Here is a 288,358-nt window from a genome sequence, read left to right as displayed (position 1 = left end):
ATCCCATCAGAATTTTATATGTTTCTATGAGATCCACTCTCATTCTTTTAAATTCCAGTGAATATAAGCCTAGTCCATCCAGTCTTTTTTCATATGTCAGTCCTGCCATCCCGGGAATCAGTCTGGTGAACTCCCTCAATAGCAAGAATGTCCTTCCTCAGAATAGGAGACCAAAACTGTACACAATATTCAAGGTGTGGCCTCACCAAGGCCCTGTACAACTGCAGTAAGACCTCCCTGCTCCTATACTCAAATCCTCTAGCTATGAAGGCCAACATGCCATTTGCCTTCTTCACCGCCTGCTGTACCTGCATGTCAACTTTCAATGACTGATGTACCATGACACCCAGGTCTTGTTGCACCTCCCCTTTTTCTAATCTGTCACCATTCAGATAATATTCTGCCTTCGTGTTTTTCCCACCAAAGTGGATAACCTCACATTTATTTACATTATACTGCATCTGCCATGTGGAGACCTCTGTTTTGGAGATGTGCACAGAGGATTGCGATATATGTGACTTATATCACTTTTGGCAGTCTGGAAGGTTCCAGCAGCATAAAACTAACTGCTACTGTGGCCTTGACTGCCGCAGGCGATGCAGTCCTGGCTGTGCTGTGATTGCTGAGTCTTCCTTCCACGAGGCTACAGATCTCTGTGATGACCTCCTGTTAGGAGATTAGGAGAGATCGTTAAATGAAGTGTTACCCACCAAAATGGCATGCAGCCTTTTTAATGAGCCCTAGCAGGCAACTTAATTGTCAATCAGCACCTTAACGATCCTCCGGACGACCATTCCTAGCGCACGCGTCAACTTCTTTACCAAGATGGCGTCTTATGTAAACACGTCTAAACCAGCATTGCAGCTTAAGACCCTATCTTGGCCACTTTGTATGCTCTTTGGCGCCTAAAGTATCTGGGGAAAATCGTCCCCAGTATCTTTTCGAAAAACATAATCTGGTGAATGGGTTTAATTTTTAACTCTTGTGCTTGTCAATCATGCATAGCCTGCTTAGAAAGTCAAATTAGCCTTGGTTCTGTGTTGTTGTCATGTTAAGTACAGGTGTAGGTGGTAAAGATCTGGATCCCACAGAACAGCAGGTAGCACAGTATTGTACAATATGTCGGAGCAGCTCACCACACTTCGAGGCACTTCCCTTTTTAGTTTGATTTGGAGGAGTAAGAAAGAAAAAGGCTGAGTTTGTAAAGTAAGACCATCCAGAACAAGCTGAGCCAAAGTAACTCGGGCCGAGTAACCCAATAAATCCAATCTAGAGGCTGGATTTTTGGCTTGCTGCTGCCTCTGTTTTCGCCCCGGAGAGGCGGCAATGGCGGAGTGATCTCTTCCAGGCGGACGGCCAGCTTCCAGCGCCTGCCAGGGTTTTCAGGGTCGGTTTCGGCGAAGCACAGAGCATTAGCGCCCGGAAGAGGCGAGCCGGTGTGCAACGCACCTGATTGCAACACCGGCTTGATTTTTGGCTCCTGCCCGATCCATGGCACTCCATAAAGCGCCGTGCTGGGACTGCCTGTGAGAGCGGGCAGTCTGAGATGTAGCAGCTTCAGTGAGGTAAGTAATGTCGACCTCAGGCAAGTGTGATTGGGTTTAATTTTATTTTGTGATTCATGTTGAGCTGGCATGAGTTATTTATTGGGGATGTTTTTGGTGGGTTTTAATCAGGGGTTTTTTTCCCCCCAGGCCTCTCAGAGCGCTCCGAGGCCGGCTGTTTAGCTTGGGATTTTCATTTGCTCAGCCTCCCTTATGCCCAGCTGCCCAGTTTGGCTGACTGAGGTACAAACTGTTCCCGGATGCAAACTTTACCGATTTTGTTACAGCTACATAATTATGATGACTTCATGAGGGTGAAAGGAGAACAGCTGAAAGATGGGATTGGAGCAAGAGACTGTCCTGGTCGCTGGAATTTTAATGATACAAATGCATAAATCATTCATGTGAATTATGATATTGGACTGCAATGTACGTACGAGGTGCTAAAACCCGGAACTTGCGATCTGTCAAGAATTCTCTTGACACAGATTGCCACATTCCCGGGAAAAGGGCCTCTGCAGGCAGAGAGTTGGGCTATTTGCCCAACTTTTACCCAGCGAATGCCCGTGAAATTCTTACGCCTGGTAAAAGCAAGTATAAGGCCTGCTTTAACTAGCATAAGACTTTTAGAGACAGAAAAATCAATTTTTTCAATAATTTATACATTTAAAAACCTGTGAAATAAGGCAAGTTTATTTTTAGACCCTTTAAAATATATAAATATATTTTTGTTTCAAATGCTATTTTGATTCATTTTAGATATGTGATTTAAAAAAAAATTATTTTAAGTATATGTGTATTTTTGGGGTATTCCCATTCATACTTATGGTGATTTCATACATATGAAATCTTCATAAATATGAATGGGGATTCCCATTTCTTCATTGGTTGGTCCGGCCCATGTGATCCCCAGGGCTGCTTGCGAACCGCGCAGAGGCCCAGGACCGCGAGTATCCCAACCTCCAGGACCATCAGGTAAGTGCATAGATTTTTTGCAGGTCAGAGGTTATTTTAGATCTGGTAATGTGTAATGAGATGGGATTAATTAATGATCTCATCGTAAAGGATCCTCTTGGGAAGAGTGATCATAGCTTGGTAGAATTTCAAATTCCGTTTGAGGGTAAGAAACTTGGGTCTCAAACTAGTGTTCTGAATTTAAATAAAGGTAATTACAAAGGTATGAAGGAAGAGTTGGCTAAAGTGGACTGGGGAAATAGATTTAAGGGTAAAATGGTAGATAATCAATGGTAGACATTTAAGGAGATATTTCATAACTCTCAGTAAAGATATATTCCAGTGAGAAAGAAAGACTCTGAGAATGATGAACCATCCATGGCTAACTAAGGAAGTAAAGGATGTTATCAAATTGAAAACAGAGTCATACAATGTTGCGAAGATTAGTGGTAGGCCAGAGGATTGGGAAATCTTTAGAAACCAGCAAAGGACAACTAAAAAATTAATACAGAGAAGATCGATTATGAGCGTTAACTCGCAAGAAATATAAAAACAGATAGTAAGAGCTTCTACAGATATATAAAAAGGAAGAGAGTAGCTAAAATAAACATTGGTCCCTTAGAGGATGAGACTGGGGAATTAATAATGGGCAACAGGGAAATGGCAGAGACTTTGAACAAATATTTTGCATCGGTCTTCACGGTAGAAGAAACTAAAAGCATCCCAATAATAGATAATCAAGGAGCTATAGGGAGGGGGGAACTTAAAACAATTACAATCAATATAGAAAAAGTACTAGGCAAACTATTGGGATTAAACATAGACAAGTCCCCTGGATCTGATGGCCTGCATCCTAGGGTCTTAACGGAAGTGGCTGCAGAGATAGTGGATGCATTAGTTGTAATCTACCAAAATTCCCTGGATTCGGAGAGGTCCCAGTGGACTGGAAAACCGCAAATGTAACGCCCCTATTTAAGAAAGGAGGGAGACAGAAAGCAAGCAACTATAGACCAGTTTGCTTAACATCTGTCATTGGGAAAATGCTGGAGTCCATTATTAAGTAAGCAGTAGCAGGACATTTTGAAAAGCATAATACAGTCAAGCAGAGTCAGCATGGTTCATGAAAGGGAAATCATGTTTGACAAATTTGCTGGAGTTCTTTGAAAATGTAACGAGCAGGGTGGATAAGGGGGAACCAGTGGATGTGGTGTCTTTAGATTTCCAGAATGCATTCTATAAGGTGTTAAATAAAAAGTTACTGCACAAGACAATAACTCATGGGGTTGGGAGTAATATATTAGCATGGATGGAGGATTGGCTAACTGATAGAAAACAGAGAATCTGGATAAATGGGTCATTTTCAGATTGGCAAACTGTAACTAGTGGGATGCCAGAGGGATCAGTGGTGGGGTCTCACTATTTACAATCTATATTAATGACTTGGATGAAGGGACCGAGTGTAATGTGGCCAAATTTGCTGATGATACAAAGATAGGTGGGAAAGCAAGTTGTGAGAAGGACATAAAGAATCTGAAAAGGGATATAGATAGGCTCTGTGAGTGGGAAAAAGTTTGGAGATAAAGTATAATGTGGGAAAATGTGAGGTTATCCACTTTGGTAGGAAAAATAAAAAAGCAAATTATTATTTAAATGGAGAGAGATTACAAAATGCTGCAGTACAGAGGGATCTGGGGGTCCTTGACAATGAAACTCAAAAAGTTAGCATGCAGGTACAGCAAGTAATTAGGAAGGCAAATGGAATGTTGGCTTTTATTGCAAGGGGATAGATTATAAAAGTAGGGAAGTTCTGCTACAACTGTACTGCGTACAGTTTTGGTCTCCTTGTTTACGGAGGGTTATACTTGCTTTGGAGGCAGTTCAGAGAAGGTTCACTAGGTTAATTCTTGAGATGAAGGGGTTGACTTATGAAGTAAGGTTAAGCCTATACTCATTGGAGTTTAGAAGAATGAGAGGTGATCTTATTGAAAAGTAGCAGATTATGAGGGGTAGATGTAGAGAGGATGTTTCCTCTCGTGGGAGATTCTAGAACTAGGGTGCATAGTTTCAGAATAATGGGTCACCCATTTAAAACAGAGATGAGGAGGAATTTCTTCTCTCAGAGCGTCGTGAATCTTTGAAATTCTCTACTCACAGAGAACTGTGGAGGTTGGGTCATTGAATATATTTAAGGCTGAGATAGACAGATTTTTGAGCGATAAGCGAGTCGAGGGTTATGGGAAGCGGGCAGGGAAATGGATTTGAGGCCAAGATCAGGTCAGCCATGATCTTCTTGAATGGCGGAGCAGGCTCGAGGGGCCAAATCGTCTACTCCTGCTCCTATTTCTTATGTTCTTATGTAAGTAAATCATGGTGAGAAATATGATAAGTGCACAGGAAAGATATGTAAAGATATATTTTCTGAATTAACAGCAGTTAAAAAGCAGCAATTAATGTTTGCTAATTCTTGCCATGTAAGTGATGCTGCCGTTGTGCTATGCAACTGCTCATGAAATATCTGTGTCATTGGAACCATTTAGTGAGGGAACATTTTTAAAGAGCTGCTCGCTAAAACCTATAGAAATAGCGACGGTGAAACTTCAAACGTGCGCCAGAAGCCGGGGCTCGAGATTCAACCGAAACTGAGCCTCAGGCCTCACTTTAATAACAGAGGTGATCTGCCGGCTCCTGTCGCTCCTCCAGAGGCAGCTTGCCTGACAATGGGGATCAAATGATGGCCTCCTGCATCTCCGGTGAGTTCTGCAAGGTGGGACGGAGGCAAATGCAAGAGGGCCTAAGATTGCCCACTCTGGTTGGATGTATCCCTGGAGGAATCGTCACATGACCTCCTGCCGCGCACTGCCCTGCCCCCCACCCCGCCCCGCCATTGGTCGCCCGACACGTCCATCCTCGCTGTGCCTCACCTTCCCAGGCCAATCGGAAACTGAATAGACCTTTCATTACCCGATTGGCTGATTCTTGACTGTCAACCAACAGACTTTTTTTTCGGTATAACTAATAAACAAAAGGGATCAAAGAATTTTTATTTTTAAACACAATTTTTAATGCCCCTATGATTTTTCACACAGGTTGCTCGCAACTGCATCCTAGAGATTCATCTTTAATTCCTGGAGACGCCAGAGTAATCCTGGGGTGCTCATTCACACCTTCACCTCAACCTATGATGACCTTGTCCCGATTAAAACCATTACTCTCTCTCACCTTGGCAGCTCCCCCCTGGTTTGGCCACCATTTCCACTTCCTTAAGTATAAGAGGCACAGATTTGAATGTCTATGGCGGGCAACTGGTTTAGCCATTCATTACCAAATCTGGCTGGACCACATAAAGCACTATTGGGTCCTGCTCTCATCTGATAAAAAATTCCAGGATCATCCTGAAATGCAAAGATAACCCCCGGCTTCTCTTCACTACAAACCTTCTTCTCAAACCCCTCTCCCCTGCCTCCAACCTCACCTCCAGCAGCAAGTGCAAGGAGCTCATGGACTTCATTGTCACTAAGATTGAGACCGTCCCTTCAGCTGCCATTGCCACTTCCCTCCCTTCCCCGAGCCCACCAAGCCAAACATCCCCTAAGGTTCCCCCCCGTCCTAGACCTGAACTCGAATCTTTCTCTAGTTCCTCTCCTATTTCCAGTCAAGTCCTCTCCGAGCTCATCTTGTCCATGAGACCCACGTCCTATTCCCTTGACACTATTCCCACCAAACTGCTGAACACCCAACCTCCCTTCCTGGCCTCCATGTTAGCTGATATTGTTAATGGTTCTCCTCAGGTACTGACCCCATTCCAAATCTGCTGTCATTATCCCCACCCTCATCCTAAAAACACCCACCCTTGACCCCTCCATCCTTGCAAATTACTGCTCCATCTCCAACCTCTCTTTCTTCTCCAAAGTCCTTGAATGCGCTGTCTTCTCCCAAATCCATGGCCAACTTTTCCATAACTCAATGTTTGAACCCCTCCAATCAGGTTTCTGCCCCATCACAACACTGACACCGTCCTTATCAAAGTCACAAATGACATCCTGTGTGATTGTGCCCATGGTAACCTATCCTTCCTCATTCTTCTTGACCTGTCTGCAACCTTTGACATGGTTAACCACTCCATCTTCCTCCAACGCCTCCCCTCCGTTGTCCAGCTGGGTGGGACTGCACTTGCTTGGTTCCATTCCTCTCTATCCAATTGTAGCCAGAGAATCTCCTGCAATGGCTTCTCTTCCCACTCCTGCACCATTGCCCCAAGGATTTATCCTTGCGCTCCCTCCTTGTTTCTCATCTGCCTGCTGCCCCTTGACGGCATCATCCAATAACACATCAGGTTCCACATGTACACTGACGACACTCGGCTTTACCTCACTACCACCACTCTCGACCCCTCCACTGCCTCTGATTTGTCATGCGGCTTGTCTGACATCCAATCCTGGATGAGCATAAATTTCCTCCAATTAAAAGTTGCAAAGACCCCATAACAAATCCATTCCCTAGTAACCGATTCCATCCCTGCTCCTGGCCACTGTCTGTGGCTGAACCAGACTTTTCGCAACCTTGCCTTCCTATTTGACTCTGAACTGATCTTCCAACCCCATATCCTCTCCACCACCAAGACCGCTTACTTCTACCTCTGTAAAATTGCCCAACTCCGTCCTATCCTCAGTTCATCTGCTGCTGAAACCCTCATCCATGGCTAGACTCAACTATTCCAATGTTCTCTTGGCTGGCTTCCCACAGTCTACCATCTGTTAACTTGTGCTCATCCAAAACCCTACTGCCCATGTCCTAACTTGCAACAAGTCCTATTCAGCCATCACCTCTGTGGTCGCTGGCCCACATTTGATCCCGGTCCGGTAATGCGTTGATTTTAAAATTGTCATCCTTGTTTTCAAATCACTCCATGGCCTCGCCCCGCCTGATCTCTGTAACCTGCTCCAGCCCTACAATTCTCAGATCTCTGCGCTCCTCCAATTCTAGCCTTTGCGCATTTCCGATTTGAATCACTCCACCGTGGCTGCTGTGCCTTTAGCTGCCAAGGCCCTAAGCACTGGTGCTCACTCCCTGAACCGTTCCGCCTCTCCACCTCTCCATCCTCTTTTACGATGTTCCTTAAAACCTACCTCTCACCAATCCTAATATCTCTTTATGTGGCTCGGTGTTAAGCGTTGTCTTATAACGCTCCTGTGAAGCCCCTTGGGACGTTTACCTACTTTAAAGACACTATATAAATGCAAGTTATTGTTTTTGCCATAGGATGGCTGTGAAGCAGCAGCCCACAGCAGTACTATGGAGCTGGGGGGAATAATCCTGCTGCTCACAGCTCCACAGAAAGGTAAGTAAATACAAAACTGTCCCTACCATTTCTTCAGTGGCCTAAACAGCATTTGTATCAAACACTCCAGTACGTGTACTATTGTAATATCCAGTCCCTTCTGTCAAATGCCTCTTTAAACATGCAGTCAGCCCACCCATGATATAATCCAATTTCTTTTCTGTGAGCACAACTAAGTAATCCTTTCTGATTCACACCAGTAATGTGGGGTCTCCTGTGCAGAGCTGCTCCTTGTACACAATGCTCTAAATTTATTTTAGGATGTGATATATGTGTCTGTGACTTACTAATGATATTAGAAAGGTGTGAATTTCAGTCGGTAATGTTCTTGTGCACTCATCCCAAATTCCTCCCACTGCTATTTCAATGATATTATTTTGAAAGCTGGTTAATGGCCTCACTCCTCATGTGAGGATTATGTGTGCAAGAGTTTGGGGCCTATTGTTTCCTTAACATGGAAAGCTTAGAGAAAAATGCAAACTGTGTGATAGGTCCTAAAAATATACTTAGCTGTGACATTCAGTGTGCAAATTCCAGACAGCTCATAGAAAATAACAAGTTAAGGGCTTGTTTAATCATGGGAGAGGCTTGTTAAAGTCAAAGACTGATCAAAACCATGAATTTTGCAGCTCACAATGTTAAGTAACTTTCCGCTGTGAATGTGTAGTGAGATCTGGTGTGAATGTATAGTGAGATCTGGTGTGTATGTGTGGTGAGATCTGGTGTGTATGTGTGGTGAGATCTGGTGTGTATGTGTGGTGAGATCTGGTGTGTATGTGTGGTGAGATCTGGTGTGTATGTGTGGTGAGATCTGGTGTGTATGTGTGGTGAGATCTGGTGTGTATGTGCGGTGAGATCTGGTGTGTATGTGTGGTGAGATCTGGTGTGTATGTGTGGTGAGATCTGGTGTGTATGTGTGGTGAGATCTGGTGTGTATGTGTGGTGAGATCTGATGTGCATGTGTGGTGAGATCTGGTGTGTATGTGTAGTGAGATCTGGTGTGTATGTGCGGTGAGATCTGCTGTGAATGATGTAGGAAAACACAGAAGGCAATTTGCTTGATTTTTCAATGGTTTTGACACCTGACATGTTGAACCACCTTCTCAATGGTGGCCAGAGTATTGGCAGTGTGGGACACAGAATCCTGCAGAATGGGATAATTCACACGTGTTGGTAGAAATTAATTATTTTCATTCAACTTGATAACTGAAGGTAAAAGACTGGGCTTGTCATTGTCTACATTTCTATATTAGTCTTCCTCAGTCATTCTCAGTGGACATAGAAACAGAAAATAGGTGCAGGATTAGGCCATTCGGCCCTTCGAGCCTGCACCACCATTCCGTATGATCATGGCTGATCCTCTATCTCAACACCATATTCCCGCTTTCTCCCCATTGAACTTGATGCCTTTTGTGTCTAGAAATCTATCTATCTCCTTCTTAAATATATTCAGTGACTTGGCCTCCACAGCCTTCTGTGGTAGAGAATTCCACAGGTTCACCACCCTCTGAGTGAAGAAATGTCTCCTCATCATCTGTCTTAAATTTCCTACCCCGTATCATTAGACTGTGACCCTTGTTCTAGACTTCCCGCATCCAGTCTGTCCAGCCCTGTCAGAATTTTATACGTTTCAATGAGATCCCCTCTCATTCTTCTAAACTCTAGTGAATACAGGCCTAGTCGACCATATCTCTCCTCATATGACAGTCCTGCCATCCCAGAAATCAGTCTAGTGAATCTTTGCTGCACTCCCTCTATGGCAAGTATATCCTTTCTTGGATAAGGAGACCAAAATTGCACACAATACTCCAGGTGCAGTCTCACCAAGGCCCTGTATAACTGTAGTAAGACATCCTTGCTCCTGTACTCAAATCCTCTTGCAATGAAGGCCAACATACCATTTGCCTTCTTATCTGCTTGCTGCACCTGCATGTTTGCTTTCAATGACTGGTGTACAAGGACACCCAGGTCCCTTTGTACATCGACATTTCTCAATCTATCACCATTTAAATAATACTTTGTCTTTATGTTTTTCCTACCAAAGTGAATAACTTCACATTTATCCTTGTTATACTGCATCTGCCATGTGTTTGTCCACTCACTCAACCTATCTAAATCGCCTTGCAGCATCTTTGCATCCTCCTCACAACTCTCAATTCTACCTAGTTTTGAGGAGAGATTCATCACCCTCTGAGTGGAAATATTACATTTGGTTTCCTCATCCAAATCATTTATATATATATGGTGAATAGCTGGGGCCCAAGCACTGATCCCTGCAGTACCCCACTAGTCACTGTCCGCCATCCCGAAAAAGACACGTTTATTCCTACTCTCTGTTTCCTGTCAGTTAATCAATTTTCAATCCATGCCAATACATTACCCCTAATCCTTTAATTTTGCACACTAACCTCTTATGTGGGATTTCATCAAAGGCCTTCTGAAAATCCAAATACACTACATCCACTGGTTCTCCCTTATCTATTCGATCAGTTACATCCTCAAAAAACTCCAGTAGGTTTGTCAAACACGATTTTCCTTTCATAAATCCATGTTGACTTTGTCTAAACCTGTTGATATTTTCTAAGTGTCCTGTTAGTGAACATGAGACACGAGTGAACAGGGCACCAGCTATGCGTTCATTGGACTCTCCGGCGTATTCACTGTATTTGCTTGTCCAATCACTGTAAACTATTGAAACATCCAGAACGCTGGAACAACAGAGTGGAAAGTGCGTGCAGTGGTTATTAACAGGCCAGTACAAATTGATGGTTATAGTTAATCTGTTAATCTGTATGGAAAGAAAATAAGTTAGTCATGGCAAATGGAAAATGTGTCATTCAACAATATATTTTCCACTCACACATTGGATTTTTAAAGCACCTTTCATGTTTTCAGGAGGACCAAAGAGCTTTTGAAGTGTAGACACTGTTGTAATGTTAGGAAAACCTGGCAGCCAGCTTGCGCACAGCAAGCTCCCATAAACAGCAATGTGATAATGACCAGTAATCTATTTTCTAGTGATATTAGTTGAAGGATAAATGTTACGCAGGTCTCCGAGGAGAACTCCTCTGCTCTTCATCCAATAGTGCCCACAGGATCTTTTACATCCATCTGAGAGGGGAGATGGGACCTCGGTTTAACACCTCCTACAGTGCACTCCCTCAATATTGCACTTAATGTGTCGGCCTGGATTACGTTTTCAACTCCTGAGCCCATGACCTTCTCTCAGAGGCGAGAGTGGTAGCAGTGAGCAGAGGCTAGTACCCTCAATGAATGAACACTCTGGAGTCGTCTGTGCAATGGGATTTTACTTCTTTACATTTGGAAACTTTACTATGGTGTGGGGAAGGGTAAAGGGATTCTAACTGCACTTAGTGCTATTTTGATCTATTTCCCAGCTGTATTGACTGCTGTTCAAACCTAAACACAAGCAGCTGTTCATTTGACAAATACTGGAAGTAGTGGAAAATACACCAAATGCTACAGAAGTAGATTTATTGCCAGGAGTAAACATAGTGTCTGCTGAGAGCGAGACCCTGGCCCCGGTCATTAGACGGATCTGTGGGTAAACCAAGCAGTGGCAACAGGTCGATTCCGCGATAAATCCGTATGCTTTAAGACGGGAGGACAACTTTCACAAAACAGGAGTTTGGGACTGTGCAACTTGCCATGTTCCTCCCTGCACAACACAATCTCCAGCACTCCCCAGCTGTGACCTGTTCCACACCAAGTACCATTCCCCCATCACCCCTCACTCCGTCACCCTGTGCTCACTGACTTCCACTGAGCTCACATCGCAAAAGCATAACATCGGCCACCAGGAGTGCTGCCAGTTCCATCTCTTTTAATCACATGACATCCTGGAGGAGCTGAGGCCCAAAATGCCGTTAGAAAACTAGAAAAATCTTTGACTGGAACAGCCCGCTCCCGCTCCCGCCCCCCCAGGGACACGGGAGTGTGTCACCATTAGGGCATTCGGAAGTCCCGCTGTCCCCGGCACAACAAGGAAGAAAGGTCTTGCATTTATATAGCGCCTTTCACCACCTCAGAACGCCTCAAACATTTTACAGCCAACCATATGCTTTTGGAGTGTAGTCACTGTTGTAATGTAGGAAACCTGGCAGCCAATTTGTGCACAGCAAGATCCCACAAATAGCAATGTGATAATTGTTGTGTATGTAAATAAACAGACTAACTGAAACAGGAGTAGTATAACTTAACTGTGTCCTTTATAGCAACTCCCAAAATGGTGTCCCAAAACCAGCATGTTTACAGCAGCTGTGAATAGCTCCCGCAAGGTCCTAATGCCTGTCTAGTGAGAGTTCGTGTACAACATACTTCTCCCCTTCTGAAAAACACAGTCTATGAACAGTCAAAGTCCTTGATATAGCCAGGCCGTGTTCTGATACGCTGAGACCGGCGTGAAGATGTGAGCTTATGACTACGGTTTGGGCACTTAACTCTGACCCAATCTCCATTCTTCAGTTGGGGCTTTTGATAGCGTTGTTTTGTGTCAGTGTACGACTTTGCATTTCATTGGCGTTCCGAAATCTGGGATGCGAGTGTGGTTATCTTCGTGCTCGGTTTGGCTGGGGGTTTAAGAATGTCCAGTAGCCAGTGAAGGTTCCACCCAATCATGAGCTCAGTGGGTGTCTTCCCCGTTAGCGAGTGTTTTGTCGAACGGTATGTGCAGAGAATGATGTGAACCACTTCGTCGAATGTTTGGCCTGCTGTGAGGTTGGCTTTCAAACCTTCTTTGATGATGCAGTTAAATCGCTCAACACCTCCGTTGTTTTGAGGATTGTACTGAGCAGTAAGGCGATGCTCGATAGCATGACGAGTCAGGAAATCCGCGAACTGGTCGGACACAATCTGTGGTCCATTGTCACTTTGTGAACATACACTGCAGAATAGTGAAGTTCATTGATGAGGTCACTGAACTTGTAGCGACTTCTGGCCATTTGGAATGCAGGTCATGTACTACAACAAGGAAACGCTGGTGCTGTGGAGCTGCGTCAACTGGACTGAAGATATCCAACTGAAGTTGTTGCCATGGTCTTTATGGCCATGGAATGGGCTTCATTGGCACTGGTTGGATGTTTGTAGCCTTTTCGCTTTGACTGCATGCTTCGCAGTGTGAGACAAGCTCCTCAATGCGAGTGCCTATCCCAGGCCACCATATTGAATCGCAACATCTCTGCTTCATGCAGACAATTCCAGGGTGTCCATTGTGTGCCAATGAAAGAACGCGCTGTTGAAGCGACTTGGGAATTACTGCTCTATCATGCTGTGATTCGGTTTTGAGTTTGTCGCAGGAGACAAGGTTCCTGATGGACTGAGTGATGATCGACGTGACATATGCGTCATCATCTGTGAACAAGTCAGCACCAGAGTCCGAAACAGGTGTCGAACAGCTGAGCATGTCAGCTACGTGATTGTGACTGCCAGCGATATACTATACATCAAAGTTATACTGATGAAGGAAATCTGATCATCAGCTGATTCATAGTGGTCTGTGCCCAGATCCAGTTGTAGTGTAGTTAGCACTTGGTGATCTGTACGGAGGATAAATTTCCTACCATAGAGGTAGATGTGCCAGCATTCACATGCGTAGATGCAAGCTAGTGCTTCTCGTTCCCCTGTAGAGCATTTACGTTCTGCAGATGAGAGCGTGTGAGAGGCGAAGGCTACTGGGGGTTCCAGGCCATCAATCCATTGCGAGAGCACAGCACCTATGGCAGTGCCTGATGCATCCATGGTGACGTACATAGTTGTATTCGGATCAAAGTGTGCGAGGATAGGAGGGGATGTGATTTGCTCCTTAAGCATCGTGAATGCCTGAGCCTGGGAATCTGTCCATTCCCAAGGGATGTCCTTGCGCAGCAACTTGCGAAGTAGTTCGGCAATGTGCGCGTAGTGTGGGACAAACTTCAGATAGAAGGTGCAAGTGCCGAGGAATGATGAAAGTTCTTTGACGTTGGCAGCCTCCCGCATTCGCTGGATCACGTCAATGTTGTCAAGCATCGGCTTGACACTTTGTGCTGTTAGTCTGTAGCCGAGAAAGTTTATTTCTCCAGCAGTGAATGTACACTTATTGGCATTAAGTATAATGTTATGTGTAGCAAATCTAGCCATAACTGTGTGACGTCGCTGGTCATTTTCTTCCATTGTCCGTCCATGGATGACGATATCATCAAGCAGACTGAGGGCTCCCTCTATGCCTGCTAGCATGAAGACAATCTTCTGAATGCACTTGGTGCAGAAGATAGTCCGTAGGGCATCCATCGATACTGATACAGACCATCATGCGTCATGAATGCCATGAGCGGTTTGTTGTCCTCTGCTCGGGGTATTTGCAAGTATTTGTGGTGCATGTCAAATTTTGTAAAAACTAGTGAGCCATGGAATTCTGAAGACAGTTCGTCGATGGTAGGAAGAGGGTACTTGTCGGGGATGATGGCCTTGTTGAACTCTTTCAGGTTGATGCATAGGCGGATCTCCCCATTTTTATTCCAAGAATTACTAAGTTTGAGATCCAGGGTGAGGAGTCGATGCTCTCAATGATTCCCTGAGATTCGATTCGCGTTAAATCTGCGGATACTTGGTCGCGGACCGCGAATGGGAGACGGCGAAGTCGCTGCGTAACTGGTTTGACGGATGGGTCAACGCGGGGACGATGGCAGAATTTTGTTGTCACTCCAAACCCTGTGAGATTGAGGGATACTGCTTATCAAAGTCCACCATGTACACAGGTGTGCCGGTTGGGCCGTAAACTTTGAACACAAGCTTGTCAAAAAGACTTAGTCCATGAGACTTCGTCCCTTCGCGACATGAAAGGAAAAGTTCTCCAATGTTATGTCGGGACAGATATGACCCCAAGTACCTCAATTTTGGAGTCGGAGTACGCATGTAGAGTGGAAGTTGCGGGCTGCAGTTGACAGTGTGTGAAGTGGGTTTTGTACACAGCCTCGCTCAATATGGAGACTTTGGCTCCAAGGTCAATGAGGAGGCAGATGGGCGTGCCGTCAATGTTTACATCACAGTCCTTGAATTTGCCCGAACTGATATGCGAAATGTCACTAATGGTGTAAACAATACTGGGTTCATCATTATCGGGGTTGTCCACATGTTGAATATGCTGCGATGAGCGACAGACACTAGCAAAGTGGTTCATTTTACCACATACAGAGCATTTCTTCCCACATGCAGGGCAGTTAGGACTCTTTGCTGAATGTGATTTGTCCCCACAGTTAAAGCAGTGGAAGTTAGGCCCACTGTTGTGTACAGACCTCCAAACAGTAGTAGTGATGTTGGGGAGGGCATCAAACAGGAAATTAGGGGTGCGTGCAATAAAGGTGCAGCAGTTATAATGGGTGACTTTAATATGCATATAGATTGGGCTAACCAAACTGGAAGCAATACGGTGGAGGAGGATTTTCTGGAGTGCATAAGGGATGGTTTTTTAGACCAATATGTTGAGGAACCAACTAGGGGGGAGGCCATCTTAGACTGGGTGTTATGTAATGAGAGAGGATTAATTAGCAATCTCGTTGTGCGAGGCCCCTTGGGGAAGAGTGACCATAATATGGTGGAATTCTGCATTGGGATGGAGAATGAAACAGTTAATTCAGAGACCATGGTCCAGAACTTAAAGAAGGCTAACTTTGAAGGTATGAGGCGTGAATTGGCTGGGATGGATTGGCGAATGATACTTAAGGGGTTGACTGTGGATGGGCAATGGCAGACATTTAGAGACCGCATGGATGAACTACAACAATTGTACATTCCTGTCTGGCATAAAAATAAAAAAGGAAAGGTGGCTCAACCGTGGCTATCAAGGGAAATCAGGGATAGTATTAAAGCCAAGGAAGTGGCATACAAATTGGCCAGAAATAGCAGCGAACCTGGGGACTGGGAGAAATTTAGAACTCAGCAGAGGAGGACAAAGGGTTTGATTAGGGCAGGGAAAATGGAGTATGAGAAGAAGCTTGCAGGGAACATTAAGACGGATTGCAAAAGTTTCTATTGATATGTAAAGAGAAAAAGGTTAGTAAAGACAAACATAGGTCCTCTGCAGTCAGAATCAGGGGAAGTCATAACGGGGAACAAAGAAATGGCGGACCAATTGAACAAGTACTTTGGTTCGGTATTCACGAAGGAGGACACGAACAACCTTCCGGTTATAAAAGGGGTCGGGGAGTCTAGTAAGGAGGAGGAACTGAGGGAAATCCTTATTAGCCGGGAAATTGTGTTGGGGAAATTGATGGGATTGAAGGCCGATAAATCCCCAGGGCCTGATGGACTGCATCCCAGAGTACTTAAGGAGGTGGCCTTGGAAATAGTGGATGCGTTGACAGTCATTTTCCAACATTCCATTGACTCTGGATCAGTTCCTATGGAGTGGAGAGTAGCCAATGTAACCCCACTTTTTAAAAAAGGAGGGAGAGAGAAAACGGGGAATTATAGACCGGTCAGCCTGACATCGGTAGTGGGTAAAATGATGGAATCAATTATTAAGGATGTCATAGCAGTGCATTTGGAAAGAGGTGACATGATAGGTCCAAGTCAGCATGGATTTGTGAAAGGGAAATCATGCTTGACAAATCTTCTGGAATTTTTTGAGGATGTTTCCAGTAGCGTGGATAAGGGAGAACCAGTTGATGTGGTATATTTGGACTTTCAGAAGACGTTCGACAAGGTCCCACACAAGAGTTTGATGTGCAAAGTTAGAGCACATGGGATTGGGGGTAGTGTACTGACATGGATTGAGAACTGGTTGTCAGACAGGAAGCAAAGAGTAGGAGTAAATGGGTACTTTTCAGAATGGCAGGCAGTGACTAGTGGGGTACCGCAAGGTTCTGTGCTGGGGCCCCAGCTGTTTACACTGTACATTAATGATTTAGATGAGGGGATTAAATGTAGTATCTCCAAATTTGCGGATGACACTAAGTTGGGTGGCAGTGTGAGCTGCGAGGAGGATGCTGTGAGGCTGCAGAGCGATTTGGATAGGTTAGGTGAGTGGGCAAATGCATGGCAGATGAAGTATAATGTGGATAAATGTGAGGTTATCCACTTTGGTGGTAAAAACAGAGAGGCAGACTATTATCTGAATGGTGACAGATTAGGAAAAGGGGAGGTGCAAAGAGACCTGGGTGTCATGGTACATCAGTCATTGAAGGTTGGCATGCAGGTGCAGCAGGCGGTTAAGAAAGCAAATGGCATGTTGGCCTTCATAGCAAGGGGATTTGAGTACAGGGGCAGGGAGGTGTTGCTACAGTTGTACAGGGCATTGGTGAGGCCACACCTGGAGTATTGTGTACAGTTTTGGTCTCCTAACCTGAGGAAGGACATTCTTGCTATTGAGGGAGTGCAGCGAAGGTTCACCAGACTGATTCCCGGGATGGCGGGACTGACCTATCAAGAAAGACTGGATCAACTGGGCTTGTATTCACTGGAGTTCAGAAGAATGAGAGGGGACCTCATAGAAACATATAAAATTCTGACGGGGTTAGACAGGTTAGATGCAGGAAGAATGTTCCCAATGTTGGGGAAGTCCAGAACCAGAGGTCACAGTCTAAGGATAAAGGGTAAGCCATTTAGGACCGAGATGCGGAGGAACTTCTTCACCCAGAGAGTGGTGAACCTGTGGAATTCTCTACCACAGAAAGTTGTTGAGGCCAATTCACTAAATATATTCAAAAAGGAGTTAGATGAGGTCCTTACTACTAGGGGGATCAAGGGGTATGGCGAGAAAGCAGGAATGGGGTACTGAAGTTGAATGTTCAGCCATGAACTCATTGAATGGCGGTGCAGGCTAGAAGGGCCGAATGGCCTACTCCTGCACCTATTTTCTATGTTTCTATGTTTCTATGATCCGTAGTGGGTGACTTATTACTAGCCCGGGTCTCTGCTGTGATTTCCGCTTTGGACGAACGCCTTGCACATGGGCTACAGCTGCAGTCTGCTGCACAGGGGGAGCAGGGGATCTGATTGCTTTTGCATCGGAAAGAGCTGATTCGATTTGGATGGCCAAATTAGTTGCTTTGTCCAATGTCAATTTGTCATCCTCCAGTAGCAAGCATTCCCGAATGCGGGGGATCGTTGTTTTCTCAATAATTTGATCCCTGATCATTTCCTCTGTAAGTGCTCCAAAGTTACATGTAGTGGCCAGTTCGGTTAATGAAATGATACACTGTTTGATTGGTTCACCGTTCCCTTGCCCCCTTTGATGAAAATTGTATCTCTCCATCATGATAATTTTCTTTGGCCCAAAATAGTTCTCTAGGACGCTTACCGCTTTGTTGTAGGACTCCGTGTCTTTGATTTGGCCAAAGATGCATTGGCCTTCGGTGCAGAGGCAGTGGATAAGTATTGCACGGCGGCAAGCTGGTGTTACGTTGTCGCCGTCTAACCCACTTACCGTGATATACGAAGAAAAGCTTTGTATCCATTTCGGTCACAGAACTGGAGGGTCCCCGGGTGTGGAGAGGAAAGTCGGGGGGGCGGTAGGGAGGTTAATTTGATTCATCCTCGTCGCCAAATTATGTTGTGTACGTGAATAAACAGACTAACTGAAACAGGAATAGTGTAACTTAACTGTGTCCTTTTTAGCAACTCCCAAAATGGTATCCTAAAACCAGCATGAACACAGCAGTGTGTGAATAGCTCCCGCAGGGTCCTAATGCCTGTCTAGTGAGAGTTCGTGTAACAAACAAATGGAGTATGAACGCCACATTAATGACCAGATAATCTGCTTTAATGTTAGTTGAGGGATAAATATTGGCCCGAACACGGGAGAGAACTCACTTGCTCTTCTTCGAAATAGTAAAGTGGGATCTCTTACGTTGACTGGAGATGGCAGACAGGACCTTGGTTTAACATCTCATCCGAAAGATGGCACCTCCGACAGTGCAGCACTCCCTCAGCACTGCACTGGAGTGTCAGCCTAGATTTTGTGCTCAAGTCCCTGGAATGGGATTTGAACCCACAACCTTCTGACCCAGAGGCAAGAGTGCTTCCCATTGAGCCATGGCTGACACCGTGGCTCAGTAGTTGCGGTGACTAGAAGATCCCAGGTCCACGCTGGGTTAACTGGTCCCACACAGGGCAACATTCAAGGTGCTGCTATTAGCCTCCAAACCAGCCCCCCCAAAAATGAGCCTGGGTTCCCGCTTCTGGCATCTCTTCAGTCACCCTCTGTGAAAAATTACAGCCTCAATGTTGGGTGAGAACCAGACCAGGCTCGGGGTAGTGCCCTGGTGGTGGAATAGCCCACCGACACTACCGTCCCAGCTCACAAATGAAAAATAACGACTCCAGGCACCAATAGCCTTTTGTTACCCTGGGGAGGTGCCAGGGGTTTCCAATATATGTCAAATTGTAATCCAGCCGGTGTCACTGACATCGAGAGCAGAGGGGAGAACTAAGTAAAGCTACTAATAGTGACTTTAAGTCCAAATATCAGAGTGATACCAATTTATTCATCCACTCAGCCTGGGCACACACCTCCTCCCCGACACACACCAGTTCCTGTGGTGCGATTACTGTTTGAGATGATAAAGTAATATTCTCGGCCAACATACCCCCTAAGATACCCGGGCACGCGGCTGAACATTGATCGGGAGGCCCCACAAAGCTGCTCATAAGCTGTTGCCCCTGGAAGATACCGCACATGTGGCTGTGCAGCAAATCTAAAGGAACCACACAAAAAGTAATTAGAGGGAACGTTGCCCTTGGGTCATTTTCAGCAGTGTGCATCTGTCTGACAGAACCCAGTAGAGAAGGAAAGTTACCACACTGATTGAGTGTAGCTCGGTCTTTTAAGACAGCACTTATTTGCTTTCTTCTGATCGCTTTTCCAGGAAAACAACTGATCAATTTCTGCTTCCAGTATGGAAAAAGATTATCACCAGACAGACCAGCTGTTTTCCTTTAACTTGAATTCCGGCTGTACAACAAAATAGTTGTACTCACAACAGTGGTTAATACTGAAAACGGTTGAAGATTTTAGATTAAAAGGTCTGCACCACCACAGCACGGGGGTGTTGCGGCAGGGGTGAGGGGGGAGGGGGGATGTGGTGGGGGGGCATTGGAATGCGATGTGGGACATGGTGTGGGGTGGGGGGAGCTGCGATGTGGGAGATGCGGAGTGAAGGGGGGAGCTGCAGTGGGGGGAGGTGTGGTGGCAGGGTGGGGGTTGCAGTGGGCAGTGGGGGGAGGTGCGGTGAGAGGATGGGGGTGGTCCGGTGAGGGGAGGAATGGTGGGGAGCGGGGGGAGGTGCGGTGGGGGGATGGGGGATGCGATGGGGGTAGGAATGGTGGGGAGGTGCGGTGGGTGGTTGGGAGGGGTGCGGTTGGCAGAGGGGAGTTGTGTTGGTGGGTGGTGGGGGGGATGGGGGAGGTGCGGTGGTGAGGGGTGGTGTGGGGTGTTGGGGGGTGTGAGGGGTGCAGTGGGTTGACGGCGGAGTGCGGTGAGGGGAGTTTGTGGTGGGCGGAGGGGAGTTGCGGTGGGGAGAGTTCGGTTTCAGTGTAGGGCGTTTTTGTGACCAAGGCTGGAATCTCCTCCTCTGCTGATGGGACCCCAGCACTTTGCTGCTCCCCAGTATCAGCCCAGCTGAAAATAAGTGAAGCTCACCTGTAAAGTGAAAAGATCAGCCATGGCCTGGAAGCTGAACCTCTCCGGAACCTAACAGCCCTGTAATACAAGGACACTGCATCACAATGAGTTGGTGGAAGGAATTTGCATCTCTTTTATGATAGGCCTGAGAGAACAGCAGCTGATTGCCTGCATTGTTGAACTCCATTTGTGCTCTCATTCAGTTGGGATCACTTCCCTGTTTGGCTTCCTTTGTTTTCATGCTCACTGGGATTGGATTAAGCACTGCTCTAGTCAGCTCACAATAACAGCAGAAAACTTTCTACAGCAATGAATTTTTTCAAGGTCTCTTTCTAGGTCCTGTTTGTACAGACATTAGTGAAATTGCCTTCCACTTTAGTATCAGCCAATGTCTGATGTTCAGGAAACCCAGGCACAGTGTTATACTTGCTTGGCTACTGGATCTTGGGACTTAAAGGGACACATAAGTGAGGGGGAAGAGTATCTGGAGTTTGCTCCAGACCTCGGTCACACCTCGTGGAGAGGTGCAGGATCAGAATGGAGTTGGTGTGACCCGCAGTGTGCAGAGTAAGGGAAACCCAGGTAAGAAAGGGAATGAGGATCCACAGAAACTGATCCTATCCAACAGGTACCATGTACTTGCGACCTGTGAGGATAAGGGTAAAGACTGCCGGAAGGACAGCCAGAACACTGACCATGGCACATTGGAGGAGGAGGCTGTCCTAAGGAGGTGTGGGGAGGGGCGGGGGGGAGGAGGATAAGGAGAAGTGTAATGTGGTAGTTGTAGGGAACTCAATAGTTAGGTGGACGGATAGCATCTTTTGTAAGCAAGATCGAGAGTCCCACATGGTATGTTGCCCACCTGGTGCCAGTTGAGGGACATCTCGAACCAACTTGAAAGGATACTGGAGAGGGAGGGGGTGGATCCAGTCATTGTGGTCCATGTTGGGACCAACAACATAGGGAAGAGGTCCTGTGTGAAGAGTACCAGGAGCTAGGAGTTAAATCAAAGGGTTATAATCTCTGGAATATTACCTGAGCCACGTGCAAATTGATGTAGGGATGTGGATTAGGGAAGCGAACACGTGACTGAAGGACTGTTGCGGGATAGAGGGGTTCCATTTCATTCGACACTAGCTGTAACGTGTCTGAGTACTGTGAGCTAAACTTTGTGTGACCTTGGTCTTCTTTATTATAACTCCAGAGTGCTTAAACAACATGGCAGCCAACCTTTTATACTGGCCCTGCATGTGTGTGCAGTTGACCATTAAGACTCCAACAGTCGTGCCCTCTGGTGGCAAGTATTACATAGTTACATACATAAAATCACTCCCCCCCCCCCCCCCCCAAAGTCTTCGGTACAAGTTATTTACAAGTTGAGGCGATCCGGAGCTCTTTGCTCCCTGGTTGATCGTCTAAGTTCAAACCCTGGCGTGTGTGAATTGGCCAGACCATTGCTGCACTGCACCGTGGCTGGTCTGACTGGACTGTCAGGAACGGTGGGTTCATCCTCGTGATTGACAGCGAGGTCGATTGCTGGTTGGGTGTGTGCTGGTGGATCGTCGATGGTGATGTCCTCTTCAAGTCGTTCCTGGTTGTCAGTAAATCGCAATTTGGTCTGATCTAAATGCTTCCTGCACGTTTGGCCATTTAACAGTTTGATTATAAATACCCTATTCCCTTCCTTGGCCAAAACAGTGCTAGCAACCCACTTGGGACCGTGACCGTAATTCAGGACAAACACAGGGTCATTAACATCAATGTCACGTGAAACAGCCGTGCGATCGTGGTACATGTTCTGCCGGTGTTGCCGGGTTTCCACATGATCATTAAGATCCGGGTAGACTAGCGAGAGCCTGGTTTTGAGGACTATCTTCATTAACAATTCTGCCAGGGGAACCCCGGTGAGCGAGTGGGGTCGCATCCGGTAACTGAGCAGAATGCGAGACAAGCGGGTCTGCAGGGAGCCGTCCGTCACGCGTTTCATGCTCTGCTTGATTGTTTGGACTGCCCGCTCCGCTTGACCGTTAGATGTGGACTTAAAGGGAGCAGACCTGACATGCTTGAGGCCATTGCAGGTCATAAATGCGTTGAATTCCGATTAGTGAAACACGGTCCATTGTCACTGACAAGGACGTCAGGCAAGCCATGGGTGGCGAACATGGCCTGGAGGCTTTCAATGGTGCTGGATGACATGATTACGCATTAACATAGAAACATAGAAATTAGGTGCAGGAGCAGGCCATTCGGCCCTTCGAGCCTGCACCGCCATTCAATAAGATCATGGCTGATCATTCAACCTCAGTTCCCCTTTCCTGCTTTCTCTCCATACCCCTTGATCCCTTTGGCCGTAAGGGCCATATCAAACTCCCTTTTGAATATATCTAACGAACTGGCCTCAACAACTTTCTGCGGTAGAGAATTCCACAGGTTAATCACTCTCTGAGTGAAGAATTTTCTCCTCATCGCGGTCCTAAATGGCTTACCCTTTATTCCTAGACTGTGACCTCTGGTTCTGTAACTCCCCAGCAACGGGAACATTCTTCCTGCCTCTAACCTGTCCAATCCCGTCAGAATTTTATATATTTCTATGAGATCCCCTCTCATTCTTCTAAACTCCAGTGGATACAAGCCCAGTTGATTCAGTCTCTCCTCATATGTCAGTCCTGCCATCCCAGGAATCAATCTGGTGAACCTTCGCTGTCCTCCCTCAAAAGCAAGAGCGTCCTTCCTCAGATTAGAGGACCAAAACTTTACACAATATTCCAGGTGTGGCCTCACCAAGGCTCTGCATGTCAAACTTCAATGACTGATGTACCATGACACCCAGGTCTCGTTGCACCTCCCCTTTTCTTAATCTGATCCATTCAGATAATATTCTGTCTTCCTGTTTTTGCCACCAAAGTGGATAACCTCACATTTATCCACATTATATTGCATCTGCCATGCCTTTGCCCACTCACCTAACCTGTCCAAGTCACCCTGCAGTCTCTTAGCATCCTCCTCACAGCTCACACCGGCACCCAGCTTAGTGTTATCTGCAAATTTGGAGATATTACATTCAATTCCTTCATTTAAATCATTGATGTATATTGTAAATAGCTGGGGTCCCAGCACTGAACCCTGCATCACCCCACTTGGTCACTGCCTGCCAGTCTGAAAAGGACCCATTTATTCTGACTCTCTGCTTCCTGTCTGCCAATCAGTTCTCTATCCACATCAATACATTACCCCCAATACCATGCGCTTTGACTTTGCACACTAATCTCTTGTGTGGGACCTTGTCAAAAGCCTTTTGAAAGTCCAAATATGCCACATCCACTGGTTTTCCCTTGTCCACTCTACTAGTTACATTCTCAAAAAATTCTAGAAGATTTGTCAAGCATGATTTCCCTTTCATAAATCCATACTGACTTGGACCGATCTTGTCACCGCTTTCCAAATGCGATGCTATTTCATCTTTAATAATTGATTCCAACATTTTCCCCACCACCGATGTCAGGCTAATTCCCCGTTTTCTCTCTCCCCCCTTTTTTAAAAAGTGGTGTTACATTAGCTACCCTCCAGTCCATAGGAACTGATCAAGAGTTGATAGACTGTTGGAAAATGATCACCAATGCATCCACTATTTCTAGGCCCACTTCCTTAAGTACTCTGGGATGCAGACTATCAGGTTCCGGGGATTTATCAGCCTTCAATCCCATCAATTTCCCTAACACAATTTCCCGCCTAATAAGAATATCCTTCAGTTCCTTATTTTCGCTAGACCCTCATAACCCTAGTATTTCCGGAAGACAGACACAACATATTTGTTTAATTTCTCTGCTATTTATTTATTCCCCATTATAATTTCTCCTGTCTCAGCCTGTAGGGGACCCACATTTACTTTTGCTAATCTTTTCCTTTTTACATACCTATAGAAGCTTTTACAGTAGTTTTGTTTTTATGTCTCTCGCTAGTTTACTCTCATATTCTATTTTCCCTTTATCAATTTCTTGGTCCTCCTTTGCTGAATTCTAAAATCCTCCCAATCCTCAGGCTTACTGCTCTTTTGGCAACATTATAAGCATCTTCCTTTGATCTAATACTATCTTTAACTTTTCTTGTTGGCCACAGTTGGACCACTTTTCCTGTGGAATTTTTGTGCCTTAAAGGAATGTATGCTTGTTGTAAATTATGTATTAATTTTTTTAATGCTAGCCATTGCTTGTCTATTGTCATACCTTTTAATGTAGTTTCCCAATCTACCTTAGCCAACTCTACCCTCATACCTACATAGTTTCCTTTGTTAGATTTAAGACCCTAGTTTTGGATTTAACAACATCACTTTCAAACTTAATGTAAAATTCTATCATATTATGGTCACTCTTCCCTAAGTACCCCTTTACTGCAAGGTTATTAATTAACCCATTATCGTTGCACAGTACTAGATCTAAATTAAATTGTTCCCTAATTGATTCCTCAACATACTGATCTAGAAAACCATCTTGTATACATTCCATGAATTAATCCTACAGTCAATATTTAGATCAAAGTCCCCATGATTACTGTATTACCTTTGTTACATGCACCTCTAATTTCCTGATTTATACGGTGCCTACATTACCACTACTGGTTGGGTGCCTAGAAACAACTCCCACCAATGTTTTCTGCTCCTTGCTGTTTCTTAACTCCACCCAAACTAATTCTACTTCTTGATTTTTTGAACTAAGATCCTTTCTCGCTACTGTCTTTATCCCATCCTTTATTATCAGGGCTACCCCTCCTCCTTTTCCATTTTGCCTATTTCTTCTGAAAGTAAAGTATCCTGAAATATTTAGTTCCCAACTGTGGTCACTTTGCAACCACGTTTCCGTAATGGCTATTAGATCAAACCTATTCATTTCTATTAGCGCTATTAATTCATCCATCTTGTCGCAAATGCTTCACACATTCAGATAGTGCCTTTAGTTCTGGCCTTTGTCTATTTTTTCTGATGCCACCTTAGTCAGTAATGCCGTATTACCTTTGTTACTCTCTCTGTCCCTTCCTGACCCACTCTGCTTATTTTTACCCAAAACTCTGCTCTGCTCTCGAGCCTTGACATTTCTCTTGTTACTTTTAAATTTATTCTTTCCTGAATCTTCCCCACTCCCCCTGCCCCTGCGCTTCATTAGATAGAGAGAAACTATTTCTGCTGGTTGGGAATTCTCGGACCAGGAGGCATAGTCTAAAAATTAGAGCCAGTTCTTTCAGGAATGAAGTTAAGAAACACTTCTACACGCAAAGTTTGGTAGAAGTTTGGAACTCTCTTCTGCAAATGGAAGTTGATGCTAGGTCAATTGTTCATTTTAAACCTGAAATTGATAGATTTTTGTTAACCAAAGGTACTAAGGTATATGAAGCAAAGGTGGGTATATGGAGTTAGGTAACAGATCAGGCATGATCTCATTGAATGGCAGACTAGGCTCGAGGGGCTGAATGGCCTCCTCCTGTTCCCATGTTCCTATATTTCTATAAAGGGTTACTCTTTGGCAGTGATTATTGGAAATTTGGATATAGGTTGGGCCTGATTTTGTGGCCATTAAAATTGCATCCAAATTCCTGATGGGCGTTTCCAGTGGATAGGGATCCCCTCCAGCACCAAAAGGTTGGATGATGACCTCATTAGATACAGAAATGCGAGTGTATTTCAACCATTTATCGTTCCCGTCATCTCATAAATTTATTGAGCCTTTAACAGGGGCCCAGTTCCTCAGCACCATCATCCTACTGTATTTGATTGAAGTAGTCAGTATTATGCGCGAGCCTTGACAGTGGGTGCTAACCGGCTAAGAATCTTCGGAGGATTGACCCCGTTCTCACTGTCCATCCACACAGGCAGTTTCAAGCTGGAACCTTGGGGTAGCTTGGCCCCTGGAAGTTCTCTCCCCCAAGTCACGTATAGATTTAAACTCCCAACTGCCTAGTCTTTGCCCCCCTGTTCACCATAATAGGCTGTAAAGTGCCTAAACGAAAGATGAAGTGCTGTTCCTCGAGCTTGCGTTGAGATTCATTGGAACAGTGTCGGAGGCCGAGGACGGAGAGGTCAGAGTGGCAGTGGTGCGGAGAATTAAAGTGACAGGCGACCGGAAGCTCGGGGTCACCCTTGCAGACTGAATGGAGGTTTACAGCCTTCCGGACTCAACATCGAGTTCAACAATTTCAGACCACAACCTCTGCCCACACCTTGTTCCCTTTCCTCAATTTTTTTTTACATAAACTCCCCTTTTTAATTTTATTTTGTTTCTCTCTGTTTCCCATGGCAGCTGGTACACATTCTGCCATTCACACCCTATCTAGACTCACCTTTTGTTTCCTAACTTGTGCTATTACCATCTCAAGTCGGCCTGTTGTCCCCTTAGTCTCTCAAATCTCTTCTGCTTTCCACCCTATCACAGACTTTCCCTTTTGTTCTTTCCACGCACCTCTCTTCCCTTCCCCCTTTCAGGGCCCCAGCACTTCTTTGAGAATCTGTTATATTTCGAGCTATTGCCAGTTCTGACAAAGGGTCATTGACTTGAAAAGTTAACTGTTTTTCTCTCTCCACAGATGCTGCCTGACCCGCTGAGATTTCCAACATTTTCTGTTTTTATTTCAGATTAAATATTGATTGGCCTTCAACAAACAAGGACCCAGAGCCATAACATGCAGAACAAAGTTCCCTGTTTAGGAATACTGCTTTTAAAGACACCAATCCTTTGAACCAATGGTTGTAGTCCAGTATCCTTGCACTTGTTATTTTACGGCCTTCAAAATGGTGCAGTTATTTTCTGTGTGATATAATTGTCAAAAGTACACAAAGCAGTACTTCTTTTTCAGTAATAGTAGTCATTTTATCAGGGGAGAGTTGGGCCAGATTTGGACTAAACTGCAAAAGCAGCTTACATATTAATAGTGCCTTTAATGTAAATAAACATAACAAGGAGAGGAAGTAATGTCCTTCAAGCAGGACCTGTGTTAAGGGACTTATGGTTAAAGTCGTCCGTTTTCAGGAGGGGTTTTTTTTATGTGAAAAGAGATGTTGCAAGACAAAGAGGTTTGGGAATAGAATTCCTGGAGTGCCAAGCCATAATGACTAAAGGATTTGTAGAGAGATTGTGGTACAAGGCTGTGGTGTCCCTGCACCTTGCTACTGAATCTCACGAGGCATGTACTGCAGACACGGTCCCTGCGTGACCTTTCTTTATTCCCAGAACCAAGAAGTGATGACCCTGCGTGGGACCTCCCTTTAAATACCTGAGTGCCCAGGTGAGGAGTGTCTCCCACAAGTTCATCCCCTGTGGTCAAGGTGTGCACTTCCAGGACATATATACAGTGTACAGTGTGGTTGCATGAAGGTTACAGTTACATGAAGGTTACAGTTGTATGAAGGTTGCATACATGACAAAGGTGACCAATATTATCCAATGATAATTATTGTTGGTGTTAAAAATCTACATACAGTAGTCAAGTGAAAATCCTTCCTTCCTGTTTCATTTTTTTCTAAAGGACACCTATCACAATTAGTTCTAAACCTTTTACCTTTGAACGCATTGAGCACATTAATTTAATGCTACATTTATATTGCCCCCACCATTCTCAGACCGGGTATGGGTTCCAGCCGCACACATGCACAGAGGTCTGTGTCAGTGATCATGATCTAAATGTTCAGACGGTGGAGACAATGGTCTGTAAACATTTAAACTCACTACGGAGGTTTCCTGGGCACTTTTTAAACGTGGCTTGACATTTCTGTGTCAGATCCAAGTTGAGGTGAATACTATCCCTGCCAGGGAGTCTCACTCTGCTTCTCTTCAGAGTGAGGTTGGTCCCTGATGTTGTGTTCCTAACACAGATGAGACTGCACACAGGGAGGTTAAAGTAACAGTGACCTCAGTCTTTATTAAGACACTCCAGAGTGAGGAACAGGCCTTAGGGGCCGGCTTATATACAGTGCTCCCAAGCGATGCTGGGATCCCTTGGGACTTCAGGGGATGCGCTCACTGGTGGCGGAACATGGGAGTGCATGTTTTACAGATACACAACATCACTGCCCCCCCCCAAAGTCAAAGTGAAAACTATTTACAAGGTGAGGCGGTCGGGAGCCTTTCTTTCCCTGGTGGACCGCCTCGGTACAAATGTCTGTTCTGGTGTGTTGGCTGTGCCCTCACTGGGCTGGCGTGTTGTTTGCCCTGCAGGGCTGCTGGGTGAGCCTGGCTTTGCTGGGCTGTTGGTCGTGATGGGTTCGATTTCCTGGTCCGGTGTGGTATCGTTGAACCTTTGGGTGTGTGTTGTGGGCTTGAAAAAGTTGGTGCCTGCTGTGGGTTGTTCAGGGCAGTCTGTGAACCGCAGCCTCGTTTGGTCCAGGTGCTTTCTGCAAATTTGTCCATTGTCTAGTTTGACTACAAACACCCTATTCCCTTCTTTAGCTATCACCGTGCCCGCGATCCACTTGGGACCATGTCCGTAATTTAGCACATACACAGGGTCATTCAGATCATTTTCCCGTGATACAGTTTACATTTTGTTGCTGCCGCCTGCTCTCTACCTGATCATGCAGGTTGGGGTGAACCAGCGAGAGTCTGGTTTTAAGTTTACTTTTCATGAGTAGCTCAGCCGGGGGCACCCCTGTGAGCGAGTGGGGTCTCGTGCGGTAGCTAAGCAGTACTCGGGACAGGCGGGTTTGGAGTGTGTAAAGTCCTGACCCTGCAGTACAGACTTACACGAGGCACATGCTGAAGTCAAGGTCACTCTGGACCTGCACCTTTATTTCACAGCTTTCGAGTGCCACACTTGCCTGAGACCTGCCTTTATATACCTGTGTGGAACAGGTATGCAGTGTCTCCTGCAAGTGCACCCCTGGTGATAAAGTATGCTTGTGGTTACAGGTCATATCTAGTTACAGTCATGTATAGCATGGTAAGATACAGTTATATAAACAGTAGTGTGAGATACATGACATCACCCTCCCCCAAGGTCTTATTGTCTTTATAGATTCAGTCTCTCAGGTGGCCTACGCTCTTGCGTGGAGCGTCTTAGTTGTGGTTCAGTTGTTTGTCTTGGTGCCTGTTTTTCTTTTGGTGTGATTGCTGGTATCTCGCCTGGGCTGTCTGTTTCGTTCAGTATGATTGCTGGTATCTCGCCTGGGCTGTCTGTTGAGACTGCCCTTTCCTCAGGTTGTTCCCTCTGTCTGTCCACCAGGTGTGGTGTGAGTTCCACATTGTAGTCTGCCTCTGGTTCTGCAGTGTTGTTGGTGAATCTACTTTTTACTTGGTCTACATGCCTCTGGCAGGTTTGGCCATTGTCCATTTGTACAACCAGTAGCCTGTTTCCTTCCTTGTCTGTTACTGTCCCTGCAAGCCATTTGGGACCTCTGCCATAGTTTAGCACAAACACTTTGCCCCCTATCTCATTCCACATCCCCCTCGAATTTTGGTTATGGTACTCGATTAGCTTCTGGCGCTTTGCCTCAACAATTTCATGCATGTCTGGGAGGATTAACGAGAGCCTAGTCTTTAAGGTCCGTTTCATCAATAGTTGCGCGGGGGGAACCCCAGTCAACGAATGCGGACGAGATCTGTATGCCAGCAGCAGTCGCGACAGGCGGCCCTGCAGTGTGGGACCTTGGATTTTAAGCATGCCTTGTTTAATGATTCTCACTGCTCGCTCCGCCTGGCCATTGGAGGCCGGCTTGAACGGTGCCATCTTAACGTGGTTTATGTCGTGGTCAACGATAAAATCTTGAAATTCTGCGCTGGTGAAGCACGGACCATTATCACTGACCAATATGTCAGGAATGCCGTGCGTTGCAAACAAGGTTCTAAGGCTCTCCACAGTGGTGGAGGTGGTGCTCGAGTTTAAAATGGTGCACTCGATCCACTTTGAAAATGCATCGACGCCTACGAGGAACATTTTGCCCATGAATGGGCCCGCATATTCTACATGCACCCGCGACCACGGTTTGGTGGGCCAGGGCCAGAGGCTTAGGGGGGCCTCCCTGGGGGCATTACTGAGTTGGGCACAAATGGTGCACCGCCGGACGCAGAGCTCCAAGTCCGCGTCAATGGAGGGCCACCAGACGTGGGATCTGGCTATGGCCTTCATAAAGATGATCCCTGGGGGTGCTCGCAGTGGAGCTCCCGAAACAAACGCTTCTCTGCCTCGCAAGGACATAACTACTCGGCTGCCCCACATCAGGCAGTCTGCCTGTAGTGATAGTTCATGCATGCACCTATGGAAAGGTTTGATGATCTCAGGACAGACATCATGAGCCTCTACCCAGTCACCAGTAAAAACACATCTTTTGACTAAGGATAACGTGGGGTCGCTGGTCTTCCAGGCTCTGATTTGGCGAGCTGTCATGGGCGCACCTGTGGACTCAAAGGCATTGATTGCCATGACCATCTCACAGTCCTGTTCGTCGGACCCTTCTGTGGTCGCCAGGGGTAGCCTGCTAAGCGCTTTGGCACAGTTGGCTGTGCCTAGTCAGTGCCTTATTGTGTAGTCGTAAGATGCCAGCATGAGTGCCCACCGCTGAATGCGCGCCGAGGTGTTGCCGTTTATTGTCTTGCACTCGGATATCAGGGACGTGAGGGGTTTGTGGTCGGTTTCGAACGCGAACTTGGCCCCGAAAAGGTATTGGTGCATCTTTTTAACACCGTACACGCACGCGAACGCCTCCTTCTCAACCATACCATACACGCGCTCCGCCCGCGAAAGTGACTTGGAGGCATAAGCAATGGGTTGTAATTTACCCGCATCATTGACATGCTGTAAAACACAACCGATCCCATACGCTGATGCATCACATGTAAAAACTAGCTTTTTACCTGGGTCAAAAAAGGCGAAAACACTGTTGGAACATAGAAGGTTGCGTGCCTTATTGAAGGCGCGTTCTTGGGCGACCCCCAAAACCAATCGTACCCCTTTCTGAGTAGCACGTGGAGAGGCTTCAGCAGCGTGCTCAAGTTCTGCATAAAGTTCCCAAAGTAAATGAGTAGCAAGAGAAAGGCGCGCAGTTCCGAGACACTCCGGGGCCTGGGTGCCAGACGAATTGCTTCGGTTTTGGATTCTGTTGGGCGGATTCCATCAGCGGCAATCCTTCTGCCCAAAAATTCAACCTCGGGCACGAGAAACAGACACTTGGACTTCTTAACTCTTTGGCCTACCTGATCCAATCGACTTAGTACTTCCTCCAAATTGCAGAGATGGGAGTCGGTGTCCCTGCCCGTGATGAGTATGTCATCTTGAAACACAACCGTCCCCGGGATGGACTTGAGCAGACTCTCCATGTTGCGCTGGAATATAGCAGCTGCTGACCTGATGCCGAATGGGCATCGATTGTACATAAAAAGGCCTCGATGTGTGTTGATGGTGGTGAGTAGCTTAGACTCTTCGGTCAGTTCTTGCGTCATATACGCAGATGCGAGATCTAGTTTCGAGAAAAGTTTTCCTCCAGCCAATGTGGCAAATAGGTCCTCCGCTCTGGGCAGCAGGTATTGGTACTGTAGGGAGACTCTGTTTATGGTCGATTTGTAATCCCCACAGATTCGTACGGATCCATCAGGCTTCATGACGGGGACGATGGGACTTGCCCAGTCGCTAAATTCCATGGGTGAGATAATGCCTTCCCGCAGAAGCCTGTCCAGTTCATGTTCAATCTTTTCCCTCATCACAAAAGGCACAGCTCTAGCCTTGTGATGGACCAGTTTGGCATCCTGTGTGATGTAGACTTTGACTTTAGCCCCTTTGAAGGTGCCCACACCTGGCTGAAAGAGATGTTCAAAACGACTTAGAACTGTTGAGCATGAGGTCCGTTCCTCTGACGACATGGCGTGAACATCATCCCATTTCCAATTTAGTTTTGCCAGCCAGCTTCTCCCCAACAGTGCTGGGAGATCGCCGGGGACAATCCACAGGGGAAGTCGATTCACCGTCCCTTTGTGTGTGACTGAGAGCATGGCGCTGCCAAGAACTGGGACGATTTCTTTGGTATAGGTCCTTAGTTTGGTGTCGATCCTTGTGAGTTTTGGTCTGTTGCTTTTGTGCGGCCACAGCTGTTCAAATTGTTGGACGCTCACGAGAGATTGACTAGCTCCGGTGTCCAGTTCCATGTTGACGGGTATCCCATTGAGTAGACCCTCATCATTATTGGAGGCGTCTTGTTGTAAGAACAGTGGACATTGATCGTGTTGACCCGCTGTACCTCGGTGTCCCGGGCACTGTCCCTGCCGTCTTCTGCTCCACTTTCCGACCCTTCCGATTCGTATACCAGCCGAGCTGCTGTTTTTCTGCACATGCGAACCAGATGCCCTGTATAGTAGCAGTTTCTGAAAACAGCATGCTGAAATCAACACCCCCTTGTTGAGTGCCTTCCCCCACATCTCCAGCACAGACCGCTTCCATTGTTTCTGAAGGATGAGCTGCGTCTGACTGATCTCTCTTGAGCTTCTCTCAGTCTGTAGTTGATTGCTCGCATTGTGGGTTGATGAGGTGTGAACGGCCGTTCATGTGGCCCTTGATGACTTCTGGCACCACTGTCTGCTGTTGAAGGCCTGCTCTCCTGCCTTTGTGTGTGTGGGGGTAGCGGCTTGTTTCACGCTGTGAACCCCTTGTTCCAATGTTTCGTTAGTTGTTGTACCCGCAGTATAGATCAACCTCGTTTCTTCTTCTCCAGCCAAGAATGTCTGCGACCAGTGCTGCTGCCTCTAGGGTCAAGTTCTTGGTCTCTATAAGCTTTTGGAATATGCCTGTGTGGCCTATTCCTTCAATAAAAAAGTCTCTCAGTACTTCTCTCCTTCGTTCATTGGAGAACTCACATAGACTAGCCAGACTTCGAAGTTCCGCCATAAAGTCGGGTATGCTCTGGCCCACACAGCATCTGTTGTTGTAGAACCTGTGTCTAGCCATGTGTATGCTGCTTGCTGGCTTCAGGTGGTCTCTCTCCAGTGTGCTCAACTCTTCAAACGACTTGCTTGCTGGTTTCTCGGGTGCCAGCAGGTCCTTCATTAATGCATATGTTTTCGAGCCACAGCTAGTCAAGAGATGGGCTCTTCTCTTGTCTGCCTTATCGTCACCCAACCAGTCTTTGGTTACAAAGCTTTGCTGGAGCCTTTCTATAAAGTCAGCATTGTATTTCTAATTGTAGCCAGCATTGTATTTCTCATCTGAGCCGTTGGTAGCCATTCTGTGGATTCTGTGATTCCGTAACTCGTCGCCACAGTAAAGTCCTGACCCTGCAGTACAGACTTACACGAGGCACATGCTGAAGTCAAGGTCACTCTGGACCTGCATCTTTATTTCACAGCTCTCCAGTGCCACACTTGCCTGCGACCTGCCTTTATATACCTGTGTGGAACAGGTATGCAGTGTCTCCTGCAAGTGCACCCCTGGTGGTAAAGTATGCTTGTAGTTACAGGTCATATCTAGTTACAGTCATGTATAGCATGGTAAGATACAGTTATATACAGTAGTGTGAGATACATGACAGAGTGAGCCTTCTGTGACTCGTTTGAGGCTTTGTTTGATTGTTTGTACTGCCCGCTCTGCCTGCCCATTAGAGGCTGGTTTAAATGGGGCCGAGGTGACATGTTTGATCCCTTTGCGGGTCATGAATTCTTTAAATTCGGCACTGGTGAAACATGGCCCATTGTCACTGACCAGTATGTCAGGCAGGCCGTGGGTGGCAAACATGGCCCTCAGGCTTTCAATGATGGCGGTGGAGGTGCTTCACGACATTATTTCACATTCAATCCATTTTGAAAAAGCATCCACCACCACCAGGATCATTTTACCGAGAAACGGGCCCGCATAGTCGACATGGATCCTCGACCATGGTCTGGGGGGGCCAGGACCACAAACTTAGTGGTACCTCTCTGGGCACATTGCTCAACTGAGCACACACGCTGCATTGCCGTATACAGGACTCTAAGTCAGAGTCGATACCAGGCCACCACACGTGGGATCTGGCTATCGCTTTCATCATTACTATACCCGGGTGTCTGCTGTGGAGATCTGAGATGAACGTTTCCCTGCCTTTTTTGGGTAGCACTACACGGTTACCCCACAACAGGCAGTCTGCCTGAATGAACAGCTCACCCTTTGGCCGCTGGAACGGCTTGATTAGCTCTTGCATTTCAACTGGGATGCTGGCCCAGCTCCATGCAGTACACAGTTTTTTACTAGGGACAGCAGAGAATCTTGACTGGTCCAAGTCCTAATCTTGCGGGCTGTGACAGGTGATTTATCATTTTCAAATGCTTCCATGACCATCAACAAGTCTGCGGCCTGCGCCACCATCAACAAGTTTGTAGTCTGCGCCATTTCCACCCCCGTGGTGGGCAATGGTAGCCGACTGAGAACATCCACACAGTTCTCGGTGCCTGGCCTGTAGCGGATGGTATAGTTATACGCTGATAGCGCGAGTGACCACCTTTGTATGTGGGCTGAGGCATTAGTATTTATCACCTTGTTTTCAGCGATCAGGGATATGAGGGGCTTGTGATCGATTTCCAGCTCAAATTTGAGACCAAACAGGTACTGATGCATTTTCTTTACACCGGACACACATGCTAATGCCTTTTTCTCAATCATGCTGTAGGCCCTCTCGGCCTTAGACAAGCTCCTGGAGGCATAGGCGACAAGTTGCAACTTCCCCGCAACGTTAGCTTGTTGTCATACACACCGGTTCCGTATGACGACGCGTCACATGCTAGCACAAGTCTCTTACACGGGTTATACAATACAAGCAGCTTGTTGGAGCATAAAATGTTTCTGGCTTCCTCAAAAGCAATTACTTGGTTTTTTTCCCCTTCCCAGTTCTCACCTTTACACAATAACACATGTAGGGGCTCTAAGGGGGTGCTTAACCCCGGTAGGAAGTTACCAAAACAGTTGAGGAGTCCCAGGAACGACCGCAGCTCCATGACGTTCTGTGGCCTGGGCGCATTCCTGATAGCCTCTGGCTTGGTGTCTGTGGGCCGAATGCCATCCGCCGCGATCTTTCTCCCCAAAAATTCCACTTCTGTTGCCATGAAGATGTATTTCGACCTCTTCAGCCGCAGCCCTATGCGATCCAATTGCTAGAGGACCTCCTCCAGGTTTTGTAGGTGCTCGACGGTGTCCCGATCCGTGACCAATATGTCGTCCTGAAAAACCACCGTGCGTGGTACCGATTTGAATAGGTTCTCCATGTTTCTCTGGAAGATCGCTGCAGCCGACCGAATTCCAAACGGGCATCTGTTGTAGATGAACAGTCCCTTTTGCGTGTTGATGCAGGTGAGGCCCTTCGAAGACTCCTCCAACTCCTGTGTCATGTAGGCGGAAGTCAGGTCAAGCTTGGTGAATGTCTTGCCTCCTGCCAGCATTGCAAATAGGTCGTCTGCCTTAGGTAGCGGGTATTGGTCCTGTAGCGAGAAACAATTAATAGTTACTTTATAATCGCCGTAAATCCTGACCGTGCCATCACTTTGGAGTACTGGAACAATCGGGCTGGCCCACTCGCTGAATTCCACTGGGGAGATGATGCCCTTGCATTGCAGCCTGCCCAGCTCGATTTCCACTCTCTCCCTCATCATGGATTGGCTCGCATCAGTGTCCAGTTCCAAGGCTGTGGGTAAGCCATTCAATTTTACATTTAGCATTATAGGTGGACATTTCGTTGAAAATGTGTGCACCCCGTGTACTTCAGCATCTGCCTCCTCTCTCTCAGGCTCGAAATTGCTTTGATCCACCATGGCCCGATCTTCCTCTGCCACGTGGTGGTTAGCAGATTTTGTAGAGCTTGCGACTCGTCTGCAAACTCATTGGAGGTGCCCCATTGTTCCACAGCTCTTGCAAACATATCCTTTGAAGCGGCATGAATAAGCTGAATGGAAGCCTCCACAACGGCAACAAAGTGTGAATTGCCTTGCATTCATCCTTTGTTGCGGACTCTGAATCATCTGGGTCACCTGAGGCCTGCTGGCAGTTGCAGACTCATGGTTTCTGTCCTGTACATTTCTGCTCGCAAACACAGTTCCAGTTAATTTATGAACATTGCCAGCACTTGTGTGCTGAGAGATTTGTTTGGTGTTATCACTGGTGGACATAAACGCCTGTGCTATCGCAATGGTTTTACAGAGGGTCGGTGTCTCTACAGTCAAAAGTTTTCGTAGGATGGTCTCATGGCCAATGCCCAGTACAAAAAAGTCTCTGAGCATCTGCTCCAGGTAGCCATCAAACTCACATTGTCCTGCAAGTCGCCTTAGCTTGGCGACGTAGCTCGCCACTTCCTGACCTTCAGACCGCTGGCACGTGTCGAACTGATACCTTGCCATCAGCACGCTCTCCCTCGGGTTAAGGTGCTCCCGAACCAATATACACAGCTCCTCATACTGTGGGTTTCACCGGAGCCAGAAAATTCTTCATGAGCCTGTAGGTCGGTGCCCCGCAGACCGTGAGGAGGACCGCTCTCTTTTTTGCAGCGCTTCCTTCTCCGTCCAGCTCGTTGGCTACAAAGTACTGGTCTAGCTGTTCGACATAGGCTTCCCAGTCCTCACCCTCTGAGAACTTCTCCAGGATGCCCACAGTTTGCTGCATCTTTGCATTGGATTCGTATACTCATTGCCATTTATTGTGTTCCTAACACAGATGAGACTGCACACAGGGAGGTTAAAGTAACAGTGACCTCAGTCTTTATTAAGACACTCCAGAGTGAGGAACAGGCCTTAGGGGCCAGCTTATATACAGTGGGACTTCAGGGGATGCGCTCCCTGGTGGCGGAACATGGGAGTGCATGCTTTACAGATACACAACACCTGACTCCAAATTTATACTAAAGCTACTCATAGCAACCCGAAAGCTTTAGTTTAAACACACTTAGCACCCTCTCCTCTGGTCAGTTCCACTCGCACATCATTCTAAATTGGCTCTCCGACCCTCAACACAGTATATCAAACATTCATGTCCTCCTCTTTAAATTCATCCAGGTTTTTGCCTCACCCTTATGTCTGCAATCTCCTTGAGCCCTATATTCCCCCACCCAAAAAAACTCTGTTCCCCTGACTCCATCCTTTTGTGCAGCTCCCCCTCTCTTCCTCCTATCGTTGATAGTAGATCCTTCAACTGCTTCAGGCCCAGATTCCGCAATTCCCTCCTTAAAACTCTGCCTCTGGCCTCTCGCTCTACTTCTTCAATCCTCCTTAAAACCTATCTCTTCATCCAATCTTTCAGTCAGCTCTCCTAATCATCTTCCTTCCTGGCTTGGCATCCACTTTTTGTGTATTCATCTGTGAGGCGCCTTGTGACATTTATTTTACATTAAGTCGTGCATTATAAGAGCAAGTTGTTTATTGTGGTAAATTTGAATTCATATTTAGTTTGGTTCGGCCTCAGGAACGTGCTAGAATATTCTTTGCAACAAAGAGGAACTGATGTGAAATGTTCACTTGCAGCTTGTGAAGAGTGATCACGACCTTGTTAGTTTTGTCCAATTATTTCAGCAACTTATGAAACCAAAACAACCATGTCCAGTGCGCCCTGTCCTCGAAGAGTGGCGATCTAGTGAGACTCTATCAGCAGGAGAAAAGACCCAAAACAAATAATGTTTCTGAATCTCAGCACATCTTTTAACCAGGCTTTTCCTCAACTGATGGTAACCATGGGCTCAAGTTTCGGCCTGAGTTGCTCCTATTTTTTTGGAGCAACGAGTTTAGAATGGAGCATCCTGGAAATTGCAATTCTCAGCATTTAGTTTGCTCCAGTTCTAGTGAATTAGAATAGTTCCATTTTAGAACAGATTTCTTTTTTCAAAAGTGGGTAGGTCCAGCCGCTTATGCCTGTTTTGCAAGTTTAGGCAGCGAAAACTTACTCCAGACAGATTTTTGTACGCTCAGAAAAACCTTGCCTACACTTAGAAATCAGGCGGAGGGAACAAGAGGTGGGCGGGAGGAGGGTTTACAAACATTAAACACGTCACTTTTACAAATAAAGAGCCATCATCAATAATAAATGATAAATAAATCAATAAATAAACCAATAAATCAATCAAAAAAAATTAAAAAATTAAAAATAAAAAAAATAATTTAAAAAATCACTCAATAAATAAAAAAATATTTCTACTCACCTACGCACTGGGGAGAAAAGAGAGGGGGGGGCAGAAGAAGAACGGGGGGGGGCAGAAGACTTCGGGCGGGGCTCGCTTGCAGAAGACGCTGACCAACTCTTCGGGCGGGCGGGCGGGCCCCACCTACGAGGTAAGATGCATCAGGCCACTCGGCCCGGGATAGGGGCGATGTCCCTTTGGCCTGGAATAGGGTTGTCACCCGGGAGACGGGACGCGCTGGGAGGGCCGGGAGCTACTGCGCACGCGCGCAACCTCCACTGCGCGCAGCTGCCGGCACTGTTTTTGGCGCAGGGCTGTAGCTCCGCCCCCAGCAGCTCCTGCTGCACCGCGCCAAGCTAGAAACGGGCCTACAGATATCGTAGAATCACGAGGTACGTATTCGGCGCAATTTTTATTCTGCAAATTAGGCGGGCCTCTCCGATGTGCGCCGTTCTAGCGGGGGTCCGAAACTTGAGCCCCAAGACTTGGGGTTTTCACAGAATTTTGATCCAAATGATGGAATGTGACGCTCAAGACACCCAGTTAATTTCCTGGAAAATTCCAGATTCCCAAGTCATAAAAAGAAATCTTATTTACTGAGTCACCATAAACCAATGGTTTTAATTGTAAGCAGATTTAATCCTCAACGCTTATAAAATCCAGAGATCCCACATGCTAAAAGCAGCACCTGACTTATTTGTTAAAATCGATGAACAGAAATCCGCAGGTAACCTGTCCTCAGTTCTCAGATACGCGCTGGAGTTGGAAAATCTGACTCTGGGCCTGGAATTTCCTCAAAATGCCCAATCGGCAAGTTGGGGCGAAATTTCCGCCTGTTCCTTACTCCGAAATTGCAGGTAGTACTTGCACCAAAATTTCCTGCCATGAATCATATTAGCATACAACCGGAATGCAAAAAACAACAGAAACCAGCAGAAATGGGACCCGAGGAAAATGCATAACTTTCAATGTTATTTTATTACAAAGCTTTGGAGGAATACTTAAAGATTATTAGAAGCTATTTTATCCATCATCGCCTAGAAATCCGATCAAGTGCGAAAACAATGCAGTGCCACCGTGGGACCAGGTTAACCTACCATTGCTTCAGGCAGTGTGCACAGCAGGAGGCCTAATATAGACTGTCCGTAGTGTCCCTGGAGCAAGGCATCATTTTCTTAAAGCTATGCTGTCATTTTAGAAAGCAGTCTCAAGCCCTTAAAGGGAAACTGCCTTCTAATAAATGAAACTAAAATCCTTTAAAAATAGGCAGTCTCAAGCCCTGAGAGCCCAACTGCCTTCTGAAAAAACATAAAAAATAATTCCAAAATGACAATCTTCAGCTCTTAAAGCTGAACTGGTTCCTGCACTTAAAAAGATGGGAAAAGTGCTCAGCACTAATATAAATGGCTCATCAAGCCAGGGAAAGGGCAACCAGGGTCTCACACGCAGCACTCCAGCTTTGTGCAGGGGGTCAACACTGGAGGAGAGATCCTCTACCACAGGGGCCAGGAGGCCCTTCAGAAAGAAGGATGTGGGACCAAATCACCGAGGCCGTCACTGCCAGCAGTGTCGTCCCCACCACCTGGGGGCCAGTGCCCAAAGAAGCTTCATGACCCCAGACCAGGGGTCAAGGTCAGTGAATGCATCTTCAAAAGCTGTCTCGTACCAACTGCACCACTAGCCTCACACATCACTCAATACATGACCCCCCCCCCAATCACTCAATACATGACCCCCCCCATCACTCACCTACCAACAATCTCTACCAAACACTAGGCACACCTCACATTCCTAGCTTCACCTCACCCCCTTAGAGGTTCTTGGCCAGCGGCAGGGCTAAAAGAATACAAGATGCCAGTATCCTCATACGTTATCCTTCTCACATCGCACTTCCCCGTCATCCCACAATCTCTTCTGATGTACAAACTGCACATGGTGTAAGCATGTGCTTCCCCCCACCCCCAGCCCCTCGCCACAACCCTACCCTTGTGCCTTCCACATTTCAGACACCCATGAAATCCAGCCTGCCCAGCCAATGATTAACCAAGAAGGAGAGGAGAGTGAAGAAGAAGAAGTAACACCGTCACTCGGTTTCACTCTCCCAGCCACCAGTTCCTCGAAGTCGTCTTGCAAGGCCATCTGCAGTGTACCCCACTGAAAGTCAGCAACCTTCCACCAGCCATGCTGCAGCCACTGGGGTAGCTCTGCGTGACATCAGTAGGATAGGCAAAGGCACACACAAGGCAATCACTAAGGGAATGCACAAGGGTGATTAGTTGATTTCTTGATGTCATGTTGGATGCATATATGGATAACAGTGGATCGGAAAGTTTGCTCTGTGGCCAAGTGGACAGTGTAATGGTCAGTTACAGAGGGAAGGTAAGGTGTGGGACAAACATTGAATGGGAAATTGGGGTTGTGGTACCTGATACCGCAGGCAGATGATTCCATCACGGATATCCCAGCCAGCAAGGGGGTCTCTGGGTTGCATTATTCATTCTGCTTCCTCCTCTTCTGCATCTTCCTCTTCCCACTGCGAGCAATTTCTCCCCTTGGCTGCCTCTGCCCCCCCAAAGCTGTGAGCAAGTGGTCTTCTCAGAGGCAAAATACTGCAGATGCTGGAAAGCTGATATAAAAGCAGAAAATGCTCAGCAGGTCAGGCAGCATCTCGACCTGAAACATTAAGGGCTGGATTTTAGGCTAATTTGCGCCTCCGTTAGTGCTGTTTTTGGGCGGTATGCCGGGCATTCAGGATTTAGCGCCCGGCTGGAAGATTCAGCTATTGGTTTGCACCGGCACAAAAAGTTATGGCCCACCTTCCGTTTCAGCGTGATGATGATGTCAATTGTCGTGCAAGGCTGTGCTAGCCCCCCGGATGGAACTTTTGGCCTTAACACCTCATTTATCGCCCGCCCCAGGAAACGCCTGAAAAAAACAGGCAGTCCCAGGGTGCAGCAGGCACTATTAGCAGAGGGGACGCAGCGTGGAGATGCTGCCGCAGCAAGAGCTTTGAATGGGGAAGGTGGGGTTGCAGTTTTCACTCGCGACTCTGTACCACCATGACGGACGGCTCACCTACATTCAATTCTGCAATGAGACACAAGACACCAATGGCAAAGGTGCAAGAAACATTTTTATGAACATCAATAACAAACAATTACCCCTCCCGCCCAACAACCTAAAATGATACAAAGATAAAACCAAAGCTAAATAAACACAAAACTGCTTCCTGCAGCAAGTCAATGCAAACGAACCCATTTCTTAAGATACAACTATTTACAATGTCAGCATTTCCACGAGAGGTGAAACTGGGCTAGACCTTAATGACACTTAGCCATACATTCCCCCCCCCGCCCACCCATTTCCCGTCAGCCCCCTCGCATGCCTGCTGCTCCTCCTCAATGAGGCCTCAGTGCCTGCAGCAAGGCTGCTAGAGGGCTGCTGTGTTGGGGGGCAGACCAAGCAGACGGCATTTGAGGATGCCATGGACCAGCTCTTGGTCTGGAAATCCCGCCTACGGACTGCTGTGCTTCATCATCAGCGGAAGCAGTCAATGATGGCTGGGATGTTGATTGTGTATGGTGCATAGTTGGCAAGTGAGTGGTGAGAGCCGGAATGCTGTCATCCTGAGGAAGGACAGCACCTGCCATTTCCCTGGAACCACTGACTCTCCGACAGGGCTGGGGCTCAGCATTTGAAGCACGATGTGTCTCCACAACTTGTTGGTCTGCTTGGGCACTGTCCCTTCCCCGTTGGACAGTGGGGACGTGGAGAGGATGGCAGCAGTCATCGACTGCATCACATCACCAAGCTGAAGCGTAGTTTGTGCCTGCGATTCGTGTGATGCTCAAGGGAACATGCCACACAATCTGGAACGCCACTGTTGCTATTCGGGGCCACCAGCCTCTGTGTGTGGGCAATGATGGCCTCGCTGGACTCCTGAGTCACATTGACAATCCGTGACGCTGACTCCGCAACAGTTGCAGTGAGCTTGTCGATGCTCTCTGGGATCCGTTCCAATGCATCCATAAGCTCATGATGCATTCCTGTGTTTTCCCTGGACATTTCCACCAGGTCCAGTTCCATGTCTGCCTGTTGTTGAGCAGATCGACTTTGCCGACTCGCCCTCCGGAGAGCTGGCCTGCGAGATTGCCCTCTCGCACTGTGTTGCTGTAGGTGACAGGGGCCAGGAGCCTCCGAAGGCTCAAACCCCTCAAAAATCTCATTGCTGTCAGATGACAAATGTGGTGACGAGGCAACTGGTGGGTTCTGCAGCTCAGTTATGTTGGTTGTCTCTGCAGCCTCGTCATCACCACAATGGCCAGATGTCAATGCGTCACAGGAAGGCTGGCACGATTGTGGCTGATCTTCTGCAAGCACAAAAACACATACATGTGGTTAGCAACAGGGGAGGGGGCAGGGTGACAGGAGGAAGGTGGTACTGCACATGTTCACTTGAAGGCCCGCCGCCACTTCATTAAACGTCTCGATGCAGTTTCTTCAGGCCCCTATCCATTTACATACCCTCACTACTCAATGGAGACTCAGCATCGCCCCCGGCAACAGCCTGAGATGCTACTTAAATTAGGGCCGACACCCATTCCTCGACATCATTAAGTTGCCGTATTTGAGGCGGCCCCTCCCCAGCTGCTCCCTCCTGTTGTGGGAGTGCTTTGACTGTAAAGAGAACAATAGGAAGGGTTCAGAAAGGGTTACTCTCCTGTTGTGGCACATATGCCGACCATAGTACAATAGGTGAGACTATGTGAATGTTCCAGTGGCTTCCGATCAATCTGTTTCGATGTTGCATGAGCTTCGTGAGTGATTACTAGGAGGTTAGAGGGATGCAACATAGGGGCTGTAGGTGATCTTTCTGAGAGCCATAGCAGTAGTGGAAGTGTATTGCGAGGAAGGATGTAAATTAGTGAGTTTATGTGCATTGATCATTAGCAAGCAATGTGTGTCTTCATCTTTCTTATGCATTGTGAAACCCACCCCACAAACAACAAGACTTTTGAGAGGGATCATATACATGAAAAACTTTATATAATGTGTGAGATTTGTGTTAGGAGGAAAGGAGGCATACATAAATGTGAATGGTACTCACCCTGATGCATCTGGTAAGATCGTTGAACTTTTCCCGACATTGTGTCCCAGTTCTAGGCACAGTGTCTGTAACAGAGACCTGTGCTATGTTCCTTCACAGACTCTTAAATACAGGTGGGAGTGTTCTGGCTCCCCCAGCAAGATGGAGTGAAGACCACCTCCTCTCCACTGAATGGACAAAGGCCTCACTCACCTCATTACTGAAGCGCCTGGCACACTGCCTTCCCTCCTGCTCCTCCATCTCTGCAGAAGTGGCTGAAATGGAGCAGTTTATATGCGTATGCACACAGGAAGCTGCCGCCCCTGCATTAGCGTTTGCGACCGTGAAAAAAATAAAGCACTGCGCATGCGCAAAATGGGCACCTCCTTTAACGTCACAAGTTTTGGCTCGGGTTCATAAAGTCCGTTGTGCAATTCCTGACTTAACGCCAACGCTCCTCCAACTTACTTTTTTGCTGAAACTTGCAGTCGAAGTGCAAATTATTTTCAGGCACTAACTTTAACTCCCCACCACAATTAATGCCCTGAAATCAAAAAAGCCCAAAGTCCAGCCTCCAGCCTGTTACTCTCGCCACAGATGCTGTCTGAGCTGCTGAGTATTTCCAGCAATTTCTGTCTTCTCAGAGACCTTCCTTTACCACCCAAAGCCTGGTAAACATCCAGCAGCACTCCTGCACGCTTCAACAACTTTTGAAATATATTTCACCAAGCCACTACTTCAATACAATATAAAAAATCCAATCCAAAAGTTGAAATCTAAACTTACCTGAAAGATGTGGGTGTCCCTTTATTTAATAAGCACTGACAGCATCTCTGCAGGGCTGCTTCGGGTACGTTCTTCCGTGCATAACTAGGAGAGGGCGTTATGGCATGTGGCGACATGCAAAATAACAGTTGTGATGTCAAATCAGGCGTTGTATGCCAATTGATGGCACGATCTGCTCATTTGAATTTTTTCAACAAAACCATCCTTAACGGTCGGAATTTCTATGCCATGTGTTTAAATCGGGCTTTTTAAAATGTTGAAAGATTCGATATGGTAGATAGGGTTAATTGATATTTTAAGGATTGAGATCGATTGATTTTTGTTCGGTAAGGATATCAAGGTTTATGGAGCAAAGGCGGGTAAATGGAGTTTAGGAACAGATCAGCCGTGATCTAATTGATGACGGAACAGGTTCGAAGGGTTGAATGACCTATTCCTATTCCTCTGCCCCTATATTTGTTGCAGTAGGATAATATAACATTTGAGAGTAATGCTGGATGGTAAAATAGGAAACAATTCTGGAGAGCTGTGGTGCATTTAGAAACACAGAAAATAGGTGCAGGAGTAGGCCATTTGGCCCTTCGAGCCTGCACCTCCATTCAATAAGATCATGGCTGATCATTCCTTCAGTACCCCTTTCCTGCATTCTCTCCATACTCCTTGGTCCCCTTAACCGTAAGGGCCATATCTAACTCCCTCTTGAATATATTCAGTGAACTGGCATCAACAACTCTCTGAGGTAGGGAATTCCACAGGTTAACAACTCTCTGAGTGAAGAAGTTTCTCCTCATCTCAGTCCTAAATGGCCTACCCCTTATCCTAAGACAATGTCTCCTGGTTCCGGACTTCCCCAACATCGGGAACATTCTTCCCGCATCTAACCTGTCCAGTCCCGTCAGAATCTTATACGTTTCTATGCAATCCCCTCTCATCCTTCTAAACTCCAGTGAATAAAGGCCCAGTTGATCCAGTCTCTCCTCATATGACAGCCCAGCCATCCCTGGAATCAGTCTGGTGAACCTTCACTGCACTCCCTCAATAGCAAGAACGTCCTTCCTCAGACTAGGAAACCAAAACTGAACACAATATTCCAGCTGAGGCCTCACTAAGGCCCTGTACAGCTGCATTAAGACCTCCCTGCTTGTATATTCAAATCCCCTAGCTATGAAGGCCAACTAACCATTTGCCTTCTTTACCACCTACTGTACCTGCATGCCCACTTTCAGTGACTGATGAACCATGACACCCAGGTCTCATTGCACCTCCCCTTTTCCTAGTCTGTCGCCATTCAGATAACATTCTGCCTTCGTGTTTTTGCCCAAAACTGGATAACCTCACATTTATCCACATTTTACTGCATCGGCCATGTATTTGCCCACTCACCTAACCTGTCCAAGTCACCCTGCAGCCTCTTAGCGTCCTCCTCACAGCTCACACCACCACCCAGTTTAGCATCATCTGCAAACTTGGAGATATTACACTCTATTCCTTCATCTAAATCGTTAATGTACATTGTAAAGAGCTGGGATCCCAGCACTGAGCCCTGCGGCACCCCACTAGTCACTGCCTGCCATTCTGAAAAGGACCCGTTTATCCCGACTCTCTGCTTCCTGTCTGCCAACCAGTTCCCTATCCACGTCAGTATATTACCCCCAATACCATGTGCTTTGATTTTGCACACCAATCTCTTGTGCGGGGCCTTGCCAAAAACCTTTTGAAAGTCCAAATACACCACATCCACTGGTTCTCCCTTGTCCACTCTGCTAGTTACATCCTCAAAAAATTCCTGAAGATTCGTCAAGCATGATTTCCCTTTCATAAATCCATGCTGACTTGGTCCGATCTTGTCACTGCTTTCCAAATGCGCTGCTACTTCATCCTTAATGATTGATTCCAACATTTTCCCCATTACTGATGTCAGGCTAACCGGTCTCTCCCTCCTTTTTTAAAAAGTGGTGTCACAATAACTACCCTCCAGTCCATAGGAGCTGATCCAGAGCCGATAGACTGTTGGAAAATGATCACCAATGCATCCACTATTTCTGGGGACACTTCCTTGAGTACTCTGGGATGCAGACTATCAGGCCCCGGGGATTTATTGGCCTTCAATCCCATCAATTTCCCTAACACAATTTCCCGCCTAATCAGGATATTCTTCAGTTCCTCCTTCTCACTAGACCCACTGTCCCCTAGTACCTTCGGAAGGTTATTTGTATCTTCCTTCGTGAAGACAGAACCGAAGTATTGGTTCAATTTGTCTGCCATTTCTTTGTTCCCCATTATAAATTCACCTGAATCCAACTGCAAGGGACCTACGTTTGTCTTTACTAATCTTTTTCTCTTCACATATTTATAGAAGCTTTTGCAGTCAGTTTTTATATTCCCTGCAAGCTTCCTCTCATACTCTATTTCCCCCTCCTAATTAAACTCTTAGTCTTCCCCTGTTGAATTCTAAATTTCACCCAGTCCTCAGGTTTGTTGCTTTTTCTAGCCAATTTATATGCCTCTTCCTTGGCTTTAACACTATCCTTAATTTCCTTTGTTATCCATGGTTGAGCCACCTTCCCAGTTTTATTTTTACTCCAGACAGGGATGCCAGGAGAGCTTATATAAACTGGAATAAAAGTTATCTACACATCGCAGAATACTCTGTGCAGTGTTTGTCAGTGTTTGCAGCAACTCAAATGTTGTAGAACACTGACAGCACAACTGTCAAATTAAAGTTGGCCATGGTCCCTTTAAGGAAACTGGCTGATGACACGTCATTAAATGACTTCACCAGACTAGCTTTCTCTAATCGGCCAGGAAACTCGCGGGGCGAGTTAACTCGCCCAATCGCGATAAATTCATTCTACACAGCGAGCTGGAGCCAGCAGTGGGGCCAGGACCAGTCAGCAACATCGCTTGTCACGGACGCGCCGAGGTTCGTAAAATCCAGCCCATAGTCACTGCTGGAGGAAACGCGGCTGCCAATTTGCGCACAGCAAAGTCCCACAAACAGCAATGAAATAAATGACCAGATAATCTATTTTAGGTGTTGGTTGAGTGATAAATGAATGACCAGGATGCACGGGAGAACTGCCCTGCTCTTCTGAAAATTGTATTGTGGGATCTTTTACATCCGCCTGACAGGGGCAGACTGGGCCTTTTTGCACCCATCTCATTTGAATTAATTCCCACTTAACTCTTTCTTTTATGTCACACAATATTTTTCACCTGAGATTCCATTTGAAAGACTGTTATTTGTGCTTGTTATGTCTGCCTAAACCTTTAATTGCTCTGGGTGAGGGGCTGATGTTTTGTCTGAAATACGATCCTTTCAGACTTGTTCCAGAAGCAGCTCTATCGCACACACTCAATGGAATGCTGGTTTCTCAATCGTTCTCTCATTCCAAATGCTATTTTTGCCTCCTTGCCACTAATGTTATTCCCTGGCCTATTTAACCGGAATCCTGCATGTTATCTGAATGGTTTAGTGTGCAGTATATGCTGTCAACAACACTTTAATCTGATTGTGCAGTGGAGTTATCGCCAGTGCTATTGCCAGCACATCTGTGTTTGCATTCCAATAACCTGTCCTTCTATGATAAATAATATTTAAAACCAAGTAAAATTAGTTCAAATTGACAGCGTTCAGCTTTTCATTCCTTCAAGGTCAAATTCACACTATAACTGCATGTTTATGCACTTACTGCGTTGCCTCAAAGTTGCTAATGTAACTGCAAGAGTGTTAAAAAACAACAATTTATTGCTCATTAAAAGCAACATTTTCAGTCAATTTAAGTTTGGTTTAGATTTGGATCAGCAGAAGTTCACATCTATCATTTAAAGGTATTATTTCCATTAGACACATGTCCACCAGATGTCCATTCTCACAGCACACATGTGGCCAAGAAAGAGAATTTGTCCATATTTGGACACTTAATCCTCTGCACACTACTATAAATTAGAGTTTTCTTATTCGGAGGGGCTGCAACCTGTACTGTCGCTGTTAATGCTAGCCAAAGTCGTATAATGTTTCTCTGTCCCCTGCTTTGACAAGGCTGCTGGATTAATTTGGGCCACAGTTTCCTGGCTCACACTAACGCTGAAATTGCGTCAATCTTACACCAACTTATTCTAAAATTTCCTGAGAATCACATCAGCATTCACCACAATGTGAAAAGGGGTGTAAAACAAGTGGAAATCAGTGTAAGCAATCGGGGCCCAAGGAAAGCACAGAACATAGACCACCTTCCCTCCTTAATCCACTCTTTATCTTACTGATGTTACAAAAATCAAAGTTTGAAGCCATCAAACCATCATTGTGCACATTAAGCAAAGAATGTTAATAAAATGTCATTGCACCATTTCTCATTTTGATGTAACGGATTCTGATACCATAAAAAACATTCAAAAATATTATATCTTTGATGCCAGGTTTCAGTAAAGATGAATACAAAATTGCTTCGAAAAATGCTATAAAAACAGTACATAAATTTGATACTAGGGTGTTGTAAAAGAAAGATGCAGTTATATAGCACTTTTCACGGCCTCAGCACGTCCCAAAGCATTTTACAGCCAATCAAGTACTATAGTATCAGCTGTGGCTCAGTGGGTAGCACACTTGCCTCTGTCAGAAGGTTGTGAGTTCAAGTCCCACTCCAGGGAATTAAACACATAAATCTAAGCTGATACTCCAGTACTGCACTGTCAGAGGTGCTGTCTTTTGGATGAGATGTTAAACCGGGACCCCATCTGCACTCTCAGGTAGACAGAAAATATCCCATGGCACTTGTTCAAAGAAGAGCAGGGGAGTTATCTGTCCTGGCCAATATTTATCCCTCAATCAACACAACAAAACAGATAATCTTATAATTATTATGTTGCTGTTTGTGGGAGCTTGCTGTGCCCAAATTGGCTGCTGTGCTTCCCACATGACAACAGTGGCTACAATCCAGAATTACTTCATTGACTGTAAAGCACTTTAAAACGTCCGCTGGTTGTGAAAATCGCTGTGTCAATGAAAGTCTTTCTTCCTTTGTCACTGTTGTAATGTAGGAGACGGGGCAGACAATTTGACGATGGGGCAGACAATTTGACAACAGCTATGCCCTACAAACAGCAATGTGATAATTGTAACGAGATAATGTATAGCACCCTCTAGCTAGGAGGTATCGATATAATGTATAGCGTCTTCTAGCTCGGAGGTATAGGGAGCTGTATTGAGAGAGAAGGTCTGTGAAGGAACGCCATCTTAAAGCTCCACATGGCTGTCTGAGATCTCCCAAATAAATAGAGTTAAGTTGAACTAAGAGTGTTCAAGAGTGTTTAAGACACTATAAAATACATGGTGTCAGAAGCGGAGACTTCCGATCTTTCATCGAAAGCAACTACGACCGAAATATTGGAACTGTAAGACTTTTTTGAGACGATCGAAATCGACATTAAACAATGCAGTGCAGAGCGTGCTTCCTACACATCGCACGTGGATCCATGAAGGGCGATAAATAGTCATAAGCTTGGAAAATAATCTAGAGGCATTAGTAAAGTAAACTTAAAGTGGCATTAGTTATCGTAGAGCCTCGATTGAAAAAGTATTTCTACAATACATGGCCACGATATTTTACTATTAGGCTTGTTCTAGTCCTCTGGGTATTTGAACTGTATACATGCATGTGACAAACTCAACGTCCTAAACTGTAGCGAGCTATCATGACCATCATGATGCCAACTCCCGCGTATGTTCCTCTCCCACCTCCACTGCAAGTGACTGGCAATTTGAAAGCCAACTGGGAAAAATTCAAACAGCTGTGGGGCAGTTATGAAATTATTGCGAATATTGTGGAAAAACTAGATAGAGTTAAGGTTGCAACGTATATCACTGCCATTGGCAGCGATGCCCTAGATATCTGTCATGTTTGTAATCTTCACATAACTGTAACCTTTATGTAACAACACTGTACATTGTATACACCTGAGTAATGCACACCTTGACCACAGCGGGTGAACTTGTGGGAGACACTCCTCACCTGGTCATCCAGGTATATAAAGGGAGGTCCCACGCAGGGTCAGACTTCTTGGTTCTGGGAATAAAGGTTCAGGTCACGTAGTGACTTTGTCTGCGGTACATGCCTCGTGTGATTCTACAGTAAGGTGTAAGGACACCACATTTGGCGACGAGAAACGTGAAGCAACGACCCACGAGGATGGCCACCGGTAGCACAGAGGAACGGTACTGTGTTGGTGAGGACTGGGACGATTTCGTTGAGAGGCTCCAGCAGAGCTTTGTCACAAAGGACTGGCTGGGAGAGGAAGCGGCTGGCAAGTGGAGGGTGCAGCTACTGACCAGTTGTGGATCCAAGACGTATGCGCTGATGAAAGATCTGCTTGCACTCGAGAAGTCGGCGGACAAGTCTTTTGAAGAGCTCAGCACTCTGATTGGTGAGCACCTCAAACCAGCGAAGAGTATACACATGGCCCGGCACCAGTTCGACACACACCGGCGTTGGGAGGGACAAAGCATATCGGACTTCGTTGCGGACCTTCACCGTTTGGCCAGCCTCTGTAAGTTCACAGACGCCTGCAGGGAGGAGATGTTAAGGGATTTTTTCATTGAGGGCATTGGTCATGCTGGGATTTTCAGGAAGCTTATTGAGACCAAGGACTTGACTTTGGAAAGGGCAATGTTGATAGCTCAGACTTTCATGGCAGGGGAAGAGGAGACCAAGATCATTTGCACGCGCAGCCCTGGACCAGGGAGTTAACATTGTAAACGAGATTCAGAACCCCACAGGCAGGCAAGGGCAATTCGACACCGCCCAGGCAGCAACAGGCTCTAGGGTGGCCCAGCAACAGAGAAAATGGCAGGTAGATCAGCAATTCACATCATCACAAGGGACAATGCGTCCCGGGATGGGACCATTGACACTCAGCAACTGAGTGCTCAGGAGTAATCAAAAAGACAATCAGAGAGGAATGCCTGTTAGCAGTTCCTTTGTTCACAACAATCTCAGCTCATGCTGGAGGTGCGGTGGCAGACATGCTGCGAAAACCTGTAGGTTTCAGCAATTTATCTGCAGAAACTGTAACTTCAGTGGACATCTGGCCAGAATGTGCAGAAAGTCCATAGCGAGGCTAGTTTACGAGGCAGAGGAACCAGACGAGGGGTCTACAAGGCAGGGTGATGCTTGGGGCAAAGCTATGGACGCTGAAGTCCAGCGGGTTTATGTGGCAGACGTCCACAGCTCGTATACCAAAACGCCACCCATGATGATGAAAGTTCTATTAAATGGCATCCTGGTACGCATGGAGCTGGACACAGGAGCCAGCTAGTCACTTATGAGTGCCCAACAATTTGAAAAACTATGGCCACTCAAAGCTAACAGGCCCAAACTGGAACGCATTGACACGCAGTTACGGACGTACACCAGAGAGATCATCCCAGTACTAGGCAGTGAAAACTTGGTGGTCACACACAATGGATCGGAGAACTGGCTGCAACTCTGGATTGTCCCGGGGAATGGTCCCACGCTCTAGGGGAGGAGCTGGTTAGCCGAAATGAACTAGAAATGGGGGAATGTGCACGCCATTTCATCGGTGGAGCGAAGTTCATGCTCACAGGTCCTACAGAAATTCGAGCCACTTTTTCAACCAGGTGTCGGGACTTTTAAGGGCACCAAAGTAGTGATACGCATCACCCCGGACGCCAGACCAGTGCACCACAAAGCCAGAGCCGTGCCGTAACAGAGGCTGCTAAGAGAGGGCATAATTTTGCCTGTTGAATTCAGTGACTGGGCAAGCCCCATCGTTCCTGTCCTTAAAGGGGATGACTCGGTCAGGATTTGTGGCGACTACAAGGCCACCATCAACCGAGTGTCACTACAGGACCAATACCCGCTTCCGAGAGCGGAGGATCTTTTTGCCACGCTGGCAGGTGGCAAGCTGTTCACCAAGTTGGACCTCACTTCGGCCTACATGACTCAGGAACTGGCTGAAGAATCCAAGCTTCTGACCACCATCACTACGCACAAGGGGCTATTTGTTTACAACATGTGTTCATTTGGCATTCGTTCAGCGGCTGCTATATTCCAGAGGAACATGGAAAGCTTGCTTAAATCCATCCCTGGAACAATCGTATTCCAAGATGACATCCTAATCACGGGTCGAGACACCGAGGAACACCTCCACAACCTGGAGGAGGTGCTACGCCGACTGGACAGGGTAGGCATGCAACTAAAGAAGTCCAAGTGTGTGTTTTTGGCCCCAGAGATTGAGTTTTTGGGCAGGAGGGTTGCCGCAGACGGGATCCGGCCTACCGAATCCAAAACGGAGGCAATCCGTCGTGCGACCAGGCCCGGCAACACATCGGAGTTGCAGTCATTTCTGGGACTATTGAACTACTTCGGGAACTTTCTGCCGAACTTAAGCACATTGTTGGAGCTGCTGCACATGCTCCTGCGTAAGGGTTGTGAATGGTTTTCGGGGGACTGTCAAGAACGGGCTTTCAATCGGGCACGGAATCTGCTTTATTCTAACAAGCTGTTGACCTTGTATAACCCCTGTAAGAAACTGGTTTTAACGTGTGATGCATCATCCTATGGGGTTGGATGCGTGATACAGCAGAGTAATGATGAGGGCCAACTCCAACCTGTGGCTTATGCCTCCAGGTCGCTCTCCCAGGCAGAACGGGGATATGGGATGGTTGAAAAGGAAGCACTCGCATGTGTCTACGGGGTGAAAAAGATGCACCAGTACCTTTTCGGTAGAAGGTTCGAGTTAGAAACGGACCACAAACCGTTAACATCCCTGTTGTCCGTCAGCAAGGCTGTCAATGCCAATGCAGCAGCTCGCATACAGCGGTGGGCCCTCACGCTGGCTGCATATGACTACACCATACAGCACCGGCCAGGCACCGGAAATTACGCAGACGCGCTCAGCAGGCTCCCACTGGCATCCACCGAGGGGGCGTCGGAGCAAAGCGCGGAGATGGTCATGGCCGTAGAAGCCTTTGACAGCGCAGGCTCCCCCATCACAGCCCGCCAGATCAAAATCTGGACCAACAGAAATCCCCTCCTATCCCTGATAAAGAAATGTGTCCTGACCGGGGATTGGGTGCCCACACACGGAGTGTGCCCCGAGGAGGTCAGGCCGTTTCACAAACGGATGGACGAGCTCTCCATCCAAGCCGACTGCCTGCTATGGGGCAGCCGGGTAGTCATGCCCCAGAAAGGAAGGGAAGCATTCATCAGGGAACTCCACAGCAAGCACCCAGGCATCGTGCTAATGAAGGCCCTTGCCCGGTCACATGTATGGTGGCCGGGAATTAACTCAGACCTGGAACACTGGGTTTGCAGGTGCACGACGTGTGCTCAGCAGGGAAATGTCCCCAGGGAGGCCCCACTCAGCCCATGGCCCTGGCCCACCAGACCATGGTCACGTATTCACGTAGACTACACGGGCCCATTCATGGGAAAAATGTTCCTGATTGTTGTCGATACATACTCGAAATGGATCGAGTGCATCATATTGAATTCGTGCATGACATCCACCACTGTGGAGAGTCTGCGTATGGTCTTTGCGACCCACGGCTTGCCGGACATCCTGGTTAGCAACAACGGCCCGTGTTTCACTAGCTATGAATTCCAGGAGTTTATGTCAGGTAATGGTATCAAACACGTCATGACAGCACCGTTCAAGCCGGCTTCCAATGGCCAGGCGGAACGTGCGGTTCAAATCATAAAACAGGGCATGCTCCGGATTCAAGGACCCTCCCTTCAGTACCGCCTATCGCGCCTCCTGCTGGCTTATAGGTCCTGGCCGCATTCGCTCATGGGAGTCCCGCCCGTGGAACTACTCATGAAGCGCACGCTTAAAGCGTGGCTGTCCCTCATTCATCCAGCTCTGTCAGATATTGTTGAGGGCAAGCGCCAATCCCAAATCGAGTGCCATGATCGCAACTCAGTGGGGAGATGCATAGAAATCGATGACCTGTATTCGTTCTCAATCATGCTTTGGGATCCAAGTGGTTTGAGGGTACTGTAATTGGCAAAGAGGGGAATAGGGTCATAGTGGTCAGACTTAACAATGGGCAGATATGCCGCAAACATCTGGACCAAATAAAGAAAAGGTTCAGCATGGACACTGAGGAACCTGAGGAAGATCATGAGATGTCACCCACACCACTGCCAGTGAACGAACAACAAGGACATTCACCAGCATGCACAGTCCCTGCAGCCAGCCCGGACAGGCCGGAATCACCTCAGGCGACAGAGATGCATGCAAAGGCCCAATCACCAGAGCCCCAACTGCGGCGCTCCACGAGAGAGTGTCGGCCGCCTGAAAGACTCAATCTTTGACCCAAAGACGTTGGGGGGAGGTGATGTCATGTTTGTAACCTTCACATAACTGTAACCTTTATGTAACAACACTGTACACTATATACACCTGAGTAATGCACACCTTGACCACAGGGGGTGAACTTGTAGTCATCCAGGTATATAAAGGGAGGTCCCACGCAGGGTCAGACTTCTTGATCCTGGGAATAAAGGTTCAGGTCACATAATGACTTTGTCTGCAGTATATGCCTCGTGTGATTCTATCGTAAAGTGTAAGGACACCACAATAGCCACAATAATCATCCCTACAAATCAGAGGAAGACAAGCAGGAAATTGAGATTATTTTGAAGCTCTGGGAAGAGCATTGTAAAGGTAAAACCAACATCATCTATGAATGGTACCAGTTTAACAACTGTGTACAAGGGGACAAGCAGTTTGACAGATATTTCATGAAAGTGAGAGAGCTAGAATCGTCATGTGATTTCGGCAGTTTGAGGGATGATTTCATCAGAGACCGCATAGTCTGCAGAATGTCTGATAACACTCTGCGTAAGAGGCTATTGCAAGAATCAAGCCTAACACTCGATAAATGTGTGATGCTCTGTAAAGCTGCAGAGGCCACAGTTGCGTAAATGAAATCCATGAAGCTCACTAAAACAGACTCTGAAGATATCAAAGCTGTCAGACAGAAACCCTGACCCACAAAGAAAGAATTCACAGACAAAGAGTTCATGAACAATTGCAGATATTGTGGCAAAAGATATGAGCTTCAAAAACTAAATGCCCAGCATATGGGAAATCCTGCACAAGTTGCGACAAATTAAATCACTTTTCTCAAAAGGCAAAATGGATCGAGGCAGAAGTCTACACATAACCCTAAATATAAGGGCAAGCCAAAAGTTCATGCATTATATGAAGAGAGTTATGATTCTGATTTTGAAGTCATGACTGTGAAGATGGTTGGTAAAGTTGATCGCACAATCAAGGACAAAGCTGACAGAAAGGGCTTGAACTTGGTCAAAGCCAAGGCCTGCCCAGGTGCCGCCCAAAGGACTGCCAATGGCCGCTGAGAAACCAGGCGGTACTTTGCCAGGAAGATTCCTCTGAAAGAGATGGCAGTACTGCCCGGTGGTAAAATAACGGCTTACGCCTTCAATCTGGGCGGCAGCGGACAGGAGCTCCCCAATCTCGGCGGCAAATGTGATCCTCGCCAAATTTCCCAGGGAGGGGGGGGAAGACCTAAAAATAAATATAAAAAAACACTGGAACACCTTCAGGGGACCCCATACAGATGAATCGCTGGGGAAAAAAATGTTAAAAAATGTTCACTAACCTTTTTTTGCAGATCTTCTTACTTACCATCAAGGTTAGACCTGCCTTCAAGCAGTGGTCCTTCCCCCTGCTGCCGCCGACTCCCACCGACTCCCGCCCGCACCAATATGGCAGCTCGGTGAGTGGGAGGTCACTTACTCGACTTGGCCATCAATGAGCGGTTCCCGGCGGTACTCCCTCTTGCCGGCTGCAGACCTGGAGGAATCTGTCACCAAGGGGAGAGTGGCGAAAAAACTCAGCGGCAGCCGGCAACAGTGGGCGGTAAGGTTACCAATTTTGGGCCCCAAGTATCCTAACAAGATTATGGCTACCTTTTCCATTAAAGTTCAAATGGTAAAAATGCAAATAGATTGTGCTACCTCTTAGATACTTACCAAAAGGCTTAAAGATAAAAGAATCTAAGACAATACTGTCACTATATGACAACCATGCAACCGTTCCAGTGGTAGGGACTTGTAATGTGCCACTGGAAAATACAAAGAACAAGCAAAAGTACATTGTGCCCTTTGTGATCATTGAGGACCAAAGTGCACCTCTGATTGGCTCATGCACTGCTCAAAGCTACAATTGATACAAGTGCAGCATCAGAATATCGCGGTGGTAAATGAACCACGTGAATCGCAAACTACGAACAAGGCAAACATCTCGCTAGCGTCAAAAACTGATGCCAACAATGTGTATCCGGATGTGTTTAAGGGACTTGGAAACATGCCAGGGACAGTTCACCCTGAACTTAATGAATCAGCGACACCAGCTGTTATGCCACTCAGACGGATGCCAATAGCGGTCAAACAAATGCTAAAAGAGGACCTCGATCGTTTGGAAAATCGACAAATCATCATGAAAGTTGTTGTACCGACGGACTGGGTATCCAGTCTAGTGACTGTACAAAAAATAAATGGAAAGATACGAGTATATATCGGCATCTGAACAATGCCCTGAAACGTGGATACTATCCACTTCTTGGGATCGATGACATCTTGCCACAGATGTCAAATGTAAAGGTCTTCACTAAAGCAGACTGAAAGGAGGGTTTCTTACAATGTAAGCTAGACTCAGAGTCCTCCTACCTCACGACTTTCCAGATTCCATGGGACGATATCGATATAATAGAATGCCATTTGGCATCAGTCCTGCCCCGAAAATCTTCCAACAGAAACTAGACCAGAACTTCGAGTGTCTAGATGGAGTCTACAAGATTGAAGATTGCAGATCACTGCACGCTGTGAGGCACTTAAAGAGGCCAATCACGATAATGATGCAAACTTACACAAATTCATGCAGAGATGCAGAGGCAAAACATCAAACTAAACTTCAATAAGTTCGAATACAAGAGCTCCCAAGTGAAATACATGGGACACATACTGTCTAGTGGTGGACTCAAAGCTGACCCAAGCAAAGTGATCGCAATCAATGAAATGCAGAAACTGCAGGATGTCGCAGGTATACAACGATTTGTCAGCATGACAAAGTACCACTCAAAATTCTTGCCAGATCTTTCAAACCTCAGTGAGCCTCTGCGATGGCTTACTCATAAAGACACAGTCTGGAAATGGACTGAAGAACAAGACAAAGCATTTGAAGCTATCAAACAACGCGTGATCGATTCTCCGGTGCTCAGGTACTTTGACCACAAACTTGCAACCGAAGGTCAAGGAGATGCTTCTCCAACAGGGACAACTAATTGCATACGCGAGCCGAGCGCTCATTCCAGCAGAAAAGCGATACTCACAAATCGAAAAGGAGCTGCTTGCTCAAGTCTTTAGAATGGAACAAAACCATCAATATTTATACGGTCGCAAGATCACGCTATGGACAGACCACAAGACTTTGGTTGCTAACGATGCAAGCCATTATCTGCAGCACCCAAGTGACTACAATGTCTGTTCATTCGGCTCAACCAATATGACGTTGAAATAAAGGACTGACTACCATACAATGCGCAACTGCAAGCGACTCCACACTACAACTGATCATACAACAAATCACAACGGGATGACCAGAAATTACACATGAATGCTCGCCTGAAACGCTTGCATACATCAAAGTTCGTGACGAGCTCACAACACAGGATGGCACAGACTTCAAATGCGATCGCTGTGTCATATCAAAATCCCTGAGATCCGACATTCGTCAGCGTCTTCATGCTGCTCACACTGGTGTCGAGAGCATTCTTCGGCGTGCCAGATAATCTGTTTACTGGCCAGGACTGAATAGTGACATAAAAGACTATGTTTCAAAATGTGAAACATGTAACATCTATCAATCGAGCCAACCAAAAAAAAACACTGATAAGTCACAACCTCCCTCAGTGACCGTGGGAAAAGATTGGTTGTAACATATTTACACTCAATGGCAAAGACTACTTCTGCACAGTGGACTACTACTCAGACTATTTTGAGATAGACAATCTGCATGGAAAGAAAGATGCCACTGTTATCATCAAACATCTCAAGAAACACTTCTCTAACCACAGTATTCCAGACAAGGTTCAATCCGACAATGGACCTCCTTTCAACTCACAACAGTTCACAAACTTTGCCACAGAATATGGATTCGATCATGCAACAAGCTCACCAGAATATCCACAAACATCTTCTAGAATTTTTTGAGGATGTAACTAGTAGAGTGGACAAGGGAGAACCAGTGGATGTGGTGTATTTGGACTTTCAAAAGGCTCTTGACAAGGTCCCGCACAAGAGATTGGTGTGCAAAATTAAAGCACATGATATTGGGGGTAATGTACTGACGTGAATGGAGAACTGGTTGGCAGACAGGAAGCAGAGAGTCAGGATAAACGGGTCCTTTTCAGAATGGCAGGCAGTGACTAGTGGGGTGCCGCAGGGTTCAGTGATGATATACGTTAATGATTTAGATGAAGGAATTGAGTGACACTAAGCTGGGTGGCGGCGTGAGCTGTGAAGAGGATGCTAAGAGGCTGCAGGGGGACTTGGACAGGTTAGGTGAGTGAGCAAATGCATGGCAGATGCACTATAATGTTGATAAATGTGAGGTTATCCACTTTGGTGGCAAAAACACGAAGGCAGAATATTATCTGAATGGCGGCAGATTAGGAAAAGGGGAGGTGCAACGAGACCTGGGTGTCATGGTACATCAGTCATTGAATGTTGGCAAATGGTATGTTGGCATTCATAGCTAGGGGATTTGAGTATAGGAGCAGGGAGATCTTATTGCAGTTGTGCAGGGCCTTGGTGAGACCTCACCTGGAATATTGTGTTAAGTTTTGGTCTCCTAATCTGAGGAAGGACGTTCTTGCTATTGAGAGAGTGCAGCGAAGGTTCACCAGATTGATTCCCAGGATGGCAGGACTGACATATGAGGAGAGACTGGATCGACTGGGCCTGTATTCACTGGAGTTTAGCAGGATGGGAGAGGATCTCATAGAAACATATAAAATTTTGACGGGACTGGACAGGTTAGATGCTGGAAGAATGTTCCCAATGTTGGGGAAGTCCAGAACCAGGGGACACAGTCTAAGGATAAGGGGTAAGCCATTTAGGACTGAGATGAGGAGGAACTTCTTCACTCAGAGAGTTGTAAACCTGTGGAATTCCCTACCGCAGAGAGTTGTTGATGCCAGTTCATTGGATATATTCAATGGAGTTAGAAATGGCCCTTATGGCTAAAGGGATCAAGGGGTATGGAGAGAAAGCAGGAAAGGGGTACTGAGGTGAATGATCAGCCATGATCTTATTGAATAGTGGTGCAGGCTTGAAGGGCCGAATGGCCTACTCCTGCACCTATTTTCTATGTTTCTATGCTTCTATGTTTCTAAAGCAACAGAAAGGTTGGGAATGTGATTAATCTCGCAAATCGGTTAATCAAAAAACAAAGAAAGACTGGTGACTTCTATATAAACCAGGATTCATACACAACGTCATCGTCAACAAAGAAAGGAACCATGCCAAACAACCACATTACTACAGCAGAGGTTCGACAGCACTTCTTACACTGCAGGAACGAGAAACAGTGAGACTGAAGCAAACGTGAGAAAGCTAAGAGTGGCAAAAAGCTCAGGTTCAGAAACAAGTCAGCATTCGTTCATATCAGGTCATTACAGAAGTTGGCTGTGAGTATCGCAGAAATAGGAAATATCTGAGAAAGAGCGCTGAAACATTCATTGAAACTCCAGAGATCTCAGTGACACTCACAGACGTTCCGCTGCCAACACAGCCAACTAACACGCGAAACAGCACTTCAATGAAAACAGGGATAGGTTGCCTGATATTTCCCCTCAGAGCACTGATAAAGGGACTAAAGCGATCAGTGCACAGAACACAACTGAAACAACCAGATTGAGACGAAGCAACAGAATCCGCACACCAAAATACCTGGAGCACCATGTACAGAAATAAGAAATCATGGACACTGGACGCTTTGGATAAAGAATTAATAAGACAAGAGTTTTGTTGTTGTTTGTTCAACGTAGTTGTTTAATGCATGTATTCTAAAGTAGTTAACTACTTGTTTATTTTGAAGCAAACTTTAATTCATTTTTGTTTCTTATGAAAGGAAAGGTGTAACGAAATAATATATAGTGCCCTCTAGCAAGGCGGTAGCGATATAATGTACAGCGCCCTCTAGCTAGGAGGTACAGGGAGCTGTATTGAGAGAGAGGGTCTGTGAAGGAACGCCATCTTAAAGCTCCACATGGCTTTCTGAGATCTCCCAAATAAATAGAGTTAAGTTGAACTAAGAGTTTTCAAGAGTGTTTAAGAGACTATAAAATGCAATAATGACCAGATGATAGCCTAGAAATTGGACATCGTTAAAAACCCTACCGGTGCCACCGTGGGCCGGTGTTAATGGTCTCTGAAAATGGTGGTGCAGGCAGAACTGGTAAATTGCCGATGGTGCCTAATTTATATTAGCCGAGTACTAAACTGCATTACACCTTTCTGGATGGCGTTCGTCCTGTAAGGAGGCCCAAATGTAGCATGGCTGTAGCATCATTACAGCAAGAACAGCCTGCTCTGAAAGTAAGGCTGTCATTTCAGAAAGCAGTTCAGTCTGTTCAAGGGGAACTGCCTTCTGAAATAAATAAAATAAAAATTATATAAAAGTAGGCCGATTTTAGCCTTTTACAGCTCAACTGCCTTCTGAAAAAAATTTTAATTAAAAAGAATTCCCAAATGGGAGACTTCAGCTCTTTTAGCTGAACTGCCTTCCATGCCTAAAAAGATGGGAAAAGTGCTTCAGCACTAACACAAGTAGCTCAGTAGGCCAGGGAAGGGGCACCCACGATCTCGCATGCAGCATTCCAGCTTTGTGCAGGGGATCAACACTGCAAGAGAGGTCCTTTACCCACAGGGGCCAGGAGGTCCTCAGAAAGAACGATGTGGGACCACATTACCGAGGCCATCACTGCCAGTATTATCACCCCCATGACCTGGCTCCAGTGCCCAAAGAAGCTTCATGACCTCAGACCAGTGGACAAAAATGTTAAAAAATCTCTTAACATGTATTGCAACAAGCCACGACTTCAATAAAATTTTAAAAATCCAGTTCAAAAGCTTAAATGCAAACTTACCTGAAAGATGTGTGTGTCCCTTTAAGAAGTGCTGACAGTGTTTCTGTCAGTCTGCTGCATGCTCGCTGTTCAGAGCGCGCCTAGGACGCAATGCTGAACTCAGCGCTAAGATCCTAGTTTGCATAGCGTGACCTTAAGTTGGTGTTGCGCGCCAACTGACGTCACACTCATCCCATTTGCATCTCCAGGACCAGCGCTGCTATCAGCAGAGCTAAGGCCCTTGCCGAAATGACAGCCGCCAAGTCCCGCGCCAGAGAAGGTCGTTGGAGTGGCGGCTGCCATTTTTCGGCAGGATAGGGTGGCAATAGGGTAGGAAATTTCTCCGCCAATTTGTTTTAGTGCCGTTGGTTGAGGGTTTACTTTTGGCCAGGAAACACAAAAGGATAGTATGCAGGTACAACAAGTGATCAGGAAGGCCAATGGAATCTTGGCCTTTATTGCAAAAGGGATGGAGTATAAAAGCAGGGAACTCTTGCTCCAGCTATGTAGGGTATTGGTGAGGCCACACCTGGAATACTGCGTGCAGTTTTGGTTTCCATATTTACGAAAGGATATACTTGCTTTGGAGGCAGTTCAGAGAAGGTTCACTCGGTTGAATCCGGGGATGAGGGGGTTGACTTATGAGTAAAGGTTGAGTAGGTTGGGCCTCTACTCATTGAAATTCAGAAGAATGTGAAGTGATCTTATCGAAAAGTATAAGATTATGAGGGGGCTTGACAAGATGGATGCAGAGAGGATGTTTCCACTGATGGGGGAGACTAGAACTAGAGGGCATAATTTTAGAATAAGGGGCCACCCATTTAAAACTGAGATGAGGAGAAATTTTTTCTTTCAGAGGGTTGTGGATCTGCGGAATTCGCTGCCTCAGAGAGCTGTGGAAGCTGGGACATTGAATAAATTTAGACAGAAATAGACAGTTTCTTAAACAATAAGGGAATAAGGGGTTATAGGGAACGGCAGGGAAGTGAACCTGAGTCCATGATCAGATCAGCCATGCTCCTGCTCCTATTTCTTATAGAAACATAGAAAATACGTGCAGGAGCAGGCCATTTGGCCCTTTGAGCCTGCACCGCCATTCAATATGATCATGGCTGATCATTCAACCTCAATACCCCACCCCAACCTGCTCTCCATACCCCCTGATCCTTTTAGCCATAAGGGCCACATCTAACTCCCTTTTGAATATGTCCAACGAACTGGACTCAACTGTCAACAGAGAATTCCACAAGTTCAAAATTCTCTGGGTGAAAAAGTTTCTCCTCACCTCGGTCCTAAATGGCTTACCCCTTATCCTTAGATTGTGACCCCTGGTTCTGGAATTCCCCAACATTGGGAACATTCTTCCTGCATCTAACCTGTCCAATCCCGTCAAAATTTTATACATTTCTATGAGATCCCCTCTCATTCTTCTAAATTCCAGGGAGTATGGGCCCAAGTTTCGGGTGGAGTTGCTCCTAGTTTTTTGGAGCAACTAGTTTAGTTTGGAGTATGTTAGAAATTGCAATTCTCGGATATTAGTTTGCTCCAGTTCTAGTGAGTTAGTTGAGGTTGGCTTTAGGTAAGGTTTTTTTTTTTCAAAAGGGGGTGTGTCCAGCCACTCAGGCCTGTTTTGCAAGTTTCGGCAGTGAAAACTTACTACAAACTAACTTAGGATGGAGTAAGTGGCCACTTTTGTAAGTTCTGAAAAACCTTACCTAGAGTTAAGTTTAGTGCAGGCACAGCCAGAGACGGCGGGTGGGAAGCATTAAACACAAAGAACACATCAACATCACAACAGGGGGGTAAGGGAAGTTAGAGGATTTTCCATAAACACCTTCACAACAACATTAAAGAAGCAAAGTACATTTAAAGCACTAAGCACTAAACAAAGCAGTACATTTAAAGACCAAGCACTAAACGAAGCACAAAAAGTAATAAGCAATTAATTAATAAAAAATAGACAGAACCCTGCACCTAAAACACCCAAGACCAAAGTAATAAGTAATCAATCAATAAAAAATAGAAGTCCTACCTTTATGTGAAAGGAAGGTGTCTCTGTCAGTGTCTCTCTCTGTAGTGTCTCTCTCTCTCTGTATCTGACAGTGAGGGGTGCGGAGAGGGTGTGGTGTGTGTCTGTGTGTGTGTATGTGTGGGAGTGGGGGTGGGGGGGGGGTATGTGGGAGTGGGGGTGGGGGGGGTGTGGGGGTGGGGGAGGTGGGTGGGAGGGTGTGTGTGTGGGGGGGGGTGGAAGGGGTTATGTGTGTGGGGGGGGGGTGGAAGGGGTGTGTGTGGGGGGGGTGGGGGGGGGTGTGTGTGGGGGGGTGGGAGGGGGTGTGTGTGTGTGGGGTGTGTGGGAGGGGGTGTGTGTGTGGGGGGGGTGTGTGTGTGGGGGGGGTGAAAGGGTGTGTGTGTGTGGGGGGGGGTGAGAGGGTGTGTGTGAGTGGGGGGGGTGTGTGTGGGGGTGGGGTGGGAGGGGGTGTGTGTGTGTGTGGGGGTGTGTGTATGTGTCTGTGGGGGTGAGGGGGAGTATGTGTGGGGGGTGGTGGGAGGGGGTGGTGGGAGGGGGTGTGTATATGGGGGGGTGGGAGGGGGTGTGTGTGTGGGGGGGGTGGAAGGGGGTGTGTGTGTGGGGGGGGTGAGAGGGTGTGTGTGTGTGGGGGGGGTGAGAGGGTGTGTGTGAGTGGGGGGGGGTGTGTGTGTGGGGTGGGGTGGGAGGGGGTGTGTGTGTGTGTGGGGGTGTGTGTATGTGTCTGTGGGGGTGAGGGGGAGTATGTGTGGGGGGTGGTGGGAGGGGGTGTGTATATGGGGGGGGTGGGAGGGTGTGTGTGTGTGGGGGGGGTGGGAGGGGGTGTGTGTGGGGGGTGGGAGGGGGTTTGTGTAGGGGTGGGTGTGCGTGTGGGGGGGGTGGGAGGGGGTGGGTGTGTGTGTGGGGGGGGGGTGTGTGCTTGAGGGGGGGTGTGTGTGAAGGGTGTGTGTGTGGGGGGTGGGGGTGTGTGTGTGTGTGAAGGGTGTGTGTGTGGGGGGGTGGGGGTGTGTGTGGGGGTGTGTGTGTGTGGGTGGGGGTGTGTGTGTGGGTGGGGGTGTGTGTGGGGTGTGTGGGGGGGGGTGTGGGGGAGTGTGTGTGTGGGGAGGGATGTGGGGGGGGGTGGGTGGGGGGTGTGGGAGAGAGGCTGGAAGGAGGCACCCCTGCTCTCTCCTCCGGCCCTTCAATCATTGAGTGCCCCCCAACCCACACTCCTCCATCCCTGTTGCCATGCTCCCCCCCTCCCGCCCCCGGTTGCCATGCTACCCCCCTCCCCACCCACACCGGTTGCAACACGCCCCCACCCCCTCCCGGTACCCACACTTCCCCCCGGTATCCACGCACCCCCCTCCCGGTATCCACGCTCTCCCTCCCTCCTCCCTCCCTCCTCCCCGGTATCCACGCTCTCCCTCCCTCCTCCCTCCCACCCTCCCGGTATCCACGCTCTCCCTCCCTCCTCCCCCCCTCCCCCGGTATCCACGCTCCCCCTCCCACCCTCCCGGTATCCACGCTCTCCCTCCCTCCTCCCTCCCTCCTCCCTCCCTCCTCCCCGGTATCCACGCTCTCCCTCCCTCCCACCCTCCCGGTATCCACGCTCTCCCTCCCTCCTCCCCCCCTCCCCCGGGTATCCACGCTCCCCCTCCCCCGGGTATCCACGCTCTCCCTCCCTCCTCCCTCCCTCCTCCCCAGTATCCACGCTCTCCCTCCCCTCCCGGTATCCACGCTCTCCCTCCCTCCCCCCCTCCCGGTATCCACGCTCTCCCTCCCTCCCCCCGGGTATCCACACTCCCCCTCCCCCAGGTATCCACACTCCCCCTCCCCCGGGTATCCACGCTCTCCCTCCCTCCTCCCTCCTCCCTCCTCCTCCCGGGATCCACGCTCTCCCTCCCTCCTCCCCCCCTCCCCCGGGTATCCACACTCCCCCTCCCCCGGGTATCCACGCTCCCCCTCCCCCGGGTATCCACGCTCTCCCTCCCTCCTCCCTCCCTCCTCCCCAGTATCCACGCTCTCCCCTCCCCGGTATCCACGCTCTCCCTCCCTCCCCCCCTCCCGGTATCCACGCTCTCCCTCCCTCTCCCTCCTCCCTCCTCCTCCTCCCGGGTATCCACGCTCTCCCGAGCCATTGCGCAGGCGTGCATGCTCCAGCGCGCCTGCGCAACGCTGCCAGCTCTGAGAAGAAGGCATGATCCCTAGCCCCGCCTCCCTGCAGGCAGTCTCCTCCCCAGGGAGACTACGCCACTCCACGCCATGATCCAGGAGGACCGGAGAATTGCTGCAGAATATTCCGGCGCACCTTCGAGCCCAGGCCGGTCACGTAAGTCTCGGAGGTGCGCCGTTTTCACCAGATGCCGAAACTTGGGCCCTATAAGCCGAGCCGATCCAGTCTTTCCTCATATGTCAGTCCTGCCATCCCAGGAATCAGTCTGGTGAACCTTCGCTGCACTCACTCAATAGCAAGCAGGTCCTTCCTCAGATTAGGAGACCAAAACTGCACACAATACTCAAGGTGTGGTCTCACCAAGGCCCTGTACAACTGTAGCAAGACCTCCCTGCTCCTATACTCAAATCCCCTTGCTATGAAGGCCAGCATGCCATTTGCTTTCTTTACTGCCTGCTGTCCCTGCATGCCTACCTTCAATGACTGATGTACCATGACACCCAGGTCTCGTTGCAGCTCCCCTTTTACTAATCTGTCACCATTCAGATAATATTCTGCCTTCCTGTTTTTGCCACCAAAGTGGATAACCTTACATTTATCCACATTATACTGCATCTGCCATGCATTTGCTCATTCACCTAACCTGTCCAAGTCCCCCTGCAGCCTCTTAGCATCCTCCTCGCAGCTCGCACTGCCACCCAGCTTAGTGTCATCCGTAAACTTGGAGATATTACATTCAATTCCTTCGTCTAAATCATTAATGTATATTGTAAATAGCTGGGGTCCCAGCACTGAACCCTGCGGCACCCCACTAGTCACTGCCTGCCATTCTGAAAAGGACCCGTTTATTTCCACTCTTTGCTTCCTGTCTGCCAACGAGTTCTCTATCCATGTCAATACATTACCCCCAATATCATGTGCTTTAATTTTGCACACTAATTTCTTGTGTGGGACCTTGTCAAAAGCCTTTTGAAAGTCCAAATACACCACATCTACTGGTTCTCCCTTATCCACTCTGCTAGTTACATCCTCAAAAAACTCTAGAAGATTCGTCAAGCATGATTTCCCTTTCATAAATCCATGCTGACTTGGACCGATCCTGTCACTGCTTTCCAAATGTGCTGCTATTACATCTTTAATAATTGACTCCAGCATTTTTCTCACCACCGATGTCAGGCTAACCGGTCTATAATTCCCTGTTTTCTCTCTCCCTCCTTTTTTTAAAAGTGGGGTTACATTAGTTACTCTCCAATCCATAGGAACTGAACCAGAGTCCATGGAATGTTGGAAAATGGCCACCAATGCATCTACTATTTCTGGGGCCACTTCCTTAGTCTACATCCCAGAGTACTTATCAGGCCCTGGGGATTTATCAGCCTTCACTCCCTTCAATTTCCCTAACACCATTTCCTGACTAATAAGGATTTCCCTCAGTTCCCCCTTCTTACTAGACCCTTGGTCCCCTAGTATTTTCGGGAGGTTATTCGTGAAGACAGAACCAAAGCATTTGTTCAATTGGTCTGTCATTTCCTTATTCCCCATTATGAATTCACCTGATTCTGACCTACATTAGTCTTCACTAATCTTTTTCTCTTCACATATCTATAGAAGCTTTTGCAGTCAGTTTTTATGTTCCCTGCAAACTTACTCTCATACTCTATTTTCCCCCTCCTAATTAAACCCTTAGTCCTCCTCTGCTGAATTCTAAATTTCTTCCAGTCCTCAGGTTTGCTGCTTTTTCTGGCCAATTTATATGCCTCTTCCTTGGATTTAACACTTTCCCTAATTCCCCTTGTTAGCCACGGTTGAGCCACCTTCCCTTTTTTATTTTTACGCCACACATGGATGTACGATTGTAGTAGTTCATCCATGTGATCTTTAAATGTCTGCCATTGCCTATCCTAGCCAATTCACGTCTCATACCGTCGAAGTTTCCTTTCTTTAAGTTCAGGATACTAGTCTCTGAATTAAGTGTGTCACTCTCCATCTTAATGAAGAATTCTACCATATTATAGTCACTCTTCCCCAAGGGGCCTCGCATGACCCAATTGCTAATTAATCCTCTCTCATTACACAAGACCCAGTCTAGGATGGCTTGCTCTCTAGTTGGTTCCTCGACATATTGGTCTAGAAAACATCCCTTATACACTCCAGGAACAACTCCTCCACTGTATTGCTACCAGTTTGGTTAGCCTAATCAATATGTAGATTAAAATCACCCATGATAACTGCTATACCCTTATTGTTCTTATGTAACTCTCTGCTCTTCTTCAAAATAATACCATGGGGTCTTTCGGCGTAAATGGCCTACTCCTACTCCTTTTTGTCACCTGAGAGGCTAGACAGGGCCCTGGTTAAACTTCTCATCCAAAATATGACACCACCGACTGTGCAGCATTCCCTCAGTTCTGTACTTCAGTATCAGCCTGGATTATGTACTCATGACTCTGGACTGGACCTGAACCCACAACCTTCTGACTCAAAGGCGAGAGTGTTACCATTGAGCCAAGGCTGACACAATATAAACATCTCATAAGGAACACCTTTATAGGTGAATGTTTAGCATGCTTGTATGGCGATCCCCTGTGTGTCCGTTTAAAACAGCATCTGTGTTGAAATAGCAGACAGACGAATGTTAAACAAATGCGCTAAATGTTAATCCACAAGCATCGGCAACAGTAACTTCACTTAAAGTTTTAAGAACATACAACTCAAGAAATAGGAGGAATAGGCCATACGGCCCGTCAAGCCTGCTTCGCTATTCACTAAGATCATGGCTGATCTTCCACCTCAACTCCACTTTCTCGCCTGATCCCCAAATTCCTTGATTCCCCTAGAGTCCAAAAATCTATCTATTCTTCTCACAACTTACTTTCCACCGAGCTTTGTATCATCAGCAAACTTGGATACATTGCACTCGGTCCCTTCATTTAATACAGCTAGCCTTATTAAAAAGATTGCGACAGATACACACTCCAATTCATTCTCCGCTACCTATGAACAGAGATATTGGCCCAAGTATAAAAGGCCAGCCATTTTGTATATTAGTCACTTTGAGCCTTAATAAAGCAGAGGCAAGGTCATACCTGTTGGAGTTAAACAGTACTCAGTCTAGCAGTTATTGCATCCACAACATTTGGCGACGAGGCAACAAGAAACTTTGCATGCAAAAATGAGCACGATTGGATTGTTGGAGCGATTCATGGAAGAAGATTGGGCAGACTTTGTGAGCCATTTGAGCCAGTTCTTCGTGGCCAACAAAATGGAGGAGGTCGGCTACACAGATCGGCGCCGGGCGGTGTTCCTCACGGATTGCAATCCAAAAAGTTATGGTCTGATAAAGAATCTACTCCTGCCTGTGAGTCCAACAGGGAAGACATGTGAGGAATTGTGTACACTGGTACAGGACCACATTAAGCCAGACGCAGGCAGCATCATCTCGAGATACAGATTTTACATGCATGTTCACTCAGAGGGCCAGAATGCGGTGGAATTCATTGCCGACCTGAAACGTCTAGCGGGACCGTGTAAGGTCGGAGCTGTGGTGGCAGACACGCTGCGGGACTTCTTTGTAATTGGCATCAACCACGAGGTGATCCTGCGTAAACTACTGGTGGTGGAGACGTTGGACTTGAACAGGGCCATCACGATCACTCAGTCATGCATGACGACGGATAGAAGTTTAAAGCAGATATCAGTGAAAAATCAAAACTCGGAAAGTGTAAACATGATTGATCTGGCGTTCGGCAGAGCGGCATATGGCAGGGCCTACCCGACTGCACATGCGAAAGCTGTGGCTGTCCAAAGTCCACCGGCGGGAATGCATCCGATTTCCGTGTTGGCGTTGTGGGGGAAATCACCGGCATCAGCAGTGCCAATTTAAGCAATATAGTTGCAAAGGCTGTCTGAGAGTGGGGCATCTCCAGCGCAAGTGTCCGCAGATGAGCAAGCGTGCTGCGACACACCACGTGGAGGATGATGGTCAGACTAGCGCAGATCCGGATACGCAATCCGAGATACCAGAGGAGGAAGTGTATGGACTGTACTCGTTCCTAACTAAGAGCAAACTGACAATGATCTACGTGAAATTTAATGGGGTGCCAATATCGATGGAGCTGGACATGGGGGGGCGAGTCAATCAGTAATGAGCCAGAGGGTATTCGACAAGCTGTGGGATACTAAGGCTGTGAGGTCCAGGCTGAGTCCAGTCAATGCCAAGTTGCGCACGTATACCAAAGAACTCATAACGGTGATTGGCAGTGCCACAATTAAAGTGTCGTATGACGGTGCAGTTCACGAGTTACGGCTATACATTGTCCCAGGCAATGGCCCAACGCTGTTCGGGAGGAACTGGCTTGAAAAAATCAAATGCGATTGGAACGACATCAAGGCATTGTCGTCGGAGAAGGATACATGTGCCCAAGTACTGAACAAGTTCCCCTCGCTGTTCGAACCAGGCATCAGCAACTTCACGGGAGCCAAGGTGCAGATCCACATGGACTCAGATGCAAGACCCGTCCATCATAAAGCTCGGGCAGTTCCGTATATGATGAGGGAGAAAGTCGAAATCGAACTGGACAGACTTCAGCGTGAAGGGATCATATCACCGGTTGAATTTAATGAATGGGCCAGCCCCATCGTTCCTGTGCTGAAAAGTGATGGCACAGTCAGAATCTGTGAAGACTACAAGGCTATGATCAACAGGGTTTTGAAACAGGATCAGTACCCGTTACCGAAGACTGATGACTTGTTTGCAACGCTAGCCAGGGGGAAGGCATTCACCAAACTGGACTTGACGTCGGCCTACATGACACAGGAGCAGGTCGAGAAGTCGAAGGAACTTATGTGCATTAACACGCATAAAGGACTGTTTATTTATCACAGGTGCCCTTTTGGAATTCGCTCGGCTGCAGCAATATTTCAGAGGAACATGGAGAGTCTACTGAAGTCCGTTCCCAGAACCATCGTTTTCCAAGATGACATCCTGATCACAGGTCATGACTCCAAGGAACATCTGAACAACCTGGAAGAGGTTCTACATCGTCTGGACAAAGTGGGACTCAGACTGAAATGCTCGAAATGCGTCTTCATGACACCAGAGGTCGAATTCCTGGGGAGGAAAATTGTTGCTGATGGCATCAGGCCCATGGACGCAAAAACCAAGGCCATCACGAATGCACCCAAGCCACAGAATGTGACGGAGCTGCATTCGTTCTTGGGTCTACTCAACTACTTCGGTAACTTCCTACCTAAATTGAGCACCTTCTTAGAACCACTGCACATGCTGCTTAGAAAAGGCGACAACTGGGTGTGGAGTGCGTCTCAAGACAGAGCTTTTGAGAAAACCACTAATCTGCTTTGCTCTAACAAGCTGCTGGTACATTATGACCCATGTAAACGTTTAGTATTGGCCTGTGATGCTTCGTCATATAGAATTGGTTGTGTACTCCAACAAACTAATGAGTCGGGTAAACTTCAACCAGTTGGGTATGCTTCAAAAAGTTTGTCTAAAGCAGAAAGAGCCTACAGCATGGTAGAGAAAGAAGCACTTGCCTATGTGTATGGGGTTAAAAAGATACATCAGTACCTGTTTGGTCTTCGGTTTGAACTGGAGACAGATCATAAGCCGCTCATTTCACTGTTCTCTGAAAACAAAGGTATCAATATCAATGCTTCATCCTGCATTCAGAGGTGAACGCTGACATTATCCGCTTATGATTATGTCATTCGCCGAGAATTGTGCCGATGCTTTGAGCCGTCTGCCGTTGCCCACACCGGAGATGGAAACGCCACAACCGGTGGACCTATTGTTAGTTATGGATGCTTTTGAGAGTGAAGGAACCCCTGTCACGGCTCAACAAGTTAAAACCTGGACCAGCCAGGACCCAATTTTATCAGTGGTGAAGAGCTGCATCCTCAAAGGTGATTGGTCTGCCATACTCAAGCAAATGTGCGAGGAGACCAAACCTTACATTCGTCGCAAAGACGAACTGTCTATTCAGTCGGATTGGATACTGTGGGGCAATCGTGTTGTTATGCCCAAGAAACGGAGAGAGAAATTTGTACGTGAGCTACATAGCACACATCCCGGCATTGTAATGATGAAAGCCATCGCCAGGTCTCATGTATGGTGGCCGGGAATTGACTCTGAGCTGGAATCATGTGTGCATCAGTGCAACACTTGCATGCAGCTCAGCAAATCATCAGCGGAATCACCACTGAGCCTGTGGTCATGGCCATCCAAACCATGGTCCAGGATCCACATAGACTTTGCAGGTCCCTTCCTGGGGAAGATGTTTTTATTTGTGGTGGATGCATATTCGAAGTGGATAGAGCTTGTAAGCATGTCATCCAGCACATTCACAGCTACCATTGAGAATCTCAGTGTCATGTTCGCGACACATGGTCTGCTTGACATCGTTGTTAGCGACAACGGATCGTGCTTCACCAGTCAGGAGTTTCAAGAGTTCATGAAACTCAATGCTATCAAACATGTAAAGTCGGCACTGTTCAAACCTGCATCCAGTGGGCAAGCAGAACGTGCTGTCCAAATTATAATGCAGAGCATGAAGCAAGTAACCCAAGGGTCACTGCAGACCCGCCTGTCATGCACACTGCTTAGTTACAGGACATGACCACATATGCTTACCGGGGTCTCGCCTGCTGAATTAATGATGAAGAGAGGTCTTAAGACCAAGCTATCTCTTGTACACCCTGACTTGAATAAACATATTGAATATAGAAGACAAAGTCAGCAAGGGTATCACAATCGCGCAGCTATGTCACGCGATATTTCTGTAAATGATCCTGTATATGTTCTGAATTATGGTCAGGATCCCAAGTGGATCACGGGTACTGTCATGGCCAAGGAGGGCAATAGAGTATTTATTGTCAAGCTCAAAAATGGGCAAACATGCAGGAAACATATGGATCAGACAAAGCTGCGGCACACAGACGAACCGCAACAGTCGGAGGAAGAGACAATCGACGACCAACCAACCTACCTCCAGTCATCAGAGGACTCAGTGGTCATCAGTGAATCGGGACTTTCAATCACTGACATGTTCAATGAAAATGGACTTTCAATCCCTGACATGGCCATTGCCACTCCCACCAGGTCAGCCACCCAGCCACCAGTCACAACAGACTCTGAACACTCACCCAAGGCTGGAGTTGAACTGAGACGATTAACCCGGGAGCGTAAAACACCGGACCGTCTCAATTTGTAAAAGACTCTGTCAATATCTCAGAGGGGGGTATTGTCATGTAAGTGCTTTTGGGATCACTAGCCACTAGATGGCGTCACTGTTGAAGGCTATTGGGCTGCACGCACTGGTGTGCAGCCCAAGTTTCAAAGGCCAGCCATCTTGTATACTAGTCACTTTGGACTATAATAAAGCAGAGCCAAGGTCATACCTCTTGGAGTTAAACAGTACTCAGTCTAACAGTTATTGCATACACAACAGGCCCTGATGTGTACGGGCAGGCGAGGAGGGAGCTGGGGAACCTGTTCGCAGATACGACACCCGGGAAAGCAAAAGATCTGCCGACTTTAATGGCTGGACCTCATTTGAATGTTTTTACTCCATTTCTCCCCAGACATCCAGCCAGGTTGAAGGCTGCATGCCTGCGCTACAAGGCTGCAAATGGAGACTACTGGGTACAGTCCTCAGCAATCGAGAAGATCAGGGCTCAGCTCGCAGGGAGAGATTGCAGGGGAGAGATCATGGGATGGGGAGATCAGGGGGAGAGATTGTGGGACGGGGAGATCGGGGTAAGAGATCGTGGAGGAGTGATCGTGGAGAGAGATCGTAGGGGAGAGATCGTTGGGAGAGATTGGGGGGGAGAGATTGGGGGGAGAGATCATGGCGGAGAGATCATGGGTAGAGATCGTGGGGTGGGGAGATCGGGGGAGAGAGGGGTGAGGGATCGTAGAGGAGAGATCATGGGGAGAGATTGTGGGGCGGGGAGATTGGGGGGAGAGAGGGGTGAGAGATCGATGGGGAGAGATCGTGAGGCGGGGAGATCAGGAGAGAGAGGGGTGAGAGTTCATGGGGGAGAGATCGTGGAGGAGAGATCATGGGGAGAGATCATGGGGAGAGATCGTGGGGCAGGGCGATCGGGGGGAGAGTTAGTGGGGAGAGATCGTGGAGGAGAGATCGGGGGAGAGATCGGGGAGGAGAGATCACAGAGGAGAGATCGCGGAGCAGGGAAATCGTGAGGTAGGGATCGTCCTTCTTGACTTGTCTACAGCCTTTGACACGGTTGACCACTCTATCCTTCTCCACCGCCTCCCCACAGTCGTCCAGCTAGGTGGGACTGCACTCGCCTGGTTCCATCATTACCTATCTAATCATAGCCAGAGAATCACCTGCAATGGCTTCTCTTCCCACACCTGCATCCTTACCTCTGGTGTCCCCCAACAATCTGTCGTTGGCCCCCTCCTATTTCTCAACTACATGTTGCCACTTGACATCATCTGAAAACACGGTGTCAGTTTCCACATGTATACTGACAACACCCAGCTTCACCTCACTACCACTTCTCTCGACCCCTCCATGGTCTCTAAAATGTCAGACTGCTTGTCCGACATCCAGTTCTGGATGAGCAGAAAATTTTCTCCAACTGAATATTAAGAAGACCAAAGCCATTGTTTTCGGCCCCCGTCACAGACTCTGTTCCCTAGCCACTAACTCCATCCCTCTCTCTAACATCTGTCTGAGGCTGAACCATACTGTTCGCAGCCTTGGTGTCATAATTGACCCTGAAATTAGCTTCGACCACATATCTGCGGCATATCTAACCTCCGTAACATCGCCCATCTCCGCCCCGCCTCAGCTCATCCGCTGCTAAAGCCCTCATCCATGCCTTTATTACCTCAAAACTTGATTATTCCTGGCTGGCCTCCCACATTCTACCCTATGCAAACTAGAGGTAATCCAAAACTCGGCTGCCCATGTCCTAACTTGCACTAAGTTCCGCTCACCCATCACCCCTGTGCTCGCTGACCTGAATTTACTCCCGGTTAAGCAACGCCTCGATTTCAAAATTTTCATCTTTGTTTTCAAATCCCTCCATGGCCTCGTCCCTCTCTATCTCTGTAATCTCCTCCAGCCCCACAACACCCCATCCGCCTCCCACCCCGAGATGTCTGCGTTCCTTTACTTCTGGCCTCTTGAGCAGCCCTGATTATAATCGCTCAACCATTGGTGGCCGTGCCTTCTGTTGCCCAGGCCCCAAGCTCAGGAATTCCAAGCCTAAACCTCTCCACCTCTCTACCTCTCTTTCCTCGTTTAAGATGCTCCTTAAAACCTTCCCCTTTGACCAAGCTTTTGGTCACCTGACCTGATTTCTCCTTATGTGGCTCGGTGTCAAATTTTTCATCTCATAATACTCCTGTGAAGCCCTTGGGACGTAACACTATGTTAAAATCGCTATATAAATACAAGTTGTTGTTGAGAGATCACAGGATGATTGATTGCAGGGCAAGGCGATCAAGGGAAGAGATCATGGAGGAAAGATCGCAGGAGAGGGTCCATGGGGAAAGATTGCAGGGGAGATATTGCGGGGGCGAGATCACAAAGCGAGGATCGCTGGGGGGGTGGTAGTGATCTGATGGGGTGGGGGGTTCACTAATTGCGTGGATGAGACAGATTGTGGCATTTTTGTTTTTTGGGCGGGGGGGGAGCACTCCTGCTGAAAAAGCACTGACCCGTCTCCCTTTAGCTGACGATTTTCTGAGCCCTGGGAATCCCGAGCCTTTGGAAACCCGGCCTGTAGCCGTTATGTTTAAAATTATGACAATATCTGAGGCATGCTGTCTCATTTAAATATTATAATTACCGAACCATCTCTGTTTTGCGGGTTACTCAGCTGACCCCGAACCCATCCTAGTTAAACCTAAAAGTAGGTGTGTTCGCGGCAGGTTGGGGTCTAGTTTCCCATCTTTAACAATTTAATCCACTCCACGCCCCACCCATGACCGTCATGCAGAGGTTAAAATTATTCCCATTGCATTTGATGACATTTTTAACCTGTTCAAACATGACATTAAACTCATTGAATTACCTGTCACAAATGGTAAGACTCATATACTGTAAGCAAGAATGTGCCAGAATCTCTAACATTACGTACTGAGTGTATATCGAAAGGCATCTTTAATACTGTATGTGGCCAAAATTGCCCCTTTTTTGTGCCCTGTTAGTGCCGCCAGGAGACGCTAGTGGGACACAATTGCCTTTTTGCCTGAGGGCGGGCGGTGCTTGTGCCTGGGGTGAAATTGTCCCCGAGATTTGGGGACGCTTCGATGTTAGCGCCGCGTGCCATGATTTGTGCCCCGGGCCGGCGCGCAACTGGCGATGACATCATCGCCATGTACGCCAAACCCTCACTGCCTCATGCCAATCCCTTTGCGTCCCGTGGGGGAAATTGCCCTGCAGGACGCGAGGCTGGCGTGGACATCCACCCAAGGTGCCCCTTAAAGGGTAGGCCATGTGCGCCCTGAGCCGCCATTTTTGTTTCTCGCCCGACTCGTTCGTCGGCCCGAAAATGGCGGCCCTTGTCTCAACCGGGGCACCATCATGCAACCCGGCACTCCTCATTTGGTGTCAAGCCACTATCCTGGTCGAGATTGTCCCTGGTGGCCCAGTGCTGGCCACCCTAGGGCCTGCAGTCCGAAGCGGCCCTCTCCTTCAACTGAAGGGGAGGAACATTGTGGCACATCAGCGCTACGAGGAGTGTCCGCGTTGCACTGACCTCTTCAGCACGACGCTGACCTCAGCACCGTGCTGACGCCTCGGGAGCGCCCCTCCAACGAGTTGGCGCTCCGCCTCGTTTGAGAGGCGCAAAAGACATTTCCGGGCGATAACTGACCCAGGCCCGGAAGGTTACCGCCCCTGGATGGAGCACGGGGACATTTCGGCCCCCATGTGTTACAGCTTTACTAAGTTCTTAGCACTTTTGGCTCTAAGCAGAAGATCATGGGTTCAGGCCCACTCCATGTCTAAGCTGATAACTCAGTGTTGTACCGAGGGAGTGCTGCAGTGTTGGAGGTGCCGTCCTTCAGATGAGACATTAAATCAAGGTCTGTCTGTTCCAGTGGTTCCGATGGAGGTTATAGATTTCATGGCATTATATGAAGAAGGAATTCTCCAATATCCTGACCAACATTCCTCCCTCAACCAACACCACCAAAAGGAGATTAGCTGGTAGTTCATATTATTCCTGTTTAGTTGTTTAATTTGGCTGTATAACAACAGTGACTTCATTTCAAAATAATTCATTGTATGTAAAGCACTCGCAATGCTTTGGAGAGACATAATATGATGTGAGAGAAATACAAATTCTTCCCTTTGGGCACATGACATTTTTTTATGCCTTCTGTGTTTTTCTTCAAGGAGATCTTGCGCGATCTGTAATGGATCGATGGAACAGCGCACTTTTTGGAGACTGTGGGGAGAATCTGTGCCAAACTCACTCAGTCTCGCAGCTCAATCACACAATGGAAGGAGAAAGGTGGAAACCAGCAGTGAGCAAACGTTTAATCGCGCGCAGCACATGGCACAAAAGCTGCATTGATCTCTGGACGTTTTCCAAACATCGAAACAAATTGCTCGCGATTCCAATATTTATGCAAGCAGTCAAATTTTAATCACTGCCATGGAGTCAGTGGGGGTTCATTATTTGATTGCCAATGCCTTCAATTCAAAGATGGTTTCTAAAAGAATATGTGATTCTATATTGTTTTTTAAATAAAAGTATACATGTCATCTGTTCATACAAGAATGTCTTAGATAAATGATAGTATGACAAAGAATTAGACTGTAAAAAGAGGGGCCACAAACATGTTCAATTGTTTCCCATATAAATATAACTATTTGCACCTCAAGGACTATTGCTTTGTTAACTTTATAAATCAAACAGCAGATGTTCACCTGTGTCTTTCATGTTGAGTTTCCCCCCTCATTCGCCCTTCATTCAACAGGAATGACGGGTTCAGAGGTCAGAGTTCAAGGAGGTCAGGTTAATGGTTCACCCACTGCATTGCATCACAAGTAACACAGCAAGCTACCAAAAATGCACCTTTTAAACAAAGTATCAGGCCAGAATTGCTGTTAAAATAATGGCAAGACTAATGGCGCTCACTGTTTGTGAGTAAGTGGTACAGCAAGGAGCAAATGCAGATAAATACGAATATCCAACAATTGCTGTCCGAGTTGCATCGCTCTGCTATGCGCTTCGCCAAAAGAGCACGTCGCCCTAAGCCTCCCCTTTTGTTAGCAACTTACTTTATTTGCCCATCAAACTCACCACAGAAAGTTAAGTCTTGTCATTACAAGTATAAGTACCCTTTTAAGAATATGGTACGTGTTCATGATTGCCAGTTAACCTCTCTGGCACCAAAAGTTAACTACGGCTGTATTACAATTGTGGAGTCGCATTCCTTCAGGTTATGAATTTTTAAGAAAGATTTTTAAAATCAAACTTTAACTTAAAATGTTTTTTTCTTACTTTTCCTCTCTGTCTCTTCATTTCCTCTCTCCTAATCCAATCTTTCTTTCCCTCTCTTTATTTCTCTTTCTGTACCTGATTGACAATGAATTCACCCACCTAAGTCGCCCTCCTCCTCAGTCCTTCCTGAGTTTATTTTCCGATCCTTCAGTCTGATTGGTTAAGGAGATGCCCTGTTGCTTGACCTGTTCACTCAGGTCCCAGATGCCCGGTTACCCTTGCCACGCCGTTATCAGCTCGCACTTTCAGCAACTTTGTGGGCAAAATATTTTTTAAGCAGAAGGGGGCAAGTCTAACTAACACCAGACACTGTTAGATGCCCTGCTCCTGCAAAATCTGGACCAATGTCTTTTTTCAGTTGAGGATCAATTCCAAAAAGGAAACACTGGGATTCCGGTCCACTGTTGAGTTCCATTTCAGTATGCAGCTGAGGCACTAGTTATTTAGTCTGACCCTGATTGTGTTATACTACGTTAAAGGTGCAATATCAATGCTTGTTGTTGTACATTCCATCGCATTCAGGCTTTGCTGCGAGTTTTGTCTAGCTTGTCTAGACCGGCAATAATTACAGCTCGCCTTTATCATTATTTATTTTTTAATCCAATAAAACTGTACAAAAGCTGACAGTGTTACTGAGGCAGATCTTCCTGAACATCGCCTGTTGCGAACCCTGAGAGGCCCAGCTTCGGGCTAGTGCAGACCTTAACTGGTTAAAAAAAGAACATTAAATTAAATCCTGTTTCTGTCACGTGGTATTCCATGATTTTTCAGCGTGGTTTTGGGGATCGGCAATTCCACCTGTTTTCTGTGGTCGTGGTCACAAGCGAGTAATATTTTGCATTCTGCACGAGGTGGCTGGTTGGCCATAACATATTTTACTTGTGATACTTGTGGTCAGTTTTCAGCTGAAATATGCTTTAAAGTGAGTGTTTTGTAACTGGAGGTGTTTTGCAATGCAGTTTTGTTCTTGTGGTTTTTACACGTGTCAGTAGTAAAATAAACATACATTGGTGCCAGTTCCAATTAAAGCCCAACTGCTGATGGTAAAGACAGACTGGCATTTATATAGCACCTTCCACAATCTCAGAGTGTCCCAAAGCGTTTTACAGCCAATGAAATACTTTTGAGGTGTAGTCACTGTTGTAATGTAGGAAATACAGCAGCCAATTTATAAACAGCAAGGTCCCACAAACAGCAATGTGATAATGACCACATAATCTGTTTTAGTGATGTTAGTTGAGGGTTAAATATTGGTCAGGACACCAGGGAAAACTCCGCTGCTCTTCTTCAAAATACTGCCATGGGACCTTTTACATCCACCTGAGAGAGCAGACCTCAGTTTGAAGCTTCATCTAAAAGAGGGCACTCCCAACAGTCCAGCACTCCCTCAGTACTGCACTGGAGTGTCGGCCTAAATTTTGTCCTCAGCTTTGTGGAGCGGAACTTGAACCCAAGGCCTTCTGCCTGTCACTGCAATTTCTAAAGCAGCCAACTAGGGGATTCATACTGAGAAACGTTGAGGGAGAAATTCGGTCGCGCCTCATTTGGGGCGGTGACCCAGGCGGAGCGGTAATTTTATCGCCTTGAAAAAGTTTGCGCCTCCCGCCGAGAAATTTGTCGGAATTGCGTGAAGAGCTGAAGGTGGTTCAAAATCAGCTGTTACACACTTGACTTAGGGGATGCTAACGAAAGTTCTGGTGCTAAATTTTGCGGAGCCATTGCACATGCGCCGAATTCCGATTCAGGTCCCGGAAAAATCCGACTCTCAAAGGTGTGGCAAGGTAAGTTAGCGCATGAGCAGCTCCAACTCCGCAGTGTCTTCAGAGCGCGAAAATGGAGGAGCAAGAGGACGTCAGCAATCTCCCCGCTTCTCGCCCACCTCCCTTGATGCCTTGCTGGAGGCAGTGGAGAGTCACTGGAATGCTCTCCAGTCTGCAGGGGGACGAAGGCCAGCGCCTAGAGTTTTGACGAGGCTGTGGAGGGAGGTGGCACAGCACGTTTCAGCCCGGAACACAGTGGCCACAACAGTGACGCAGTGTCACAATAAATTCAACGACCTTACTAGGGTCATCAGGGTGAGTACCCTTTCCATTCACCTTCCAATGCCTTCATATGAACCTCACTGTCTCACACAATGTAAAGACTCTGCAGTGCCTACCCTTTCTCTATGTCTCAGGCCATGCTCCTCCTTGCTGAAGCCAGCCTGAGACCTCTCCATCACCTCACCAGACATGCCCTGCCCATCCAAGTCTCTCTCACTTTCTAGCTCCTTACTCAGCCTGAGCCCACCTAGCAGCACCTTTCAACTCTTCATGTGCAGTCACAGGCCTGAGCCTCATACTTACTGGTAGTTGCTTGTGCCCCAGACCCACCATTCACACATCCACTATGCGATGCCACGCAGGATGAAATGCAGATATGGACACTTTGCCATATTATTCACGGGTACCCTACTGCAGACACATGTGACACACCAGCACCTACACAGCCACTAACAACTTTTTGTTTTTACCATTGCAGGTCAAACACGCGCACAATATGTGCAACCTGCATCGTAGGGGCGGAGGTGAGCCCTACCTCCAGGACCTCACTGAGGTGGAGGAGCGAGTGTCCGCCCTCATGGATGCTGCAGTCGTGGCGGTGGAGGGTGGAGAGGCAGAGCCCCTGCTCGGCAGTGACGGTATGTGAATGAGACGGCCGTTCTGTGTGAGTCCCCCTTAGCCGTGAGGCCACTTGCCTTGCAAGATGTTGCAAACAAAATAACAATGCCCCCCTACTTCTTGCCTTCCTGCCCCCTCCCCAGCTGATAACTGCACTTCTGTTGCTTTGTGCTTAAAGATGTTGAGCCAGAAGAGCGGCAGCCTGCCCGTGAGCTGACGTCTTCATACAACGGGGAAGATGAGGAGGAGGGGGTGAAGAGTAGTGTGCCAGCACAGCGCAGCACATCCTCATTGCGAGCGAGAGGCGAGACCACCTCGGTGGAAGAGGATTTCTTCCCAGGGTTGCATGAATCTGAGGCTCCTGGCCCCAGCAGCGACCAGCATGAGGGGAAGCTCGGGGACCAGTTCTATGGAGGGTAAGTCGGCCCCTGAGTCCTGCTCACAGACAGGCAGAGGAGCACCTGGACTTGGAGGCTATGTCCAGGGAGTCAATGCAGATACACCGCAAGCTAATGGGTGCATTGGCGAGGATCCCGCCGAGCGTGGATGCACTTTCTTTGAGTGTGATGGAGGCCGCCTCAAACTTTGCATTTGCGACTCAGGAGTCCATCCATCGAGTCCATCCTTTGTAGATTCCAAGGATGATGGATGCCACAAGTGACCATGGGGTCCCAGAAATGATGGCAGGGACTATGGCTAATATGGCAGTAGCCATTGAACGGTAGGCTAAAACCACGCTACACCTGCATTCTGCCACGTTGTCAGTGTGTGGTGGCATCAATGCGCTGTGTGCCCTGATGCAGAGTCAAATTGATGCCATGCAAGCACTGACTGCTGCCATCATTTCTGGGTTCCCATCAGCCCAATAGGGAGCTAATAGTGCCGAAATAGGCCAGCTATTTGCACTCCACCAGATTACTCCGGATGCTGAGGCTGTGCCCCGGGGGAGTGGCAGCCAGTCGATCGAGATGGAGCCTGATATCCTAGAATCATAGAATCATAAGAAATTTACAACACAGGAGGTCATTTCGGCCCATCGCGTCCGCACCAGCCGACCAAGAGCTATCCAGCTTAATCCCACTTTCCAGCTCTTGGTCTGTAGCCCTGTAGGTTACAGCACTTTAAGTGCACATCCAAGTATCTTTCAAATGTGGTGAGGGTTTTTGCCTCTACCACCCTTTCAGGCAATGAGTTCCAGACCCCCACCACCCTCTGGGTGAAGAAATTTACCCTCATATATCCTCTAAACATCCCCCCAATTACTTTAAATCTATATCTCCTGTTTATTGACCCCTCTGCCAAGGGAAACAGGTCCTTCCTATTCACTCTATCCAGGCCCTTCATAATTTTATACATCTCAATCAGGTCTCTCCTCAGCCTCCTCTATTCCAAAAAATACAGACCCAGCATCTCCAATCTTTTCTCAAAGCCAAAATGTTCCAGTCCAGGTAACATTCTCGTAAATCTCCTCTGCACCCTTTCCAGTGCAATCACATCTTTCCTGTAATGTGGTGACCAGAACTGCACATAGTACAGGCAACTCTCGATTATCCGTACACAGATCCAACGGAAAACCGCTGTAATGGGATTTCAAATTCTGTTGCTAACAAGTGAAAAGACAGCCCCAAATAATTTGGAAAAATCACCTTCCAAACAGTGTGCTCATTTATATTTGCTCATTCTCTCTCTCACACAATCTCTCTCTCTCTCTCTCATACTCGCACATTTTCTCTCTCCCTGGCCGAAGGGACCTCGTACCGGCCGCTTTTGTCCCTGGCCGAAGGGACCCAGTACCAGCGGCTTCTGTCCCTGGTCGAAGGGATCCGTACTGGCCGCTTCAATCCCAGGCCGAAAGGACTCTGCACCGGGGGGACTCCAGGACGACCTGCCAAAGTGTCTCTCTCACACACTCTCTCTCTCACTCACCATAAAAATCACTCTCCTCTGCCCTTACAGCGCTGTCTCTCGCGGCCGTCGCTGATGTTGGGAACAGGGGCAGTGCCGGCACCGGGTTCCAGGCACAAACTTTAATCAGAAGACCGCTAACTTCACCAGCGTACCAGCAAACCAGGCACAGAACCTGTACATGCATGCTGGTAATGTCCATCTTTTGTTACTGTTTGTAGCTGAGTTGCCTGTACTCCAGCTGCGGCCTAACCAGTGTTTATACAGTTCAAGCATAACCTCCTTGCTCTTGTATTCTATACCTTGACTAATAAAGGCAAGTATTCCTTTTGCCTTCTTAACCACCTTATCTACCTGGCCTGCTACCTTCAGGGATCTGTGGACCTGCACTCCAAGGTCCCTTTGTTCCTCTACACTTTTTCAGCATTGTACCATTTAATGTGTATTCCCTTGCCTTGTTAGACCTCCCCAAATGCATTACCTCACACTTATCCAGATTGAATTCCATTTGCCATTGTTCTGCCCACCTGACCAGTACATTGATATCTTCCTGCAGACCGCAGCTTTCTTCTTCATTATCAACCACACAGGAAATTTTAATGTCATCTGCAAACTTCTTAATCATACCCCCAAGTCATTGATATATACCACAAAAAGCAAGGTACCCAGCACTGAGCCTGTGGAACCCCACTGGATACAGCTTTCCAGTCACAAAAACACCCATCACAATTACCCTTTGCTTCCTGCCTCTGAGCCAATTTTGAATCCAACTTGCCACTTTGCCCTGGATCACATTGGTTATTACTTTCATGACCAGTCTGCCATGTGGGACTTTATCAAAAGCTTTGCTAAAATCCATATGCACTACATCATATGCACTGCCCTCATCGACCCTCCTGGTTACCTCCTCGAAAAATGCAAGCAATTTAGTCAGACACGACCTTCCCTTGATAAATCCATGCTGACTGTCCTTGATTAATCCATGTCTTTCCAAATGAAGACTTATCCTGTCCCTCAGGATTTTTTCCAATAATTTTCCCAACACCGAGGTTAAGCTGACTGGCCTGGAATTACTCGGTCTATCTCTTTCTCCCTTTTTAAACAAAGGTACAACATTAGCAGTCCTCCAGTCCTCTGCCACCACACCTTAGCCAGTGAGAATTGGAAAATGATGGTCAAAGCCTCTGCTATTTCCTCTTTAGCTTCTCTTAATATCCTGGGATACATTTCACCCGAATCTGAGGATTTATCCATTTTCAAAGCTGCTAAGCCCCTTAATACTTCCTGTCTCACTATGTTAATCTCATCTAATATTTCACACTCCTCCTCCCTCATTGCAAAGTCTGCATCACCCCTCTCTTTTGTGAAAATGGATGCAAAGTATTCAGTAAGAATCCTACCTATGTCTTCCGCCTCCACACACAGATTTCTTTTATGGTCTCTAATAAGCCCCACTCTTTCTCTAGTTATCCTCTTGCGCTTAATGTATTTATAAAACATCTTTGGGTTTTCCCTGATTTTACTTGCCAACATTCTTTCATGCTCTCTCTTTGCTTTCCTGATATCTTTTAAAATTGCACCCATGCACTTCTTATACTCCTCTAGAGTTTCTGCAGTGTTCAGTTCTCGGTATCTCCGGAATGATATCCTCCTGTTCTCAGGAGGACATAATTCAACCTCCCACCACTGCCATTCCATCTTTGCACCTGCACCCCAGCCATCCAAGACTGGTGCCGCCCATTCTCAGGCGATGCTGTCAGCAGTCGGGCCTTCCAGGCCCAGAGCTGGTCCAGGGCGTCATGCTAGGCAATCTGTCCTGTCTCCCTCAGACAAACAACAGCCCTCAAGTGGCCTTGCTGCGGGCACTGAGGACCTATTGAGGAGGAGCAGTAGGCGAAGGAGCGGGGTGCGTTAGAGGGGTGGGAAATGCCAGAGGATGATCCACTGAATAAATGTGTCCCCATGGGACCTATGTACATATGTTGGGAAGTTTCAGCATCTATTGTGTTTTTTGAAGGGGTGGGGGCTCCATGTTGTTTTATTGGAGGGTGTGGGTTTTTTGGGGTTGTTTGAGGCATGTTTGCCAAATAAAATGTTAGCTGAACCATTTCCTTCAGTCTCTGGTGTCTGACTGTTCAGTTGTGATGGAGATGTGGCATTATCGTGGCACAATGCACGGTCATTATTAGCTGCATCCCTCAGCTCATTCCATTTAAGCGAAGTGCTCCCTTCTGAGCCGCCGCCGAATAGTCCTGGCGCTGCCAACATTGGCACGCTGCCTCCTCCGTGGTTGCTACTGGTCCTCATCGTGTTGCTGGACATTCAGGGCATCGTCAGGCTCCTGTTCCTCTTCTTTCTTCCCTCCCCCCCCCGTCCTCCTCCTCCTCATGAGAAGGGCATGTGATCCCCATTGGCAAGGCCTGGCCTCTCATGATGGCCAAGTTGTGCAGCATGCAGCACACCACAATGAATAGTGAGACCTGTTGAGAGGAGTATTGAAGGCTGCCTCCAGAGCGGTCCAGGCATCGGAATCGCTGCTTCACCACCTCTGTTGTCTGCTCTATGATGTTGCAGGTGGCAGGGCTTTCAATGTAGCATTTCTCCAGCTCTGAGGTGGGGTTGCAGAGGGGGGTCATTAGCCAGGTGGCCAGGCCGTGGTGGCTGAAACAGTCAAGGCACAGTGCTCTCCCGCAGGATAAAGGCATCATGTGCGCTTCCAGGATAGCGAGCATTGACTGTGAGGATGGGTTGCATGTGTTGCGTGCGTTGCGTGTGGTATCCCTTTCCGTTTCTGAATACCTCTGCATTCTGGAATGGTGCTTGCAAGGCCACATGCCTGCAGGCAATTGCTCCTTGCACCCTCGGGAAATCCGCTATCCTGGCAAACCCACATGCATGCTCATCCTCTTTCTCTCTAGTCCTTAACATTGAGTGCCAATTCAAGTATTGCCCTTTCTCTTGTCCCCCTCATCTATGAATACAGGAGGAAAACCAGACACAGCTCCCCAGTGATCGCTATTATCTATTTATAGCTTGGCATCTCATTACGTACAGCAAGCATATGATATTGTATCTTCCTGCAAAAACATTGTTCAATGTATTCATATTGCAGGATATGATAAAATATCTTGGCAGGAATCCAGTCCTTCCTGTGACTCCGAGACTGTAGCCTCATGATTACATCATTCTGCTAACAGAACAATAATACAGGATGTGGGATTTCGAACTTACCGTCCCTGTGTATTTTTACTCCCCATTTTGTTTCTGGGATTGGAATGTTCACTCATTACCCAGTTGGTGTTGAGGCTGTAATTTACAGCAATGACATGTGCACTTTTTTCTCTGAATGTTTTAAACCAATTCATCAAATCAAGATCTCTGATGAAGGATATCTTTTCATGTTTTAAATATCACTGACCTAGCAATTCACTTAGACTGCAAAAGAAAAAGAAAGCATTTTTGACATTTGACTGAACTCCAGGTCAGGATGTCTCTCAAGGCGTGATATTTAGGCCCGAGGGAATCCAGGCTTAAATGGGTGGTGACAGCGTCTGACCATCATAGCAACTGATCACTGGGATTTCCTATAAATCCCTCGTAAATCAGGCTCTGCAATGTTCCATTTATCTTTGCCACTTTGAAGCACCGTTAACTATTTAGTCTTTGGAAAAGTTTAGTTTTTCTTCATTCAAAGTTTTATGTGCCACTTTGCTGCTATCATTCTCATCTTTGGAGTTTCGTTTAAAAAGCTCTGTTTAAAATGTGAATGAAAATGTTTTAATCATTTGCAAACCAAAAAGAACCTATGCTCCACAAGCAGTACTTGGAAGTAAAGTCTACTTCTTTAGTGAAACAAGTCCTAAACATTACCGCTAGTGTGGGATTTTGTTCACGTTTTTTTTCCAACCACTAGCGGATTTACTGTGATATTGCTCGTCACACTACTGTACATAACTGTATCTTACCATGCTATACATGACTGTAACGAGAGATGACCTGTAGCCACAAGCTTACCTTACCACCAGGGGTGCACTTGCAGGAGACACTGGATACCTGTCCCAGACAGGTATATAAGGACAGGTCTCAGGCAAGTGAGGCATTCGAGAGCTGTGTAATAAAGGTGCAGGTCCTGAGTGACCTTGACTTCAGCATGTGCCTCGTGTGAGTCTGTACTGCAGGGACAGGACTTGACAGTGGCGATGAGTTACGGGATTACAGAATCCACAGAATGGCGACCAATGGCTCAGATGAAAAATACAATGCTGGAGATAATTGGAAGGACTTTATAGAGCGGTTACAGCAAAGCTTCGTAACCAAAGACTGGTTAGGCGATGATAAGGCAGACAAGAGAAAAGCCCATCTTTTGACCAGCTGTGGCTCAAAAACATACACCTTGATGAAGGACCTGCTGGCACCCAAGAAACCAGCAAGCAAGTCGTTTGAAGAGTTGAGCACACTGGTAAGAGACCATCTGAAGCCAGCGAGCAGCCTACACATGGCCAGATACAGGTTCTACAACTACAGACGCAGTGTGGGCCAGAGCATACCTGACTTTGTGGCGGAACTTCGGAGGTTGGCTAGCTTATGTGAGTTCTCCGATGAACTAAGGAGAGAAGTACTGAGAGACTTTTTTATTGAAGGAATAGGCCACGCAGGCATATTCCGAAAGATCATGAAGACCAAGAACTTGACCCTAGAGGCAGCAGCACTGCTTGCACAGACATTCTTGGCAGGAGAAGAAGAAACGAGGTTGATCTACACTGCGGGTACGACAACTAACGAAACATTGGAACAAGGGGTTCACAGCGTGAAACAAGCCGCTACCCCCACACACAGACAAAGGCAGGAGAGTAGGCCCTCAACAGCAGGCAGTGGCGCCAGAAGCCATCAAGGGCCACATGAACGGCCATTCACACCTCATCAACCCACAATGCAAGCAATCAACTACAAACTGAGAGAAGCTCAAGAGAGATCAGCCAGACACAGCTTATCCTTTGGAAACAATAGAAGTGGTCTGTGCTGGAGATGTGGGAGAAGGCACCCATCAAGGGGGTGTCAATTTCAGCATGCTGTTTGCAGAAACTGCTACTATACAGGGCATCTAGCCCACATGTGCAGAAAAACGGCAGCTCGGCTAGTATACGAGTCGGAAGGGTCGGAGAGTGGACCAGAAGACCGTGGTGACAGTACCCGGGACACCGAGGTACAGCCAGTCAACACGATCAATGGCCACTGCTCTTACAACAAGACACCTCCAATAATGATGAGGGTCCTACTCAACGGGCTACCCGTCAACATGGAGCTGGATACGGGAGCGAGTCAATCTCTCATGAGCGCTCAACAATTTGAACAGCTGTGGCCGCATAAAAGAGACAGACCAAAACTCACAAGGGTCGACACCAAACTAAGGACCTATACCAAAGAAATCGTCCCAGTCCTTGGCAGCGCCATGCTCTCAATCACACACAAAGGGACAGTGAACCGACTTCCCCTGTGGATTGTCCCCGGAGATATCTCAGCACTGCTGGGGAGAAGCTGGCTGGCAAAACTACACTGGAAATGGGATGATGTTCACGCCATGTCATCAGAGGAATGGACCTCCTGCTCAACAGAACTATGTCGATTTGAACATCTCTTTCAGCCAGGTATGAGCACCTTCAAAGGGGCTAAAGTCAAAGTCTACATCACACAGGATGCTCGACCAGTCCATCACAAGGCTAGAGCTGTGCCCTATGTGATGAGGGAAAAGATTGAACATGAATTGGACAGGCTTCTGCGGGAAGGCATTATCTCACCTGTGGGATTTAGCGACTAGGCAAGTCCCAACGTCCCAGTCATGAAGCCTGATGGATCTGTACGAATCTGTGGGGACTACAAATCTACCATAAACAGAGTCTCCCTACAGGACCAATACCCGCTGCCCAGAGCGGAGGACTTATTTGCCACATTGGCTGGAGGAAACTTTTCTCAAAACTAGATCTCACATCTGCGTATATGACGCAAGAATTGACCGATGAGTCTAAGCTACTCACCACCATCAACACACATCGAGGCCTTTTCATGTAGAATCGATGCCCATTCGGCATCAGGTCAGCAGCTGCTATATTCCAGCGCAACATGGAGAGTCTGCTCAAGTCTATCCTGGGGACTGTTGTATTTCAAGACGACACACTTATCACGGGCAGGGACACCGACTCCCATCTCCACAATTTGGAGGAAGTACTAAAGTGGTTGGATCGGGTAGGCCTAAGAGTTAAGAAATCCAAGTGCCTGTTTCTCGCGCCCGAGGTTGAATTTTTGGGCAGAAGGATTGCCGCTGATGGAATCCGCCCAACAGAGTCCAAAACCGAAGCAATTCGCCTGGCACCCAGGCCCCGGAATGTCTCAGAACTTTCTCGGGCTGCTCAATTACTTTGGAAACTTTATGCAGCACTTAAGCACGCTGCTGGAGCCTCTCCACATGCTACTCAGAAAGGGGTGCGATTGGTTTTGGGGGACGCCCAGGAACGCGCCTTCAACAAGGCACACAACCTTCTGTGTTCCAACAGTATTTTGGCTTTCTTTGATCCAGGTAAAAAGCTAGTTCTTACATGTGATGCATCAGCGTACGGGGTCGGGTGCATTTTACAACATGTCAATAATGCGGGTAAATTACAACCCATAGCTTATGCCTCCAGGTCACTTTCGCGGGCGGAGCGCGGGTACGGAATGGTGGAGAAGGAGGCGCTTGCGTGCGTGTACGGTGTCAAAAAGATGCACCAATATCTTTTCGGGGCCAAGTTCGCATTAGAAACCGACCACAAGCCACTCACGTCCCTACTATCCGAGAGCAAGGCAATAAACGCCAACGCATCGGCGCGCATTCAACAGTGGGCACTTATACTGGCCTCTTACGATTACACCATAAGGCACAGACCAGGCACAGTCAACTGTGCCGACGCGCTTAGCAGGCTACCCCTGGCGACCACGGAAGGTTCTGACGAACAGGACTGTGAGATACTCATGGCAATCAATGCCTTTGAATCCACATGTTCGCCCATGACGGCTCGCCAAATCAGAGCCTGAACGACCAGCGACCCCACATTATCCCAAGTAAAAAGATGTGTCCTAACTGTGACTGGGCAGAGGCTCGCAATGCCTGCCCCGAGGAGATCAAACTTTTCCATAGGCGCATGCATGAGCTGTCACTACAAGCAGACTGCCTGATGTGGGGCAGCCGAGTAGTTATGCCTCTGCGAGGCAGAGAGGCATTTGTCCGGGTGCTCCACCGCGAGCACCCGGGGATCGTACTCATGAAGGCTATAGCCAGATCCCACGTCTGGTGGCCTGACATTGACGCGGACTTGGAGCTCTGCGTCCAACGGTGCACCATTTGTGCCCAACTCAGTAATTCTCCCAGGGAGCCCCCCGAGCCCCTGGCCCTGGCCCACCAAACCGTGGTCGCGGGTGCATGTAGACTACACGGGCCCATTCATGGGCAAAATGTTCCCCGTAGTTGTAGATGCATTTTCAAAGTGGATCGTATGTACCATTTTAAACTCGAGCACCATCTCCACCACTGTGGAGAGCCTTGGAACTATGTTCGCAACGCACGGCATTCCTGACAGGTTGGTCAGTGATAGTGGTCGGTGCTTCATCAGCGCAGAATGCCAAGATTTTATGAGTGACCACAGCATAAATCACGTTAAGACAGCACCGTTCAAGCCGGCCTCCAATGGCCAGGCGGAGCAAGCAGTGCAGATCATTAAACAAGGCATGCTCAAAATCCAAGGTCCCACGCTGCAGGGCCGCCTGACGCGGCTGCTGCTGGCATATAGATCTCGTCCGCATTCATTGACTGGAGATCTTCCCGCGCAACTATTGATGAAACGGACCTTAAAAACAAGGCTCTCATTAATCCTCCCTGACATGCGTGAAATCGTTGAGGCAAAGCGCCGTAAGCTAACCGAGTACCATGACCAAAATTCGAGGGGGAGGTGGAATGAGATAGGGGACAAAGTGTTTGTGCTAAACTATGGCAGGGGTCCCAAATGGCTTGCAGGGACAGTAACAGGCAAGGAAGGAAACAGGCTACTGGTGATACAAATGGACAATAGTCAAACCTGCCAGAGGCATGTAGACCAAGTCAAAAGTAGATTTACCAACAACACTGCAGAACCAGAAGTAGACTACAATGTGGAACTCACACCACACCTGGTGGACAGACAGAGGGAACAACCTGAGGAAAGGGCAATCCCAACAGACAGCCCAGGCGAGACACCAACAATCATACTGAACAAAACAGACAGCCCAGGCGAGATACCAGCAATCACACCGAAAGAGAAACAGACACCAAGGCAAACAACTGAACCACAACTAAGACGCTCCACGCGAGAGCGTAGACCACCTGTGAGACTGAACCTATAAAGACAATAAGACCTTGGGGGAGGGTGATGTCATGTATCTCACACTACTGTACATAACTGTATCTTACCATGCTTTACATGACTGTAACTAGAGATGACCTGTAACCACAAGCATACCTTACCACCAGGGGTGCACTTGCAGGAGACACTGGATACCTGTCCCAGACAGGTATATAAGAACAGGTCTCAGGCAGGTGAGCCATTCGAGAGCTGTGTAATAAAGGTGCAGGTCCTGAGTGACCTTGACTTCAGTATGTGCCTCGTGTGAATCTGTACTGCAGGGACAGGACTTTACATTGCTCATGAGTAGTCTGGGATCTGGAGCAGGAATGTGATGTTTAGCTGCTGATTTTAACCAGGCCTGTCTCTATAAGACTAATGCTCGGGTACTGCCTGTGAGGAACGTATTCTAAATTGGGACACCTTGAGATCAATTTGAGGCTAATGATTGAGGGAAATCTCTGTAGATTGGGAGCTGCTTGTAAATTCCTGACTCCTGGCCTTGGTGAGAGGCCAGGTTATCAAGGTCAGTTAAACCAGCAGGAAGGAACTATCCTTCTTTCTTTTGACACTCAGCAGGGTAATGGACATGGGCTGGACCCATATATATAGACAGACAGACAGACAGACAGATATTTTTAAAATATTTTAAAATATTTTGCTTTTAATTATTTTGTTTTTGTTAATGATTGAGTTTCTTGCAGTCCTCAGTGCTAGAAATGAAACACATTTCTACTTTGGGCACTTAGTTTTAGCATCAAGAATCCCCACTTCAGGTGTAACAGAGCAAAATTCACTCTACTCTGCCCCAACAATAGCTTCAATCCCACAAGGACATCGCCTGTTGTACTTTTCCATTTCCCACTGCTTTCTTTTTGTAAAACTGCCAATCCATGGGCAGTTTTGACACTGTTCAGATTTATTTGGTCTGAGTCCCTTACAGTCAGCAGAGAAGACTTTCTCCTCACCATTTTAGATTGGACCCAAGTCCTAGAGGTGAAAGGTCGATGTGTTAACTCAATGCACATACCAAGTCCTGCCAGTGAAAAGCAAAGCAGTTTGCTTTCTATGACAGGTGATCACTATGTTGGGTAAATCACTTAACATGTCCTTATTCAAGTGAATGACGACCATTTCCAGATGGCCACTGGCCTCTAAGTTTGCAGGCAGCATTGAGCATCAAGGGGACTGAAGAGTTACAGCTGGCAATGTCAAGAGGTCACACTTTTAAGGCGAGCACTGCTATGCGGAATGTGATGTAGCTCTCTATAAATCACAGTCTTTCAAACTTTACTGTGTGAGGGATCACTGCCCCCACCCCTCTCCCTCTGCAGATACTGACATATTCCCAGGGACCACCCCATCCTAACTTCTGACATGGTGCCAGCTATCATTGCAGGAAGTCGGTCTTGTTATTAGGACAGAAAAAACAAATAATACAGTGCTAAGCTTATGTAGAAAACTCAGAAATCTGATGACCTCAGGGATTCCCTCATGAGTTCCCTCATGGGTTCCCTCATGGGTTCCACAGACCCAGGTTTGAAAGCTTTATCAGATCAGAAAGGGCAGGGGTAGCACCTGTTCCCTGACAGTTCCTCTTTCTGTGGCAATATTACCGGCTGAAGAGATAAGCTGCTTCAAATTGAGTTATGGGCCCTCTGGTGCGTTTTAGAGAATCTGCATTTGCATCCCACAATATAAAAACAGCTATAAAGTCTGTGGAGGGCTGGACTTTGCTCTTCTAAGACACAACAGGAAGGGATTACAAAGTATTACAAAGTATTTACAGCACAGAAACAGGCCATCCAGCCCAACAGGTCTATGCTGGTGTTTATGCCCCACCTGAGCCTCCTCCCACCCTTCTTCACCCAACCCCATCAACATATTCTTCCATTGCTTTCTCCCTCATGTGCTTATCTAGCTTCCCCTTAAATCCATCTCATCTTCATCATCATAGGCGGTCCCTCGAACGAGGATGACTTGTTTCCAAGAGTTCACAGGTGTTTCAATGAAGGACCTGATGATCCAGTCCTGAACTCCAATTGAGGGGGTGGAAGATGCCTGTGCAGGAATTTTTTTTAACATGTGGTGACCGTTGCACACTAGCCACCACACAGGCTTGACTAAGCTAGACCTTTATCCAGTGGCAAGGATTAACCAGAACGACTGGAGACCTGCTCTGCTGCACGAACCTAACACGCACATACCCAGGGCAGGAACAGCACGGGTTAGATGCAAAATGTCCCATCAAACACTCCCAGGGCAGGTACACGGGCATGTTACCCAGAGCCTGGAGCATAAAATCTCGGCTGACATTCCAATGCAGTACAGAGAAAGTGCTGCATTGTTAGAGGTGCCGTCTTTCACGTGAGACATTCAACCGAGGTCCCATCTGACCTCTCAAGTGGGTGTAAAAGATCCCATTACGTTATTTCAAAGTAAGTGAGAGTTTTCCCCAGTGTCCTGGCTAACATTTGTTGCTCAACCAACATCACTAAAACAGATTATCTGGTCATTATCACATTGCTGTTGGGAGCCTGCTGTGCGCAAATTGGTTGCTGCATTTCCTACATTACAGCAGCGACTGCACTTAAAAGGTACGTCATTGCCCGTAAAGGGCTTTGGGACATCCTGAGGTGGTGAAAGGCACATTATAAACATGTCTTTATTTCACAAAGGAGAAAAGGCCCAAAATTGGAACAGTCGGTAACAGGACATCAATTAAAGAAATCAAGGAATCGACTCACTGTATGTAGGAAACTGTAAAGTCCTGTCCCTGCAGTACAGACTCACACGAGGCACATGCTGAAGTCAAGGTCACTCAGGACCTGCACCTTTATTACACAGCACTCGAATGCCGCACTTGCCTGAGACCTGCCTTTATATACCTGTGTGGAACAGGTATGCAATGTCTCCTGCAAGTGCACCCCTGGTGGTAAAGTATGCTTGTGGTTACAGGTCATATCTGAAGTTACAGTCATGTATAGCATGGTAAGATACAGTTACGTACAGTAGTGTGAGAATAATGACTCCAAGGTCTTATTGTCTTTATAGATTCAGTTTCTCAGGTGGTCTACACTCTCGCGTGGAGCATCTTAGTTGTGGTTCAGTTGTTCGCCTTGGTGTCTGTTTTTCTTCCGGTGTGATTGCTGGTATCTCGCCTGGGCTGTCTGTTTCGTTCAGTATGATTGCTGGTATCTCGCATGGGCTGTCTGTTGAGATTGCCCTTTCCTCAGGTTGTTCCCTCTGTCTGTCCACCAGGTGTGGTGTGAGTTCCACATTGTAGTCTGCCTCTGGTTCTGCAGTGTTGTTGGTGAATCTGATTTTTACTTGGTCTACATGCCTCCGGCAGGTTTGGCCATTGTCCATTTGTACCACCAGTAGCCTGTTTCCTTCCTTGCCTGTTACTGTCCCTGCAAGCCATTTGGGACACCTGCCATAGTTTAGCACAAACACTCTGTCCCCTATCTCATTCCACCTCCCCCTCGAATTTCGGTCATGGTACTCCGATTGCTTCCTGCGCTTTTCCTCAATGATTTCATGCATGTCTGGGAGGATTAATGAGAGCCTGGTCTTTAAGGTCCGTTTCATCAATAGTTGCATGGGGGGAACCCCAGTCAGCGAATGCGGACGAGATCTGTATGCCAGCCGCCCTGCAGCGTGGGACCTTGGATTTTAAGCATGCCTTGTTTAATGATTTACACTGCTCGCTCCACCTGGCCATTGGAGGCCGGCTTGAACGGTGCCGTCTTAATGTGATTTATGCCGTGGTCAACTATAAAATCTTGGAATTCTGCGCTGGTGAAGCTTGGACCATTATCACTGACCAATATGTCAGGAATTCCGTGCGTTGCAAACATGGCTCCAAGGCTCTCCACAGTGGTGGAGGTGGTGCTCGAGTTTAAAATGGTACATTCGATCCACTTTGAAAATGCATCAGCTACTACTACGAATGTTTTGCCCATGAATGGGCCCGCATAATCTACATGCACCCGTGACCATGGTTTGGTGGGCCGGGGCCAGGGGCTCAGGGTGGGCCTCCCTGGAAGCATTACTGAGTTGGGCACAAATGGTGCACCGTCGGACGCAGAGCTCCAAGGCCGCTTCAATGCCAGGACACCAGACGTGGGATCTGGCTATGGCCTTCATGAGAACGATCCCCGGGTGCTCGCGGTGGAACTCCCGGACAAACGCCTCTCTGCCTCGCAGAGGCATAACTACTCGGCCTGCCCCACATCAGGCAGTCTGCCTGTATTGATAGTTCATGTATGCGCCTATGGAAAGGTTTGATCTACTCGGGGCAGGCATCGCGAGCCTCTGCCCAGTCACCGGTTAAGACACATCTTTTGACTAAGGATAACGTGGGGTCGCTGGTCATCCAGGCTCTGATTTGGCGAGCCATCATGGGCGAACCTGTGGACTCAAAGGCATTGATTGCCATGACTATCTCACAGTCTTGTTCGTCAGACCCTTCCGTGGTCGCCAGGGGTAGACTGCTAAACGCGTCGGCACAGTTGTCTGTGCCTGGTCTGTGCCTTATTGTGTAGTCGTAAGACGCCAGCATGAGCGCCCACCGTTGAATGCCGCCGAGGTGTTGTCATTTATTGCCTTGCTCTCAGATAGCAGGGATGTGAGGGGCTTGTGGTTGGCTTATAACGCGAACTTGGCCCCGAAAAGTTATTGGTGCATCTTTTTGACACCATACACGCACGCGAGTGCCTCCTTCTCCACCATACTGTACCCACGCTCCGCCCGCGAAAGTGACCTGGAGGCATAAGCAATGGGTTGTAATTTACCCTCACCATTGACATGCTGTAAACCACACCCTACCCCGTACGCTGACGCATCACATGTAAGAATTAGCTTTTTACCTGGATCAAAAAAAGCCAAAACACTGTTGGAACATAGAAGGTTGCATGCCTTATTGAAGGCGCGTTCCTGGGCGTCCCCCCAAAACCAATCGCACCCCTTTCTGAGTAGCACGTGGAGAGGCTCCAGCAGTGTGCTCAAGTTCTGCATAAAGTTCCCAAAGTAATTGAGTAGCCCGAGAAAGGCGTGCAGTTCCGAAACATTCCGGGTCCTGGGTGCCAGACGAATTGCTTCGGTATTGGACTCTGTTGGGCGGATTCCATCAGCGGCAATCCTTCTACCCAAAAATTCAACCTCGGGCGCGAGAAACAGACATTTGGATTTCTTAACTCTTAGGCCTACCCGATCCAACCACTTTAGTACTTCCTCCAAATTGCGGAGATGGGAGTCGGTGTCCCTGCCCGTGATAAGTATGTCGTCTTGAAACACAACCTTCCCCGGGATGGACTTGAGCAGACTCTCCATGTTGCGCTGGAATATAGCAGCTGCTGATCTGATGCCGAATGGGCATCGATTGTACATGAAAAGGCCTCGATGTGTGTTGATGGTGGTGAGTAGCTTAGACTCTTTGGTCAGTTCTTGCGTCATATACGCAGATGTGAGATTTAGTTTCGAGAAAAGTTTTCTTCCAGCCAGTGTGGCAAATAAGTCCTCCGCTCTGGGCAGCGGGTATTGGTCCTGTAGGGAGACTCTGTTTATGGTAGATTTGTAATCCCCACAGATTCGTACGGGTCCATCAGGCTTCATGACTGGGGCGATGGGACTTGCCCAGTCGCTAAATCCCACGGGTGAGATAATGCCTTCCCGCAGAAGCCTGTCCAGTTCATGTTCAATCTTTTCCCTCATCACATAGGGCACAGCTCTAGCCTTGTGATGGACCAGTCCAGCATCCTGTGTGATGTAGATTTTAACTTTCGCCCCTTTGAAGGTGCCCACACCTGGCTGAAAGAGATGTTCAAATCGACTTAGAACTGTTGAGCATGAGGTCCGTTCCTCTGACGACATGGCGTGAACATCATCCCATTTCCAATTTAGTTTTGCCAGCCAGCTTCTCCCCAACACTGCTGGGAGATCTCCGGGGACAATCCACAGGGGAAGTCGGTTCACCGTCCCTTTGTGTGTGACTGAGAGCATGGCGCTGCCAAGGACTGGGACAATTTCTTTGGTATAGGTCCTTAGTTTGGTGTCGACCCTTGTGAGTTTTGGTCTGTTGCTTTTGTGCGGCCACAGCTGTTCAAATTGTTGAACACTCATGAGAGATTGACTCCCTCCCGTATCCAGTTCCATGTTGACGGGTATCCCGTTGAGTAGGACCCTCATCATTATTGGAGGCGTCTTGTTGTAAGAACAATGGCCATTGATTGTGTTGATCCGCTGTACCTCGGTGTCCCGGGCACTGTCCCCACCGTCTTCTGGTCCGCTCTCCGACCCTTCCAATTCGTATACCAGCTGAGCTGCTGTTTTTCTGCACATGCGGGCCAGATGCCCTGTTTAGTTGCAGTTTCTGCAAACGGCATGCTGAAATCGACAACCCCTTGATGAGTGCCTTCCCCCACATCTCCAGCACAGACCGCTTCCATTGTTTCCAAAGAATGAGCTACGTCTGGCTGATCTCTCTTGAGCTTCTCTCAGTTTGTAGTTGATTGCTCGCATTGTGGGTTGATGAGGTGTGAATGGCCATTCTTGAGCCCTTAACGGCTTCTGGTGCCACTGCCTGCTGTTGAGGGCCTGCTCTCCTGCCTTTGTCTGTGTGTGGGGGTAGCGGCTTGTTTCACGCTGTGAACCCCTTGTTCCGATGTTTCGTTAGTTGTCGTACCCGCAGTGTAGATCAACCTCGTTTCTTCTTCTCCTGCTAAGAATGTCTGTGCGACCAGTGCTGCTGCCTCTAGGTTCAAGTTCTTGGTCTCTATAAGCTTTCGGAATATGCCTGCGTCGCCTATTCCTTCAATAAAAAAGTCTCTCAGTACTTCTCTCCTTAGTTCATCGCAGAACTCACATAAACTAGCCAGCCTCCGAAGTTCCGCCACAAAGTCGGGTATGCACTGGCCCACACAGCGTCTGTAGTTGTAGAACCTGTGTCTGGCCATGTGTAGGCTGCTCGCTCACTTCAGGTGGTCTCTTACCAGTGTGCTCAACTCTTCAAACGACTTGCTTGCTGGTTTCTCGGGTGCCAGCAGGTCCTTCATTAAGGCGTATGTTTTCGAGCCACAGCTGGTCAAGAGATGGGCTCTTCTCTTGTCTGTCTTATCGACGCCCAACAAGTTTTTGGTTACAAAGCTTTGCTGGAGCCTTTCTATAAAGTCCTCCCAATTATCTCCAACATTGTATTTTTCATCTGAGCCGTTGGTCACCATTCTGTGGATTCTGTGATCCCGTAACTCATCGCCACTGTAAAGTCCCGTCCCTGCAGTACAGATTCACACGAAGCACATGTTGAAGTCAAGGTCACTCAGGACCTGCACCTTTATCACCACAGCTCTCAAATGCTGCACTTGCCTAAGACCTGCCTTTATATACCTGAGTGGAACAGGTATGCAGTGTCTCTATATGCACTGTCTCTATAGATATGTAAAGAGAAAAAGGTTAGTAAAGACAAACCGAGGTCCCCTGCAGTCAGAATCAGGGGAAGTCATAACGGGGAACAAAGAAATGGCAGACCAATTGAACAAGTACTTTGGTTCGCTATTCACTAAGGAGGACACAAACAACCTTCCGGATATAAAAGGGGTCAGAGGGTCTAGTAAGGAGGAGGAACTGAGGGAAATCCTTATTAGTCGGGAAATTGTGTTGGGGAAATTGATGGGATTGAAGGCCGATAAATCCCCAGGGCCTGATGGACTGCATCCCAGAGTACTTAAGGAGGTGGCCTTGGAAATAGTGGATGCATTGACAGTCATTTTCCAACATTCCATTGACTCTGGATCAGTTCCTATCGAGTGGAGGGTAGCCAATGTAACCCCACTTTTTAAAAAAGGAGGGAGAGAGAAAACAAGGAATTATAGACCGGTCAGCCTGACCTCAGTAGTGGGTAAAATGATGGAATCAATTATTAAGGATGTCATAGCAGCGCATTTGGAAAGAGGTGACATGATAGGTCCAAGTCAGCATGGATTTGTGAAAGGGAAATCATGCTTGACAAATCTTCTGGAATTTTTTGAGGATGTTTCCAGTAGAGTGGACAAGGGAGAACCAGTTGATGTGGTATATTTGGACTTTCAGAAGGCTTTCGACAAGGTCCCACACAAAAGATTAATGTGCAAAGTTAAAGCACATGGGATTGGGGGTAGTGTGCTGATATGGATTGAAAACGGTTGTCAGACAGGAAGCAAAGAGTAGGAGTAAATGGGTACTTTTCAGAATGGCAGGCAGTGACTAGTGGGGTACCGCAAGGTTCTGTGCTGGGGCCCCAGCTGTTTACACTGTACATTAATGATTTAGACGAGGGGATTAAATGTAGTATCTCCAAATTTGCGGATGACACTAAGTTGGGTGGCAGTGTGAGCTGCGAGGAGGATGCTATGAGACTGCAGAGTGACTTGGATAGGTTAGGTGAGTGGGCAAATGCATGGCAGATTAAGTATAATGTGGATAAATGTGAGGTTATCCACTTTGGTGGTAAAAACAGAGAGACAGACTATTATCTGAATGGTGACAGATTAGGAAAAGGGGAGGTGCAACGAGACCTGGGTGTCATGGTACATCAGTCATTGAAGGTTGGCATGCAGGTACAGTAGGCGGTTAAGAAAGCAAATGGCATGTTGGCCTTCATAGCGAGGGGATTTGAGTACAGGGGCAGGGAGGTGTTGCTACAGTTGCACAGGGCCTTGGTGAGGCCACACCTGGAGTATTGTGTACAGTTTTGGTCTCCTAACTTGAGGAAGGACATTCTTGCTATTGAGGGAGTGCAGCGAAGGTTCACCAGACTGATTCCCGGGATGGCGGGACTGACCTATCAAGAAAGACTGGATCAACTGGGCTTGTATTCACTGGAGTTCAGAAGAATGAGAGGGGACCTCATAGAAACGTTTAAAATTCTAACGGGTTTAGACAGGTTAGATACAGGAAGAATGTTCCCAATGTTGGGGAAGTCCAGAACCAGGGGTCACAGTCTAAGGATAAGGGGTAAGCCATTTAGGACCGAGATGAGGAGAAACTTCTTCACCCAGAGAGTGGTGAACCTGTGGAATTCTCTACCACAGAAAGTTGTTGAGGCCAATTCACTAAATATATTCAAAAAGGAGTTAGATGAAGTCCTTACTACTAGGGGGATCAAGGATATGGCGAGAAAGCAGGAATGGGGTACTGAAGTTGCATGTTCAGCCATGAACTCATTGAATGGCAGTGCAGGCTAGAAGGGCTGAATGGCCTACTCCTGCACCTATTTTCTATGTTTCTATGTCTCCTGCAAGTGCACCCTTGGTGGTATGGTATGCTTGTGGTTACAGGTCATATCTAGTTACAGTCATGTATAGCATGGTAAGATACAGTTATGTACAGTAGTGTGAGATACATGACAGAAACAAAGCTGATTTTTTTGACAGTTGTTTGACAGAATGTGCAGAAAAGATTTACGAGAATAATTCCAGGGATGAGGGACTTCAGTTATGTGAATAGACTGGAAAAGCTGGGGTTCTCATTAGAGCAGAGAAGGTTGAGAAGAGATTTGATAGAGGTGTTCAAAATCATGAGAGGTCTTGACAGTGTCGATAAAAACTGTTCCCATTGGTGGAAGGGTCTAGAACCAAAAAGCACAGATTCAAGATAATTGACAAAGGAACCAAAGGCGACATGAACGTTTAAATGTTGGCGTCCACAGAGATTTGGGTGTCCTCGTGCAAGAAACACAGAAAGCTAGCATGCAGGTATAGCAAGCAATAAGGAAGGCAAATGGCATGTTGGTCTTTATTGCAAGGGGATTGGAGTATAAGAGTAAGGAAGTCTTGCTACAATTGTACAGGGCCTTGGTGAGACCACACCTGGAGTACTGTGCACAGTTTTGGTCTCCATATCTCAGGAAGGAAATACTTGCCTTGGAGGTGGTGCAACAAAGGTTCACCAGATTGATTCCTGGGAGGAGAGGGCAGTCTTATGATGAGCGTTTGCGTAAAATGGGCCTCTACTCTCTGGAGTTTAGAAGAATGAGAGGTGATCTCATTGAAACATACAAGATTCTGAAGAGGATTGACAGGGTAAATGTTGAGAGATTGTTTCCCCTGGCTGGCGTGTCTAGAACTAGGGGGCACAGTCTCAGAATAAGGGGTAGGCCATTTAAGACCAAGATGAGGAGGAATTTCTTCTCTCAGAGGGTTATGAATCTTTGGAATTCACTGCGTCAGAGGGCTAGGGATGCTGAGTCTTTGAGTATATTCAAGGCTGAGATAGATAGATTTTTGGACTTTAGGGGAATCAAGGGATCTAGAGATCGGGCAGGAAAGTAGAGTTGAAGGTCGATTATTAGCCATGATCTTATTGAATGGCGGAGCAGGCTCGAGGGACCGTATGACCCACTCTTGCTCTTATTTCTTACGTGCTTATGTTCTTAACTACTCCTTGCGGTAGAAGGTTTACTAGATTGATTCCTGGGATGAGAGGACTGTCCTATGAGGAGAGATTGAGTAGAATGGGCCTATACTCTCGGCAGTTTAGAAGAATGAGAGGTGACCTCATTGAAATGTATTTTGTCTTTCAGATGAGACGTTAAACTAAGGCCCTGTCTGCTCTCTCAGGTGGAAGTAAAAGATCCCATGGTACTATTTCAAAGAAGAGCAGGGGAGTTATCCCCGGTGTCCTGGCCAATAGTTATCACTCAATCAACATCACTAAAGCAGATTATTTGGTCATTATCACATTGCTATTTGTGGGAGCCTGCTGTGTGCAATTTGGCTACCACATTTCCTATATTACAACAGTGACTACACTTCAAAAAGTACTTCATTGGTTGTAAAGCGCTTTGGTGACGAGACTGTTTCCGCTGGCTGGAGAGTCCAGAATTAGGGGGCATAGACTGAGGATAAGGAGTCGATCTTTTAGGACTGAGATGAAGTTTAACATCTGCAGTGGGGAAAATGCTTGAAGCTATCATTAAGGAAGAAATAGCGGGACATCTAGATAGGAATAGTGCAATCAAGCAGACGCAACATGGATTCATGAAGGGGAAATCATGTTTAACTAATTTACTGGAATTCTTTGAGGATATAACGAGCATGGTGGATAGAGGTGTACCGATGGATGTGGTGTATTTAGATTTCCAAAGGCATTCGATAAGGTGCCACACAAAAGGTTACTGCAGAAGATAAAGGTACGCGGAGTCAGAGGAAATGTATTAGCATGGATAGAGAATTGGCTGGCTAACAGAAAGCAGAGAGTCGGGATAAATGGGTCCTTTTCGGGTTGGAAATCAGTGGTTAGTGGTGTGCCATAGGGATCAGTGCTGGGACCACAACTGTTTACAATATACATAGATGACCTGGAAGAGGCGACAGAGTGTAGTGTAACAAAATTTGCAGATGACACAAAGATTAGTGGGAAAGCGGGTTGTGTAGAGGACATAGAGAGGCTGCAAAGAGATTTAGATAGGTTAAACGAATGGGCTAAGGTTTGGCAGATGGAATACAATGTCGGAAAATGTGAGGTCATCCACCTTGGGGAAAAAAAAAACAGTAAAAGGGAATATTATTTGAATGGGGAGAAATTACAACATGCTGCGATGCAGAGGGACCTGGAGGTCCTTGTGCATGAATCCCAAAAAGTTAGTTTGCAGGTAATCAGGAAGGCGAATGGAATGTTGGCCTTCATTGCGAGAGGGATGGAGTACAAAAGCTGGGAGGTCCTGCTGCAACTGTACAGGGTATTGGTGAGGCCGCACCTGGAGTACTGCGTGCAGTTTTGGTCACCTTACTTAAGGAAGGATATACTAGCTTTGGAGTGGGTACAGAGACGATTCACTAGGCTTATTCCGGAGATGAAGGGGTTACCTTATGATGATAGATTGAGTAGACTGGGTCTTTACTCGTTGGAGTTCAGAAGGATGAGGGGTGATATTATAGAAATATTTAAAATAATGAAAGGGATAGACGGGATAGAGGCAGAGAGGTTGTTTCCACTGGTCGGGGAGACTAGAACTAGGGGGCACAGCCTCAAAATACGGGGGAGCCAATTTAAAACCGAGTTGAGAAGGAATTTCTTCTCCCAGAGGGTTGTGAATCTGTGGAATTCTCTGCCCAAGGAAGCAGCTGAGGCTAGCTCATTGAATGTATTCAAATCACAGATAGATAGATTTTTAACCAATAAGGGAATTAAGGGTTACGGGGAGCGGGTGGGTAAGTGGAGCTGAGTCCACGGCCAGATCAGCCATGATCTTGTTGAATGGCGGAGCAGGCTCGAGGGGCTAGATGGCCTACTCCTGTTCCTAATTCTTATGTTCTTATGTTCTTATGAGGAGGAAATATTGCCAACCTAAGATGTCAAATGTACAAAAAGTCGCAAAATGGTCGGGTGTTCATCTGCCCTCTCAGATGGATGTAAAAGATCCTAGGGCATTATTTCAAAGAGCAGGGGAGTTATCCCCGGTGTCCTGGCCAATATTTATCCCTCAACCAACATAACAAACACAGATTATCTGGTAATTCTCACATTGCTGTTTATGAGACCTTACTGTGTGCAAATTGGCTGTCCTGTTTCCTACATTACAGCAATGACTACACTTCAAAAGTTGGTTGTAAAATGCTTTGGGGGTGTACTGAGGTCATGAAAGGCACTGTATAAATGCAAGTCTTTCTTTCTTTCCATCCTTCTTTCTTAGAGCTTCACTGGGCTCTGGCTTTACTCACTATGCCATCGGAAGTGCTTGGTCTATTTTCAGAGCACTGACCATTTTATAATTGTTTCCATTGTTATTTATGTCCTGCTCCTGTACGTTTGACACAATAGGTAAGCAATGTTTCCTCCGCTTTGTAAGTCAATGTAAATGTGATTAATTATTTAATAACAATTTATTTGTACCTTTTCCTATCACTCCTTCACTTCTGATGCACTGTACATATCTTAAAAACTCCTTTTTAATATCTCCATTTTTTCTTTTTCTCAGTACCCCTTCAGTTTTCAATCTTCTCCATTACTCTTCACACTCCTATTCCCAGAAACGGTCTCATGCTGCCATAGTACCCTCCCATCATACATCTACTGGCTTCTTGACGTTCGCTCTTTGGGCCTTTTTACTACAACCTGCCTGCTCTCAGTCTCACTGTGTGCCTTTGTAGCTCAGGCCGAAATAACACTAACCCACACACAGAAACTAAGTCAGGGAAGTCAGAGGAATTCTGTTCTTTGACCATTGGGTTTATTTTGGGCGGTAACTGTCTGGTATTTATGTAGTTACTATGCACCCACAAGAGTGTCAGTTTTTATGCATCTGGTCATTTACCACTGTCAGATCTTGGGTGTGTCATTAAGTTAACACAATGACCTTTTACCTCTGGGACTTGGGTTCTAATCCAATCCAAAATGACAAGGTGAAAGTCTTCTTTCTCTGCTGACAGTCGGGGACTCAGACAAAATAAATCTGAACAGTGTCAAAACTGCCCATAGATTGACAGTTTCACCGATAGAACCCGGTAGGCAGTGAGAAGTGGACAAGTCTCACTCTGGTGCAATAGGGGATGTGCTTGTTGGTTTGAAGCGTATTGTTCGGGCAGAGTAGAGGGAGTAGATACCATGCAACCACAAGAGTGCCCCTTCCTGTTTTTTCAGATTTTAATTTGCCACTGATGGTAAACCAAACCAAATGAAAACAGATCCTTAGAGCTGTTTTAAAGTGTAATATTTCTCGACTTACTGAGAAAGAGAGGGGAGACTTTAATATAAAGGCAAGGTTGGGAATGAGAAAAAATGATTCAAAAGAAGACTCCTTCCTACATGATAGTGGATATTCAAATTTAAAATGGCCTTTAATGGCATGAAGTGTAACTATAGTTACAACATGGCCTGCTTATTCATGGAATGGAACCCTTGCATTTCATGTAGGCCTGAGGCTCCCAAACTGGGGAAAGGGGGCTGCTCCCCACAGAGTCTCAAAGGACCACGGAGAGCTTCACAGCTAAAAATGATGGTCTCAATCAAGAGGGCAGGTTCAGATTGATGCACACTTATGGCACATCAATCAGCACTCATCGCAGATACTTACTGAGTTGTTATACTTACCCATTCCCCCTTGCTTGCTGACCGACACAGGCTCCCAGTATCCCAATGCCTCAAATTTATAATTCACATCCTCATGTTTAAATCACTCCATGGTCTCAATCCTCCCATTACTATTATTGAGCATTACAACAGTCACTACACTCCAAAAGTACTTCATTGGCTGTAAAGCGCTTTGAGACGTCCAGTGGTCATGAAAGGCGCTATATAAATGTAAGTCTTTTTTCTTTTTATCAATGCGAATTTGTCAGTTCTTGTCAAATATAAACAGTGCATTCATAAGAAACATCGCCACTACTCAATGAGTGTGTGACAACACCATATAAATTTACTTCAATCATGATTTCACCTGCATTTGAATGATACAGGTGGGTGGGAGGGGAGGTTAAGTTAAATATGTATCTTGTTAAGTGGTTTAATTTCAGTCAGTGTACATTAAAAAAGGCACAGCTGAGAGTGGTGGAGCAAAGGGAGTCGGGGATGAATAGAGACAAAAGTTGAAGGAGTGCTTGGAGATTGTAGAACTGGAGAAGGTTACAGAGATAGGGAGGATCGAGACCATGGAGTGATTTAAACATGAGGATGAGAATTTTAAGTTTGAGGCATTGGGGTACTGGGAGCCTATGTCATTCAACCAGCTTAGGGTGATGGGTAAGTGGAAATTGGCATGGGATAGGGTACGAGAAAACAGAGTTTTGGATGAGCTCAGGTACATGGATGGTGGAAGATTGGAGGCCGGCCATTAGAACAGTCCAACAGAAAGGCTAGAACAGTGGCCAAGGAGGGAAATGGAAATGTTGGCGAGGGAACAAAGTTTGTGGATGACAGCTGCAGAAGTATTGTGGTGAATGTAGGGCCAAAGGCTAGACAGTTGAGGGTTTGAAAGTACAATTGTAAGTGAGTTTAGGGAAGAATTTGTTCCAGGGGTGCAGAAGGATTGGAAAGGAATAAGGGATGTGAGCGGTGAGGGATACAAGCAAGTGGTCAGAGATGGACTCGTCTATAATCGAGACAATGTGACGAGAGAAGCCACGTGAGATGACATAGTCGAAGAGTGGCTGTGAATATGGGTGGGAGAGTTTATATGGAGGGAGAGGGTAAAGGAGGGCAGTGAAATGAGAGGAAACAGAGCAAGGTGAGTAAGATGGAGATTGAAATCGCCAGAGATGAGGAATTGCTCCATGCAGAGGCTAAGGAAGGAAAGGAGGGAGGCTATCTACCTACTTATCAAGTCTCAGATTGGCTGCTAGAAGAAGCAACTTTCTAAACTCTCATCCAGATTAAGAGCCTATTGGTTGAACACAATAGCACTGAAAGTGGTCACAGAGTGATACATGAACCAGACTACAACTTTTAAAAAAGGACAATGCAAATATTATTTGTTGAAGATGTATTTCTAATGCTGAATCTGTTCAAATTTTTGTAGATTAGGGGTTAGAAATTTGGTATCGCCCATTTTGAGGCGTTAATCCTGTCGGGGTGGTAACAATAACGCCTCCTGCATGTTTGCGCTACCTACCGCGAAATTAGGTTTCAGCATTCCAAAAGGGAAAGGAAGTGCTAAATCAGTCGTTGCACAATTCTCTTAGGGCGGTGGAACCGAAAATCTCAGCGGTACATTTCCAGAAGGAATGCGCTTGCTATAAAGGCCACTAAAAGTCCCATGGACAGCCGATTCTTAAAGGCGTGGTAAGATAAGTATGCGCATGCGCAGTTCCAACTTCTCAGCCTGCTCAGAGCGGGCAAATGGAGGAGGAAGCAGGTTGCCAGCGTGCCCACTGCCGTCGGGGCATTAGTGGAGCAGTGGGGAGGCGGTGGAATGTGTTCCAACCCTCCACGAATCCTCAGGAGGCTATGGAGGGAGGTGACCCAGCATGTCCCGGCCAGGAACACGGTGGCCAGAAGTGCAACACAATGTCGCAAGAAGTTCAACGACCTCACTAGGATTGTCAGGGTGAGTACCCCTTCCATTAATGTTGCAATGCCATAATGTGAACATCATTGTTTCACACAATGTCAAGTCTTTGCAATACCTGCTCCTTCACTATGTGTACCAGGCCATGGTCTTCGTTAGTGAAAACACCATAAAAGTTCAGGCGCAGTCCAGCAGCCATGCCTGGCCATTTAATCGTCGCTGACCGTCTTGTTCCCAACTCAGCCTGACCCCTCCTCACACTACCATTTCACTCTTGTTATGCGTTCGCAACACTTCAGCCTCATCCCTCATCTTAGGTGGTTGTCATCTAATCCCACCGTTCACACAGCCACTCTGCGCAGCCACGCAGATTCACACTTTCACACAGTAGCAGCTATTCAATGATGGAAGGCACATGTGGCACAGGATGAGCTGCACACTCACTCACACCTTCTTGTTATTGCAGTCAAAATTGGCACTCTAAAGGCACGAACAGAGGTGCACCAGAGGAGGGGAGCCTGACCTCCAGGACCTCACGAGGTGGAGGAGCAAGTATCCCCCCTCATGGGCACACCAGTTGGTGCGGTAGCGGTCGGCGAAGCCGAGCCCCCTGCGGACAGCGACGGTATGTTAATGCCCTTTGCGTTTTATGCGAGATCCTTTACCCTTGATACCACATGCCTTACCCCCTTCTTCCCTTCCTGCCCCCTCCTCTGCTGCTAACCACAGTTCTGTTGCTTTGTGCTTACAGATGACGAGCCAGAAATGCAGCAGTCTGCCCGTGAGCCCTCCACATCGAACGGGATGATAACGGGGGCGTTGCACACTGGCTCGATGCTCCCAGGGGGTACTGCTCAGTGCCGCCATAAAACCAGCACCAAATTTCCCGGCAGGGCGCTGGAAGCTGGCCGCCCAGGCAGAAATCATTTGCAGACACATTACCGCCCCTCCTGGATGCTAATAGAGGCACAAGCCCAACGAAAATCCCGCCCTTAGAGTTTTTTGTAAATCTCGGAGACTGGCCTTTAGAAAAGAGAAAAACTACTGAGAAGCTTCACCCTATTTTCTCTTGGTATAATACAAGAGATGTTGTAATGCCAATATATGACATTACTTGTCCAATTCTAGAAACTATGAGACAGTAAGATGTTATTTAAAAATTGTATTACTTAAAATTAACTTTTTAATTTTAGTTGACAAATGTATAAAAAATCCAAAGGATCCAGTAATCAATGTGTTGAAACAAATTATATTTATCAGTGATGCTTTAATGCTTCTTCGTCCAACTAACCTTAGTGCCAACTAGCAAATATAAATTGTGCTCAAGTAGCAGTCGGAACATAAATGACTTAAACTAACTTTATAGAAAAATAATTTTCATTTCAGAAAATTTAAGATAGAATGTGGGTAGATAATTGATAAACGAATCAAACTTAGAGAGGATAAAACCTCTGGTTTGCATCCAAGCATATTAAAAGAAATTAGGGAACAGATAGCAGAGGCACTATAACATATTTATAAAAATTCATTAGAAAAGAGAATAGTGCTAGAGGACTGGTGCACAATTAATGTGATTCCTACAGTTAAAAAGGGATATAGAACAAGTCCAGGGAAATATAGAACAATTAGTTGGTGGTAAGACATATAATGGAATCCTTAATCAATGATGCAATGGAAAAACATCTAGAAACTGAAAATATAATAAAGAGTAGTCAGCAGGGATTCCAAAAGGGAAGATCATGCTTGACCAACCTTACTGAATTATTTGAAGAACTAACAGAATGGGTAGATAAGGGTAATACAGTAGACGCAATATATTTTGATTTCCAAAAAGCCTTCGATAGTAGACTCATGACTAAGATTACAACATGTGGAATCAGGTGACATGTTGCAGAATGGATAGCAAGCTGGCTACAAATTTGAAAATAGAGAGTAGGGGTTAAAGGTACTTACTTAGATTGGCAAATGGTGGGAACTGGCATTCTACAAGCTGGGACCACTGTTGCTCACCATTTACATAAACGATTTGGACGCGAGAATCGGAAGTACAATTAAAAAATTTGCGGATTACATCAAATTATTGGGTGTATTTAATATAGAGGAGGACTATGACACAATAAAGGAAGACATTAATAAACTTGCAGAATGGGCGCGTAATTGAACTTCAATATAGATAAGTGTGAGGTGATATATTTTGGTAGCAAGAATAAGTGGGCTACATACTCCTTGGAAAATAAAGATCTAAATAGGGTAGAGGAACAGAGTGATCTCGGGTGCAGATACAGAGATCACTAGCGTCACAGGTTAATAAGGCCATAAAAAACAAAGACAGCACAGTGGTTCATTTCTAGAGGGATAGAATTGAAAAGCAGAGAAGTTACGTTGAACTTGTAAACCTGTGAACAATTCTGGTCTCCATATTATAAAAATATAGATGCACTGGAAAAGATGCAAAAAAGATTTACTGGAATTATATCAGAACTGAGGTTGTACCTATAAGAAAGATTGCACAGGCTGGGGTAAATCAGAACTGAGGGCCATAAATATAAGATACTCACTAATAAATCCAATAGGGAATTCGGGAGAAACGTCTTTACCCAGAGAGTGGTTAGAATGTGGAACTTAAGAACATGAGAAATAAAAGTAGGCTGTAGAGCCCCTCGAGCCTGCTCCGCCATTCAATAAGATCATGCCTGAACTTTTACATCAAGTCCACTTTCCCGCCCTATCCCCATATTCCTGGATTCCCTTACGGCCCAAAAATCTATCGATCTCAGTCTTGAATATAATCAACAACTGAGCATCCAAAGCCCTCTGGGGTACATAATTCTAAAGATTCACATCCCTCTAACTGAAGAAATGTCTCTTACACACATAGAACATAAGAATTAGGAACAGGAGTAGGCCATCTAGCCCCTCGAGCCTGCTCCACCATTCAACAAGATCATGGCTGATCTGGCCGTGGGCTCAGCTCCACTTACCCGCCCGCTCCCCATAACTCTTAATTCCCTTATTGGTTAAAAATCTATCTATCTGTGATTTGAATACATTCAATGAGCTAGCCTCAACTGCTTCCTTGGGCAGAGAATTCCAGAGATTCACAACCCTCTGGGAGAAGAAATTCCTTCTCAACTCGGTTTTAAATTGGCTCCCCCGTATTTTGAGGCTGTGCCCTCTACTTCCAGTCTCCCGACCAGTGGAAACAACCTCACTGCCTCTATCTTGTCTATCCCTTTCATTATTTTAAATGTTTCTATAAGATCACCCCTCATCCTTCTGAACTCCAATGAGTAAAGACCCAGTCTGCTCAATCTATCATCATAAGGTAACCCCCTCATCTCCAGAATCAGCCTAGTGAATCGTCTCTGTACCACCTCCAGAGCTAATATAGCCTTCCTTAAGTAAGGTGACCAAAACTGCACGCAGTACTGCAGGTGCGGCCTCACCAATACCCTATACAGTTGCAGCAGGACTTCCCTGCTTTTGTACTCCATCCCTCTCGCAATGAAGGCCAACATTCCATTCGCCTTCCTGATTACCTGCTGCACCTGCAAACTAACTTTTTGGGATTCATGCACAAGGACCCCCAGGTCCCTCTGCACCGCAGCATGTTGTAATTTCTCCCCATTCAAATAATATTCCCTTTTACTATTTTTTGTTCCAAGGTGGATGACCTCACATTTTCCGACATTGTATTCCATCTGCCAAACCTTCGCCCATTCGCTTAACCTATCTAAATCTCTTTGCAGTCTCTCTGTGTCCTCTACACAACCCGCTTTCCCACTAATCTTTGTGTCATTTGCAAATTTTGTTACACTACACTCTGTCCCCTCTTCCAGGTCATCTATGTATATTGTAAACAGTTGTGGTCCCAGCACCGATCCCTGTGGCACACCACTAACCACCGATTTCCAACCCGAAAAGGACCCATTTATCCCGATTCTCTGCTTTCTGTTAGCCAGCCAATTCTCGATCCATGCTAATACATTTCCTCTGACTCCGCGTACCTTTATCTTCTGCAGTAACCTTTTGTGTGGCACCTTATCGAATGCCTTTTGGAAATCTAAATACACCACATCCATCGGTACACCTCTATCCACCATGCTCGTTATATCCTCAAAGAATTCCAGTAAATTAGTTGAACATGATTTCCCCTTCATGAATCCATGTTGCGTCTGCTTGATTGCACTATTCCTATCTAGATGTCCCGCTATTTCTTCCTTAATGATAGCTTCAAGCATTTTCCCCACTACAGATGTTAAACTAACCTGCCTATAGTTACCTGCCCCCTTTTTTAAATAGAGGCATTACATTAACTGCTTTCCAATCCGCTGGTACCTCCCCAGAATCCAGAGAATTTTGGTAGATTATAACGAATGCATCTGCTATAACTTCCGCCATCTCTTTTAATACCCTGGGATGCATTTCATCAGGACCAGGGGACTTGTCTACCTTGAGTCCCATTAGCCTGTCCAGCACTATCCCCCTAGTGATTGTGATTATCTCAAGGTCCTCCATTCCCACATTCCCGTGACCAGCAATTTTTGGCATGGTTTTTGTGTCTTCCACTGTGAAAACTGAAGCAAAATAATTGTTTAAGGTCTCAGCCATTTCCACATTTCCCATTATTAAATGCCCCTTCTCATCTTCTAAGGGACCAACATTTACTTTAGTCACTCTTTTCCGTTTCATAGTGCTCAACAAATATATCGGTAAAAGTTTTTACTATCTGTTTTTATGTTTTGCGCAAGTTTACTTTCGTAATCTATCTTTCCTTTCTTTATTGCTTTCTTAGTCATTCTTTGCTGTCGTTTAAAATTTTCCCAATCTTCTAGTTTCCCACTAACCTTGGCCAGCTTATACGCATTAATTTGATACTCTCCTTTATTTCCTTGGTTATCCACGGCTGGTTATCCCTTCTCTTACCGCCCTTCTTTTTCACTGGAATATATTTTTGTTGAGCACTATGAAAGAGCTCCTTAAAAGTCCTCCACTGTTCCTCAATTGTGCCACCGTTTAGTCTGTGTTTCCAGTCTACTTTAGCCAACTCTGCCGTCATCCCACTGTAGTCCCCTTTGTTTAAACATAGTACGCTCGTTTGAGACACTACTTCCTCACCCTCAATCTGTATTACAAATTCAATCATCCTGTGCTCACTCATTCCCAGAGGATCTTTTACTAGGGGATCGTTTATTATTCCTGTCTCATTACACAGGACCAGATCTAAGATAGCTTGCTCCCTTGTAGGTTCTTTAACATATTGTTCTAAGAAACAATCCCGTATGCATTCTATGAATTCCTCCTCAAGGCTACCCTGTGCGATTTGATTTGACCAATCGATATGTAGGTTAAAATCCCCCATGATTACTGCTGTTCCTTTTTCACATGCCTCCATTATTCCCTTAATTATTGCCCGCCCCACCATGAAGTTATTATTTGGGGGCCTATAAACTACGCCCACCAGTGACTTTTTCCCCTTACTATCTCTAATCTCCACCCACAATGATTTAACATTTTGTTCATTAGAGCCAATATCGTCTCTCACACCTCTTAGTCAAAGTGAAAGTAATTAATTATTAAACCTCATCCAAAAGACAGTACCTCCGACAGTGCAGCACTCCCTCAGTACTGAAATATGTCAGCCTGCATTTTGTGCTCAAGTCTCTAGAATGGGGCTTGAACCCACAATCTTCTGATTCAGAGGCGAGAGTGCTACCACTGACAGGGCTAGGCTTCCCACTGCTGATCATTATCCAACAATCCTCACTGGCAGTATGGCGTGTGTGGGAGAGGACAGGACTGGACAAAGCCGTGATTCTGCCACCTTCTATGGGGTAACTTGCTGACACTCATTGTCAAGGCTCAGATATGATTGGGGCTCGGTACTAGAAGGCACTTGGAGGCCTGTGAATTATTATTGCGGCCAAGTATCACTGCATCCAGAGAGAAAAGGCAGTAGAAAGAAGATTGGTGGGTGGAGGAAAATATTCAGAAGGGAGAAAAAGAATAGGGTTTGTATTTGGTCAATTTTTAAAAATGTTCTTCTAAAAGCAGAGAAAGGAAAACCAAAACATGTACTATAAAAATGTATTTGTTCTTAGTTCCATGATAGGAACAGGAGTAGGCCATTCAGCCCCTCGAGCCTGTTCCTCCATTCAATTAGATCATGGCTGATCTGTATCTCAACCCATTACCAGCATTAGCTACATATCCCTTGATACCCTTACTTGACAAACACCTATTGATCTCAGTATTGAAAGCTCAAATTATCCCAGCATCCAAAATGCCCCAGCTCTAATTTTAAGATCAGGTTTTTCTTGTTCTTCATTCCCTCATCAGAGGGAATATTCAGTTTGGCTCAGAAGTTTGATGATTCAAGCCCCACTCCAGGATTTGAGCACAAAATCTAGGATGATAATCCAGTGCAGTGCTGAAGGAGTGCTGCATTGTTTGCAGGGCTACGGGGAAAGGGCGGGGCAGTGGGGATATCTGAGGTGCTCTTGCAGAGAGCTGGCACGGGCTCGATGGGCCGAATGGCCTTCATCTGTGCTGTAACCATTCTATGGGGCTGAAATTTATCACCTCACCACCCGCTGCTGCCGACATTCCTCATCAAGATCCGCCCAGTGCCACTTTGGCGGTGGCCCGTAGCGGGCTGGAGCGGGCGGCAGGAGAGAGACACTGGGAACCGCCCGCTGCCGTCAGCGGCCAGCCAAGTGGCGCAACTGACCTCCCGCCCGCCGAGCTCCCAGATTCCTGCAGGCGGGAGTCGCAGGGACTTGGCAGCAGAACAGGGGTGGACCGCTGGCTGGAGGCTGGTCTGTCCCCGACGGTAAGTCTGAAGAACCTGAGAAAAAGGTAAGTGAACATTTTTTTAAAAACATTTCCACAGCGAGTTACCTGGATGGGGTCCCCTGAAGGTCTTCCGATAGTTTTTTTATTTTTTACTGTTGATGTTTTTTTTCAGGTCTTCGACCCTCCGTGGGCCCGACTCCATCCTCGGCAGCACTTGGGCGGCAAGCGCCTCAGCCGCCGAGAATGAGACCTCCCGCCCGCTGCCACCCAGATTGATGGCATAGGTTGTCCATTTGCCGCCCACCGACCTTCGAGGGACCTCGGCAATGAATATCCCGCCCAAAGTACCGTCTGGTGCCTCGGCGGCCATTGGCAGCAGTTTGGGCGGCACTTGGGTGGGCGGAGGCCTTGATGAAAATTGGCCCCTATGCTTGTATTGTTGGAAGTGCCATCCAGTGGCTGGGATGTTAAACTAAGACCCCACCACCCTGCTTAGCTGGGAGTAAAATATCCCATTGGAACTGTTTGAAGAATAGCAGCACCCTCGCCTCATGTCTTTGCCAGCATTGTTTCTTCAACCAACATCAACAGAAACAGATCAGCTGGTCATTCATCAGGTAATCTTGCTGGTCACAAGTTATCTGTTGCACTTCAAAAGTAGCTCATTGAATTTGAAATCCTTTGGGAGATGATGAGGGTGTGATAACGCACTATATTAAATACAATTTCTTTCTCTCTGTAAGACACAACTTGAAGCGACATCAAGATGATGATGTAGTATAAATGAACTATAACCCTGAAATTTGACCCTGAATTGAGCTTGCGGCACAACTAAAACGGTCCATTTTCACCTCCGTAACATTACCTGTCTCCTCCCCTGTCTCAGCTCATCTGCTGCTGAAACCCTCGTCCATGCCTTTGTTACCTCTAGAATTTACTACTCCAACACACTCCTGGCTGGCCTCCCACATTCTACCCTACGTAAATTGAGGTCATCCAAAACTCAGCAGCCTGTGTCCTAACTCGCACCAAGTCCCGTTCACCCATCACCCCTGTGCTCGCTGACTTATATTGGCTCCTGGTTAAGCAATGCCCCAATTTCAAAATTCTCATCCTTGTTTACAAATTGCTCCATGGCCTCACCCCTTCCTATCTCTGTAACCTCCTTCAGCCTCACAACCCACTGAGATATCTGCACTCCTCAAATTCTGGCCTCTTGAGCATCCCTGATTAAAATCGCTCAACCATCGGTGGCAGTGCCTTCAGATACCTGAGCCTTAAGCTTTGGCACTCCCTCCCTAAACCTCTCTGCCTCTCTACCTCTCGTTCCTCCTTTAAGACGCTCCTTAAAACCTATCTCTTTGACCAAGCTTTTGGTCATCTGCCGTAATTTCTTCTTATGTGACTCGGTGTCAAATTTTTTTTTTGTCTTCTAACACTACTGTAAAGTGCCTTGGGACATTTTACTATGTTAAAGTCACTATATAAATAAAAGTTGTTGTTGTATAACAACTGTTTCTGGCAGGTCATTGGTAATGTGCTGATGGTTACAGTTTACAGTCACCCTTCTCTTCCTCTGTAAATCTAGAAATGTCTTAAATTTTTGTCCTTAACATCATGAAAAATGCAAAAAGATCATGATAACTTGGGAGCACTAAACCAATAATTAAAAAAACATCTACGATAAAAGTAAGTTATGAAGTCTTGCAATTCATGGAATTGCTCTTACAAAACCTCATGGACCCAGCCAGACCCAATCAATCTCTGTGGGAGGCCCTTCTAACAGTTTGTTGTTGTCATAAACTTGAAGACAGAACATAAAGACAATAATTGTCCATCATCTCCATTCAATGAGCTGTACGATTCACCCCATTTATTTATCTACAAAAGAAATCGATATCCACAGACCTTGTGGCAAAACAAACACTGCCCCATACAAAATACCACATGATCCATCCACAGCAAACAGCTTTGTTGGGCATCATCCAATAACAACTTAACCTTCATAAGATGATGTAATGGCCTTTTTGTTGGCTGTGTACGTTAACAGCCTTGCATTATCTTCACTAATTAAACCTCGCTTCATCGTTCACAGACTTAGCCCGTGCACTATTAGGTGAACATATCCTGCCTTTCCCTGAGTATTGTCCCCTGTCAATGCACTGATGTTGTGTGTCTCATTAATTAAAATTCAAAAAAGGCAGATCATTCCTCCACGCCGCCCCAGTTTTCTCACCAGCTGATCCCCCCCCAGCCTTTCCCTGAGATTGTCGGGGTACAGCTCTAGGGGTGCTGGCAGACCTTGGGTTCCACACCTTCATGACTCACTGCATAGTGAGTGTTGGTGAGTATTCAACTGTGTAGCTATCACAACCACAGAAACGTGGGCTACCTGATAGAATCTACAGCACCAAAATAGTCCATTCAGTCCAGCTGGTCAATGCCGATGGGGTGGGGGGGGTGGGGGGGAAATTGCGGTTGGAGGCTTCCTTCGTCTCCAACCACTTCCAACCCCCCAAAAATCTATGAAAGTAGCTGGTGCTCCCGGAGGAATGTGGAGATCTCGGTCAGAGGCTAAATTCGCTGTGCAGCGCATGGGAAGATGCCTTTCAGGTATGTATGTACAAGCTGGAGTCACGTGGGCCTGGACCACCAATCACTGTGCAGTATTCTCATTGATAGAAATGGGAGCTCATTGTACGGACTCCATTACTATCAAGAGAATAACCCCTAAAACATTGAAACATAGCATAATAAATAAATAAAACACCTCACATATTTAAAATTAATTGAAAGTAAATGTAATTAAATGTTTTAGAAAAATTATACTTTTTGGGTATTTTTTTAAATGAGTTTTAATGGTGTTAAAAATAAACTTACCTTAATGGCCAGGGACTTTAATATAAAAATGAGTGTTTAAGTTAAAATTTTATATGTTTTAAAATACTTACACTGGTAAAAAGTAAGTGATGCGCCTGCTTTTATCAGGTGTAAAAGTTTGAAGGACATTCGCTGGGCATGAATTAGGCAAACAGCCCAATCTCTCCCGCGCGGATGTCCTTCTCCTGGGGATGTGCAGAATCTGTACAGAGAAATCTTGACAGACAGGAAAAGCCGATTTTCGGTGTGTGCGCATCACGCCCCGAAAACCGGCTTTTGCGAGGCCTCTTCGGGTCCCTGCGCACTTTGTACGGACCTGGCGAGGCTGGAATTTTCGGCCCTATGTTTATAATCCACATGAGCATCCTTCCACTCCTAAATATCGCTTCCCTACCTGCCCCCATATCGTTCTATTCCTTTCCTTCTTATGTATGCATCAAGCTTCCCCCTAAATGCATCAGTGAGGCTGACATTTGACGATCCTACAACTGGCAGTGAGATGAATGACTGTGTTAATGGCCCACTTGATAGTTGAATGAAAAAAAAACAAAGAAGAAGCACCCAAAGCAAGATAGCACCGTTTTGTCTGTTGATGCTCCTGTGAAGCACCTTGGGAGGTTTGCCTACATCGAAGGTGCTATTTAAAGACAAGTTGTTGTAGGTATAGGAGCCAAAATCCAGTTTGAAAAAGAAGTTAACATTTTATGGAAATTAGTTCTATTTTTGTTCCAACAAAGACTGAGAAGTTCTGTACAGGTGAGCAATGTCTAAACTCATTTGCTCCATTGTCCTTGGTAATAATATTCTTCATCACCATGACAACCGTAGAAAAGATAAAAGAGCATTCATAAAGAGGAGACTGATTCCTCAGTTAGATAGAGAAGCAGCTTCAGCTTCCAGAAAATGCTTGTAGGGACAACTCTGATGTAATTTAAATTAGTTTCAAACTTCCTCTCCTTTTGTATTTCAGCCATTAGTTCTACTTTTGCTCCAACAAAGACTGAGAAGTTCTGTACAGGTGAGCAATGTCTAAACTAATTTGCTCCACTGTCCTTGGTAATAATGACCCTGACCTGCGAGGGAACATCAGCGGCAGGTTGGGGCCATAAAAGGAATGGCGAGCAGCGGCCCTGGGCAGCGTAGAGGCCACTTTAAAATACAGCATGAGCTCGTGCAGCAGGGTGACGGCTGTGAAGAGTGACGTCATCAAGATCCAGGTCGGTGATTGGAGCATGGGCAGATACAGCAGGAGCAGCGAGGTCGGGGCGAAGGAGCAGCGAGAGATTGTGAAGGGACGTGATCGGGGCCCAGGGGAGGCGTGAGTTCGGGGCCAGGGGCCCAGGGGCAGCACGGACCAGCCCACACTGCGATACTTGTGCGCACTAAGTCTGTGCAGCAGAGCTGGTCTCCAGTTGTCTTGGGTAATCCTTCCCAGTGAACCAAGACCTAGCTCTGTCAAGCCTGTGTGGTGGCTGGTGTGCAACGGCCACCCCACATTAACAAAATTCACGCACAGGCATCTTCCACCCTTCAGGATGTAGTTCGGGTCCTTCATTGAAACACCTGTAAACTCGTCCTTTTTTTTGCCGTGGAAGCAAGTCATCCTCGTTTCAAGGGACCGCCTATGATGATGATGATTGGATAGAATGCAGGGCTTTCTGTTCAAGCGTTAACTTCATTCTACCTGAGCGTGGGAGAAAATATCTGACTATAATTTGGGTTTTTGTATAGCCTCTGTCAGCAATGTAGTGCTGCCCAAAATTTAAGGATTTGATAGGGTAGACAGAGAGAAACTATTTCCTCTGGTGGGACAAACAAAGGTGGCATAATAAAATTAGAGATAGGCCTTTCAGCGGTGATGTCAGGAAGCACTTCTTCACACAAAGGGTAGTGCAAATCTGAAACTCACTCCCACAAAAATCTGTTGCCAATAGGTCAATTAAAAATGTCAAAACTGAGATAGATAGATTTTTGTTCGGCAAGGATAATAAGGGTTACGAAACCAAGGTGAGTAAATGGAGTTAAGATACAGATCAGCCATGATCTAATTGAATGACAGAAGAAGTTCAAGGGGCTGAATGGCCTACGCCTGTCCCTATGTCCATATGTATGCATACAGACCAACTTAGAAATCTTCCAAAAACTGACCAATAGTTTCAAAAGAAAACTGAGACTGCCCCAGAAATAGATGGCAGACCTAAAACATTGCCACATACATGCCTTATAACATGTAAAAGTGAGGAGTTAGACTGAAAGTGCAGTGGGACAAAGGCTGGCCACACCTTAAGCGATGGGTATAGCTTACATTCCATCATTTTTATTGCAAGAGAAAAAAAACCCTAAAGTACACGGTTTGCAGCAGTGGTGGATGTAGAATTTAATGAAGGGAGATGTGAGTGTTGAAGGCAGGAGGTTTATTTTCTAAATGAAAGACTTGTATTTATATAGTCTTTCACAACTTCAGGATGTCCCAAAGCAATTTACAAAGTACTTTTTTGAAGTGTAGTCACTGTTGTAAGGTAGGAAACACAGCAGTTAACTTACACAAAGCAAACTCACACAAACAGCAACAAGATCATTTTTTTTTCAGTGATGTTGGTTGAGTGATAAATATTGTCCAGAACATCAGGGAGAACACCCCTGCTCTTCTTTTAATAGTGCCATGGGATCTTTTACATCCCTGAGAGGTTTAACATCTCATCCAAAAGATGACAACTCCGACAATGCAGTGTCAGCCTAGATTGTGTGCTCAAGGACCTGAAGTGGGACTTGAACCCACAACCTTCTGACAGAGCGGCATGAGTGCTACCATTAAGTCAAGGCTGACACTGTGATTTAGAGCTATCCTGAGAACATTTGGATTTATTTGGTGTACTTTCTGACATTCTAGACCATATTGTAATTCTGTCTTTCAAGCCAAAAATAATTTCACCTGAAAGGGCTGGAGACCTTTTAAATATGAACATAAAAGTAGCTGTCCATCTTCAAAACAACATTACATGTCCAATAAATCTTACCTCAAATAATCATGTTGATTTGTGAATTGAAATCCTCTACAATGAGCGCCAAGCAGCAGTGCTTTCTGCATGCGCTAATGAAAAATGGCTCATTAACGTGCCTGCCCCCGACACCATGGTAGCTCAGAGGTAGGTATAGGATTGTATTAAATAAGGTTAATCTCATAAAAATGGCATATGGTCAATGTGTTGGTTCCATGCCCACCTAATGCCCACTTCAGACACTAAAAGACCCCTACACAATTACTTTTTAAAAATTCATTCACGATATGTGGGCATTGCTGTGGCCAGCATTTATTGCTCATCCCTAATTGCCCTGAGAAAGGGGTGGTGAGCCGCTTTCTTGAACCGCTGCAGACCGTGTGGTGAAGGTACTCCAACAGTGCTGTTAGGTAGAGAGTGCCAGTATTTTGACTCAGCAACGATGAAGAAACTGCGATATATTTCGAAGTCAGGATATTGTGTGACTTCAAAGGGAACTTGGAGGTGATGGTGTTCCCCTGTGTCTGCTGCTCTTGTCCTTCTAGATGGTAGAAGTCGTGGGTTTAGGAGGTGCTGTCGAGGAAGCCTTGGTAAGTTGATATATACTGCAGCCATGGATAACTTGAAGTACTGCAAGTATGTATACAAAGCATTTACGTTATTATTTTGGATCATTTTGTTTCATCTATGAATAAATAGAGGAGTGGTTTGCAACTGTATGTAAGTTCTCTGAAAATTAACTAACTCCATCACACAGTATCAGCCATTCTCTCCTCAATTGCTTATCTCCATGAATATCTCTTAGCTTCTTCTGGATTACATTTAAGTCAACTCGGTTATCATGACATTTCTTTCCCCTGCTAAAATATTAAAAGTGAAGTATATCTCAGCAAACTCCCCATTATGTTGTAAGATCTGCAGCCTGAGGCCTAACTCCACTATAAATAACTAAACTCTGGTGAAACAGGGGAGGGGCATTGCTTTACACAGTAAACATCCTTTAGTACCTAATTTTTCACTCCTCGTCCGCACAAAACAACAATGCCACAGCAACCAGCGGACCAAATAAGTAAATCAGATTATTTGAACCAAAGGGCAAGAGAACCTTTAACAATTAAAAGGAATCAATGAAATCGAAAGGAATTAAAAAGTTTAAAAAACAACAACATGCATTTATATAACGCCTCTAACAAAGCAAAATGTCCCAAGGCCATTCACAGGAGTATTATCTGCCAACAATTGTCTCATAAGAACATAAGAACAAAAGAAATAGGAGCTGGAGTAGGCCATTTGGCCCCTCGAGCCTGCTCCGTCATTCAATAAGATCATGGCTGATCTGATCTTGGCCTCAACTCCACTTCCCCGCCCACATCCCATAACCCTCGACTCCCTTATCATTCAAAAATCTGTCTATCTCCACCTTAAATATATTCAATGACCCAGCCCCCACAGCTCTCTGGGATAGAGAATTCCAAAGATTCATAACCCTCTGAGAAAAGAAATTCCTCCTTATCCATTTTAAACGGGCGACCCCTTATTCTGAAATTATGCCCCCTAATTCTAGATTCTCCCATGAGGGGAAACATCCTCTTTGCATCTACCCTGTCAAGCCCCCTCAGAATATTATATGTTTCAATAAGATCACCTCTCATTCTTCTAAACTCCAATGAGTACAGGCCCAAGCTGCTTAACCTTTCTTCATAAGTCAACGCCTTCAACTCAGGAATCAACCTAGTGAACCTTCTCTGAACTGCCTCCAATGCAAGTGTATCCCTCCTTAAATAAGGAGACCAAAACTGTATGCAGTACTGCAGGTGAGGTGTCACCAACAGTTTTAGCAAGACATCCCTTCCTTTATACTCCATCCCCCTTGCAATAAAAACCAACATTGCATTTGCCTTCCTAATTACTTGCTGTACCTGCATGCTAACTTTTTGTGTTTCATGTACAAGAACCCCCCAGATCCCTCTGTACCGCAGCATTTTGTGATCGCTCTCCATTTAAATAATAATTTGCTTTTTTATTTTTCCTACCAAAGAGGATAACCTCACATTTTCCCACATTATACTCCATCTGCCAAATTTTTGCCCATTCACTTAGCCTATCTATATTTCTTGCAGATTCTTTGTGTCCTCTTCACAACTTGCTTTCCCACCTATCTTTGTATCATCGGCAAATTTGGTTATGTTACACTCTTCCAAATCCTCTTTCATTCCTTCATCCAAGTCATTAATATAGATCATAATGATCCCTAATTTTAGACTCGCCCCACAAGTGGAAATCACCATCATCATAGACAGTCACTCAAAATCGAGGCAGACTTGCTTCCACTCAAAATTAGTTCTTAGGTACAGTCCAATACAGAAATTACATCTCTGTCACAGGTGGGACAGACAGTGATTGAAGGAAAGGGTGGATGGGGAGTCTGGTTTGCCGCACGCTCCTTCTGCTGTCTGCATTTGGTTTCTGCATGCTCTCTGCGACGAGACTCGAGGTGCTCTGCGCCCTCCCGGATGCTCTTCCTCCACTTTGGGCGGTCTTGAGCCAGGGATTCCCAGCTGCCGTTGGGGATGTTGTACTTTATCAAGGAGGCTTTGGGGGTGTCCTTGAAACGTTTCCTCTGCCCACCTTGAGCTCGCTTGCCTTGTAGGAGATCCGAGTAGAGCGCTTGCTTTGGGAGTCTCGTGTCGGGCATGTTAGACAAGTGAAAATATCTTTTCTATGTCCACCCAATCAAAACCCTTCAAAATCTTAAAGACTTCTACTAGATCACCCTTCAGGCCTTCTCTTTTCTAGAGAAAAGTGCCCCAGCGAAGTTAATAACAGCGAGCAGATGATAGCCCAACAATTACTGCTGGTGACGTAAGTGAATCAACACTTAATGCATTAATGTGACATTCCTCCAACCCCGACTCAACAGGTTCATTAATGCCTGCATTAAAATAGTAAACATATTTGAAACTGCAAAATGGCCCAAGTGGTAACTATGTTCTCAGCTTTTGTTTTCCAAATGGTGCCTATGCTATAGTAAGGAACCTTGTTCCCTCAGAGAAACTTTAACATAAACAGTTTTTTGGTAAAAGTAGCCTAGTTTCAAACAGAACAACACTTTTCTGAGTAGCTTGTGTAGACATGCCATCGAAATACTGGCACTTCAAGTGGAGAATTCACTGCTCTCAGCTCAGTTGTCTTCGCTTGCCCTGTTATGTAGTACACCCACTTTCAGACTTTGCCAGATGTATAGTGACGTAAATAATTGCGACATAAATTTAACAAAATTATATGCATGGTTCCACCTTATTTAACTAAAGCCTGCACAAGTTTATAACTTGCTTCATTAGAAATGATTTTGTAAGCATGTTTAAATCCTTGTGTCATACTGGCATTGTATTTTTGAAAAACTGTTTTAAAGATCCTTTTTATCTTAAAAGATTTGCTCTGTAAATGAGGATATGAAGCTTTCCTTAAATTACAAATATTCACTTTTTAAAATGGGCTGGAATTTGCATTTACTGCCCGTTTACCGCCCAAAATGTGCAAACTACCGCCCGTTAGCGCCCATCTGCCGCCCGAATATCGCCAGCAGTAATTTCGGCAGTCAATTACCGCTGGCGTTGAAGGAAACCGCCCACCCACATCTACTGCCCAAAATTCACCCCAGAGCGAAATTAAGCTAAAAGACCATGTTTACCGCCTGCTACCGTTGGAGAAACGTACCGCCCATTTTTCAAAGACTGGCCTTATCTCAGCATTATGACTCAATTTTTGAAAATCGATCTTTCTTTGAGGGAAAAAAAGGCTGTGTCAAGTTGCCAGCAGCCTAAAATTGATTTGTGAGTGATTTCTGGAGTAGCTTATAAGGGATTTTGATTATATTTAGGATTATAAGAGCATTGACATTAATTCAAACAAAATTTGTGGACATCTGAAAATTTTTGAGTACTTAAAAAGAAATGGGGCCCATACTTTCACCGCCAATATTGCTGACTACTTACATGATGCAGAATAGAGCTGGAAGAAGGTTCGTTGAAGAGCACTATGTGTCTAATCAAATAGGATGCAGACTCATGAGGAGGAGACCTTACCCTCAACAAAATTACAGGGTGCGCCACTCATACCTGCATCTGACCGATACGCAGTGCGTTAGAAGGCTGTGCTTTCCAAAAGAGGTCATCACTGAGATATGTCAGCTCATTAAGGCAGACGTGCAACCTACCAGCACCATCAGGACCGCACTGCCTGTCGAGGTGAAGGTGATTGCAGCACTTTCTTTCGATGCATCCGGCTCGTATCAGGCATCAGCCGGTGACATGTGCGGAATCTCTCAGTACGCCACACATCATTGCATTCAGCAGGTAATGCACTTTACACACACAGGATGGATTTTATTAACTTTCCAATGACCAGGGAGGCACAGAGTGAGAGGGCTTTGGGTTTTTCGAGAATTGCAAACTTCCCCAAAGTCCTGGGTGCAATAGACTGTACGCACATCGCCCTGCGAGCACCTTTAGAGGAAGCGGAGATATACCGAAACCGAAAAGGATTCCACTCCCTGAATGTACAGCTCATTGTCAACCACAAGCAAATAATCATGGCAGTAGATGTAAATTTTCCAGGGAGCACCCATGATGCATACATCTTGCGTGAGAGTACTGTCTCTGACCTGTTTAAGAGTCAGGCACAAGGTCACTGCTGGATGCTGGGGAATAAAGGATACGGCCTCACCAGCTGGTTCATGACCCCGCTGCAAAAGACTCAGACAGAAGCCGATATGCGCGACAACGAAAGCCATATAGCTACACACAATATTGTCGAAAAGACAATTGGAATGCTGAAGTTGCGCTTCAGATGACTGGACCACTCCGGAGGCAGCCTGCAATACCAGCCTAAGCAGGTCACTGAGTTTGTTGTGGTGTGTTGCATGTTGCACAACTTAGCCGTCAAGAGGGGACAGGATTTGCCAGATGGGGCTGCCGGACCACCTCAGGAGAAAGGGGTTGAGGAAAAGGAGGAGGAGGAAGACAGGGATATTGAGGAAGACGAGGTCAAGAAGCCTGGCAATGAACCCGTGCCACTAGCCCCCTACCCTTCGCCCTCAACACCACAGGGGAAGCCTTGTGGTGCTTTAGCAACTGCAAAACTGATAAGTCAGCAGCTCATAAATGAACGCTTTGCTTGAATATTGAGAGTTATGTTTCACCCTTGTATGGCCATGTATGTAACCCTTACAATGATTGTTACCCCCTCATTTTCCAAAAGTGAGTGAGACACTGCACAAGAATAGTTCAGTTGAATAATAATTAATTTGAAATTTGAAATGCAACAAGTTAAGTTGAATAAAGTTTTAAGTTGAATAATAATTTTGTATAAATGTAGAAATTTGAAATTTAACAAGTTTAAATAAAATAAAATAATAAATTATTTTTCAATTAAATATAATCCATAACAAATCAAACATTAACAACATTAATGTCAACAACAACAAGCAGTAAAACAACACGTCCCCCTACCCCAACCCCCCATGGATTCTATCTGCGGCCACCTTTCCCAATGCCTTTCCTCCCCAACCCTCCCTAACCCTTGACCCTGCCTCCCTCCTCCTCCCCCCGTTATTACTACCCCTGGCCCTGCCCACGTCGGGACCAGGACATCGTGCAGCAGAGCACTTTGAGTGCAGCTGCTGAGGGGTGGGTGGGGGAGGGGGGGGGGGGAGGCGGAATGACAATGGCAGCCCTATGTGTGGGGGCTCTGGAGAAGCTGGGGGTGTTGAGGACCCGTCTTCAAAGTCGAAGAAATTACTTCCTCTCGACGATCAGGTGCTGTCGCCAATGGTCGTATGGCAACTTGGGAGTGCCATATCCCGAGACCATCAATTGCCGCATAACATTGACGGACTCGTTGTTCTCCCTCACTGCCGCAATCAGCTCCGCCATGTCCTCCGATTGACGTGCTGCTAATGCGACAACCCACCAATGGCCTGGAGGAGCTCTCGACCCACGTCGATGCTCACCCTAGACAGTCCCACCATGTCCAGGTTAGCATCTTCCTGTTGTGTAGTGTTCCCACCTTGCCGAATCAGCTGCCGCGGATTCAGCATAGGGATTGGAACACTCAGCGTGCGCCACTGCATGCCACCTGGTCCCGCTTCCTCGGATCGAAATCCAGGAAAATTGGATTCGGATGAGGAACCGGTGACCGCAGGTAGAGAGGACCCTTCAAATCCCACCACCCCTCACCCCCACCCCCCATTCCTCCATCATCATCACAAAGGTTGAGGAGTGTCGACATGATGTACGTCCTCCCACCACCTCCTCCTCAGCTAAGTCCTCTCTGGGGCGTGGGGGGGGGGGGGGGGGGCGGGGTTGGGAGGCGGTAGGTGCAGGCGGCTGCTGCTGGTGCTGCTCCTCCTCCTGTGCAACTGTAAAACATAATGGCCCAGAAATTCCTCTGGAGGTCTTCCACGGCCAATTGCCTCATCACCAGAGAATTTTTACAAATCTACCTATTGGTCTAGGAGGCGCCCTGGATTGCGGTGGGGAGACCTTCTCTTCCCGCGCTGCTGGGCGAGATAGGCGTAAATCCCGCAATCCTGCCCAAGAAATGTCCTCGCTCCCGAGATGTCTACGATCTGTCAGGCTCCAGCTTGACAGATTGGAAAAGCAGGGACATCGGAATTTCTACCCCATTATTAGTGGTTAGCGGCAGAGGAGAGGGGGGAGGGGAGGGGAGGTGACGGGTCAGAGGTGACATGAGTACACTTCACGTTGTGCAGGCTTATGTAGAGGAGCAACACCGCTGCATCATATATTACCAAGAATCATTACATGAAACTATCTTAAGCAGAGTAGACGGAAACTGCATGACATAACAAAAACATGAAGTCCCAAACAGTCTGTTGCTTTCCAAGTGGCAGAGTGTGATCAGACAAAAGTTATGCTTCATGTCAGGACTAACAACATTTCATGTTCCCAGCATTACATTACATTCTACATTATATTGACATAACGTTGAATTACATGACCACAGCACAGCCCGGGGATTATGTAGACGTACCCTCCACGAGCACCGGGTCAGCACCAACACACATGGCTGGACGATCATGGGTGCACGTCAGGGCTGCAGCGCAGTCCTCCAGGTCGGACAGTTCAACTGTCTTTGGTGGACCTCTGCCCGTCTTGTGGAGCTCCGTCCTATTGCTGGCTAATTTTTTCTGCAAAGGTGACAAAAGCTATGTGTAAACCAATTCCACAACTACTATTACAGAACACATAAATAGGCATCCCCAATTAACCATCCCCAGTCCTTTTCTCAATGAATGGACCATTTATGTACCATTAGGATGCAAGTGTTGCATGATGAACAGATCAAAGTACAGAAGATTAGCGCAATGAGATTGATGATGGGAAATAATGCATGACACAAAGCTTTACAACATAATAAAATGTGACATTACTTTAAGAGTAATTAGTCAGTGATGATAAAAGTTAGCACTTTACTCTCGCCGACACAACAATATTGTTCCACTGCTTGCGGCACTGGTTTTCCCCCCGCGTGGCAAGTGCGGCAGATGACACCGCCTCTGCGATCTCTCGCCAGATTTTTTGATATACTATAGGGGCGGGTTTTCCGCACCCACCTTGGGTCAATTGCCGCCATTGAGCCTCGACCTCGTGCACCAGTGCTTCTTGTGCCTCCTCTAAGAAACGCACGGGCCTCCTCCTTCCTCCTAGCTCTCTCCCCATCTACATCTCTTCTCCTTGCATTATATTATATTATATTATTATATATTGATATATTTTATAAATGATATACATATATATCTATATATTTATTGATTTATATATAATTGATTCTTTATTACAATATTTTATTTAATAGTTTATATTTTTGTATATTGATTCTCAAAATATCTTCTCTGGCTCCCTCTGTCTCTTTCCAAACTTCTCTCTCTCCTCGACTTTGCGAATGTGCAGGTTCACCCTTGATCCCCGAAATCACGAGAAAATGTCTGTGCATGCGCAGACGCTCGTTGCTAGGGACGCACCAACCTTACTAAAGGAGGAGGATCGTTGCCGCCAGGGGAGCAAAGCTAACACCCACTCCCGCCCGCTACCACCATGATTAAATAGGTGAAATTTGGAGGAACAGATCTTAGCAGTATTCCAGGGGTTCTAAAGACGCAACCGTCAGAATACCGCTAAGATTTGGGCGGTGGCAGTCTTAATGCAAATTCCAGCCCATTGACTTTTCGGGCACACCTGAGGTGAAGATTTTGAAAAAGCTGCTCAATGGAAATTCTCAGGTCACATTTTGTGTTCCCAGCATTACATTACATTCTACATTATATTGACATAACATTGAATTACATGACCACAGCACAGCTCAGGGATTATGCAGACGTGCCCTCCATGAGCACCGGTCTCCTCCTTCCACCTAGCCTTTGTTTATTTCAGTTGCTAGTTTCAGCAGCCTATAAACTTTATACCGACCAACTGTTGAATCATAGCCCCGGAGAAAAAGCTATCTCTTCCTCTTGGACAAAACGATAATGACTGCACTACAAATAATGTATTTCATTGGTTGTGAAGTGCTTCGGACTCCCTATCCCTGAACTCACAACTTTCTCCAGTTCCTCGTATATCCCACAATCATGCTCTCTCCCACCCAAATTCTCCATGAGACCCACTTCCTCCCCCTTGACCCTATTCCCACTAAACTGCTGACCATCCAACTTCCCTTCCTGGCCCCAATGTTAACTGATATTGTTAACGGTTCTCTCTCCTCAGGTACTGTTCCCCTACCTTATTAAAATGAGAATGCTAGACTTGCTCCTGCTACAGATACAGGCCCACTCATCACAGAGGAAAGCCCCAGGAGATCCCATGGTGGGGATTGGGGTGGTGTGGAGGTCTGATGCAATGAATTTCCGTCCTTTTGCATTTTCACTGTACCTGGAGAACACCAATTCTCCTGACACAATGAAGAGTAAAATATCCCCTATTGTCCCAACTCATTAGATCAACTTTTTTTTGTAATGTGAAAGCCATTCAAAGAAGTTCAATGTGTAAAGTCCTGTCCCCTCAGTACAGATTCACACGAGGCATGTAGTGAAGTCAAGGTCACTCTGGACCTGCAGCTTTTATTTCACAGCTCTGGAATGCGGCACTTGCCTGAGACCTGTGCTTATATATCTGTCTCTTGCAAGTGCACCCCCGGTGGTAAGGTATGCTGGTGGTTACAGGTCATATCTTATTACAGTCATGTATAGCATGTTGGGATACAGTTATATATAATAATGTAAGATACATGACATCACCCTCCCCCAAGGTCTTATTGTCTTTATAACTTCAGCCTCTCAGGTGGTCTACGCTCTCACGTGGAGCGTCTGAGTTGTGGTTCAGTTGTTTGCCTTGGTGTCTGTTTTTCTTTGGGTGTGGTTGCTGGTATCTTGCCTGGGCTGTCTGTTTCGATTGGTGTGATTGTTGTTGACTTGCCTGGGCTGTCTGTTGGGATTGCCCTTTCCTCAGGTTGTTCCCTCTGTCTGTCCACCAGGTGTGGTGCGAGTTCCACATTGTAGTCTGCCTCTGGTTCCGCAGTGCTGTTGGTAAATCTGTTTTTGACTTGGTCTACATGCCTTCGGCAGGTTTTGCCATTATCCATTTGTACTACCAGTAACCTGTTTCCTTCCTTGCCTGTTACTGTCCCTGCAAGCCATTTGGGACCCCTGCCATAGTTTAGGACAAACACTTTGTCCCCTATCTCATTCCATCTCCCCCTCAAATTTCTGTCATGGTACTCAGTCAGCTTACGGCGCTTTGCCTCAACGATTTCGTGCATGTCTGGGAGGATTAATGAGAGCCTTGTTTTTAAAGTCCTTTTCATCAACAGTTGCGCGGGGGGGATCCCAGTCAGAGAGTGCGGACGAGATCTGTATGCTTACAGCAGTCGTGGCAGGCGACCCTGTAGCGTGGGACCTTGGATTTTAAGCATGCCTTGTTTAATGACTTGCACTGCTCTCTCCGCCTGGCCGTTAGAGGCCGGCTTGAACGGTGCCGTCTTGACATGATTTATGCCGTGGTCAATTATAAAGTCTTGGAATTCTGCGCTGGTGAAGCACGGACCATTGTCACTGACTAATATGTCAGGGATTCCGTGCATTGCAAACATGGTTGCGAGGCTCTCCACAGTGGTGGAGGTTGTGCTCGAGTTTAAAATGGTGCATTCGATCCACTTTGAAAATGCATCTACAACTACAAGGAACATTTTGCCCATGAATGGGCCCGCATAGTCTATGTGCACCCGCGACCACGGTTTGGTAGGCCAGGGCCAGGGGCTCAGTGGAGCCTTCCTGGGGGCATTGCTGAGTTGGGCACAAATGGTGCACCTTCGGACGCAAAGCTCCAAGTCCGTGTCAATACCAGGCCACCAGACATGGGATCTGGCTTTGGCCTTCATGAGAACGATCCCCGGGTGCTCTCGGTGGAGCTCCCGGACAAATGCCTCTCTGCCTCGCAGAGGCATGACTACTTGGCTGCCCCACATCAGGCAGTCTGCTTGTAGTGATAGCTCATGTATGCGCCTGTGAAAGGGTTTTAATTCCTCGTGGCAGGCATCGCGAGCCTCTGCCCAGTCACCGGTTAGGACACATCTTTTTACTAAAGATAACGTGGGTCGCTGGCCATCCAGGCTCTGATTTGGCGAGCCATCATGGGCGAACCTGTGGACTCAAAGGCATTGATTGCCATGACTATCTCACAGTCCTGTTCGTCAGACCCTTCCATGGTCGCCAGGGATAGCCTGCTGAGCGCATCGGCACAGTTGTCTGTGCCTGGTCTGTGCCTTATGGTATAGTCGTAGGATGCCAGCATGAGTGCCCACCGTTGAATTCGCGCCGAGGCGTTGGCGTTTATTGCCTTGCTCTCGGATAGGAGGGACGTAAGGGGCTTGTGGTCGGTTTCTAACATGAACTTGGCCCCGAAAAGGTATTGGTGCATCTTTTTGACACGGTACATGCGCGCGAGCGCCTCCTTCTCTACCATTCCGTACCCTCGCTCCGCCCGCGAAAGTGACCTGGAGGCATAAACTATGGGTTGTAATTTGCCCGCACTATTGACATGTTGCAAAATGCACCCGACCCCATACGCTGACGCATCGCATGTGAGAACTAACTTTTTACCTGGGTCAAAGAAACTCAAAACGCTGTTGGAACACAGAAGGTTGCGTGCCTTATTGAAGGCGCGTTCCTGGGCGTCCCCCCAAAACCAATCACACCCCTTCCTGAGTAGCACGTGGAGAGGCTCCAGCAGTGTGCTTAAGTTCTGCATAAAGTTCCCAAAGTAATTGAGCAGCCCGAGAAAGGCGCACAGTTCTGAGACCTGGGGCCTGGGTGCCAGGCGAATTGCTTCTGTTTTGGACTCTGTTGGGTGGATTCCATCAGCGGCAATCCTTCTGGCCAAAAATTCAACCTCAGGTGCGAGAAACAGGCACTTGGATTTCTTGACTCGTAGGCCTACCCGATCCAGCCGCTTTAGTACTTCCTCCAAATTACGGAGATGGGAGTCGGTGTCCCTGCCCGTGATAAGTATGTCATCTTGAAATACAACCGTCCCCGGGATGGACTTGAGCAGACTCTCCATGTTGCGCTGGAATATGGCAGCTGCCGACCTGATGCCGAATGGGCATCGATTGTACATGAAAAGGCCTCCATGTGTGTTGATGGTGGTGAGTAGCTTGGATTCCTCGGTCAATTCTTGCGTCATATACGCAGATGTGAGGACTAATTTTGAGAAAAATTTACCTCCAGCCAATGTGGCAAATAAGTCCTCCGCTCTGGGCAGTGGATACTGGTCCTGTAGGGAGACTCTGTTTATGGTAGATTTGTAGTCCCCACAGATTCGTACGGTCCATCAGGCTTCATGACTGGGACGATGGGACTTGCCCAGTCGCTAAATTCCACAGGTGATATAATGCCTTCCCGCAGAAGCCTGTCTAGTTCGTGTTCAATCTTTTCCCTCATCACATAGGGTACAGCTCTGGCCTTGTGATGGACCGTTCTAGCATCCTGTGTGATGTAGATTTTGACTTTGGCCCCTTTGAAAGTGCCCACACCTGGCTGAAAGAGATGTTCAAATCGCTTAATAACTGTTGAGCAGGAGGTCCATTCCTCTAATGACATGGCATGGACATCATCCCATTTCCAGTTTAGTTTTGCCAGCCAGCTTCTCCCCAGCAGTGCTGGGGGGTCTCCGGGGACAATCCACAGGGGAAATCGGTTCACTGTCCCTTTGTGTGTGATAGAGAGCATGGCGCTGCCGAGAACTGGTACGATTTCTTTGGTATCGGTCCTTAGTTTGGTGTCGACCCTTGTGAGTTTTGGTCTGTCTCTTTTATGCGGCCACAGTTGTTCAAATTGTTGAGCGCCCATGAGAGATTGACTCGCTCCTGTATCCAGCTCCATGTTGACAGATATCCCGTTGATGAGGACCCTCATCATTATAGGGGGCGTCCTGTCGGAGGAGCAGCGGCCATTGATCGTGTTGACCCGCTGTACATCGGTGTCCCGGGTACTGTCCCCACCGTCTTCTGGTCCGCTTTCCGACCCATCCGATTCGTATATCAGCCGAGCTGCCGTTTTTTTGCACATGCAGGCCAAATGCCCTGTATATTCACAGTTCCTGCAAACAGCCTGCTGAAATCGACATTCCCTTGACATTCACACCTCCAGCACAGACTGCTTGCAAAGAATGAGCTGCGTCTGGCTGATCTCTCGTGAGCTTCTCTCAGTTTGTAGTTGATTGCTCGCATTGTGGGTTGATGAGGTGTGAACGGCCGGTCCTGTGGCCCTTGATGGCATCTGTTGCCACTGCTTGCTGTCGAAAGCCTGTTCTGCCGGTTTTGTCTGTGTGTGGGGGTAGCAGCTTTTCTAATGCTGTGAACTCCTTGTTCCATTATTTAGTTAGATGTCGTACCTGCATTGTAAATCAACCTCGTTTCTTCTTCCCCGACCAAAAATGTCTGTGCAACTAGTGCTGCTGCCTCTAAGGTCAGGTTCTTGGTCTCTATGAGCTTTCGGAATATGCCTGCGTGGCCTATTCCTTCAATGAAAAAGTCTCTCAGCATTTCTCTCGTCAGTTCATCGGAGAACTCACATAAACTAGCCAACCTCCGAAGTTCCGCCACGAAGTCGGGTATGCTCTGGCCCACACTGCATCTGTAGCTGTAGAACCTGTGTCTGGCCATGTGTAGGCTGCTCGCTGGCTTCAGGTGGTCTCTTACCAGTGTGCTCAATTCTTCAAACGACTTGCTTGCTGGTTTCTCAGGTGCCAACAGATCCTTCATTAAAGCGTATGTTTTCGAGCCACAGCTGGTCAAGAGATGGGCTCTTTTCTTGTCTGCCATATCGTCGCCTAACCAGTCTGTGGTTACAAAGCTTTGCTGGAGCCTTTCTATAAATTCCTCCCAATTGTCTCCCGCATTGTACTTTTCATCTGATCCGTTGTTCGCATTCTGTGGATTCTGTAATCCCGTAACCCGTCGCAACTGTAAAGTCCTGTCACCTCAGTACAGATTCACACGAGGCATGTAGTGAAGTCAAGGTCATTCTGGACCTGCACCTTTTACTTCACAGCTCTGGAATGCTGCACTTGCCTGAGACCTGTCCTTATATACCTGTCTCTTGCAAGTGCACCCCCGGTGGTAAGGTATGCTGGTGGTTACAGGTCATATCTTATTACAGTCATGTATAGCATGTTGGGATACAGTTATATATAATAATGTAAGTTACATGACACAATGTAATTTTCAAGCAGCATTATAAAGTTAACACGGATGAGACTGATTTCTTCAGTTCGATGCAATACCACATTTTTAATTAATCTTCACCACTTAAAAGAAAAATGTTATAGAAATTCCAGCCTTATGTATATAATCAATTTATCAACAATGTCTAAAACATTGCGGAAACCTGTATCTGCCTCCTGGTGAGTTGGATAGCTCAGACATTGTTAATCAGTGTTTAATTTATTAGTCCTAGTTTGTCTTGGCCCTTTGCAACTGCGGAAGAGGAAAGCCTGACTTTTTATTTCAAACATTTTCTGAGCTTTCTGGAAGTTTTGCCTTGTGGCAGCTCATCTGTGATAACATTTGGGAGTGACACGAGGGTTGAATGGGATCTTGAAGGGAGGGATCAGTGGGATGGGGGGAGGAGGGAATGTTGAGTGGATAATGCAGGTAGCTGACAGGACCACCATGAGTGGTAGACTTGTAGATGGAGATTGTTTTGTTAGGGTTATGGCACTAAAGGAAATGTCCATACTTAAAGTAAGAGGCTTAAGGAGTACGACCGTCTATGGTCATTTAGAAACATAGAAACATAGAAATTAGGTGCAGGAGTAGGCCATTCGGGCCTTTGAGCCTGCACCACCATTCAATAAGATCATGGCTGATCATTCAACCTCAGTATCTCTTTCCTGCTTTCTCTCCATACCCCTTGATCCCTTTGGCCGTAAGGGCCATATCTAACTCCCTTTTGAATATATCTAACGAATTGGTCTCAATAACTTTCTGCGGTAGAGAATTCCACAGGTTAACCACTCTGAGTGAAGAAGTTTCTCCTCATCTTGGTGCTAAGTGGCTTACCCCTTATTCTTAGACTGTGACCCCTGGTTCTAGAACTCCCCAGCATCGGAAACATTCTTCCTGCCTCTAACCTGTCCAATCCCGTCAGAATTTTATATGTTTCTACGAGATCCTCTCTCATTCTTCTAAACTCCAGTGGATACAAGCCCAGTTGAACCAGTTTCTCCTCATATGTCAATCCTGCCATCCCGGGAATCAATCTGGTGAACCTTCGCTGTACTCCCTCAATAGCAAGAACGTCCTTCCTCAGATTAGTGGACCAAAACTGAACACAATATTCCAGGTGTGGCCTCACCAAGGCTCTGTACAACTGCAGTAAGACCTCCCTGCTCCTATACTCAAATCCTCTCGCTATGAAGGCCATGACTTAACCCTTAGATACACTTAAATTGGCAAATTAAAAACCAATGCGTATTAGGTGGCCAAGGTTAGTGGGAAAATAGAAGATTGGGAAAATTTTAAACGACAGCAAAGAATGACTAAGAAAGCAATAAAGAAAGGAAAGATAGATTACGAAGGTAAACTTGCGCAAAACATAAAAACGGATAGTAAAAGCTTTTACAGATATATAAAACGGAAGAGTGACTAAAGTAAATGTTGGTCCCTTAGAAAATGAGAAGGGGGATTTAATAATGGGAAATATGGAAATGGCTGAGACCTCAAACAATTATTTTGCTTCGGTCTTCACAGTGGAAGAAACAGAAACCATGCCAGAAATTGCTAGTCACAGGAATGTGGGAAGGGAGGACCTTGAGACAATCACTATCACTCGGCGGGTAGTGCTGGACAGGCTAATGGGACTCAAGGTAGACAAGTCCCCTGGTCCTGATGAAATGCATCCCAGGGTATTAAAAGAGATGGCGAAGTTATAGCAGATGCATTCGTTATAATCGACCAAAATTCTCTGGACTCTGGAAAGCAGCTAATGTAACGCCTCTGTTTAAAAAAGGGGGCAGACAAAAGGCAGGTAACTATAGGCCGGTTAGTTTAACATCTGTAGTGGGGAAAATGCTTGAAACTATCATTAAGGAAGAAATAGCGGGACATCTAGATAGGAATAGTGCAATCAAGCAGACGCAGCATGGATTCATGAGGGGAAATCATATTTAACTAATTTACTGGAATTCTTTGAGGATATAACGAGCATGGTGGATAGAGGTGTACCGATGGATGTGGTGTATTTAGATTTTCAAAAGGCATTCGATAAGGTGCCACACAAAAGGTTACTGCAGAAGGTAAAGGTACACGGAGTCAGAGGAAATGTATCAGCATGGATAGAGAATTGGCTGGCTAACAGAAAGCAGAGAGTCGGGATAAAGGGGTCCTTTTCGGGTTGGAAATCGGTGGTTAGTGGTGTGCCACAGGGATCGGTGCTGGAACCACAACTGTTTACAATATACATAGATGACCTGGAAGAGGGGACAGAGTGTAGTGTAATAAAATTTGCAGATGACACAAAGATTAGTGGGAAAGCGGGTTGTGCAGAGGACACAGAGAGGCTGCAAAGAGATTTAGATAGGTTAAGCGAATGGGCTAAGGTTTGGCAGATGGAATACAATGTCGGAAAGTGTGAGGTCATCCACCTTGGGAAAAAAAACAGTAAAAGGGAATATTATTTGAATGGGGAGAAATTACAACATGCTGCGGTGCAGAGGGACCTGGGGGTCCTTGTGCATGAATCCCAAAAAGTTAGTTTGCAGGTGCAGCAGGTAATCAGGAAGGCGAATGGAATGTTGGCCTTCATTGCGAGAGGGATGGAGTACAAAAGCAGAAAGGTCCTTCTGCAACTGTATAAGGTATTGGTGAGACCGCACCTGGAGTACTGCATGCAGTTTTGGTCACCTTACTTAAGGAAGGATATACTAGCTTTGGAGGGGGTACAGAGACGATTCAGTAGGCTTATTCCGGAGATGAGGGGGTTACCTTATGATGATAGATTGAGTAGACTCGGTCTTTACTCGTTGGAGTTCAGAAGGATGAGGGATGATCTTATAGAAACATTTAAAATAATGAAAGGGATAGACAAGATAGAGGCAGAGAGGTTGTTTCCACTGGTTGGGGAGACTAGAACTAGGGGGCACAGCCTCAAAATACGGGGGAGCCAATTTAAAACTGAGTTGAGAAGGAATTTCTTCTCCCAGAGGGTTGTGAATCTGTGGAATTCTCTGCCCAAGGAAGCAGTTGAGGCTAGCTCATTGAATGTATTCAAGTCACAGATCGATAGATTTTTAACCAATAAGGGAATTAAGAGTTATGGGGAGCGGGCGGGTAAGTGGAGCTGAGTCCACGGCCAGATCAGCCATGATCTTGTTGAATGGCGGAGCAGGCTCGAGGGGCTAGATGGCCTACTCTTGTTCCTAATTCTTATGTTCTTATGTAACATGCCATTTGCCTTCTTCACCGCCTGCTGTACCTGCATACCAAACTTCAATGACTGATGTACCATGACACCCAGGTCTCGTTGCACCTCCCCTTTCCTTATCTGTCACCATTCAGATAATATTCTGTCTTCCTGTTTTTGCCACCAAAGTGGATAACCTCACATTTATCCACATTATACTGCATCTGCCATGCATTTGCCCACTCACCTAACCTGTCCAAGTCACCCTGCAGTCTCTTAGCATCCTCCTCACAGCTCACACCGCCACCCAGCTTAGTGTCATCTGCAAACTTGGAGATATTACATTCAATTCCTTCATCTAAATCATTGATGTATATTGTAAATAGCTGGGGTCCCAGCACTGAACTCTGCGGCACATGTGGAAATGTATTTTTATCTAAGCTGATACCACACAGTATTTTTGTGCCCTTTTTAATATATAACAAAATGGAGTCCTGGTCCTTCCAGAATTTCTGCATAAAGCAGTCGCCTTGCATAAACAGCTAAACCTGGCTTGAAAGGGCTGATAGCCACCAGACAGCTAGGAGGCAAGTCCTGCTGAGACAAGTAACCCCTCCCCCCCATGGTGCTCTCCTATTGTCAATACGACAGCAGTTCCACGCCACCCCACCCTTTTCGAAGTATTCAAACCACCAGCCATTATCTCTTGTAGAGACCTCATCCATTTGATGCAAAAAGATAACTGACTAGGAAACTGGACAATCCTGACACAATGCAAGGCAGCTAATAGCTCATTACCACACTCTCATGGAGTAATGGCCGGCTGGCCAACTAATAAGCCTGACAAAAGGAAATATCTAGAAACCATGTCAGGACAAGGATGTAGTAATTAACTCTTTATCTGTATTCACTGACTGCGAGACAGAGCCAATACACAGGGAGAGGCCATAACTTGGGTTTTACTGTATAAATATCTCGTGAAACTGTACCATTTGGGAGGTGTTCACTTAACCATTGACTGAGTGTGACCTTTCCCTTGCTAGCAAGTAAATTAAAGAAACTTCTGCCGGAGCTGAAGGTGTCTGAGTCATTTATCGGAGGTTGAGATTTCGACACACGCCACTGGTCACTGCCTGCCAATCTGAAAAAGGCCCGTTTATCCCAACTCTCTGCTTCCTGTCTGCCAACCAGTTCTCTATCCACATCAATACATTACCCCCAATACCATGTGCTTTCATTTTGCACACTAATCTCTTGTGTGGGACCTTGTCAAAAGCCTTTTGAATACACCTGCTGCACACATAGTCGTCAGGGACACTGGAAGTGTCCCTGATTTCCCACATGGCACAGGAGGAGCATGACATGGGTCTGGGCTCTCCTGCCATGACTTAACCCTTAAAATAACCTAATGTGGCAACAATGCCAAAGGTTTCTTACTGACAAGATAAGGAAAAAAGAAAAACTACTCACCAATCAACCAGCCAATCACTTACCCTCTTGGCTATGACGTCACACTTTGTTTTCTTTTCCTTCCAGGTCGGGGAGTCAGCACTGGTGGGGAAAACAAGACAAAGCATCACCTCCCGCTCCCACTTGCCCGAACTCTCCCACTTCCCAAACTCTTACCTTTGCACTCTTACACAGTACACGAACACATTTGGAAACAGCTCTACCTAGAACAACATCTCTCTAGCCATATTTTCTGCAGACTACATGGCTGAGCACTGCCCTGCAGGGCGCTGAAGCAGCTTTACATTCTCTTGGTCTGTGCATAATCTCCCAGCCAGTCGTGAAGATAGGCTAGCAGTAGGGCCAGAAACTAAGATGTAAAATGCATTTTAATAACTCCACATATAAAAGAAAAGACAGACTTGCATTTTTATAGCACCTTTCATAGCCCAAAGCATATTTTAGCCAATGAAGTACTGTAGAACTGTACTCACTGTCATAATGTAAGAAACGTGGCAGCCAATTTGCACGCAGCAAACTCCCACAAACAGTGATGAGATAATGACCATACAATCTGTTTTAGGTGTTGGTCGAGGGGTAAATATGGGGCAGGACACCATGGAGAATTCCCTTGCTCTTCATTGAATAGAGTCATAGGATCTTTTACTTACACCTGACGGGGCAGACGGAGCCTTGGATTACCATGTCATACAAAAGTACGCCCTCAGTATCGCACTAAAGATTATGTGCATAAATCCCTGGAGTGGAACCCACAATCTTCAGACTCAGAGGCCAAAGTGCTACCCACCAAGCTTAAGCTGCCACTCCCACTCAATGGGCCCAAGTTTCCACATGATTTGCGCCTGATTTTTAGGAGCAACTGGTGGAGAACAGACTATCTTAGAAATCGCAATTCTCCACATTTTTTTTTCTGCAGTTCTAGTCAGTTAGAACAGTTTCACTTTGGAACAGAATTTTTTCTTCAAAAGGGGGCATGTCCGGCCACTGACGCCTGATTTCAAAGTTTCCACAGTGAAAACATACTCCAAACTAACTTAGAATGGAGCAAGTGAAGATTTTTGTAGAACTGAAAAAACCTTGTCTACGCATTAAAAAAATCAGGCGCAGGTTACAAATTAGGCGTCCAGAACGAGGTGGGGGGGCGGGGGGGAGGCGGGGAAGGGAAGTCATTAAATTCTACAATAAATCCTTATTTATACTTATACAAATATTATACAAATAAATCCAACCTGAATAAACATTTATAAACAAAGAAAAGATTAAATAAACCATCTTCCTACCTGTGTGAAAGTGCTTCAGTCAGCTCAGCGGTGTGGCGTCGTTCCCGCGAACGGGAGGGAGGGAGGAGGCAACCGTTCCCGACAGCAGACGGGGGGGGAAGGAGGCAGTGAGAAGGCTGCAGGAAGCCTCAGAAGTTGAGCAACCATTCCCGACGGCAGGGGGGGGGAGAGGCCGTCGGGAAACGGCTGCCTCAACTTCTGAGGCTTCCTGCAGCCTTCTCACTGCTGCAAGAAGCCTCAGTGCTGATCATAGAAGGGCAATGTGCTTTTATTAAAAAATGTTCAAAAATTAAACAGCTACAAAGAACTACAAAAATGGCCGAGTGCCAATGTTTCCTTCACACTGCGCGTGCGCGAACGCTCCAACGCGCACGCGCAGGGTTGCCGGCACGAAAAAAAACTAATTTAAATGGTACCCGCCCCCTCCCACTTACAAAATCGGTGCGAATGGTAGGCTCTGGGCGCCGCGCCAAGCAGACATGGAGCTGCAGGGCGCTCCAGAATCGCGCGTTTTTTTTCAGGCGCCGTTTTTGGCGCGAAAAATGGGCGCCCAGCTCGGAGGGGCGCCCGTTTTGTAGCGTGTGGATACTTGGGGCCTATGAGTGGGCATATATAATGTTGTTCCAACTGCTGAGGAAATCACTGCATGGTATGAACAGGGCAATTTCCACAACACTAGTGCACTGAGCAAATATTATAGAACAAGGGGCTAGATTTTACACTTTTGTGCAGAAATACCGCCCATTTTTTGTCCAAAAATGGGTGGTATTTCTGGCGTGGGCAGTAAAAATGGGTTTTCAGATCGCCGGCTTGTAGCCCATTTTCAAAGCCCCAAGCCTCCATTTTTTAAATTGGACGTTACCGCAAACGATATGAAATGGGCGTTAGCGTTAAATCTCTTTGACCTTCTGCCGTAAAGTGTCACCGTCCTTAGCAACGGCATGACAATGCTCGATTCCCGCGATTCAGGAGGTCAAGGGTCATGACATGCGCAGAAGAGGAGACAAAGAGAGAGAGGAAGCCGAGAGGGACTGAAGGCGTGTGTGGGTGTGGTGTGGCTGCTTTGGGAGAAAGGAGGAGAGTTTAGAGCTTTAGAGCAAATAGGGAAACAAAAATTAGCTGTTACCAGCCAGATATTTGCCCGAATTTGGCCTATAATGGAGGCAGAGGAGGAAGCGTTACAGCATGCTGTGGAGACTGACGCTGGCGACAGCAGTGAGCTGGGAGAAGAACACATTGGAGGGCGCAAAAGAGCGAGGTGGTTCCGGACGAGGCAAACGCCTCCCTCCTGCAGGAGATTGAGTCACGCTGGGATGATTTGACCCAAGGAGGGCGTGGGAAGCCCATCCCAAAGGCCTACCAGAAGATATTGGCCGAGATAGCAGCGAGGTGCTAGGTGCGTGAGGGCAACCAATGCCGCAAATGATGGAACGACCTTGTGGGATCTGCAAAAGTACTAAGTTTATTTACATGTACTTATGTATTTATATAATTTGATTTGTAACAGTCATGAGTGACTATCAGCAGATGTGAGGTCTTTCACTTTTACCGGGAATGTTGTAGTCAAAGCCTGCGGTCACAGTGCACGTCTTTACGTAAAGAATGATAATTATCATAATCATGATTACATCTGTCGGTTATGTGTTGTATCAGTCTCTGTGATAGTACCTAGCAATGATATCACGCAAGATCTCATGCCATGTCATCCTGTCACCTTTTACAGAAGAAGCTCTCGACGATGAGATCCGTGCAAAGGCGAACAGATGGGGGGCCACCAGTCACCAGCGACATCACTGAAATGGAGGAGCGGGTGCTCGCACTCGTGGGGAAGCACACCCGGACAGCCACACAAGCATCTGCAGACTCTGAAGTGAAGTGACGTGAGTAAAGTTTACACCATTGCGTGATGTGAAGTCAATAGATGCCACACCCATTCTTATCCGAACAATCAAAAATGATAGATGATTTCTAAAATTGTCCTAGAAATAATGCTGGCCTAATGAAAATCATTGCAATGCACCATGTGTTGATGGTCATGAAATGTGATGTCTGTGATGATCTTGATAGCGGTGGTGCATTTGTCGTGCATATGCTGTATGTAGCGCTGGAATCATCTTGTGACCCTAGCACCCTCTTCTCCTCTAATAACCTCATTTGTGTTTTGCAGCTCAGCCAGAAGCACGGCCCCAGGCAAGGTCACAGAAGCCAGAAGGTGGGGGCCAGACTCGCTAGACGATCCTACATCTGTTGAGGAGCTCCAATTCTCGCCCGTCAATCCGTTGGGTCTGTTCTCTACGGATGAGAGCGCGGACTTCAAGGAACCTGCATCGCCACATTCCGGAAGCCATTCCACTCCAAGGCCATCTAGTGCTCCTCCAGTCATTCCCACCTCCATTCTGGAGGTACCAGCCCCAAGCAACCCGCCACAGGGCACCCCATTTGTCCCCAGGATAGCACCAACCCACGCGGAAATTTCGTGGATGCGGCAGGTCTGGTCCATGAGCGCGACTTGAGAACGGAGAGATGGTACAGTTGTCCAGGAGGACTGTAGACATTGGTGTCCAGCTCCTTGATGCATTGGAGGGCATATCCCGACAGCTGGTTCCATGGATGGCAGAGGCCCTGGAGGCGATAGCCAGAAACACTGCTAGCACAGGCCGCCCAGTGGTCCCGGATCGCGGCACTCCACCCCTAGGTTCCGCACCACCACTGCGAAGGACAGATGAGAAGCAGGACCAAGATCCTGCTTCTGGATCAGAGATATTCCCCCCTCAGCACCCCCTCGCTCCCATACCTGTGCAACCACCGCCTCTACCTTCATCCCCCCCCAATGAGGCACCGCCTGTGGAGCTCTTTGGCCAGGCGGCGTGAAGCGAGTAGGGGAAGGTGTAGAGTTGGGGAGAAGAAGGGGAGGGGGGGAAGGAATGTGAGGGCTGTGTTATATCTCCATCTGGGTGTATGCAATTTGTTGCAATATATGAGGGGAGGGGACCACCCTCCTGCTTTGCCTTTGTATTCTGTGTTGCTGGACATGTTGAACATGTGATTGATGTCAATGATGGAAAAAGTGGGGTGTGGGCGGGGGTGGGGTGTTTTTGTCCATGATACTCATGATTTCAGACCAATGTTGGTATAAACATTTTTTATTGAACATAACCTTATTGCGCATTGTCTCAGATAGCTGGACCGTTTTAACATGGAAGGGTTAAATAAAACTTAACTTCAATCAAAGTAAACTTTAACTGGCACCAAGGTGATGGCCACCATTGATGTCTGAGCTGCACACACACAGCAGTGTGTTAGCGTTGTCACTCACAGCAACGTTCTTTCAGGCAAATCGTTCAGATATCAGCTCCTCACATAAGAGTCTTGCAGCTATGTAGCCACCACGGGCCCTTTCCTGCGGTCTGGAGGAGGGCGTGGCCATGGTTGCATAGCCAGCCTGATTGTCTGGCCCTAGGTCAGCATCCAGCCCCTCGTCATCCTTTTCCTCTCCTGAGGTGGAGCATCAGTCCCTTCTGGCAATTCTTGGCCCCTCCTGATAGCCAAGTTGTGTAGCATAGAGCACACGACCATGAATTTAGCTACTTGCTCAGGGTTGTATTGCAGCTCCCCTCCTGACTGGTCCAGGCATCTGAAGCGCTGCTTAAGCACAGTTATTGTTTTCTGGACCACATTTCATGTGTCTCTGTGGTTCTGGTTGTATCGCTCTTGGCCTCGGTGTGGTGTCATGCAGGGAGGTTGTCAGTCAGGTGGCTATGCCATATTGGTTATCACCAAGTATCCAGCATCGTCCTTGTGGCTGACTCTTAAACATGTCAGAGACAACGTTCTCACGCAGGATGTGAGCCTCATTGAAACTGCCCAGACATTTGGCATTCACTGCCATTATGATCTGGTTGTGGTCAACAACTAGTTTGACCTTCAGGGAGTGAAATCCTTTTCTGTTACGAAAAAGCTCTGGGTCCTGAGAAGATGCCAGCATGGCGATGTGAATGCACTGTATAGCTCCCTGCACCCTGGGGAACATAGCAATGTGGTAGACTGCTCCAGTCCTATCAGTCGGAGCCTCCGTGGTTATGGGGAAGCTGATAAAGTCCATTCTTCGTACGCACAGGGCCTCCTTGACCTGTCTAATGCAGACAAAGGGGAAATCTCGACCGCGGAGGCCCAAAAGGAACCGGATGTGTAGAAAGACATTGCCACGATGACCTTGACTCGACAGACACTGATGTCCTGATGGCAGGCTGCATATGTGGCCTGATGAGCTTGCATATTTCAGTGATCACCACCTTGTGGAAGCGCAGTCTCCGAAGGCAGGTGTGCTCAGACACGTCGAGTTAAGACCTCTTTTCCCTGTAAGTGTGGGGTGTGTATGGTCTAGATCTCCTCCTCATTCTTGCACGTCTTAAATTGGGTACATGATGATGTGCAGCAGACATTGAGCCATTTGCACTCTGCAGCATCTGCGTATTAATCGATGCAGGCTGAGAAATGGCTGGCCCCATTGCAATGAAAGTATAATAGCGATTGATCAGAAGCAATAATTTCTTCACTAAAATATACCTACAGTAAACCCCCAATAGTCCAGAGTCTGAAAATGGGCTCTTTATGACAAAAAAAAGTGAGCAGTCGGTACTATTGAATCTCGGCGTTAACTCTGTGCGGAAACTAACGCTGGGCAATATTATGAGCGATGATTTCACTCATTCTGATGATACCGCCCCAAAAAAGAGGGCGGGCGGTATTACTTTTTCCCAGCATTACGCACATGGGGAAAGTAACGCTCGCCGATAAGTGTCCGAAAAATGGGCGTCAGTTTCCATTTTGTAGCTAAATGGGCGATATCTGGGCATTATACGTCATTTCAGCAGTAAAATGGACGTTAAGCATGCAAAAATAGTGGAAAATCTAGCCCCAGGTCTTTAGAGATTCTGCACTACAAACTTGCCATTTGGTAGTAGACTGTCCTTTAATACCAACAGGGCAGTAGAAAGAGCGTTAAACTAATGAAGGTGGAGTGGAAGGATTCGGGAGAGGATAAATTCAAAAGCAGTAAAAGAAATGTCAAGGCTGCAGAGCAGAGCAGTGATTTGGGTAAAAATAAGCAGAGTGGGTCAGGAAGGGGCAGAGAGCTTAACAAAGGTAATAGGGCATCAGTAACTAAGGTGACATAAGAGAAAAATAGAAAAAAGTTAAAGCTAAAGCCACAATATCTGAACGTGTGAAGCATTTGCAACAAAATAAATGAATCAACAGCACAGATAGAAATAAATGGATTTGATTTAATAGCCATTATGGAGATGTTGCAGAGTGACCATGGTTGGGAACTAAATATTCCAGGATACTTGACTTTTAGAAGAGATAGGAAGAATGGTAAAGAGGGATAGGTGTAGCCCTGATAATAAAGGAGAGTAAGGATCTTAGCTCGGAAAAACAAGATGTGAAATCATTTTAGGTGGAGCTAAGAAACAACAAGAGGCAGAATACACTGGTGGTAATATATAGTCTCCTAGCAGTAGCTGTCATGTTGGGCACAGTATAAATCAGGAAATTAGAGGTGCATGTAACAAGGGGGACTTAATTTTCATATAGACTGGGCCAACCAAATTTGTAGTAATCGTGCAGAGGACAAGTTCATGGAATGCATTCAAGCTGTTTTTTTTGATCAGTATGTCGCGGAACCAATTGGGGAACAGGCTATTTTAGATCTAGTATTGTGCAATGTGAGAGGGTTAATTAATAACCATGTAATAAAGGGTGCAGTAATCATAATATGATAGATAATTATATTGAGATTGAGATTGAGTGTGATTTAGTTAAATCCAAAACTAGTGTCTTAAATCTGAAAAAAGCAAACTACGTAGGTATGAGAGGTGAGTTGACTAAGGTAGGTTGGGAGCTAGATTTAAAGATATGATAGTAGATAAGCAATGGCAAACATTTAAATAAATAATTCATAATTCACAACAAATATACATTTCCTTCAGGAATAAAAACTCCATAGGAGTTAACCGTGTCCAACAAGCAAAGTTAAAGATAGTAATAGATTAAAGGAAGAGGTTTATAATGTTGCCCAAAAGAGGAGTAATCCTAAGAATTGGGAGGATTTTAAAATTCAGCAAAGGAGGATCAAGAAATTGAAGAGAGAGAAAATAGAATATGAGAGTAAACTAGCGAGAGACATAAAAAACAGATTGTAAAAGCTTCTATAGATATGTAAAAAGGACGACATTAATGAAAGTAAATGTGGATCCCTTACAGGCAGAGACAGGAGAAATTATAATGGGTAATAAGGAAATGGCAGAGACATTAAACAAATACTTTGTATCTGTCTTCACGGAAGAAGACATAAAAAGCATTTTGGAAATAGTGGGCAACAAAAGGGTCCAGTGAGAATGAGGAACCTAAAGAAATTAACAGTAGTAAAGAAATAGTACTGGAGAAATTAATGGGATTAAAAGCTGACAAATCCCCTGGACCTAATGGCCAACATCCTAGGATTTTAAAAATGGTGGCTACAGAGATAGTGGATGCATTAGTTTTGATCTTCCAGAATTCCCTAGATTCTTGAATGGTTCCTGCATATTGGAAGGTAGCAATCATAATCCCCATAAATAAGAAAGGAGGCAGAAAGAAAACGGGGAACTAAAGACTATGGACTGAAAACAGAGACTAGGAATAAACAGGACATTTTTGGGTTGGCAGGTTGTAACTGGTGGGGTACCATAAGGATCAGTGCTTGGGCCACAGCTATTTACAATCTATATCAATGATTTAGATGAGGGAATCAAGTGTAATGCATCCAAGTTTGCTGATGATACAAAGCTAGGTAGGAAAGTAAGTTATGAGGAGGATGCAAAGAGGCTTTAAAGGGATATAGAAGGTGAGTGGGCAGGAGCATGGCAAATGTAATATAATGTGGAGAAATGTGAAGTTATGCACTTTGATAGGAAAATAGAAAAACAGAGTATTTTTTAAATGGTGAGAGATTATGAAATGTTGGTATTCAGAGTGATCTGGGTGTCCTTGGACACAAATCACTGAAAATTAACATGTAGGTACAGCAAACAATTAGGAAAGCAAATGGTATGTTGGCCTTTATTACAAAAAGATCGGAATATGAGTAAAGAAGTCTTACTGCAATTATATAGGGCCTTGCTGAGATCATACCTGGAGTACTGTGTACAGTCTTCGTCTCCTTAGCTAAGGAAGGATACACTTGCCATAGAGGGAGTGCAATGAAGGTTCACCAGACTGATTCCTGGGATGGGGGGATTGTTCGATGAGGAAAGATTGAGGAGACTAGGCCTATATTCCTAGCATTTAGGAGAATGAGAGGTGAGCTCATTAAAACATCTAAAAGTCTTACAGGGCTTGACGGGGTAGATGCAGGGAGGATGTTTCTCCTGGCTGGGGAGTCTAGAACTAGGGCTCACAGTTTCAGAATAAGCAGTCGGCCATTTAGGACTGAGATGAGGAGAAATGTGTTCACCCAAAGGGTTGTGAATCTTTGGAACTCACTACCCCAGAGGGCTGTGAATGCTCAGTCATTGAGTATATTCAAGACAGAGATTAATAGATTTTTGGATATTAAAGGGAATCAAAGGATTTGGGGATTGTGCAGGAAGGTGGATTTGAGGTAGAAGATCAGCCATGATCTCATTGAATAGCAGTAGGCCCAAAGTTATGAATTGTCTATTCCTGCTCCTATTTCTTATGTTCTTATGAGGAAATATTTGCTAATACACAAGAAATCATTAGGTGGTGTGTTAGACCACAAAAATGTGGACATGATTGTATCATGTCTGTTGAGAGATGTGAATAATATTTTGGCAAGAGTCACAATCAGTGAAATGTAATTCATACCTCAGTTAATCAGGTAGGTAGTTAGCAGAAAACCCAATATTACATGCTGATTGAATTCAGTTGCTGTGTTCACTGAAGATTGCTTGTTTGCAAATGTACTGTATCTCCAATTATTCAGCAAATGATATGTTAAATGGACAGCAGGACCGAATGATTTGATTTACCCTTATAGTAGTGGAGCTTCATTTGGCCAATTGGGGGAAGGGTGCTCTTGAACTGAAAATATGGTTAACTTGGGACCGAGGTGGGAACTGGGGAATGCCAAACCATCCAGTCTGAAACCTGAGTTAGGAATTACACAGATTCGCATGCTGAACCTGGAGTCCGAATACAAGTAACAGAGGTACCTGGGAGTGAAATGGAGTCAGTCCTTCAAAGATGCATTGGCCAATCTTAAAATGATTGGGCGGGGGTGATGAGTCCCTGACCCACACTTGCTCCGCCACTCTACCTAGATTTCCAAGAAGCTTTTGACAAAATTCCACACAAGAAATTACTATTTAATCTTTAAGTGATGGGGATTTGAGGTAAATGCTAAGATTGGCTGAAGGATAGGAAACCGGTCTGAGAATTGTATTGCATTAGTGTTACATTACATATTTGTATAAGTGGCTCTGTCGGAAATTCAAGCACTTTTACTAAATTGAAAATCACAGCCAGCACTATGTTTTCATGTGACTTCATCTATTAAGATCTTTTCAGCTTCCTGAAAAGGCTTTGAGCTTTAAATAAATTGTGTAGATTTGATCTTTAATACACCTTTTTAGACTTGACAAAGGACTTTATTTGCTGTTTTAAAAAAAAAATAAGTGTAATCTAGACAGAGCAGATAGAAATAGTTAAAGGTGGAGTTGCTCGAGTGTTATGACTATTATCTGAGCTATTTGCTCAACATGTCCAATTACTGTGGAGCAGCAATCAGCAAAGCAAACAATGCTTAACCATGTAGTCAAAATAGATTGTAAATTGGAGGAAGTTATGCTTTAACTGCACATTTTCCATATTGTAATAAATTATAAACATTCAAGCCCTAGAAGCAATCTAGAGAAGAGCCACAAGACTAAGCAGTCAAATAGTTGACATATGGGGCAAGTCTGGAGGGACCTGGACATTTCAGGTTCTCAGAGGACCTTACAGAACTATATATAAGATCGTAAATAGAATAAAAAAATTAAACCTGGAACACTACTTCAGCGTAAACTTATGACAGTAGAGGTAGAGGGAGGTTCAAACCAATGAAAGCCAAATGCAGGACTGATATCAATAAGGTCTTCCCCCAAAGGGTGCTGACCAGCCCAATCTGTATCAGCTATGGCTTAGTGATAGCACACTTGCCTGAGTCAGAAGGTTGTGGTTTCAAATCTTACTCCAGAGACTTGAGTGCAAAATCTATGCTGACACTCCAATGCAGTGCTGAGGGAGTGATCCACTGCTGGAGGTGCTGTCTTTCATATGAGATGTTAAACCAAGGCCCTGTCTGCCCTCTCAGGTAAAAGATCCCATGGCATTATTATGAAGAAGAGCAGGGGAGTTCTCCCTGGTGTCCTGGCCAATATTTATCCCTCAACGAACATCATTAAAACAGATTATCTAGTCATTATCTCATTGTTGTTTGTGAGAACTTGTTGTGCATAAATTGTCTATCAAAATACTTAATTGGCTGTTAAGTGCTTTGTGATGTCCTGTGGTCATGAAAGGTATGATATAAATTCAAGTCTTTCTTTCAATCCCTTTCACAAATGCCTTGGGACATTTTACCAGAGTAAATATGCGATGCAAATGCAAATTGTTGATTACCAGGAACGATGTAGTGGAGGCACAAATCCCGGAATCATTTAAATTCGATGCTGTGGTGTGGAAACTGAATTCTTTCTCCGATGGCTGAATTCAGAAGGGCCAAATGGTCTTCCTCACCCCAATCCATCCTGTGGGAAGAGTGCACAATTGAACTATTGTGAAGTTAAAGGTGCAAACTGAAGCTGTAACAACTTAATGGAAGTGAAGACATTTCATACACAACTTAGTAGGGTTGCAACAGTTCTTTTTGCATTACAGATGTGTACCAACAAATTTGACAGAAAGTAGCAATTCTGCCATTGGAGTCTGGACAAGACTTTAACAATCTCCAAAAGCTAGGAGGAAGCAAAAACTAAGGGCAGCCCGTCTCTCTACTGTGGCTTTGTCTCTGCCCGAGTGGCATTGGAGAAAGAGCATACGGTGTATGTTGGTATCATCATCATCATCATCATCATAGGCAGTCCCTCGGAATCGAGGAAGACCTGCTTCCACTCCCAAAGTGAGTTCTTTTGATGGCTGAACAGTCTGTTACGAGAGCCACAGACCCTGTTACAGGTGGGATAGTTATTCGTCAAGGGAAGGGGTCGGTGGGGCTGGTTTGCCGTGCGCTCCTTCCGCTGCCTGCGCTGGGCCTCTTCGCGCTCTTTGCATTGAGACTCGAAGAGCTCAATGCCCTCCCGGAAGCACTTTCTCCACCTTGGGCGGTCTGCGGCCAGGATCTCCCAGGTGTCAGTGGTGATGTCGCACTTTACCAGGGAGGCTTTGAGGGTGTCCTTATAAGGTTTCCGCTGTCCTCCTTTGGCTCGTTTAGCATGAAGGAGCTCCGCATAAAGTATTTGCTTTGGGAGTCTCGTATCTGGCATGTGAACTATGTGGCCTGCCCAGCGAAGCTGATTGAGTGTGGTCAGTGCTTCAATACTGGGGATGTTAGCCTGGTCGAGGACACTGATGTTGGTGCGTCTGTCCTCCCAGGGGATTTGCAGGATCTTGCAGAGACATCGTTGGTGATATATCTCCAGCGACTTGAGGTACCTTCTGTACATCGTCCATGCCTCAGAGCCATACAGGAGGGCGGGTATTACTACAGTCCTGTAGACCATGAGCTTGGTGGTAGATTTGAGGGCCTGGTCTTCAAACACTCTTTTTTCCTCAGACGGCTGAAGGCTGCACTGGCACACTGGAGGTGATGTTGAATCTCCGCATCAATGTCTGCCTTTATTGATAAGAGGCTCCCGAGATATGGAAAATGGTCCACGTTGTCGAGGGCCGCGCCGTGAATCTTGATGATCGGAGGGCAGTGCTGTGCGGCGGTGACAGGCTGGTGGAGGACCTTTGTCTTATGGATGTTAAGCGTAAGGCCTATGCTTTCATATGCCTCAGTGAATACATTGACTATATCCTGGAGTTCAGCCGCTGAATGTGCGCAGACGCAGGTGTCGTCCGCATACTGCAGCTCAACGACAGAGGTTGGGGTAATCTTGGACCTGGCCTGGAGGCGGCGTAGGTTAAACCGCTTCCCACTGGTTCTGTAGTTTAGTTCCACTCCAGCATGTTGGTACGCTCGGGGCTTCCACGGGCGATGGGCACTGCAGGGACTGGAGCGTGTGGTCGACACGGCTGGAAACATTATTTAAATTGTTAAGTTTCCTTTGTCTTTTTGTTTTAATGATTTGGGGGCTTATTGGTAGTGTCCCTTCTGAAAATGGGGCACTTTTTTGTTTGAGCTTTTAGTTTGATGACACTGGGGCAAACACAGTGTCTCCTTTTTAAGGGTTCAATTAAGAGGCAAAAACACAGGAGAAGGGGAAATGGGCGAGTATGTGAGCCTTGCTGCCTGTGCTACATCTCCCCATGGCGCGGTCAGTGGGCCAGCAGCCTGGGCTCTCCCTGCAGGTAACACCATCCCAGACAGCAGCTTGTGTGATGGACAGCCCGACCGACCAATCGTCCACCGGCGCTCTGGGATTGGTGCGGCTGGAATGAACGCTATCCAATGGGCGGCGGCGGGAGCCAGGCAGCGCAGCGAGCATCTGGAGCTGGGCAGGTCGGCGCGGTGTCCTCGCCCTCCGCAGTGGCAGCGCAGCGCTAGAGCCAGAGGCTGCAGGGGCAACACAAGTTCTCCTAACTGTAAGTACTGAGGTTCTGGCTGTGAGTGAGTGGTGTCTCGGCCCTCCCGAGGGGCCCCCGGGTAGGGGGGGGGGATGGATGGAGGGAGGGGGCGCCCCGCAAAGGGACATGAAGAAGAGCGCGGGATTGAGGCAGGATCCTCACTGGGTGAAGCAGCAGCGTCTCTCTCGGCTCACTGCCTCAAACTGTTGGGGAAAATGGCCAGTTCCCGTCTTCCAAAATGCGGTGGAATAGTTTGAATTTGGTAGCTCACAAAAGTTGGGGATTTATTCCCCCCCCCCCCCCCCCCACTGACAGAAGTGAGTGTGCAAGGCGCCTGTGATCAGTAGTTTTTTCCTGCCACGTATAGCAGCCCCGAGTGTGTGTATTTTTCCGCACTGAAGTGGGGAAAAAAAACAATGTGACCAAATAAACTTTTTTTTAAACTATATTCAAAATGCTCAAACTCTGGAATGTTGAGCAACAATCTGAATTGAGAATCTTCTCTCAGACTTGGGCTCGCTTTAACCACCTTCCCACCCTGCCTAAAAAAGAAACTCTTACACACTACTTTTCTGTTTTGGGCTAATTTGGGACTTGTGAAGGCGGTGCCTGTTGTACCTTTTGTCTTGAGGCTGGTTTGCTTTCCGTGCTGCCACCAATGTAGTAATTGGGTATTTAAACGTCCTGTGAGCTAAGCTCATGATTACAGGGGAAATGGTTGAGATTCCTCTGCTGTTCAGATTCTCAACTACCAGTTCAAACCCATTAGTCACAGCACAGGGAGAGTTGAGGGCTGATTGTGTCATTCACCCACCAATGGGGCATTAAGTCTTAACTTTGCATTTGGTGTTTTGCATGGAATTCAAGTAGTCCTCAAGGGAAATGCATGCTTGTTCAGTGGACTATAGTATTTGAATTTGGGAACAGTGAGGTAGGCTAGACCATTACTCAGCTTTTTAAGTGATATTACCGGTTTCTCTCTGAATTCTTTGGTGAGCTAGCTACTGAGCTTAGAGAATTGTTTTAAGGAAAGGAAGCTTTGACGGTATGAGACGTGAATTAGCTAGGATAGACTGGAGAATAATACTTAAAGGGTTGACGGTGGATAGGCAATGGCAGACATTTAAAGATCACATGGATGAACCACAACAATTGTACATCCCTGTGTGGCATAAGAATAAAAAAGGGAAGATGGCTCAACCGTGGCTAACAAGGGAAATTAGGGATAGTGTTAAATCCAAGGAAGAGGCATATAAATTGGCCAGAAAAAGAAGCAAAACTGAGGACTGGGAGAAATTTAGAATTTAGCAGAGGAGGACTAAGGGTTTAATTAGGAAGGGGAAAATAGAGTATGAGAATAAGCTTGCAGGGAACATAAAAATTGACTGCAAAAGCTTCTATAGATTAGTGAAGACAAATGTAGGTCCCTTGCAGTCAGAATCAGGGGAATTCATAATGGGGAACAAGGAAATAGCAGACCAATCGAACAAATACTTTGGTACACTAATAACCTCCTGAAAATACTAGGGGACCGAGGGTCTAGTGAGAAGGGGGAAACTGAGGGAAATCCTTATTAGTCAGGAAATGGTGTTGGGTAAATTGAAGGGACTGAAGGCCGATAAATCCCCAGGGCATGATCGTCTGCATCCCAGAGTACTTAAGGAAGTGACCCTAGAAATAGTGGATGCATTGGTGGTCATTTTCCAACATTCAATGGACTCTGGTTCAGTTCTTATGGATTGGAGGGTAGCTAATGTAACCTCACTTTTTTAAAAAAAAAAAGGAGGGAGAGAGAAAGCAGGGAATTATAGACCGGTTAGCCTGACATCGGTGGTGGCGAACATGCTGGAATCAATTATTAAAGATGTAATAGCAGCGCATTTGGAAAGCAGTGACAGGATCGGTCCAAGTCAGCATGGATTTATGAACGGGAAATCATGCTTGACAAATCTTCTAAAGTTTTTTGAGAATGTAACTAGTCGAGTGGATAAGGGAGAACCAGTGGATGTGGTGTATTTGGACTTTCAAAAAGCTTTTGATAAAGTCCCACACAAGAGATTAGCGTGCAAAATTAAGTCACATGATATTGGGGGTAATGTATTGACGTGGGTAGCGAACTGGTTGGCAGACGGGAAACAAAGAGTGGGAATAAACGGGTCCTTTTCAGAATGGCAGGCAGTGATTAGTGGGGTGCCACAGGGTTGAGTGCTGGGACCCCAGCTATCTACAATATACATTAATGATTTAGACAAAGGAATTGAATGTAATATTTCCAAGTTTGCAGATGAGACTAAGCTGGATGGCAGTGCGAGCTGTGAGGAGAATGCTAGGAGGCAGCAGAGTGACTTGGACAGGTTAGGTGAATGGGTAAATGCATGGCAGATGCAGTATAACGTGGATAAGTGTGAAGTTATCCACTTGATGGCAAAAACAGGAAGGCAGATTATTATCTGAATGACAGATTAGTAAAAGGGGAGGTGCAACGAGACCTGGGTGTTATGGTACATCAATCATTGAAGGTAAGCAGGCTGTAAAGAAAGCAAATGGCATGCTGGTCTTCATAGCGAGGGGATTTGAGTATAGGAGTAGGGAGGTCTTACTGCAGTTGTACAAGGCCTTGGTGAGACCACACCTGGAATATTGTGTACAGTTTTGGTCTCCAAATCTGAGGATGGACATTATTGCTATTGAGGGTGTGCGGTGAAGGTTCACCAGACTGATATACGACTGGATCGACTAGGCTTATATTCACTGGAATTTAGAAGAATGAGAGGGGATCTCATAAAAACATATAAAATTCTGACTGGATTGGACAAATTAGATGCAGGAAGAATGTTCCTGATATTGGGGAAGTCCAGAACCAGGGGTCACAGTCTAAGGAAAAGGGGTAAGCGAGATGAGGAGAAACTTCTTCACTCAGAATTGTGAACCTGTGGAATTCTCTACCGCAGAAAGTTGTTGAGGCCAGATATATTCAAAAGTGAGTTAGATGTGGCCCTTGCGGCTAAAGAGATCAAGGGATATGGAGAGAAAGCAGGAATGGGGTACTGAAGTTGTATGATCAGCCATGATCATATTGAATGGTGGTGCAGGCTCGAAGGGCCGAATGGCCTACTCCTGCACCTACTTTCTATGTTTCTATGTGAGGTAGCATAATGTTGGTATCCCACAGCCTTGCTTTTTTTTTGGAAATTGCTGTAGTGTAAGCTGCTGTTGGATGTTTTGCAACAGGCTATTTTGTTTGAGGGTATCCATGTAAATTGTAACACAACCCATGTGCATCCATGGGGAGAATGCAGATTGCACCAGAACCCAGTGTATCCACGCTGAGCATGCAGGGTATAACAGAACCCAGTGTATCCACGCTGAGCATGCAGGGTATAACAGAACCAAGTATTGACATTACTCAAATAGCACCAACCATTGCTTGATGGAGATGGTGAAATACTACTTATCTATTTATGGGGAGGAGGAGACAAACTGGTGCAATAAGGGGGCAAATAAGTATAACCTTGGATCAGTGGGTTGCACTCCCCTCTGACAAGGTCAGGGGTTCAAACCCCACTTCAGGGCTTGAGCACATAATCTAGGCTCGCATTTCAGTACTGACAGAGCGCTGCATTGTCAGAGGTAATGTGCTTCGGATGAGATGTTAAATTGAGATTTGGCCTGTTAAAGATCTTGTGGAACTATTCAAACAACATATTTTTGAACAGTGTTCTGGTGTCCTGGCTAACATTCCTCCCTGAACCACTGCTGCCAAATTAACCAGTTGTTTAGTGACCAGTTTGTGGGACCTTGCTGTGTGCTAAATGTCTATCATGGACTGTATTCTGGTGAGGTTTCATCAATTGACTTCCTGCTTCCCTGTCCCCACGCTGGACATTGGCTGCCCAACGTATCCATATTTGCGGTGTCAATTGGAAAGCAAACAGACTCTTCATTACCTGAATCTCAGTCAAATAGCTGTTTTACCCCATGTCCAGTATTTTTATAACTCAAACAAAAGTGTTTAAAGCAAATGGAAAAAGAAAACCAGTAATTGTTTTAATGCCCCTATGATTTTACCCTGGGCTGTTTTCAGCAGTGTCTGGGAGATTCTTCTTTAAATTCTGGAGACTCCCGAGGCAATTCTGAAGGGTTGGCAACCCTAATGCATAGCAACAGGGACTTCACGGCAAATAAATTGTGTATTTAAAGTGTTTGGGGATGCTCTAAAGGTTGTGATAAAGAACTATGTAAATATATTGGGGAAGAGGTTTGATCATATTTAAGGACAATGTGATAGTGGTAACTACAGCAATTTTTCCTTGCGTTTAAAAAGTTCTTGCATAATTACATTTTTGCATAGCTACATTCTTGTAGTTTGCCAGTGATCTCATCTTCTGTTTGCTCATCTTCTAGCCCAGAGTTGAACAACAGCTTGCATTTCTAACACCGTTTTCATAGCAAAATGTCCACGGTGCTTCAGCAAGTGGGGGTCATACCTAGGCAAGAGTTAGATGGTTAGGACTTGGTGCGGGTCAGGATGTGAGTGGTTGAGATCTAGACAAATTGGAGTTTGTGAAGGAATGGAGAGCTTTGCAGAAGTATAGAGGTGCCAAAAGTGTTTAACTGTGACACAGGGTAGGGTGGAGCAGGTGAAGTGGTGAAGGTGGGGGTTGGGCTAAAGATCAACTTCTACATCACACTGGCTTTCTGACAGCACAGAGCTGATCGTGGAGGTGAAATAGGACATTGAGGCCGTGCACTATTGGGCTCAGTCTGAGTGAACAGTTGGGAATTGGGATCTAAGGCGCAAAACCTCTGGCAACAGCCACTGTTAAACTACAGAAAGTAACTGTTGATCCCCAAACTGATAATGGACAGGTGCAGAATCTAGGATGGTGGTGGGGAGGTTGATCTGGGTATCGTCCACATACATAAGGATAGAAGCCAACCCTGTACTTATGGATATTGTTGAGTTACAATGTACAGATTAGGAAGTAGAGGGGGTCAGGATGAAATCGTGGGATACCCTGGAGGTGATTATATGGATGTGACAGGAGAAGCTTGTGCTGGGATACATCAGAATAGCACTGTGAGGCTGGGGCATGGAGATAGATCACAGAGCAAGGCAGCGGGAGTAAATGGTGTGAGCAATTGGTGTAGATGTTGTGTATTGCAATTCCATTTACAGAGCATGTTAAGTGTGAAAGTTGCCTCTCTTTATATAAAAAAAAGTGTGTGTGTGTGGGGGAAATGACCCACCTCAATGACTGATCACTGCCCTAGTCTAGTGCATGCTTTTAAATAATCACCCATTTAATTTGTGCCACTGCTTGATTAAGCAATATTGTATCTGTGCATCATAATAACTTTAACTTGGTATTTCATTTAAATGTCAAGTGAGAGGAAAAACGGGTTTTAACAATTTTATTCAAATTTTAATGGAATTGACAAACTGCTTTGGTTTGAAAATAATTTTTAAACATTCTTCATCACATATTCCTATTTGCGAGGGATTCTGATGTCACTTTGGATTCATCAAGTGAAACAATCAATTATAAAAAATAAACTGGGGAAGTACTTTAGAAGTGTCATCATCATCATAGGCAGTCCCTCGGAATCGAGGAAGACTTGCTTCCACTCTTAGCTTGAGTTCTTAGGTGGCTGAACAGAATACAGGTGGGACAAACATTCGTCGAGGAAAGGGGTGGGTGGGACTTGTTTGCCGCACTCTCTTTCCGCTGCCTGTGCTTGATTTCTGCGTGCTCTCGGCGTTGAGACTTGGATGTGCTCAGTGCCCTCCCGGATGCACTTTCTCCACTTAGGGTGGTCTTTGGCCAGGGACTCTCAGATGTCAGTGGGGATGTTACACTTTATCAGGGAGGCTTTGAGGATGTCCCTGTAATGTTTCTGCTGCCCTCCTTTGGCTCGTTTTCTGTTAAGGAGTTCCGAGTAGAGCGCTTGCTTAGGGAGTCTCGTGTCCGGCATCCGGACTATGTGGCCTGCCCAGCAGAGCTGATCAAGTGTATGGTCAGTGCTTCACAGTGGTCAGAAGTGTAGTAATGTCGGGATGTTCAGCAGCCAATTTGTGAGAGCTGTGCACAATCAGTAAAGAGATAAATAGCCAAATAATCTGTTTTGGTGATGTTTGAGGGACAGATATTGAGCAGGACTGCCCTGCTCTTCAAATAGTGCAGTGAGATCTTTTAAATGCACCTGATAGGCAGACGGGGCCTCGGTTTAATGTCTCATAAAAAAGATGGCTCCTTCGACTGCACAGCAGTCCCTCAGTACTGCAATGGAGTGTCTGCCGAGATTATGTGCTCAAGCCTCAAGTGGGACTTGAACCCACAACCTATTGACTCTGAGGCGAGAGTGCTACTGTTGAGCCCTGGTATTTTTGCAGCATTGCCTGATTTTAAAAAGCTTAATACCAAACTGGATAATGACCTGCCCCATCTACCAAACAATCCAAACCAACTAAAATGTAATGTCCTATGTGTTGAGCATTGAAGACCCGAGGTCATGACCGCGCAGGTTTTGAATGTAGTCCTTTTAACCTGCTAATGTAAATTTGTTTGAGTATTTATAGAACTCAGCTCTTGCTTGGTCTAGTGCACTCCGTGCAAATTGAATGAATCATTATTCTAATTTTACATGTGCTAGATAGCTCCAGTTTGTGTTTGAAAAGCCTTTCTTTCCTGCAACAGTTTAGATATGGAATAGGCATAGAAAGTTAGATTCGGTACATTGTTGCACAGTGGTGATGCTTTGCTAATTAGATGTACTGTATCTGGTGTGGCTGGGATTTTATATTCTACTTGATGACTCAAGTGTAGGGTGGTGCTGCATTGCATTCCATTGTGTCTGATGTACGAGGTGTATTCTAAATTTCAGAAATATCAATATGGGGTAATGTACTCCACTGTCTCAGATCTGTGGAAATACCAGAAAGTTCAGCCAGTTGTACTTCGATGTTTATCCAATGACTCTGCTGTCAATTAAATCTTTCCACGTTGACCAGTTGTGTTGTTATACACAAGTGGAAAACCCCCCCAGACTTTCAAAGTATTAAAGTCACGTTTAATTTGTTTATTTCTAGTTGTTGTATCTGAGTTTCACTAATTAATAAATGAGAAGTCTGGATAATGACCACTCATTGCCTGATACCAAGTAAGTACTTTATGAAACAGTTGCTATTCTGATTTGTGAGCTCTACACTTCCAGTTGACTAGCTTGGCTATTGGACAGAGGGATGAAAGGGGGCCTTTGTTTAAACATATGTAGCAGTTAATCTGTAACTCTATACATTTGGTTCAATTTGCTGCTCAGCCAGTGAGTGCGCTTCCAAGTAGGACTGTTTCTAAGAAGCAGCTACCTCTTTATCATCATCCAATTAGGCTTCAGATCCTGAATGTTATATCAGATGTACATTTGGTAAAATGTATAAATTATGCATGTCCAGTCTTCTGTGTCCCAACTGTGGTTTCAAACTTTAAAGTTGCAATTTTGAGCAGTGACTAATGCTGTGTTCAGACTACACCCGTCTCCTCACTTTTCTGGGACGTCTTGGTTTAGTGCAGCAGTGTTCAGACTGCTAACACAACAATGTGCATTTATATCGCCTTTTAGGTAGTGGAGGTGTAATTAAAACAAAAAGGGCACAAAGCCACAGGAGGAACGTTTAGGAGGAGTGGTCAAAGAGGTTGCTTTTTAAGTAGGACCTTTTTAAAAGGAGGCGAGGGAAGTGGAGAGGCAGAGGGAATTCCAGTGCAAGGTGCCTAGGGGGCTGAAAGCATAGCCACTGATGGTGGGGTGAAGAGAGGGGAGATGCACAAGGCCAGAGTCAGAGGAACAGAGAATCCGAAGAAGGGTTCCTGGGGGAGGAAGTTACTGAGTGAGGGGAAAGGTGAGGCCATGAAGGGCAGGAATGGGAATTTAAAGTTTGAGGTGTTGAGGACTGGGCAGCACTTTGGATTAATGAGGAAGGGGTATGAATGAGTGGAACCTGGTGTGGAGAGGATATGGACTGCAGAGCTTTGAGTGAGTTGGAGTTTGCAGAGGGTGGGAGGCTGACCAGGAGAATATTGGAATAGTCAAGAGGTGACAAGGTATGGATGGAAATACAGATTTTTGAATGATAAGGGAGTCGAGGGTTATGGGGAGCGGGCAGGAAAGTGGCGTTGAGGCCAGGATCAGATCAGCCTTGATCTTATTGAATGGTGGAGCAGGCTCGAGCGGCCAAATGGCCTACTCCAGCTCCTATTGCATTCTTATGGATGAGGGTTGCAGCTGACATTACAAAGGTCAAAGTAGGTCGTCTTAGTGATGGAGAGAAAATGGGATGAGTAGCTTTGTTTAGGGTCGTTGTGAACCATCTTAAAAGAAATACTTGCATTTCTATAGCACCTTTCACGACTACCGGATGTCTCAAAGTGCTTTATGCTTCAAATGTTGATTTGAGGGATAAATATTGGCCAGGACACCAGGGACAATTCTCCTGCTATTCAAAATAGTGCCTTGGGATCGTGTACATCCACCTGAGAGGGTAGACAGTGCATCGGTTTAACGTCTCATCTGAAAGACGCACTTTCAGCGCTGCACTGGAGAGTCAGCTTAATTTTTTGTGCTCAAGTTTTTGGAGTGGGACTTGAACCCACAGCCTTCTGACTCAGGTGAGTGTGCTACCCACTGAGCCACAGCTGATACTGTCTTGTACCAAATTATAAGCAATTTGGATTGTCCTATAAATTCCAGGAGGTAGCATTTCATGTTTCTATTGAAGATGTCCTACCAGATGATGAACTTCTCCCAATTTCTTTCTAAAGGTAGCCCTGTACTTGTGTCATGCAGGCGAGCAGGTTCCAGGCCCAGACTCCCAGTTTGTGCTGAGTTAGTTGATCCTAGCTGTAGTGGTAAAATTTGGTCCTGACCTGCATGAATACTTGGGAAGGGGAAAGCAGAAGTGCCTCCTGCTGGACAGATCACGTGTCATCACCAGAGGACATAACCAGCTCAACTGTGAGGGCTGCGTGGTCAAATAAAAGAAAAAGACTTGCACCTCAGGACGTCCCAAAGCTCTTTACAACCAATTAAGTACTTTTGAAGTGTACTCACTGTTGTAATGCGGCAGCCAATCTGTGCACAGAAAGATCCCACAAACAGCAATGTGAAATGACCAATTAGTCTGTTTTTTGCGATGTTGGTTGCAGGATAAATATTGGCCAGGAGGGGAGAACTTTCCTCTTAATAGTGCCATTAAATCTTTTATATCCACTTGAAGGAGCAGACAGGACTTCTGTTTAATGCCTCATCCTAAAGACCGCACCTTCTCAGTACTGCACTGGAGTGCCAGCCTAGCTTTTTGTGCCCGAGTCTCTGAAGTGGGACTTGAACCCACAGCAGCTGACTCGGGGGTGAAGTGCTACTACTGAGCCATGTCTAACACTTAATGCATGCTAAATATCACAAAAATGAGTTGCTAGGACTTCCTGAAGTTGAGGTGCTGTTGACCACATTTTGAAAATAACTGCAAATAATTGAACAAAACAGATACTCTGTTCTCTTTCAAAAGTAGGTTGGCTCCTCCCTCAGGCTTAGCAGACCACAGATGAATTTTGGAACAATTGTATGAAGTTAAGCTTGGGACAAAATTCTGGCTGCAGCTATTTTAAAAAAAAAAAATCCTAATGACTGAATTAAAAAACCCTCTGCAAATCTCTTAACAAGGCTAAACTCCTTCATTGTTCTTATGATAGCCTGTTTGAATTGAGACAGTAATACACTGTGATTGTGTGTAGTGGCTGGAGACCCCTTCACTCCCACAGTTCCCCCACACTGAATTTCCAGTTTCGGCCAAGGTATTTGGGAGAGCGAAGCAGAGCCAAAGAAAGATTTGTATTTTTGTGATGCCTTTCGCAACCTCAGGACGTTTTGCATCCTCTTTTTATCGAGAAGATACCGGGGCCTGAAACTAAGATGTAAAATTCATTTTAATAACTCCACATATATAAAGAAAAACTTGCATTATTTATATAGTGCCATCACGAACTCTGGACATCCCAAAGCACTTTACAGCCAATCTTGTGCTTTTGACGTTTAGACACTGTTGTAATGTAGGGAGTGTGGCAGTGTACTTTGTGCACAGCAAGCTCCCGCAAACAGTAATGAGATAATAGCCAGTTAATCTGTTTTAGGTGTTGGTCGAAGGATAAATGCTGGCCAGGACATTTATCCTGAGATAAATTAGTCCCGAGACTAAAGGAGTTGGTTGTGGAGGAATGAAAAAATAGTTGGGTTATGGGATGTTTTACTGAAACATGTTCCCTCCATGGCAGTTGAACTAAAGGTTTGAACAGTGTTACCAAGCAGCTACTTCTCACCACCCTCCATCCCATTCTGTTTCATAAAGTCCATATCTACAAATAGAGCTTAACTGGGAATGTAATCTGTCTTGAGACAGACCACGGCTTACTCCTTGTGACACAACTGCAAGTATAATTAAAGGAGCTCCCTTGAAATTTGATTCTGGGATATGTGAAAGGAAGCCTTGTGTAAATTGTTTTGGATTTCCCTTTTAGGCTCCTGGATTGTATGTCAGACGGTGGTGTGGCTTTCTACCAGCGTTCAGATCTGACAACAAAAATTTCAGCAACTTAGAGCTATTCGCACTTGAAACCCATTTCTTGAATGTGCAACTTTTGTCTCGGAAGGTGACTATCTCATGGTAACAGTATTCTCAAACCTTTGTTGCTTCCAGCAGTATGGTCATGTGTTTTTTTTCTTCTCCAGAATGGTCTGGGTGCAGCCCCAGAAATTGCAGAGCTCAGCTGATGATAGGTGGTAAATCTAAAAATTCAAATGTAGTTTTTGCTTGTACACTCAAACATGCATTTGTTTAACATGGGATGTGACTCGAGTTGGAATCTCAAAGTCTTTTAAGATTAATGTTGACTTGAAGTAAAGCTGTGATTGATTTGCCAGTGGTGTAGCAACAGAATCAGTACTTTGTATGTCACATACTGGAATACATTTGAACAGCAGGAAAATAATAGACCATTCCATTGCTGAAGGATACTTTTCAGGAGGTGGGCCGAAATATTTTGGCTGGTACATGTGATGGAATGAGCACTTATCTTTTTTAAAAAAATGGTATGTGTCCTAGCAGCAACCAATCCCAGCTCGAGTGTAGAGCCGTTTTGACAAAGCGTGAAGCTCCCTATACTCTGGCTGAACAGTGTCTCGGACCCTAGCCTCGGAGGAGAGCTTTGAGGTTACCTGCAACTGGGCAGTAATGGGGCCATTTTGTTGCCACAAATAACTAATTTCACCTTGGGGCTTTCTGTAACTTGAAATGTGATCTGGGGAAGGGAGCGAGCAGTACGCTTGGAAACTTTGTTTTGCCTAGTTAAAAGTTAGTGCACATTACCGAGTCAAGTCTCCATGGCCGTGTGATGATTTGACAGCAAGGAAACTGTGCAGTACAAATAAATGAAAGCCTATCTATATTAAAAAGCAGAAAGGGAAAAGTTCCCCTTCAAAATGTTTTTGTTGTTGGTGATAGAGGGCACTTGTGATGTCGATAATTCTCAGTCGTCCTTTAGGATCCTTGCAGGCCACACCGTCAAACTGGGATGATTGTAAACTATTTGCCACATTTGAATCCAAATGTCGCTTAGCCCAGTTAGTAGCACTCTTGCCTGAGTCAGAAGGTATTGGGCTCAAACCTCACTCCACTTGAGCGGATAATGCTTGGTACAGTACTGAAGCAGTGTTCAGTAGTTGGAGGTGCTGTCATTTGGATGAGACATGTTCAGGCGAACATTAAAGATGCCACGGCACTATTTGAAGAAGGGTAGGAAGTTCTCCTAGGGTTTTGGCCAACATTCTTCTCTTGACTAACTCCAAAAACAGATGAACTGGTCAACAGGGCCATGCTGAATGCAATTTGACGACAATGTCAGTCATTGAAGTTCAGTAATTAATTGGTTATGACGAACGCCTTAGGATATCAGGCACTATATAAACAAGTTATTTTTCTTATTTTGGAAATGAAAGGACAATATCCAAATCTGCTGCACAATTTAGTCTCTGCTGCTGTTATTTTATAAGTTGGAGGGGACTGACATAGCGTCATGGAATAGTTGACTTCTGACATTAGTCTGATCAGAAGTATACTAATTTATGCAGCATTAGTCATTTCCAGGTGAGGTGGCTTGCTTGGATTTCTTGGCTCCCTCAACCTATCTTTCTAATCTTTATTTTGTAATATGGGGTATTGGGTAAATCTGTACTTTGACTGCATGGGATCTGACTGCTGGGTAGAATATGTGGTGTGTGTGTGTTCCTGCAGTACAAGTAAATCACTTAGAGAATATAAATGACACAGATCTCCCAAAGAATATCGAGCCTGATTGCCATATGGAACCTTCCCATTTGAAAATGCAGTACATTAAGTCCTTTTAAATCATCACTGTATTTTGTCTATTGGTTTCTTGCGAATTGTAGTCATTTTCAAAGTGTTCTGTGCCGAGTAATTAAATACCACAGATCTAGTTTGAAGAGTGATGGAGCCAGTATAAGTACTATAAAGTTTCCCTTAGGACTGTTTCTGAATAGTTTCAGCATCAGACAACCTCCGATGCAAGCCTTCCATTACATGATAAAACTCATCGCTCCATAAACATCATTCTTAATATTCAGAACTGTAGGTAATCAGGTCACTAATCCAACTATTTATTGGTGACTATAACTAAAATTGACTAACTAAAACCGCCTATTTCCACCTCCATAACACTGCCCGTCTTTGCCCCTGCCTCAACTCATCTGCTGCTGAAGCCCTCATCCATGCTGTTGTTACCTCCAGACATGAGTACTCCAACACACTCCTGGCTGGCCTCTCACATTCTGCACTATGTAAACTGGAGGCCATCCAAAACTCGGCAGCCCATATCCTAACTCGCACCAAGTCCCGATCACCCTTGTGCTCACCGACCTACATTGGCTCCAAGTTAAGCAATCGATTTCAAAATTCTCAGACTTCTTTACAAATCCCTTGTCCCTCCCTATCTCTGTAATCTCCTTCAGCCTCTCAATCCCCTGAGGTGTCTGTGCTCCACAAATTCTGTCCTCTTGAGCATCCGTGATTATAATCGCTCAACCATTGGTGGCCGTACCTTCTGTTGCCTAGGCCCCAAGCTCTGGAACTCCCTCCCTAAACCTCTCCGCCTCTCTTTCCTCCTTTTAAGACGCTCCTTAAAACCTCCATCTTTGACCAAGCTTTTGTTCATCTGCTGTAATTTCTTGTGTGGCTCGGTGTCAAATTTATTTGTTTTGTCTTAAAACACTGCTGTGATGTGCCTTGGGACATTTTACTATGTTAAAGGTGCTATATAAATACAAGTTGTTGCTGTTTATTCAGTTCGGGGCCAGCAGCATTGCTGTCAATTTTATTCCATTATAGCCACGGAGTTTCATTAACATATAAACTCCTTGAGCTGGCTGATCTGTGATTTTAACATTCGACTGTGATCTGTCATCTTGCTGTATTTTGGAAACTTTTCCAGCATGATTATCAGAAGCTTGTATCTGGAAGGTAAACAAATTAAGCCAGCTCACACTGAGGCTGTTTTATATTGGTAAGAGCTCTCCTTGTGTGTCTTGGTCTCCGTTGCTGCAACCTCCCACAGTCTTGCTTCAGATTCAAAGGGGTAATGCATTAAACTGTTACTGGCACCAACATAAGAACAGGAGTGGACCATTCAACCCCTTGACCCATACTATATTCTTCTATAAATTACACTTGCTTCGGTGGCGACAGTTTGCATCTGTTTCTCTCCCTCTGAGCAAGTTATGCTTGCGTTGTACAGAGCATTGGTGAGGCAGCATTTGGAATATTGGCTTACTTGTCTTCATGAGGGCATTAATTGATTGATTTGGAGCAGGCTTGAAGAGGTGAGATTCACAGCCGCATTTTCCAACACCAAGCAAGGGGTGTGATTTTTAGGCCAAACGTTTCCAAACTTTACTTACTGTGTCCCCCTTTCCAGTCCTGCCAGCTGCCCGTGTACCCCTACCAGCAGACAGGCTGACTATTTTAACCCCTTTAATGCACAGGCATTGTGCATTGGTACAACTTGAAGTAAATTAACTACTTTGTAGAACAAACTCTGAGTTTTAAAGCTTTGTCTGCATAGTCTATTTTAAAAATGCAATAAATAAAATAATAAATAAAATTCACTTAGACAATTTCTCCAGCATACCTCTGAGCTGCACACGTCATATCATATAGACACTCCCTCGAAATCGAGGAAGACTTGCTTCCACTCTAAAAGTGAGTTCTTAGATGACTGAACAGTCCAATACGTACCATAGTTTGGGAACCCTCTGATCTAGGCTATCAAAATGTTGCGTGTGTACACACACTATATTGGTATATTGGATTATAGATTGGCCTTTGAGCTAATGGTGCAAATTAACAATCCTAGAAAAATGGCTGGATAATTTAAAAAAAAATTAATTCTCTGGATGTGGGCGTCACTGGCAAGGCCAGCCTTTATTGCCCGTCTCGAATTGTCCTTGAGAAGGTGGTTGGGAGCCGCTGCCTTGAACCGTTGCAGTCTGTGTGGTGAAGGTACTCCCACAGTGCCGTTAAGGAAGGAGTTCCAGGATTTTGAGCCAGAGACAGTGAAGGAACTGATGTCTAGATCAGGACAGTGCCCTTGTCCTAGATGGTGGAGGTCGTAGGTTTGGCAGGTGCTACCAAAGAAACCACTAGCAAGAAATGGTATTGAGAACTATAAGGGTAAGTGCAGAGAAATGTTTTGGAGGTTGGGATTGTAAAAGTGTGATTGGAAGAAACCAGTTAGGTGAATAATTTGTGTAACAAGAAAAACTTAATGCTGGAAATCGACAACAAATGTAGAAAAGGCAGCTCACTTCTGACAAAAGGTTTTTATGAGTGCAATCGTTGGTAGAGATTCTGGGAGTTCATTAGATTTTCTCTTTGGTAAACTATACCTCCTAGTCCTCCTTGACTAGGTAAACTATCCCTCATCGTCTTTCTTGACCTGTCTGCAGCCTTTGACATGGTTGACCAATCTATTCTTCTCCAACACCTCTCCACCATCGTCCAGCTGGGTGGGACTGCATTCACCTGGTTCCATTCTTACCTATCTAATCGTAGCCAGAGAATCACCTGCAACGGCTTCTCTTCCTGCCCCTGCATCATTGCCTCTGGTGTCTCCCAAGGATCTATCCTTGGTCTCCTCCTATTTCTCATTTATATGTTGCCCCTTGGCAACATCATCCGAAAACAGAGCGTCTGTTTCCACATGTACACTGATGAAACCCAGCTCCACTTCTCGACCCCTCTAGGGTCTCTAAATTGTCAGACTGCTTTTCCGACCTCCAGTTTTGGACGAGCAGAAGTTTTCTCCAATTAAATATTGGGAAGACCGAAGTCATTGTTTTTGGTACCCGCCACTAACTCCATCCCTCTCCCTACCATCTGTCTGAGGCTGAACCACACTGTTTGCAACCTGTGTGTCATATTTGACCCTGAAATGAGCTTCTGACCCTGTACCTACAGCATAACTAAAACTGCCTCTTTCCACCTCCATAACATTGCCCGTTTCCACCCTTGTCTCAGCTCATCCGCTTGCTGAAACCCTCATCCATGCCTTTGTTACCTCTAGACTTAACTATTCCAACGTACTCCTGGCTGGCCTCCCATATTCTACCCTACGTAAAGTTGAGGTCATCTAAAACTTGGCTGACCGTATCCTAACTTGCTCCAAGTCCCATTCACCCATCACCCCTCTGCTCGCTGACCGACATTGGCTCCTGGTTAACCAACGCCTCGATTTCAAAATTTTCATGCTTGTTTACAAATCCCTCCATGACCTCACATCTCTATCTCTGTAATCTCCTCTGGCCCCACGACCCTCTGATATTGGCGCTCCTTGAATTCTGTCCTCTTGAGCATCCCTGATTATAATTACTCAACCATTGGTAACCGTGCCTTCTGTTGCCTAGGCCTTAAGCTCTGAAATTCCTTGCCTAAACCTTTCTGCCTCTACCATTCTTTCCTCCTTCAGATGCTCCTTAAAACCTACCTCTTTGACCAAGCTTTTGGACATCTGCCCTAAATGCTCCTTATGTGACTTAGTGTTAAATTGTTTGTCTTAATATTCCTGTGAAGTGCATTGGGATGTTTTACTGTGTTAAAGGTGCTTTATAAATACAAGTTATTGTTTGGGATATATGGTGAAATTCTACAGATTAACTGGGTTTGATAGAGTCCACTATTAAGATACAGGCTTCTCCAGATACTATACTACTAATTGTGTCCAACACACAAGCCAGTTTCCGAAGGCAGGGTCATGCTTTCCCGTGAATTAAATTGAGTAATGATGGGAAAGTGTGCTCAATATAAAAATGAGACCTGCTTATTGTCACTAGATTACATACACATTTTGTAGCACAATCCCATGACCCTTTTGGAGGACAAATAAGATTATTCATACCAGGTCTTTTCAGAACAGACTGATCTGATAAATAGGTTTGTCTAAATGAAATGAAGACTTCATTAATGTAGTGCCTTTTATGACCTTGTGATGTCCCAAAGTGCTTTACAGCCAATGAAGTACTTTTGAACAGGAGTAGACCATTCAGCCCCTCGAGCTTGCTCAATTAGATCATGGCTGATCAGTATCTCGACTCCTTTTATCCGACTGTGTTCCATGTCCTTGATGCCCTTGCCTAACAAAAATCTGTCTCGAAAGCTCCAATTGACCTCCAGCATCCGCAGCCTTTTGGGGAGTGTTCCTGATGCCCTTTGTGTGAAAAGTCACTTCCTCATTTCCCCCCTCAAATAACCTAGCTCTAATTTTAAGATTGTACCTCCTTGTTCTGGATTCCCTCATCAGAGGAAATAGTTTCTCTGGGCTCAAAATTGCCAGGAGTTGCTCCCGTTTTTTTTTGGAGCAACTTGATTTTTCTGGAGTATCTTAAAAATCCCCGTTTTGCACATACAATTTGCGCCAGTGTAAGTGAGTTAGTTAGGATTTTGTTTTAGTTTAGTTTTTTTTCCAAAAGGGGGCGTTACCGGCCACCGTTGCCCGTTTTGGCCATTTAGGCCACTTTGGCCAGCTAATAGTTATTCCAAACTAACTTAGGCCAGTGTATGTGGCCACACAGAAAACCCTTGTGGAGAGTTAAGAAATCAGCGCAGGTAGGTACTAATGACATGCTAAATAATGTGAATAGGATCAAACAGCTATACAGGACATTGGTGAGCAGAAGGAGCAGCGTGGCAGCTTAGCCCAGCAGGCTGAGTGGCCTGCGAGCACCATCGGAGCAGGCCGGGGAGCGGAAGGAGCAGTGTGGCGGCATACCACTGCAGGGAGCAGCACGTGCTGGAGCAGGAGAGTAACGGCAGTGAAGAGGGACGTCACCAAGATCCAGCTCACTGATTGGAGCGTGGGCAGGTACAGCAGGAGCGGCGAGGTCGGGGCGAAGAAGCGGCGAGAGATTGTAGAGGACCGTGATTGGGACCCAGAAGAGGTGAGGGCCCAGAGGCAGCATGGGCCGGCCCAGAGGCAGCATGGGCCAGCCCACACTGCGATATGTGTGCGCACTAGGTCCGTGCAGCAGAGCAGGTCTCCAGTCGTCTTGGTTAATTCTTGCTACTGGACCAAGACCTAGCTCTGTCAAACCCGTGTGGTGGCTGGTGTGCAACGGTCACCACACGTTAAAAAAATCCACGCACAGGCATCTTCCACCCTTCAACATGTAGTTCGGGATCCAGAATATTAGGTCCTTCATTAAAACACCAGTGAATTTTTTAACGTGGAAGCAAGTCATCCTCGCTTCGAGGGACTACCTATGATGATATCATATGACAAACTTCGCAAAGTGAATTTACTATACAAGCTTCATGGAAGCTTAAAGTATAAAAGTAATGAGACAAAACATATTTGCATAATTTTTTTCAAAATATCCAAATAAAAAATAAAAGTACCTCCTCATAATTCTTATGTTCTTTATGTAGGAAAGTATTTTCAGCAACAGGATTAAGGAAAGTCTTGAGTAAGCTCATTAAAATTACTGGCTACACCGTTATCACCCCCCCGCCCCCGATCAAAACTCGCACCAATCTGTTTGTAGCCTTAGCCCGGGAAGGCAGCGGACTGGCCTGTAGGGGCGGGATGCTCGGGTCCCACGCTGCAGCACGCATCAGCAGGAGCTACTATGCATGCGTGAACGCTGTAATGCGCACGCGGACAGCTGCCGGCACACTCTCTCGCACAGGGCCCTAGCTCCGCCCCCCCCGCAATGGAATCGCCATGCTGCGCCAAGCCCCGGGAGAGTCAACAGAGTGGCCAGAATTCGGGGACATCTTTTTGGCGCCATTTTGAGCCTAAGAAGTCGGCGCATCTCAACAGTATGCCGAAAAAACCGGTGGGCCAAATTTGGACCCATTATCTCTACACTACCTATCAAATCTTTTTAACATTTTAAACATCTCTATCAGATCACCCTCAATCTTCTATACTTAAGGGAATGTAAACCACATTTATGCAACCTGTCCAAATTGAACCCTCTAAACCCCGTTATCATTCTGGTGAATCTGCGCTTCACTCCTCCAAGTAATAGTCTGGATAGTCAGAGGTTGATTTCCTTGAGGGAGTGGAATCTATCATAACCAAGGTTGATCCTACTTCTGACTGCCAAATGGGAATCCTGGGTGACGCTATTGCCTTGCTAAAGTTGGGATTCTAAAACCAATTGTAGTTGCCCCAACTACCGCCAATCTGAAACTTCTGCGCTCTGTATGGGTCCGGGCTGCACGATGTGGTGTGGTTGCTCACCATTGGGAAAGCTGAAAGTGAAAGCTTACAATTCTGTACCCTCCAGTATTTCAGCAAAGCAGGAATGAGTCCGTCTTCAAAATAAGTCCTTGTGTTGAAGCAAAAGTAGTACTGGAAGTGCAACTAGGCAACAGTGGTGTCTGGAATGTCTGGAGTAAGATTGGGAGAGTGTGCATCTGTTAGTAATTTTTGTCTATTGGTAGAGATAGCGTGAGCCAATTTATTAGCAATTACCTGGCCGTCAGTCATGTTTAGAAGCACATCAGCTCAGACTTTGCTCATGCTTCGAATTCCACAGTTGTAATCGGCTAGTTAGTTTCTTTCGTTTCAGATGTTGTAAGGGTACACCATTATTATTTGCTTCACACCAACACTACGGTGTAAGTGCCACCCTGAAGGAGTGAACAGTCTCTCACTGCACTTCTATTTGATGCAGTGAAGAGTTTGATAAAAGTGCTGTCAACCCAGGTATACAAGTGCTGAAGAGTTTCACCCAGACAGTGTAGGGAGGTGCTGCCTGGTCGAAGCCTGAATTGCAACTACTGGTCTTCCACTGCACCCTAGAAAGTATCGAGGGACCCCCAGATACTGTGACCCATATATTTAAAAACTATGTATAATTGCTATTTCGGCTGGGACTGTGAGCACGGAACTGATGATTTGAATCCAAATTGTTAATTAAATGCCTTGTTTAGTCACCGGTTAATGAGTTACTGTGCTTTGTGTAAGCTTTGTGATTTCAAAAATAAACATTGAGCCATTGTGTACTGAAGTGTTTTGTTTATTTTAAGCTAGTGTTAATAAACCCAGTACAAAAGCAAAATACTGCGGATGCTGGAATCTGAAATAAAAACAGAAAATGCTGGGAATCTCAGCAGGTCAGGCAGCATCAATGGAGAGACAGTTAACGTTTCAGGTCGATGACCCTTCGTCAGAACTGGAAAAAGTTACAGTTGTAACAGGTTTTTAAGCAAGTGTAGGTGGAGTAGGGAAGGTCTGTGATAGGGTGGAAAGCAGAAGAAATGGAGGCATAAGGGATGATGGTAATGAGGCAAGTTAAGTAACAAAAGCGCTGTCTAGATAGGGTATAAATGGAGATGGCCGAATCATCAGCTGCCCTGGGAAAGAGGAAGAAAAACACCAAAAGAATAAACCTGGTCTTGGTCAGATGTAAATAACCTGTTAACTGGTTAATCCATTGAGGTCACCACCTATTTTGAAACTTTCCAGAGTGCTTGTTATAAACTTCACCGTAGCTACAGTGGATATTCTCGGGTTCATCGTCGCCATAAGCAGGGGTCTCTGGTCTTCTACCATCTGGACAGCACCTATACTGCGCACTGATCGGTTAGACAACAGCATGAGCCTGGGATCACGACACCTTGCTATGTGTGCTGGACAATGTAATCTCTCATGCACTTTGCTGCCTGGTTCAAAGGCAGATTGAAGAGCACTGTATGAGATGATGCTGATTGTAAACCGACAAATTGGGTTGTTTTACATGAAATATGAATGTACAGAATACAGTTTCCTGGTAGTTATTTCCTACTGCTCCTTGCACATTAAAATAATTGGCGCTGCCACTATTCTGGGCAGACAGTTAACTGTCCTGAGCGAACTGGTGCTTTGACCGACTTGGTTATATGTGTTTGCAGCTAGGCCTGTAGTGTCAGTGTTTACCCTCCGCTTGGGCCGAATGGCCTGTTTCCGTGTTGTAACTTTATGTATTTCTATGAATAGATTTGCATTGTTGCTACACCTCTGTGCCAGTCAGGCTGAGACCATTGAGTGTAAGAGTCTGTTAACTGGCAATAGTTGTCAACTTCAGACTAAAAATTGTGGACATTGTTTAAATGTAAAACCCCAAAAGTTACTATTTCTTTGCTGTAGTAATGACCGTAAGGTTTTAAACATTGGCGCTTGGCCAGGTTTACATTCTCCTGGATATTCTGATTACAGAACAGAAACCAGGCAGTTGTTGCAGGGCCCAGCTCCTTCTGTGATCCCATCTGCAGCTGTCTGACCTCATTTCATTAGCACTACGTGAAGAATGGATAACATCCAGCAGACTCTCTGCTGTGTTTGCCTCTTCACCTTCAATGGGATGTTTTTCAAAGCCATTGTCGGGTCTGTGAAAAGTCAGGAAGAAAGAGCATTAAATGAAATGGAGAGAGTAGGACAAGGCAACCAGGTTTCAGATGAGTGAATGTTAAATTTAGGACTGATTTTGTTTTAAATGATTAGCCTGGTCTGAGTATTTGCATACATTGTTCTCTGATATTAAATTCAATAATTTCTTTAGCACGGTTTCCATTACAGAATTATATCTGCTTTCACAAGTCTTCATGTGTTAGCAATTATGTCAGTGGTGGCTCAGTTGGTATCACTTTCCCCTGAGGTAGGAGGTTGTGGATTTAGTCCCATTCGAGACTTGAGCACATAATCCAGGCTGACATCTCGCTGCAGTGCTGTACTGTTGGAGCTGCCTTCTTCAGAAGCCCCGTCTGCTCTCTCAGGTGGAGGTGAAAGATCCCAAGGCACTATTCGAAGAAGAGCAGGGGAGGTGTCCTGGACCATATTTATCCCTCAACCATCACTTTATTTATTTAAAAAAAAATAATCTGGTCATTTATCTCATTGCTGTTTGTGGGAGCTTGCTGTGTGCAAATTGGCTGCTGCGTTTTCCCAAGATTATAACCGTGACTACACTTCAAAAAGTATTTGTGGTTGTAAAGTACTTTTGGGAAGTCCTGAGGTCATAAAAAGCACTATATAAATGCAATTTCCTCCTTTCTTTCTATCTTATCAGGAAATTCTTCTTCAACGTATTCCACATAGAGCAGTGGAGGCAAAACCTCCAGAATTATTGAAGAAGCAATGAGGTCACATTCAATGCTCTTGGGATGGATACATCGAGATAGGTCAAATCGCTGCGTGATCTTGAATGCAAACAAACTGGCAGTTTTTTTTTTAATATCCAGCCTAGATGTTTAAAGCAAACACTGATGTGCACAGTAGCCAGACTCTCCCATTTTTGTTTGATGTCGGCCTTTCTTTAATTCTGTTCATTGTTCCCTCATGGAAGAGTAAATGCACTGTTGACAGTGTTTGTCATCAGAAAACATTTGTTTAAACATTTGTTGCCTCTGAGCTGGCATCACGAGAATTGCTATTGTGCTGTAGACATCCAGAACTTTCTGTTTGTTCCCCTTTAATCCTTTTGCTCTTCGGATGTACAGTATTTCATTGGTGCCGACATGGAATTGGAAGAAATTGGTTCCACAAGGTGAGAAAGATGAGTTTTTAGTTCAGTTAGTGCTGTGCAAATTTTGTTGGGCAGTATATAGTGTGGTACGCTCCTGCAGATTCTGGTGCCGCCCGCAACCCCTCGGAAGTGGCTACTTATGTGTGAGCCTCGATTGTGACTTGTCCGCGGGCTCTTCAACCATTGCAGCCAAGCCTGATCCGCTTCTCACCCGGCATGCAGGCACACGAGTGGACGCTGCCTGTTTCCTTCATCCATTCCCTAAGCTGGGAATGCTGGCACAATTCGAGCTACTTCCAGCATCCTGGCTGACAGCGAACTCGGCACAAACATAACATAAAAACAGGAGTAGGCCATACGGCCCCTCGAGCCTACTCCGCCATTCAATAAAATCATAGCTGATCCGATCATGGACTCGGCTCCATTGCTCTGTCCGCTCCCCATAACCCCTCATCATTTAAGAAACTGTCTCTTTCTGTCTTAAATTTATTCAATGCCCCAACTTCCACAGCTCACTGAGGCAGCGAATTCCACAAATTTACAACCCTCTGAGAAGAAATTTCTCCTCATCTCAGTTTTAAATGGGCGGCCTCTTATTATAAGATCATGCCCTCTAATTTTAGTCTCCCCCATCAGTGGAAGCATCCTCTCTGCATCCACCTTGTCAAGCCCCCTCATAACCTTATACATTTTGATAAGATCGCCTTTAATTCTTCTGAATTCCAATGAGTAGAAGCCCAACTTACTCAATCTTTCCTCATAAGTCAACCCCCTCAACTCCGGAATCAACCTAGTGAACCTTCTTTGAACTGCCTCCAAAGCAAGTATATCCTTTCGTAAATATGGAAACCAAAACTGCACACAGTATTCCAGGTGTGGCCTCACCAATACCTTGTACAGCTGTAGCAAAACTTCCCTGCTTTTATACTCCATCCCCTTTGCAATAAAGGCCAAGATACCATTGGCCTTTCTGATCACTTGCTGTACCTGCACTATATCCTTGTGTTTCATGCACAAGTACACCCAGGTCCCGCTGTACTGCAGCACATTGCAATCTTTCTCCATTTAAATAATAACTGTCTCTTTGATTAAACTGAGCATATAGCAGCGTCTTTCAGTGTGATTGGCACATGGAGGGTAGCTTCACATAACAATAAAGACAGAAAGAAAGACTTGGATTTGTATAGCACCTTTCATGACCTCAGTGCTTTTGAAGTGCAGTCCTTGTTGGAAACGCGGCAGCCAATCTGCACACAGCAAACTCCCACAATAGCAATGAGATAATGACCTGATAATCCTTTTTTTAAAGTGGTATTGATTGAGGCATAAATGTTGGCCAAGACAGCGGGGTGATCTCCCCTCCTGCTTTTCGAAATCGTGCCATGGGATCCAATGCGTTCACCTGAGAGCAGACACCTTGGTTTAACATCTCATCCGAAAGAGGGCACCTCAGACAGTGCAGCACTCCCTCAGTACTGCACTGGGATGTCCGGCTGTATTATGAGCTCCAATCTCTGGAGTGGGACTTGAAAGAACGACCCTCTGACTCTGAGACGAGAGTGCTACCCACTGAGTCACAGCTGACACGAGTCGGATGAGGTTTAATTTTAGAATGTTTGTGCAGTGCGAGGCTGTGGTACACGTTTTCTGTCACCTGGCGACAATTCGATTTAAGGATTGAATGCAATGTCGTGTTGCTGCCTGCTGTGTGCGTGCGTGCGCACTTTATTTTCGTTTCTGTGCTCGGGGTGCTAATATGTCAGTGCTGGAGAAGTGGATCACCTTCCCAATTCAGGCACCCAGTGTCGGCATCAAGCACTCCGAGTTCAGCCCACATTAAAAGCTCCCTTCACTCTGCCCCAACAATTTGGTGCAACCCCTACTGCGGATCAGTGCCCCCTATGTGTGATGTTTTGTTCTATTTCTGTCACTGCCATCCTAGGGTCTGTCTATGTAGCAATGAGTGAGCAATGAATGTACCAGTGAGCAATGGCTTTCATTATTCTTGTAGGGAGAAGGGCGTCTGCAGAACCACACCTCCCACGTAATGCATTGCTTCCCAAGTTAAATGAGACAGGCTCTTCTTTCCTCCGGTTTTCACTCTGACTGAATGTGGCACCGTGAGCAGCAACTGCCCTCTGGCGCCGCACTCAAAAATGCCCATTTGTCATCTGAGCTGAAACACCAAATACTGGTGGGGTAAATCACATTACAACCAACTGCTCTTCAAAAGGTATTTCATTGGGTGTAAAGTGCTTTGGCACAGTCTGATCAAATGATTAGGGTGCACACCGATCCCTGCTCCACAGTGTTCATATGTACTCAATGTTAAAGATGATCTCTTGCATAGAAAACGTTTGAAGACTGACACATCTGCATGAGCCATTACTGTGGCCTGTACTAAAGGCTTTAATGCAAAGTCAAATGTGATTTGAAACACATTACAAAAGCCAGATAAATATTGACTTTCTCGTGTCCTTTAAAGCTTAAGTGGTTTAAGTTAACCACAGGATGAGCTTGTCTAAGGAAGTCTGGCTCAGTTAATTTTTCCCCTTGCATCACAGGAAGCAACTTGTGCCAATTTATAATATATTTAGAGACATTGGCCCTTGTATTTCTTTGAGTTGCTCCTGGTAAGATCAGTTTAAAAATTGTCATTATGCAGGGCTGCATGGTTTATAAAATTGCAAAGCAATTCATGTTCGGTATTTTGTGTTATCTTGTAACATTGAACAAAGTAGCAAAATGTCCTGAACTGCTCCACCTTTTGGAGGCTGTGCAAGGCAATAGCCCTGGATTCATCTCAAAGTTGGATGCTATGATTTGGGTGGGAGTGGAGTATAGCTTTTTTATGCATGGATGGGCTGCATCTCATCTGCGTCTACGTCATGGTCAGAAGATAGGGAAGTCACAGGGAAAGGTGTCTGCTATCAAACACATCATGCAAGCCAGAGAGTCTAACAACAACTTGTATTTATATAGCACCTTTTAATGTAGTGAAACATCCCAAGGTGCTTTACAGGAGCGTTCTTAAAAAAACATTTAACACTAAGCAACATAAGGGGCTCAATTTTCCACAGTTATCGGTGTCTTTTTTTGGCATAAATTAAAATATCCAAGTTTCCCCAAAGATTCTGCGTCAGTGTAACTCAGTTAGTTACGATTTTTTTAGGTTGGGATTTTTCTTGCATCATAGGAGGCGTAACCTGATGTCTGCGCCAGTTTTTCAGATTTAAGCAAGTTTGGCCAACTTACATTTCTCCTAGGTTGCCGCATGTGACTACTCCCAAAACAACCTTCTGGGCACTTGAGAAAAACCAGTGCACATTAAAAACTCAGTGCAGAAAGATGCCGTTGTTTTTATGCAAAGTTTTGGAGGGAGTCAAGAAGACAAAGAATATGCATCATGAAGCTTCATTTTTTCAAAGTCAAAAGGGAGAAAATGGAAGTCTAGTGCAATTCTTTAACTTCAGATTTTTTTCAAAGTACCACGCCACCACCAAACGTCTCCTCACCAGGTTCGAGGGTCGGAGCGTCGGCCGGCAGAATCGCTCCCTCTCCCGAACACTGGTTCGGGGCTCGGCTTCGAGGGGTGGAAGCTGAGCTGAAGGGATGAGAACCCTGAGACCGACAGCAGCTTCAAAAGAAGCGGGGCAGGGGCGGGGGGCGTGGGGGTTGTAGAGGCCGAGCTCCTGTGTCCAGGCGAGGGAGTGATTCTGCCGGCCGACCCTCGAGCCCGGTAAGGAGAGGCTCCGTTGGTGGTGGGGTGGTACTTTGAAAAAAATTGAAAATTAAAGAATTGCATTCGACTTTTTTGCCCCAAATGTCTTCGTTGAATGCCTAGCTTCCCGTTCTGAGCAAGCCTATTGCACATGTGCAGACCAGGGTGTGGTCCATACTAGGACGGTGACCTTGGGGAGAGAGAAAGAGGAAAGAAGTTTCAAGTTCTTTGTCCTGCTGTTTTGAGCTTCCTGCAAAGCTACAATTTAATTATGGGGGCAATATTGACGATGCCATACCTCGTGCAAGCCTACTGCATGATGATGGTGCTGTGGAGGCGATGATTGATTCGACATGATCACATGAGGAGCCTCCAAGCGCGTAGGACGATGGACAGGAGGCCATACCCACGTCCGGTATATCGAGACAGGCGTTCACACTTGCACCTGAATGACTATGTGAGAAGGCTGCGTTTCTGCAAAGAAGTTGTAACTCCAATCTGTGAGTTAGTAAAAGCAGACCTGCAACCTAGAAGCATCAGGAGGACTGCTTTATCAGTTGAAGCAAAGGTTACAGCTGTACTTTCATTTTATGTATCTGGATCGTTCCAGGCTACAACTGGTAATGTGTACGCCATTTCTCAACATATAACACACATCTGCATTCGGCAGGTGACTGCTGCACTATATGCCCGGAGGAATGACGACATAGATACATAGAAATTTACATCACAGAAGGAGGCCATTTCGGCCCATCGTGTCTGCGCCAGCCGACAAAGAGCCGCATGGCCCTTCGTCAGCAGCCCTAGAGGTTACATACAAACCCGTGAACAATGACGGAAAGGCAAAGAGCACCCAGCCCAACCAGTCCACCCGACACCACTGCAACATCCCTTATACTAAAAACATTTACACTCCACCCCAACTGTGCCATGTGATCTACTGGGAGAGGCAAAAACCCAGGCCAATTTAGGGAGAAAAAATCTGGGAAAATTCCTCTCCAACCCATCCAGGCGATCGAAACTAGTCCAGGAGATCACCCTGGCCGTATTCTATTCCCTGCAGTTAACATTATATCTGCACCGAACAACAAAAGATCATCTAGCCTAATCCCAACTACCAGCTCTAGGTCCGTAACCCTGCAGGTTACGGCGCTTTCCTAAGTGCCCATCCAATCACCTCTTAAAGGTGGTGAGGGTTTCTACATCCACCACTCTTCCAGGCAGCGAGTTCCAGATACCCACAACCCTCTGTGTAAAGAAGCCCCCCTCCCCCAAATCTCCTCTAAACCTTCCACCAACCACCTTAAAACTATGCCCCCTCGTAATAGCCCCCTCCACCAATGGAAATAGACCTTTACTATCCACTATGTCCAGGCCCCTCAATATTTTGTACACCTCGATGAGGTCTCCTCTCAATCTCCTGTTCCAATGAGAACAAACCCAGCCTATCCAATCTGTCCTCATAACTAAGATTCTCCATTCCAGGCAGCATCCTAGTAAATCTCCTCTGCTCCCTCTCTAGAGCAATCACGTCCTTTCTATAATACGGCGACCAGAACTGCACGCAGTACTCCAGCTGTGGCCGAACCAAAGTATTATACAATTTAAGCATAACCTCCCTGCTCTTATATTCTATGCCTTGGCCAATAACAGCAAGCATTCCATATGCCTTCTTAACCACCTTATCCATCTGGCCTGCTATTTTCAGGGATCTGTGGACAAGCACTCCAAGGTCCCTTTGTTCATCTACACTATTAAGTGGCTTACTGCTTAATGTGTATACCCTTTCTTATTAGCCCTCCCAAAGTGCATCACTTCACACTTCTCTGAATTAAATTCCATTTGCCACTGCTCCGCCCACCTGACCAGTAGATTGATATCCTCCTGCAGCCCATGACTTTCCTCTTCATTATCAACCACACAGCCAGTTTTAGTGTCATCTGCAAGTTTCTTAATCATACTCCCTATATTCAAATCTAAATCGTTGATATATACCACAAGATGCAAAGGACCCAGTACTGAGCCCTGTGGAATCCCACTGGAAACATCCTTCCAGTCACAAAAACATCCATCGATCATTACCCTTTGCTTGCTACCTCCAAGCCAATTTTGGATCCAACTTGCCACTTTGCCCTGGGCTTTATCTTTCATGACCAGTCTACCATGCGGGACCTTATCAAAAGCCTTGCTAAAGTCCATATATACTACATCGTACGCACTACCCTCATCGACCCTCTTGGTTACCTCCTCAAAAAATTCAATCAGGTTAGTCAAACACTATCTTCCCTTAATAAATCCGTGCTGACTGTCCCTAATTAATCCGTGCCTATCCAAATGCAGATTTATCCTGTCTTTAAGGATTTTTTCCAATAATTTTCCCACCACTGACAGGCCTGTAATTACTTGGCCTATCCCTTTTTCCCCCCTTAAACAAGGGTACTACATTAGCAGTCCTCCAATCCTCCAGCACCATACCCATATCCAAAGAGGACTGGAAACTGATGGACAAGGCCTCTGCTATTTCCTCTTTTACTTCACTCAACAACCTGGGATGCATTTCATCCGGGCCTGGGAACTTAACTTTCAAAGCTGCTAAACCCCTTAATACTTCCTCTCTCACTATTTATTTCATCCAGAATATCACACTCCTCCTCTATAGCAGTATCTGCATTACCTCTTTCCTTTGTGAAAACAGATGCAAAGTATTCGTTAAGAACCCGACCAACATCTTCCACAAAGATTACCTTCATGGTCACTAATAGGCCCTACCCCTTCCTTAGTTACCCTCTTACTCTTAATATATTTATGGAACATCTTGGGGTTTTCCTTAATTTTACTGGCCAAGAATTTCTTGTGCTCTCTTAGCATTCCTAATATCCTTTTTAATTTTGCCTCTTAACTTTCTATATTCCTCAAGATTCTAAAGTATTTAGCCGTTGATATGTGACATAAGGGTCCCTTTTTTTCTTAATCCTCCCCTGTAAGTCCCTAGACAACCAGGGGACTCTAGAATTATTTTCCCCAGCCTTTTTCTTTAAGGGCACATGTTTGGCCTGAACCTTTCAGATATCCTCCTTGAATGCCTCCCATTGTTGTGACACCGATTTAGCCACAAGTCTACTATGGCCAAATTACTCCTTAACTTAGCAAAATTAGCTTTTCTCTAATTCAGAACTTTTATTCTAGGCCTATTCTTGTCCTTATCAATAACCAACTTGAATCTGACTGAATTATGGTCACTGGCACCTAAATGCTCCGCCACTAATATACTGACTAAAAAAATTCTCTTGAATGCATTTCAAGAATTCCGCACCCTCTATTACCCATCACACTAAATTTGTCCCAATCAGTATTTGGCTAGTTAAAATCCCCTACTATTACTACCCTATGTTTTTTAGATTTCGCAGCAATTTGCCGACATATTTGCTCCTCTATCTCCCTCCCACTGTTTGGGAGTCTATAATACACACACAGCAGTGTTATATTTTTCAATTCAACCCAGATGGCCTCAGTTGATGATCTCTCCAACATATCAGCCCTCCTCACTGCTGTAAAAGTTTCTTTAATCAGTACCACAACCCCCCTCCCCTCCACCTTTTTACCCCCCTCTCTAACTTGTCTAAAAATCCTGTAGCCAGAAATATTGATCTGCCAAACCTGCCCCTCTTTCAGCTATGTTTCTGTAATGGCTATAATGTCATATTCCCAAGTGTCTACCTGTGCTCTTAGCTCATCCGCCTTATTTGCTATACTCCTTGCATTAAAGTATATACCATTCAGCATAGGACGACTTCCTTGCTTACTACATACTCAGCCCTGTTTCCTCTGACTTCTAGATTCGCTTTCTAGATTCTTGCTAAACAATTTCAGCTTTACTTCCTTCCCTTTTGAATTCGTTCTCTGGTTCCCATCCCCCTGCCAAGCTAGTTTAAACTCTCCCCAACAGCACTAGCAAAACTTCCCGTGAGGATATTGGTCCCGGTGCTGTTGAGGTGCAACCCGTCCGGTTTGTACAGGTCCCATCTCCCCCAGAAGCGGTCCCAATGCCTCAAGAATTGAAAGCCCTCCCTCCTGCACCATTTTTCCAGCCTCGTGTTCATCCTCTCTATCCTTCTATTCTTGTACTCATTAGCACGTGGCACTGGTAGTAACCTGGAGATTACTACCTTTTGAGGTCCTATACTTTAATTTTGTTCCTAGCTCCCTAAATTCTTCCTGTAGGACCTCATCCCTCATTTTACCTATGTCGGTCCCGATATGGACCACGACCTCTAGCTGTTTAACCCCTCCCCCCCAGGATGCCCTGCGTCCACTCTGACATCCCGAGGCACAAAACCATTCGGGAGTCACGTCCACGGCCGCAGAAATGCCTGTCTGTTCCCCGAACTAGAATCCCCTATCACTGGGGCTTTTTTGTTCTTCGTCCCTTCCCCCTGTGCAGCTGAGCCACCCGTGGTGCCTTGGAATTGGCTCTGGCTGCACTCCCCAGAGGCACCACCGTCCTTACCGATACTCAGAAGTGAATATTGATTTGAAAGCGAGATGGACTCACGGAGGCACTCCTGCGTTACTTGCCTAGCACACTTACTACGTCTGGTGGTCACTCACTTCCCCTCCCCCCTACGCCTTTAAATTTTGGGGTAACCACCTTCTGAAACATGCTATCTATGTAATTCTCAGTCTCGCGGATGCACCTTATTGACTCCACCCGCTGCTCCAGCTCCGAAACGCGGAGCTCAAGCAGTTGAAGCTGGAGACGCCTCCTGCACACATGGTTGTCTAGGCTGCGTGAAGCGTCCAGGACTTCCCACATGCCGCAGGATGTGCACTCCACGGGACTGAGCTGCGCTACCATCCCTCTAGTTAGACTTATCTAGATTAAAATCTACTTAAAAATAAATAAATAAATAAATAGAGAAAAGAAAGCTACTCACCAACTCGCCTCACCGACCTCTGTGGCTTCCCGAACTCTCAGACCTCTGTGGCCTATCGGCCTCCAAACTCCCGACCACTCGACCTCTGAACTCCCGACCTACTTAAAAAGAAATCGAGAAAAGAGAGCTACTTACCAACTCACCTCAACGACCTCCTGGCCTCCGAACTCCCAACTCGCCGACCTCTGGGCCTACCGAATCGACGACCTCCTGAACTCTGACTCCCCGGAACGCACGGACTCTCCCGCTCTCGTCACGGACTCTGCATAAAGTTCCCCATGACCAGCTAGACAATGTGTGACAGGGCTGTGGGCTTCTCCAGGATTGCTGGCTTCCCAAAGGTACAGGGCTGTATTAATTACCTACGTCGCCTTGCGAGCACCTTTTTGGAGGATCCCGAGATGTACAGGAACAGAAAAGGCTTCCACTCTGTGCAGCCCACCTGTGACGACATGCATCACATGTCAGTTGATGCGCGATACCCTGGGAGCACCCATGATGCGTTCATCCTACATGAGAGCGCTATATCTGCCATGTTTCTGCAGCAGCCAGAAGGCGAGAGTTGGCTGCTGGTAGACAAAGGGTACGGCCTCGCCATCTGGCTCATGATGCCCCTACGCGTAACTCGGGCGGAAGCTGACTATAAATACAACATGTCGCACATTGTGACGCGCAGCATGCTGGAGAGCACCATTGGCATCTTGAAGCAGCGTTTCCGATGCCTGGACCATTCCAGAAGCTACCTGCAATACTCCCCTCAGATTGTCGGTTAGTTCACTGTTGTGTGCTGCATAACTTAGCCATCATGAGGCAGCAATAGCTCATAGTAGAAGACCCAGCTGCGGCGAGAGTGGCTGATGACGATGAGGAGGAAGATGTAGATGCCGATGAGGAGGAGGAAGCCATGCAACTACCTGAACCAGGAGCACGACAGTGGAAGAGGGCGGGCCATCGTGCCCCTTTAACGATTGCTTGGGTCGTGCGCCAGCAGCTCATCCGTGAACGTTTTGCTGCCTGATGGCTCCGTGGCAACTATTCCAAATGGACCGTGTTTATTGTTTGGACCTGTTCCGTAATGTTGTGTTGTGTTAATGGAAATGATTCTTTAGTTCAAAAAGTTGTTAATAATGGAACAAATAATGGAAGTGATTCAGTTATAAATTAAAATATATTTTATTCGAAAGTTTTACACTTTTAGTGCTTAACTTAAATAAAAGTATTCTTGTATAAAACTTTAAAGATTTCAGTTAAGATCACTTACAAACTTTTAAACTTGTAAATTTACATCACTTACAAAAAACTTTAAATTTGAGAACAGTAAGTGAGTTCGGCGAGAGGCAGGAGTTCTGGGGATCGGAGAGGCCTACAAAAGGCCAGTGAGACCAGGAGCAGCGCGAGTTCGGCGAGAGGCGGGAGTTTCGGGGATCGGAGAGGCCTACAAAAGGCCAGTGAGACCAGGAGCAGCGCGAGTTCGGCGAGAGGCGGGAGTTCCAGGGATCGGAGAGGCCTACAAAAGGCCAGTGAGACCAGGAGCAGCACAAGTTCGGCGAGAGACTTGTGCAGCTACAGGGGGAAGGCAAAAAAGAAGTAGAAAGAAACAGAAAGGTGACGTCACAGCCAAGGGGGTAAGTGATTGGTGAGTAGTTTTTCTTTTTTCTCTTCTATAACAGTGAGTAAACTTTAGCATTGTTGTTGCCAATTTAAGTGTATCTAAGGGTTAAGTCATGGCAGGAGAGCTCGGTCAAGTGATATGCTCCTCCTGTACCATGTGGGAACTCAGGGACACTTCCGGTGTCCCTGACGACTACGTGTGCGGGAAGTGTATCTGCCTCCAGCTCCTGACGGTCCGTGTTGCGGAATTGGAGCTGAGGGTGGATTTACTCTGGAGCATCCACGATGCTGAGAATGACGTGAGTAGCACATGTAGCGAGTTGGTCTTACCGCAGGTGACGGGTCCACAGCCAGATAGGGAATGGAAGACCAGCAGGAAGAACAGTGCAAGGAAGGTAGTGCAGGGGTCCCCTGCGGTCATCGCCCTGCAAAACACGTACACCGCTTTGAGTACTGTTGAGGGGGATGACTCGTCAGGGGAGGGCAACAGCAGCCAAGTTCATGGCACCGTGGCTGGCTCTGCTGCACAGGAGGGCAGGAAAAAGAGTGGGAGAGCATAGTGATAGGGGATTCAATGGTAAGGGGAATAGATAGGCGTTTCTGCGGCCGCAACCGAGACTCCAGGATGGTATGTTGCCTCCCTGGTGCAAGGGTCAAGGATGTCTCTGAGCGGGTGCAGGACATTCTGAAAAGGGAGGGTGAACAGCCAGTTGTCGTGGTGCACATTGGTACCAACGATACAGGTTTTAAAAAAAAAAAAAGGGATGAGGTCCTACGAGACGAATTTAAGGAGCTAGGAGCTAAATTAAAACTTAGGACCTCAAAAGTAGTAATCTCGGGATTGCTACCAGTGCCACGTGCTAGTCAGAGTAGGAATCGCAGGATAGCTCAGATGAATACGTGGCTTGAGCAGTGGTGCAGCAGGGAGGAATTCAAATTCCTGGGGCATTGGAACCGGTTCTGGGGGAGGTGGGACCAGTACAAACCGGACGGTCTGCACCTGGGCAGGACCGGAACCAATGTCCTAGGGGGAGTGTTTGTTAGTGCTGTTGGGAGGAGTTAAATTAATATGGCAGGGGGATGGGAACCAATGCAGGGAGAGAGAGGGAAACAAAATGGAGACAAAAGCAAAAGACAGAAAGGAGATGAGTAAAAGTGGAGGACAGAGAAACCCAAGGCAAAAAACAAAAAGGGCCACTGTACAGCAAAATTCTAAAGGGTCAAAGTGTAATAAAAAGGCAAGCATGAAAGCTCGGTGCCTCAATGCAAGGAGTATCCGGAACTCAGGAGAGGGCTCTGAGCTAGTTAGAGTGGGTGAGAGCTCAGATGAACAGGACCTCAAGAAAGAATGCAAAAGGCAGGAGGCAACACAGCAGAGTAGCACTGGGGTAAGTGTCAACCACAAGGTGATAAGAAGGGACAATATGTATGAATATAAAGGGGCTGCAGGAGGGGTCAAAACTAAAAATCATGGTTTAAAAACTAGTATTAAAACACTCTACCTAAACGCATGCAACATTTGAAATAAAGTAAATGAGTTGACGGCACAAATCATTACAAATGGGTATGATTTGGTGGCCATTACAGAAACGTGGTTGCAGGGTGGCCAAGACTGGGAATTAAACATACAGGGGTATCTGACAATTCGGAAAGATAGACAAGAAGGGAAAGGAGGTGGGGTAGCTCTGTTAATAAAGGATGATAGGGCAGTTGTGAGAGACGATATTGGCTCTAATGAACAAAATGTTGAATCAATTGTGGGTGGAGATTAGAGATAGTAAGGGGAAAAAGTCACTGGTGGGTGTAGTTTATAGGCCCCCAAATAATAACTTCATGGTGGGGCAGGCAATAATCAAGGGAATAATGGAGGCATGTGAAAAAGGAACGGCAGTAATCATGGGGGATTTTAACCTACATATCGATTGGTCAAATCGCACGGGGTAGCCTTGAGGAGGAATTCATAGAATGCATACGGGATTGTTTCTTGGAACAGTATGTTACAGCACCTACAAGGGAGCAAGCTATCTTAGATCTGGCCCTGTGTAATGAGACAGGAATAATAAACGATCTCCTAGTAAAAGATCCTCTCGGAATGAGTGATCACAGTATGGTTGAATTTGTAATATAGATTGAGGGTGAGGAAGTAGTGTCTCAAACGAGCATACCATGCTTAAACAAAGGGGACTACAGTGGGATGAGGGCAGAGTTGGCTAAAGTAGACTGGAAAACAAAGACTAAATGGTGGCACAATTGAGGAACAGTGGAGGACTTTTAAGGAGCTCTTTCATAGTGCTCAACAAAAATATATTCCAGTGAAAAAGAAGGGCGGTAAGAGAAGGGGTAACCAGCCGTGGATAACCAAGGAAATAAAGGAGAGTATCAAATTAAAAACCAATGCGTATAAGGTGGCCAAGGTTGGCCAAGGTTAGTGGGAAACTAGAAGATTGGGAAAATTTTAAACGACAGCAAAGAATGACTAAGAAAGTTATAAAGAAAGGAAAGAAAGATTACGAAAGTAAACTTGCGCAAAACCTAAAAACAGATTGTAAAAGCTTTTACAGATATATAAAACGGAAAAAAGTGACTAAAGTAAATGTTGGTCCCTTAGAAGATGAAAAGGGGGATTTAATAATGGGAAATGTGACCGTAAATAATGGGCTGAGACCGTAAACAATTATTTTGCTTCGGTCTTCACAGTGGAAGACACAAAAACCATGCCAAAAATTGCTGGTCACAGGGATGTGGGAAGGGAGGACCTTGAGATAATCACAATCACTAGGGACTCAAATGCATCCCAGGGTATTAAGAGATGGCGGAAGTTATAGCAGATGCATTCGTTATAATCTACCAACATTCTCTGGACTCTGGGGAGATACCAGCGGATTGGAAAGCAGCTAATGTAACGCCTCTGTTTTTAAAAAAAAGGGGGCAGACAAAAGGCAGGTAACTATAGGCCGGTTAGTTTAGCATCTGTAGTGGGGAAAATGCTTGAAACTATCATTAAGGAAGAAATAGCGGGACATCTAGATAGGAATAGTGCAATCAAGCAGATGCAACATGGATTCATGAGAGGGAAATCATGTTTAACTAATTTACTGGAATTCTTTGAGGATATAACGAGCAGAGGTGTACCGATGGATGTGGTGTATTTAGATTTCCAAAAGGCATTCGATAAGGTGCCACACAAAACGTTACAGCAGAAGATAAAGATACGCGGAGTCAGAGGAAATGTATTAGCATGGATAGAGAATTGGCTGGCTAACAGAAAGCAGAGATTTGGGATAAATGGGTCCTTTTTCGGGTTGGAAATCGGTGGTTAATGGTGTGCCACAGGGATCGGTGCTGGGACCACAACTGTTTACAATATACATAGATGACCTGGAAGAGGGACAAAGTGTAGTGTAACAAAAGTTGCAGATGACACAAAGATTAGTGGGAAAGCGGGTTGTGTTGAGGACACTAGAGAGGCTGCAAAGAGATTTAGATAGGTTAAGCGAATGGGCTAAGGTTTGGCAGATGGAATACAATGTCGGAAAGTGTGAGGTCATACACCTTGGGGGGGGGGGGGGGGGGGGGAGGGGAAACAAAAAACAGTAAAAGGAAATATTATTTGAATGGGGAGAAATTACAACATGCTGCGGTGCAGAGGGACCTGGGGGTCCTTGTGCATGAAACTCTTTTTGGAGTTCATCTGCAAAACAAAAAACATTAAACGGTGCCACCCGACCTGGGTGACACACCAGACATTTACAAGGCCCTTTTTTTTTCCCCCTTTTTTTTGTGTTTTTCTTTTTTTGGTTTTTTTTTTGGGCACTAAAATCACAATTTTCCCCAGTGCCCCCTATAAAAGGGAAGGGGGACACTAAAAGCAGGTGCAGCAGGTAATCAGGAAGGCGAATGGAATGTTGGCCTTCATTGCGAGAGGGATGGAGTACAAAAGCAGGGAGGTCCTGCGGCAACTGTATAGGGTATTGGTGAGGCCGCACCTGGAGTACTGCGTGCAGTTTTGGTCACCTTACTTAAGGAAGGATATACTAGCTTTGGAGGGGGTACAGAGACAATTCACTAGGCTTATTGCGGAGATGACGGGGTTACCTTATGATGATAGATTGAGTAGACTGGGTCTTTACTCGTTGGAGTTCAGAAGGATGAGGGGTGATCTTGTAGAAACATTTAAAATAATGAGAGGGATAGACAGGATAGAGGCAGAGAGGTTGTTTCCACTGGTCGGGGAGACTAGAACTAGGGGGCACAGCCTCAAAATACGGGGGAGCCAATTTAAAATAGATTCGAGAAGGAATTTCTTTTCCCAGAGGGTTGTGAATCTGTGGAATTCTCTGCCCAAGGAAGCAGTTGAGGCTAGCTCATTGAATGTATTCAAATCACAGATTTTTAACCAATAAGGGAATTAAGGGTTATGGGGAGCGGGCGGGTAAGTGGAGCTGAGTCCACGGCCAGATCAGCCATGATCTTGTTGAATGGCGGAGCAGGCTCGAGGGGCTCGATGGCCTACTCATGTTCCTAATTCTTATGTTCTTATGTAACAACAATAATAACAGCAAAGAAAGGCAGCACCCATCTCTCCTCCACGTTATTCTAAGACCACCGCTGCGCCTGGTCTTGGTGACTTCACCTCTGCCCGCAGGTGGTTGCGCAGCATTTCTCGGGTTGGTACCAAGCTTATTCTCTTGAGCATCTCGGGTGATGTGCCCTTCTTGATGGGGAGGTGTGGGCAGGCGGTAATGTGGAAGGCCCGGCTTGGGCCTCTTCAGAGGCTGGCCTGCGGATTGGAGTGGGAGTGGCAGTTGATTCTGTCAATGGCCACGGGGTCTGGACATGTTCCCTTATTGCAGCAGCTAACTCCCACACTTCCTCCCTCGTGCCCGGACAGTGTTCCCATTTCTTGAGAGTGCTGTTGCTTCTCCTGACAGTCCCGATACCTCATCACCCGCCCCACTGATGGTGTCCAAGAGTGATTGCGTAAGGTCAATGGTCTCCGCACTCATTGCTATCATCTGAACCACATCTGTTAGATCCTGCACTGCCGGAGAGCGCTGTCGAGCTCTCCTTCCGCTCCTAACCCTGGGTGTGCCTCGCATCCCACTGGGACCCGCAGCCTTGGACGGTGGGGCGCTGGGTGTGCCTCGCTGCACCCCATTGGAATCCCCAGCCTCGGACTGTGAGAAACCATGGAATTCCCAACACTCGCACCACTCAGGAAAGGGCCTGGCACCTGTACCTCTTCCAGAGTGAGTACAAGAGGGGTGGCATCATCCTCCCCCCTCCCCCTCACCCCATGCTCTTGATCTGGAAGGTGGGATTGGAAGATGTTCTCCTCTTCAGGCTCGTCCGTGTCGGAATCTTCTACATGGGCTTCAGCCTCGTCAGGGTTAATCTCGAGTTCTGCAAAATATAACCGAACAGACAAATGGTTAACAGCAGAGGAGGGGGCAGGGTGGCATGAGTAGGCTCACACAGTGCAGGCAGCAGGCTCATTTGAACAACCACGATAAATGATAGCAAATTGCATCAACTGAAGCGTAGCTGACGGAGAAATCCCTATGAACTGAAGCATGGCTAGCCCGTGCAGTACTTAACATTTAGCAAAGCCAGACTGTGGAATTTGCAGGACTTATTCTCTCCCTCGAGTGTGGGCCCAGCTTGTGCAGTGGTGGTTGCTTTTCTCCAGGCAGGACCCATCAAAGCAGCGATCCTCTTTTCCAAGGGTGTCAGTGGCTGTAGATTTGCCGGGCATCCTCCTGTTCGAGTTCTTTCCCTTTTGTTGTGTGCCACTTTCCTCTGCAAAGATGAAAATATAACTTTTTAGAGAGGGTGCCTTTCTGCTGGGTGGGACATACAGATGGTCACATTTACAATTGCAATTCTAGTGAATAAATGAAAATATTACTTGCACTAACTGCTGGACCATGATCCTGCCATTTCTTTTTGCACTGGCCTCCAGACCTCGGGGTGGTTACCATTACACAATAATCTTCTGCAAGTTGGTTCCAGCGTTTCTTAATTTCTTTTGGTGAAACTTTTATGTGACCCCTGCTGGTGCCCAGCTAGTGCCATCTGGCCTCAATTACAGAAACTAGTGCCTCCACTTCGTCCTGTGAGAAATTCTTGGTTCTTGAGCTGCGTTGCATATTGCAGCTCCGATTTTTTTTTTTCCATTGAGAATTAAAGTTTTCACTTGCAACTGGCTCTTTAAAAATGGCTGAATGCAGACCGGGAGCTGGATTGGGCATGCGTGCCATCACGTAAAAAAGTCATTTTTCCCCCCACACATACGCAGAAGGTGGCCGGGGTGGGTGGCATTGTTTTTTCGGCGCAGACATTAGGTTCCACCCCCCCCGAAGCTAAAGGACGGGCTGCGCAACGCCAATTTCAAAAATTAGAATGGGGAAATTTTCAAATTTTTTTGGAGTAATCGGGGCCAAAGAAAATGGGCGTAACTCTTGTAATACGACAAAAAATGGCATTGGGGAAAATTGAGCCCAAGATATTAGGGCAGGTGACTAAAAACTTGCTCAATGTCGTAAGTTTTAAGGAGTGTCTTAAAGGAAGAAAAACAGGTAGCGAGGCGGAGAGGTTTAGGGAGGGAATTCCCGAGCATTGGGCTTTGCCGGCTGAAGACATGGCCACCAATGATGGTGTGATTTTAAAATCGAGGATGCCAGAATTAGATGAGCAGATTCCTCTGAGGGTTATGGGGTTAGAGGAGATTACAGAGATAAGGAGGGGTGAGGTCATGGAGGGATTCGAAAACAATGATGAGAATTTTAAAATCGAGGTGTTGCTCAACCGGGAGCCAATGTAGGTCAGCGAGCACAGGGGTGATGGGTGAGCGGGACTTGGTGCGAGTTAGGACAGCAGAGTTTTGAATCACCAAATTTACGTAGGGTAGAATGTGGGAGGCCAGCCAGGAGTGCGTTGGAGTAGTCAAGTTTAGAGGTAACAAAGGCATGGATGAGGGTTTCAGCAGCAGATGAGCTGAGGCAGGGGCGGAGTCCAACGATGTTCTGGAGGTGGAAATCGGAAACTCATCTCTGTCAAATATGACAGCATGGTTGTGAACATTTTAGTTCAGTCTCGGACAGATGCCAGGTAGAGGGATGAGGTTGGTGGCGGGGACCAAAGACAATGGCCGCAGACTGAAGCCAAGTGTTCCTACCTCGAGGGAGAGATCTCCTCACCGTGACTATTTTCAAGTGTAATCTAATGTCCGAAGCCAATTTCCTCTCCTGTACTCAAAGGCACAGACTGGTACCAGGCTCCTGTTTCGTGAGGCGTGGTCGTCTCTGAAACTTCACCCAAGTCACCATTCTTCAGATGAGCCTACACATACTTTTTGCCTTGGGGTGAGTTTCGGTGTATACGTTTTGCCTGAAGCACGCACTGTTCCCCACAGTCTCTCATTGACCAGCCTGCTCTAATTTTGTTTCCAGTTTCCTGCCCCTGCAGTAATTTATTTTTTACTTGTACAGGTGCAACTTCCCAAATCCGTAGTTCCAAAAATCCGGAATGTTCCGAAATCTGGACATCGCGCAGATCAGAGTCGTCGTCGTCGTCTGAAATCCAGAAATATATTCTGATAACCGGACATTTTTTTTAATAGGAAGCAAAATAACTCCCCGCTGCCTCCGGGGTTCCTTCCTCGGTCGGGTCTGTGCGCTGTGTCCTGGGGCAGGCTGCTCCTCTTCTCCCCGCTGCCTCCAGTGTTCCCTCCTTGGACGGGTCGGTGCGCTGTCCGAAAATACCATCAGCTAGAAGGTGGCCAGGCAGATTGTGCAGAAGGCCCCGGATGGCATCTCGCTAGAATACACGGTATTCTATCCTGAGTACTGGTGGGGCAGTCAGAGCCAAGACCACGGGTGGCTCAGCTGCACAGGGGGGAGGAAATATAGTGCAAGAGCAATAGTGGTGGGGGATTCGATAGTTAGGGGGGAACAGACAGACGTTTCTGCGACTGCAGATGTAACTCCAGGATGGTATGCTGCCTCCCTGGTGCCAGGGTCAAGGATGTCTGTCACTGAACAGCTGTAGGGCATTCTGGGGGGAAGAGGGTGAACAGTCAGAGGTCGTGGTCTATAATCAGTACCAATGACATAGGTAGAAAGAGGGATGAGGTCCCACAGGCAGAGTTTAGTGAGCTAGGAGACAAACTAAAAAGCAGGATTTCAAAGGTAGTAATCTCCGGAGTACTCCTGGTGCCACGTGCTAGTAAGTACAGAAACAGGAGGATAGAGCAGATGAATGCATGGTTGGAAAGTTGGTGCAGGAGGGAGAGCTTTAGATTCCTGAGGCATTGGGACCATTTCTGGGGGCAGTGGGACCTGTACAAGCCGGACGGGTTGCACCTCAACAGAGCTGGGACCATTATCCTCGCTGTGGGGGGAGGGGGAGTTGCTAGTGCTGTTGGGGAGGGTTTAAACTAGCTTGGCAGGGGGATGGGAACCTGAGAATAGAGTTAGTAGGGAGAGAGGAAAAACTGGAATTGGAAAACAAAAACGTAGAAAGTAAATTAGTACAGGGGAAACTAAGGCTAGATAGTAGCCAACAAGGAGGTTTGCTTGTGCTAAATGGTATATACTTCAATGCAGGGGCTATAACAAATAAGGCAGATGAGCTGAGAGCACAGGGGCAGGTATGGCAGCTCAGCATTCCTGGTTACAGGATTTTCAGACGGAAGGGAGGGGCGTCGCGGTATTGAATAAAGAAACTATTGCAGCTGTGAGGAGGGATGAAATGTGAGAGGGCTCATCAAATTAGGCCATATGGGTCAAACTGAAAAACAAAAAAGGTGCGATCACACTGTTGGGAGTGTACTTTAGACCCCCAAACAGAGAGAGATAGATAGAGAGCAAATATATCGACAAATTTCTGAGCAGTGCAAAAACTATAGGGCAGTAATAGCAGGGGATTTCAGCTATCCTAATTTTAACTGGGATAAAATTAGTGTGAAGGATATAGATGGTATGGAATTCCTAAAATGCATTCAAGAGAACTTTTTTAGCCAGTATGTAGCAAAAATTGTGTACAGTTTTGGTCTCCTAACTCGAGGAAGGACATTCTTGCTATTGGAGTACAGCGAAGGTTCACCAGACTGATTCCCGGGATGGCGGGACTGACATATCAAGAAAGACTGGATCAACTGGGCTTGTATTCACTGGAGTTCAGAAGAATGAGAGGGGACCTCATAGAAACGTTTAAAATTCTGATGGGTTTAGACAGGTTAGATGCAGGAAGAATGTTCCCAATGTTGGGGAAGTCCAGAACCAGGGGTCACAGTCTATGGATAAGAGGTAAGCCATTTAGGACCGAGATGAGGAGAAACTTCTTCACCCAGAGAGTGGTGAACCTGTGGAATTCTCTACCACAGAAAGTTGTTGAGGCCAATTTACTAAATATATTCAAAAAGGAGTTAGATGTAGTCCTTACTACTAGGGGGATCAAGGGGTATGGCGAGAAAGCAGGAATGGGGTACTGAAGTTGCATGTTCAGCCATGAACTCATTGAATGGTGGTGCAGGCTCGAAGGGCCGAATGGCCTACTCCTGCACCTATTTTCTATGTATCTATGGGAGGGGGCGGTTCTGGATTTAGTTTTAGGGAATGAAGCTGGACAAATGGAAGGGGTATCAGTGGGAGAGCATTTAGATGCTAGTGACCATAATTCAGTTAGATTTAAAGTAGTTCTGGAAAAGGACAAGGATAGACCAGGAATAAAAGTTCTAAATTGGGGAAAAGCCAACTTTGCTAAGCTGAGAGGTGATTTGGCCTTAGTTGACTGGAGACAGCTACTTGAAGGTAAATCAGTGTCCGAGCAGTGGGAGGCATTCAAGGAGGAGATCTTGAGGGTTCAGACCAAATATGTGCCCTTAAAGAAAAAGGGTGGGACTTATCAATCTAGAGCCCCCTGGATGTCTAGGGACGAACAGGGTAGGATAAAGAAAAAAAGAAAGGCTTATGATTGATACCGAGGGCTAGATGCTGCAGAATCTCTAGAGGAGTATAGAAAGTGCAGGGGTGAAATTAAAAAGGATATTAGGAAAGCAAAGAGAGAGCATGAAAAATTCTTGGCAAGTAAAATCAAGGAAAACCCAAAGATGTTTTATAAATATATTAAGAGAAAGAGGATAACTACAGAAAGGGTGGGGCCTATTAGAGACCATGAGGGTAATCTGTGTGGAGGTGGAAGATGTGGGTATGGTTCTTAATGAATACAGGTCCGACGTCCAAAATCCGGAGTTCCGGAATGATCCGGATACTGGGACGATCCGTGGCGGGGTCCCCCGGATACTGGAAAATGTTGCAAAATCTGAACTCGGCCACCCGACTCAGCCTCAGCCCGACCAACCCCCCCCCCCCCCGACCTCTGGCGGCCCGACCGACCTCCCCTATCTACTTTCCTTGGCCTAGGTAAAGACGTTCCGAACTGCGGACATACCCGGAATTCGGAACAGCCTCGGTCCCGAGGTCTTCATTTAGAAAGACTCTGATTAATCAAGGACTGTCAGCATGGATTTGTTAAGGAAAGGTTGTGTCTGACTAACTTGATTGAATTTTTCGAGGAGGTAACAAGGAGGCTCGATGAGGGTGGTGTATATGGATTTTAGCAAGGCTTTTGATAAGATCCCACATGGCAGACTAGTTACATAAATAAAAGCCCATGGGATCCAGGGCAAAGTGGCAAGTTGGATCCAAAGTTGGCTCAAAGGCAGGAAGCAGAGGGTAATAGTGGTTGATTGTTTTTGTGACTGGAAGGCTGTTTCCAGTGGGGTTCTGCAGGGCTCAGTACTAGGTCCCTTGCTTTTTGTGGTATATATCAGTGATCTAGACTTGAACATAGTGGGTATGATTTAAGAAGTTTGCAGATGATACTAAAATCGGCTGTGTGGTTGATAATGAAGAAGAAAGCTATAGTTTGTAGGAAGATATCAATCAACTGGTCAGGTGGGCAGAACAGTGGCAAATGGAATTTAATCTGGAGAAGTGTGAGGTAATGCATTTGGGGAGGGCTAACCAGGAAAGGGAATACACATTAAATGGTAGGACACTGAGAAGTATAGAAGTATAGAGAAGTATCAAAGGGACCTTGGAGTGCATGTCCACAGATCCCTGAAGGTAGCAGGCCAGGTAGATAAAGTGGTTATGAAGGCATACAGAATGCTTGCTTTTATTAGCCGAGGCACAGCATGCAAGAGCAGGGAAGTTATGCTTGAACTGTATAAAACACCAGTTAGGCCACAGCTAGGTCACAGGAAGGATGTGATAGCACTGGAAAGGGTACAGAGGAGATTTACGAGGATGTTGCTGGGAATGAAGAATCTTAGCTATGAAGACAGATTGGAATAGGTTGGGTTTGTTTTCCTTGGAACAGAGGAGGCTGAGGGGGAGACCTCATTGAGGTGTATAAAATTATGAGGGGCCAAGATATAATGGATAGAAAGGGCTTATTTTCCTTGGCAGAGGGTCCACAACCAGAGGGCATAAATTTAAAGTAATTGGTAGAAGGTTTAGAGGGGATTTGAAGGGAAATGTCTTCACCCTGAGGGTGGTGGGGGTCTGGAACTCACTGCCTGAAAGGGTGGTAAAGGCAGAAACCCTCACCACATTTAAAAAGTACTTGGATGTGCACTTGAGCGCTGTAACCTGCAGGGCTATGGACCGAGAGCTGGAAAGTGGAATTAGGTTGGATAGCCTCTTGTTGGCCGGCATGGACATGATGGGCTGAAATGGCCTCCTTCCGTGCTGTAAATTTCTTTGATTCTATGATATAAGTACACGAAAGTCGGCCTAAGGGTTTAAGGATTCAGAACTTCGGATTTCTGTTCCGAAATCCGGAAATACCTGAACCTTGGCCCAGGCGTTTCTGGATTCGAGATGTCAGAAATATGTTCCGAAATGCAGAAAAGTCCGAACCGCCTCGAGGTTTCTGGATTTGGGAGGTTGCACCTATAATGAGAACTAGCAACATTTTATTTAATGGTAATATCTGTTGAAGAGGCCAACAAGTGATGTGCTCGAACTCCCTCGGTGAGTAGCTAAGTTACACAGACCAGAACGATCCAAGTTCAATTCCTGGTCTGTGCTCAGTTAGGTAATCTCAGGCGCTTTGTGGTAGGAACGCTACCATTGGACTCGGGACCTCTGGAATAGGATTGGGGGGTGGGGGAGGAAATTAGGAACAGGAGCCCTGGAATAGAATTGGGGGGGTGGGGGAGGAGAGCGGGAGCCCTGATGAATCACTATCCATGCTGGAAGTGGGGCTTGTGTGAAGAGTCATCTCTGGGAGCCTGGCAGTGATATGATATTTAATGGGTAGAGGAAGCAAACCTAAAAGGGTATTTTCAGATGTTGCAGAACAAGAGGGTGACGTGGGGAAATACTTCTTCACTAGGAGAGGGATCCAGATTTGGAACTGGTTACCAGAAAGAATGATTGAGGCCAGAACGCTGGCTTATTCAGCAAAGAACTCATCATCATGGGCAGTCCGTCGAAATCGAGGAAGACTTGCTTCCACTCTTAACGTGAATTGTTAGGTGGCTGTACAGTCCAATACGAGAACCACAGTCTCTGTCACAGGTGGGACAGATAGTCGTTGAGGGAAGGGGTGGGTGGGACTGGTTGCTGCACGCTCTTTCTGCTACCTGCGATTGATTTCTGCATGCTCTCGGTGACGAAACTCGAGGAGCTCGGCGACTTCCTGGATGCACTATCTCCCCTTAGGGGGCGGTCTTTGGCCAGGGACTCCAGGTGTCAGTGGGATGTTGCATTTTATCAGGGAGGCTTTAAGGGTGTCCTTGTAAAGTTTCTGCTGCCCTCCTTTGGCTTGTTTGCCGCGAAGGAGTTCCAAGTAGAGCGCTTGCTTTGGGAGTCAAGTGTCTGGCATGCGAACTATGTGGCCTGCCCAGCGGAACTGATGACGTGTGTTCAGTGCTTCAATGCTGGGGATGTTAGCCTGGTCGAGGACGCTAACGTTGGTGCGTCTGTCCTCCCAGGGGATTTGTAGGATCTTGCGGAGAACTAGACTAACGGGAAGACTATGGAGTTTGAAGGATGATGTGCTGAAAGGAGCCTCATAAATCCAAAACTAGCTTGTAAAGCATAAAAAATCCAAGAGCATGTGATGGACTTGGCTGTGATGCCCTCCAGAGTTGAATAGTGGACTTACACATGCATAATAACTACCTGGACAAAGAACGTGGGGGCAATAATGGAACTGTACCACATCAAGGAATCAACATTTGTGAGAAGGGGGTAGAAAATTAGACTCGGTGCTGCATCATTGCATACAGTAAATATAATGTTTATAGCTAGACCAAAGCACTCAAATGGAAGAGATACCCTCTTTGAAATGGTTGCACAACAAAAAGTGCTTGTTCGTAGCAGCCTAGGTATGTTGTGACATGCTATTTAATGTTCTGTGCACAGCAGTTAGGAATGTTGTACAATGAGCCAGTTGGGTGTGGAAGAGCATTCTACCAGCTGCTACTTCTAAAAGGAGTCCTTTTTTAGAAAAGTTATTTCGTTGTTTGTTACAAAGAACAACCCTGGTGAGTTAACGATTGGTGATTAAATAATTGAGGGTTTACCGGGTCGTCTGGATCAGTGAAGTGTTGACCAGTTTTTCTAAACATTGAAGGACTTGACCCTTTTACTGATTCTTGTCTGTAGTTTTTTCCAAGTCTGGTACTGCAGAGTAATTCCAAGTTTGAGGTGATGCATCACTTTCTCTGGCATAATGTCCAGCAATTTTATTTTTATGGTGTTTATTGTTTTATTAAATTAGCTCATAGTTTAAAACCCCTTATTAGCATCATTCTGTTTATAAATTTCAACAATGTAAGTTATTCCAAACAGAATTGTGGAGACTTTAAAATAAAAGTAATCTTTAGTTTTAAGTGTTGCGTGGAACCTCTCTGAACCAGACTGCTGGGGACAGTGCAGGATGATTGGGCTAGTACTGGCTCAGTGGAGTATCCGTATTCAATCTGAAATCCGCATGAGGTACCTACCTGTTTTTCTATATTTTGGAGCCTTAATCTCATATTTAAAAAAAACATTTTCATTTTGTTGTCACTGTGCTGTCTTTTTGTAGCTCAGAAGTTAGCACGGGGGTCCCTTGCGGGAGTCTCCCACGCCCAACAGTCTTGGGGAGAAGTCTAGTTGACCACGAAGGGTTTTGGTGGGGTGAATAGGGAAATATTATTTCATCCGTTGGTGGAGTCAGTAATGAGGGGTCATCAATTTAAAATGGTCATTAAGAGGCTAGATGAGGTGGCTTAAATATTCTGCTGGTGTGCCTGGTCAGGTAGATCTATGTATAATATTGTAGACAACAACTAAGTGAAGAAAACTAGAGGGATTTAGGTAGTTGTATTGGTGGCACCTTTAGTTTGATGCTCCCAGCTGAATGAGCATTGTGTGAAGGTGGAATGGTTAAAGAAAGGGATATACAAGACTTGACGCGTACTGTCTGCAAGGGAATGAGCTTGGATCAGGTTTTTGAAAATCAAATTTAGATAAGTGAACAATCTTCTGTACTACATTAAATCACATCCAATTGTTCAACCACAGGATTCGCATTAGTCAGTCTCTCTCTCATTCTTAGCTCTGTTGAAAGAATATAGCTTCCTTTTTTATGTTTTTATTTCTGCTATTTCTCTTTGTTGAAATAGGGTGTGTTGATGATCTCATCTGGGAGACATGTTTGGCTGATGTACTCAGCCTGAGATTGTGACTGAGATGAAGTAACATGCCGGCTGTAATGAGAAGGTGCACCCTGATCTAAAGATCAGATCTCTGGCGATAATCCTCTCTCACCATTGAACTGAATACATTCTCCAAGCCCATTTCCTCATGTCATTAGTGTACTCTGACATTGTAAATGAAAAATATTGTATCTAGCCCATCAAATGCCAGAGTGTGGATACAGTAGTGTCACATCTGAAAGGTTCTGGGTATCAAGCACCGCCATTGTCTTCAGTGATGGCTGGGGCCATTGGAGGTAACAGCATGCGGCGGCATACCACTGCAGGGAGCAGCGCATGCTGCTGCAGGAGGGCGACGGCTACGAAGCCAGGTCGCTGACTGCAGTGCGGGCAGGCATAGCAGGAGGGGCGAAGGAGTGGCAAGAGTTTGTAGAGAGAAGTGACCCAGCCCATGTAGTTCTGGATCTGGAATATTAAGCCCTTCATTGAAACACCTGTGAACTCATCCCTTTTTGGTATGGAAGCAAGTCATCCTCGCTTTGAAGGACTGCCTATGATGATGATGACGACATCTGACAGGGCAGCAAGTCACTTATCCGTCAAGTTGCCAATACCTGATTGACTAAATGTGAATGAATCAAAAGGTACCAAATGAGGAGTGAGTCCTTAACAGAAAAATTGAGCCATCAAATTCCTCTTTATTTGTTATTGGCGATTAGTGCTACATAATAAGTCTCTCAATGGCCATTTTAAATTGATGACCCCTCATCATTGACTCCCAAGCAGAGGAAACAGCCTTTTCCTATTTACCCTATTAAAACCTTGCATAATTTTAAGTCTCCTCTGGGCCTTCTCAGCTCCAGTGGAAATAGACCCTTCTCATGAATATATATCTCTGATATCAATCTACACTGTACGCTGTCGAAGGCTTCTCCTGCTTTATTACGCCTACATTTTCATTTCTATCATCAATTGCAAAAACTGACACAAAATAATGTAATATCTCTACCATACGCCATATCTAAAGCATATTGTGGAAATCCACCATGGGAGCGAGAGCAAAATAATATTTCTGAAAGTAAATAACTGAGAATGAGAGGCTTGAGAAGGGAGTAACAAAAACCGCATTATTTACATGCTGAGCAAATGTATTGCTCAGGCCGATATTTTTTTTCAGGTGAGCTGTGTAATAATTTTACCTGTAGTTGGTAGTGATCTACTACTTCATTAAATGTGGTTTTTGTTACAGCGATTTTTGTCAGTTATCGGCTTATAGGCTGCAGTGAGTCCACAGCAAACTCCAGGCCCTGTCTGCCTATCGGGCACCACTCGCGTCTGAGTCAGAATGTTGTGGGCTTCTGTCTCCCTCCAGAGTCTTGAGTACATAATCCAGGCTGACACTGCAGTGCAGTACTGAGGGAGTGCTATACTGTTGGAGGTGCCGTTTTTCGGATGAAATGAGAAACATAGACCCCAATCTGCCCCCTCAGGTGGATGTAAAAGATTCCATGGCATTATTTGAAGAAGAGCAGGGGAGTTCCCACTGCTGTCCTGGCCAGTAACATCACTAAAACATTGTCTGGTCATTATCTCATTGTTTGTGGGAGCTTGCTGTATACAAATTGGCTGCAGCATATCCCTCCCTACATTACAACATTGACTATTTTACAAAAATTGTCTGTGAAGCTTTTTGGGACATTGAGTTTGTGAAAGACACTATACAAGTGTTAATCCTTTCTTTATATGGTTCTTTGCAACTGATTTTTAAAGAAAAGACTGGTATAACTTTTTAATAATTGGATTCAATTTCTAAATTCTGAAGCAATGGATTGACTGTTGAATTGTTTCTGACCATTAAAAAAAAAATTTCACAACTTATGATTGAACAAAATTGAAACTATTTTATATTTTAAAATAGTGTTACAATGTGGATCTTTTTACTCATTTGCAGATAATCTGTTTTAGTGATGTTGATTGAAGGATAAATATTGGCCAAGGCACTGGATAACGTTCCTTTTCTCCTTCAAAATTGTGCCATGGGATCTTTTATATCCATCTGAGAGCAGATAGGGCCTCTGTTTAATATCTTGTCCAAGAGATGGCACCTCAGACAGTGCAGCATTCCCTCAGCACTGCACTGGAGTGACAGCCTAGATTCTTGTGCTCAGGTTTCTGGAGTAGGACTTGAACCTACTTGAACTTTCTGACACAGGCGAGAGTGCTACCAACTGAGCCATGGTTGACACTGGTAGCATAGGATCACACAAGCACGTGATGGTGGACATGAAAAGCAGATTAGTTTAGTTGCTGGGAATGAAATGGCAGGAAATTTGTAATTGTAGGATAAGGTATGTAATGAAATAGCTTTTTAAGTGTGCAGTTTATACTGTTATACAATGGAGATGCTGCTTTTTTCCAAACTTATTTATAAATTGAGATTTATTATTCGACCATCCTGTGGCATTGTATGTGAGAAGTTGTGACTAAGTGATGCGGGATTAGATGGTGGCGGAATAATTGGACCAGGGAGTGCAGATATGTTTGTCCTGATTTTAAAGCCACGCATTCTACCCATATTTTGATGTAACACTTTAGTTTTCTAGTCCCATTTATAGATAAATAGAACTTCGTGCAATTTGAGAAGAGAAGTAGTTGAAGTTTCTTTCCAGAACAGGATGAGCAATTAAAGAAAAGCTGAAGTGCAATCGTGCCATCACTGATGGGAGGGTGTAATTACAGTGTGACATGTTTACTTGGGCAGTTTCCATTATAAATGTGGACACAGGAATTTATATTGGGGATAAAGTTGCTGGAAATGTTTAATAAAAATGTAACGGGAAGTAAGATTTTTGTCACCAGAAAGTGCTTGCAGGTGTAAGATGTTATATTATAGACACCACTTTAGCATACTAAAGTTTAGTGTATAGTATGCACCTCCTATAGGTATAACTATCTAACACTTTCATGTCACTTCTTTTTCATCATCCATTTTGTTTTCAATGACGAGGTCATAATGCTAAAAGTGAAGTTTGCAACAAGCCATGTAACCCTGAATCTAATGCACACCACATTTTGGAAGGGGAAGAGGGTGAGGAGTAACACTTAACAGTATGTTCTTTTTGCAATTGGTAACAGGACTGGGAATTAACAGAGGACTTGCTGTCAGTAACTTATAGTTTTGAACGTTCAACTGGCAAGGCGCTAGATGGGATAATGCTTGAATCTGTAGACATCTTGTGTTTGTAAATAAATAGTAGGAGGTAGATTCTAACTTCAAAGGAAAGAACAAAGTTACTTGCGACTTTTAGCAGGTTTTGTAAAATGGCGGCAGGTCAGTAGGTTTACTGATATAAATCAGTGATGAGTGAGCTGCTACATTGTTTAGTATGTAGCGAGGCTATGGTGTACATCAGAATCTGCACTCCAGGGCTCCGATTATCTGCAAGCAACGCCAGTGGAGGTTTGCTAGTTATTTCTCGTGTGTAGCTAACCGCTAAAGAGTCGTTGGGTGAAAACCTCTTCCCAGCGTTTTGCCACCAACATTGTGCTTTTTGTGCAGTGGAGGAGCACTGTTTGTGTACTCTCACTGCTGACCTCCAGTCTCTCTTTGCTTTGACTTCTGGCTTGGAGTATAAAACCCCAGTTGCAGAGAGCAGCAGTGTGTGTACACAAGCTGCATTCCTGAAGTTGACCTCTGGCGTATCAACATTAATAATGGATTGTGATCATCAGCAGCGTTATTTAGCTCCGACTTTGTGTGTCAACACAATGTATACAGCAGTAGCGCATTGGGACAGTTACATTTCACTAAGTTAAATGTTCTTTGCTTTCAGCGAGTTTTCCCCATTTCTCTGTCCTCTTGTCCTTGCAGGCAGTGGCTTGTGCTGCTGTGTAGTTCCACTCATGTTCAGCTACTCATGCCGATCCTTTTTTCAAGGAAAAATCTGAGGTGATGGTCCAAGGCCCATGGTGTACTTTATTTGCTCTCTCACTACTGCCCTTTATTTTCATATATCCCTCTTGTAGAATGCTGTACAATAAATTATGCTCTGTAACCCACTCCCTATCTCTGTAAATCTTCTCCAGCCCTACAACCCTCTGACAACTTGCCATTCCTCTAACTCTGACCTCTTGGACTGAATTTTCGCCAGCATTTTATGCCGTCTTTTTGGCCTACGCTTTTTTTGGAGCAGAACAAAATCTGCAAGTTTCGCCAAAGTTTCTGCGCCATCCAAAACTACTTACGGCCGATTTTTTTAGTTCCTGATTTTTTTGACATCATTAGGGTTGCCGGCTGTGTCATTTCTGGCCATTTAAGCGAGTTTGGCAAGTAGGATTTTTTTCAAAAACGGCGCAATGCATCGTTCTGAAAAACCTTACCTGAACTTAAGAAAATCGTCACAGAGAAGACGCCATTGTTTTAGCGGAGCTGAAGACACGGCACCGGGAGGGGGGGGGAGGCTTTCAGCCTGGGATAGCACTGGCAGTGGGCGGGGCACATTCGGCCCAGGATAGCAGCACCAGCAGCAGGGGGCCGGGGGCACATTCGGCCCAGGATAGCAGCACCAGCAGCAGGGGGCCGGGGGCACATTCGGCCCAGGATAGCAGCACCACCAGCAGGGGGCGGGGGGCACATTCGGCCCGGGATAGCAGCGCCAGCAGCAGGGGGCCGGGGGCACATTCGGCCCGGGATAGCAGTGCCACCAGCAGGGGGCGGGGGGCCCCTTAGCCTGGGATAGCAGCACCAGCAGCAGGGGGCGGGGGCACATTCGGCCCAGGATTGCAGCACCAGCAGCAGGGGGCGGGGGGGCCCTTCAGCCCAGGATAGCAGCAGCACCAGCAGGGTGGGGGGCCACATTCGGCCCAGGATAGCAGCGCCACCAGCCGGGGGCTGGGCCCATTCGGCCCAGGATAGCAGCAGCACCAGCAGGGTGGGGGGCCACATTCGGCCCAGGATAGCAGCACCAGCAGCAGGGTGGGGGGGGCACATTCGGCCCAGGATAGTAGCACCAGCAGCAGGGTGGGGGGGGGCACATTCGGCCCAGGATAGCAGCGCCACCAGCCGGGGGCGGGGCCCATTCGGCCCAGGATAGCAGCAGCACCAGCAGGGTGGGGGGCCACATTCGGCCCAGGATAGCAGCAGCACCAGCAGGGTGGGGGGCCACATTCGGCCCGGGATAGCCTCAGCCCTTCAGTGCGTCCCTCCTTACCCTGGCAATGTCAGTTTTTCGGCACAGACCTTAAGCTCCACCCACAGAGCTTAAGGACAATCTGCACCACTCCAAAATGAAAGGTTATGGCGGTGAAACTTGGAACATTTTTTTTTGCCACAGTCGGCCACTAAAAAATCGGACATATCTCTACAACTGCGCCAAAAATCGGCCATGTGGAAAATTGTTCCCTTAGCCTTTCCCCCACTTCCTGCACCCCACCATTGGAGGCCGTGCCTTCAGCCCCACCATTGGAGGCCGTGCCTTCAGCTTTGAGGCCTTAAGCTCTGGAATTCCCTTCCTAAACCTCGCCACCTCTCTCTCCTCCTTTAAGACGTTCCTTAAAATTTACTTCTTTGACCAAGTCTGTCATAACTCTCTCCTTTTTTTGGCTCAGTATATGATTTTGTCTGATACTCTCCTGTGAAACTCTTAGAACATTTTATGACATTAAAGGCGCCGTACAAATAGCTACTCCTGCTCTTGTACAACTTTTGTGAATCCTCCTTTCCAGTCCCTTGCATCTGTTGTGTTGGAGTAGATTCAGATGTAGAATACGTGTATCTGACTCATTGCTTCACTGACTGTTTCCACCTGTCTGACCAGCTTGATGTGCTCTCTCCTTAAACAGGACGCACTAACCTCCTCTCCTGATGTACAATAAGCTGACATAACCTTTTTTCACTAATAAACAGATAATCCTACAGATGTTTGCACGCCAGAGAGAGCTGACATTTTTTGTATCCCTCCTCCTTCAACTCTAATCTTACTGATCTGTGTAAAGTCTCTCCTTTCATTGATTGTTCTGTTGTAGTATTGTGACCAACCAGACTTTATCCCCACCAGGTCTGTCTGATCTTCCCTTGCTGGACTTCAGCAGTAAGATCCTCAGTCCTGATATCCCGCTCATCGTCCTTAAATTTTGTGGCTCCTGCTCGTCAGGCTGCTCCCCACCCACCTTTAGCTCGTGTTCACCCCATGAAGGTGAGACTCGCATCTTCTGACCACCACTTTAGCACTCTTGTTTTGCAGAGTTGTAGACGCTGTTGTTAACGCCTCCATTATCTCAAAAGTTCTGACTTAATCCATTATGGCTTTCAACATGTTACCTTCCAAAGCCTACTACTGAACAGTTTTGATATTTGTCGGACTGCCTATGATGATGATGAAGAATATCTTCAAAGAGTTTGACAGAGTCCACCAACATTGTGCTTTTTGTGCAGTGGAGGAGCACTGTTTGTGTACTCGCACTGCTGATCTCTTTGGGAGGTGTGTTCATTCTAATATGACAGGTGCACTGTACTGTGTAACTTCACCTGTAACGGCTATACCTTCCTAACACAAGTGTTCTTGGGTACATCTTTGGGTCATTTAGAGGTCAGATTGATTTTATTTATTAAATGTGAGTCCTGAAGATGTTTCGAAGATATTTTCTGTTCTGAATGTTTTTCCTGCAGATTGGAAATTATTGTGCTTTTTAAAAAAAAAAAATACTTAAAAAAAAAATTAAAAAATTGTGACCCTGAAATGTATTCCTGTCCTACAGATCGTGGTTTTTTGCTCTAGTATTGGGCAGTGTCTCGCACAGTAATTGTGGTTCCCAGAACATTGCGATGCCATGGGACTATGTTCATATTAGGCATAGCAAGAGATTGTTGGCAAGTTCCCACACACCACTTTGTTTCACAAGGCATAACAAACCAAGGATGAGGTATTTACAGTCTTAAGAATTTTTCTTCTCATCCCCTCCAGCTTTGAATCAGTAACCTGAAGTCGGATTATCCACGTAGTAGAGAAAATGGACGTCGTAACACATATTGCCAAGGATGAGCTGGAAGAGCTCAAAGAGGCTTTTAAAAAAGTTGGTGAGTAGTTCTTGGATTGTTGCTGCCTCCTTACCGACCGTACAAAGCAAACTGTGTTCAGTAACCTATGTAAACACAGCTATTAGTTGAGGAGCATCCAGTGACGTGCAGTGTCTGACTATGGTGCTTTGAGGTTCTATAAACAACAGTTACAACTTGTCTCATCTAATCGATTAGTGATATCTCACGGATTTTAGTGAAGCATAATGGTAGGTCTGTGAAATTTTCAACTGTATCCGCTTAAATTGTAAAGACCAGCCAGTTGTCTGGCTCCCTCTCATTATAAACTTCAAAACCAATTCTTCTGATTTTTCTCAACACTGCCAGTCGATATAATTATTCATTTCACTTTATTGTTGCATGTCACAGCTAGGGTGCTGTGTCCATAGCGCAGAATCGGTAGTACCCACTCCCACTGCACCCCACAAAGTCAACTAATCAAACCCACCTACTTTTTTCATAGTAGGGTGGCATACTGGCACAATATAAATGCACGGTTCAGTGATTTCAGTGTAGCCACTTATATTTTATTAATACTGTGCACAGATTGGGAGTAAGGGTTAATGTGCATCAACATTTCCCTTCCTCCTTCTTGGGAGATCTTTGGGGAGGACATTGTTCTCGTTTTGCCATCAGCCAGCAAAGCCTGCTGTGTGTGTGCGTGTAGGTGTGTGAATGAGTATAAGCGCGAGCTCACGTACTCATTCACACACCTACACACACACATACAGCAGGCTTTGCTACAGCTGGTTTCAGAGTTTTCTAGGAGCCTGCCTCTGCTTTGGAAAAGCTTGTGACTCTTCAGCTTATTTTTCCATTACACAAATGTGACTTGCTGTCCCAGGTCACACTTCAAAGACTTCCCGCCAGTCTGTCTCATACTCACAATTGTTCCCCATTTATACACGTTGAGGGTTTTTTATTAACAGGAACCATGACTTATGATCTGATTTGTCTCTCTTTCATTCACTTTCATTCATATGAACATAATTGTGGGATGAGGAGAGATATGGATCCATAGATAGTTCTTTTTTTATATATATATATATATATATATATATCTCTCATTGCATTTGCATATGTTACATAGCTTGAGTTACAAACCATGTTTACTTAGTCTCCAAATCATCCACTGCGCTGCAGATATATTCGTTACTACTTTATCTGTGCGAGCCAATTTACAGTAGTTCTTTATAGATAGTCGGACATGAGTTGAACCTGTAGAATTTGGAGGTAGCGATTTAGGCTCATAGTGTGTGTATATTGATCAGCCATTATTTATTTGGAAAGAAAACACAAATACAGTTGTGTCTGATATCAATATACTAATTAATTTATAAATAAAACTGCACAATAAACCTTAGTTCAGTTAAACTTGTACTTTTTTCCCCTCTCCTCCCAATGCATAATGGTAGCAGCCTCCTCAATATTGACCACACATTCCGACCTCAAAGCTTTCCATGAGGGAGAGTCTGGGGATAAGCTCTGTCAATTATATCACTAGTTGAACCTCAAGGCCAAGTAAAGTCACTATTAATTGTTACTAACGTAACTTAAAAGGATGCCAAGTTTCCTTAGTGGCTATTTTTTAAAGGAGTATTCCCAAGACCACCCCGGGTCAATTATGCCCATCGATTTTCGACCTCAGCAACAAGGGCAGTATTGGCCTCCTCAGAAAAGCGCTTTGTGCGCCTTCTACCGTCCATCTCCTCTCCCACCTCACCCAGATCACTCACTTCAGTAACCTCCTCCACCTCTATATTGGTCATGATCTCATCATTTGATCCATGTTAATAACTAAAATCCAATAACCCAATAATTCAGCTACTCTGCACACCAGCTTCCTAACAACAACAACTCTCTCTCTCTCTCTCTCTCTCTCTCTCTCTCTCTCTCTCTCTCTCTCTCTCTCTCTCCTGCGCATGCGCAGGTGACCCCTGACCTCCCGATTGGCAGGAAAAGTTAATCACAAAAAAAACCCATGCATGCGCAGAATGGACGCTGGCCTTGCACGATGGAATCATCGCTAATGCCCATTTCACATCGCTACGGCAATGCCCAAATTAAAAAATGGAAACTAGCGGTTTTCAAATGGGCAATATTCCGACAATCCCGAAAAAAAAATATCACTAACACCGGAAATATTGCTCATTTTTGGGCGATATAGACCACAATGCAAAGTCTAGCCCATTGTCTGTACTTGATTTATAGTTTGTACTTCAACTGCACTTTTTGAACCAACTTAAATTTTTTTGGGTATCTCTCAAGGTGATTTAAAAATATTTGTCATGGGATGTGGGCATCACTGACAAGGCCAGCATTTATTGCTCATCCCTAATTGCCCTTGAGAAGGTGGTGGTGAGCCACCGCCTTGAACCGCTGCAGTCTGTATGGTGAAGGTACTCCCACAGTGCTGCTCGGGAGGGAGTTCCAGGATTTTGACTCCTTGACGATGAAGGAACGGCGATATAATTCCAAGTCAGGATGGTGTGTAACTTGGAGGTGGTGGTTTTCCCATGTGCAAGCTGCCCTTGTCCTTCTAGGTGGTAGAGGTCACAGGTTTGGGAGGTGCTGCCAAAGAAGCCTTGGCGAGTTGCTGCAGTGCATCTTGTAGATGATGCACACTGCAGTCATGGTACGCTGGTGGTGGAGAAGAGAGTGAATGTTTAAGGTGGTGGATGGGGAGCCAATCAAGCAGGCTGCTTTGTCCTGGATGGTGTTGAGTTTCTTGAGTGTTGTTGAAACTGCATTCATCCAGGCAAGTGGAGAGTATCCCATCACACACCTGACTTGTGCCTTGTAGATGGTGGAAAGGCTTTGAGGAGTCAGGAGATGAGACACTCACTACAGAATACCCGGTCTCGGACCTGCTCTTGTTACCACGGTATTTATGTGGCCGCTCCAGTAAAGTTTCAGGTCAGTGGTGACCCCCCCAGGATGTTGATGGTAGGGCATTCGGCGATGGTAATGCCGTAGAATGTCACGGGGTGGTGGTTGACTCTCGCTTCTGGAGATAGTCATTGCCTGGCACTTGTATGCCGCGAATGTTACTTGCCACTTATCAGCCCAAGCCTGAATGTCATTCAGGTCTAGCTGCAGGCGAGCATGGACTGCTTCATTATCTGAGGAGTTGCAAATGGAACTGAACATTGTGCAGTCATCACTGAACATCCCCACTTCTGACCTTATGACGGAGGGAAGGTCATTGATGAAGCAGCTGAAGATGGTTGGGCCTAGGACACTGCCCTGAGGAACGCCTGCAGCGATGTCCTGGGGCTGTGATGATTGACCTCCAACAACCACAACCATCTTCCTTTGTGCTATTTATGACTCCAGCCAGTGGCGAGTTTCCCCCTCAATTCCCGTTGACTTCAGTTTTACTGGGGTTCCTTGATGCCACACTCTGTCAAATGCTGCCTTGATGTCAAGGGCAGTCACTCTCACCTCATCTCTGGAACTCAGCTCTTTAGTCCTTGTTTCGACCAAGGCTGTAATGAGGTCTGGAGCAAATGGTCCTGGCGGAACCCAAACTAGGCATCTGTGAACAGGTTATTGGTGCGTACGCGCTGCTTGATAACACTGTCGACGACACCTTCCATCTCTTTGCCGATGATTGAGAGTAGCCTGATGGGGCTGTAATTGGCCGGGTTGGATTTGTCCTGGTTTTTGTGAACAGGACATATCTGGGAAGTTTTCCACATTGTCGGATAGATGCCAGTGCTGTAGCTGTACTGGAACAGCTTGGCTAGAGGCGCAGCTAGTTCTGGAGCACCTCTTCAGCACGACAACCAGGATGTTGTCTGGGCCCAAAGCCTTTGCTGTATCCATTGCGCTCATTTCTTGATATCACGTGGAGTGAATCGAATTGGCTGAAGCCTGACTTCTGTGATGGTGAAGACCTCCGGAGGATGGCGATATGGATCATCCACTCGGCACTTCTGGCTGAAGATGGTTGCAAATGCTTCAGCCTTGTCTTGCACTCATGTGCTGGGCTTCGCCATCAGTGAGGATGGAGATATTCATTGAGCTTCCTTCTCCTGCTAGGTATTTAATGGTACACTACCTTTCACGACTGGATGTGGCAGGACTGCAGAGCTATGATCCGTTGATTTGTGGGATAGCTTTAGCCCTGTCTATGGCATGCTACGTCTGCTTTTTAGCATACATGTAGACAAAGGTTCTGTACCAACCTGCCCCCGCCACACAGTACTGTTCCCCGATTATCAAGATCCATGACGAGACCTTGGATAATGTGGACCACTTCCCATACCTTGGGAGCCTACTATGAGCAAGGACAGACAACGATGACGAAGTCCAACACCACATTAAGTGTGCCAGTGCAACCTGAGGAAAAGAGTGTTCGAGGACCAGGATCTTAAACCCTGGCACCAAGCTCATGGTCTACAGAGCAGTAGTGATACCCTCCCTCCTATATGCTTCAGAGACATGGACTAGTACAGTAAGCACCTCAAAGCACTGGAGAAGTACCACCAACATTGTCTCTGCAAAATCCTGTAAATTCATTGGCAGGATAGACACACCAACGTCAGCGTTCTCTCTCAGGCCAACATCCCAGCACAAGGCATTAACCACGCTCGATCAGCTTTGATGGATGGGCCAACGTTGTCCACATGCCCAATATTCAACTCCTGAAACAAGCGCTCTACTCCGAGCTATGTCATGGCAGGCGAACTCCAGGAGGGCAGAGAAAATGCTTCAAGGACACCCTCAAAGACTCGTTGAAAAAATATAACATCCCCACCGACTCTTGGGAATCCGTGGCCCAAGACCGCTCATCCAAGAAGGCGGTGAACACTTCCAAGTCTAGTCGCCGGGAGTACACGGAAGCCAAGTACAAACCGTGGAAGGAGCGTATTGCAAATCGAGCACCCCACCCACCCGATCCTCCAACCACCATCTTCCCCACCTGTGACAGAGACTGTCGGTCTCACTTTGGTCTCATCAGTCACCTTAGAGCCCATTTTAGTGTGGAAGCAAGTCATTCTTGACTCTAGGGGACTGCCTAAGAAGTAGTAATCCTGTGCTGCAGCTTCCCCAAGTTGGCACCTCATTTTTAGGTAGGTCTGGTGCTGTTCCTGGCATGCTCTTCTTTAGTCCACATTGAACAAGGGTTGATCCCCTGGCTTTATGGTAACGGTAGAGTGAGGGATATGCCAGGCCATGAGGTTACAGATTGTGGTGGAATACAATCCCTCTGTTGCTGATTGCCCACAGTGCCTCATGGATGCACAGTTTTGAGCTGCTAGATCTGTTATGAATCTATCCCATTTATCACGATGGTAGTGCCACACAACACCCTGGAGGCTGTCCTCAGTGTGAAGTTGGGACTTCGTCTCTATTATGCTCATAATAAAGGATGAAACTGAGTACTGTATGCAATGAGTAAGTGTGACCTTAGCTCCTTTAATTGAACTCCAGATTTTTGGTACAGCGTGGGAGGCCTGCTTATATACTGTGCTCCCAAGGGATGCTGGGATCCCTTGGGACTCCAACAGGTAGGCCCTCTGGTGGTGATGTGATACAGGTTGCCAAGGGTTACATACATAACAATCTCCACAATGACTGCGCGATGATCACTGTTACCAATGCTGTCGTGGACAGATGCATCTGAGACAAGTAGATTGGTGAGGACGAGATCATGTAGATTTTTTCCCTCATGTTGGTTGTCATCTCCACCTGCCGCAGGCCCAGTCTGCAGCTATGTCCTTTGGGGCTTGGTCAGTAGTGGTGCTACCGAGCCACTCTTGGTGATGGACATTGAGGTCCCCCACCCAGAATACAATTTGTGCCCTTGCTACCCTCAGTGCTTCTTCCAAGTGGTGTTCAACATGGAGGAGTACTGACTCATCGGTGAGGGAGGGCAGTAGGTGGTAATCAACCGGAGGTTTCTTTGCCCATGCTTGACCTGAAGCCATGAGACTTCATGGGGTCGGAGTCAATGTTGAGGATTCCCAGAGTCACTCCTTCCCAACTGTATATCACTGTGCCGTCACCCCTGGTAGGTCTGTCCTGCCGGTGGGACAGGACATACCCAGGGATGGTGATGGAGGAGTCTGGGACAGTGGCTGAAAAGTATGATTCTGTGAGTATGACCATGTCAGACTATTGTTTGACTAGTCTGTGGGACAGCTCTCCAACATCTGGGGACTTGTGCTAAAATTGGGTGAGGAGGACTTTGCTGGGTGTGCCATTGTCATGTCTGTAGCCGGTGCCGAGGTTGATGCCGGTTGGTCCGTCCGGTTTTTTTATTCTTAATTGTTTCTTGTAGTGGTTTGTTACAACTGAGTGGCTTGCTGGGCCATTTCAGAGGGAAGTTAGGAGTCAACCACATTGCTGTGGGTCTGGAGTCACACAGGCCAGACCAGGTAAGGACGGCAGATTTCCTTCCCTAAAGGACATTAGTGAACCAGATGGGTTTTTACAACAATACGATAGTTTCATGGTCACTATTACTGTTGCTAGCTTTTTATCCCAGACTTATTGAATTAACTGAATTTAAATTCCCCAGCTGCCATGGTGGGATTTGAACTCTTGTCTCTGGATCATTAGTTCAGATTAATGCACGAGTGCCAATCTTTGACCATCAACTTTTCAGCTGAACCCGGTTTAAAGTTCTCGTGAAGTTTGACAAAATGGAGCAAAAATTATTTTTGGCAGTTAAAAGTGGTACGTAAGCAGATTAAAAAGTTGTGTGTATATATATCATGATATAAGTATGTGCTGAGTGTACCTCACATCACGTATACCACAGTAAGATGTACTTTTCCATTTTGGTGGAAAATATACTTGCAGATAAACAATGCTTGCATATGTAAACTTAAATACGATATTTTTAACCAAGTTACAGGCTGAGAGATTTGTTAGATACATTGAAAAGCTGAAACTGAGCAGATTTAGATTTTTCCAAATGGGCAGCCATTAATTGTCATTGCTCTGATTTTTTGATTAAAAAATCTTTTGTTTATCTCAATAGATCTGAACAGCAATGGCTACATTAATGACTCCGAACTCCATGATCTCTTCCGTGAAGCCAATGTTTCACTGCCTGGCTACAAAATAAGAGAAATTGTTGAGAACCTCATGATCGAAGGGGACAAAGATAAAGATTGCAGGATCAGCTTTAACGAATTTGTTTCCGTAAGTATCCTCCTGCTGCGAGCTCATTCTACGCAGGATGCTGTCGAAACCCAGTAGATCTTGGCATCTTTGTTGGTTCCCATCCTCCTGGTGCACTGTGTCTTCCATATTAGACTGAAATAAGTTCAGGAGCGATTGCGCTCTCAGCACTTTTAAAACAAGTCGAGAGCTGAGGTTCCATACTTAATCATTGTTAGTGTTCTGATTTGTTGGGGTACTTGGATTGTGCTTGGCTACAGAGCAATGTGATTTATCAACGTCAACAACAACTTGTATTTATATAGTGCCTTTAACATAGTAAAACGCTCCAAGGCACTTCACAGGCGTGTTACAAGACAAAAAATAAATTTGATAGCGAGCCAAATAAGAAATTATTACAGCAGATGACCAAAAGCTTGGTCAAAGAGGTAGGTTTTAAGGAGTGTCTTAAAGGAGGAAGAGAGGTAGAGAGGAGAGGCTTAGGGAGGGAGTTCCAGAGCTTAGGGCTGCGGCAGCTGAAGGCACGGCCACAAATGGTTGAGCGATTATAATCAGGGATGCTCAAGAGGGCAGAATTAGAGGAGCGCAGATATCTCGGTGGGTGGGGGGGGCGGGTGTTGTGAGGCTGAAGGAGATTGGAGGTAGGGAGGCGCAAGGCCATGAAGGGATTTGTAAACGAGGATGAGAATTTTGAAATCGGCGTTGCTTAACTGGGAGCCAATGTGGGTCAGCGAGTACAGGAGTGATGGGTGAGCGGGACTTGGTGCGAGTTCGGACATGGGTTGGCGAGTTTTGGATGACAAGTTTATGTAGGGTAGAGGTGTGGGAGGTCAGCCAGGAGAGCATTGGAGTGGCCAAGTCTAGAGGTAACAAAGGCATGGATAAGGGTTTCAGCAGCAGATGAGCTGAAGCAAGAGTGGAGACAAGGAATGTTATGGAGGTGGAAATAGGCGGCTTTAGTTATGCCGCGGATATGTAGCCGGTAGCTCATTTCAGGGTCAAATATGACATCCAGGTTGCGAGCACTCTGGTTCAGCTTCAGATAGATGCTAGGGAGAGGGATGGAGTTGGTGGCTAGGGAACACAGTTTACGTGGAGACCAAAGATACTGGCTTTGGTCTTCTCAATATTTAATTTGAGAAAATGTCTGCTCATCCAGAACTGGATGTCAGACATGCAATCTGAGTAAAAGTGTGGTGTGAATATTGGCAACATGATTTATTTGGTCAGCACCATCTTCTGTAAATTTGCCAGCGAGCTAGAGAGAGACAATTTCAAACACTTTCTTTCCATTACGTAATTTTTTTTCATGAATCCAACAACAAAATGTGAACTTTAAGTGAATAGTAATTGATGTTGCCATTAGCTGAAAATAAATGTGACAACAGTTTGAAAGTTTGTGGAATATTGAACTGTCCATGCAAATTATATAATATATTTTTAAAAATATGTATATGAAGGCCAGTTTCACGAATGAATATTGTTGAACAAAAGACATTCTTATTTTATCTATCTTTGCTTTTTCAGCGGGTTGTACGAGATACTTCACATTTTCTTTTGTACTTTTATCTTTTCAGCCTTGTTTGTTTTCATTTTCTTAGTTGTGTAGTAAGTCTTATTTTCTTCTTTCTCAGCACATTTGCATGTTTGTGGTTTATGATTGCTCCATTTTAAGCAGTACTTGCATGTTTTACATCCAGCTCCAACATGTTTATGGAATGCTTGGATTGTGCTCACAGAGCAGTGTAATTTATCAAATGTTTTATGCGGCGATGAGTGGGGTGAGGAATTTTCTGTATCTCTTCTTGCTCCGCCTCACTAAGAATGTTGAAACCTTTTATTTCCATTGTCTTATTGAAGGATAGCTGAAGGCTACTCTCCCCACTGCTGTACAGTTCAGTCAAACTAGCAAGTTGTCCACAGTCATTTAATGAATATCAGATGGAAGGTCGGCTTCTGAAACACCACCTCCTGGCCAGTGCCTGCAACTGCACTGTTACAGACAACTGTTTACATAACCTAGGATTTCCACTCTTCGGGCCGAGAAATTGGTTCAGGCCCGAATTCTGGCACGAACCCGGCAATGACCGCAAAGGGGAAATTGATGCATAAGAGGACCACACGGAATTGGTACTCTTGCGTCATCAAACGTGACCGGTGTGCTGGGGGTGCTCATCATCCTCCAAGAGGCAGAGCATCAGTCGCAAAGAGAAGGAAAGCCGGCTGACCGGGGACGTTGGCACTGGGCCTATGGTAACTATGGGCGGGGGGTGGTGGGGACAAGATCGGGAGAGGAAGGGTGGTCTATGGCTGGCAGTGTGAGCTGTGGCCGGCAACGGCCAACAGTTTCAGTATGGAGCACACCTGTTTCTCCAGGCTCCCACGTTCAAATTATTACTTATCTTATTGGTGACAGTCTCTAGTGTTCCCTTTAAGAACCACTAGTTTGACTGCTTTAGGCCCACGAGAACTGGCTGCAGCAGGCACAGTGTATGCTGCAGTCAGTCTATTGTTTCTAAATACACTTTAACAATCGTGCAGCACAGAAACATTTCTCATTCATTCCCTACATATCCTGGGTCATATGCCAACATCAATAACTTACAAATAGAGGAAATTCAGATGTTTCCTTTTCATACTGACTGTGGTAGGAAACTGGGTGGCACCGTAAGCTAGCACCATGCCAATTCACATCTTCAAGCCAAGTTTCTTTTCAGTCTGCACTGATGCAATGACGAGTCCCCCCTCTGTTGGCTGGAGGGGAAATGAGTTTGGGCAGTTTCAAACCCGTTCCTTGTAAACATGGACTTGTGGAATCAAACTATCTGCAATTTGGCACTAAGCAACAGAGATACAAGGGTACATTAAATATATTAAATACAAGGTGTATTAAATGGAAACCTGCGCATTGGTGCAGTAAAGGATTCTCCACGGATGCTGCCTGAGTATTTCTAGCATTTTCTGTTTTTATTTCAGTAAAGCATGAGGTTGGAGCAAAGTAGCAGGATTTAGCCCTTCATCTGACTGTACTTTGCACTGGCACTGAGTGATAGAAGCGGGAAAGGTGTTCCGTCTCCCAGCACGACGATGAAATCCTTTACTTTGAGTACTATTTGTAAAGCAGTATTATCTCCTGCTCCCTCACACATGGCTTTCCCTTCTGACTGCATGGTCACGACCAATATTTTCCCTTTTCCCCCTGTCTTTACTGAATATCTGATGAAAATCAAGGAACGGGTGAAGAAAATTTGCTCAAGTATGAGGAAATCTGATTGTCCAGAAAAGCTGAGATGGTAATTGCTCATGTTAATTCCCGGGATTCTGAGGGTCCCCACTGCCTTTTCATCTAATGAGTTAGTAAATAGACAACGTTGTCACAGACTTAATCAGAGTGGACTTGTTCACCTGAGGTTAGCATTGGACAAGTACAAGCACAAGACCAAGTACAAATGATCTCATTCTGTATCTAAGCTGAGGCTCCCTATGTCTGTGGTCAGCTAGCAAATCTGTGTAGATGAGAGCTGGTTAATTCCATTCAGCATTCAGTCAGGGGGGAGTTACTTTCTAGCTTTGAGCTGAAAAAAAAAATGGATGCCTTCTATCAGTGGATGACCTCACATTGTCCCACATTGGACTCGGTCTGTCAGTTGTGCCCACTCAGTTAATCTATGAATGTCTCTTTGCAACTTTCTGCTCCCATTTACATGACTTTCTGTGCCAGCTAACAATGCTGTCAGCAAGCTTGGATATATGGCTCTCTCTCTCTTCATCTAAGTCACTTATGACTATCGTTAAAAGCTGAGGCCCCGGTACAGCTCCCTGGGGGACCACGAGTCACATCCTGCCAATTGGAGTACATATCTATTATTCCAACTTTCTTTCTCCTACCTCCCAACCAATTCCCTGCCCATGTCAATAGTTTGCCTCCAATTCAATGTACTTTCATTTTTGCTCCTCTTGTCTGGAACTTTATCGAATGGCTTCTGGAAGTTCATATAAATTACATCCATAGACACTCACTTATTTACCACGTTAGTAACCGCCTCAAAAAATTCAACTCGTTCAGTTAGACGTGACTTATTCTTTACAAATCCATGCTGGCTCTCTCTGATCAGCTCACATTTGTCCAAGTGCTGTCATTCTGTCCCGAATAACAGCTTACAGTCGCTTCCACACAACAGACATTAACTAATAGATCTATAATTTCCCATTTTTTCTCCCCCACTCTGCTTAAAAAATAATGATTTTCCAAACCAAAGAGACAATTCCTGAATCAGGAGAACTTTGATATGTGAAATGTTCCATTTGTGTAATGAACACATTTTTAATAACTTTCCATCAATGGCATTGATATACATAGGATATACGACATAGAAACAGGCCATTTGGCCCAACCAGTCCATGTTCCATGGCATTTATGTTCCACTCCAACCTGCTCCCGTCTTTCCTCATTTAGCCCCATCAGCCTAACCCTCTTACTGCCTTCTCTGTCATATGGTTATCTAGCCTCCCCTTAAATGCATTTATACTATTTGCTTCAACCACTCCCTGTGGTAGCGAGTTCCACATTCTCACCACTCTCTGGGTAAAGAGATTTCTTCTGAATTCCTTTTCTTGCATTTGTGGCCTTTATTTATGCTCTTCCCAAGTGGAAGCTCTCTCTCTCTCTCTCTCTCTCTCTCTCTCTCTCTATCTACACAAGAGCAGGAGCCTGCTCTGCCATTTCTTCTCCCTGCAGATTGGGTTGGGGGGCACAGGCACAGGCTGGGCTATGGGCCGGGCATTGTCTGAAAACACAAGAGGTGCATTAAGGTGAGGGAAGGGCGGGTGAGCATGCAGGAAGAAAGGTGGTCAGAATATGGAGCAACTAAATGATGAGGCCTTCTGCTTTAAATGGAAGATAGGATGAGAGGAAGGTTTTCACTTACCCACTGCCATGGCAACCTGCAGGCCCATAAGGCGAAGCACTTGCTCCTCCAGGTCTGTGAGCTGGCCCAGTTCAGGCTCCCCTACTCCTGTTGCTGCTGCTGCAGCCTGTTATGTGCCACCTTGGCCTGCAAAAGAAAAGAAGCTTGGTGAGTAACAGTGCAGTTATATATGTGGAGGAAATGCATGGGCAGCTTAAGTAGCTGTGATTCTAAGCAAAGCATCAAATGAGGCAATAACTGTGAGTAGGCACATCCGGAGTTAAATGCTGGTTTGCTGAGTCTGCATAGAAGCTGCCTTGTAAGAGTTGTGGGAACAGACAGGCTCACAGGTTCATAGGTCACAGGTTCATAGGGAAGAGTTGAGGGAACATGTACTCACTTTGACCTGACGAGTGATGTCGCAGAACGTCCTGCGACACTGTGGGTGTGCGGTCAATGACGGAGGTGTCCGACACCTCTTCAGCCCCCTCTGCCCAGAGAGCGCTGTGGAGCGGACCTCCCAGCTGGAGGAGAAAGGATGTACCTCCCGTCCTCCACTGACCCACCAGTGTCTCCAGTTCGCCGTCTGAGAAACGGCTGGCCCTTGTACTGCCTCTCTCAGCTGCCATGACGGGCCTCACTAAGCAGCTACTCGACTGTGAAGAACAGGAGAATCAGCAGAACAAACCTGCAAGGCATCCCCTTTAAGAAGCCCAATGACCAGGTGACTTGTTATGAGTGAATGAAATTCATCTAAAATTGGCTACACATTTCCACCACTGCCCCTCCAGCGCCACACAGAGACCATTTAACGCTACAACGCAGCTCTCCGATTTGGGAAACAAAGTGCCAAATTTACAAACTTCCTCCCGCCCATCTCGACCAATGCTAAGTTTTCACACAATTCAAATTATGTGCCCCAAACCCAGCGCGGTGCAACTTTGGCCCCTTAATCTCTTCATATTCTCCCTTATCATGCTCTCCCCTGCTGTCCATGTAATTAATGTATGCCCTTTTTCTGATCCTTAATTTTTCCCTTATGGCTTTATTCATCCATGGTGTCTCATTAGTGTTTAGCTTGTTCTTGGTTTTTAGCGGAATATATTTTTCCTGGACTCTGTTGCACAACGTTTTAAATGTTTCCCATTGCTGTTCTGCTTCATTGTTTGCCAATATTGTTGTCCATTTTATTTTCCCAAATTATTTTCTCAGCCCCTCAAAATCAGCTTTTCTCCAATCTATTACACTGTTCTTCTTCATAGTTATGTCCTACTCAATTATTATTTTAACATGTATTATATTATGGTCACTATTGCCTAAATGTTCCCCTACTTTTACTTCTCATCTGCTCTGGTTCATTCCCCATTACTGGATCCAATAATTAATCCTCCTCTGTTGGGCATTTTACATATTGGGTTAGAAAGGACTTCTGTACACATTGTAGGAACTCCATTCCCTATTCCCTTTACCTACCTCTTCTGTCCAATTAATATGTGGGTAGTTGAAATCCCTCATGATGATTATTCTATATTTTTTTTACTCATTTCCCTAATTTGTCTGCATATTTCTTCCTCTACCTCCCTTCCACTATTAAATGTTCTGTATACTACACCTATTCATGTGATTGATCCTTTATTATCTTGTATCTCGATCCACATGGATTCTATTTCTGTCTTGCTGATAGCTGTGTCACTTTTTTCTACTGTCATTGTTATCCCTAAAAAGTACAGCTACTCCACCTCCTTTTCCTCCTCCTCTTTTCTAAATATATTATACCCGGCAATGTTTAATTTCCAGTCCTGATTTTTCTGTAGCCATGTCTGAGTAATGCCTACTATGTCTGGTTCCTGGCAACACATGATTGCCTGCAGCTTCCCTGTTTTATTACAGACACTGTGTGACTTGCTGTACAGACAGTTTAACTAATTTTTAATAGCAGTCCCTTTCACTTTATTTTAACCATTTTTTACACTCGTGTTCTATAACTCTATCCCCTGTCCATCCATGTCCTTCTTTACTTTACTCTTTCCTATGCTCTCCTTTTCTGTTTTGTTTATATTTAGGCTGGTTTCATTTCTTGGAGAACATACTGTTTCCTATCCCTTTTGATTTTCTGTTGTTAGGCTTATCTCAGTGTATCACTGATTTGCTATGCTGGACATGCATTACACCTGCTTTTTGTCCTACTAATGCAATAATGGGAGATATCCATCCAGCGAATTGATGTGACCATTGGTCTTTAGATTCTGCACCAGCTGGGCATTGGTATTCCTGTACAAAATCCTTGGGTCTGAAGCTGATGTATTTTCCAGGCTGGACCATGAGATGAAACTGCACATATTGGGTACGGTTTCATTTCAAGAAAACCTGGATGGGAAGAGTGATAACAGCAGGCAGCTGTAGGAGATGGCAGGTGGTAGTAAACGGAGGACAAGCTCTTGTGTGGATCTGCAGCGACTTAGCAGGCGGCTAGCCCCCAAAAAAGGCAATCCAGTAACAGCTGCTGAGAACATTATAAAGACCCAAGCATGCATTGAACCTGATCTGATACCCAACATAGTCTTTGCCTTTATGGAACAAAAGGCTCATTGTGTAGGTTAGCATGTGAGAAAAAAACCGTCTTGTTTCACTGCACACTTTATTGGAAGGAAGGTGTGGGCATTCAGAAGCATTATCCTATTGCAAATCGAGGTGGTCATTATCCCATGATTTTTTTTTTTGGGGGGGGTGGGGGGAGTGGGGTGACTAGTATATAGATTGTACTTACTTGCAAAACCTCCCCAGTTGAGATTAATAGCTGAAGCAGGACACCACGATGCTTGAAAAGAGTAGGACAAATTAAGTAACTGACCAGCTGATGTTGAGATTGAGGGAGAAGATCAATGCCATGAATTTTGAGGTATTGGGAAAGAACATCAAGTGGGCGACTGTGCAATGAATGCTGATTTTCAACAATGCTCGGAGGGGAATGGAGGGGAGGGGGATGGGGGTGGGGGGGGGGTGGAAATGGGGTGGAGGCATATCGAGCTGGAGGGTAAACCAGTGGTAGAAGTGACTGATCCAGAGATGCCCTACAGTATGGGCAATTCCTATAAGCTAGAGGATGTCTGCTTCCAGTGTTGAGGCTATGGCGAAGTAAACTCCAAACAAGATCATTGCGATTACTAAAAGAGTAAAGGACAGAGAAACACGAAGACTCGCTTTGTCACTTTCACTGGAGTTTCCTGTAATAAAATTGGATTTTCCGAAACATGAACTCACTATTGCACTTGTATCCAAATTTAAAAAAAATCTGTGTCATGTGATTTATCATTCTCTGGTTATAACAGATTAAATAAAGATTTGGATACCAATACAGGTACTGAAATTACGTTGATGTGGTAATGTTGCACAATTTCAAAGTACAGCTTGCCTTTTAATTTTGGCACAAAGCTATCTTTGCCGTCCTTGTATAAACAAACACAGGCTGTTTAACGTGCACCAATGCTTCTGTTAATGCATCGGAACAGGAACAAGTCACATACAATGCACTAGAATCGGCAGTATGTAAATACCAGTCCACTTTGTGTTTGTTTTTTTTAAGTTAAGACATGTTACTAGCTGTGCATCCATTTCAGTGTAATATTTGTGTAAAATAATTCCAATCTGGTCTTTTCAGACCATTTGATTTTGTTGCATGCTTCTGCTAGAGATTTAGGTACACAATTGACTGGTTGACTTCAGCCAGAAAAATCTTTTGAGAGGATTTTGTTTCTTGTGTGCATTCTTTGCTGACCATTGAGACTGTCTGTGAATGAGCTGCTTTGCAGACATGTTCATTAATGGTTTGGGTGAATGTAGAAAACTGTAGAGAATGTAGCAATGCGGTAATTCGGTTTGGCAATTTGTCACTGATCAGAGTGAATTAAAATAATGGGCACTAAATCGATTTGTCAATCACTTTATTAACTTAAACTAAAATCAGCTAAGAAATGATCCTGACACTGAGGTACACCGATTATTACATAGTATATTAAATGGCACGCCACAGCACAATTGTACTTCTGTCACTTTTTAAATGGATGTTGGGCTAGTCAAGTTCAAGACCATGAATTATAGTTTTCAATTAACCTGAAATGCCCTTGTGTAACTGTTTAATTCACAGATTGTTCAAAATTTGAAAAGTAGCCATGTTGCTAAAACGTTCAGAATGGCAATCAACAGGAGAGAGGGCATCTGTGCTATTGGTGGAACATCTCTTCAGTCCAGTGAAGGAACCCAGCATTCCTATTCAGGTACCCTCTACTCACATACATTGCTGCACATGCAGAAAGGGACTGGGTTATTTTTCTGAGAAAACTAGTTGTTTAGTAACTTTTTACACCTGTGATCTGAATTTTAATGACTTGTATTTGGACCCCAAATCATTTTGTTCACCCACCCTCAGTGCTGCTCTATTCATGCACCTTTTTGCATCCAGTAACATCTCCCACTTTGTTACTGTAGCTCCACCAACTCACTTGTTAATTTATTATATTCCTTATTCTTTATTCTTCTTTCAGCCTTCAGTAAAAGCTTGTTCCCTGCCTGGCTTTTGGTTCTCCCTGTTACACCCGTATCCAGGGATTTAGGAATGATTCTAAAACAAGACTTGCCAAAAGGGGTTGGGTGGAGACCAGACCAAATATTCAACACTAGGCTTTTCAAAAGCAATGTCTCGATAGTTATTCCTGGATTGGATGTTTGCCTGTTATTTATATCTGATGGTTAACTTGTCCAGTAATTTAAAAATAACATTCTGAAGGTATACAAATAAAGTTCCTTAGCCTATTAATTTGTAACATCGCAATTCATCGGTGTATTTCCTGCTGTGTAACAGACTCCCATCTTATTTGGATGAGTGTCAAATGGTGAAATCAAGCTTTGCGAGTTTTAAAGTGGCCTGCTTTCTGCCATTTTTTTGTGTTTTATTATTCTATTTCCCCAAAAATGTATTTTTGTTTTTTTTGGCCAATGGGAGCCAATGGACCAGAGAGCACAGGAACGATGGGTATCTGGCCCTATTTCAATATCCCCTCCACCTTCCCTGCCACCTAAAGCTAAGCCCAGGGGTGTGGAACCTTGATGCACTGCTTGATTTAGATTCACCTTCCTCTCGGGTATCCAGTTATCAAGATTGCTTTCTCTTACCTTCTAAACATCATCTGCCTTCACTTATATCTCTTCCACCTCTACTACCAAAACCCTAATCCATCTTTATTGACTCAAGGCTCAGTTTCTCTAACATTCTACTTGTTGGTCTCCTAGCCTCTTTAAATCATTATTTAGAAGGACAAGGCCCATACACCATCCTTTTCAAGTTCCACTGTCTCCCTATGCTGCAATGAAATGACTAAGGCCCTCATTCTTGCCTTCAAATTCCTCCGCATTCTTTTCACCACCTGACATCAGTGATTGACTCCAGCTGTGTACACACTCAGCCAACTCCTCATTTTCAATTCCTTTGACCACAATGGCTCTGCCCCTTTAGAACTCCCTCCCCCAGTACCATTCTTTACTCCCTTTCTCTCCTGTCTTCAAAATCTTCCTCAAGACCTTTCTCTTTGGACTCCCCCGCATCCCTTGCTTTTCTAAGGTGAACAATCCCACCTTCTCTGGTCTCCCCATGTAACTGAAGTCCCTCATTCCTGGTACCATTCTGGGAAATCTCCTCTGCACCCGCTCCAAGGCCTTGACATCCTAAGTGTGGTGTACTCCAGCTGGGCTCTAACCATTGATTTATAAAAGTTTAGTATAACTCCCTTTCTTTTGTACACTCTGGCTGGAATTCTCCCATTTAAAAAAAAAAGTAGGGTTTGGAGCGTGGGAGCAGTTAAATTGTTAAAAATGGGATTCCTGACCTGATCTCACCTCCAACCTGCCCGCTTGCAATTTTTCCACAATTTGTGAAACATAGAAATCCACAGCACAGAAAGAGGCCATTTCGGCCCATCGTGTCCGTGCTGGCCGACAAAGAGCCACACGACCCTCTGTCAGCAGCCCTGAATATTACATATAAACCTATGAACAATGACGGAAAGGTGAAGAGCACCCAGCCCAACCAGTCCGCCCCACAACTGCGACACCCCTTATACTGAAACATTCTACACTCCACCCCAACCGGAGCCACGTGATCTCCTGTGAGAGGCAAAAAAACAGATAAAAACGCAGGCCAATTGGGGGAAAAAAATCTGGGAAAATTCCTCTCCGACCCATCCAGGAGATCAAAACTAGTCCAGGAGATTACCCTGACCGTATTCGATTTGCTGCAGTACTTACCATTGTATCTGCGCCAGCCAACAAGAGGTTATCCAGTCTAATCCCACTTACCAGCTCTAGGTCCGTAACCCTGCAGGTTTACGGCACTTCAAATGCCCATCCAAGCACCTTTTTTAAATGTGGTGAGGGTTTCTGCATCCACCACTCTTCCAGGCAGAGAGTTCCAGACCCCCACAACCCTCTGCGTGAAGAAGCCTCCCCTCAAATCCCCTCCGAATCTTCCACCGACCACCTTAAAACTATGCCCCCTTGTAATTGACCCCTCCAACAAGGGAAATAGGCCTTTGCTATCCACTATATCCAGGCCCCTCAAAATGAGGTCTCCTCTCAGCCTCCTCTGTTCTAATGAGAACAAACCCAGCCCATTCAATCTGCCCTCGTAGCTAAGATTCTCCATTCCAGGCCGCATCCTAGTAAATCTCTGCACCTCCTAGAGCAATCGCGTCCTTCCTATAATACAGTGACCAGAACTGCACGCAGTACTCCAGCTGTGGCCTAACCATTATACAATTTAAGCATAACCTCCTTGCTCTTGTATTCTATGTCTCAGCCAATAAAAGCAAGCATTCCGTATGCTGCCTTAACCACCTTATCCACCTGGCCTACTTTCAGGGATCTGTGGACAAGCACTCCAAGGTCCCTTTGTTCATCTACACTATTAAGTAGCTTACTGCTTAATATATGTATACCCTTTCCTTATTAGCCCTCCCAAAGTGCATTACCTCACACTTCTCTGAATTAAATTCCATTTGCCACTGCCCTGCCCACCTGACCAGTAGATTGATATCCTCCTGCAGTCCATGACTTTCCTCTTCAAAATTAACCACACAGCCAATTTTAGTGTCATCTGCAAACTTCTTAATCATACTTCCTATATTCAAATCTAGATCATTGATGTATACCACAAAAAGCAAGGGACCCATACTGAGCCCTGAGGAACCCCACTGGAAACATCCTTGCAGCCATAAAAACATCATCAACTATTGCCCTTTGCTTCCTACCTCTTAAGCCAATTTTGGATCCAACTTGTCACTTTGCCCTGGATCCCATGAACTTTAACCTTCCTGACCAGTCTACCGTGTGGGACATTATCAAAAACTTTGCTAAAGTCCATATACACTACCTCATACGCACTGCCCTCATCGACCCTCTTGGTTACCTCCTCAAAAAATTCAATCAGTTTAGTAAAGTTGGGCTTGTTACATACTGACTAAAAAAAGTTATCTTGGGTACATTTTAAGAATTCCGCACCTTCTATACCCTTCACACTATATTTGTCCCAATCAATATTAGGATAGTTAAAATCCCCTACTTATTACTTCCCTATGGTTTTTAGATTTCACAGCTATTTGCTCCTCGATCTCCCTCCCACTGTTTGGGGATCTATAATACACGCCCAGCAGTGTGATCACCCCTTTTTTATTTTTCAATTCAACCCATATGGCCTCTTTTGATCCGTCTAACATATCCCTCCTCACCGCTGTAATAGTTTCTTTAATCAATACCACGGCCCCTCTCTGGCTTGTCTAAAAATCCTGTAACGAGGAATATTGATCTTCCAAACCTGCCCCTCTTTCAGCCGTGTCTCTGTAATGGCTATAACCTCATAAATCTGGCAGTCAAACCAAGGCGTGGACTGCTGCATCCAGGAGGTAAGTGGAATTGTACCTACCTCCTGGATCTAGGGCCCCTACCTAACCCACCTCCCCTTCCCCGGAATCGGAGACCTCCCACAAGGCCTCCAATCACAGGCCTACCACCCCCAGGCCGCACCCCCACGATCCCTGCTTGTCTAACGATTCCCAATCTCCCCGACCACCCCCCACCCCCTACTGGTCCTGCGACACCCCCCCCCCGACCTCCTGCCAATCCCTGATTCCCCTCCAGCTGATACCAGACCGCGATCCCTCTGCCGGACCGACCCCTCGCAACTGAGGCCTACCCGCCCGCTTGGGAAACCAAGGTTTGACATTCAAATTAGGCCCTGCCATTTAAATCGGCAGGGCCTGCAAGAAATCCGGCCTTCCTGGTTTCTTGCTGGCTTCTGACCTCCCTCCCCACCCCCAATCTGCTGCTGTTTCTAAAGCCAATAATCCCATATGCTTTTTTTTTTTAAAAACAGCCTTCTCAATTTGTTCTGCCACCTTCAAAGATTCGTGTACATATGCACCTAGATCTCTCTGTTCTTGCACCCCCTTTAAAATTGTACCATTTAGTTGATATTGCCTCTCCTCATTCTTCCACCATTCTTCACACTTCTCGGTATCTGCCATGTGTTTGCCCATTTTACCAGTCTGTCTAGGTCCTCCTGAAGTCTGTTACGGTCCTTCTCACGGTTTACTATATTTCTGTGTTTTGTATCATCTGAAAACTTTGAAATTATCCCCTGTATTCCCAAGTTCAGGTCATTAATATATATCAAACCGAGCAGTAGTCCCAATACTGACCCCTGGGGGCACCACTGTATATTTCCCTCCAGTCTGAAAAACAACTGTTCACCCTCTGCTTTCTGTCTCTAGCCAATTTTGTATCCATGCTGGCACTGTCCCTTTAATCCCACAGGCTGTAATTTTGCTAACCAGTCTATTATGTGGTACTTTATCAAACGCCTTTTGAAAGTCCATATACACAACATCAACAGCACTATCTTAATCAAAGAATTTAATCAAAGTTAGTCAAACACAACTTGCCTTTCACAAATATTGTCAATAAATTGTTGAAGACAATCGGCTAGAAATTGCCTTTCGTCCGATGGGGGCGGTAACTTTCCGGGGCCGGGACTTCCTGCGCCTGGACCGGAAGTGATGCCCCCGATGCGGAATTGGGCCGTGTGTCCCTCAAAGGAAGTGGAGCGCTGTCTTCGGCACTCCGCTTCCTTGGAGGGTCGCTCTCGGGGCGGCAGCCAAGCGCTGAGTCCAACGACACTCAAAGCAGGCCAGCACTGCATGGATGCTCCGCGTGGCGCTACCACGCTACAACGCCCCTCACCTTTAATTACAGGGCAGGGCTATTGTGCATTCTGCAGGCCCTTTGATGGCTGCCACTGGCCCACCAAGGAGACGATTGACCGGGCCAGCAGCCCGGCACCCAAAACGGGAGTGCCAGGCTGCACGATGGTGGTCCGGTCAATGTAAGGACTGCTATTGTCGGACCGACCCAAGAGTCCACCGACAAATAAAGATGGTGGTCCGGGGTGCTAAAGGCCTCTCCCCAGCTTCCTGACCTGTGTTTCCCCCACGGAGCATTGAGGGGCTGGCACGCACAGCGATTAAATCATTGTTCCCCAAACCCCTGGGGCAATTTCCTGGGAGTCCCCCCCTTCCCCAGGCGAGGAAGGTGCTAACGGAGCTATAAAAACTGGTAATTTTGCCCCCAATATGTTATCTGCACTGCAGCAGGGAGCAGTGGAATCGTGAGGGAGCAACATCACAGAAGTGTGCTGTGGATGAGATGCATTGAAGGAAGGTTAGTCTGTTAAAGGCAGTGGAGAGTTGAGAATAGTTATGAAGAGTGAACCACAACTTGAGTCTTGAAGTGTGTTGTTTGAGTTTGACCAGTGTTAAAGATAGAGCAGAGGTCCGATTGGGAGATTTCTAACAGCAGAAAAATGCAAACATAATTATAATGCAACAATGCGCTCTCAAGGACTCCAGAGAGAAAGGTAAGGTCGGAAATGGGGGAGTAGCTGGAGTTAGAGGCAGTTTTGAAGGATGTAAGGACTGTGCAAGAGAACAGATATCAGCAAGCAGGGGACGAGAGAGAAAGCTGGGTAGTGAGGTGCTGGGATGCGAGGGGGTCAAGCGAAGAGTAGTGGCAAATCAAAGAGAAATGCAGGGAGCAGCACCAACCCCTGTACATGGCCACCTTTGATCTCAAAGGCCTTCGACACTGTCAACCGTGAGGGATTATGGAACGTCCTCCTCAAATTCGGCTGCCGTCAAAAGTTTGTCACCATCCTTCGCCTGCTTCATGATGACATGCAGGCCGTGATCCTGACCAACGTATGGACCGGGGTCAAGCAAGGCTGCGTCATCGCACCAATGCTTTTCTCGATTTTCCTTGCTGCAGTGCTCCATCTCACCCTCGGTAAACTCTCCGCTGGAGTGGAGCTAATCTGTAGAACAAACGGGAATCTGTTCAACCTCCGCCGCCTCCAGGCCAGATCCAAGGTCGTCCCATCCTCTGTCATTGAATTACAGTACGCAGACGATGCTTGTGTCTGTGCACAATCGGAGACCGAACTCCAAGCCATCGTCCACACCTTCATCGAGGCGTATGAGAGTATGGGCCTTACACTCAACATCTGTAAGACAAAGGTCCTCTATCAACCTGCCCCCGCACATGGTACTGCCCCCCGATTATCAAAATCCACGATGTGGCCTTGGACAACGTGGACCATTTTCCATTACTCGGGAGCCTACTGTCAACAAGGGCAGACGATGAGGTCCAACACCGCCTTCAGTGTACCAGCGCAGCCTTTGGTCGCCTGAGGAAGAGTGTGTTTGAGGGCCAGGGCATCAAACCAGGCACCAAGCTCATGGTCTCCAGAGCAGTAGTGATACTCTCCCTCCTATATGGATCAGAGACATGGACTATGTACATACAGCGGGCACCTCAAAACACTGGAGAAGTATCACCAACGCTGCCTCCGCAAGATCCTGCAAATCCATTGGCAGGGCAGGAGTACCAACGTCAGTGTTCTTGCTCAGGCCAACATCCCCAGCATCAAAGCACTGACCACACTCAACCAGCTCCATTGGATGGGCCACATCGTCCGCATGCCTCTACTCGGAGCTTCGACATGGCAAGTGAGTCCCAGGTGGACAGAGGAAACGCTTCAAGGACACCCTCAAAGCCTCCTTGGAAAAATGCAACATTCCCACCAATACCTGGGAATCACTGGCCCAACATCGCTCAAAGTGGAGGTAAAGCATCCGGGAAGGCGCTGAACACCTCGAGTCTCTTCACCGGGAACAAGCTGAAGCCAAGTGTAGATGGGGGAACGACCCCACCCACCCATTGCTTCAACCACGGTCTGCCCCACCTGTAGGTCTCGCATTAGACTCATCAGTCACCCGAGAACGCATTTTTAGTGTGGAAGCAAGTCAGCCTTGACTCCAAGGGACTGCCCAAGAAGAGAAGAGTGGGGTCCATTTGACAATGTTTATTGAAGGGTAGGAGGAACCTATGATGTAATGCTCAATTTGGAAGAGGCTGGAAGGAAGGATGTAGATTAGAAAGGGAGGTGTCCAAGGCAGCTGAGTGGATGGCCTAATTTAGTAAACTGAAATCCATGAGCTGCTTGCAGGTCGTGTCTGTCTGAGGTGAGGATGGAAGGTTCAGTTGAGGGATGTTGAGATAAGTTGGTTTTAGTGGTTCGAATGATACTTGGCGATGGACAGGCAGTGCAGTTAATCACCAGGTATGCTCAAGTTTTAAGCCTGTAGTTGAAGTTGTAGTATTGGGATAAGATGGGAGACTGAATGCAATGTTGAACCAAAGCCTTGTCCACTTATTCTGGTTCAGCTGGATGTTTAAACTCCCATTGAACTACAGGTGCAGCGTCGAGAATCCGAAACCCTCGGGACAGAGGCCGTTCTGGATTCCGGGCTTTTCCGGACTTTTGATCGTCTTTCTGACGTCACGAATCTGGAAATACCCAAGCCCAGGTTCGGGTATTTCCGGATTTCGGAACATCAGAAGGGTGTGGTGGTGGGGTGGTCGCCCCCCCCCCCCCCCCCCCCCTCCCCCCCCCCCTCCCTGCTGAGGAGCTGTTCGGGCGGACCACCCTGCTGAGGCCCCAAGATCATGGCAACAGCGGCGAGCAGAGGCAAAGCCCAAGGGCGGGTAGTGGCGGGTCCCCGAGTTCGGCAGAGTTGGCGGGTCTGATTCTGGAACATTTTACGGATTCTGGACGACCCGGTCACCGATCGGTCCGGATTCCAGAACTCCAGATTTTCGACGCTGCACCTGTATTTGAAAAGCAGGGAGCTCTCCCAGTGATCTGGCCCAGGTTCCTACCTCAGCCAATGCACCAATAACCGATGAACTGGTCATTCAACTTATTTGCTGGTGAGATGCTGTGTGTATGCCTATAGAAAAGGGACTGCCCAGGCTTTGGTATGTTTCCAAGAAATATGATGTGTTTTACAAATTCAAGTTTGTTTCTTTACCTTTCTAATATGATGTTTTTTCAGCATCATTGGCACTTCTAGTTTTAAATCACTTTCAAAGGTAGATTCTTTTAAAATATCAAAATTCAAGTGTTCATCAGATATGGAGTCAAGTTGGGTGGATTCTATTTATATTAGTCTTTTATGGGGCCAAACATTAATTCGTGCAAAGCCTTGATTGTTGACCTGAATCGCTGCTGGCTTTCCTATCCATTTTAACTTGATCTTTGTTCATTCAAAAAAGAAGTTTCCTTGTTTGGCTGAGGTACAAAAAGCCCAGCCTACAATGGCTAAAGTCAATCATCTGGTTTCCAATGGAACAGGAGAACTCTGAGCTGTTTCAAAATGTTCTCTCTGCCTCCTATATTCGTTGGCCCTCTTTACTTCCAAAATTACAGTACCTGAAGAAATTGAAAATAATATTTAGAAATGGTTAATCTGTCTGGCTCAGCTTTGCTTGAAATCCTGTAAAGTAAGGAATGCATGAAATGTACTTGCCCTTTACTAAATGTATTTGAAAATAAACTGCAGCTTCCTTTTATAATTAGTCCCTTATTCCTATTTGTTTGGGTAAGAAGGTTAGATATTGAAGCTAGGTAGCAGCGATGCGACAGAATGTGCCAAATCTACTTAATTTAAGGCAGAGTTCAGAACTTGCTCAGTCGGGCGTAAGTGCTCCATGAGTTTGAATCTAAGTCGGACAGAACAGACCGTCCTCGTGGCTGTGGGCCCACAGGGCCAAGTTGCCCATTCGTTGGCAACCTTGCTCGGATCATGAGGATGACTGTTGTTGGCAGTGGGGAAAACATGCATAGGTTTAGTAGGGGTACCATTCGGGGGTAATGCTTGAGGTTGGGTGATTGTTTGCACAGAGTGGGGACGGGGTGGAGGGAGCAGCTTTCCTGTATATTTGACTCAGCTGTAAACGGGAGAGTAGTTGATACCAACACTGGGTATCAAAGTGCTTCCCTGTCCATTACTGACATCTCTCTCCTTGGTAAGTACAGGTGTAACGTCCCGAATTAAAAACCAGAATTGTCCAAAAACCAGACATTTTGCACATAGCTGATGGAATCCGGAATTATTGTCTGAAAACTGGACATTTTTGAAGTAAAACCCGATTCGGTCGAGGATTCTGGATTTCAGACTGTTGATTTTCTTGTCTGAAATCCGGAAAAACAACAAAAACGGAACGGACTCAATCCTGAGGATTCCGGATTTCAGACGTTGTACCTGAATAAGCATCCAGCCCTTCCACCATCTTTCCTCCCTGAAAATCCTCTCCAAGTTAAGGACATTAATAAATCCATTTTTGTTGAGAAGCCTAAAGGTTTTCGTGTACATGTGATGTGCAACTTCCTCACCAGGCAATATGTCCTGCTAGCAAGACTGATTTTTAAATTATTTGAGTTTAGTACTGTGTACGGCATTGTGAAATATGAATCATCTTCTCTCATTGATTTGTCAACTGATTTTGTTTTTTCATGTACAGAGGAAGAAAAGTATGCGTTTGTGAACTGGATAAATAAAGCCTTGGAGAGTGATCCGGATTGTAGCAGTATGCTGCCTATGGATCCCAACACGGATGCTTTGTTTAAAGCTGTTGATAATGGCATTGTACTCTGGTGAGTCACATTATTTCTACTCGTGATGCAGTTAGCACAGTTAATCTATTATAACTTTATTTCCCCAAGAGTAACTCAGTGTACAACTATTGACCTTTTTAGTTTATTTTGATGAGAACACAAAGCATGGAACGACTCGATGCTATTTTGCTCATTACATACCACACAAAATGTATTCCTTCGGACTTATTTTCTTCACTTTTTTTTCCACTCTGATTGTTCCCACTTGAAGCGTGTACCTCGAAGAGCCCTAGGAATTGTAAAATGTTAGTCGTGTGGTTCATCAAGTCAGCACTGGTGGTTTTCTCGATCAGCCACGTAGTCTAATCACACTCTCCTGATTGCTCGCCAGACCTTTAATATTCCTCTTGATTGATGTTTTGGGAAGGGTTATGATTCATGCCCAAGTATATATTTTTTTAAATAACTACTTTTGCTCTGCCCAGCAGCTTAAAACAGCCCAACCTTCTTGATTAAAAAGTAGAATTTATCAATAATTTATGATGCAAGCACAAAGGTTTGGGTAATTGAATGGTTACGATTTCTGGCATTGAAACCCCTGCTATAATTAGTGTCGGAAGATTAAGGGAATTGATGAGTGTGACTGTTAATCTGTGATTGGCATTTTGTTTCACAATATGTTCGTTGTAACGTATGTAACAAAAAAAAAGTGAATCCCACAGGTCACATCCCTTTTAAGAAAGCTGAAACCTAGGCAGTCCAATAATCTACCCCCCCACTCTGCTCTGGGGAGCCCCCTTTCCTCCTCCCATCAACCATCGCTGGCAGCAGATCTGTCTCCCACACCAGAAACACTTTGAATTTCTCTTTGTAGCTTTAGGCTAGTAGAGAGGAGGAGGAGTAGTAGTTTGCAGTTTATTTTGTAGTTTAATATGCTATTTGGTGCAATACTGGTCCCAATCCTATTCAATGACCATTGCAGTTTGCTTGCTATTAAAATTGCCTTTCTGCCTTAAATCCTTCCCAACAACAAATTCCCATTATGCCTGTTCATAGAATCACACAGCACAGGAGGCCGTTCAGCCCACTGTGCCTCTGCCGACTCTGAAAGAACTATTCAATTAGTCCCACTCCCTGCTCTTTCCCCATAGTCCTCAAAATGTTTTCTCTTTTCATATACCCAATTCCCTTTTGAAAGTTACTTTGAATCTACTTTCACCGCCCTTTCAGGCAGTGCATCTCAGATCACCACAACTTGCTGCGTACCATTTTGCCAGTTATCTTAAATTTACCAATTATCTTAATATTGTTGTCACTGGTTTTAGATTGGCATACACCTGTTCCTATGTTCCTATATTCCTGTGACATTCAGCCCCTTGAGCTTGTTCCACCATTGTATTAGATCATGGCTGATCTGCATTTCAACAATTACCCACCTTTGCTTCATATCTTTCAATCCTGCTACCAAATAAAAATCTATATCTCTGTCTTGAAAATTTCAGTTGACCCCCAGCATCTACAGTCTTTTTGGGGGTAGGTGGGGATATAAGAACATAAGAATTAGGAGCAGGAGCAGGCCATACTGCCCCTCGAGCCCACTCCGCCATTCAATAAGATCATGGCTGATCTTTGACCTCAGTACCACTTTCCCGCCCAATCTCCATATCCTTTGATTCCTCGAGTTCAAAAATCTGTCTATCTCAGCCTTGAATATACTCAACAACTGAGCATCCATAGCACTTTGGGTCAGAGAATTTCAAAGGTTCACAATCCTCTGAAGAAATTCCTCCTCATCTCATTCTTAAAAGGCCGGCCCATTATCCTGAGGCTATGCCTCCTAGTTCTGGACTCTCCAGCCAGGGGAAATAATGTCTCAGCAATTATCCTGTCAATTCCCCTCAGAATCTTAGATGTTTCAATGAGATTCCCTCCCATTCTTCTAAACGCCTGTCAAGAAAGAAAGACTTGCATTCATATAGCACCTTTCATGTCCACCGGACGTCTCAATGCACTTTACAGCCAATGAAGTACTTTTGGCATGTAGTCACTGTTGTAATCTACTCAATCTCTTCTCAGAGGACAACCCTCTCATCCCAGGGATCAATCTAGTAAACCTTGTGTTGCACCGTCTCGAAGGCATGTATATCCTTCCTTAAATAAGGAGGCCAAAACTGTGCACAGTACTTCAGGTGTGGTCTCGCCAGAGCCCTGTACAAATGTAGTAAGACTTCCTTATCTTATACTCCAACCCTCTAGCAATAAATACCTGCGATTTGCCTTCCTAATTGCTTGCTGTACCTACATGCTAACTCTCTGCACCTAAATCTCTCTGAACACCAGAGGGGTGTGTGGTGGGGGGGGGGGCGGGAATTCCAGATTTCCACTACCCTTTATGTGGAAAAAGTGCTTCTCGAAGGGTCATCGACCTGAAGTGTTAATCCTGTTTCTCTCTCCATAGATGCTGCCTGACCTGCTGATTATTTCCAGCATTTTCTGTGTTTATTTCAGATTTCCAACATCAGTCGTATTTTACTTTTGTGAAAAAGTGCTTCCTGATTTCACTTCAAAAGATGCCTGGTTCTAATTTTAAGATTGTTCCGCCTTGTTCTGGATTCCTCCATCAGAGGAAATAGATTCTCTGTTTCTACCTTATCGAATTTCTTAATTCCTCGAGTTGATTATCTTCAGCCTTCTAAACTCAGGGGAACATAGGCCTAGTTTAAGCAACCTGTCTTCATAATTTATCCCTTTTATGCTCTGGTATCATTCTGTTGCTTGACTTTTCCAAGAATGAGGAAACCTGTTTGAGTTTCACTTGTCATGGTGCTAACTATTTATCACCCACCTGTTACAACATTCATTTAGAGAAAGTTTCATTAAGTTAATGTGACCAGGATGCTAGCCTGTTGTGTAGCTGGGGCGAAAGGTCCTTGTTGACTGCTGCCTATTTCCTTTGATTTGCAGTATGCTGCCATGCGAGAGTGAAAGTGAGAGCTGTTCGAGGTGGTTGTCTCTTTTTGTGATGTGGGAGATTTGCTACGATTTTATGAACATGCGAACAATGACGAATAGGAAATCCAGCCTGTCCCACACATCTGGGATGCCTTGTGCATCACAATATATACACTCCACGCATGGAAGCCATGCGATCTTCTGGGACAGACTGGAAACTAATTTTGTGGAGTTAGGTCACCGATCAGTCATGATCTCATTGAATGGTGGAACAGGCTCGAGGGGCTAAATGGCCTACTCTTGTTCCTTTAAAACCCATGTCAATTAGGGGGTGGGGGGTGGGAAATTCCTCTCTGACCCCACCTTAGGCGATCAGACTAGTTCAGGAGACCACTCTGGCCCTGATTAATATCATACAGTACCTATCGTTTGTGTAAGGTGATCTCTGCCCCAGCTAGAAACTGGTCCAGTTCTCGCTTGAAGGAATTTAGTTAATTGGTGTCCATCAGCCTGTTCCAGAGGCCCACTATACTCTGGGAAAAGAACCACCTCTTGACAACTAACCTAGTTCTGGCCGTGTATAACTTAAAATTGTGATTCCTGGCCTGTTTAGTTGAACCAATTTTAGAATTGATCTGGGTTCCAGATGTGTCGGGGTCAGTTTAGAATGCAGTTTGAGTGGTAAGTGTTTAGTTTCCCAAGTGAGACACAAGATTTGATAAAAGTATTATACAGGAATCAACATTCAATTACCACAATAGATGGGAGTTTGTCAACCTGGGGATTAATGGAGTCATTTGCTGAAAATATTTGGAAGGTAAACCATTCATGTTCGCTGGCAAGATTGCAAAAAATTTCACTCAATATCAAACAATGCAAAATCGGATCAAATCGCAGTAAATATTGTGACATTGGGACCTGTAGCAGTGTATTTATCTAGTATGCTGATAGACTTGCAAAGTAAAATCAACTTTGTAGTTGAGTGAAATGGTTGATAAAGGTAGAGATCAGCTTCGCTTTGTTCAAATATTGCGATCACCATCGACAATTGTAATTTGACCAGCGAATTTTAACTGTCAGTAAGCTTCATGTTGAGACAGTTGTATAAACTGCTCCAGAATTGTGATCAAAACGCTTGAGAATGCATCCTTCTTGCCTCTTGTACCAATCAAATTTGTAAAACACACTTTCAATCTGATCTAAGATCAGCTTCTCTTTAAAATGATTTACCGTATATACTCGCGTATCATGCGACTTTTGAAGACCTAAATTTGGGGGGTAGCATGATACGCGAGATACAAAATTTGCGGGTGTGAAGTGCTGGCCAAGATTAGGCTGTTAGGCTGTTAAGCAGATCGTATCCATTTACGGTAAGTCAAATAGTACATATGTATATCAAGTAAAGATGATTTTGATAAAACTGCTGTTTTACTTGCTGATACACACGTAATGTTTACGCTTTCCAAATCAGCTTTCCAAGCAACTGTAAAATGTGTCTTTTCATGCCCTGTAGTTTTGATAAAAATACTTTTCTCGCCGACTTTATTAACGGTTGAGTTTGATGGCATATCAAAATTCACGGGTGTCTCATCCATGTTTCCAATGCACGATAACTTATAGCTGTTAGCTTTGCGATGTTTGATTACAAATGTTTGAAAACTAGTCACTTTTTCTTCTAATTCTTTTGGGAGTTTCTGTGCAATTTTTGTTTTTCTTCTTAACACAAAGTCATGTCTTTTCATGAACCGCGTACACCATCCAGGACTTGCAGTAAACACACGAATGCCCATTTTTCTTGCTTCTCGTAAAGCATAAAGTCTTATTTTAGATCGTGACCCGCGATTTGCGCATTTATAGGAAGGAGTTTCCTTCAATTTTTCTTTTTGTTTTCTCCAGTTTCGGACACAGCTTTCTCCGACACCAAACAGCTTTGCAGCTTTAACGTTGTTGCTTTGTTCCGCTTGTTACGTGTTGGGTACTTGTTAAACTTGTTTGAAAGCCTAGCCTAGTGTCATCTGGTATCTCAAAAAAGTGACTCGCATGATACATGGGATATATGATAAAATCATGTTTTGGGGACGAAAATTTAGGGGTCGCATGATACGTGAGATCGTAGGATACGCGAGTATATACGGTACTTGTTCTCGAAATATGCACAATGCCGGCAAAGCCACCTTTATGCCCTGTGCAGGTGATGGGCCTTTTTAGTAGCAGTTTGCCGTCAGAATCGATTGGATTGCTAGGTCACTTCAGAGGGCATTAAGAGTCAGCAACATAGTATGGGACTGGAGTCACACGTATGCTAGACTGGGAAGAAGCTTTCGTGGTTTTTTTTTTCTCTAGTGTTCGCCCGCAAGTGATGAGATTTTTTGATTTCAGCATCAGAGCTTCTTGACAACTACAGAAGTTCAAATGCAAGTGAATACTTCAGATGAACTGATGAAACTGACTGATAGAACTGAAATGATGTAGTTCTTGATATGTTTTGAAAGTTTGAGTTTGTTGGCACAACAGATACTGTGGATTAAGTCTACATGTGGTTGCCTCTGTCAACTACCGTAAATTGCAGTATTGTTTAACATCAGCTGTTGGACAGTTTGGCCTTCCGTTAATGTTCCCCTTCTGCACTTTCAGCAAAATGATCAACCTCTCTGTGCCTGATACAATTGATGAAAGAACTATCAACAAGAAAAAGCTCACAGCATTTACTATTCAGGTAATGGGAACCTAGGTCTTATTTTCAGAGTAATGGTTGCCATGTTAAATCATCTCAGCAACACTTGAATGCTGTGTTTGTGGTGGTGATAAGAATTCTGGCAACAAGTTACTTCTTTACTCAAAGTTGATTCTTCCCAATTTGTTCAGCTTCCATGTACAGATAGAAATTGTTTTTCTCTTTTTGCGGGGAGGAAGGTAGAGAAAAGAATCACCTGGGACATGGTCAGTCAAGGAATTCTCACTGGTTCGTCAGATCTTTGTCCACTTTGCTGCCCATGAAACCTTGGCTGAGAAGGTGGGGGGGGGGGGGGGGTTCAAAGCAAAAGTTTTCAGCACTACGGGGAAAGAGCAGAGGAGGTGGACTAACTGGATAGCTCTTTCAAAGAGCAGTCATGATGGGCCGAATAACCCCTCTCTGTGCTGTAAGAGTCCATGATTACTCTCATCACACCAGAAATTTTTTTTCGGAGTTTAATGTGCAAATTCTTGCACTTTTGTTAACCAAGTGCCACTTTCAGTAGCAGCCTGCTGTGACCGAGCTTGATCTGAATGGCCATGGACAACACCCACCACCAATGTATTCAGCAAGATCTGCAGCCTTATGTTGTTAACTGTTCAGTTGTAGGGGGCCGTCTCTCTTCCCATGTTCTCATTTCCTACCTTACCTCCCAATTGTTTGGTGGTCTCCTCTGATGGAAGGAGGATGTTGTAACAGGTGTGCCTATGCTGGATTCTCAACTGAGGAGTCTATCTTCAAATTAAACACATCAGATGTGATGTGCTAAGATTGCACTCTGTCCGGACCTCATTCCTGGGGCGGGCGGAGGTTTCTCCAATGAGAACCCTTACATTTTCCTCTTCCCTTTTCCTTCTTTGATGATGATGGCAAAGTCTGACCATTTAGCAGAAAGGTAATTTCCCTCAGGTTGCAGGAGTCCATGGTCCTCTGTCTTTTGGACAGTGCTGAAACTGCCTTGGCATCAACAGTTACCTGTAGCAATATTGAGACACTGTCTTCCTTGAGATTGATGCCGGTCCAGTGGGGGCGGGGGAGACAACTATTTTAACCAAGTCCGGACAGGTGTTGTGCAGCTACCTTGAACTTTAATTCTTGAAGGCATTTATCCACTGAAACCATGATTGTCCCTTCTTGCCTTTGTAACCACCTTCACCCCTAAAACCCTCTGGGATCTGTGTTCCTTCAATTCTGGCTTTTTGTGCACCCCCACTTCCTGTGCCCCACCATTGGTAGCTCTGCTGTCAGCCGTCTAGACCCTAAGCTCTGGAATTTCCTCGTTAAACCTCTCCGCCTCTCCACCTCCCCTCCTTTAAGATGCTCCTTAAAACCTACCTCTTTAAATCTTTAGAATGATACAGCACAAAAGGAGGCCATTCGGCCCATCGTGCCTATGACGGTTCTTTGGTAGAGCAATCTAATTAATCCCACTCCCCTGCTCTTTCCCCATAGCCCTGTAAATGTTGTCCCTTAAAATATATATCCAATTCTCTTTCAATGTTACTATTGAACCTGCTTCCATCAGACAGTGCATTCCAGATCACAATGACTCGCTGTGTACAAAAGTTAATGTTTCCTCAAATCACCTCCTGGCTCTCTTGCCAATCACCTTAAATCTGTTTCCACTGGTTACTGACCCTTCTGCCACTGGAAACTGTTTCTCTCTATTTACTCTATCAAAACCATTCATGACTGAACACCTCCATAATATCTCCTCGTAACCATCTCTGCTCTAAGGAGAACAACTAGCTTATCCAGTGTCTCCACATAACTGAAGTCCCTTATCCATGGTACAATTTTAGTAAATCTCTTCTGTTCCCTCTCCAAGGCCTTGACAGCCTTCCTAAAGTGTGGTGTCCAGAATTGAATACAATACTCGAAACTGAGGCCTCACCAGTGTTTTATAAAGGTTCAGCATAACTTCCTTGCTTTTGTATTCTATGCCTCTATTAATAAAGCCAAGGATCCCATATGCTCTTTGACCAAGCCTTTAGTCATCTCTCCGAATATTGCCTGCTTTCACTCGGTGACAAGTTTTATCTAGTTACAGTGAAGCACCTTGGGACGTTTTACTACGTTAAAGGTGCTATATAAATGCAAGTCATTATTAATGCTCAATCTACTAGAGCATGATGTATTTTAAATTTTATTATAATCCTGCATCATCAGGAATATACTGCTGTTGAAAGTGCAACTCCTAAGAAACTTACCATCAATATTTTACCACTTTGGCTGAGTTTTGGTCTTGTAAGGAATGCATAGGGCAGATTGGGACTTCAAACACAATTCTAGAATGTCATAAGGCTTGGGAGAAATATTACTTTCATCAAATTTCTTAAAGCTTCCAACCTAGTAGCCCATGCAGCCTTCTTGAAGCTGGAAGGAATGGGTGAACATGGCTGAAACTAGGATTTTATCAGAGATGTGTTCTCCAGCTCCGAGATCCGTGGAAGGAATGAGAAGTGAAGCAAAGGTTCCTTACCGTCACACATCCTGTTTGATGTCCTTGATGATGTGTTTGGTGACCTTGTAAGGGATGGTCTTAGAGATTGGAACTTATGCCGCTCCCCCCGCCCCCCAATAGTTTGGGCAAGTTACTGGAAGACTGCCAGCGTTCCAAGAATAATATCCCAGTGTGAGTGAGCACGTGAGGGTCAAACATTGGATAACAAGTTGAGGAAGGGCGTATGCTGATATGCAGTAACATTTTGGGTCATTTTGTTTGAGGGCATTTCATGGGTGAATATTAATATCAGCAAGAAATATTGATCCAATGAGCATTTGAAATCTTCTTAAATTATCTAAGTGCGTTCTCCCCAGGTCATGCACCAACATTGGGGGTAGTCTCAACCTTCAGAAGAATGAGAGGGGATCTCATAGAAACATATAAAATTCTGACGGGATTGGAAAGGTTAGATGCAGGAAGAATGTTCCCGATGTTGGGGAAGTCCAGAACCAGGGGTCACAGTCTAAGGATAAGAGGTAAGCCATTTAGGACCGAGATGAGGAGAAACTTCTTCACCCAGAGAGTTGTGAACCTGTGGAATTCTCTACCACAGAAAGTTGTTGAGGCTGGTTCGTTAGATATATTCAAAAGGGAGTTAGATGTGGCCCTTATGGCTAAAGGGATCAAGGGGCATGGCGAGAAAGCAGGAATGGGGTACTGAAGTGCAAGATCAGCCATGATCATATTGAATGGTGGTGCAAGCTCGAAGAGCTGAACGGCCTACTCCTGCACCTATTTTCTATGTTTCTCTATGTTTCACCCAGCCCTGGTTCTGCTCGGGCCCTTTGGAGGTTTCTAAAACCAGGACCTGTCCTTCACTCGGCTCCTGTTTATAACAATGAAACTGGAATCGGGAACAGGACGGTGTTGGGGATTGTGAACATAAACCTGTATGCCACCATCGTGCTGTATGCACAGGTGTGCACATCTGCACCACTTCTCAGTCAATCACTAACCTGTTTTCTGAATTTAATGTACACTCTGATCCTGAACATTTTCATTTACATAGGAAAACCTGAATCTTGCTTTGAACTCTGCCTCTGCCATTGGCTGCCATGTTGTCAATATTGGTGCACAAGACTTGAGAGAAGGAAAGCCCCATTTGGTCTTGGGACTTCTGTGGCAGATTATCAAGATCGGGCTGTTTGCTGACATCGAACTCAGTAGAAATGAAGGTAAGAACCAATTAGTAAATTAAAGGGGCAGTCGGCTTTGGCTTAAAGCCTAACAATGGATGTCTGCTTGAGGCCCAACACAATTTTACAATGCATTCTGTTTCCGACATCAATGATCTGCAAATAGGAAGTTGAAATATTTTAATTGAGCAGTCTCCTGTATGACAATTGTTTTAATAAGCATTATTTCCAACGCCACCCAGTTCTGGGGTGGTGTGAAGCATAGGAACGGTGATAGTCATGATAGATAATGTAAACTGACTATTGTAAGACTTGGGCGTTAAACCGTGCAGATAAATTAATTGGAATGAGCAATAGCATGTCATTTGGGAACTTTGTATTTCATCCACCAGAGCTCGGGGTAAGTGGAATTCTACTTGATGTTAGAACTGGGACTCCGACAGAGTCCATTCAGGATCCCATGTTTAGCGTAGAAGAGGCAAATATAATGATCACTTGCTTTTAGAGATCCACAGCATGTGTTGAAATGAGAGAGGCTTATAGTGCTAACACAATAAAATATCTGCGCCATTTGGTTTTATTTTAATGGTGGCAGGTTTTGATATTTCTGCATTGTCCAACCAGACACTTGGACATGCAGATAGACCTGGTGCTTCTCGCACGCTATTACAGTCAATTAAATGTCATCCTGCGGCAGATGCAACAGTTACTGATTACTCTTCTGTTAGTGTTTGCTAAAAGTGTCATTAATTGCTTATCAATGGAGAGCCTCTACTTTGAACTATTTCTGCCGCAGTGTTAAATGTAATAAGATTCTGCTTTGCAATGGTGGGTGGAACTTTAGATATTCAACTTTTTTAAACTTGACTCACATTTTCCTTGGGCTGCGTGATCCCTTATTTTGATTCACAATAATAGTTTTTCCATAAACGCGAATGAGAATCACTGCAGCAAACACCTGGAACGTCAGCTGTTATCTCAATACAAACCTGTGTACAACAACAACAATTTACATTAATATAGCACCTTTAACTTCGCAAAATGTCCCAAGGCACTTCACAGGAGCGTTATAAAATTTGGCACTGAGCCACATAGAGATATTAGGACAAGTAACCAAAAGCTTGTTCAAAGAGGTTTTAAGGAGCTTCTTAAAGGAGGAAAGATGGAGAGGTTTAGGGAGGGATTTGCAGAGCTTGGGGCCTATGCAACTGAAAGCAAGGGCAGAAATGGTGGAGTGATTAAAATTGAGGATGCGCAAGAAGCCAGAATTGGAGGAGCGCAGAGATCTCTTGAGGGTTGTAGGGCTGGAGGAGGTTATAGAGATGGGAAGGCGCGAGGCCATGTATAAGCTGCCAGTAACATTAGTCCAGTTGTGATTGCTGTGTTAGTTTTTGCAACACTGTACTATGAATGATCCAGATCTACAGCACAGTTCAATGGTTAACTAGACTTCTTTTGCTGCTAATGCATTTTTGTCACAGCTTTCTTGTATTACTCACTTTACTTCTGTATGTTGAAATTGGACAAGTTGCTTGGTTAGGCCTTAAATTATATCCTCATTTAAAAATTAAGAATGTTGAGAAACTGGCTACAAGTGAATTGCTCGGATTAAAGTGGTGATTTTCAAACTTGTCCATGTGAGGCCCCCCTGCAAATATTGGCAGGTTCCTGGAGTTTCCCTGCCCTAACTTATACATCTTATCCATCCCTCCCTAAACCTCTCCATCTTTCCTCCTTTAAGAAGCTCCTTAAAACCTCTATGAACAAGCTTTTGGTCACTTGCCCACAGGAAAACAGTGGTACCATTGTAGAGGGCATTCCTGATTAGAGTACAGTAACAGAAATAATGTGCTAGTAACTAAGCCAAAGACAGGAATCTGATCTCGGGGTTTCTCCGAAATCAGCTCAAAGACCCCAGTTTGAAAATCGTTTAAATGAAAGAGGTGCTGTGACACAGAATTTACTGTTCAGAAGAAGTTAATTGCCCTCAGTACAGGTGACTAAAGCCTAGAGGTGCAGTAGTTTGAGGTTAAGGAACATTAGGATATGAATTGTGTGTAGATATATTGGAGGTAATTTTCAACATAGCTGTCTGGGAGGTAACCTGGCGATCTCTCTCGCCGAGGAACCTGCCCGCTGTAGAACCCTCAGAAATGAATGGGATTGAAATCGGGCAAGTTCCTTAAAGGACGAGTTGCCAAGTTACTGCCCAAACTCTCCAGTACTGGAAGTTTCTCGCCTCATTTCTGGGTCTGCTGTAGACAAATTGATAGATTGATTGCTTTGGTTAGTCAATAATTCCACTATCATTGTACCTTGAGGCTACCGACCGGGTAAAAGACGGACGGGACAGACCTTTTTTCTTTTTGTCTCTCAGTCCTTATGTTCCTACGTGTTGAAGTAGAAAATTGCCTCCATTGTTGCACTGGGTTACTCTATATAAATATATATAAATATATATATACACACATGAAACCAATGAATAATGACTGTGGGAGAGTGAGACTCTAGATTAATTGGGATCTGTTTCCTTAGCGCTGGTTGCTTTGCTCCGTGATGGTGAAAATCTGGAGGATCTGATGAAGCTGTCTCCAGAAGAGTTGCTGTTACGATGGGCTAATTACCATTTGGAGAATGCAGGCCACCAGAAAATCAACAACTTCCACTCTGATATCAAGGTACCTGCACCTGCAAAATGATGTATAAGCGGAAAGCTTTTCTGCTGCAGATTATGGGATATGATTCCACTCTGGGTATAATTTTATGCAGATTGGGATCAGCACCAATTTCAAATGTTAAAACCTGATGTTATTATGTCAGGTACAGCTGCTAAGAACTCTTAAGTTTACCTGAAGTAATTATTTGGGAAGTAGATGTGAAATGGTTACTTTGGTTGGGGAAATATGCAGGGAGAATGGTTGAAGAATTGCAGTTGAGGTGAAACGTTATGGGAGGTAATCATTGTACACCGCATGTAATAAACTTGTTCTTTATAAACGGATTTGCGATTTTGTTACACACAGGAAATTGTTCTACAAGTAATGATAATGGTCCTTAGACACTTGGGTAAAATGCACAGGCACTTTGCCAATTAGATGTCCTTCTCAATGTGCATTATTAAGGCACACCACTGCTTAGATTGACCTTTTCTCCCTTGATCAGTATCTTAAGAACCACTGCTATGCCGCCATGTGCATTTAATCCGAACCATTTCCCCAAGGCCACAGGTAACCAACAGTGATGGGTTTTGATAGAGTAGGTGGGGAGAAACTGTTTCTACTGGCGGGAGGGGCGGTAACCAGAGGTAACAGATTTACGACAACTGGCAAATTACTCGCTGCGTAAAAAAACTACTCTGTCCTCCTTTGGTTTACCACCCCAAACCACAGCCCCCCCCCCCGCCCACAAATATCACGGGGCCTTCCTTTTATTTGTTCCTGGGATGTGGACGTTGCTGGCAAGGCCAGCACTTATTGCCCATCCCGAATTGCCCTTGAGAAAGGTGGTGGTGAGCCGCCACCTTGAACCACTGCAGTCCTTGTGGTTAAGGTACTCGCACAGTGCCGTTAGGGAGGGAGTTCCAGAATTTTGACCCAGCGATGATGAAGGAACGGCGATATATTTCCAAGTCAGGATGGAGTATGACTTGGACGGGAATGTGGATGTGGTAGTGGTGTTCCTATCCACCTGCTGCCCTTGTCTTTCTAGGTGATAGAGGTCGCGGGTTTGGAAGGTGCTGCCGACGAAGCCTTGGCGAGTTGCTGCAGTGCATCTTGTAGATGGTACACACTGCAGACACGGTGCGCCAGTGGTGGAGAGAGTGAACGTTTAAGGTGGTGGATGGGGAATCAATCAAGAGGGCTGCTTTGTCCTGGATGGTGTCGCGCTTCTTGTGTTGGAGCTGCACTCATCCAGACAAGTGGAGAGTATTCCATCACACTCCTGACTTGTGCCATGTAGATGGTAGAAAGGCTTTGGGGAGTCAGGAGGTGAGTTACCTGCCACAGAATACCCAGCCTCTGACCTGCCCATACTGCCACAGTATTTAAGTTTCTGGTCAATGGTGACCCCCGGGATGTTGATGGTGGGGGATTCGGCAATGGTAATGCCGTTGAATGTCAAGGGGCGATGGTTCGATTCTCGCTTGTTGGAGATAGTCATTGCCTGCCACTTGTGTGGCGCGAATGTTACTTGCCACTGATCAGCCCAGTCTGAATGTTGTCCAGGTCTTGCTGCATGCAGGCATGGACTGCTTCATTATCTGAGGAGTTCCAATACAACCTCTCCTTCCACCCCCCCCCCCCCCCCCCCGCCCCCAACCAATCACGGGACCTGCGATTTCCATCTTACAATGATTGAGTTTTTGCCTCCACTTTCTGACTGAGTAGACCATCATTAATGAATATTTTTCTTGCTGATGTATTAGTGAATTAGTAACCTTTATATCTACTATAATCTATATGATTATTGCACAAATATCAACAGGGACATCTTCGATTAAATGTCAGACCTTTTGAAGTTGTTGTGTTTGCAGAGTTCTTTGAGCAGATTTAAAAGGGAAGCAGTGCCACCTTGTGGTCAATAAACATGCTGCTGTTTGTAACTCATTGGTTTTAAAGTTTTCTCTGGATTTATGACCATTTGCCATCTGTGATTATATGGACTTCAGTGACCCAGTCCCCACTTTGGCCTAATTTGCACCTGCAATGTCTTCCTTCATCCCGGAACACTTTTAATTTGGCATTTTCAGCTTGTCCTGAATTGAGAGGTGTCAGCCGTGGCTCAGTGGTAGCACTCTCATCTGAGTCAGAAGGTTGAGAGTTCAAGTCCTTCTCCAGAGACTTGAGCCCATAATCTTAGCTGATGCTCCAGAGTAGTAATGAGGGTCTTTCAGATGAGACATTTACCGATGCCCTGTCTGCCCTCTTGGGTGAACTTAAAAGATCCCATCTCAGCAGGGTATCCTGGCCAATATTTATCCCTCAACCAGCATCACTAAAACTACTTATCTGGTCATTAAATGCTTTGCTCTTTGTGGGAACTTGCTGTGCACAAATTGGCTGCTGTTTTTCCTACATTAGTGACCACACTTCAAAAGTACTTCATTGGCTGTAAAGCACTTTGGAACACCCCGAGGACATGAATGGTGCTAAATATATACAACTTCTTTAGTTACATTTCATAATTCAATAAATGGCATTCGTTTAAATCTTACCATTGCTATTCCAGTACATCTACTTTTGTTAAGAGTGGTGTTTGTATCTGATCTATTTTGTTTGTTTTCAGGATTCAAGGGCCTACTATCATCTTCTGAATCAGATTTCACCAAAAGGCAATAAAGAAGGTGAACCATGTATTGACATCAACATGCGGGGCTTCAATGTAAGTACGAGTGTCTCTCTATAATAACACACAAATCATTCCCAAAGAACTGATGAAACTTTTGAGGAAATAATTTATTACAGTCCCTAAATAAATTGCATCACAAACTGTGTAAATGATGATCAATTAATAAATATATAATTTACTAACTAGTGACTTGTTGGTCTGACTTGGACTAAGAGTCGGTGGAGTACGGTATTTGTACAAAACTTTAAGGCTTTCTGCCATCTTGGAGTTTTTAACTGTTTAATCAGATAAGCAAACCTGAGTTCAGATTATAAAATCTTTGCTATTAAAGCTGTTGAAATCATTTGTTTTTATGAAGTGAAAATGGAGAAGGACAATTTTTTAAAATTTTAGTTTTTTGTTGTTGAGCAGTTTAGCATAACCTTGAAAGGAGTGTTTTTGGTTCCTATTGTGCCCCATGAGATTCCCCTCTCTGCAGAGAGCTTCCTGTACTGAGGGTGAATGAGGAACGTCTCCTGTGGTCAGTATACCAGTCCTGGATGTCAGTCATCTTCAAACAGGACAGTTCTTCCCCTTAGAAACCAGCTGAGTGCACGAGCTTAACTCGGCTGCCTCTGAATTTTCAAAACTCAGATGCATAATGATTGACAACCAGAAACTGTTCTGATGCTGATGGATAGGGCTTTCCTACAGATGCCCCTGAGGCTAATAATGGGAGAAAGCATTCCTGAAATTAGTCTCCATAGAAAAAGGGAAATAACCATAAAAATGGAGATTTTAGCTGTCTGCTCCAGCATTTTAACATTACTTGCATCACAGCCATCAACTTGTCCTGTTAATGCTCCCACACTGTTTTAAAGCTTACAAAAGCACTCTCTTCACAAACTTATAACTTGTGCTGCATGGCCTCATTTCACAAGAAGGTGGCGAGAAAGTTTGAAAACTCGTTTCCATTTTAATTCTGAGAACGGACTTGGGAGAGGTACAAAGACCGGGATGTTTTAATGATCAGTTAGGAAGTGTAATTTTGATGCAACTTAAAATCTGATGCGTGAATAAAGACATCACTTTCAGTACTGCGATGGGCGGAGGGGTGGGGAGGGGGCGACAGGGAGGGCAGAGGGGGGTGGGGGTGAGGCGACTGGGGCAGAGAATGGGAAGAGGACACGGGAAAGGAAAGAGAAAGGAGTAATTAAAAAAATGTGTGAAACTGGGAAAAATTAATTAAAGATTGGTCATACATGAATATAAAGCAGTCTTAAAATGGGGAGAAATGGCACTAAATAACTAAGATAGGTGGCAGTGGTGTGTATTAACTAATTCAATATGCTATTTATACAGCCTTAAATAAATTGGAGAAAAAACACAAAAATGAAGTAAAGATGTGGGGTTAATAAACAAATATAAAAATTAATTTTTCTGGGGCAGAACGGTTGTTCAGTCAGTACACCGTTAAAACCCAGTTACACCTCTTTTAGCAAGACTCAACATTTTAGGGTTTTTTTAAACCGTGAAAAAGGGGACATTTTCGTCAGTTTAAATGATTTCACTGATTGCTGACTCTGGGGAGTTCCATAGCGCAACCTGTGATGGAGCAGCGAATGACTGACTGCAACTTCAGGATTTCCACGTTTATCTGCACAGGCGCTAAATCCTGAAGTTATGGTCCGTTTCAGAGGACTAATGACGGCGAATGCTGACAGTTTCACTGTCATTACTATCGCAAAATCAGGAACATTATTTTAAGAATGTAAGATCGGTAAATGATGATGAATACTAAGGAGCGTTTGACTCACTGTATTATCACTTATGTTGTTGTTTGAATTATTGTAGGAGAAAGATGACATGAAGCGAGCTGAATACATGTTGCAGGAGGCAGACAGACTGGGCTGCAGACAGTTTGTGACCCCAGCAGATGTTGTCCAAGGGAACCCTAAACTGAATTTGGCATTTGTAGCTAATCTGTTCAACAAGTATCCAGCACTTCAGAAACCTGTAAATCAAGACATTGATTGGAGTCTGCTGGAAGGTAAAACTATCTAGATGAATCTCATGTATTTCTGGAAAGTGACTTTGAACCCAGTGTTGACCTCTCTGATGAGACCTCGAAAGCTTAAGCATTTTTTTTAAACCAAGACGTTTGTGGAAATTTTGATTATTCCACAGGGCAATTTAAGGCTGTGGAGTCACAACTTAGCTAATTTATTACCCCAGCACATCAAGAGTGGTGGGGATCTGGCAGGGTGGGCGAGGGGTTTAATTTGAATCTCTCTGGCCCAACGGGAAATGGAGGGGTTTGGATGGGTCAACCGTTTTATATCTCACCCAATTTTACTTTCCATTGAAATCAGTGGGCAATTAAATTGAGCAAGGTGTAAATGTACGGACGATTCAGAGCCTTTCAGTTACCCACCGCGTGGGTTAATAATATTCCTCTGGATTTGCATCGGAAGGTTCAAAGCAAGTTTCCAGTGGCTTACTGTATTGTCAGGAGATCCTAGTAGTAGCAGCAGCTGCTTCCTCAAAGGGAGGAAGAATAACCCAGGCCACATTCAAAAATCAACAAGTTACAGCCTTGATCCAAACATAACTCAGTGTAATGTATTTGCTTCAAGGGTTCTTTGCTTCAGAATTCATAGCACCACATTGCTATTAAGAACTAGTTTGTTTATTAACAAAGGTTTAACAATCAGACTACACATTACCAGTTCATCCACTAGGCTCACAACTGCATACCTCATCACGGATGACCTAGACTCAACTGACTGGGGTTTTATGGAGTCTTGTGAACATCACGTGACTGGCTAAGCAACTCGCAATGTAACCGCTCTACAACTATTTTGGGTAGAACGTTCATACAAGTGCCCCATTTTGTAATGGCACACAAACCACAAATTAACTAACAAACATTAAAGGGAACCGTGACACATTAAATTAAACTCAAATTTTGTTCCATGTTGAAACTCCAGTCCCTCTGATGCCCACCTGTCGCGGAAGGCCTCGAATATACCGGTGGACATCACGTGTCCATCTCCAGGGACACCCAGGCGCGAACGTAGCTGCAGAAGAGAGGCAGCCAGTCTGTTCAATGACCCCCTCGACCACCCTCTGCCTGGACCTGTTAATGGCAATCTTGGCCAGGCCCAGGAGCAGTTCTTTGAGGAGGCCCTCCGATTTTCTTGCTCCCCTCCGCACCGGGTGCCCAAAGATCAGGAGCATGGGACAGAAGTGCAGCCAAAAATTGAGGCGCAGCCCCTTTAAATAATGGAATAATGCAACCTCACATTGTACATAGATGTGTAAAACTGACTCCTCCAGACTGCAGAAATTGCAGGTGGAAGGGAGGCGATAGCTCTACAAACCTGTGAGCATACACACTCTGGTGCATACATTGCACTGCTTCCCTTTTTTTTAGAAGCAAGGTCTTTATACAATATTTCAAAAAGATTACTTATGATTACAATTTTACAAATTCAACTGCTGAGCCTGAGTATCTTGTAAGCTTTTAGCTTTCTCCTGCTCCGACCTCCTTTCTTTGCAATTGCCTGGCTAGCCACATTTTCAATATTCTTATTTGACTCGGGAGACTGTCTTGGGGAATTTCTGTTTTCAGAGCGTGTAGCCCAGGATTCCTGACCTCTATCTTCCTGTGTTCTCTTGAGTTTCCATGAAACCCTTACATCAGTCCAAGTGTTAGCTTTCTTCCTAAGATCTTGATATTCCCAGTTATTAATATCCTGTCTCGTTGGTTTGTGTTTTCTCATTGATCTTCTCAAGTGAACCCCAACTCCACCTCCTCCCTTGGAAGATAGAGTCTCTGCGAGATTGTTCCATACCCGCACAACTGCCTTCAATTGGCTGCATCTGAATTGAATATGGACGTTGTGTCTGTTGAAGTACTTGGACCTGCCAAATCACTCTGATCATCGCCAAGTCAGCCTTGTACTCATCTACTCATGGTAACGAAGGTGCATCATTCACAAGAAACACATGAAACTTCCTGATGTATTCACCAATTTTGACCAAGTACTTCTTGGTGCCACATAGCCGAATAATTGTACCAATGTCCAATTTGTGTGGACTTGCCCTTTTTGACAGACTGTGAACTCTGACCTGATTACCATTTTGAAAGCACCTCTCTTTAATACTGAAATGATAATGACTTTTCTGCACCAATTGTGCCTTCTCTACCATATCAGACAAGTTTGGTTGCAATAAACTGAGACACGTCCTCAGCCTACGCTTCAGCAATAATTCAGCAGGTGTGTACCCTGTTGTAGAATGGGGCATAGTTCTGTATTTGAACAGAAAATTTGCTAACCCATGCTTCATGCTTACCGATGATCCAGTCTACATAAGAAATAGGAGCAGGAATCGGCCATACGGCCCCTCGAGCCTGCCCTGCCATTTTATATGATCTTGGCTGACCTGATCATGGATTCAGGTCCACTTCCCTGCCAGCTCCCCTTAACTCCTTATTTCCTTATTGGTTAAGAATGTCTATCTCTAACTTAAATTTATTCAATGTCCCACCTTCCACAGTTCTCTGAGGCAGCAAATTCCACAGATTTACAACCCTCCGAGAAAATAAATTTCTCCTCGTCTCAGTTTTAAATGGGCAGCCCCTTGTTCTAAGATTATGCCCCCTAGTTCTAGTCTCCCCCATCAGTGGAAACATTTCCTTTGCATCCACCTTGTCAAGCCCCCTCATAATCTTATACATTTCGACAAGATCACCTCTCAATCTTCTGAATTCCAATGAGTACAGGCCCAACCTACTCTACCTCTCCTCATAAGTCGACCCTCTCATCTCTGGAATTAACTTAGTGAACCTTCTGAGTTGCCTCCAAAGCAAGTATATCCTTTCTTAAATCTGGAAACCAAAACTGCACGCATTATTCCAGGTGTGGCCTCACCAATACCCTGTATAACTGTAGCAAGACTCTGCTTTTATACTCCATCCCCTTTGCAATAAAGTCCAAGATTCCATTGGCCTTCCTGATCACTTGCTGTACCTGCATACTAACCTTTTGTTTCATGCACAAGTACCCCCAGTTTCTGCTGTACTGCAGCACTTTGTAATCTTTCTCCATTTAAATAATAACTTGCTCTTTGATTTTTTTTCTGCCAAAATGCATGACCTCACACTTTCCAACATTATACTCCATCTGCCAAATTTTTGCCCACACACTTAGCCTGTCTATGTCCTTTTGCAGATTTTCTGTCCTCCTCACACATTGCTTTTCCTCCCATCTTTGTATTGTCAGCAATCTTGGCTATGTTACACTCTGTCCCTTCTTCCAAGTCATTCATATAGATTGTAAATAGTTGGGGTCTCAGCACTGATCCCTGCAGCACCCCACTAATTACTGATTGCCAACCCGAGAATGAACCATTTATCTCGACTCTGTTTTCTGTTAGTTAGCCAATCCTCTATCCATGCTAATATATTACCCCAACCCTGTGAACTTTTATCTTGTGCAGTAACCTTTTATGTGGCACCTTGTCAAATGCCTTCTGGAAGTCCAAATACACCACATCCATTGGTTCCCCTTTATCCACCCCGTTCATTACATCCTCGAAGAACTCTAGCAAATTTGTCAAACATGACTTCCCCTTCATAAATCCATACTGACTCTGCCTGACCAAATTATGCTTTTCCAAATGTCCTGCTACTACTTCAATGGACTCCAACATTTTCCCAACCACAGATGTTAGGCTAACTGGTCTATAGTTTCCTGCTTTTTGTCTGCCTCTTTTCTACAAGTCTGTAGAACTTGTTTCCGCAAAGCCCCTTTGACAATTCTGACCGATCTTTCAGCTACACCATTCGAAGCAGGATGATATGGTGCTACCAATGTGTGTTTGTTACCGTTGTCTGGCACATTTCATGGACCGAAATTGCGGTCCATTGTCTGACACCATTTCTTCAGGCAGACCATGGCATGCAAAAATATCGAGTAATTCATGCAATATACGCTCTGTAGTAGTAGATGACTCCATATGTTGTACTTCGAGCAATTTTGAATGACTATCAATTAGAACCAGAAAATTATCACTGCCCCTCTTGCAAAAATCAATATGTATTCTTTGGAATGTTGGCCAAGTCCATGTTTGCAGCGGCGCTTTAGCTGGCATGGCCTTGCAGTCTTGACATCGTACAGTTACTAACTAATACTTCTTAGTCTTTATCCAACCCAGGCCAATAAACCTTTTTGCTTTCATGCCAGTATGCTAACTCTGAAGTTCCGTCAAGACTTTGGCCCATAGTGCACTGGGAATTACTACTCTCGGCCCCATTTTAAACAACAACAACAGCAACAACTTGTATTCATATAGTGCCTTTAAAGTAGTAAAATGTCCCAAGGTGCTTCACAGGAGTATTATAAGACAAAAATTTGACATCCCTGCTCACATGATAATTCGATCTGATTTGTCTAAATGCGTCTGATCGTCAGACCATCCTCGCATAGCTCCAGAACCGAAAATAGGCCTACTGTAACGTGGCATCGTTCTGTGTGTGCTCTGCAATAACTGAGGTGGTGACTGGGAAATCCTCATCAACGACATCTAGAGTAAAAATTGACTGTTCACGGCCAATTTCAGAATCTTCATGAGACAATCTTGAAAGGGCATCTGCCACTGCATTCTGCTTTGATGTATGATAATCGATTTTGTAATCATACGGAGACAAAAAAATAACCTATCTTTGCATCCTGAAGGCTGCCATAGATGGAATTTCCGCCTTTGTGCTAAGGATAGCTAGTAACTGTGATCAGTTACTAGCTTGAATTGGCGTCCCCAAAAAAACTGGTAACTTTTTAATACCAAATATAAATGCGAAAGCCTCTTTCTCAATCTGGGCATAATTTTGTTTGCTTTTGTCGACCATATATGATGCAAAGGCAACCGTTTTTTCCTGCCCGTCATTCATAACATGGCTGATCACTGCTCCCACACCATGCCCAGAGACATCACATGCTAGTCTTAGTTCACGAGGCAGTTTATAAGGGATGAGAAGAGCACTACTGCTCAAGCATCGCTTGCATGTGTTGTATGCATTCTGTTGCTCTTTGTCCCATATCCAACGCACACATTTCTTTAATAAATAATGGAGTGGTGCGAGTGCCATTACTAGTCCAGGAAGGAAACAAGCATAATATTGGACCATGCCTAAAAAGGATCGGAATTAAGTAATGTTTTTCAGTTCCGGAGCCATCATGATGGCTTGCACTTTCTCCTTAACTGGTTGCTGATCATTTTCATCTAACTGCAATCCTAGCTAAAGCACCTCATGCTGTATGAATGCACATTACTCCTCTTCAGCTTCAGATTATGGTCATTGAAATGTCTGAATACTTCTAAGATTTCCAGGTTTACCTTCTCTGTGCCGGTGGCTATCAACACATCATCTTGATTGCACAAACAGTGATTTATTCCCTGTAAGATCTGATCCATGGTAGCCTGAAATATCTTTGGTGAGGACTTGATACCATAGAGCAATTTAGTGTATGAATATAAACCTTTGTGAGTGTTGACTGTCAGATACTGTTGACTATCCTTGTCAACGTGGAGTTGAGCATCAGCATGGGAGACATCCAGTTTTGTGATGACTTTGGCTCCTGCCATTTCTGCATACAGGTCCTGTGATGTCAGTAAAGGGTAATGTTCATTATCAAGTGCACGATTCAGAATAATTTTATAATCCCCACAGAGCCGTACCGTTTTGTCTGCCTTTGGAACTACAACTAACGGGGTGGCCCAGTCACTCCTCAGTCTTCACTAAAACTCTATTTCTCCAACTTATCAAGCTCTTGCTCAACCTGCGATTTTAATGCATATGGTACCAGCCTTGGTCTACAAAAATAGGTTTGACATCCAACCTAATCCAATTATGTGCATTGTATCCCTTGATGCCCTCGTATGAGTCCTCAACATCTTAGCATATTTCTCCAGCAGAGTATCTAGTCAGACTTAACCATTTCTGTACTACAGATGTTGTACCAATCCAAACAAAGCACTCTTGCCCAATCTTTGCCCATATGTGTCGGCCGATTGTCGTATTTCGCTATAATAAGCTTGCTTGTTGCCCCTGGTTTGGTACTATACACTCCATTTGTCCAAGGGTCTGCAGTTTTTTCCCTGAATATGTTTTCAGCTTTGCTGAGCTCGCTTTTAATGGTGTGCCCCTGAAATTCTTGTAATACACATCCTGACTCATTATTGAGCAATCAGCCGCTGTACCTTTTTGTCGTCGGAATCCATCGATTATTAATCAATACTAACGTTCTGAAATCCTGACGAGGAATATATTGCCTTGCCCTTCACTGCCTATAGACCAAAACCTACCCTGTTCTGATCAGTTTCCACCCAGTGAAGTCTTTGATTATCATTGGGCCTGTCCTTGGATTTACATGTGGCTGCAATGTGTTCCCTTACTTGGCACCAGTAGCATCTTGCCCACTTGAATTGACATTGTTGTGCGGTATGGTTGCCATTACACCTATGACATTGATTATTCTTGGTTTCATAACTCTCCCTCTGACTTATCCTCTTTGTTTCTACAGCCCAGTGGCTGTGAACTGCTACTACTGCTGATAATGGGTGAAATTCCTTAATATTTTTTTCTGCCACCTCCATGGAGGTGGCTATCTTGCAAGCTTTCTCAAGAGAGATCATTCATACCTAACAATTTTGACTGGATGCATTCATCTGTTAGTCCACATACAAATTTATCTCGAAGAGCCCTATTTAAGAATCCTCCAAAATTGCAGTGTAGAGATAATTTTCTTATGGCAACAATGTATTCACTGATAGTTTGATCAGGTCTTTGGTTTCTGATTACGAACTTGTAGCTCTCCGCTATTTCTAAATGATTCTCCAATATCAGTAGTACGTCTGAGAATGAAGCATCCTTAACCTTTCTCGGGGTTGACAAATTCACTAAGATACTATAATTCTCTGCTCCAATCATGACTGACAGAATAGCTTTCAGCTTCGCCTGAACTGCTTGATTGCTTAATTGTGAACCTGCCACACCTGCTGAGATTTCATTGCTGTCATTAGCTTTAAAAAAACATTTGCAATCTTTTACTGTAGGATCTAAATGATTCCTTATTCTTATCAAAAGCTCCCAAATTACTGACATAATTGTCACATCCATGTTATCTTCTTAGCTTCGCTTAATAGCCGTTAATCACTCTTGATAATCTTGAATTGCTTTTCAATGACTCTGGCTTTCCACAAGCTCCTTTTGTCAGTTCAACACTGTTCACTATTCACAAAAAAAAATGTTACGGCCAGACTCTCATTTGGGGACTATGCTGCCGATATAACTGCTTGCTGTACTCCACTTGCATTTGCCTTCTCATAAAAGGAAATTCCACCAAAATGTCTTCATGATGAAACTCCCATTCTCTTCACCATTTTGTAATGTATTTACTTCATAGGTTCTTTGCTTAAGAATTCATAGAAACACATTGCTATTAAAAACTAGTTGGTTTATTAACAAATAAACATTACACATTACCAGTTCATCCACTAGGTTCACAACCTCATTGTGGATGACCTAGACTCAACCGACTGGTGTATTATTGAGTCTTGTGAACATCACGTGACTGACTAAGCCACTCACAATGCAACAGCTCTACAACTCTTTTAAATTATAACTTTAAGCCAAGTGCACAATGACTAGAACCTGCAAATTAACAAATAAATGTTCAAGGGAACCTTAATAAATCAAATTAAAATCCTGTTCTCTGTTGTAATGATGCACTCCAGTCCCTCCGGTGCCCACAGAACGCCTCGAGCGTACGAGTCGACACCACGCGCTCCATCTTTAGGGACACCCAGGCGCGAACGTAGCTGTGGAAGAGAGGCAGCCAGTCGGGCTGAACGACCCCCTCAACTTCCTGGACCTGTTAATGGCCACCTTGGCCAGGAGCAGTCGCATGAGGAGGCCCTCCGACCTGCCCGCTTCTCTGCACCGGGTGCCCAAAGATCAGGAGTGTGGGACTGATGTGCAGCCAAAAATCGAGGAGCAGCCCCTTCAAATAATGGAAGAGGGGCTGTAATGTCAAACACTGTATTTAAAAACATGGAACACGGACGCCTCCAGACCGCAGAAATTGCAGGCGGCCTGGGGGTCTGTGAACTGATTTTTAAAAACTTATTGCACGGAACTGCCGTGTGCAACACCCTCCAGGCCAAGGTGCCAATAGATAAAAGGAGGTCTCCCGCATAGAGAGCCCTTCATTGGGGACCCCCGCCTCCTCTGGATGGTAAGGTGCTGCGCCATGGCGTGTTCGAATGGCAAATGAGGATGGCAAAATGGAGGGTGTGCGAGAGCAGCCAATACAGGAATCCCTTCCACTTAGAATGGAAAGGGGCAACAGCTCTACAACTATTTTGTTGTAAACTAAACTAATAATCAAGATTAAAGGGGGGGCATACTCCAAAAACTTTTCAAGTGCCCCCTTGTTTTTTTTTTTGGGGCACAAAAACACACATTATACAAGTGCCCCCTGGCTAAAAGGCGGGGGGGCGGGGGGTGGCACTAAAACCGACAACTTAAGCAAATTAAACTTTAGACATTAAAATCAAATTAAAATTTGGTTGCTGGGCGTGATGAGCAACAGCTCTACAAATCTGCGAGCATATTCACAGGTGCATACATTACACCCAGGAACTGAAAGCCAGAGCTGGAGGTGAAATTGATTGTCCTTGACATCAAGGCAATATTCAACTGAATATGGCACCAAAGTGCCCTCGTAAAACCAAGGTCAATGGCTGGGGTCATAACTGATGCAAAGGAAAATGGTGGTGTTGTCAGAGACCAGTTATTGCAGCCCCAGCTGGAAGAGTTCCTTCGGTTAGTGCCCGGAGCCCAAGCATCTTCAGATGCTTCATTGGTAAATTTCACGCCATCATAAGGCCAGGAGTGGGGCTGTTTGCTCACAATTTGACAGCATTCAGTGCTACTCATAGCTTCTCTGTTAATGAAGCAACCCATTCTAGCCAATAACAGGACCAGAACAACATCTAGGCTTGGATTGAGAAATGACAGGTAACAAGTGCCAGGCATGCATCATCTCCAACAGGAACAAAGCCCAACTGCTGACCTTTAACCATCAATGAATTGGAGGTCAACATTGACCAGAAGCTTAACTGGACCATCCACATCAACACTGACCATAAAACACCAAATAGACTAGGTAGTCTATTATAAGTGGCTCACCACCTGACCCCTTAAAGCCTTTCTACCATCTATAAGACTAAGGGATGGGTGCACATGCAACACTTAACTTTGGCACCACCAAAGAAAGAACTGTTTAATTGGCACCTGCTGTTGGGCTCAGTATCAACTTCCTTCACTACCAGTATACTGGAGTTGCAGCGTATACTATCTAGAGCAGATGTTCCCAAACTTTGCTTATTGTGTACCCCCTTCCAGATCTACCAGCATACAGGCTTTACACTGGACATTTACTGGGTAACTGAAACCACGCTGTAGTGTACGATGATTGGAGGTGAGGGCGCTGTACATCATAGTCTCTCTGCATCTGTATTCTGATTGATACATCTTGAAGTAAATTAACTACTTTATAAAATAAATTCCCACAGAGTTTTAAAACTTTGCCTGAGTAGCCTAATATAAAAATACAATAAATATAATAATTAAAATCCACCGTTGGACAATTTCTCCCACGTACCCCCAGAGATGTCTCGTGTACCACAGTTTGGGAACCCCTGCTTTAGAGGATGTACTGCAGCAACTTGTTAACTTTACCTTGTGACTTTGTGACCGTTGCCACTGAGTCGGACAAACGGCAATGTCCTGGGAAAGCCATCATCTCCAAATCACGTACTCTTTTATATTGCTGCCCCTTCATTGGGCCCAAGTTTCGGGCTGCGCCGTTGGACATCCGTTTTCGCGCCACAAAGTGCGCCTAAAAAAAACTTACCTATTCTCCAGCTCCCTGCAGGTCCTCTGAAGCTGGGTGCGGCGCAGCATAAGCTGTGGGGGGGCGGAGCTAGGTCCCTACGCTGAAAACTGCTGGGACCTCTGCACATACGCGCTACAGTGGGCGTGCATGTGCAGTAGCTCCAGGCGCCCAAAACTGTGGGAGGGGCCCGAAGCATGCAGCCCCTAGCCCTGGCCGAATGGCCTCACTGGGGCTGCGTGGATAAGGCTCAGCTCCCACCCGACCCGCGCTCTCCCCACCCCGCCCCGGCGACCCGACCTCCGCTCCCGCCCCCGGGACCCAAGACCCGACTCCACCTACCTGTAGATCCAGCCCCAAGTCTTGGGCCCGGCTGTTCAGCCTCCTTCTCTCCCTCCCGCCTCTTCCCCCTTCTCCCTCCCCCCTCCTCCTCCTCCCCTCGCTGTCAGAAACACAGACACTGACAGAGACACACTGGGGGGGGCCGTCCCAGCACGCTGTTGGAGGACTCCCAGTTCTGCAGTCGGTAAGTAGAACATGTTTTATTTATTGATAACATTTTTTGTATTTTTTATTAATTTTTTTTGATTGATTTATTGATGTATTTATCATTTATTATTGATGATGGCTCTTTATTTGTAAAACTGAAGTGTTTAATGTTTGTAAACTTCCCTTTTAAACCTCCCCTCCCCCCCCCCCCCCATTCCCAGTGCCTGATTTGTAACCTACGCCTGAGCGTACAAAAATCTACACTTACTCCATTCTAAGTTAGTTTGGAGTATGTTTTCACTGCCTAAACTTTTAAAACGGGTGTAAGTGGCTGGACACGCCCCCTTTTGGGAAAAAAAATCTGTTCCAAACTGAACATAAGAATTAGGAACAGGAGTAGGCCATCTAGCCCCTCGACCCTGCTCCGCCATTCAACAAGATCATGGCTGATCTGGCCGTGGACTCAGCTCCACTTGCCCGCCCGCTCCCCGTAACCCTTAATTCCCTTATTGGTTAAAAATCTATCTGTGATTTGAATACATTCAACGAGCTAGCCTCAACTGCTTTCTTGGGCAGAGAATTCCACAGATTCACAACCCTCTGGGAGAAGAAATTCCTTCTCGACTCTCTTTTAAATTGGCTCCCCCATATTTTGAGGCTGTGCCCCCTAGTTCTAGTCCCCCCGACCAGTGGAAACAACCTCTCTGCCTCGATCTTGTCTATCCCTTTCATTATTTTAAATGTTTCTATAAGATCACCCCTCATCCTTCTAAACTCCCAATGAGTAAAGACCCAGTCTGCTCAATCTATCATCATAAGGTAACTCCCTCATCTCCGGAATCAGCCTAGTGAATCGTCTCTGTACCCCCTCCAAAGCTAGTATATCCTTCCTTAAGAAAGGAGACCAAAACTGCACGCAGTACTCCAGGTGCGACCTCACCAATACCCTTTACAGTTGCAGAAGGACCTCCCTGCTTTTGTACTCTATCCCTCTCGCAATGAAGGCCAACATTCCATTCGCCTTCCTGATTACCTGCTGCACCTGCAAACTAACTTTTTTGGGGATTCATGCACAAGGACCCCCAGGTCCCTCTGCACCGCAGCATGTCGTAATTTCTCTCCATTCAAATAATATTCCCTTTTAATGTTTTTTTTTTTCCCCCAAGGTGGATGACCTCACATTTTCCGACATTGTATTCCATCTGCCAAACCTTAGCCCATTCGCTTAACCTATCTAAATCTCTTTGTAGCCTCTCTGTGTCCTCTACACAACCCGCTTTCCCCCTAATCTTTGTGTCATCTGCAAATTTTGTTACACTACACTCTGTCCCCTCTTCCAGGTCATCTATGTATATTGTAAACAGTTGTGGTCCCAGCACCGATCCCTGTGGCACACCACTAACCACCGATTTCCAACCCGAAAAGGACCCATGTATCCCAACTCTCTGCTTTCTGTTAGCTAGCCAATTCTCTATCCATGCTAATACATTTCCTCTGACTCCGAGTACCTTTATCTTCTGCAGTAAGCTTTTGTGTGGCACCTTATCGAATGCCTTTTGGAAATCTAAATACACCACATCCATCGGTACACCTCTATCCACCATGCTCGTTATATCCTCAAAGAATTCCAGTAAATTACTTAAACATGATTTCCCCTTCATGTATCCATGTTGCGTCTGCTTGATTGCACTATTCCTATCCAGATGTCCCGCTATTTCTTCCTTAATGATAGCTTCAAGCATTTTCCCCACCACAGATGTTAAACTAACTGGCCTATAGTTACCTGCCTTTTGTCTGCCCCCTTTTTTAAACAGAGGAGTTACATTTGCTGCTTTCCAATCCACTGGTATCTCCCCAGAGTCCAGAGAATTTTGGTAGATTATAATGAATGCATCTGCTATAACATCCGCCATCTCTTTTAATACCCTGGGATGCATTTCATCAGGACCAGGGGACTTGTCTACCTTGAGTCCCATTAGCCTGTCCAGCACTACCCCCCCCCCCCCCCTGCCCCCCAGTGATAGTGATTATCTCAAGGACCTCCCTTCCCACATTCCCGTGACCAACAATTTTTGGCATGGTTTTGTGTCTTCCACTGTGAAGACCGAAGCAAAATAATTGTTTAAGATCTCAGCCATTTCCACTGTAACTGACTAGAACTGGAGCAAATTAAATGCCGAGAATTGCAATTTCTAAGATACTCCATTCTAAACCAGTTGCTCCAAAAAAACAGGAGCAACTCAGGCCGAAACTTGGCCCCATTGTTGCTGACTCTCCCCAAGGATTACAGTGGTTCAAGTAGAAGGCCCACAACTATATTTGCCGAACATCTGGGGTTGGGCAATAAAATTGAGTCTTCTAAGCCTCACCCACATCCCAGAAAGAAAAATAAAACTTTATCGCTAGGTTGTGCAGAATTGTCAATGGTCTGAGTGTGTGTCGAAAGTTGAAAAATCAGGTGTCGGTGCATAATATGTAGGAGGAAGGGAAATTGAGCAGTGGACATGTTCGGAATTTGTTCTTGTCTTAAGTTATCTATTTATCTACGAACTTTGCATTTGTTGTGCACCCAATATTCCGCAACATGTTCAACCAAGTTACAAATGCAAAACACTTTTTTCCATTTTAAAATGAAAAGGAAAAGCCAGACATTTCTTGCTGGGTCATTCTGACCAAGAGCCAGAAATAGACCAGTACCCTCTATTTGGCCACAAGACTTCAAGATGTAGCTACCATGACCTGCAATTACTCATTTAGGTCATTTCTACACAGCAAGTGCATGAGAAGCAGCCTTAAAGGGATAATTCCACTTTACCAGATAACTGCGCTTCCAGACTACCTGTGAACAATGCCACAGGAGGTCTACTATGATAGTAAGAAACTTGAGGGTTCCATTGTAATTTTTCAAGCATGCATTTTCATTAAAATTTCCTCTAATGGTGTTGGGGAGCGGGGTTGCAAATGTTACCTTTATGTAATAAGTTTTGCTCAAATGGAAATAATTAATTTCTCCAACAGTTTTCTTTCGCTAACAATTGTACGTTTTTTGCACTTCAGGTGAAACGCGTGAAGAGAGAACCTTCCGCAACTGGATGAACTCGCAAGGTGTAAATCCACAAGTGAACCATCTCTATAGGTAAGAGGAAATATTTTCACCTGAAATGAAAGAGATGATTAATACAGTTTTGGTTTAACAACTGGGTTCAACTACCAATTACAAGTGTTAATATGGAGTGATTGGGACCAATTTTAACTGTCCGCCAAACAGGAACAATGGCCCTCAAATCGGAGTGATGGACGAACCTCCCCATTCCTGCTCTGATCCTGCATGTTTTTCCCAGGGCCTTTTCGAACTGGGCCAGAAGTCCATCTGAATCAGGTGGGAGCCTTGTTAAGTTATGTAAATTGGGATCCCGTGATGTACACAGGTACAGGGTTGCAGGTACAAATAGGCGGAGCAACTGCCACGGATGCTCTGCTCAACTGGATGGTGAGCGGCCTAATCAGCCGTCCTTGAGGGACTTTAGAGGCCACTCAGAAAACAGTCCAGGAAAGAAACAACTTTTTTTTGGTGGGGCCAGGAGGAGCAAAAAAATTCTGTGCTGCTGCTGGCCAGTTCCGGAGTCTTCTGCTGCCAACCCTTCCTGGGGATTGCTTCTCATTAGAGGACACTTAGATCAGCCCAGAAGCAATTAGTCTCGGAGGTCAATTTGAGGGTAATCTCATGCACTGGGGAAGTATGTCTGTGGATCAGCAGGTGCTCAGCTTCTCCCCAAGGTCAGAAAAAAACAACAGGGACTTTTTATTTTTACTTAAAGAAATGTGATAAAAATTTGCTTATGTAACAATGTGTGGCACCTGCTATATGACAGGCAGACCTTAATTTTCAGGAATTTGTTTTTGGCATGGCAGTAGACAAGTTGAAACATATACTGCAATGAAGGAAAACTATGCTCTTGTGTTTTGGAGTCGCTTTTTAAAAAAAAAAGTGTCACATTACCCTGCGACCCTACTTTGCATCTCTGTCCTTTTAGAAATGATGTTTCCTAACACAGTAACACCTGGATTAATCTGTGATTAGACTGCATGAGGCATGAACATTAATTCAAGGTGCATTTCAAAAACTAACATTGGGAAAGCCACGGCAATCTTGCCTAAGGTTCAATATGATGTGTTCACTCCCATTAGTAGGCCAGTTGTGCTGGCCAATTTTGTGCTGATGCAAAGCTGGAATCTTTGTGTTAATGTATGATGGGTAGTGTAGTTTAGGCCTTGGGTCTCCTGAAAATAGGTGGCTCAGAAATCAAGTCTCCCAATTTGAACTAAGCTAAGCAAATATTAAGCTATTTCAGAGATGGTCTCGTGTTGCTGCAACTTTGGACTGGCTGTAGTGTAACTGCAACTGTTACATAGCAACTTTTTTACAAAGATCCCACCAGATCACGTGGGACCCTTTTTATTGAGCTTAATTTCTCAGCTTTATAATAGCTGATTGTCTCATCGCCCTTTTAACCTGCCTTCCGGTATGGCTGAGTAAAGCTCTGGTCATGCATATGTGGCGTGCTGTTGTTTGACAACTGGCCAAAAAAGTGATAGTTCCACTCTGCTGACTTCATGGCACTCTAAACAAATGCCAGCTTCAAACTAGTATTTGTATATTAGTGCCTTTACAGTGAATATGCAACACACTTTATATGGGAAGCTCAATTAGGGCAGATTTGAAACCAAAACCTTTTCTTTAATATCAAATCTATCTATAAATGCTAATAATAAAGGCGCTGTATAAATACAAGTTGTTGTTGAACCTTTCTGCAGGACTGTTAATCGGAAATCTGTTTCAACACAAAAATCTGGAATATTTAGTGTTAAATTGTGATTCCTCTGAGATTGGGTAACAGATTTGGTTGAATCGGAACATTTAACGCAGATTCTAGGAAGACGGCTACAGCTCTGTTTGTCTTTTAGGCTTTTTTGAAATATTAAGAATTTTGTTCCTCTTACAGTGACTTAGTAGACGCTCTCGTGATATTGCAGCTGTACGAAAAAATCAAGGTCTCAGTTGACTGGAATAAAGTGAACAAGCCGCCATATCCCAAACTAGGTGCCAACATGAAAAAGGTAGGTTGGTTCCTACCCTAAAGGCGTAGAAGGACACTTAGCAGAATTTAACTGGCTTTATTATTCTAAAAACATGTTTTATTTATTTAGCTGGAAAACTGCAATTATGCAGTTGACTTGGGAAGGAATCGAGCAAAGTTTTCTCTTGTGGGCATTGATGGGAAGGATCTGAATGATGGAATCTCAACATTAACTCTAGCCTTGGTCTGGCAATTGATGAGAAGGTACTAGCACTGTTACAAAATTCTGCTAAAAGACTGTTCAATAATAAAACGGGCCTGAAATTCCAATTGAGGTCTTCCCGCGGGTAAACGAGTGAAATAGGGAAAAAAGATGCGCACTTATCTGTTGCTGCTGTGCCTGTTGGAACTTCTGAGCCTGAGGCCTCTGGTGACTGCGCGTCGCAGCGCGTGCACGTGGGGACGTGCGCAGGCCGGGGTCTGGAGACAGCAGCCAATCAGGTGTAGTATAAATTCTCACTCATAATAATAATAATAATAATAATAATGAGTTCTGTATGTCGGGAACTCCTATTACTATGAATGAGAACCCCGCCCCAAAACACCCAAAACATAATTTAAAAAAAGAAAAGAAATTACATAGTTAACATTCATTTAAATTAAAGTTCTTTTTAAAAAAAAAAGTCAGGAAAATATTTTTTTTGTAAGTTATTTTTAATTAAGCCTTAAAATAAACTTACCGTAGTGGGGCGGGCTTTTAAAAATAAAATGTGTTTCTATAACTTTATTTTAAAATGTCTGTGTATTTTTAAACACTTGCGCCTGTAAAACTATACAGGCGCAAGATTTTAAAGGACATTTGCAGGGCAAGATATTCATAAATACCGGAAATCTTGCCCTGCATGCGCATTGCGCACTGAAACCCAGCTTTTCTGATGCCCTCCAGGGTCCGTAGAAACTTCGTATGGACCCAGGACATCGGAATTTCCGGGCCATTGTATTTCACTGCGATTTGTTGATGTATGAGCAAGATATGGGTGGCATCATTGCGACCTTGCATTTAAATACATTATCGCCTAGATTTTCAAGTAGGTATTGCTTCAATACAACTGATTTAAAACAAATGGGTTATTACAAGGTCAGTTGGGATGTCTCGGCATTTAAGTCAAGTGTTAACTATTTTCACATTTGTCCTAAAATTACAATTGTGTATTAATAGGTATACACTGAATGTTCTTGAAGATCTGGGTGATGGTCAGAAAGCCAACGATGATATCATTGTCACTTGGGTAAATAAGACATTGAGAGAGGCAGGCAAGTCAACTACCATCCAGAGTTTTAAGGTAAGCAGTTTTTAAAAAAAGTCACGGCTCTACCTTTCTGTGCCCGAGCTGAGATTGTAAGTAGGTGATTTCCTCGCAGGTAAATCCTTCTCAGCGAGTGGCTGGGAGGTGCACGAATGCACCTCCAGACAATTTATCAGTTGCCTTTTAACCTCAGTTGGTAGACAGCTAGGTCATTGTGGTGGACTTGCTGTGAAGACCTGTGTGAGCATCAGTCTTCAGCTTCCTCCAGACAAAGCTTCAAACACAACCATGTATTTGGAACGAAGTATATTTAATAATAACCAGTAACAGTGTGTTAGAGTTTCTGGGTTGTTGCCAATTAACCCTTTCACTCCTAAGATCCAAAGGATTCGACTTGACCCATATTGTTGACGGTAATTGCAGTTTATTCAGTGTAAGCGAGACGTGATACATTGTAGCATCGGAGCACTAGTTAAACAAGATGCAATCAAGATTTATATTGCCCGTTATGCCTGGTAGAAGTCGAGATCTCCGCGCCGACCCTGGCCTCTAGGCTCCCTCATCCTCCTGGTGTGATGTGTGGGTCCTCCGCTAACCCAAATCCCTCCTCTGTTCGTCTGGTGGATATTCCCAAGCTCTATTCTGCCGAATGCCTCTACAACCTAAGTGTCTGAGAGACCCCTTCTTGTACCCTTAATCCCATTCAAAACCTGTGGAATCCTTCTGAACCAATCACTGGCATACACCCCAAACCCAAAATCCAATGCTAAAGATGCCATATCCGCAGCACCTTGGTTTTATACAGATTCTAATTTTGTGACGCCCTGACATCTGTTTTTGACCATCAAGACTCATATCTGGGATAGCTGTGGCAATACAAACAGAACAGGTCTCCATAATGTCCATGTTGTTTCCATGAGGGGCCTATGTTTTTAATTCACTGCAGATATCATAACATTCCATGATCTTATAGTCCCATTGCCTCTTATCTCAGTCCCTGGAATTTTATTAATTTCTCTAGTGTTGTTGCCTGTTTTGTTCAGCTAGGAAAGCATCTTTAATTTGGCCAAGCAAGGCCGAGCGCCTTGGTTTCTTCCATTTTATTCTTTCATTTTAAATCTAAGTGATTCTACACAGGGTATACTACACTAATTTAAAAAAAAAATATTCAAGAATCTCTGTACCTTATGTAGCAGTTACATAATACAAACTTGAACCTATAACTAATGATACTTATTTCATTTAGTTCATGTTAGTGGGGGTAATCCGAAATGGAAACTTTCACAGAGTCCATTTCTTTTGAAGGGGAGGAGCAACCTCCAAGCCCCTACACAGGTTCGATTCACCGTTCCGGTTCCAGTTTCAGTTTTGCCCCACCTGGGGTATCCTCTGTTCCTACGAACAATGGCGGACAGGTAAAGACCATCTGGTTTATCGAGCCTGTCCCACACAATTGAGATACTTTGTGTATCACAACTTATACACCCCACCCGAAACCATGCGATCTCCAATGAGAGGCAAAAAAACAGATTTTAAAAAGCCCAGGCCAATTTGGGGGGAAAAAAATCTGGGAAATTCCTCTCCGACACATCTCGATGATCAAAACTAATCCAGGAGATCATTCTGGCCCTGAATTCCCTGCAGTACCTACCTTCTGTAAGAGGTGGTCTCTGCTGCAGCCAGAAACAAATCCAGCTTTCACTTGAACGAATTCAGCGAGTCTGCATCCACCACATGAAAGGCAGCATGTTCCAAAGGTCTACTATTATCTCTGAAAAGAACCACCTCCTGATGTCGAACCTAGATCTAGCCCTTTACAACTTAAATTTGTGACTGCTGGTCTTGCCTAATTTATTTCAATTAAATAGATTGTCAGCTGGAACACCGTCTATTCCCTTCATTATCTTATAAACCTCAATCAGATCTCCCTAAGTCTACGCTGCTCTAAAGTAGAGTCCCAACTCTTTTAGCCCATCTTGATAACTAAGATACTTGAGACTTGGAATTAGTCTAGTGGCCCTCTTCTGCACCTTTTCCAGAGCCTCAATATCACCCACCATGTGAGAAGACCAAAATTGGACACAGTATTCCAAGTGCAGCCTGATTAAGGTCTTGTACAAGGACAAAACAGTAGGCCTCATCTTATACTCAATTGTCCTATGGATACACCCCAACACCCTATTTACTCTAGCTATCGCTGCTCATGTAGCTTTAAGGATGTGTGCATTAGAATGCCCATCTCTTTCTACCTCCACCAACTTTAATGCCTTTCCCTGGAGGGTGTATGAATTGAGCATTTGTCCTGCCCACATGTATAACACTGGACTTATCTAAGTTATACATCATTTTCTAGTCTTGAGCCCAATCTCCCAACACATTAAGATCTGCCTGAAGCAGACAAGCATCTTCTACAGTTCTAATACTCGCTCAGGTCTTGGTATCATCTGCAAATTGTGCACCCAGCCCCAAAATACAGATCATTAATAAAAATAATAAAAAGCAAGAGTCCCAACACTGACCCCTGCAGGACACCACTGGTGACTGGTGTCCAAACAGATCCAAACCCATCTATAACTGCTCTTTGCCTGTGTTCTGCCAGCCAGTTCTGAATCCAACTCAGTATATTTCCACTAATACCAGAGGCTCCGATCTTATAGTGAAGCCTTTTATGCAGTATCTTGTCAAAAGCTTTTTGGAAATCTAAGTAGACAATGTCTTACCGGGCTTCCCTCATCCACCAACTTTGTAACTTTTTCAAAAAATACAATTAGATTTGTGAGACGTGACTTATTTTTTTATGAAGCTATGTTGGGTGTCTCTAATATGTCCCTCCCTATCCAAGTGTTCATATATTGCATCCCTTATGATCCCTTCAAGCATCTTACCTATTACTGATGTTAAACTGATGGGCCTGGGTCTGTCTTGTCACCGTTTTCAAAAATGGGGACTACATTAGCTTCATTCCGATCAGTAGGAACCATTTCAGAGTGCAGTGAGCTATTAAAAATACAGGCCGGGGCTCTCACAGCACATGCCCCATCTCCTGGAGGACCCTCGGGTGGATATCATCCGGCCCTGCTACTCTATTTTCAAGTTCTTAATTCTTTCTAAAACAATGTTTATCTATGTTAATGTTACTAACAAAACTAGTATTATTAAATTCTAATGTTCGAGCAACATCTTCAAGGGTGAAGACTGATGCAAAGTACTCATTTAATATTTCCACTATACTTAGTGAGTCCTTTGTAACCTGTCCTTGAACACCCTTCAGTGGCCCAATAGAGTCTTTGATAGTTCTCTGACTCTTCACATAACTAAAAAAGCTCTTCCCATTACTGCCACAGTTGTCTACAATCCTCTTTTCCATTAGCCTTTTTGCTGATGTGATCAGCTTTTGTTTTTTTTACTTCCTTGTATTCAACCCTGTTTATTTGAGTATTAAATATTAATTTATAGAAACATTTCTGTTTACGTCTTATTTGTCTTAGTACATAGCCAGTCAGCCACTTTGGCTTTTTCTTACCACATTTCCTTTTCATTTTGGGTACGTTTCTTTTCCACATTGTTAATCTTGTTCTTAAAACCTTTCCATTTATATTCAACATCAGTTGCATACCACCTCATTTCTTCCTGATCTTACCCTACCTCTACACTGCTTCGGATCTTCCTCAGTTATATGTGTGTGTCATTAATTCGTAATATCATGATAATGATACACATTTGGCTTATAAGTCAAGTCAAAAAGGGAATTCTTCCTTCACTTAATTTCCTTCCAGAGTTGAGACACTTCTAGCTGTCCAGTGAGGTGCTTAAGCCTTTTTAACATTTTTTACTACACTAGTTACATATATCAAATACCCTATCATTACAAGTTGGAGAACTACCCGAGTGTGTGAAATAATACGAACCCAAGGGCGAGCTGATGTACTAAGTCCAATATCCCACCAGTGTGACGCATCTCCTGTGCTTTCAATTTCAACATCTATTCTCGAGTTTTCTTGCTCTAGTACATAGAAATTCTTCAAGGAGTTCAGTCGCATCACGAGCTCACTGAAGTCCTCAGACAACAGTGGAATATCATTCCTCATAATTGTGCAGTGCATACTTGAGTGTCTCATTTAATATCAGTTTAATTTGAGCATAGGATTTGATTAAAATGTATTGTTTGATGATTGTGTGTGGATGCGGAGTAAAACAACACTGGACCTTTCAATGGGACAGGACCTGTTAGTCCTGTAAAACAATAGTTGCGGTGGTAGTAACACAGTAGTTCCTTTGCCTTGATCATTTTACACACACCTGGATTCCTTCCTCAATCAAGTACGTTGTCACCACAGTGCAGGTAACATTGTACATCCTAAGGAAGAATCCCTCGTAGGTGTTCAGACTAGAGTTTGAGTAGGAGCTTGCCTCTTCTTTCCTACTCACTCCATCTCCTACCACTCTTGGTTCCCAATTCTACTGTGTCACTTTGCCCACATTAAGCAATGCACTTGACCGTTCCCATGCTTCACACAGGAGGCACCAACACAACCATCTCATACTGGCTTTTCCAACGCTCTGTTACCTACAAAACACAATTATTACAGTCGGGATTTTAATTTAGTCTTGTGATCATTAGCGCAATGACTAAGTACATACATTTCAAGCAACAATGATGCATACAAAGATATTCATAAACTAGTTATTTTTGTACACTATTAACATTTAATCAACAAATCATGGACTTGAAAGATTCTCCAGATCTCCCTTTTACTCACATGGATCTTGTGGATCAGTCTTGCTAAATTTATTTCTCCCTAGCCCTCCGTTGTTCCAATCCAAATATTATGTTGCTTTTTTCTTAAATTGTAATCTCTCTGACAGGTACCAGTCTGTTTAACTCTCTCCTGATTGTTTCAAACCATAACCACTAACAAGTGAGCAACTGCTGCACTCCTTGTGTCTCTTACATTCTCATTTTCTTTCTGATTCTCTCCCCTCTCTCCATTCATCTCTCCTCTTACTCCTATTTCTCTTCTCCTTCCTTTCTTTCACTCCTTCCTTTCTCGTTCTTCCTTCTCTCTCCTCTCAACAACTCCTGCACGGAGAAAGGAGTAGAAATTCAATGGTCAGAGGCCAAAGTGGTGTCTGAGAAGTGATCTAGTGGAGATGTATCATATGGTTAAGGGAATAGAAAAAGCAAATCTGGAATATTTAAATTAAATTCTATGGGGAACACGGGTTCAAAGTAGTAAAAGGCAAATTTAGGTCTCATATTAGAAAGTATTCTTCACACAGAGTGATCAATGTTTGGAATAAGGTCCTACGAAGAGCAGTGAAGGTGCTGAAATGGGTAGACTTTAGGATCTCTCTGGTTTGACAAATTAGGTTTGGCCAAATGGCCTTCGTCATCGATAATTATCTTGTGATCTGAGTTTTGGCCTTCGTATTGAGGACCTGTTCCATTACCATCTGAGGGCAATGCATCTTCAGTCATATAACACACATAGACTGGCATAAAAATCTTCAAAAGGGTATTTGTTAAATCAAAATGTTGATCTTAAACACACAAGACTAGGCCAGAATCTATTAAAGGACCTGAATGGTGGTATTCTTACTGGCTTCTTGGTTGGGTAAGGGAATGGATAATGAAGAAAAGAAGTGAGAGATCGTCCTCTGCTTCCCTGAGCTCATAATATAAGGACACCAAAAAGACATGTGCATATGTGTAGCAGTGTAACATGTTCTTCAAACATCTCAAAGCACTAAACATACAACAAATTGCTTTCAATTGCAATGTGTTGGGAAATGAACTGTATGTTGCTAAATGCGGCAGTAATTTTGCACACAAGACACACAAATAGCAGTGAGGTATGATGATTTTATTTGTTTTGGTGATGTTGGTTGAGGGAGAAAAATGTTGCCTCAGACACTGGGAGAGCTCCTTGCTCTTTAATTGCATATCTGGGAATTTTCAACATCCTCTGAATCTCTGGGACAGGAGACAGAGACTTGCTTTACTGACTCACTGGGTACTGATGATGATGAAATGGAAGTGATGGATGAATTTACGTACCTGCGAAAATTGCAGCTACTTCCCCAGATATGCGCCAAAGGTGACATGAAGGAAAAACTTTTGTACGCAGCAAGTTGTTAGGATCTGGAATGCACTGCCTGAAAGGGTGGTGGAAGCAGATCTAAGCGTGGCTTTCAAAAGGGATTTGGATAAGTACCTGAAGGAAAAAATTGCAGGGCTATGGGGAAGGGGAAAGGGCAGAGGAGTGGGACTAGCTGAAGTGTTCTTGCAGAGAGTTAGCACGGGCTTGACGGGCCGAATGGCCTCCTTCTGTGCTGTAACCATTCTATGATTCTATGTGAAAGAGGTAAAAAGACACACTACTCTGATTGGAAGAAGGCGAAGTCAAGATGGACACAAAAAGGGTACTAAATTATGCTGGCACCTAGTTGACAAGGTATTCTACAGAGAGGTGGACTCAAAGACTGAGAAGCACAGGTTTGCTTTTGGTTTATGCTGTGCAAGACGGGGGCGGTCAGGTTTCAGCTGGGAGGACAGAGTGGCCTGCTAAAGTCATGAGCATTGACCTATCTGCAGTAATGACTATGTTACCATAAGATAGTGATGAATAGCTGAGAAGGTATCCCAAAATAGTGGTTCTCCAAATGAAGGAGATAAATAACAAAAGTGTAAATATATCCTGTGGAGTAGCTATTCTGATCCTTTTTGTTGTTACCTAAATAGGAGGTCTACCTTGTATTACAGTGTCCAGTGCTTTAGCTTCTCCCATTGTCAGCTTTGCTCATTGATCTCACACTCTCATCTTAGGCACATGGTCATTGATTCAAACCCCTTCCAGGACTTTAGCACATAACCAAGACTGATGCTTCAGTACAGTACTGAGGGAATGCTGCATTGTTGGAGATGCCAACTTTTGGATGTTAAACCGCAGCCCAATCTGTTGAAGTGGATGTAAAGGATCCCATGGTACTTTTTTGAAAAACAGCAAGTTCTACTGGTATCCTGGCAAGATTTATCTTTCAATCAGCACAATCAGAAAACATTATTCTGTGATTTAACATATTTACAGTTTGCCAGAGCTTGCTGTTTGAAAATTATCTGTCACATTTGCCTACACAACAATAGTGACTGCACTTCAAAAGTTGGTTCATCAGCTGCAAAGTACTTTGGGATGTCCTGATATGTGAAAAGTATATAAATGGAAGTCTGTTTTTTCTTGCTGAATGTAATAACAAAACAAACTTGCATTTATATAGCAGCTTTTCAGGACACAAATGTCACCAGGTGCTTCAAAGAGACATAAGGGATTGTAACAATTCATAATCTAATGCAAAAACTACTTTACACAGGACAGGAACTTAAGTTCAAGTTTGCCGATACTGGATTTGATTGATGCTATTCAACCTAACTCTATTAACTATGAACTGGTGAAGACTGGGGTCCTTTCTGATGACGATAAGCAAGACAATGCCAAGTATGTTGCCTGAACTTTATTGGTACTTTTAAGTGACACCGTTTCTCTTATACTCATGTAGAAAGTCAATTGTGAATGTATTTGATAGTAAATTAGATTTGTGTTAGAAATCGTTAAGTATTACTGGAAAAAGACCGTCATACAAGAACATAAGAAATAGGAGCAGGAGTAGGCTATTGGCCCCTTGAGCCTGTTCCACCATTTAATAAGATCATGGCTGATCTGATCTTGGCCTCAACTCCATTTCCCTGCACTCCCCCCATAACCCTTGACTTCCTTATCATTTAAAAATCTGTCTATCTCCACCTTAAATATATTCAATGACCCATCCTCCACAGCTCTAGGGCAGAGAATTCCATAGATTTATGACCCTCCGAGAAGAAATTCTTCCTCATTTCCATTTTAAATGGGCGACCCCTTATTCTGAAACTATGCCCCCTAGTTCTAGATTCCCCCACGAGGGGAAACATCCTCTCTGCATCTACCCTGTCAAGCCCTTTCTGAATCTTACACATTTTAATAAGATCACCTCTCATTCTTCTAAACTCCAATGAGTATAGGCCTAACCTGCTCAACCTCTCTTCATATAAACAACTTTACAATCTAGGCACGTGCAGAGCATTTAAAACATCTGGCCCTGTGCAATAGCAAATATTATATAATTTCTACACACAGTATCTGTACTTGGAACTCACATGATCTGTGAAAAGTAGCTTAATAAATAGTTTGCAAACGGAAAAGAGCTATATTTAAATGCAACAGGTGATGCAGATGGAAAATGAGCAGTAGTGATATGTTTCTTTTCTCAACAGATACGCTGTGTCAATGGCTAGAAAAATTGGAGCTCGCGTATATGCCCTTCCAGAGGACCTGGTTGAAGTGAAGTCTAAGATGGTTATGACTGTTTTTGCCTGTTTGATGGGCAGAGGAATGAAGAGAGTGTAAACAAGATGCTGACTTATCAAGATAAATGTCACCACAAGCAAACGATTGGCCTTTCAGATATTTCCAGGTTGAAATATACTGTTGGCAGAACTAGTTTTGTTTTTTTGCTTTCCAAGACTAGAACAAGGTGCTTGGGAAGAGAGGATTGCATATATTATTTTTTCCTGAAATGGTAATCCATTAATTTAGCAAGGTACACAATGAAATGTATTCATATATAAACACAGAAGATGCCAATATACTCTGTTATATCTGCACCATCAGGTTTCTCCCCCTCAATTAGAGTACTGATCATATATTGTGGTCGGACATGGATTATGCTGGGCTTTTTGAAGTTGGCTTTAGACTGTTTGGTTTAGAGGTAATTGGTGATGTAATCGAGATGGTTCTCATTTTTGAACAAAAACTAAAGATCTCACTTTTACAGAATTTGACAATCACTGCTCTTTGTTGCATTCCATATAATTAACTTGGTGATTTTTTTCCCCCATGATGTGTGCATACTGTTCACTATATATTCTAGCCCAACATTGCTATTCTTCTGTGACTCAACACAATTTGCAGTATAAGTTACAATGAAAGATTCTAGACCAAACTTTTTTACTATTTAGCGATGCTGACTGACATATTGTGCAGTTGAAGCATTTTCTGTGTGTATTTTATTTTTGGTGAAGATTGCATTGCCCTTCTAACTTTTCTTTCCAGGTATAGCCTTCAGTACATTCCATTGTCCAAGTAATTATGAAGCATTTTACTCTGTATCTTGATATCTTTTTAAAATTGCTTTTTAAAAAAAAGCCACATAAGAGATCAATACATTTTATTTAAAATATTACGCAATCATTTTATGCAGAAAAGTGCCAAAGTTCTTGAGTTTAGAGAACTGCATCAGAATTAAACGTGTTGGAAAAGTAGGGCCTTTGGGGTGCTTTGGTTCATCTCAGGGTTCCCAAAGTGGAAAATGCCAAGATGTTTGAGGTGTGTTTTAAGTCCTGGGATTTAGCGTTTACTAATCTAAATTTTTAATTGCTCAGCAAAGCTTTCATTAATATTGTATGGAAATGGTGGCAAAGGTTGATGAAAATAAAAGTTTTGATACATATGTGATACTTTGTTTTTTTTCCAGTGTACAAAATGTTCTACTTTTTCCAGGTTAAGCAGGAAAGCAATAGATGATCCAGCAAATTTTGGGGTCGAAATTCAGCTCCCCAAAAACGCCTCTTACCGCCAGAAAGCAGCGGCAAGGTGGCGGAATAGAGCGGCTGCTGACTTACGGTCCAATGGCCGCTGCCAACGAAATTTAGCTCGGGGATTTTTCTGGTGGTCCCCACTTCCGCCCTGCTGCTGCCGACCGGTCCTAAGTTCGTCATCAAAGGCCGCACCTCAATCGCATCTCCAGCCAAATTCACCTGCAAAAATCCACAATCTGCGGGTGCATCTTATTTTCTGTGTGGGACTTGGCTGCGCGGCGGCCATTAAAGGCAACGGCCCACTGCCGTAGCCGCCATTTTTTTTTGCCGGTCGACTTCCATGTTGAACGGACAATTATGCCCCCAGGTACTGCCAGTCCACCAACAGGCAGCTGGGCACCCCCTCATGGGTGCCAGACCGATGGCTCGGCTGAACTCCTCCCTGTTGGCCCAGTGGACTGAACCTAAAGAATCGCTGCTTCTCTCCCTTTTAAGTGAAGGGGAGAGATGCAGTGACGCACACGCGTAATGACATCATCACCGCTCTGCTGCTGACTGACAGTGGCGGAGACACCGTCCTGCCCCACTTCCGCCTCCATTATGACCAACTTCCAGTCCGCTTCAAAAAAACGACAGAGCTGAATTTACCGAAAGAGGCAACCCCATCCGACGCAGCAGAAAAAACACTTAAGGAGCGGAAGGTGCAACCCGTTTCGGGCCAAGGTGAATATCAGCCCCTTTATCTCTGCTTAATATAATTTTGGGATCAATGTATGAACCACTGCAGCAGGCAGACGACACCTCATTGTATTGTGTTGTTTGAAGGATGATGCTTTTCGCCATGCAGCACCACTTCAGTCCTGTGCAGCAGTGTCAGCCTCGGTTGGAGTAGGCCTTGAACTCTCAATCTTCTGACTGCTAGGCGAGAATGTCAGACCAGCAATTCGCGCTCCTGTCTGCGCTGTTAGCTGATCTTAACCAGAACAGCGGAAGGGGACCTACAATTGGCTTCAGCGCCCCCTTGCATTAGGGAAGGGAAACTAATACAGGATCCCTGCTCCCAATTACTGCAAATGTGCTTTTCTGGGTGTCCAACTCGTGGGCTGGCTCCCAACCTGACTCTGGAGCAGCGTGTGACATTGGCCTCCGTCCCTACTTGGGTTTGATACTGCATGGAATAGAGCCCCCATGCAGTGTCAAACCTGTTTTAAAAATAATGTGATTAGAGGACCCACTTGGATCTACTAGGACTTTACAAACTTAAGTGAGCGGTGAATGGAGTTCTGTGCATGTGCATTGGACAGAATAAAGTATGTTCTGCCAGGCTGTAGCAACTGAAGCATTGCTTTAACATGTAAATGACACGATCCATGATAACATAAGAAATAGGAGCAGGAGTAGGCCACCTGGCTCCTCGAGCCTGCTCCGCCATTTAATAAGATCATGGCTGATCTGATCATGGACTCGGCTCCACTTCTCTGTCCGCTCCCCATGACCCTTTATTCCCTTATCACTCAAAAATATGTGTATCTCCACCTTAAATATATTCAATGACCCAGCCTCCACAGCTCTCTGGGGCAGAGAATTCCATAGATTTACAACCCTCAGAATAAATTCCTCCTCATCTCAGTTTTAAATGAGCAGCCCCTTATTCTGAGACTATGCTCCCTAGTTTTAGTTTCCCCCATGAGTGGAAATATCCTCTCTGCATCCACCTTGTCTAGCCCCCTCATTATCTTATATGTTTCGATAAGATCACCCCTCATTCTTCTGAACTCCAATGAGTATAGGCCTGACCTACTCAACCTATCTTCATAAGTCAACCCCTTCATCTCCGGAATCAACCTAGTAAACCTTCTTGAACAGCCTCCAATGCAAGTATATCCTTCCTTAAATACTGAGACCAAAACTGTACGCAGTACTCCAGGTGTGGCCTCACTAATGCTCTGTACAGTTGTAGCAGGACTTCTCTGCTTTTATGCTTTATCCCCCTTGCAATAAAGGCCAACATTCCATTTGCCTTCCTGATTACTTGCTGTACCTGCATACTCACTTTTTGTGTTGCATGCACAAGGACCCGCAGGTCCTCTGTACTGCAGCACTTTGCAACCCCCTCCCCATAACCCTTGACTCCCTTATCATTCAAAAATCTGTTTATCTCCACCTTTAATATATTCGAAGAGCCAGCCTCCACAGCTCCCTGGGGTAGAGAATTCCAAAAATTCATGACCTTCTGAGAAGAAATTCCTCCTCATTTCTGTCTTAAAACCCTTTATTCTGAAACTATGGCCCCTAGTTCTAGATTCCCCCGCGAGGGAAACAACCTCTCTGCATCTACCCTGTCAAGCCCCCTCAGAATCTTATGTTTCGATAAGATCACTTCTCATTCTTCCAAATTCCAATGAGGCCCAAGCTGCTCAATCTTCATATGACAATCCCTTCATCTCAGACATCAACCTCGAGAGCTACTTTGAATGCAAGTATACCTTCCTTAAATAAGGAGACCAAAACTGCACACCGTACTCCAGGTGTGGTCTTACCAACGCAGTTGGAGCTGGACTTCCCTGTTTTTATACTCCATCCCCCTTGCAATAAAGGCCAACATTCCATGTGTCTTCCTGATTACTTGCTGTACATGCATACTAACTTTGTGTGTTTCATGTACAAGAATCCCCAGATCCTCTGTACTGCAGCATTTTGTAATCTCTCCCCATTTAAATAATAATTTGCTTTTTTATTTTTCCGACCAAAGTGGATAACCTCACATTTTCCTATATTATACTCCATCTGCCAAATTTTTGCCTTCTCACTGAGCCTATCTATATCTCTTTGCAGATTCTTTGCATCCTCCTCACAACTTGCTTTCCCACCTATCTTTTGTATCATCAGCAAATTTGGCCACATTACAATCGGTCCCTTCATCTAAGTCATTAATATAAATTGTAAGTAGTTGAGGCTCCAGCACTGATCCCTGTGGCACCCCATTAATTAAAGTTTGCCAACCTGAAAATGACCCATTTATCCCAACTCTCTGTTTTCTGTTAGCCAATCCTCTATCCACGTTAATATATTACCCCCAATCCTGTGAGCTATTTATTATCTTGTGCAATTTTATGTGGCATCTTATCAAATGTTTTCTGGAAATCCAAATACATGGACCGATCCAAAATATTTGTTCAAAGTCTCTGCCATTTCCTTGTTACTTATTATTAATTCACCAGTATCATCCTCTAAGGGATCAACGTTTACTTTAACTACTCGCTTCCTGTTTTATTTCTTGCTAGTTTACTCTCATATGCCATCTTCTCTGTCTTTATCATTTTTTTAAGTCATCCTTTCCTGGTTTCTAAAAATTTCCCAATCCTCTGGCCTTCCACTGTTCTTTGCAACATTGTATGCCTTTGTTTTCAATTTGATACCATCCTTTACTTCCTTAGTTAGCCAGGGATGGTTCATCCTTCTCTTAGTCTTTGGGCTAGAATTTCCTAACAGCCCGCCAACGCCCGATTGCCACCCAAAAGACCGCTAAGATTCCCAAGATTATTGCCGGTGAAAACAACCCCCCCCCCCCCCAAAATAAATCCACCCACCAAAAAAAAATGTTAATTAGGCAGTTCCTAAAGAAAATGAGTGATAAACAAAAAAACTCACTAAAAATTTACCCTGAGGCTACAGGTTGGGCCGAGGAGAAAAACGATAAAAATATTTTTTCAATAAACAGAACATAAAAAAATCATAACATTCTCAAGACCCTTTTAACTTAAATCACCACAACAGAATTTAAAATAATGAGCAAAAAAAAACAATTACTAACCTTTTTCTTGCAGACCTACTCACCTCTGCTGATTCTCGTGGGCGTTTTTTTTTATACTTGCGTCAAATATTGCGCCAGGGCGATCTGAGGACGGTGCACGCTGGTAGTCCGCACCCCAGTAGTACCTCTAAACCGCCGGCATAACTCAGCTAGGCAATTTCTGGCCAACCTGGTTATCACCCACAATGGCCAATACTGCTCAGAAACCGGGCGGTAAGCCAATGCAATTTCTAGCCCTTTGTTTCTCACTGGAATATATCTTTGCTGAGTTATGAAATATCTCCTTAAACGTTTGTCACTACTTTTCTACAATCTTACCCTTTAATATATTTTCCCAGTCCACTTTAACCAACTCTGCCTTGCTACCTTTGGAATGACCTTTATTTAAGTTCAGGGCACTAGATTGAGACCGAGCTTTCTCACCCTCAAACTGAATTTGAAATTCTACTATGCTATGATCACTCTTCCCAAGAGGATCCTTCACTGCAAAATCATTAATTAATCCAGACTTGTTACACATTACCAGATCTATAATAGTCTGCTCCCTGATTGGTTGCACAATGTATTGTTCCAAGAAGCCATCCTGCATACACTCTATGAACTCTTCCTCAAGGCTACGTTTGTGAATTTGATTTGTCCAATCAATATGAAGATTAAAATTGCCCGTGATTATTGCTGTACAAGCCTCCATTATTTCTTGATTTAGACTCTGTCCTACAGTGTGCCTATTGGGGGTCTGTAGACCACTCCCACTAGTGATTTCTTTCCCTTATTATTTCTTATCCCCACCCAAACTGATTCGACGGTTTGATCTTCTGAACCAATATCATTTCTCACTATTGCACTGATCTTATCCCTTATTAACAGAGCTACCACACCTCATTTTCCTTTCTGCCTATCCTTACGAAATGGCAGATACCCCTGAATATTCAGTTCCCAGCCTTGGTCACCTTGCAACCACGTCTCGGTGCGGAGGAGCGGCGAGAGATTGTGGAGCGACGTGATCGAAGCCCAGAAGAAGCAAGGGTCCAGGGGCAGCACGGCCCAGCCACACGGCAATGTGTGCGCACTAGGTCTGTGCAGCAGAGTTGGTCTCCAGTCGTCTTGGTTAATCCTTGCCACTAAACCAAGACCTAGCTCTGTCAAGCCCGTGTGGTGGTTGGTGTGCAAAAGCCACCACACGTTAAAAAAATCCACGAACAGACATCTTCCACCCTTCAACATGTAGTTCAGGACCTGGAATATTAGGTCCTTCATTGAATCACCTGTGAACACATCCCTTTTTGGCGTGGAAACAAATCATCCTCGATATGAAGGACCACTTATGATGATGTAACGGCAATCCGATCATATCCATTTATTTCTATTTGTGACGTCAACTCAGCTATCTTGTTATGTGCGTTTAGATATAGAACTTTTAATTTTGTCTTGTGTATACGCTCTGCCCCTACCTATCACACGCTAGTTGTCATTTCTCCTATTGCTACCCTGCACTTTTGCCTTCTCCTTTCTCTTTGACTTTTTACATTTCCATTCCCCCTCCCCCCATTTAGTTTAAAGCCCTATCTACAGCCCTAGTTATTTGATTCGCCAGGACACTGGTTCAAATGAAGTCCGTCCCGACAGAACAGCTCTCTTCTATCCCAGTGCCCATGAATTGAAACCCATTCCTCCCATACCAATCCTTGAGCCACGTGTTCATTTCTCTGATCCTATTTACACTATGCAAATTTGCTCGTGGCTCAGGTAGTGATCCAAAGATTATTACCTTTGTGGTTCTGCTTTTTAATTTAGTCCCTAGCTGCTCATACTCCCTCAGCAGAACCTTTGTTTATCCTACCTATGTCATTGGTATCTACATGGATCACGACAACTGGATCTTTCCCCTCCCACTCCAAGTTCCTCTCCAGCCCAGAAGAGATGTCCTTAACCGTGGCAGGCAACATAACCTTCTCGGCTGCAGAGAACAGTATCTATCCCAACTATACTGTCCCCATCTGCAGTAAGTGTCTACAGCTCGAGAAACTTCCGCTCCGTGTTGATGAGCTGGAGTCCAAGCTTCAAATACTGCGACACAACTGGGAGGGGGAGAGTTCCCTGGATGCTGTGTTCAAGCAGAGAGTCAACCCCTTTAGTTACATAATTCAAATTTGGTCTTGGTTAGGGACAGGATGGTGACTATGAGCAAGGCAGGTATGGGGATCCAGGACTTGGTGATGGAGGGGCCTCAGCCCTTGCTCTGTCCAACAGGTTCGAGGCTCTTGCTCCCTGTGTGGATGAGAGCAAGGACTGCAGGGAGGATCAGCAAACTGACCAAGCACTGTGGTACAGGGGGCCATTCAAATTGGGGGGAGTAAAAAGGAATGTGGTAGTGGTAGGGGACAGTCATCATCATAGACATAGAAAATAGGTGCAGGAGTAGGCCATTCGGCCCCTCGAGCCTGCACCGCCATTCAATGAGCTCATGGCTGAACATGCAACTTCAGTACCCCATTCCTGCTTTCTCGCCATACCCCTTGATCCCCCGAGTAGTAAGGACTACATCTAACTCCTTTTTGAATATATTTAGTGAATTGGCCTCAACAACTTTCTGTGGTAGAGAATTCCACAGGTTCACCACTCTCTGGCTGAAGAAGTTTCTCCTCATCTCGGTCCTTCAAAATCGAGTAAAACTTGCTTCCACTCTAAAAGTGAGTTCTCAGGTGACTGTACAGTCCAATACGGGAATTACAGTCTCTGTCACAGGTGGGACAGACAGACAGTGGTTGAAGGAAAGGGTGGGTGGGGAGTCTGCTTTGCTGCATGCTCTTTCCGCTGTCTGCACTTGGTTTCTGCATGCTCTTGGCAATGAGACTCGAGGTGCTCAACGCCCTCCCGAATGTTCTTCCTCCATTTTGGGTGATCTTAGGCCAGGGATTCCCAGATGCCAGTGGGGATGTTGCACTTTGTCAAGGAGGTTTTGAGGGTGTCCTTGAAGTGTTTCTTCTGCCCACCTGGGGATCGCCTGCCATGTAGGAGTTACGAGTAGAGCGCTTGCTTTGGAAGTCTTGTGTCAGGTATGCAGACGATGTGGCCTGCCCAACGGAGCTGGTCAAGTATGGTCAGTGCTTCGATGCTGGGGATGTTGGCCTGAGCAAGAACACTTGACGTTGGTGCGTCTATCCTCTCAGTGGATTTGGAGGATCTTGCAGAGGCAGTGTTTGGTGGTACTTCTCCAGCGCTTTAAGATGTCAACTGTATATGGTTCACGTCTCTGATCCATATAGGAGGGTGGGTATCACTACTGCCCTGTAGACCATAAAGCTTGGTGCCAGATTTGAGGTCCTCGTCTTCAAACACTCTCTTCTTCAGGCGACTGAAGGCTGTGCTGGCACACTAGAGGCGGTGTTGGACCTCGTCATCGATGTCTACCCTTGCTGATAGTAGGCGCCGATAGTATGGAAAATGGTCCACATTGTCCAAGGCCGTGCCGTGTATTTTGATGACTGGGTGGCAGTGCTGTGTTGCGGGGTCAGGTTGTTGGAGGACCTTTGTCTTACGGATGTTTAGTGTAAGGCCCATGGTTTCGTACGCCTCGGTGAAGATGTTGACACTGGCTTGGAGTTCCACCTCTGAATGTGCGCAGACGCAAGCGTCTTTCGCGTACTGTAGTTCGATGACAGAGGATGGGACGACCATGATCTCGTTGAATGGCGGAGCAGGCTCGAGTGGCTAGATGGCCTACTCCTGTTCCTAATTCTTATGTAGATCTAACCTGGAGGTGACGAAAGTTGAACAGGTTACCATTGATTCTATAGTTTAGTTCCACTCCAGCTCCTGGGGAGCTTGTTGAGAGTGAGATGGAGCATTGCGGCAAGGAAGATCGAGAAGAGCATTGGCACGATGATGCAGCCCTACTTGACCCTGATCCCTATGTGAATTGGGTCTGTGGTGGATCCATTGGTCAGGGTCATGGTTTGTACGTCATCATGGAGCAGGCGGATGATGGTGACAAACTTTTGGGGGCAGCCGAAATGGAGGACAACGCTCCATAGTCCCTCACGGTGTCAACAACTTGTATTGTGTCTTTTAACTTAGAAAAATGTCCCAAAATGCTTCACAGAGGCATAATTCGACAAAAACAGAAACCGAGCCAGAGGAGGAGATATTGGGAAAGGTGACTAAAAGCTTTGTCAAAGAGGTCAATTTTAGGCAGTGTCTTAAAGGAGAAAGGGGTTGCAGAGATGGAACATTTTAGAGACTGAATTCCAGAGCATAGGACCCAGAGCAGATTGGTTGAGGCAGGGATCGAGGTGGATGATGTTGGAATCTTATCTCGGGGCCGAATATGATGCCAGTGTTGCGAACAGTCTGGTTCAATCAGTGGCCAGGATGGGGGATGGAAATGGTGGCGAGGGAATGGAGTTTGTGACAGGGATGACTTTGATCTTCTCAATGAAAATTGTGGGTCATTCAAGACTTAATGTCGGACAAGCAAACTGACAACACCGAGCCAGTGAAGGGGTTGAAAGAGGTAGATGTAGAAGCTGACTCCATGTCTTCAGTTGATGTCGACAAGGGGTAAAGTGTAGATTAGAAAACTGGAGGAGGCCGAGGATAGATCCTTGGAGGAATTGTAGAGGCAATACTGTTGGGCAGCAAGCGAAGCTGCTGCTGGAGATGCTCTGGCTACGATTTGACAAGAGTACAAACAAACAAGGGCCGTACCAATGAGCTGGCTAACCGAGGAGGCATTGGAGGAGGATGTTATGGTCGACCATGTCAAAGGCTCCACTGAGGTTGAGGAGGAATAGTGCACCACAGTCACAACAGTGGCAGAGGATGTCATTTGTAATTTTGATTAGGGTCATTTCAGTCCTGTGACAGGGGTGGAAACATGAAATCTGAAAACATTCTGCTCAAAGGTGAAGCCTAGCGCAGCTGATTTTATATGGATGAAATTACGAGGGGGGTGGACTTGCATATTCCCAATGAGAAGTAGAATGAACATTGAATGTCGTCATACTTGACCCATTGGAATACTGAAATGGCGTAGTCAATCCATTATAACATTGAAGCAACATCCCATTAGTACGATGGCCTTATGTCACATTGACCCCATTGTATAATATTGCTGATATCACAGCTGAGTCATAACGAAGTGGTGTCATATCCAATTTATTATAATATTGAAATGAAACTCTAGCCATTTTTCAACAGGGGATTCCAGTGTTAGCACAACTACCACTGGGAAAGCACATGATATGCCCATATTTCTAGGCGGTTATATCCCGATTGTGCCCATTTATGGCGTGTAGCCCTGCCAAAAGTACACCTGTAGCAGTGTCCAATGGGCATCCACTATAAGTGCATAACTCAATAGTACAATATTACTTAGAAATACATAGAATATACAGCACAGAAACAGGCCACTCAGCCCAACCAGTCCATGCCGGCGTTTATGCTCCATTCGAGCCTCCTCCCATCCTTACTCATCTAACTCTTATCAGCATAACCCTCCAGTCAGTCAGCTGTGGCTCAGTGGGCAGCACGCTTCTCTAAGTCAGAAGATTGTAGGTTCAAGTCCCACTCTAGGGACTTGAGCACAAAAATATCTAGGCCGACACCCCAGTGCAGTGCTGAGGCAGCGCTGTGAATCTCCGAACCTCCAGGACCACCAGGTACGCGGGCATTCTATTTGCGGATCGGAGGCATTGCCCCGCGGGAAGCCTCCGACTGCAATTTCAGGGCCATTGTGGAAAATATTCCCTCTGATTTTTTTTTGTGCATAGTCCCTTTAAATTTTTTGTACGGTATCTCTTCCAATGGCAACAGCTGGTGAGCGGCCTGCACGGGACCTCGCGATTGCTGCGCAGCCGGGTACCTTATGGAACATTGATTGTGATCCTCAACATCTCCTCCCCTGCCGGACTTCCTAGGACTCAAGAACCGCTGCATGATACCCCATGCTTTAAAGCACTACCCAAACTTTGGGTGAACTGCTATCTGTAAAAATGCCATAACATGTAATGGTTCACATGTATGCTTTGTTGGCCTTTAGGGGACAGCTGGGATTCCTAAGTTTAGGAGCTCAAACTTTTAGCAATAACATGCAACATACTGATATAAGAACATAAGAAATAGGAGCAGGAGTAGGCCATTGACCCCCCCCCCCCCCCCCCCGAGCCTGCTCCGCCATTGAATAAGATTATGGCTGATCTGATCTTGGGGGCAGCTCCACTTCCCTGCCTGCTCCCCATAACCTTTACTCCCTTATCGCTCAAAAATCTGTCTGTCTCCACCTTAAATATATTCAATGACCCAGTCTCCACAGCTCTCTGGGGCAGAGGATTCTACAAATTTACGACCCTCTGAGAATAAATTCCTCCTCATCTCGGTTCTTAAACTATGCTCCCTAGTTCTAGATTCCCCCACGAGTGGAAACATCCTCTCTGCATCTGCCTTGTCCAGCCCCCTCAGTATCTTACATGTATCAATAAGATCATCTCTTATTCTTCTAAACTCCAATGAGTATAGGTCCAACCTGCTCAACCTTTCTTCATAAGTCAACCCCTTCATCTCAGGAATCAACTTAGTGAACCTTCTCTGAACTGCCTCCAATGCAAGTGTAAATCTCCTTAAATAAGGAGACCAAAACTGTGCACAATACTCTAGGTGTGGTCTCACCAATATCCTATATAGTTGTAGCAGGACTTCTCTGCTTTTATACTCCATCCCCCTTGCAATAAAGGCCAACTTTCTGTTTGCCTTCCTGATTAATTGGTGTACCTGCATACTAACTTTTTGTGTTTCATGCACTAGGGCCCCCAGGTCCCTCGGTACTGCAGCATTTTGTAATTTCTCTCCATTTAAATAATAATTTGTTTTTTTATTTTTCCTGCCAGTGGATAATCTCACTTTCCCACATTATATTCCATCTGTCACATTTTTGCCCACTCACTCAGCTTGTCTATATCCCTTTGCAGATTCTTTGTGTCCTCCTCACAACTTGCTTTCCCACCCATCTTTGTATCATCAGCAAACTTGACTACATTACAATCGGTCCCTTCATCCAAATCATTAATATAGATTGCAAATAGTTGAGGCCTCTACACCGATCCCTGTGGCACCCCACTAGTTACCGTTTGCCAACTGGAAAATTACCCATTTATCCCAACTCTATTTTCTGTTAGTCAATCCTCTATCCATGCTAATATATTACCCCAATCCTGTGAACTTTCATCTTATGCAGTAATCTTTTATGTGGCACCTTATTGAATGCCTTCTAGAAATCCAAATACACCACATCCACTGGTTCCCCCTTATCCACTCTGCTCGTTACATCCTCCAAAAACTCCAGCAAAGTTGTCAAACATGATTTCCCTTTCATAAAACCATGCTGACTCTGCTTTTCCAAATGTCCTGCTACTGCTTCCTTAATAATGGACTCCAGCATTTTCCCAACAGATGTTAGGCTAATTTGTCTATAGTTTCCTGCTTTCTGTCTCCCTCCTTTTTTTAAATAGGGGCATTACATTTGCGGTTTTCCAATCCGCTGGGATCTCTCCAGAATCCAGGGAATTTTGGTAGATTGCAACTAATACATCCACTATCTCTGCAGCCACTTCTTTTAACATAGAAACATAGAAAATAGGTGCAGGAGTAGGCCGTTCGGCCCTGCACCACTATTCAATAAGATCATGGCTGATCATTCACCTCAGTACCCCTTTCCTGCTTTCTCTCCATACCCCTTGATCCCTTTAGCCGTAAGGGCCACATCTAACTCCCTCTTGAATATATCCAACGAACTGGCATCAACAACTCTCTGCAGTAGGGAATTCCACAGGTTAACAACTCTCTGAGTGAAGAAGTTTCTCCTCATCTCAGTCCTAAATGGCTTACCCCTTATCCTTAGACTGTGTCCCCTGGTTCTGGACTTCTCCAACATCGGGAACATTCTTCCTGTATCTAACCTTTCCAGTCCCGTCAGAATGTTATGTTTCTACGAGATCCCCTCTCATCCTTCTAAACTCCAGTGAATAAAGGCTCAGTCGATCCAGTCTTTCCTCATATGATAGCCCGGGAATCAGTATGGTGAACCTTCGCTGCACTCCCTCAATAGCAAGAACGTCCTTCCTCAGATTAGGAGACCAAAACTGAAAACAATATTCCAGGTGAGGCCTCACCAAGGCCCCATACAACTGCAGTAAGACCTAGCTGCTCCTATACTCAAAACCCCTAGCTATGAAGGCCAACATACCATTTGCCTTCTTCACCGCCTGCTGTACCTGCATGCCAACTTTCAATGACTGATGTACCATGACACCCAGGTCTTGTTGCACCTCCCCTATTCCTAATCTGCCGCCATTCAGATAATATTCTGCCTTCGTGTTTTTGCCCCCAAACTGGATAACCTCACATTTATCCACATTATATTGCATCTGCCATGCATTTGCCCACTCACCTAACCTGTCCAAGTCACCCTGCAGCCTCTTTGCGTTCTCCTCAGAGATTATACCGCCAACCAGTTTAGTGTCACCTGCAAAGACCTGACAATCTCAGGGGAGTACAGCAGGTAGCCTCTGGAATGGTCCAGGCATTGGAAACGCTGTTTCAAGATGCCAATGGTCCTCTCGATGATGCTGCGCGTCGCAATGTGTGACATGTTGTATTCACGGTAAGTTTCCGTCTGGGTTACGCGTAGGGTCGTCATGAGCCTCCTCACAATGAGATTTCCAATGCTCTCACATAGCACTCAACGTTCTCTCACACACAACTGGCTCTTTAAAAGTGGTTGATTGTTAACTCGGAGCTGTACTACGCATGCGCGTCCATTGCAACGACGTCAAAAACATAACTTTTTTTTTCTGCGCATGCGCAGAAAGTGCAGCGTCTTTTTTCAGTGCAGACAGCAGGCTCCCCGAGGTGACTGAACACGCTGCACGGTGCCAAATTCAAATTATACATCGGGGAAACTTTGTCAAATTATTTCCGGCGCATTTCTGGCCTAGAAAAACGGGCATAACTCTGGCAATACACTAGAAAACGGGCTTGGGGAAAATTGAGCCCATATTCTCACTATTTTACCGTGTACCTTTTCTTTAGTGATAGTGATTGTTTTAAGTTCCCCCCTCCCTTGATAATCTATCATTGGGATGTTTTTAGTGTCTTCTACCGTGAAGACCAATGCAAAATATTTGTTCAAAGTCTCTGCCATTTCCGTTCCCCATTATTAATTTCCCAGTCTCACCCTCTAAGGGACCAATGTTTGCTTTAGCTACTCTCTTCCTTTTTATATACCTGTAGAAACTCTTACTTTCTATTTTTATATTTCTTGCTAGTTTATTCTCATAATCCATCTTTTTTTTTAGTTGTCCTTTGTTGGTTTTAAAAAATTTCCCAATCCTCTAGCCTCCCACTAATCTTGGCAACATTGTATGCCATTGTTTTTAATTTGATACCATATTTTATTTCCTTAGTTAGCCATGGATAGTTCTCCCTTCTCATATCTTTCTTTCTCACTGGGATATATTTTTGTTGAGAGTTAGATGCCTGCCACTGCTCATCAACAGTCCACTTTAGCCAACTCTACCTTCATACCTTTGTAATCGCCTTTATTTCAGATCAAGTCACTGGTTTGAGACCCACCTTTCTCACCCTCCAACTGAATTTGAAATTCAACCATGCTATGATCACTCGTTCCTAGAGGATCCTTTACTATGAGGTCATTTATTAATCCTGGTTGGTTCCACAACGC

The 288,358-nt window shown here is 45.4% G+C and overlaps 1 protein-coding gene and 1 long non-coding RNA gene across 4 annotated transcripts in view; one reads left to right on the top strand and one right to left on the bottom strand.

Annotated features, from left to right (window-relative positions):
* Positions 1 to 39,674, bottom strand: part of LOC139265198 (uncharacterized) — a 128,329-nt gene extending 88,655 nt beyond the window's left edge. The window contains exons 1-2 of the long non-coding RNA XR_011593498.1: positions 39,632 to 39,674; positions 20,471 to 20,530 (exon numbers count right to left, since the gene is read on the bottom strand). This is a non-coding gene — a long non-coding RNA (uncharacterized lncRNA). The remainder of the gene's footprint in view (positions 1 to 20,470; positions 20,531 to 39,631) is intronic.
* Positions 39,675 to 151,300: 111,626 nt separating this feature from the next.
* Positions 151,301 to 274,720, top strand: LOC139265746 (plastin-3-like). 3 transcript variants are annotated; one of them, XM_070883090.1, is made up of 16 exons: positions 151,301 to 151,420; positions 205,475 to 205,587; positions 212,582 to 212,745; positions 221,776 to 221,905; positions 231,594 to 231,726; positions 237,274 to 237,355; positions 240,889 to 241,054; positions 243,551 to 243,693; positions 246,302 to 246,397; positions 248,198 to 248,393; positions 261,853 to 261,931; positions 263,799 to 263,913; positions 264,004 to 264,137; positions 265,093 to 265,216; positions 272,549 to 272,673; positions 273,486 to 274,720. In XM_070883090.1, exons 2-16 carry the CDS (start codon positions 205,521 to 205,523, stop codon positions 273,616 to 273,618), a joined length of 1,887 nt encoding a protein of 628 aa, XP_070739191.1. In that variant the 5' UTR covers positions 151,301 to 151,420; positions 205,475 to 205,520; the 3' UTR covers positions 273,619 to 274,720. The 3 variants fall into 3 exon arrangements, with proteins under 3 accessions (XP_070739191.1, XP_070739193.1, XP_070739192.1); XM_070883092.1 differs by lacking the exon at positions 151,301 to 151,420 and adding an exon at positions 158,544 to 158,563; XM_070883091.1 differs by lacking the exon at positions 151,301 to 151,420 and adding an exon at positions 197,254 to 197,354.
* Positions 274,721 to 288,358: the final 13,638 nt, after the last annotated feature.

The sequence above is a fragment of the Pristiophorus japonicus genome, chromosome 6 (genome assembly GCF_044704955.1).
Source record: "Pristiophorus japonicus isolate sPriJap1 chromosome 6, sPriJap1.hap1, whole genome shotgun sequence".
NCBI lineage: Eukaryota > Metazoa > Chordata > Chondrichthyes > Pristiophoridae > Pristiophorus > Pristiophorus japonicus.
This window is presented reverse-complemented; position numbering and strand designations above follow the sequence as displayed.

Excerpts from the sequence above, each read along its gene's own strand:
- LOC139265746 (XM_070883090.1), top strand. The coding sequence starts at position 205,521 with ATGGACGTCGTAACACATATTGCCAAGGATGAGCTGGAAGAGCTCAAA. Across the intron at positions 241,055-243,550 it reads CGAACTCAGTAGAAATGAAG|CGCTGGTTGCTTTGCTCCGT; the intron begins GTAAGAACCAAT and ends CTGTTTCCTTAG. Across the intron at positions 248,394-261,852 it reads TGATTGGAGTCTGCTGGAAG|GTGAAACGCGTGAAGAGAGA; the intron begins GTAAAACTATCT and ends TTTGCACTTCAG.